Raw genomic sequence first — 288,358 nt, 5'->3', positions numbered from 1 at the left:
GTGGGAAGAATGGTCTCCAAAAGGTGGAAAGTTTTGAATAGACCCCCATTCACCCTTTCATCTTCATATACATGCATATATACACACTGATCCGTAAACACAAACATTATTTTTCATAGGTTCTAGAGGATCTAAATTGAGAAAAATGAACTGTCCCTAAGATGGAAAAAGACAGCAATTCAAATGCAATGTTCATCAGTCAGCTAAAGAGCTGTGATGTGGGTTTAAATACATATATGCACTACTTAGATATAAATTTGGACTGTTTAAATGGCTGTAATATATGTTATATCACAGTATATCTATGTATTACATTTAAAATATATTAAATTCTAATGTAAATATTAAATATTTAAAAATAAAAAACAATTTGAAACTTTATAAAGTAAAATTTCCAAGTTACAAATATAAAAGTGATTGTCTTACTCTGTCCAAATATAATAAAATAAAATTACAGGAATGAAAGTGAATAATAAAAGACTAATAAATACATAAAATAATAGTATGTAATGCAATAATTTAGGTACTTGTCTAGATATTTGTTGATATTTTAGTAATAGTTTTGTTTTGGTTTGGTTCTGGTTTTTCAAGACAAGCTTTCTTTGAAGCTTTGGAGCTTATCTTGGAACTAGCTCTTATAGACCAGGCTGGCCTCAAACTCACAGAGATCTATCTGCCTCTGCCTCCCAAGTGCTGGGTTTAAAGGTGTGAGCCACCATGGCCCAGCCTTTAGTAATAGCTCTTAAATCTTTATGGAAAATTTGACCTACATGATATTCTATGATATAAATATTATCTTAATATATTCTAGACATGTTGGGCAGTGGTGGTGCATGTCTTTTTTCCCAGCACTGAGAAGATATAGGCAGGTATATTTCTGTGAGTTCAAGACTAGTCTGGTCTACAGAGTGAGTTTCAGGAAAGCCAGAACTGAAACACAGAGAAACCATGTCTTGAGAAAGCAAAAATAAAATTATAAACACAATTTGTATTATAAAAAGTTATTAAAAATTTTAAAAGAAAATTTTTCAATCATTAATTGTTCATGGATGTTAATTTCAGTGTGCTGAATTTATTTTCCAAAAGTGTACACATTTTATTTGGTAATTTAAATATTAAATGCATGCAAATATCTTTTAAATACTTAAAATATAATTCTAAATAATGACTTAATTATAATCCTTTATCTGATGCAGTATATAAAAAATTTTGGATGGTATGAGTTTTCCAGAGACTTTGGGAAAAAGTATGAATAAACTATAATTTTCCATATTGATACCCTTATACATTTATGGGTTAAAAAAACAATATCTCATACAAAACTGACTATCCATCAAAGATCAGTAATGATTGCTAATAATATTTGAATTAATTTGTTTTCACACTTCTATGTTTTGATTACATGATATTTTTGCAAAAATATTGTGATCAAAGAGCAAGAATAGAACATATATTGCTATACTATCTGTCACTTCAGTTTGAAAGTTTTAAATATCATTAAGTTTTAAGGGAACTGAAATGTTTGGCAGATACACACTCAAGTCATAGGGTTGTCCCTCCCCAAATGGTGACCTCACTTTGTTCCTTTAAGACTTGCTCTTCTTATGTAGCTAGGCTCCGTGAGCAGCACAGTGATAAATCTAGTTGATTAAATCTGATAAACTGGATTTATTTGACTGCTGACCTATTCATCATCCTCTGTCACTTTGTTTCAGCACTTTTTCCTTCTGTTTTCCAACATCTTAATTTTTTTATTATCCACTTTATCATTTCTCTCAGCACACAAGTGCTGTTCTCCTGACTGGACTTTCATTTACAGGACATTGTTCTACCTCATTTCTCCAAGTGGCAACTAATCCTTTTGAAAGATTTGTCTACATTCCTTTGAAAGAGTTTTTTTCTTTCTTTCTTTCTCTCTCATTCCAGGACCATTTGAACCTAGCATTATTCTCTTCATTGTTTTTATTTCTTTTTTGCCTTTTAATTTCAAATATTTTATTGTTTTCACTATGTTTAATACCTTTGTCTTAATGTAAAAAAAGAAAAAAAAGACAGAAAAAAACTCACCCAATTTAAAATATAGGATGTAAAACTAAACATAGAGTTCTTAAAAGAGGTAACTCAAATGTCTGAGAAACACTTAAAGTAAGAGATATTTAACATCATTAGCCTTCAGGGAAGTGTAAATCAAAATTACTCTAAGATTTCATCTTATACCAGCCAAAATCAATAATGATAATAAAAATGACAGCTCATATTGGTGAGGATGTGGAGCTGTTGAAACACATATATTACTAATGGGAGCACAGACCTTTAAAGTCACTATATAGTACTTTTTTGGGAAGCTGGGAATAGGTCAACCTCAAGATCCAGCTGTACCACTCCTGAGAATTCACCCAAAGGAGCCTACATCCTAATACAAAGACACTTTCTCATACCTGTATTTTTGATGCACTAAACATAATAATCCAAAATTGAAAACAACATAGATTTGGGAATGTGTAGTTGTATGTGTGATATATATGTTCATTTGTGTATGGATGCATGTATATGCATTTATGTAATCACACTTATGTAGAGCCCAGAAGTTGATATAGGGTATCGTGGTTTAACATCCTCCACCTTGCTCATTTAACCAGGGACTTGACTGAAATATTATAAACTCCAAGAATAACTACTACCTTCTACCTGCACATAACTGGTTATTTTAGATGTCATGTGGCCATGCCAGGCTTTTTATATGTGTCTTAGGAGCTAAACTAAAGATCTCATGAATGCAACAAGCCCTTTTAAACCACTGAACCTTTATTCCAACCATAGTGGTAAGAACAGCAGGCTGTGTTCCTGCCACCCGGCTCACGCACGGCTAGCTTTACACCTGAAATAACAACACACAAATTGTATTCATTCAAACATTGCCTGGCCCATTATCTGTAGCCTCTTATTGGCTAACTCTTACATATTGTTCTAACCCATTTCTACTAATCTGTGTAGCACCACTTACCGGGAGGATTCTAACCCATGTCTGTCTCAGGCAGGAGAAGCATGGCGACTGCCTCATTGCCTTCTTCCCAGCATCCTATTCTGTTTACTCCGCCTACCTAATTTTCTGTCCTATCAAAGGGCCAAAGCAGTTTCTTTATTAACCAATGAAAGTAGCACATAGACAGATGACCCTCCTCCATCACCAATCCCATAATCTGTTACATTATTTTTAATTTGTTCCTTAGGAGAAAGTAACTTTATGTGTTTTTGTAGTTTTCACATGAACCCCAATTCCTAAAGCATTATCTGCCATATGGCAGATGGTTGAAATTCTGGGAAATAAAAATTGTCAACCAATATTGAATGAAATTACATAATGTTATTAACATTAACTATATTATGAAGATAATTGTATTGCTATATGGATTTTAAGCTTTTGTTCTAGAAAACTGAATATAATGTGTAAACACAAGAATTATACAGCTGCACATACATCTTTAAATGATAAGATTTTAAAGCAAATCGAGTAAGCAGAAGGATTGTAATTATAGACTAATATAGGAAGCAGACAGTTTCCATATGTGTCTGTCTCCCTGTTGTTTTAACTGAATTTTTCTGATTATCCAACACTTAGTCAAATTAGACTGAAACTCAGTGTATTCTTACAGTAGTCTATGGTGTGTCGTTGCTTCAGAGAAAAAGGAACCTGAGACCAAATCATTACATGATCCTCTGGATCAGAGATCAAACAATTCATTGAGAACAGTTATCTGAGGAGCTTCCTTCACACTTTCACACTGTCAACAAGCCACTGCAGCTTGATACATCTTTCCCATAATAAGCTGATAAAAAATTCTGTTCCATATCATAGGCCATATAATCACTTATACTTGACAACAGCCAACTAGAAGATTGTCTCATAGATTTATACATTTAGACCTGTAGTGTTATGGTTTGAAAAAAAAAAGGACTTCCAGATTCTCATGTGTTAAACACCTAGTTACTAACTAGAGGTGTTGTACTGGAGAGTTTCTGACAATCCTAAAGTGTGATGCCTAACAGGCAGGCATATGTCGCTGGAGACATAACTTCAGAGGTTATACCTGCCCCAGGTCTATTCTTTCTGTTTTGTGTCCACCATGAAAGTAGTGGCTGCTTGCACACAACCTTAATATTTTGCCTCAACAGGAGTATAGAAGGAAATGGAGTCAAGTGTTATGGACTCTTTAATGTCAAAAACTGTTTCCTCACATTTAGCCATCCAGGCAATATTTGTGTTCCATGTCTCTCTGGTTACTAGTCAAGCTGGAAAAGCTTATATATTTCATGTCCATACAGAATGTAAGAATTATTGCATTACCAAGGCTTCTACCAATATTTCAAATGAAATCAAGCATTGTCAGACAGGCAATGTTTTACAGAGTTGGAGTTCCTTTGGGGAAGTCCCTCATAAGTTGGTACATGAAACTGTTAGGCTGAACATAAAACTTCAGTGGAGAAACAAGGATGTTGTTGACACCAGAAACACAGTACAGTTACCTAGGCAATCAGAGGAATTTAACAGAGCTAGGCAGAGAGAGAGAGGATAGAAGTGAAAAATAAAATGGTCATAGGGACAATAAAAATCAGCATCTTGAGACCTCACATCAACACATAACATAGAGCCAGGAGATTTACTGTTTGTCTGGTTGATTACGGTCCTGCTTTGATCTGATTCTAATTCATTATTAATCTATACTTCTTTTTGGAATGGTAAAATTTATTCTGTTTCTATATGTCTTAGAGCAATATTTTGGAAATATACAACTTGCTTTTGATTTTGCAGAGTCTCAGATTTAATGTTTGGATTGCATTTCTAAAGAGGCATGGTACTCAAATTTATAATCATGGTAAAACTTAAAATTTTTGGAGTGTTGGGGATAGAGGGACTAAATGCAATATGATATTAAACTATACAATTGTGGAACAGAGGCATAAAGGTGTATATTAGATATTTAATGCCCTCTGTATGTTCACATGTAGAAAACTTACTTTCTGCCAGGTAGCATGTTGGAGGAGGTGATAGAACCTTCAGGACTAACAGCCCATCTGGAGAGAGTGGGTCACTCAAGTCATGCTGTGCAAGTCAGTGCATAATCCTCCATATCTTCTCTATATCTTGGTGCATGTACTAAGTGGTCTGTCTGTTCCTCCGTTGCAATGATCTTCTGTCTCCCTCCAGATGCAGAAGCAAATGAACCAAGGACTGTAGGGCAAACTCTTGAATTTGTTGAGATAAGTAAATCTTTCCTGATTTTAAATTGTTTCTGTCATGCATTCTGCCACAAAGACAGGAAAGTTAACTTACAAAGACAACTGCCTGCAAAGAGCTAAGTGAATGAGAATCTGTTCTAACATATGCTTCTATCAGGCATACTCTGTGCCTATTTCTTACTTTAATCAGCCAGATAACCTGGTCTTTCTAAAGTACCCTGGGTAGGTTCTTTAGTGCCTTCTGTCTTACTCTGTCTTTTGTCTTGACAGAAGACTGCTAAACTTTTGTAGCTTTCTTATAATAAAGTACCAGACTTTAAATAGTTTTAATTAGTGAAGTCTTCCTTGATAGATAAATATTGTTTTTATCTGCCACACAAAATCTGTCTGTTTATTAGGAGACCACATTAATTTTTAAATTGAAAAGATCATTGTTCTATACTATCTCTATTACAACATTTGGTTTATGGTATATTTTAACTTAACCATTTTATTAATTTATTTTCTTTTCATTTAATCATAATGTTTCATTAAATTCAAACAACAGGAGAAAAGTCCGTAAGGTAGAAAAATGGTATTTTAACTCATCGTTTGAGAAGACAATCCATTATAGCATGGAAGGCATTGCTTAAACTTCGGTGACTAACCAGGAAGAAAAGAAAATCCTGTAAAAAAATTAAAAACAAGTTATTGCCCTCTAATACTTCTCATGAGCTACTTTCTCAGTGTAGGCTACACATTCTGAAGTTATACAGACTTCCAGAACTGCAGCATTAACTTTGGACTAAGTATTTAAACACATGAGCATGCAAGAGATACATTCCCTCTAAAAATAACACCTTCATATAATTTTTACCTGTCTTAAAATAAATACACTAGACATTTTTTCAGGCAATTAACCCTAAATTTGTTTAGAACTCAACGTATTTTGGACATCAAGAAGACTCCGTAAGTAAGGACTCCAGCCACCTAGACTAATTAACTGAGCTTACTCCCAGAAGCAACATAGTGAAATATATGAACCACCTTCTGCTAATTGTCTTCTTACCTCTAACGCCCATAATAACATATACATATACATCTTCTAATAATGTACATAAAGCTACCTGATGTGCTTTTACTAATATAAAATTTGTTCCCACTTTCCCATTTGTGTCTGCATTGTGGTAGAAACACATAACTCCCTTTAGTCAATATTTTCTTAATTTACTCTGATCAGAAATGTATAATCAAAATTTTAACACATATTTGCACAACAGGAGGCAATGTAACAAAAATATTTATTATTTTAGGACTTTTAACATTCAAATTTTGAAAAAAAATAAGCAATATTGACCATATATTCAGTCATTAGTTACTCTAACCCACTGAGTTCATCAATATTTGTATTCTGTCAGCAAGGCACAGTGACAAAGCAAATTGGTTCTGTATCATGGAATCTGAGTGCTATTATAGAAAACTGAAAATTTTAGAGAATTACTTTAACTTCCAAAGGTTTGTTTTTGTTATAATATAAGGCATTAGAGACCAATAACCAAAAACTCTAAGAAACTAAAAAATTGTGTGAACTAATTCACATCGTGAACTTTCCTAGTGCCTGGAACTACATAAATACAGCCAGTCTTAACTGCTATTATAGGCCACAGGCTCTAATTTTGAGAATAAACTTTTCCTAAGGCTTAAAAATGAAGATAAACGCATGTGAATATTTCCTGATGCTGAAGTATTTGAAAGCAAATTCAGATTATATGTCTCTTATTATGTTAAATTTGATACTGATATGAGGTATAGGAAAAATTTAAGTCCATTTCTTATGCAAAAGTAAAAAGTAGCGACAGGTTTCAAAACAAATGTGTAAACATGGACTGCCTATTGGTTCTTCAGCCACTCAGATAGGAATAATAACACAGAAACTATATTAATTGCAATACTACGTGGTCAATGACTCAGGCATATTTCTAGCTAGCTCTTACATCTTAAACTAACCCATTTCTATTAATCTGTGTATCGCCACAAAGCTGTGTTTTACTGGTAAGCTTCCAGTGTCTGTATCCTTCTGTTGGCAGCTACATGGTATCTCCTTGACTCCACCTACTCTCTCTATTTCTGTTTAAATTTTCTGCCTGGTTTTACTTTGCTAAGCCTTTGGCAGGAACAGCTTTATTGATCAACCAATAAAAGCAACACATATATAAAAGGACATCACACATCACTAGTGAAATTAAGCAAAACAAAAATAATGGTTATAAAATTAATGTCTTTTTAAGACCGATCAATAAAGTGAATCTGAAGAGTCTGTGGCTATTTATGATAAATAATGAAATGATTTTCTCTTCCCTAGATTTACATGTATGAGAATATCTAAGTATTGTGCCTTTCAAAGGTATTGTTTGGTGTATCCTTAGACCCCCTTTATAAGTTTCATCCTGTCACTGTGTGATAGACTATAATAATCTCCAATGGTAAAATGCATTCTCTAATTCTATACTATTCCTGCAGCTATCCAAGGAAGAGAATTGTAGAGATTTTTCTTACATATTTCAAAAATAGAAATGGTGTATTAGAAATATTCCTATGGGCATGGCTTCCATGTTAAAGACTAAAGGACGTAAAGCACATGTTGTCAAACTATGTATAAAAACTTATATTGCTTTTAAAAGTGAAGTTCTAAAAAAGCACAGATGAGCTTGTTGATTTATATATTTCCTATGGTAACCTTTAAGTTACACAGTATATATTTATAACTCTATAAAATGCTACTATAACTTACAGTCTTGGGAACTTACCATCTAGACCTATTTTAAAAGAGATTTGCAATATTTGGTTTTAAAGGTTTATAAGTACATAAATGAGGGATGTAATCCATGATGATATTTGATGATATAGGACTTACACTGGGACACAGTGAATAAAAAATAAATATTAAATGAATCTATTGAGTTTGTAAGTTCATAAATTCACATTAGGTTCTAAGGACATGGATCTATGAGTCAGAGGACTTGCTGCACAGACTGAAAAATATAGTTTGAATTCCCAGAAGCCATGTAAAATATAGTTATTGCAGCAACTGATCATTCCTATAGAGGTCCACTTTGGGTAAGGGAGGTAAAGCAGAGGGTAATTGGGGATTTCTGTTCTCTGGTTTAGCTTTTGGGACAATGAGAGACACATGTCAAAGGAAAAGATGTAGAATGACAGCATACTGGTTCTCTGTGTCATCCTCTGATCTCTGAATGTGTGCTCAAAAGACCTGTGAGAGAAGGCATAGCTTCATAGTCTTTAGGGGACAATTTGAAATTGGCCTGTCATGAATCTCTTGCTCTAGAGAAATAAAACTTCTATCACGTTTTTAGTGTCAGCATTGCTTTGAAGTCTGGGTTGCATAAGAAATTCATGTCATAGTGTGCTTAGTGTCTACTTTCTCTTAACAAGATCAAGTGGGTTGACCTTTTGAAAATACAGAAATAAGAAAATAGGAATGAAATGATGATTATTATGGGTTTTATGGTAAAAATTATAAAGTGTTGTAATACTCTATAAAGGAAGATATTTGTTACATAGAAACATCTGTGACATTTACCATTATCATCTTAATTTGTAAGTTTTTTTTTCCTTTTTTGGTTTTTTCAAAATAGGATTTCTCCGTGTAGGCTTAACTGTCCTAGTACTAACTCTAGACCACACTAATCTGGAACTCAGAGATCTACCTACTTCTGCCACCCTTGTGCTGGATTAAAGGTGTTAACTCTCACGGCCACCCCAATCTCCTCTGGGAGGTACCTGTTGGAGACCGCCAAATAATACTCTTCTCATAATGTCTGGCTGAGGGCCTTTGAACATACTTCCATCTACTTCTTACCATCATACTTTGGAAGTAGGAATCTTTTTTATTTTTATTTAAAAGGGGATAACAATTATAAGTCTGCACGAATCTGAGAAGGGACTTTGAAATTTCGCCTTTTAAACTGTAATAGACTATGAGGTCTTTTGAAGTTGGATTGAATGAATTTTTGCATTATGATATTGATATAAGATTTTGAGATCTAGGGAGTGAAATGTGGTTGCTTGAAAGAAAATGGCCACCCGTAGGGAGTGGCACTATTAGGAGGTGCTGCTTAGTTGAGGTAGGTGTGGCCTTGAAGGAAGTGAATCACTGTGGGGGTAGACTTCATCCTATGCTCAAGCTATGCCTAACAGCACAATTTACTTCCTGTTGTTCGACCATGATGATAACCATGATACTACCATGTCCTGCCATAATTATAAAGGACTAAACCTCTAAAACTGTAAGACATTCCAGTGAAATATTTTTCTTACAAGAGTTGCTGTGGTCATGGTGTTTCTCCACATAAATAGAAACCCAAGCTAAGACAGAATCCATTCATGGATTTTTTTTTCAGTAATGTTTGTTTCTTTGATCTCTGGGATATCCAGTCTCTAGGTCCTGGCCATTGAGAAAGTTCCCTCTTGAGCTATGAATATCAAGTTTAACCACAAATTCATTGACCACAATTTCTTTGCCACCATTGCCCTATCATATCTTTCTGGTATGACAGATTGTAGGTCTAAGGTTTTGGCCTGGGTTGGTCCCCAGATTTCTCTTTTCATAGCTCTAAATGGACAAGAACCTACAGGTGAAAACCCTGTGCAGGCACCAGTTTAATCCAAGGTCAATGAGATGTGTGAATGTTTTCCTTGGCAATGGTATCGTCTTGTCAATTTCCTGAGAGTGACTCTCTGTCCTAGAATTATCCTGAGTTATTTATGAATATCCTTGGGAGCTCTTTGGCCAACAACTCAAAGAAATAAAACCTAGTCCCACTACTAAAACCCTTACCTTGTTATAAAAGGTATCTAATTCAGACACCATATCCTCCATTACTAGCAGTCTTACTAGAGTCACTCTCGTAGATTCCAGGAAGTTTCCCACCTCAGTAGGTTTTCACACTGTTCTCCAAATGCATCCCAATTCCAGCTGTCTCTCCCACCTCTCACCCTCCTTATGTCCCCACCTGATTCCTCTTGTTCCTCGTGCCCCCAGTACACCCACAAACTAAATTTCCCCTTTGAAGAAAGATCCACAAGTTCTCCCTAGAGTCCTCCTCTTTAGCTATCTTCATGGGTCTGTGGATTATAATTTAATTATCATATATTTAAAAGCTAATATCAATTTGTAAATGAAAACATACTGTCTTAGTAAATTTCAATTGCTGTGAAGAGATATTATAATCATGGTAACTCTTATAAAAGAAAACATTTCATTGGAGCTGGCTTACAATTTCAGAGGCGTAGTCTATTATTATCATGGCAAGAAGTATGGCAGCTTGAAGGCAGACATGGTTCAAGAGATGGAGCAGAAAATTCTGTATCTTGATTCACAGGCAACAGGAAGCAACTATGACACTGAGCAGAGTTTGAATATTTGCATTTTTAAACACCATCTTGCACTTATTCAGCAAAAGTATTCTGAGACACCGTTGTATCTTAAGTGGAACTGCAGAATCTTTATAAATGCCTTCATGTCCTTTGCCAGTATTATTGCCTTTAATCAGAACTGTGCATGGTAATTGAGGTTGTGGTGTACTGTGATAATCACCCACATGGGTTACTGTTAAAGTGAAGGAGAAAGTATTACTGAAGGTAAGAGTTACATTAAAATCCCTTCTGTCAAACTCTGCAAAACATTAATAAAACTGTTGAAACATACTAATCCTTCACAGAGCTGTCATCGGGTAAGTTGACCCTAGAGAAAATGCTTCTTCGCTGAGTACTTTCCCGCTTTAACTTTAGACATGACTTGAAGGAAATGATATTCTAAGGCAATAATTTGAAGATGGATGTGCTATTTTAAACATTTTTAGATCATTAGATTTGGCATAAAAATTATCTTGTAATTATTTTTCAAGAATTACTTACTGATGTGAGATGTAAAATAGCACTGTAAAGAATAAACAACTTAGAAGGTAAGGAAATCAGGAGTACAAAAATGTACATTTACCAGTGTATGATTCTCCCTGTAAGAAAGATTGTTTTAACATGAAATGCAATTCAAGAACATTCTTCTGCATAAAACTCTTGCAACTTAGGGTGTGGAAGGTTTTAAAATGTAGCCATTGCAAATCAGAGGTTACATATGCCTGAGAAGTTGTCAGAAAGATTAAGAGAATGTGTCTGTGATGACAGATGTCACAGCACTTTCATTCCATTGTTTAGAACAGCAAACATTCATTTTTCAAATAAGAACAAGGCATGGAGAGCAAGTCGCTCAAAGTCAAAATAATTCTTAACCACCAGGAATGAGCCAACCAGCTTTGATTCAGACTGTGTTTATAATTATTAAGTCATTGTATCTTCACTGAGTGGAAAAATATATTCAAACCAGTTAGTTAAAGAGATAATAGAGAACAATTTTTTTCTTAAGAATCTTATTAGTATAATGAAATAGCATTTGATCTTGACATCACAGAAGAATCCATTGAATTCTTTGAGTGCCATTTAGAACAAGAAAAAATGTCTACTCAGAGAATATCATACTTAAATTGAAACTTTTAAGGGTTAAGGTTGTGGTCACAGAAGGCATGCATGTATTCTTGATAATTATGTATTATAAAAATCAAGAAAATAAAGATAAAAACGTACTTATTTATTTTGGCTTGCAGATCCTGAATTTTATTTCCTCGTCTGAATTGAGAATTATATTGGGGATAAGAGACTTACATATTTTTACATGAGATGTGCTGTTTATGACTATCAGCCATTGTGACAACAATGGAAAATGGTCCATAAGAGAGTGGTTATTCCTAAAATAAGGGAATAGAATTGCATGAGATCAAGAATAAAAATTACTCTGTAGTAGACCTTTCATTTGTGAAAGCAGTAGCTCCCCATTCACGGGAGTAAATGTATGGACAGGCTTCTTGTGCTAAAATTTATTTTGCATAGAAATTTCTTGTGTAAGAGCCAGACATTATTGTAGATGTATACACTGCTAGTTACTAGAGAGACTGAGGAGGGAGAATCCCAAGATTAAGGACAATGTGTGTTGTAGAGCAAATCATAATCATAAGAGGAAAATATCAATTTCCATTGCAGATTCCATTTAAGATAATTTCAGCAGTGAAAAAAAATGAGCTTATCACATTGTTATATTTATTTATATTTTTGATTTAGTCTGATGTTATGATATATACAGTGAGAAGGACAACAAGAATATGAAACAGTGATTGCAGTCACAGCATATAGACAAAGCATTTGAACTAAGGGCATACATAAATGGGTGAGAAAAGGCAAGTTTCCAAGGACAGACTTGTGTTTGTATTTTCATAATAACAGGACTAGGTAAAAAATCAATACATGTAATAGATTCTGCCAATAGACTAAACTCTTCAAAGAAGATAGGGCCCTGCCTTTAAGATGAGCTCTAGAGATAATAATAATAATTGTGTAGCACATTACACTACGGGTTAAAATTGGAAAATTGAGGGTTTTATACTATGTTCTGTGAAGAACAAGTGAAATGGGTAATCATAAGGAAGATTTTTTGAGAATACAGCTTCAATTCTGATACCACTCTGGCGAAAATAAATAAATGAATAACAGCTTGTATTGATTTCGGAGGCAGCTTTAGCTGAAGTGGTCATTTGCAGTACTCTGGGACATCATGTGAAAGATGCAAACACACATATTCTACAAGTGCTATAATTTGTGTCAATAACACAGATCTCTGACTCAGATTTAAATCTTTTTCTTCCTCAGCTTGCTGAACTGAGAGGTCATGAGACATTTAAAGGCGTGAAGTGAGTAAGACAGGGCATGTCCTGTCCTGTCTCTAGAACCTGCTTCTGACTCCCTGTGGTAAACCATACCCTGGCCCTCCTTATTCTGCCACCATGGTTAATGCATAACAAATCACAAAATATGTAAACAAAAGTAATGCTAATTTAATAAAAGAAAAACTAGAGAAATGAGTTCAATCAAAATTTGTTTCTTTGATATAAAAATTGTCTATTACAAATGAAATTTCAATGAACTAACCACAGATATTAATAATGAAGGCCCCAATTGGAGTGGGCTCATTCCGTTCTTCTACCAGTTGGGTTCCAGTAACTGAACCTATGTCATCAGGCTTGGTCAAAACTGTGTTTATATGCAGAGCCATGTTTTCAACTCCAAACATTTTGTTTTCACATCAGATCATAAATCACTTTAGTACCAATGCACCAAATTATTGTACCTTTCTTACTGTATTCCTATCCTTTATGATCCCTGCCTCCTGGGTGTATGCCTCAACAAATAACTTAAGAGGATGCTCTCTTTCAAAAAGATGTGAACAATTTATACATTTGAGGCACATAACATATTGTTAAATTTTCTTTATATTTTTTTACATGTAAAGAACTTCCAAAATATTTCGTACAAGTCCCTTTTTGAAATAATAATAAAGTTTTGTCTTTTTTCTGTTTTCTCTCTACTTATAGATTTCTATTACTTAATCCAATAGTTACCTTGATAGGTAACATTCTCTATGCATTTTTCTTGATCCACTAATTATTTGAAAGCAGAATGAAATAAATAAAAGTTTTACAAAGTGCATGTTCCAACATTTGTTTTACTCACAAGAACAGATTTTTATAAACTCTTCTAAAACATATCAGATTTTTAGTTTTAAACTGAGAAGTGTGCTTTTATGTATTGGTATATGTGGGAGTTTGAAAGAAATTGACACCAAAGGGAGTCATATTAGGAGATGTGACTTTGTCAAAGTAGGTGTGGCCATGTTATAAATAGGTTTATCATTGTGGGAGCAGGATTTGAGATCTTCAGTGCTCAAGCTTCACTCAGCATGATGCTCAGTCTACTTCCTGTTGCTTGCCTATCAATATGCAGCAGCTCCTTCTTCAGTATCATGCCTGCCTGCAGGCCCCCAGGCTTCCCACCCTGATGATAATGAACTAAATCTCTGAAAGAATAAGCTGCCACTTCAGCTAAATATTTTCCCTTATAAGAGTCGCCATAGCCATGGTGTCTCTTCGCAGCGGTACATAAAATTAATTTCATGAGCTTGTCTGCTGAGCATTTATTTTGTCTTCAAGATTTTGTCACTATATATGCTTCTATAAGAAATTTGAGGGGACTGAAGGGATGGCTCAGTGGTTTAACGTACTTTCTACTCTTGCAGCAGACTCAGGTTTAATTTCCAGTCCTTATAGGGCAGCTCAGACCCATCTGTAACTCCAGTTCTAGGAGCTGTCATGCCTTCTTCTGTCCTCTGCCTGCACCAGGCACACACATGATATGCATACATACATGGAGGTGAAACATTCATACCCATAAATAAGAGAAAAACAATAATCTGTGGGCTAGAGGAAAATGTCTGTCTTCTGAACATGCCATAATATCTGTCATGGATAATTTCAAATCCTTTTCTTGTCATCATATACATTAGAAAGAAAGTTCTCTTCAATGGAATTGTACATAATTTTCTTTATGATAAATCCATTAAAACTGAAAAATAGTGAATATTTATTTGAATCATAATAATATAAGCTATTATTTTATCCCCTTAGCTATCACATCTTGGAAATAATGATTGTTTAAGAAACAAACTGTTCATGTTTGGTAATTTTCATATTAAATTGAGAATAACCAATTCCAAAATCATACATTTTTAAATTTCTCTAGCTATATACATCAATTCTAAATGTTGACTCTATCAATCATCCCAAATCAAGCTAAACCTTCACTGGTGAAAAGAGATTTTTCAGTAGACTCAGTTCAGTAATAATTATTCCAAACACTAAAATTATTTCTTTCAGTGAAACTTACTCTAATTAAATAAAGCTACTTTGGCTCTCACTTCAATAGGCATTCATTTTTTTGAAAATGTAATGACCCTTTTATACAGATACATGATATTAGGTCACCTGCCAGCAGTCTTTTCTCAAGTTACCTAATTAGCATTCCTTTTAACTAGATATTGAATAATTCCAAGACTTGCACCATTAATTTTTCTCCCTCATGCACATATTGCATATTTTTCTGCACTCTTTGGCTCTCAGCCTTTGTAGAAAAGTTCAATTCTACTCAAACACTACCTGAGCTAGTTTTAGGATTTAAATTTTATTATTCTCATACACAAATTAAATGTTAAGTGTTATAACAAATAGGCTAATCATTTAATGAGCTGTACTTTTATCCATGTATTATTACTTTATCTGAAGGAATAAACTGAAAAAATTCTCAAGATGCAAACCAAAGTATTGCGTCTAGAGATTTCTATTAAAAAAATTTTGAAAGAAGACACATGAAAAGGTGGGTGAGACTGACTCTTCTTTGATGTGATTCTCTCTCTCCTTGGGCATGACTCTCTTCTTCCTTTCTCTTGATTCTGCTGCTCCCTGAGATCCCTCATCAGTGACTTCCTCTACTGTTATTGTATTTATCATTCAGTGTTGTGTTCAACAGCACTTCACTTAATGTTAGGGTCTACAGACTCTCAGACCCTGAACTTTCTATGACCTCTTGGCTTCCAGAGTAAACAAGTTGTTTTCCTATGCTTGCAACTGCTCTGAGCCTGAAACCCAGATGAGTTCCTGATAACAAAAAAGTGGTTTCTGATGGACTTGCTGTAGAAAATTCTGAGAGCGAGGACGTGGCCACTAATCAAGAAGAGCACTATTTAAGCTGGTCTGGAACACAATAAAACTGGCATTCTTGCTTCAAGAGTGCCCCATATCTCTTAATGTTCTATAATTCCCAGACCCTTGCCAGATCACAGTTCCAAGGTGGTGCAGGTGCCACAACTTAAAGCATTAAAAATTTGGTAACGTAATACTGTCGCCATTTTCACTCATTTGGTCCCACAATAAGATACATAAATGAAATACTGCTACCTGCAGAATCTGTAGACATGATAATCAGTATGCCCATTGCTCCTCTGCTAGTCATTTAGATCTTCAACATTGCATTTAACAAAACTGTTCCCTTTCCATCAATGACACCTTATAAAGGATATTATTCCCAAACATTTAAATAATATGTTCCCTTTTTCTGTCATCAGTATTACTTTAGTCCCTTTCGTATTTTTATATGCTTATTATCACCAACTTTTCACTTAAAACCTATTTAATCAGTTACTGAGACTATTAAAATACTCCATTTTTCTTTTTGAGATTAATTTTATAATATGATAATCCATGTGTCTTTTATATTTCACATTGCATAAGAAAGACAAAATGTAAAATTATTACCTAGTTAGATGTTTTTTGTAGTACTGCTCCCTTCAGAGAAATGGACCCTGTGTATAAGGCCACAAGGAAGCTAAAAACTTAAAGTTATTCTTTTATGTTACATATTTCTCTATTAATCAATCCATTTTTACACTGGACTTAACTCCCTAGGTCCAAATGAGAAGCAGAAGGAGGGAGAACGTGAGCAAGAAAGGCAGGATCAGAGGGAACCTTCACCCGATGATGAATGGAGATTGAGACAGAGACCCACATTGGAGCACTGGACTGAGCCCCAAGGTCCAATTGAGGAGCAGAAGGAGGGAGAACATGAACAAGAAAGGCAGGACTGTGAGGAGTGCATTCACCCACTAATACAAGGGAACTGATCTAATGAGAGTTCACCAAGGCCAGCTGGACTGGGCCTGAATGAGCCTGTGATCAAACCGGATTCTCTGAATGTGGCTGGCATGGCGACTGTCTGAGAAGCCATTGATAATGGCACTGGGACTTGTTTCCTCTGCATGTTCTGGATTTTTGGGATCCTAGTCAGTTTGGATGCTCAACTTCCTAGACCTGGAGGGAGGGGGAGGAACTTGAACTTCCCACAGGGCAGGAAACCCTGACTGCTCTTAGGGCTGGAGAGGGAGGAGGAGAGGGAGTGGGAGGAATGGGAGGGTATTGGGAGGAGGGGCGGAAGTGGAAACTTTTATAAATTAAAAAAAATTAAAAAAAAGGGACAGTCTCTAAAGTTATGTTGAGAAAACTTCTCTAGCTTGTATTTGGAATCTGCTTGTTTGTTTCTGGCTGCCCAGACCACGAAATAATCACAAAGAAACTATATTATATTCAATACTGTTTGGCCAAAAGGTTAAGCATATTTCTGACTTACTCTTATATATTAAATTTACCCTTTTCTGTTAATCTGTGTATTGCCACATGGCAGTGACTTACCAGGTAAAGTTCTGTCCCTAGCACCTGTCTCTGGCAGGTGGCTAAATAGTTTCACACTAACTCTGCTTTCTTTCTCCAGAATTCAGTTTAGTTTTCCTCCAAGCTTTACTCTTTTTAGTCATTGGCAGCAGCAGCTTATTTATTCATTAATCAATAAAAACAACACATATACAGAAAGTCTTCCCACACTACTAGCTCATGATTATTTTTAAACTTGGAGGTTTGTTTATTTTCTTCTAAATTACTAAATGTTCCCACAGTATCTGATAAAAATACATGCTCCATAATGTTCATGAGTATGAAATATTATTAAGACTACCACTGGCTTACTATCCTACATATCAATGTAACAACAGATATACTTGCAAGGCAAACAGACATATCATATACTATTATATAGAATTCAGGTTAAATAGAAAAACAAAGTATTTGAAGAACAGAATGCAAGAAAAATCAAGCAGAATTTACAGGGGAGACAATACTTCCAAGAACATTTTAAAGTTAGGTAAGTGATCACATGGTTCAGTATTTAATTTTTTTTGCTAAAATTGGAATCACAAGTAATAGGAAAATTGTTGCAACAAAATCCTTATCCTTCTTATCATGAGCAATTAGAGGGATACAGAAAATTACTGGTGAGAATTCTCAGGAATTCCTTATGTCCCATTTGCTCATTCCTTTCTAATTCTTAGATATACACATATATACATACATGTATATATGTGTACATTAGTTATAGAGGTAGAGTTAAACATGTTTTTTCTGTACTTTTAACATTTTTCAATGAAATTTTCATCTTTTAGGTTGCTTTTCTAATTTTAAAAGTATTCATGACCTAATGAGACCAAATGCTATACCAAAATTATTGCTGTTTTTTCTATTGACATAAATGTCATTTATATTTTGTACCAGTATTTGAAGTTTTATAATACTATATTTTATGATTCTTTACTTAACAAGTAAGATTTAACAACTAAACTTCCTATTTTAATATTTTAAATAATGTTTAAATTTTTAGTTCATAATTGGTCACTTCATAACTTATATTGTAAATACAAAATTATGCGAATTTCAATTGTTACCAGTTAATTTAATATTACATACTTACCACCATATTAGCTACTTTAGTTAACATTTAAATGACTGCACAAACTTTTGTAGAATGCAAGAGACTATTTAATTTTCTGCAAAGAATATTTTATTCAACCATCCAAAAACTATATTTAGGTTGGTATATATCAAGTTGAATGTTAGTATTTAAATCCATCTATACGGATTTAATCTCAGTAGACTTGGAATTAATCCTTTGCTCTTCCACAATTCACTTGAGAGTAGGAATGTTGACTCATTTCCTACCTTCTCAATCTTTTGAATTTGTAATTATCTCCTCAGAAGTCTGGGGTCTGAAATGATCTTTTGACCCATCACCAAATTACAAGCTGTGGGTTTCTGATCTTGGACTTTAAGCATCTGAAGCATGCATCCCAGAAAAAGTGCTGTCAAACGTCATGTCCGTTTCTCCTGGGGAATTTATCCATTCATGCTCTACTGCATTGTCTGCCTTGGAAAACAATTCTCTCCTCTCTCTCACTTTAAATCTCTAAAGTCACTGATGGACCCAGACACTGTCTACTTTTATATTAGAAGTTTCAGACTTTTCCCCATGCAACATATCAGCAAAGCCATGAGAGAGAAAGTTAAAGAAGTGCCTTACTGATCCTAGGTGAATACCATGCTTTGCTTTGTGATTCCTCTGAATGGAGAATTAAAGTAGATACTGATATAATTCATCAAGATGACAGGCTTTTTTCTCTAATTTTATTGGTTTTGCATTGTTATTGTTTCATATAACACTGTCTTGCTTTACAAATCCAAGACGGAGATCCTACAACACTGGGATTACATGGTTTTGTTGTCTTATCTGGCTATTGAGAGTTTGGCTATGCTGGAAGATAAGCTAGTACATCTGAAAACATTGATACTAATTTTTATATAAAAGAATGTCTACATAAATATATTTAATTGTATGAAGAAATATTTGCTGATATAATTTATTTATCAAAATGTTACATATTTTCAACTCATTTTGTTATGTAAATCATGTCATGCGAACCCAGAATATTTATCCTCTAATCTTCCCTACTGTTTAATTATCTAATTGACAACATGTACCTGACATTTTGATTATACAGAATTATGTGATGTTTCTATTTATTGAATACATTAGTGCAGTAAAATGGAATATTTGAAAGAAATCTCTTAATTCTTCCATCATGTCAAAATTTTAACCATTTACTTTGAAATGAATAAACTAAAAAAATTCAAGTAATTTAACACCTTTATGTGAAATGTAGGATTTTCTAAGACTTCACAATATTGACCCCATACTTTTTCCTTGTAAATTATTTATTTTTTTCCAGAGAGATATAGAATTCCATAACTAGTTATAAATTTCACACACACATACACACACAATTGTATATGTATATGTATATATATATTCATTATATTCAAGTGTTACAGACAATTTCTAAGTATAAATTAATTAATTTTAAGTGTCATATATAATTTTCTTCACATGGTACTGTAGGCTTAACAAATTATATCTAAATGAATGTATTTCATTGGTAATTCAAAGTGAATTTATGTTTTTAAAAATGATTTTTAATATCAATATTTAGATTGGAAAATATTAAATTCAAATACTTTTAAAAATACATTAAAATAATTTTATGTGGTATTTTGACTTCATAGCTTTGTTATTTGATTTAGAAATGCAAGCTTTAATATAAAACTATATTTTGTCAAGTTACTCTTTTTATGCTTTGAAAGTTTTATACAAATTTACATTAGGATTCTATACAGTCCTACTGATGTGGGATTCCCTCTATGTTGTGAATATCATTGGTTAATAAAGGAGCTGCTTTGGGCCTATGACAACCTATAGTAGAAGAAAGCTATGCGGGAAAATCTAAACTGAATTCTGAGAGAAGGAAGAGTAGAGTCAGAGGGAAGTCATGTAGTTCTTTTGGAGACAGACGCTGGAACTTTAGCCAGTAAGCCACAGCCATGTGGCAATAGACAGATGAATAGAAATGGGTTAAACTAATATGTAAGAGTTAGTCAATAAGAAGCTAGAGCTAATGGGCCAAGCAGTGATTTAATTAATACAGTTTCTATGTGAATATTTCGGGGTTAAGCATCTGAGAACAAACAAATGGCCTGCTGCTACACCCCTACAACCAAAAATTATTTGGTCCTCCCAATATATTTCCTTCTTAACAAACCTCTGCCTTTATTTTGCTTTTACTTCTAAGTTCTCTGTACCCAATTAGTTCTTTCCTTAGGTTTGTATGTAATAAGGCGTTTTAACTGAAAAGCAGTAAATTTAGCAGTGATTACACATATCACAAATATAAGGTCCTTTCTTCCCCAGCTGCCATCAGCCACCAATAGGTCCTCAGCAGTGACAGGGTGTCATGATCTGTTCCCAGGACAAGATAATTTTGTTCTTGAAAATAGATTATTTTCTCATACAGTATGTCCTGATTATAGTTTCCCCTCCTTCTAGACCCAGTCCCTCCCACTTCACTTCTCCAGATTCACTCCCTGTCTCTCATTAGCAAAGAACAGGCTTCAAAGAGACAACCAAACATGACAGAATTAAATAGAATAAGATGAAGTAAAAACTACCATATCAAAGTTGATCAAGGCAAGTCAATAGTAGAAAAAGAGTCCCTAGAGCAGGCAAAACGCCAGATACTCACTCATTCTCACTGTTAGGACTCCCATAACTAAACTAATCACTATAATATATATGCAGAGGACCTGGTATAGACCCATTTAGGCTCTGTGCTTGATGCTTCAGTCTCTGAGTCCATGTGTGCCTTGCTTAGTTGATTGCAAGGGCCTTGCTCACTAGGTGTTCTCAACTCCTTTTGATTCCTAATCTTACCACATTCTCTTCTGTGGGATTCCTTGAGCTCGGAGGTGAGGGCTTTGATGGAGATCACCAATTTAGACTCTTTCTACATAATGTAACTCACTTCATACTTAAGGGTAACTTACTTAAAAGTAAGCACAACTTCTGTCATATTATTGGGAAATACCCATGCAAAAAAATTGCCCAGAGGTCAATATTTTTAAGAATTTGTCTACTTTACTTTTAATTAAAAGTTCTTTAATTATATTTAATTTATTAATTATATCATTAATTAAATATATTATTGCATTTTGATCCTCTCCTGGGTCTCCTTTCAGAACCCCGCCCCTTATTTCCTACCTATATAATTTTGTGTCCTCCTTTGTTTTAAAACCAGAATTCTATTGCTGTTGTTAGCTATATATACTTCTAAGCATGTGACCATCCAACATCAGGCCTACTAAGAACAAATCTTTAAACAAAATAATATTTCCTCTTCCAGTTACTGATTACCAGTAGTCCTTCATCAGGGTAAGATTTCATGCTGATTTTCAGTCCATTTTAGGATTTTGTCTTTCCTTTTTACTTTTCCTTTTACAATTTTTCCACACCATTTTCTGTAATATGGAGAGTAGTAAAGTCTGTATGTCCCATTTAGGAGTAAGTCCTTCTTCTATGTATTTTATGCCTATTATTGATCTCTGTGATAATTTACATTTGCTGCAAAAGAAGACTTCTTCCATGAAATTGGAGAAATGTATAAATCTGAGAGTGTAAGAAAAGGTTGTCAAATGACACTGGGACTTGTTTCCTCTGCATATACTGGATTTTTGGGATCCAGTCTGTTTGGATGCTCACCTTCCTGGATCTGGAGGGAGGGGGGAGGAACTTGAACTTCTCACAGGCTAGGAAACCCTGACTTCTCTTAGGGATGGAGAGGGAGGAGGAGAGGGAGTGGGGGAAGTGGGAAGGTGTTGGGAGGAGGGGCGGAAATGGAAACTTTTATAAATTAATAAACTTTTATAAATAAAAAAATAAAATAAAAATTAAATTATTAAAAAAAGAAAAGGTTGTCAAGATTCAGTTTAACACCATTTAGTTTAACAGAGTAATAGCAGTAAGTTCTTCCATAGAGCTTATGACACATCTGGCCACAGTTTAGTGGTTCTAATAACTGTGCCATTAATGGTTCCCTATTGTGGAATGGACCTTAAGTTCAGCCTGAAAGCAATGTGTTACTCCCATGACATTCACGTAACTACTGCACTCAAGGGCACAGCGTGCCAGGCAGGTCATTATTGCCATTCACAGAAAGGGCACAGCTGAATAAGACTCGTTTTGACTTTTGTCTTTCAAAAGCACAGGTAACAGTTTGCATCACTATGAAACCTGGCCTTAAGGATGAGAATTTTTGGTCAATACCTGATTGATTTTTCTGTTCTATGACTTCTGCCATGTTTTTGGCAATAGAGTCTTACCATCAAGTTGAAGAGAGTAACATGGAGAACTAGTAATAGTCTGTAAGATTTGGGGTCTTTGAAAACTCTTGGATTAAGAAGTCCAATTGAGGTAACCCATTTCTGAAATTGGGCATTGTTATTTGTTAGTCTGTGGTATTTAGAAAGGACATTATTGCCCCATTGAAGCATAACTCTATTAATACATTTTATATATGTATATGTTTATATTTTATGGGGGTTTTGAGGTGGTAACATCTTGTACTTTTTCCAGAAGGCCTTTATTGTTAATTATCTTTGTACAATTTCCGAATCTTACCTGGCATTCTAAAATCCACCTCATTTGGCCTTTTCCCTTTAAGTAGTCCCCTCACCAATTGATGTCACTATGCTGTGTTTTCCCTCCTTTGAAAGCAGTTTTCTGATTTCACATTCAGCTATTAAGAAAAATGAAATTAGGAAGATCACACTTAAATGATTTTTTTCTGAGTAAGATAAAATTATATTTAGAAAGACAAATATGTTTTCTCTCAACTAAGTTGCTATTTGAATCTTTAGATATATGGGTCTTATATTCTTTCTGAAGCCTTGGGAGAGGAAAGTTGATAAACATATCCCAACAATAATTAATCACACTTAGTCACTTATTCATAGCACTTAGAATAGTTATGAATCTCTGCATTAACGACTATCAAGTGCAATAAGGTTCTTGACCAAGATTAGTAGCAGCATAAATCTACTGATATAAACTTAAATATTTAGAAGACTGCTTGACACTATGACCACTTAGAACATATCAAAAAATTCTTCTTAATCAAGGTTTTGACCATGCTCAAAATAGCAGTAATAAATTAACCTTTGGAAAACAAATCTCAAGTCCAATTAAGAAGGCAATTGCTAACTCCAAGAAAGATTCTTTCTGCTATCAAATCAGTTCACACATCTAGCACAGGATGACTAGTGTTGTACAATGTCTGTCCCAGTTTTAGGTAAGACCAATGGTGTATTTTCTACCTTGAAAGTCTACATATTACCTCCCAGGATTTTGAAAGTGAGAAAGCAGGTAAAGGGTGTTCTACTCTCTTCTCTGTGTACTACAAAGCAATTAGTGTCTTCAAGCAGGGAAGTTATCATCTAGTTATGTTAAGAAATCAAGAACAGCATCAATAGCCTGTATAGTTTTGACTCCCAGAGTTTTCTCTGAGAAATAGCTAATAAGGAAGTTGTCAAAGTTTGGTACTGAGATTTTCATTTAAGAACCCATATATTTTGGGAACAGAATTATTCACTATTTTTGAGTAATTCGATTTAAGCTCCCTTTTACAAATTGTGCTTTTAATTAGTTCTCAAAGACCTGGGGTCTCAATAATATAATAGCTCTCTAGTCACTCTAAGTTTGGTTTAAGTGCTCTCTACCCTTGCTCTTACCCATTCCTTGTTTCTATTCCTAAGGAAATCTATAGTTCACGATATTCCCACTTTGTGTTCTCTCATGCCACATTTTCTCCACTGGTCTCTTAGTGTGTTTTACAATGGCTACAAGGTTCCTGTAATTTCTTTGTGCGCACTGAATTTTGGTTATGCCTTCTCCTGCCCACTTGTCTCTCCATCACGACACAGTCTATTTGAAACATTTTGTCATAGTATTCCCCACCTGATTTCATTTCACCTATATTTGTTCTCCTTTCCCTACAGCATACATCTTTCCTGGAAAAAAAAGGTGGATTTATAGGTATGTAGCTTCCATTTATTCTCCAGGCTAAACACACAAAACAAATAATAATTCTAAGTATTTATTCCTTTTCCTTATACAAAAAATTTAAAGTGCAATTCTAGTATATCTAGACATTTTAACTGTAAAAAAGCTACTTTTAAATTTCTTGTTACAAAATATTCCTGCCATTCTTGAAGAATTTTTGATTTGTTTTGGTTTGGTTTGATTTGGTTTGGTTTTTTTCAAGACAGGGTTTCTCTGTGAAGACTAGGTTACTATCCTGGAATTAGCTCCTGTAGACCAGGCTGGCCCCAAACTTGCAGAGCTCCACCTGCCTCTACCTCCCAAGTGCTGAGATTAAAGGCGTGCATCACCACTGCCCACCTCACTCTTGAAATTTTATAGAAAAGCAATATTTGTTTTTGTCTAGAAAATGTCTTTAAATTGCCTCTTACATAAATTCTTATTAAAACAGATAATTCTAATTTAAATCTTTAACACTATAAGCAGCTTACATGAACTTTTAAAACTAAATTTTAAGGTATCAGAGTAAAGTACCAAATTTTAAAAAGTGTGTAAAAAATCAGCAGTTAAGAGAACTGGGTCTTCACAGAACCTATATGATGATTCACTACCATCTGAAAATGTTTTAATATTTGTGTCGTTTATTATGGCACAAAACCCCATGTGAACACATATTACACTTCATTTACATATGTATCCATTGTTGGACTCAGGGTGACTATAAAATATTTAACTCTTATGTTTAGTATATTGGTAATAAAACAATGCAAATAACTTTAATATGCTAATTTAGAGCCTTTCAGCTGCCTACCTAGCGTTAGTATAGCTAAACCATATAGAGTTTTATGTTTCTAGAAGAATAACCTCTTAACCATGGAGCATATCCAAGAGTAATGGCAGCAGCTTCTACTGTTCTTGCAATTGTAGGTTTCTTTGAGATCTTTAGAATCTGAGGTCAATAAATTACACTGAGACATCTCAATTCATGGATTTTAAGAATAGTATTGCAAACTCCCACACAGTATCTCTCTGGAAACTGTTTTTAATTATATATTTTAGTTAGTTTCTTTTTTAATTAATTTATCTATTTATTAACAATGTCCACCTCTTCCCTGCCTCCCTTTCCCCTCCCTCTCCTCACCTCCCCCTCCCTCTCTAGTATTAAGAGCAGTCAGGGTTCCCTGCCCCATGGGAAGTCCAAGGTCCTCCCCCCTCCATCCAGGTCTATAAAGGTGAGCATCCAAACAAATTAGGCTCCCACAAAGTCAGTCCATGCAGTAGAATAAAAACCCAGTGCCATTGTCCTTGGCTTCTCAGTCTGCCTTCATTGCCAGCCACGTTCAGAGTGTCCATTTTGATCACATGTTCAGTCCCAGTCCAGCTGGCCTTGGTGAGCTCCCATTAGATCAGTCCCACCATCTCAGTCAGTGGACACACCTCTCATGATCCTGACTTTTTTGCTCACATTCTCCCTCCTTCTGCTCCTCATTTGGATCTAGTGAGCTAAGTCCAGTGCTTCAATGTGGGTCTCGGTCTCTATCTCCATCCATCACCAGATGAAGATTCATATTCCTCTATTTGGGTCTGGGTTACCTCACATAGTAAAGTTTTTTCTATTTCCATTTATTTGCATGCCAAATTCAAGATGTCATTGTTTTTTACTGCTGAATAAAATTCTAATGTGTCACTCAGACAAAAAGGCTACCTTCTGACTGGGAGAAGATCTTCACCAACCCCTCATCAGACAAAGGTCTGATCTCCAAAATATACAAAGAACTCAAGAAACTAGACACTAAAACTCTAATTAACCCAATTAAAAAATGGGGGTACTGAACTGAACAGAGAATTCTCAACAAAAGAACTTCAAATGACCAAAAGACACTTAAGGTCATGTTCAACCTCCTTAGCAATCAGGAAAATGCAAATCAAAACAATTTTGAGATATGGTCTTACAACTGTCAGAATAGCTAAAATCAAAAACACCAATGATAACCTATTCTGGAGAGGATGTGGAGTAAGGGGAACACTCATCTATTGTTGGTGGGAATGCAAACTTGTGCAGCCAATTTGGAAATCAGTGTGGTGGTTTCTCAGGAAACTGGGAGTCAACCTCCCTCAGGACCCAGCAATTCCACTCCTGGAAATAAACCCAAGAGATGCCCTACCATACTACAAAAGCATTTGTTCAACTATGTTCATAGCAGCACTATTTGTAATAGCCAGAACCTGGAAACAACCTAGGTGACCCTCAATAGAAGAATGGTTAAAGAAGGTGTGGAACATATACACATTAGAGTTTTAGTTAGTTTCTAAAGTGATAAGAGTGCTAAACAAAAGTAACTGATCAGTGAACATATGTTGAAGAGCTCTTCCTTCTGGTACATTTATACAATGGAGTACCACACAGCAGAAAAAAAGTAACAATATCTTGAATGTTTCAGGCAAATGGGTGGAGCTAGAAAACATTTTGAGTGAGGTAACCCAGACCCAGAAAAACAATTATCACATGTACTCACTCATAAGTGGGTTTTAAACATAAAGCAAAAAACATCAGCCCAAAAATCACAACCACAGAGAGCCTAGACAGCAATGAGAACCCTAAGAGAGACATACATAGATATAATATACATGGGAAGTACAAAAAGACAAGATCTCCTGAGTAAATTGAGAGCATGGGGGCTTTGGGAGAGAGTTGAAGGGAAAAGGAGAGGAGAGGTAGAAAGGAGAGCAGAGAAAAACGCAGAGCTGAATAAAAATAAAAAATACAATAATATAAAATAAAAGTAGAAGAACTCTTCCTTTTCAGTCCTCTAGATTTCAGGGTTTGCTTCTAAAATTGAGGATTTTGATCTGTTTTGAAAAGGACCAATAGAACATTGTTCAGCAAATGTTGTTTTGCTATGCACTCTAATTGAAATCTCAACTTGGTGTTTTTAGTATATTATCAAAGGATTACTCTGTTAGTAGATATAAACCTCCATAAAAATCTAATGTGAACCTGCAGTATGGGCTATATCAGAAGGAATAATCAGGCATTTTCACATCAAATCAGTCTACTTTATGCTATAAGATGTTGAGAGAATCATTTTGAACAAACATCATATTCATATGTGTACCTCACACAATATTTCTTGAAAATGTATTACTGCATCAAAAGAACATTATTTTTATTCTTTCTCATTTTTTTCTTCTGTTAAACATATAGGAAAACAATGTTTGATGCTTTCAGTTTGATACTATAAAACCCAGAATAAATTAAAAAAAAATCTCTTCTAGCATCTATAGCAATAAGTTAGCTGCATAAAATGTAGACATATCCAAAAGGCAGTGTTAAAAATGTTAATCAGAAGAATGCATAAATATTGTAGTTTCATTAGGCTTACTGATTATGTTTACAAAACAAAACAAACCACGAAACAAAATTAGAAGGAAAATATTTTGTATTGTGTTATAACTAATAGTAAGTCATTAATATTGATAAAAGGGGAAAAAGTAAATATTCATTTTATATATTGAGTATTTAAAATGTATATTAGATAATTATTTATTGAAAGGGTATAAATTTAAATAGATGTGTCTGTTTTTATTTCATTCATTGAATTTAAAAACTGAATTTTAAATTAGTATTGTAAACTGGAGCTACCTTTAACTTCAAGAAAAATGATCCTTGAAAATTTAAAAATACACATACAATTTGATCTAGCTATAGGACTTCTTGGCATGTATCTCATAGTCATCCTCCCTATATTTAATAAACCAAAGTATTATGTTATATTTTAGGTAGTTAATAGAAAATATTGATCAGGTATTATAAAGTAAACTTCAGAATTATTGATTTTTCTTAATTTTCTATCAAATGTTCTTTTGTGTTCAGAATTAGATATAGAGATTTTTTCCCTTTATCCTAGACTTTAATTCCAGCTATGGAATAATGTAAACTCTGTCTGATTACTCCCATTCCAATTTTATTCACATGTAGTTGTCAGTCCAGTGTGTCAATAGAGACAAGGGAGCTTTTATTTAGAATTAAAGTAGTATTCTCAAAACTACTTTACCACTACTACTTGCAACATGACATTTCATTATTATTTACACTCTTCTTATATTTAAAATTTTTATTTTATTTAATCTTTATTATGAAAATGTGTAAATAAATAAAATCATCACATATCAAAGCTAATCAGATAAAAGGACTATATTTCAATGATCTTTTATACAGTTAAAATAGGTACTTGGAATGGAAGGTGTGGCCCTTCTCATTAAATTTTACATTATACAAGAACTGATTATGGTTTATGAACTTATCTAACAGATTAAACAGGAACAAAAATCATAACTCATATTTATGAACGGAATTACCTTAATATCTTTGTTCAAAACTTCTATCCATTGCTATACTTAGCCCTTACTTAAACTCTTATATATAGTTTTTCTTGTCTTTTTGTAATATCATTCCTATATGGACATTTGTTTACAAACACACAGGCATTACTGACTAGACAATGAACAGGAAAGAGAAGATGTGATCATTTCCTTCTGAAATTGTGAGCTTCCTTCATTGTGTACATTCTAAATTCATCACTTTTCTTGCATTCTACTTCTATTTTTTCAGTGCTGAATACTATTCCATTTTATGCATATACAGCTAATTTCTAATATTTGTTCCTATATTGATGAAAAAGAAGGCAGATTTCAGAAGAGATGCAAACATGTCTATGGTAGGTTATGGAGTTCTTTAGATATATTACCAGGAGTTAAATCACTGGGTCATATTACAGTTCTCTTTTTATCTCTTGAATAATTTCTAAATTGATTTCCATATTGGTGGTATCAGTTTGGAGACACAGCTACTGTAGACAAGGGTTTCTTTCTATTCATATCAACTTCACATTATTTTCAGATTTGGCGATGATAACTGTTGTAACTGGGTTGAGGTGTTGTCTCAAAATTATTTTAATTTACATTTCAGTGGCTAGGGATATTGAACACTTTGAAAATAGATTTTGGTCATTTGCACTTTTTAATAGTGCCTATTCATTTCATTTGCCCATTTGTTGATTTGCCATTATTCCTTGTTATTTAATGTCTGCAGTTTGGTGTTATTTTCTAACCATCCATCTTTTGTTCCAAGTGTTATTGGTAAAAAATTTTATTCAATATGTTGGCTGTCTGCTTGTTAACACTGATTCTTTTCTGTTAACACTGCCTTCATTTGCCATACAGAAAAAAATAATTTTATATAGTTCCATTTGTTGATTCTTGGGGTTAGTTCTGGAGTTTCTGGTACCCTATTTTAAAAGTTCTTGACTGCTCAAAACCTTGAAGGTTGTCCCCTCTGTTTTCATTTGAAAGTTTCAGGTCCTAAGTAAAGTTCTTTTATCTATTTTGTATTGATTTTTCTGCAAGGTGAAAGATATAAATCTAATTTCATTCTTCTGCAGGTAGAAATCCTGTTTAGCCAGCACAAATGGTTGAACTGGCCATCTGTTTCGCAAAGTATATTTTGTCTCCTTTATTTAAAAAAAAATCAGCTGGCAGAACTTTGCTATTTTACATTTGTGTCTTCTATTTACATATTTTTATGCCACTGCCAGACTGTCTTTATTTCTATAGCTATATAGTATAATTTGAGTCAGTTGTTTCAATACCGATAGCATCACTTTTACATTTTAGGATTATTTTTGGGTCTTCAGTGTTACTGTTTGTTGTGTTCTAAATTTACTAATATAACAAGGCAATATTGGTAAGCATTACAATAACTCTGTAAATTAATTTGGTATGTGAATATTTTTATAATATTAGTTTACCTACCCAGGAACAAGAGCTACTTTTTAAAGTTTAGTATCCTCTGCTATTTTTCTTTCAATATCTTAACTTTTGCTGTAGAGATCACTCACTTATTTGATTAGATGTATTCCTAAATGTTTAATGGAGGTTAGTTACTTTGAATAATATACTTTTACTAATTTTCTCAAAGAGTAGACTTCCAGCATAATGAAAAATACATTTTTCAGTAGATTTTTTTCTCCTGCAGATTAAATGTAATTGTTTATTGGATTAAAATGTTTTCTAGTTGATTCAATATGGTTTATCAGTAAAGAATCGTTCCATTTCCAAATAGAGATAGTTTACTTATTTCCCGCCTATCATTATTCTTTTGTCTTTCTCTTGTCTATAGTATTTGATATAATATTTATCTTGCATATGATGTATTTTTGTCAGTCTACTCCCATCATCTCACATATAATTCCTCCACTCTACCCCACTTCCAAACTTCCACAACTCTCTATTGTTATGACTATTTCTTCCTCTCCACCCCAACTCTATCTTTTTCTTTCTCTGTTAACCACTGATTTTGTAACTACTGGGGTTATAGCTTTGAGCTGGACCTGGCTTTTAATTGGGTGATAGGCATGCAAACTCAGTACTTGTGATTACGCAGAGTTTGCTTTCTTACATTGCTTCTGCCATGAATTCACTTATGCACTGTAGCTCTGCAATACATCTTAACATTTTACAGTTATGTATTTCATCAATTATAAATAAAAATCTGTTATCTTTATTCATTTATAATTCATTTACACAACATAATTTTTGTTTCATTCTGAAATTCTCATCAACACTATTTTACTTTGATCTAAGCATCTTATTTATTTTTTTATAAGATAGGTCTTATGTTGATAAATTGCATATTTTTCTTTAGGAATATTTTTATTGTGCTCTAACTTCATAAAGTTGATTTCCAGTAGGTAGAACGATAAGGTATACTTTTATTCAACCATTTGTGTCTTTATAAAAACACACTGACCAAGCCTGCCAAGGATTAAATAGGCAACTTTTCTCCTTCTATTGTCCCACATTTCCAACCCCCTTTTCATATTTTCATATTTAAAGCAGAACACCTGTTATTTTCTCTCCTTGGGCTTTCCCTCCATCCCCAATAATCTGTCAGATCCTGGTCACATTAAGAACGTTCCTACATTAAAAAGGAAGTCTATCAAGAGAAACAGAAAACAAAACAAAGGAAAAGAAACAGAACATTAAATAGAATGGATCATAAAAAGCACTTTCTCACTTTCCCATGACCCATGATGATTAAAAACTTTAACTGTAAAGCACAGAAAAGAGTATTTAAAAAACCAAGTAAAAGGAATATTTAACATATAAATACAGTAACATCAGAAGAATATCTGACTTTTCAATGTAGACTCAATATCCCAAAGATCCTGAAGAGATGTTCTACAAATCCTAGGAGACTATAGAATCCAGACCAGACAACTATATACAGTAAAACACACCTTAATATCAAGGATATACATCGTCTCACATGAAAGGATCAAAAAAGAAATTATAAGAAAATGGATACAAGAACTAAGTTGGTGCAGCAATTTTAATGTCAGACAAAATAGAACTAAGATAAAAACTAATCAGAAGAGACAGGGAAGGAAACTTCTTACTTATCAAAGGAAAAATACACCTAAATGGTATTTCAACTTTTAACATCTATGCACAAAATACAAAAAACAAGCGTTACCACGGCTTATATTATACACTGACCTTCACACACTGATGGGGGTAACTCCAATCCCCCTCTCTCACCAATGGTCAGGTCTTCTAGACTACAAGTAAACAGAGAAATTCTGGGGCTAAATGATTACATATATTAAAGGAACCTAACAGATATTTATAGACTTTTCCCAAACACAAAAGAAATAGACTTTCTTTTCAACAACTTATGAAACTTTCTCCAAAACTGACCACATACTCAGATGCAAAGACAGCCTAACAGATATAAGAAATGTGATATAAAGTCCTGCATCATATCTCCCCATCGCAGATTAAGCTGACTATCAACTATAGCAGATATGACTATGAACTATAACAGATATGACAGTTTATAGACTCATGGGAAAGAACAATTCACTACTGAATGAAAATTTGGTCAAGACATAAATTTAGAAAAAAGTTAAAACTATTTAGAATTGAACAAAAATAAAAACAAAATGTATCCAATCTCATGGGACTCAATGAAGGTGCTTCTAAAAGGCAAGTTCATATATCTCATATATATCTCATCATAACTAACTGGCACACATAAAAGCTCTAGGGAAAACAGATGAAATATTTTAAAATGAGAAAATAGAAGAAGTATTAAAAATGGATGAAATCAATAAAATAGAAACAAACAATACAAAGAATTAATGAAAGAAAAAATTGTATTATTGAGGTTGGGGAGAGGTAAGAGGGGTGCTAGCGGAGGAGGAAGGGTCAACTATAGCTGGTATGTAAAATGAATGAAGAATTTAAAAAATAAAAAGACATAAAAACCAATAAGACTGGCAAACCATTTTCAAAATTAAATGAAAAGAGCAGAGAATACATCTAAATTGAAGAAACAAGAAACAAAATACAGACACAGCAAAAGACATATAGGAAACCCAGATAATTATAAGACCATATTAAAAATCCTATACTTTCTAATCTTTTAGATTGAGAAATCTAAAATAAATAAATAATCTTCTTTAAATATAACACCTACCAATATTAAACTAAGATCAGATAAGCAATTTAAACTGACCTATAACCCCAGTAAAATAGAAGTAATAATTAAAAATCCCAGAAACATAAAGAACAGAATTCCACAAGACTTTCAGTGAGGTGTTAATACCAATATGCCTTATACTGCTTTTCCAGGGTTTCCCCTCTTGCTTTCTCATTTCTTCTCTCCTTCCTTTCCTTTTTTAACTTCACAGATTCTCTGTGTATGTATTATAGCTGCTGCTGTTGTGTCCTTTGAGATTCCTTTGCATTTGAAAGTGTGTCTCTACATCTCTACATGTTTCTTCTGCTTTTTATTCTGTTCATTTTGTCTAATTTTTTTGTTTTTGCTTTATCTTATTATTATCATTATTATTAATTAGATTTTTGTTTGATTAATAAATTTGGATAGAACGGGTGTGAAACCAAGTGGGAGGGTAGGTGGAGAATATCTTGGGGGAATTGGGTTAAGGGAAACTGTATAGAATTTATCTAATGAAAAAAATCTATGTTTTAAATAAAAGAAAAAAGCAATTATTTACATTAAAACAATAATATGTGATTAATATTATAAATTATATCTTCATTATTATACATCTGTACAAATGATGAATTATCATTTCATCTCATAAATATGTACAATTATCATAATGACTAGCCTATTCAAAATTTATTTTTATTTATAATTAACAGAAAATGTATCTCTAATAATTCTGACAATAAGAAACTTTAAGAAGTTAATGTAAATAATTCAGGACCACCCATACTCAATGGCTCTAAAGCTCTGTACATAAACACAGCATGAAGTGATTGATGAGTATTAAAAAGATTACATGACCATAAAAAGGAAACAGAGTGGTAAGGAAGGAGTTGTAGTAGATAGAATGGGGCATAAATTTGGTGAAAACTCACTGAAGCTTACATAAAATTCTCAAACAAAACAATAGGACCAGCATGGATCAGGGATGAAATACTGAGACCCAACCAATAGCTAGAGATCTACAGGAAATTAGGTGACTCTTAGGGTGGGATGATAAATCATTTTTTGGAGAGGGACCTATGGTTGGAGGCTCATATTTTGACAGAAGTTTCTGTCCCACCTGGTCCCACATCCGTTCAGTCTCAAAGAAACACACAGAGGTCTACATTAATTATAAACTGGTTAGTGTATTAGCTCAGACTTTTTTATTAACTCATAACTTTTATTAGCCTGTAGTTCCTGTCTGTGTTAGCCACCTGATTTGGTACCTTTATCAGTGAGGCATTCTCATCTTGCTTCCTCTGCATCTGGGTCATGACTATTGCAGCCTCAGTCTTTCCTCTTTCTAGAATTTTCCAGTTCTCATTGCATCACCTCTACCTCTTGCCTGATCATCCCACCTATACTTCCTGCCTGACTACTAGACAATCAGAGTTTTATTAAAATAAAAGTGATAAATCTTTACAAAGTACAAGACCATTGTCCCACAATGCTTCCATTCTTCCCCCTTTATTTTTCAAAACAAGAATTCTGAATCTAATCTCCCTCATTTAGATTTCTTACTGACCACTATCCATAACAACTTGTAAACAACACTCTAAACAAAGAAAAATAGCCATAGTCCATTTTGGGGAAATGTGGGCATAGTTTTCTAGACTACTTCTTTCTGATTAGGGGTGCTGATAATTTTATGGGGACCTAATGAAAATTTAGAATTATGATCAAGTCCTGACTGGAGTATCCTGTGAGGTTTGATCATCTGAGGCAGCAGTCTCAAATCTATTCTGGACGTAGAACTCAGACATCTAGGCCATCCACTCCTATTAGAATTTTTTGGGGGGTTCTCGCTTGATCAAACCTATTTTTTCTTATCCCAGAATGAATCCACAGCCTCTCATTTCTTGCAGAAACAAGAACAAAACCTATTCTCCAATGTAACATATCTTTTGATTTAAATTGTGAATTCAAAGCATTTTCAAAATATATATGCTACATTAATCTAGCAGCATTTGTAGTCAAATGTCTTTCATCAGCTGTTCTTTTTTCAGTCATCAAAGCATGTAAACACAACACAATAGCATACAATATACAGACTCTCTGTGTTTTCATCTTTACATGGCTTTATTTAAACTCTATTAAAATTTAACTCTATTAAACTCTAATAAAATTTATTTCATTTTAGTTTTAGTTTTTTTTTTTGAGACTAGGTTTTTCAGTGTATCTTTGGCTGTCCTTGGACTTGCTCCATATACCAGGTTGTGCCTTGAACTCATATAGGTTTAACTGCCTGTACCTCCCAAGTGATGGAATTAATGGTGTATACCACCACACCCAACTAATCTCTTTCTTTCTTTTATATATTAAGGATGTTTTCCTTTTTATTTTCTCTCCCATGCCGATATATATATTTTTAAAAACACTGTAAAAACATTTAGAGATTTTCTTCATCTTTGAATCTATCTTTACTCTATATCTCTTTTTCTGACCACATGAGTCTTTAATTTGCTAAGCAATATGTCTAGGATTAAAGCCATGGTTTTGTTTTCTAGATCCACCCCACTCCTTAGCTTTCTGAGAGTCTAGCTTCATGGTGAAAATACTAGCAGGAGCCATGTTTATTGTCACAACTCTGAGATTCAAGGTCCTGCCATCACCTAGAAGCATGCTGTTGGCTATTCATAAACACCGTCTAAGTGCTTTCTGGCAGAGCCTCACATAAGGGCTGCAAGGTTTTTGAAGTCAGGAAATCCCTCTTAAATGAGATACATTTGTGCCTAGCAAACAGAGCCCACCAAAGAAAATGCTCCTACCAAGAAGCCGTGCTTAATCCTGTTCTTTTGTGTCTAGAATTACTTTCCAAACTATCTCAGGTTTTAAGTGGATTTAGTTGTCCACATTAGCACCATTTGTTGACAGACATTTCTGTCCCACCTGGTCCTGCAGTTTTTCAATCCCAAAGAAGCACACATTAATTATAAACTGGTTGGCATATTAGCTCAGGCTTCTTATTATCTCTTATAACTTATATTAGACCAAAATTCTTGTCTGTATTAGCTAGCCATGTGGCTTGGTATCAATGAGGCATTTATCAATGAGGCATTCTCATTATGCTTCCTCTGCGACTGGGGAAGCGACTGTTGCAGACTCAGTCTTTCCTCTTACCAGAACTCTCCTGTTCTCATTGCGCCACCTCTATATCCTGCCTGGCTTCCCCAATTGTAATTCTTGCCTGAATACTGGCCAATAAGCATTTAGTTAAAATACAAGTGACAAATATTTACAAAACACAAGGCCATTGTACCACAGCACTCATACTCTCAACAACTGACCTTCTGTCCATGAGCAAATAGCAACACTAATTAGATTTAGTAGCTTAAAAACAATAAAAAGAGCAATGAAAATTTAAAAATAAAATAAAAATAAAACTTGTACTTTGGAGGTAGTTCTGTTGGAAAAGTATCCTGGGAGGAATACCATTAAGATAAAGTAGGTTCATAGGATCAAAATTTATTGTATATATGATTTAGAATGCATGTATACAAATTTCAAAAGATAATTCAAATACTTTTTTAAAGACATAAATTCAAAGCCAATGAATCATTAAGAAAGTATTGTTCTGGGTGGTAGTGGCGCACCCCTTTAATTCCAGTGCTTGGGAGTCAGAGGCAGACAGATCTGTATGAGTTTGAGGCCAGCCTGATCCACAAGAGCTAGTTTCAGGACAGGCTACAGAGAAACCTTGTCTCAAAAAACCGAAAAAAAAAAGTATTTCACGTTAAACATTGTCTATAGGGGATGAAAATGATGTTTTTATTTGATTTGAAGTTTATATTTAAATTGATTCAATTAAAATATATGCAATAAACAGAAACACAGGCAAATGACTTAAAATCACAGATAAGGCCAGAATTAATTGGTGGAGAAAAAAATCCAATAGTCAAAGCATTCATTTTTATTTCTTTCAAGATTTTATAAAAGGATTTAAAAGGACTTTAAAGAGAGACAACTAGAAGTAGTCTCCAAATTGGCGATGCAAAAGTTACCGCAATATAATATGCATGTTTTGGAAAGATATAGAAACAAAAGATATAAGCAGATATAGATATAGAAAGAAAAAAAATATACATATAAGTATACATCAATTTAAATTAATAGATGAATATAGAGAAGTCATTTAATAAATTATTAAATAATAAAATCAACTTTGCATTGTTTTAAGATACAAAAATTTAAACCAAAATTAATATTGCTGCTTGTAGGAGAACTCTCAATTAATATAACAAATCTAATTAAAAAGTTATGAAACTACTCTTCACTGAACATTGCAAAACATTATTGAAAGAAATAAAACATGACTAAATAGATGTGGTAATATACTATGATCAAGAAATGAAAAGCATAACATTCTACTGTGACCATTTGCCATAAAACAATGCTAATGTAGAGTTCCTCCAGGTTGAGTGTGTGTAATCCTCTTTGTGCCTACAATTAAATTAAAGATGAGTCTTTGTTCTAATGTTTTTCTCCATGTGTACTTTTTTTCCATACACATGGGTGTATAAAAAGTGGTCCAGATAAGATGTTTAGGACAATTTCTGCCACAGGATATTAGATAAGTAGCTGCCTTAGTAATGAAGGTATTCAACATAGGAGTCCTGAGTTTCACAAATAAAACAATATTGTCAAATTATATCTGAGTAATTACAATGTGTGATTAGTTTATGTCAAACAAAATTTTTATTTTAAAAGAATAACAAAAGAAGCTATTAGTACAATTTGAAGGAGAATTGAGGAAGTTATTTACTTAATTTTTATTTTTTATCAGGTTTTGTACTCCTTTGCTATAAAGATACCCAGCCAAGTTACATGTTTCTCATTTACTTATTATTGAGAACAAATACCCACCCCAAAATAACTATAACTTTATGACTCTATTTGGTTTTAATGTTCTCAAGTGTGAAATCTTCCCCTTTTCTGCCTTTTTGTCTTCTTTTTTTTGGAGTTACTTTATTTTAAAACTGTATAAGCTGAGTTAGAGGGAAAGCAGGAACACAGATGAAAAAAAACAATTTCAAAGAATAAAGGTTTGATGAGAAGAATTAATAAAATAGAATGAAAAGAGTCCAATCTGACCTTTATCTGAGACCTACCAGCAAACAAAACCTTCATTTACCAGACTGTCATGGGGCAGCAATGAAGCCCAAACCTTTATTAACCTTTGTTCAAACTTAGTGTCTTCGTATGCATTTTATTGCTTAGAAAATGTGATATTATTGTCTTTGAATGACCAAATTATTTATGATTAAACCATGAAAGCAGTACTCAGTTAGGTATAATGGTCAAACATAAACCTCAAAGATGGGAATTAGAAAATGAAGCAGAAATTTAATTCCTCAATTACTGTTTTATACTTTTTCTCTTACATCCCACAATGAACAAACAGAAAATCAAAAATTTAATGTTTCTGACTATAAATAAAGAAAGCCTAACTAAAACAACTTTGGAAAATGCCTCTTCACAAAAGAAAATAATATGATATATTTTAGAAATGTATTTGAAGTAAGGAAAATGTACATTTTGAATCAGTATTTTTTTTAACTTTTTAATATGAAAAAGACTAGTCACGGCAATAGATTCTAACACTTGTTCTGTAAAGACAGAGAGAGCACTCAAATGATTGTAGCTAGCCTAGAATATATAAAATCCTGTCACAAAAGCCTGTCAAAAACGTGAAAATTTCAAATGGTTCTATGACATGAATCATAGAAATCTAAAAGATCTTAACCTTTAACTTAAATGATTTTTTAAAAACATACATAATTCTCTTAAGTTAGTGATCTTTTAGTTTTATAACTTGATTAAATTGGAAACTCATTAATTTTCAAATGATCATATAAATGGACTCAATTATTTATAGTTATTTTGGTTTTTTTGATATAATAAAATTATTTCCCCCTTTCTAATACAGGTCCACCCATATACCCCTGCTCTCTTTAAACTTCATGGTCTTTTCTTTCATTGACTGTTGTTACACACACACACACACACACACACACACTCCTAAATGTGAAAGTTATTCAGTCTGTATAATGCTAATTTTATGTTTTCAGGACTGATCATTTAGTATCTCATAACCAAGTGGTGTGCACATCTTTGGTGAAAAAATATTTCCCCATCTTTAAATTCTTTTGTGGTCTATAATTCCTTGTGTGAGGGAGAGGCATTCTAGAATATCCCTGTCCATACTAAAACATTTACTGTAGTCATTCTTGTTCAATTTATGTTAGACAGCCATGTTGTTGAGAATTTATGAATATACTTTCTGACATGTTGAGCTATTCTGATACAATATCACTATTGCTACTGCTATTGCTTTCATCTGTCTACCCCTCTTCTACTAGAGATGGCAAGTAAGTTCCTCTTGATGAAGACACCATGAATCATAGACACAAGGCCCAGAGGCCTCTGAGCTGGAACTGAACTGAAGTTTTCTCTGGAAGGACTAGTTTTATGGTACCAGAAGGTGTCATGCAAGCTACTAGAGGAGGGAAACATTAAAAAGTCCTAACTGCCTAAACAGCTATGAACTAAAACACAAACAAGCATGGTCTGATACCTCAAAGATGCAATAATGTACAATACTTTCACATATAATGATACAGAAAATGTTACATTTTAAGTCTTAATTACTATGCCTTAGAGAATCATGAAACAAAAATGTCTCTGATCTGCAAGCTGCCTACAGAAAAACTGATAGTTTCTAAATGCTGGAGGATACTGTTTGTGGGAAATCACCAGTCACATGTTTTTCACTTCCCTAAACAAATTTGTTCGACCCATCTGCATTTGATGTGCTTGATCACGTGGGGGCGGGAGGTACATAGAAAGGAAATATGTGAGGGTGTATGCTTTCTCTGATTGGACCTGTTGAGAACTACAATGAATTATGGGTTTTCCTTCCTAAGCCCTTAATATACTTGATTATGGGTCATTTTGCTGTAACCTGAGTATGGACCTGGCAAAAGCCTATCCCCCTGGCCTATATTTAATTAAAACCTGCTTGAAACTGGGTTTTGAATTGCGATTGTAATCTTATTCTCAATCAGAGATTAACATTAACTTGACAGTGTCCAAGATCTGTAAGCGGTAACTGCTCATTTATTTTCCAGCCACCAAAACCCAAATAATCACACAGAAACCATATTAATTATAGCACGCTTTGGCCAATAGCTTGGGTGTATTCGTAGCTAGCTGTTACATACTAAATTAACCCATTTCTATTAATCTTTTTATCACCACGAGGCTGTGCCAAGTAATAGATTTCAGGTTCGTTCTTTGGCTGCTACACGGTGTCTGCCTGCTTAAGCAGTTACATAGTGTCTCCTTGACTCTGCCTACTCTCTCTATATGTCTGTGTTTGGATTTTTCACCTGGATTTAACCTGCCAAACCATTGACCAAAACATCATTATCCAACAAACAATAAAAACAACACAAATACAGAAGGACATTCCACATTAAACATTTCTTTAATTGGACTTGATACCTATTCAGGGAGAGAGAAATGATCCCAGGTAAAAGAAACCTAGTTAACTCTCTGGCTTAGTGAAGTCAAGAATAATGAAAAACTTACACTCATCATCTTACTAAACCAGCACAATCCCTAATTACATCCTAAATAATTATCTTTATATCAGCAGATAAATGTAGTCTTTATCTCTCATGGAAAAAAATGTCTCTTTCAACAGATGGAGACTATTGCATAAATAACAAAAATAAAAACACACAACCAATCAAACTTCAGAGGTATACAGACCACTTCCAACAGATAAAATTACAATAGAAAAAGCCACAAGTAAGCCTCAGGATCATTGCAGAAGAGATGGCAGGAAGACTACGAGAACCAGGGGACTACAAATTCTTACCTAGAGTTATCTCTGCCATTCCATATGTTGGAATGGGGTCCCTAAATGACAATGTCAGATTTCTGAAGACTTTGTGAAAACTTCAAGTAAAGACAAGAGCTTTGTAACTTCAGTTTCTCTGTGGCTCAGTTAGGGGTTCTACTACTGTGAAGAGACACCATGACCTTACAATTCTTAAAAAGCAAACAGTCAATTGAGGTATGGCCTGCTTACAGTTTCAGAGTTCCAGTTCATTAACATTTGGATTGGAAGTTTGACAGGCTGCAGGCAGACATCATACAGGAGCTGAGAGTACTACATCTTCAGGCAGGAAGCCTAGTGACTGTCATACTGAGTGAAGTTTGAGAAAAGAAGCATCTAAGCCCTCCCCCAGAGTGACATACTTTATCCAACAAGACCACACTTATCCAAACAGGCCACAGTTCCCCATAATACCACTCCCTTTGCAGATCATTTTCTTTCCAACTACCACATTCCATAGCATGAACTTGGTCTTGAAATGTGCATTCCTGCTTTTCCCAGTTGTCTCCTGACAACTAAATAGGGGTCAGTTTCGCTCTAGATTACCCATCATCTTACCCATTATTATTCAGAATGATGTTTTCAAGATTGAGTTGTACTCATAATTGTATAACCTTGAACTAATGCCCTCTTGACTATATAAGCATAAAATCATGTAACCTTGCCCTTTTGACTGTATACAACTTGAACTCAAGTGAACGTTGCTCACATAACCTAGTGAACCCTCAGAATGCTCTTAGAATATAAATTTTTTAGTGCCATGAATTGTTGGCAGAGGTTTCACACCCGTTCCCATAGCAATTCAGTCCTAAAGAAACATGCAGAGGTCTACATTAATTATAAACTGGTTGGCCTATCAACTCCTGATTCTTATAAACAATCTTTAAACAACTGTGCAACAAATGAGGATAATGACCTCAAAACGTAAACAATGTATAAGTATCTTGATCAGAGGTAGAAATGTATATTGCAATATATCCTAAAATTGTATTGATATATAAAATATCTTAAGCATAAGTAGAAGCATGCATGCATACAATATAACAAAATAACTTTGCCTAGTATACAAATATTGCAGACAAAAATAGAAACATATTCAATACAATTTAAGTTTGTATCAATATACAGGAATCTATATCAGTGTAAATTGCCTATAAATAACATTTACTCTATTACTCACTACTATTATTAGTGTGAGTAAGCTCACACTAATCTATTATCCCAGCCAATTTACCTTTATTTTTTCCAATGAGATCCCTGAGCTTACATAATTTTCCCCAACCCCCAACCCTATAGAAGTTATAATCAACCCCTAAATGATGTCCCTAACCCTGAGAACAAACTTTCTTGGGAGATTGGACATTGTTGCTTAGAATTATTTCCATCTGTCACTGGGATGATGTTCTTTCTATGGGATCCAGTGAAAGTAAAATGATTGTTAAATTCCGAGATTACTGTCTGGTATAATTGCAAAGTCTCTGAGTGTTTGGTGGGGCTTTTCTAAGGTTCCTATTTGGAGTTCTAACCAGAACATTGTAAAAATAAGTGCACCATTTCAACTAACAAAGTTGGAGCAATCTTGAGCATCTGATATCCAAAACAGGTCTTATAGTAGTGCTATCAGCTTCATGATGTCATACCAACAAGGTGGAGTTGTTGTGGGACCCCCATATTCTTCCTGGAAACCTCAAAGATTATTGCAGGAAAATTTGTTGTTCATTGTGAAAAACTTACACATTATTTATACAGACATATATTCAATGAAAGGTATGATAGAGTAAAAAATAGGTATGAAGAAAAGTAAATTTTTTTCTAAATTCTTTCTTCTTTCTGTCCCATATCAGACAGCTCCTAACATGAGACAGAAATTCTGAATTTTTATTTTAACATCATGCTTGAATTCAGGGAAGGACAGAGCAGTTGTCCAACTCCAAAGTCAGTTTTGATTTTTAAGTGAGTCATGATTATTATTCTAATTTATGTTTAGAGATTCTTACCCTCAGATGCCTTGTCCTCCTAAGTAATAATTCTCTTTGTTTGGTGAATTTATCTGTATAATTATTGTTTCCTCTTTAGGCAACTAGATGTCCAGGGTCCATTGACTTTTTTAATATGAGTATTTTCCTGCAAAGACAAGAAGAGAACTCTGCCCCAACCCTTATGAGGTTTCCTTAACACCTGTTTGGTTGTCAGCTCTGTGGATAAGCTGTCATTTCTATTCTCAAGAGATTTTTCTTTATCAAACCAAATCTTTATTAATTTTGATGGTATCCACACATTTTTTCTTCTGTTGAAACAAGAGCAAAACCGCTTCCCCAATGCAGCACATCTTCTGTCTTTTATTGTGAGGTCAACAAATTCTTGAAATACACTGACTAATTTAATTCAGAAGACTTTTCTATTATCCAATGTCTCTCGGCTGCTATTGTCCATTTCTCATTAGTGTTAAAGATATTCAAGATCAACAAAGCATTATTAGTCTATTTCTGGGGGTAATTTCAACCCCTTTCTGTTTGTTTAACATATCCTTTATAGTTCAATTTGATCTTTCTGTAACTGCCTAACCTGTAGGATTGTTTGGTATACCTGTAATATGCATTAAATTATAATAAGTAAAAAACTGTTTCATTTTCTTAGAGACATATTATGGACCATTATCTGTCTTCATTTGTGCAGGTATACCCATAATGGTCATAACTTCTAATATATGTGCGGTTAGTGAGTCAGTCTTTTCTGAACCCAAAGAAGTTTCTCTTTAGATACATGAATAAGTGCCAATGGTATGGTGTACATATTTTAATTTTATGCAAAGTGTAACACATCCATCTGCAAGATTTCATTCCATTGAGTACTCTTTGTGCTATTCCCTGCAGGTAGTGGTGTTTGGTTATAGAAGGAGTGAATAAGATATCTCTTTATGATATTCTTAGCTTGATGCATGTAATAGAAAACTTTTTGTTCAAATCTTTGGTATTGATGTGATGAAATTCCGAGGCCTTCATCATATTTCTGATCAATAATTGATCAATTTCTGCATTGCGTTGTGCTAGAGAACCTGGTATACACATATGGGATCAGATGTGTGTTTTGTATATGGGACAAAACACATAAAATATATAATATTTCTGATTATATATTGAACCTGAATGAATAATGAAGTCAATTCTGTATCATCTGGTTTACATTCAGCAGTTTCAATATGCAAGACACTTCCTACATATTGTAAATCAGTAACTATAATAAGAGGTATGCATGTACCTTTTTTGAATGTACTTTTTTGAATCCTTTTGGATCTTTAGAACTAGATCCTTTGTCAGAGTAGATTACAGGTTAGGAATCTAAAACCCTAGGTAAGTCATCTCTGACAGCTACTGTTGATATTAAATTCTGTCCTTGTACCTTCTTTCCCTGCTCATCAGCTCCAATAATTTCCTCAATTGTTTCAAATCTTTTTATGACTGTCTTTTGTAAAGCCTGAATGTTCTGACCTGTATAATATTCTACTGATTTTATTGAGGCATCTATCCTCTGGTTCTCATTATGCACATGTGATTCCAAGGTATAAAGATTTTTCTTTAAAGATAACATCCATGAACATTGTTTGGATAGCATGTAGATTGTTTTCCTGGAAAAAGTACTCTATCTGCTAACCTATCATGAATTTTTAACAAATTTTGATTGTCAAATTCAACAGTATAAATTCTTTCACATAATTTCTCAGTATCCTTTGACATGGACTCAATTTTGTCTGTCAAAATAATGCTACCCTTTTCAGTAGTATGTTTTTTCAGGTAACTTTTGATTTTTGATGGTATTAATCTTGTCAGCTAGCTGTTCATTTTTAGTCTGTAAAGACTGTACCATTTCTAAAAGTGCCTCATTCTTGGCTCTGATATCAACCCATTTTCTTAAAGATATAATATGAAAAAAAACTGAGTTCCAATATTCAATAAATGGCGGTGTTGCAGTTTCTTGGGAAACTGGGAGTCAACCTACCTCAGGATCCATCAATTCCACTCTTGGGAATATACCCAAGAGATGCCCAAGGATACTACAAAAGCATTTGTTCAACTATGTTCGTAGCAGCACTATTTGTAATAGCCAGAACCTGGAAACAACCTAGGTGCCCCTCAATAGAGGAATAGATAAAGAAAGTGTGGCACAGATACACTTTAGAGTTCTACTTAGTGGTAAAAAACAACAACATCATGAATTTTGCATGCAAACGGATAGAAATAGAAAACATTTTCTTAGTGAGATAACCCAGACACAAAAAGATGAATATGGTGTGTACTTATTCATTAGTGGATTCAAGCCATAAACAAAGGACATTGAGCCTATAGTTCGTGATACTAGAGAACCTAAATAATAAGGTTACCCTAAAGAAAAGTATATATTTATCCTCCTGGATATTGGAAGTAGACAAGATCGTCGAGCAAAAGTTGGCAACAAGAGGGGGAAGGGGTGGGTTTGGGGAAAGGAGAGATGGAGAGAGAGAAGGGAGAAGGGGAGGATTGGGAAGAGCCTGGGGGAATGGAATGGCGAGATGGAGGAAGGGTAGATGTGGGATAAGGGAAGAAGATATCTTAACTAAGGAAGCCATTTTAGGGTTGGCAAGAGACTTGGCTCTAGAAGGGTTCCCAGGTGTCCAAGGGGATTTCCCCAGCTAGGTTCATGGACAGCAAAGAAGAGGGTTCCTGAACTGACCTTCTCTCATAGACACACTGATGAATATCTTGCACATCAACACAGAACCTTCATCTGGCGATGGATGGAGATAGAGACAGAGACTCACATTGGAGCACTGGACTGAGCTCCTAATGCCCAGATGAAGAGCAGGAGGGAGAACATGAGCAAGGAAGTCAGGAATGCAAAGGGTCTGTTCACCCATGGAGACCGTGGGACCAATCTAATGGGAGTTCACCAAGGCCAGCTGGACTGGGACTGAACGAACATGTGATCAAATTGGACTCTGAGTGTGACTAACAATGAGGGCTGACTGAGAAGCCAATGATAGTGACACTCGATTTTGATTCTACTGCATGGACTGGCTTTGAGGGAGCCTAGTCTGTTTGGATGCTCACCTTCCTAGACCTGGATTGATGGGGAAGGGAGGGAGGGGACCTTGAACTTCCCACAGGGCAGAAAATCCTGACTGCTCTTAGGACTGGAGAAAGAGAGGGAGGGGGGATGGGAGGAGTGGAAGGGAAATGAGAGGAGGGGAGGAGGTGGAAATTTTTAATAAATAAATAAATAGATAAATAAATAAATAAAAAAATTTTTAAAAAGCAAACATGAAAAACTGAGTCCCAATATCCAATAAATGGATGTATCACAATAACCATGTAGTCTTGCATAATATAATCCATAGGATTAGCAAAAAGTATACTGAATTTCTCTATGATGATAGTGTCTGCTGTTATATTTACCTATGTTTTGAGGTCAGGTAAATTGTTTTAGGTAGAATAATCTTTATTTTCCAGTAGGTGTCATGGTTACAGAGTTGCATCCAGTTGTGCAACTTGGTGGCAAGAATGGTTCTGAGTCACTTTGGTTTTTCGCATTGCTATTGATTAAATACTGAGGAATATGCTTTGCTTGACAAATTAAAAGCAAATAAATCAATTCTGTACACAGAGCAAGGAACCTAGAACTCATGCATCAGGAGTACAAACCAGAAGCTGTGCAAGTTGCTGCACAGCAGGGAACATGGCAGTGGGGGGTAGGAAATGTGCATAAGCTTGGCTAATTTCCAAGTTGTCACAAGCACTTAAGCACTTAGATCTTTGGCTGGGGTTTAAAAAAAATTAAAAAAAAAAAAAAACACTTAGTAGGTAAAAGCAAGCCAAGTAGTCAGGGTTGGGAGACCTTCTGAGCTGTGGACCAGTCAGGCCTGTAAATGGGCCACCTGGTAGTTGTGGAGTTTGGATCCACCACGTGGACACCAGAGGAAGATGGATGCTAAAAGAAATCCCACACTAGCTCAGAATTGAGTAAAATAAAGACTTGTTTATTTAGGGGTAGACTCACAGATCACTGTTATCTGCATGAATGGGGAACAGGAACTGAATCATGCAGTCAGAAGAGAGTGACCATGTGCTTTTCATTGGCATATATAGTATATACCCAAGTGGGCGGGTAGCTTAATGGCAGTAGGAATTCCCCAGCACTCATTCTTCTTCATATTTGTTCAAGAGAAGCAGTGATGCAGACATTAGTTAATTATTTTTTAATCCAGCCAGGCTGCAAAGCTTTCTTTATTCTTCTACCAGACTAAGATAAGTAGTCTTAGAGAGAACTTGATTCTTTTATTCATTTTCTTTTCCCTCTTTCTGAAACTTCTTTTCAGTGGCCTGCATTAATGGGGAGTTCTCTTGTTTAAGAAAATTCATTATTATCTATGGAACATTGGTTGAGCAGTTCTGTAGTAGAGATAACTCCAGGATATTCAACAAATAAAGGAAAGGTGGTAATTCATAGAGACCCCAATCTAAGAAAAATAAATAAGGATACATCTCTACATAGCACTCCCACACCTATGCCTGAGGGAACATTTCAGGAAAGGGTAGTGAAAGCCTGAAGTATCTCAAAGATCAGGGACTTTGCTGTGAAATTCTGTATTACTAAAATCATAAGCTGCTTACATAAATTCTCACTGTTCAAACATAAACTGAATAGGTATGACACCAATGAACATGTCAAACTCGATAGAGAAAAGCACATTGAGCCTAAACCCTACACAAACATCTCCAGGTATCAGAGGGAATGTGTGCAGTTGGCTGGGCAAGAAGGAGTAATGGCCACCATCTGATGGTTTATTGAAAAAGGAATACACTTTTCTTACCCAGTAGATTAGCCAGTCACAAGCAAGTCTGAAAGCAGAATCAATAATTCAGGGAAAGAAAGCAGCTATTAACTTTATTATAGCATTTTTCCTGAGACAAAAGCAGACAGTTCAGCAAGTACCTAAATGTCTATTGTTCTCAAAGTTTCAGTAACCCTTCTAGGAGCTCTCTTGCATCAAGAAAGGGCCATAAGTTTATCCTACCACAGTTAAGGAGAATGACTGCTTTACCATGCAGGAACATTCCTCAAATCCAGAGTGAATGAAGGCCCTTATCCAAATGCCTGACCTTGGGAAGAGGATTTCTCTGGACCAGAAACTCCACTACCATTTAAGAGCAATTTTCTGTCCTCAAGGGGATAAGTGCTGCACTGTTCCCTATTTGCTTCCCTTTGTGTCTTAGTCTTACTGCATGGGCCTGTTCCTCTCATACATTCCCAAAAAGGAATGTCTGGGTGTCTTACTAATTTTCCATTAGAACTTCTTATTTCTCCTAATTAACTTAACTTTTGCCCTCAATGCCCTCAGGCTCTGAATCTGGTTTTTATGCTTTCCAAACTTGAGGTCAGGTGTGTCTAATAAATCTCTAACTTTTCTGTTTTGGGTTTAATTAGGAGGGCACAGTAGGATTTCTGGTTCCAAAGTGGAAGGGATACTTTTTCCAAAGAATTATTTAAAGAGGATGACATTTTATACATTTTCATCCTTCAAAACCTTCACAAAATTTCTCGAAGGAAAAAGTGTAATGGAATTCCCATATCACATAGTGAGAATCACTAAAAATGAAAGGTTCTGAAGAATTGTGGTCTGCAATGTCAAAATGATAGAACTTTGGCACACAGCGATCATCTCCATGTGGTCCATGCCAGTCACTGACTGTAGCTCCTTTCTCAGTGTTTAGTTGGAAGTTCTGCTTCAGCCCCACCTCTTCTTCTTCAGACCACGACCCTGAGAAAGCCCTGAAATGCTCAAGAGTACAGATGCTTGACAAAATTCCAGCATTTTGACATTGCAGATCACAATTCTCCAGGAACCCTTTACTTTCATTTTTTATGATTCTCACTATTATTCCTTTCCCGTTGGAATGTTTTGTGTAGACTTTAAAGGATGAAAACATATTAATGACAGCATTTTAAAATAATTTCTTTGGAAAAACATCCCCACTACCATAAAACCATATGATGTGATAACTCTGCCTACTCTCCTACAAATTAACAGCAAGCTGATATAAAGAAAAGACCAACTTGATTTATACAGCATAACTTAAAAATTGCTGATGGGGAAAAGTTGAGTCCATAACTCAGCAGCAGAAAAAGAGTTTATTGAGAAAGTAAATATTCTGTACTCTGTTTAAAAAATCAAAATATAGTGAAAAATAAAAAAGTTAATAATTATTTTATGACAGGTATTTATTTTATCTGTATAATTTCTTGATGCAAGAAATGCATATACTTACTTTAATATTATTTTCAGGAGAAATATTTGAAGCATACAAATAAGTTTTAGACTTAGTATTTTATGGGAACAGACATCATGGAAAATACATGAGATGGAGAAGCTTGGAGTAGTAAAATCCAGCACATGCTAATATCACTTTAACCTCAGGTTATCATTAATACCACAATCACATAGACTCTAAACACTCATCCCAAAGGAAAGTGTTGACAGAGTTTTTGGTTCTACCCAGTCCTGCATCTTTTCAGTCCCAAAGAAACACATAGAGGTCTACATTAATTATAAACTGGTTGACCTATTATCTCAGGCTTCTTACTAATTCTTACATCTTACATTACCCATAATTCTTCTCTGAGCTAGCCACATGGCTTGGTACCTTTTATCACTTTGTCATTCTCATCTTGTGTCCTCTGCATCTGCGTGATGACTGCAGACTGAGACTTTCCTCTTCCCAGCATTTTCCTGTTCTTGTTGCTCCTCCTATGCTTTTCTGCCTTGCTATTGGCTAATCAACATTTTTTTAAACCAAAACAAGTAACAAACTTGTGCAGCCACCGTGGAAATCTGTGTGGCGGTTTCTTAGGAAACTGGGAGTCAACCTACCTAGGACCCAGCATTATTTACTTCTTTAGAGTGCTAAATACTAAACTTCACACTACTGACTAAATTTCTCATTGAAACAAGTTAATATGAAAATATCAAATATCTCACAATGCCTTGGTCCCTGCACACTAGAATATGTATCATACTACTCTTAAAGAATTAGAATTGATTTTCAATTGAAATCTATTTATGGACTATAACTCTTTCATTCTAACTATAAAACCACCTAAAATTTCTATTGAAACCCTATTATATCAATAATTTCCATGGTCATTCAATAAACTGAATAGACGTATTCAACAATGCTCAATTATCTTGCTTGAAGAAGTCAAATGAGGTTTGTTTCCAAAGCTGATTCTGAAGTTGTGGCTATACTGAAATAGTGATATTTTGAGTGCTGTGAAAAATACAATTTTGGATTTTCTATTTTTTGAGATAACAATTTTCTCTTTTAAAATCCAGTATGGAATCGTTTTGTCTTTCTATTTGGCAACAGAGTCAAGGATATTTTAGTCACTTGAGTTTTGTTGTTTAGAGATGGTCAACTACTGGAAAAGCACACACTTACACTGAAAGCACAGTTTCCTGGGTACCGATTTTGTCAACTTCCTGTCTCTTTAACAATGGCTATGTTGAAGGTCTGATGAGCCTAAGCACTATGAGGAGAGAGCTAAGAAGGAACAGAGTTCTACATCATAGACAGTCGTTGATCCCACTCTCTAGCGCCATGCCAGATCTAGATTGCCAGTGTCCTACATCATAGACAGTCATTGAGCCCACTCTCTAGCTCCATGCCATATCTAGAATGCCAGTGTCCAGGTATACTTATTGATCTCAAATCATAAAAGACTCAGGGAAAATCTCCTAAGAACAATTTTTATTTTCTTAGCAGAGAAAAATGAGCATATACATATCATCAGCCTTTGTTTTTTAAATGTTTTTGTTCTGAATTTATTTCTTATGTTTCTTGGAGCTGATTTTTCAAAGTGTGATCATTTAAGAGACTTAAGATACACATGCAAAAGTATAAATATATATATATATATAATTTCACACATATATGCATATTCAGTTATTATTTCACACATATATACATATTCAGTTATTATTACATACACATATATATTCAGTTATTATTTCAACTAATGATGCAATCCACAGTGTTTGTTTTTCCACTAAACCTGAAGCTCTGTGTGTATGATGAAATTTTCTGGATTCCTGAGTTCTGTGCTCTTGTTTCCCATTCTCTTTATCTTGATGAGCTTAATCTTTTTCTTGCTTTCTCTTCTTTCAATTTATGTTTCACTAGAGCATGGGTCATTCCAGAAAATTCCCTAGACATTTACCTGGTATTTTGTTAATAATTGAAACTATTTTTATATGATTTTAATTGTCTCTTTATTTTGCATTCATTTGTGAGAAGGGGTCTGTTACTTTAAATTTTTAATACAAGAAGACATATAAAGTCAAGTCCTCAACACTTGAAAGAAACTCTAAATCATGCAGTTGAAAATAGTTATAAATAATATCATAATTTCATGTCAGATCTTGAATATGTAGGGTATGTGTGTTTCTGTATGCTTGTGTGTGTGTTGTGCGTGTGTGTGTATGTCTGTGTTTCTCCATCTGTGTGTTTGCACATATGTTTAAATAAGACTTACAAAAGGAGTTGAGGGTAAGACTTTGGTAATCAGAATGTAAACATGCCTTTTCGTCATGTGATTGTTAAAATAATGTAAAAAATTATAATTCCTGTGTTTATTTGAGCCTAAAATGTCACAAATTTTATACTTGGTATTAGTCTATTACTCACCAGAACATGGTTTTCAATAACTATTGTCATTACATAAGTTTTCTTTTATAGTAATTTAGAAACATTTTTTATCACCAAAATGATTTTTAAAATCAAATGACAAATTTATTGTGCGTTTTATTTTACTTTCTATTTTTATTATGTATTTTAATAGTAACATAACATATTTTCATAGTTACAGTAAAAATTTTTTATGTTTACTTGAGTAATAAATCAAATAGTTATTGCCTAATATGCTCTTCTTGCAATAGTTATATCTTTGATTTCATCACTTTATGTTTATGTTTTTCAAAATATTTGTTGTTAATGATTATTAGAATAAAAGATATTTTTAAATTATTAAGATTATAATGCTTTAAGATTCATGATATATATAAATTATTACAAAAATTTTTGGGGTGCTTTTTCTTATAATATCCCAAATTATATAGAGAATTTCTAACTTTGAGAAACCATACAAGATATTTATGTGGACATCGTGATGTTTTTGTCTGATAACTTACCAAAGCATGATGAATGTATTACCTTATTTTTTTTCTTTTTCATTTTTCTGCCTTTTTATTCTATCAGTCTATGTATCTTTGGTATTTATTGTTAAGTTCTAAGTTATTCTTAATATTTTTCTATTTGAAGACTGGTATAGTATAAAAAGGCTTTTATATGTGGTGTGTTTTAAAGTTTATTTGTCAAAGATCTTTATCAAGTTTGTTTTTCAAGCTCAAAATTGTCGCTGTGCACCCAGATAAATGTACATGAGGCAGTCACATGTTATGTGAGTGTGTTCTCTGAAAGCACAACAGTTTATGCTCTGTACTGCACGTGCTTTTCTAAGTCCTGATTTTACTTTTCTGTGTAGTGCTTTATAGGTTTCTTTAGTCTTCTTTAGAAGCAAAATTTTTTATTCTATTATATATAGTGACCAGTTAAAATCTGTATATATTATGAATAAGTTTCAATTCAGTAAAGAAACATAAGGAGACAAATTGATTTTAAGGGAAAACATAATAAAATAGTAATGTTAATGTTTTTCTCCTAGGAAATAACTGACAATTTTGTCTTTTCAGAAAATAAAGACTTTTCCTTCATTGCCATAGAAATGTATTCACCTCTAGGCCTGCATTGTAAATAAATGGATCCATTGAGGGCATGCAGTATAAATAAATGAATCCATTGAATCCACTTACATTCATTCTGCAACAAGAAGAATGCAGTCACAAACCATGGGTACATGTTTTGAAGAATTTAATTTTTGGAATCTTTACAATTGAAAAGGAATATGAAGTTTTATTCAATTCCATCTCAAGTTTATTTGGAAAACAGTACAAAAAAATCAATGCATGATTGGAATGCTAAATTGCATGCTGCCATCTAGATTTATAACCATCTAGCAACTTGTTTTATGATGTACAAAAGATTTAAATGTCCTTTTCAAAAGATTTATATTTTAAATTACAACAATCTGAGTAGTTTGCAGTAGTCATTTGATTAAGTCAGTGAACCAATAATACATGGTAACGTGGCTCATGTTTGACATGACTCATTTTAGTCTTAAATTTATTCTATCCTCATAATATATGTATCTATTTCACTTTTCAAATGAACAAAAATTCAGGAAGTCACTGCTTCTCAATGCATCTCATGTAAATCACTTTAATTATGTGATAATAGATATATCACAATAAAAAAACAGAGAGTATACAAAATTGTTGAGGACAAACAACTGACAGTATCATTAGAGGAATATTTTCACATCTAGATAATCAGTTAGAATCTTAAGTCATTTAAAATGACATTTATATGGATTATTGTATTTTATTTTAAATTTTGTATTAAATCAGAACTATAAATAATGAATATGATCAGATATCAGTTTTCCTGCTAGAATTAATTTTATAACAGTTTATGAATAGCTTTTGGTGTGTGTGTATGAAAGGTATAATTTTATGTGTATATGAAAGAAAAATAGCAAGGAAAGGTAGATCTATAACAGCACTGGATGTCACTATCAGTATCATTATTGTATTTTATGTAAAATTCTTGAAAACCACATCAGTTTTATGTGAGATGAGATATTGAAATTCGTCATGATCTTTATAAACTGCCAAGGAGTAGTCCAGGTATCATACACACCATTTTTCTTTATTTGGTTAATGACAAGGAATCCAAAAATGATGGGCAAGGAAGCATGGAAGGGTGAAATTTATTTTAAGAGATGTGTCTCTAAAAATAAAGTCAGCATTTTTAGTTCCATGAATAAGAAAAGTTCGGAATGATACTGCAATTGAATATTGACAGTTTTAATAAAAGAGTTGGGTACAAATATCCAGAGAAATAGTTTATAGAGATTAAGACTTTTCCATGTTAATGAGATATTTTCTAAGAGGTGTCACTGATGCTATCACATTCACAAGAAAATATTCCAGGAACAGAGTAATAGTTTCATTTGACAGTAGATTTGTCAAATCTACTTGAAGATCTTCAAATCTATTTGAAGAAATATACTTCATGAAATTAATGCAAATTAAAGAGAGAGAAAATAACAACTATTTATAATAGACATAAAACCACATATAAATACAAACATGATGAAACCTAGTCTACATCAAATTAGAATGAATAATTAAAGGAACTCGGTGTAAAATATTGTATTATAAATATAATTAACAGCTTACTTAAATTTTTTCACTAAAATATTTATTGTTAAATGGTGAGGATAAATGGATAACACTAACTAAATGTAAAGTTAACAAGGAAATACATTTATATACAAAAAATATTTAGTGCTACATTTCCTAAAATTTAGTTATAAACTCCTAACAGAAATCAAAAATATAAACAATCAAAGAAAATCAAAGACTGAAAATTATAAGTTGATGGATTTTTGAATTGTGATTGGATGAATGAACTGAAACTTATTTGCTATCAAAATTGAGATTCTGACAATAAAATGCAGAACGTGATGAAACTGTTGTGTTTGAGACTGAGTTAAAAATTAATTCATTTTAATAATGAATGCCTCCTTCAGGTTCTGGACCTTACTCTAAGAAAAATAGTAATAACACTAGACACATCATGTGAGCAAACTGTACCATGTGAGGTAGGTGCAAGAGAGCCTACCTTCATTCTGCCTTTCACCAATAGTGTATCATCTTCAAAACCATTCCTCACAACAGGGATTCAGGCATAGAAAGAACTGAACCTCCTCAGCAGGAGGTGGAAACTATAGTCCCATCTTCAGCATGAGTTGAAATATATAAATATATAAAGAACATAATGGAAAGGCCCACAGTTTGTCATCAGAAATTTCAACATAGATTTCATTGTGCTTTACCAACTTATAGGTCATTTCGACAAATAAATAAAAAATTTAAAAACCCTAAAAGTTACAAGGCTCAGGTAAGGTATCTGTGTTTGTATATGCATTATATTTTGTGAAATCCTGTCATTCTTCAATTCTTGGTCCACTCTATGATCCACATTTTAAGGTAATAAAATGGCCTCACAGTGAAGAAAAAAATCTTAATAGATCTAATACAGCTCATAAGGTCAACAAGAAGAGTTCATCTGTTCTGAACTTAACAGATATATTAAATAACCTTTATTCAGTTCAATACACAGTCTGCTTTTATTATAAGAGCATTATCAAGATATTTTACTGAAAGACATAATGAAGGCAGCAAAGAATACAAATGTGTATATCATCTTTGGCATATTTTAATTGAATATATAATTTTTTGTATTCTATTTCAAAAATATTTTTAAAACACATTTTAATACTATTTTTAAAATATAAAATTCATTTCATTGAAGATTTTAGAGTTCAGTTTCAAAAACATAAATATGACAAGAGGCAATTATGATCAATAACATGATTGTACCAGAAACATTTATTTTTTATTTTTATTTCTGCCTATCTTTATAATAGGACAATTAATGATCAAATTTATTTATTTAAATACCTACTCATTGTTCTAAAGTATGCATGAATTATAATGTATAGTGATATTTTGTTTTTGTTTTAACTAAAAAAGCTTTCCTGAAGGTCAGAGTGCAGAGCTAAACCAGTCAGGCAGTGTTGGCACACACCTTGAAACCTGGGATTCGGAAGAGAGAGGCAGAAGGGTCAGTGTTAGTCCAAGACCATACTGGGCTACAAGAGGCTTAGGCAGTCTAAAAGAGAAACAGAGCTCACTCAAAGGTGATTCTAGTACTTGGAATTACATGCCTTTAATCCCAGCTTTAGAGAGGAGGAGACCAGCATGATATGAATGGGCAGAGAGAGGAATGTAAGGTGGGAGGAGACCAGAGCTCATTGCAGTCTGAGCAGCAGTGCAGTGTGAGGCTGAAGTCTGAGCAGTCAGTCTGAGGAGGCAGTCTGAAAATGGGATTGCTCCTTTGATCTGAACATTGGTAGAGGTAAGAACTCTACAGAGTGGCCGCTTTGCTTCTCTGTTCCTTCATGGCCTAATAGCTGACTCTGAGGGTTTTTTTTTTTTAATTAAGACCAATTTGAATTCATGCAATATTAATGCATTAATTTATAAAGCAAAACAAAACAAGAAAGTAAAGCTTGGAAATTATTATCCTGAGATCTTTTGATTAAGGAGTAATAAACCCTTGTGAATTTAGATGGGGATTAAATTTATGAAGCCCATATAGGATTATTGTTACAGTGTTCATTAGTTAACATGGAAAGTGAGTAATTGTGGATAAAATTGTAGAATTATATAATTAACAAATTATAGCATGCCTTCATGTTTAAGGAATCAAATTCATCTAGAAGGTTAAAAGAGAATTACAATTCCTACCACCACATGAATATGAATCAAACATGGCATAAGTTGATAAAAGCATATAAACAGGAAGTGGCTGTCCTGTAATGTGGTGTTTGCATTGTAAAATATTAGGAAAGAAAGTGATCATGACATTTGAGAAAGATAAAATGCATTTAGATTCTTAGACTTGAAAAGTATGAAGTATAAGGGATAAAGTTGCATGTTATGGGTAGATTCACTTTCCTTGCAAAATTGAGTAGCTTCCCTACCACTCTACCTTCTATTATTGTGAGATAATCGATATGAAACAACTAATTGGAGAGAAAACTCCTATGTTTTCTTTTAATATTACCTTTTTGTCTAGATTTATATTTTTTCAAAAATGCCAACTTTTTAATTTTTAATTGTTTACGTTATTAAGTAATATATATCATTGTTTCTCAAATTTTAGGCAAGATTGAGTCTAGTAATAATTATCTCGGTAAGTAATCTATTTGTTTAAATTGAATACCATCCAAATGCATTTATATTGTTTCTCAAATGTAAACAATATTAAAATATTGAGGTATTCAAAATTGTTAAAAAAATCATACAATTTATATGTTCTTTTTTCTGACTATGAGAGGTGAGGTATTGTTTCTTTTATACTTACTTTCATAATTAATTTATAATACTAATTACATTCTGATGCATTTACTCTATAAATATGTATAGGAACACAGTTATAGTCAGCAGTAATGAGGAATACAATTTCAAAGGATAGAAACTTTTTCTCTTCTTTATAAATACAGAATATAATTAACCACCCCAGCAGGGAGGGTATATTCCTCACTACCCTTCAAATAACCCTGAGTAAATTATTTATTCCACGTAAACTACATGGTCAATTGAACACTTATCACCTCCTCCTCCATCCTGCTGTGTATTAAATGCTGAGCACAGAGTCCACTGAGCTATCAGCAATTATTAAGATGTTATTTTCTTCTTTTATGATATTTTTGACCTCTACATTAGCCATATGATGTAAGGTGCTCTCATTAAGGTCAATTTATCTCAGAGACAGTGAATTTTAAATGAAAGATCATTCCAGTCAATGAAAGGCAATGTGTAAGATGTTTTTTAATGAAAGTTGCACTTGTAAATGAGATTTACTTCATCAGATTTTGAGCCTTGTTGATAACAAATTACACTAAGAGGTCATGCTTCCTACATTGCATATTACCTTCAGAAGCAATTCAGAATTTCTTTTTGATACCATTTCACTGACTTATGAATGGATTTTGGAATATCATGAAAAGAAACTCAAGTTATCCGTATGTGGAATGTCAACATAGATATGTATATACTTCACATAAATCAAAAATTAATAATTTTATGTTCGTACTTTGTGAAATCAGATGTTGACTCATAAGATTAGTTGTCCATATTTCCAGCAGTATATTATCCTTGTGATAGTAAGGGTAATTGCAGCCCAGTGACTGACATGATTACCTAAAGAAACAGATTATGACAAATTCTCTTACTTGTTCTCTCTTACACCAGAATATTAAGAATGGCTAAGTAAAGATCTCATTATAAACAAATCAAAATTTGTAAAGAATTATGAATATATAAAAGTTGGCTAGTTGTCAGCAAATCAACAATATTTATTTTCAATCAATCTTTAAAATTAGGAGAAAGAAAATATACTTTTATATTAAAAATAGGTCCATAGATTTCAATTTATAATATTTGATTTTAACTAGCTGAATTAAAAGACACCTCTATATTGTGTTAAATCATATAAAATAGACAGATGAATTCAGTATTAATGTATATATTACTACTAACTTTGATAAACTATTTATGAGGCATTATAAAAATACTTCATCAAAGAAATTGTGGAGCACCAGGTCTGGACTTTGTGGATGGACTCCTTGTATAATGTACTGGGTTGAGATTACAGAAAATCCAGACAAAAGCAAGTAAGTAAGTGGAAAAATTAAAGAGAGGTATTGAACTCCATGAATGAGGAAGAAAGGATTGAAAAATTGGGTGTCACAACATAAAACAAAAAGTCATGAATGTGGGAAGAAATGTATAAGGAAATGTGAAAGTCTGACAGACGTGGAAAGGCAGACACAAAAAAAGAGGGTTTAGGAGGATAGTTTAATTATATACATTTATGAAATTTTCAAAGAACAAAGTATTTAATATGAAGAAGATATATTGAAACTCACCAGCTGCAAATATTATTCAAAAATTATTATGCATTTTTATTACCTCAATTCAATATTCAGCTGGTTGTATTCATATATTTGGCCATGCATACAAAGGCACGCACACACACAAATATATATATATATATATGTGTGTATATATATACACACATATATATATATGTATATATATATACACACACACATACACAAATGTATGTGTTTGTGTGTGTGTGTTTGTCTAAGTTACTTTTTTATCGCTGTGAAGGTATGGTATGATCAGAAAAATTGATATAAGAAAGCATGGGTCTTACAATTAGTGGGTGAATCCATGACTATCACAACAACAAGCATTGCAGTAGATAAACAGGTATGCTTCTGGAACAATAGCTGAAAACTTTTTTGTTGAGACAATAAGCACCAGGAGAAAGGAAAAGAGCTAAATACAAATGTCAAACAATTTATAACCACAAAGCCTACCCTCAGTGAAATATTTTCTCCATACAAGACTACATCTCCTAAACCTTCCCAAACAGTTCCATCAAGCATATGAGCCTATAGGAAGCAAACCATCTTAGTTACTACCCTGTTGAGACATCATGACCAAGAAAATTATTATGAAGAAAGCACTTAATTGAGTGTGTTTACACTTTTAGAGATTGATCCATTATCATCATGACAGAAAACAAGGCATAGGCAGTCATGGGGCTGAAATACTACATCCTGAACCACAGATACACTTGCAGACATACAGAGCCTGAACCGTGTGTGGGCCTTTAGAATGTCAAAGTCTACACCCAGTGACAAAACTCCTCCACCTGGCCATGCCTATTCTAATAGGGTCCTGTCTCCTAGTCTTTCTCAAACAGTGCATCAACAATGCGCTAAGTTAGCAAGTACATGCGTCTATGGGCCCATACTCATTAAACCACCATAGTATTTGATAATAGTAATCAGAGAAATGCAGGCTATCATTTTGAAAGGAAGAGGAAGAAATAGAAGAAGTTGGAAAGAGTGAATTTGGGAGGGACTGGAAATATGAAACAATTATATTTAATTTAAATTAAATTAAATGGGAGGAAGATTCCAATTCAAGACAACTAATCAAAACCAATTTCAACACACCATCCTGGCTTCTCTAGACGAGAATTAGTGACTCCTTTGCTCTTTCATGCAAGTTGTACTTGGTCAATAATTTTGCTAGCGTCTATTACAAAAAAAATTAAATGATATGTTTTTATCCTAAGATAATTTACTAAGGAATACTCTGATATTGGTATGCTTCTGATGTTCAAGTGAATATAAAAGTTATGAGAAAAAGAGGCTGACAAAGGAAAAATGTAGGCAGCCAAATGTCAAAACAAGAAATATGGAGCAGAAGGTATTAAGTGAAATACCACACCTAGTACAGAAATCTGTGACATCCTCATTTTCTATCAGTGGTACACAATCAATTGACACTGGTAAGTAGTTACAAGAAAATCATTTTCTGTGTAATCCAAATTCAATGATATGATTATATTGACAGCAACTGGGGAGTGGCAGGAAGAGATGCCAAACATAATGAAGTCTTCCTTGCCACCCCCAATGAAAGGTTCTAAGTAATGGGGTAAATGTAACTGAAACAACTTTACAGCATCTACAATGACTAGCCCTAAGATGCTTTGTAGGAATGAGAGTAGGACTTGACTATCAAGTCAGTGGAGACATGTTTGGGGAAAAACCAATTCTATACTCCTAGAAAATTATTGTTAAGTAAAACTATTTTTGAGTAATGACTGTTATCATACATAAAATACATTTCATTTTTACATTTTGGGGGAGTTTTAACAAATATCTATACTACAGCTCTGTAACCTCTTCAGAGCTCTACATAGAATAGGACTCAAATGAATATGTTTTAATAATTTTTGAAGAAAGTTTATGGGAGAAATTTATTTCTCCCTCCAGAAAAAGGAATCAGTATGAGAAGACTCAGAAACCAACTGTTAACATAACTAAGTATCTGAAATAAGATTAATATTACTAGTTTAGAGAAGATAATAAATATTTTAAAGTATTGATATAATTTGTGGATATCAAAGCTTAAGAATTGGCAGTGGAGAGATGGCTCATCGGGTGCTCACTACCTTAGTACCTGAGAGTTTTTGATGCCAAATGGTAGAAATTGTGACTCCTGAGTTGTCTGCACCATGAAAATGTGTACATTCATCCACACCAGACACACACATGAGTATATAAAATAAAAGGGAAATTATTTAAAAAAAATCCTTAGTACACAAAAGATTACCTAAACATGCAGTACCTTTGAGCACTTTTATTCAAAATCCATACATTTATTACATTATGTAGTAAATGGTTTTATTAGGTAAAATGACTTACAATTATTGGTGAATTCAGTTTTAATTTCTATCAACTCACCTCATCTGAGATTATATGTATATAGTTCACATACTGTCTCCCTTCTGAGGATGTGTGAATGGAAGCTATAATTCTTTCTTCTAGATACCTAGTATTTAATTACAGCAAACCTAATTGCATAAGTAATTGCAATTTTACATACATTTTATGTGTTATGGTTTGGCTATGCCTAATTAATATGGTAATATTTAGCATGGAAATTTAATGTTCTAATAATGTGAGGGAGGCTCTTTGAAGAGATAATATCCAAGCTGGTGTGTAAAACAGGAGAGTGTACTCAAACAGTATAAAAAGGGAAATAAGTATAGAGGAACCACCTTGGAGCATGCACATAGGCAGATGCCTGTCTTAAAGGTGGTAAATGCATGGTTTTTTACCTACTATGACAGAATGCATCTTATAGTTGACTTCGGGGGGAATGGGTGAACATAATGTAAAATTATTAGAACATAATTGTGGTCTAATACATGTAATTTTATTATCAATATGGTCAACTGAATAATGGTGTTCATAAAAAATCATTAAACAGTAGAAAGCAGTTGAGAATACTATAGTAAAAAGTTTGAGAATTTTGATGATGAAAATTGAAGATGGTAGCAGGTACTGATTAGATTCTGCAAAAGTTTATTATATGTCAAAATACGACTAAGCAAGAGGTAATAAAGTATGAGATCAAGACTACACCAAATAAATAAGTGTTTGCCGAAATTTGATTCTGATATTACTATGTAATTCCCTCATTAAAAGTAAAGGAAAATCATAACCAGAAATAGACAAAGATGACTCTCCATTCTAATAAAATTTTGATGCATTTTATTTTATTCCAATTTCATTTGTCAGCACTTTTTCAGTTTTTCTGTCAATAACTGTAGACAATGTCAGCATAAAAACTCTGGGATATCATGTCTAATAAATTATTTATTGCTCTCTTAAATGAAGAACCCTCTTTTCACTAATATACAACAGCTTTGACAATTACAGACAATATCTGTGCAGTTATGTCATCTCATTCTTTTCTAACTTATTTGTTTTCTTACATATATATCAAAAAATAAACACATAAATCAACTAATGTCTACTAATATTGGCATTTTATATTTCTAGTTATTAAAAACTTCCAAGTGGGGGCTGGAGAGATGGCTCAGCGGTTAAGAGCTTTGCCTGCTCTTCCAAAGGTCCTGAGTTCAACTCCTGGCAACCACATGGTGGCTCATAACCATCTGTAATAAGGTCTGGTGCCCTCTTCTGGCCTGCAGGCATACACACAGAGAGAATATTGTATACATAATAAATAAATATAAGAAAAACTTCCAAGTGACAAATAGTTTACTGTTAAATTTTATGAGAAAATAAATAACTTTTATCATTGTTAAAAGAGATAAGACCAAAATTTAAATCAGTTAATACATCTAATTGTTATAAGAACAGCAATAAGAGGAAGTGGCAGTTAAATTTATTTTAACACGTCCGGTTCATCTTAGTTCATGAAACAGTTGGCATGGGAAAGACCTGTGTTTCTTTGGAATCTAGAGACAGTTGTGAATGGTCTTAAAATTCAGAATTTGTTAGAAACAATTCTATAATTCTTTCCTTACATTCTTTCTGTTTTCTTGTTTTTTAATTAGACAAATAAGCAGGTCATATGACCATTCACCAGTGTCATATATTCCCTTATTATTTTAAGTGCCTCTCATTCTTAAACCGTGGGACAGGAATTGTTTTTTGTTGTTGTTGTTGTTGTTATTGACTTCTAGCCCCATCACTTATTTGATATTTCAATTTTTAATTTCGGCATGGCTAAGGTTCTCAGATTTGCTCTAATTTCTAGACTTCCCCCTTCTGAATCAGCAGAAGCCGAGGAGACAGGAAGGGAATTCAGAGGAGGACTGATTTTTTTTTTTTTGCCTCTCCATAATTTATGTCCCTCTGCACCCTGTTGCAATCACAGTAGTAGGTGAATTCAGAGAGGTGAAAAACAAGATGCATACAGTATAATGCCACAGTAGCAGTACCATGGTGAATTCTAACCATCCACAACCCTTTCAATTCTGAGGTGATAGTGAGACAAGTAATTGAAAACTCAGAAGGGAGTATCTTAATTGCAATCAAGAAACCCTTATTAGATTTAAAATAAGAACTAATCATGGTACTGACTTTGAAAGGATAGCCAAAATATAATAAACTAGATACGCAATTGAGAGGTATCATATATATAATTCATATTTGATCAATAAAATCATTTGCTTTTATTTATATAAAACTCCATTTTGGAGACCAAAAGGTAACAAAGGCTAATTCTACATTACCAGGAAATATTACACTACAATTAAAGCAAAAAGGCAGAGAACAGTCTACTATGGTATTAAACTCCACACAAGCTACTCTGAAGAATTTTGTGTTTTATCTCTGCACACTCTAATTTAATTCATTCTAATATTATGCTTCTGTAAACAGTCATATACATCTTGGTCCAGCTCAGACCTTTGTGCATACATTCATTCTGAGTGTATACTTGTAATGTGGAGTAATTATTATAAGTAGTAGCACAGGGTGATAAACATTCATGTCCACACTTTTGTTTGATTTTTGAAATAAGGTATCCTGTGGACAAGGATGGGATTGGAATGATTGTGTATCAAGGGTGAGCAAAATGTTTAATCCTTGTATTTCTGCTGTTTCTGTGCTGGGATAGGGGTGTAAGCCACCGCATCAGGCTTGAAATTTAACATAAAATTCCAAAGGCATCCAAGACATTGTCCCAATTTCCAGTGCTACCAACAGTGTGGTGTGTGTGTGAGAGAGAGAGAGAGAGTGTGTGTGTGTGTGTGTGTGTCTGTGTGTCTGTGTGTCTATGTGTCTGTGTGTGTGTGTCTAAGAAAGAGAGACAGAGACAGAGTATGTGTGTTTTCATTATCAACTACAGTGGGCATTTGCTCTTTATGATTTCTGTATTTTATTCTAAGATCTGTGTTCTGTTTCCACCTTTTTTTAAAAAAATTCTTAAAATTATAATATTTCCCTTCCCTTTTATCAATCCTATATAACTCTTCTTACTTTTTTTTAAATTCATGGCCTCTTCATGTAGCATGAGGGCCAGCTTGTTGGGGTATCTGTTCCTGCCCAGTACCCTACAGCTGGCAAGTCCCAGAGAAAATCAATCACACAGAGATCTCTATAAGTTATAAAGCTGATTGGCCCATTCAGTCAGGCTTCTTATTAATCCTTGTAACTTATATTAATCCATTATCATTATCTATGTTAGTCACAAGGCTCAGTACCTTTCTCAGTGTGACAGTTCACATGTTGCCTCTTCGGTGGTCTGGACAGGAATGGCAGAGGGAGCTTCCTGCTTCCCAGAATACTCCCAGTATCTTTGCTCCACCCCTACTTCCTGTCTGGCTTTCCCGTCTATACTGCCTGCCTGGCCAATCAGCGTTTTATTAAAATATGATTGACAGAATACAGACAATTCTCCCACACCATCTTCATATATTAATTGTTCCTCTAACTCAAACTATAAATATTACTTATAATCTTGATTCTATACTAAAATATTTTAGATTAAAGAACATTTTTACTCCAAGGAAATTATTTTCAGCATTCTAGGAAACTCACAATATTGCTTCTCTTCAGTTAATTTCAAATACACTAAAGTTACATTATGTTGATTTGGATATTATAAATAAACAAGTGATAATTCTTGTAATAACATTTTTAAACATTTTATTTTGTTTTATTTTATTTATATTACACACCAACCACAGTTCTCCTTTATTTCCCTCATTTCCCTCCTCCCCTTTCCCTTCACCTCTTCCCAATTCACTCCCATCCATTTCTCAGAAAGGGTAAGGCCTCCCAAGGGGAGTCGATATAGCTTGGCACATTCAGCTGAGGCAGGAGCAGGTTCTTCCACTCTCCATCAAGGCTGAACAAGGCTTCCCACCATAAGGAATGGGCTTCAAAAAACCAGTTCATGCACTAGGGATAGTTCCTGTTCCCACTGCCAGGGGTCACAAAAACTGACTGGGCTGCAAAACTGTCACCCACATGGAGAGAATCTTTATTGGTCCAATGCATGTTCTCCAGATGTCTGCCTAGTGTCTACGACCTTCTGTAAGTTTGGGTCAAGTGACTCTGGAGCTTCCACATCATGATCTTAACCTCCCCTGCTCTTATAATCACTCCTCCCTCTCTTCTAATGGATAAGCAGATTGCAATCCACAGCTCCAGAGAAGCTAGGTAACAAGAGGACCCAAAGAGGGACACATGGATGCCCTGGGAGGGAGGAATAGATGACATGTCCAGAGTAAACTGGGGGAAAGGGACTTGTAAAGGAGAGAGGATAGGGAATGAGAACATGAGGGAATGGGATGGTGGGGTTGTGGGAGAGATGGAGTGGGACAGCATGGAAAGAGCTATCTCTGTAGAGGGAGCTATTATGGGGCTAGGGAGAAATCTGATGCTAGACAATGTGAAGAAGTACTTCTTTTTTTTTTCTTGAGCATATATTCTTTACATACAATTTATTCTATTATAGATTCTTCTACTCTCCTACCATTCCTCCTTAGCTAACACTCCATCTTAAACCACCCCATATTAGCATGATCTGATTTTTTACTTATATGGAGCTATACATGCACACCCATATAGGTTACATATATATAATGCATGTACGATATAAAAAATTTATATGTATTTATGATTGCTTGATTTGAATTCTAAGTAATTCATACAAAATTACACCTTCTTGTCTATTATATCATTTAGTTGGTCCAGCATCATTTTTATGAAGAATTTAAACTGATGCTCATGATTATGGTGTCTCTAATTGCAAAGAGGGGCCTTTCGTAAATTCCAAAAGTTATACCACAATTAACATAAGTTTTGTATTATTGATGTACAATTTCCAGAAAATTAATCAACACATTTACTAGTTAGAAATCCACAGAATCAAGTTAGTGAGCATAGCATGATAACTACTCCTAATTAATTTCAGCTTTAAATAAAGCAGACATGCTACTGCATGTGACAGTTAACATTGACAACCTGAATGGATCTTGAATTGCCTAAGAGACTTGCCTTTGAGTAAGAAATAAGGGCATTTCCTTAGAAGAATTAACAGAGGGAATACGACTCACCCCCAGAGGGAGCAGAACCTTCCAAAGGCATCCCGATGTAAAAAAATCTGAGAGCAAAAAAAAGTGTTCTAGCTTTTGTTTTTAATTTTTTTTTTCCTTGTAGGTCTTGAATTTTTGCTTGTGGGTGCTTTTACCTTGTTTCCACCACTGGTGCTGACATCCTTCTATGATAATAGTGCTCACCTTATTTGACTCTCTAAGAGACTACTGGAAAGCCCGGGCCTGGATGTTGTGTCATGTAGAAACCTGGCACAAGGGAACATCCCAGGATTCTGCAAAACTGACCCTAGCTAAGACTCCTAGCAATAGTAGATATGTGATGAGAGATTTCTCTCTGTATGCTGTAAATATGTTTTATTATCATTGATTAATAAAGAAGCTGTTTTTGTCAATGACTTAACAGAGTAAATTCAAGTGGAAAATATGAATAGAGATACAGAGAGTAGGTAGATTTAGACAGACGCCATGCAGCTGCCAAAGGAGACAGATGCCAAAATATTGCCAATAGGCCACAGCCTCGTGGTGACACATAGATAAATAGAAATGGGTTAATTAAAGATATAAGAGCTAGACGGTAACATGCCTAAGATATTGGCCAAACAATGCTGCAATTAATATAGTTTTTATGTGGTTATTTGGATCTGAGGGGCTGAGAAATGAATAAGTAGTCTCCATTTGCAAAATAGCACCAATATGTGCTTACTACATCCACATAAAACCTGAGAGACCTTGGGAAGAAATTCTGAACACAAAAGAATAGATTTAAGCTTGGCTGCTTGGTAGCAGCATTTTCTTGGGTGTACTCTGTTTGGTAATGACAAGCAGACATGTTGCTCCTTTAAAAGCAGGCCTTCTGACTCAGAATTAGCAACAAAATCTGTGCAGCTTCTTTGAGAGAAAGCTTTCTGGTTCATTATTGGGGCATAAATAGCTCTGGATCTTTTATGTGGCCAAGCACTTGAATGAGGTTTGTGTGATATAGGATTCTCCTCTGTATGCTATGAATATCATTGGTTAATAAAGGAACTACTTTAGGCCTATAGCAGAGCTATAGGAGAACAGAACTAGGTGGGGAAAACTAAACAAAATGCTGGAAGAAAGAAGGGCAGAGTCAGGGAGAAGCCATGAAGCCACCACCAGAGACAGACACTGAAATTTTAGACAGTAATCCACCGCCACTTGGCGATACACAGATTAATAGAATGGGTTAAATTCATATAAAATGTTAGCCAATAAGGAGTTAGAGCTAATGGGCCAAGCAGTGATTTAATCAATAAAGTTTCTGTGTGGTTATCATGGGGCCTGGGTGGCTGGAAAACAAACAAGTGGCCTTCCTCCAACAAATTGGTGCCCAACATGGACCCACTGTGTGCCAAGAGATGGGGCATTGTGCATGGCTCTAAAGGCAGCATGCAGTTCTGCCATGCTGGGCTGGGCGGGGCAAGAGGCAGCGCCTTATTTCCCCTAGAAATGGCACAACTTAAGTTCATAAAAAGGGTTTAGCATTTTAAGAAGTGCTTCTTGTCAGAATATAATTACAGATATGTAATAAAGACAAATCTAGACATAAAATACCTCTGCTAACCTGGACTCATAGAGTTTCATAGAGACTGAATTAACAACCAGGTAGCCTGCATGAGACTGAACAGGGCTCATGCCTGTTACAGATACAGTGTTACAGTTGTGTGGCTTAGTCTTCTTATGGGACTGCTAACAGTGGAAAGAGAGGCTCTCTCTGAATCTTTTGCTGGCTTTTGGGAGCCTGCTCCTCAAGTTAAGTCACCCTGCCCAGCCTTAATACATGGGAACATATTTAGTCTTACTGCAATTTTATATGCCATATTTTATTGATATTCATGAGAGACCTGCCTGCCCTTTCCTGAACAGAAAAAGGAGAAGTATATTGGGCTGCATTTATATTTAAAAATATATACTTTTTTAATCTTAGAAATTATAATTTATTTTAATAACTGCAATCTCAAGTTTCACTATGTCTATTTATAATTTATTTATAAAATTTTGGCTTATGCATTTGAAGAAAATATCTAATGCACAATATAGGTAAAATAAAAGGCATTTTGGTCTCTGGAATGTACTGTGAATCCCACTGTAATTGCCTTATTGACATCATGATAAATTTAGTTTATAGAGTTCAAATAAACATCTGTTATCTCCACTCAGAAATGTGTTCAACCATTCATGCTTCAAATGCCTATCATATTTTAAGAGAGAATAATTTATAGCCCAATTATAGTCTGTCTTTCAGTGTGCTTAAAAATGACAGTGGGTGAAAAGTTTATTAATATGGGAAAGTTTTAGGGAGGTCTTTCAAAAAAGACTAGAGGAAATTTTAATGGTAGAGAAATTCAGTTCAATTGTATCAAAACACATTGTATTACCCACAACAACAAAGACTTAAAGTAGTCAGAAGCCTATCAACATTAACCAAGACTGTCTAGAGAAGTGCTTGACGGATTTAAGGTGTTAACATTCTCATTGGAGGATGATATAAACAAAAGGGTTCTGACCACAAGTACATCAGATAGCAGTCCCCTTCTCAAAGATGCTAATTTTAATTGCTACAATAAGCTCTCAGGCCCAGTTCTAGTTTAACAGAAGGAGCTTCCAGGGGTAGTATGTTGCTAGCCAGTTATTTTTGTCTTCCTTTAAGTTCCTTTTAGACATCATAACATAAATGAGAAGTCCATTTTCTGTGCATATTTCAACTCTTTAGCCTTCATCTTCTATAATAAAAATTATACTTGGTGCATCCTGACACTTTATGGTTTTTTTGATAATTTAGAAACAACAATGAAACTTATTAAGAACTTTAAGTTGTTCTGTTTTTACCCCCTGGAGCATTATTTTATATATAGGCTTGGTATCATATTTTTTGTTGTTGTTGTTGCAGGGAGACAAACTAATTCTCAGAAAAAAAATAGCAATAACATCGACCTTCCTTGGACTTCTGGGATATCTTTTAGACAAATAATGAAGAAGAAAATGCAGCCAAGTCATGCTTTCGTGCCATTTATGTTTCACGTGTAAGCAGTAAGATGAATCTCCTTATAGTCACCTTCTCCATCAGGAAGCTGTATTTTGCAATTGGTTTGGACACATCTGTAACCCAGATGTCAGCACTGCTACACTACTTTAGAGACTCAAATGAAAATTGTGCAATTCTATGCCATGTTCAATAAGAGAGCGGCAGGTGCAGATTTTTGCAAATTCACATCTGGCTATGAACTTGGGCTGCATTTTTTAGTAAACTGCTCACATCACCAGCCTTTGATTTCTCTGCAGAGTCCAGATCAAAATGAGTTCATTTAGCACAGAGGTTATCGGCACTCTTTTAATATCCATGAAAACACAAATCAGAGAAGCTCTCTGTTCAAAACAATTTAAAATATCCAAAGAAATGCAAATGTAAGTGTAATTAATGAAAGAGTTTGTTCCGATGATTCATTCCTCTTTAATCCTTTTCTGTGCCCACAAACCTTCACACTCACAAATATGTTCAATTTGAAATTCTTACAATGCACTTGATTTTCCTGTCAAAGCATTCTCCTGGAGCCTTCACCTGTATCTGAAGCAGAAAATTCCATATGCAGTTTATTATGCAAAATCTAAATTAATAAGCCAACATATGTTTGCATAAAATCCAATATGAATAGTGCAATCAATATTTACATACATGTAATGAGTAGAAATTTTTCATTCTATCTGTCACTTCAAATGTACTAATAATATTAGTAAACCAGGTTGCATTACAAAGAATAATTATTGCATTCTTTAAATGTGCTTCCATGTGGCAGAGGCACTGTAGTAACAAAGAAGCACTTTACTTCAGAGAACTGCTAAGGTGTATTGAGTGGTTACTATGAGCCAGGCAAACATAAACCTATGGAGATGTTTACAGCATTAAGATAGCAGAAAGAAAAATAAACATTATTGTCTCAGGTATGAGTATATTTGGGTCCTGGCCATTTCTACATATCTGGTAAATTTTCAAGGCATATTTTCAATCATATTTGATTGTATTCTGAGTTCAGTGGGGTAACTAGGCTGGTTCACTACAGGCATATCCAGAGATGTACCATGCAATGTTTTCAGAGGCAAATAAAGAGATGTTAAAGAATCACATAACTTTCCCAGCATGACTATTGATAACAATAGAGTCTCTAAGAACAAATTGTTTAAAGAATGTTCACTTCACTCTGCCATGCTAATCATTGCCAATTCAGGTATTAGAAAGCAGGATGTGTCTCTCTTATTTGTTCTAAATAAATATACACATCCTTCATTTTCTGAAGAGACCCCCTGTAATTGCCTGCTAAAAAATGCAGTGATCTACAAGGACATTGGCCTATGTTTATAAAGTAGTCCCAAATAATATTTTTTTGATAAAATTAGAATCATTCCATTCTCACATTGTGGAGACTGCAGGGAGAGGAGATTAGAGGGTGTATTAGTATGTATTCACAATACTACAGATCCATTACCTAGGTGGATGGTCAATTATATCAATTGGGTGATTATTAAATCTTATAGGCATTTGGAAAATAACTCCATGAACCTTCCAAATCTCTAAGATTATTGTTTTCATTATATTAACTTCTTACCCAAATTAATAAGAAGTCCATGTTAATTCTTTGGTGTATAAATTGGTACAGGGAGTTACATAGGGTCCAGGTATAAATCAGTATCTGATACATATGAATCACTAGATACAAAGACAATTACTCTTCTGCTTGATCATGCCCTACATCCCTCTTTTTATCTACAAATGTACTCCACACTCTCACACTCATACAAACACAGAGTCACAATTAATATAATTTTCAGAACTGACACTGACACTTAGTCATGGTTAATAAAAGCTGATGCTCAGGGAGGCAGAAGAGATTAAGTAAATGATGCTGTCCAAAACTCTTAACAAAATAATTATTACTATGAACAAGGTAGAGCCTGATGTCACATTGAAAACCTAGGGGCAACAATAAATATATTCACATCATTAACAAGCCTGTTTGCTCTTTAACAAAGGCCAATCCTGAAAGACCAAACAGATGCTCAGAGATCATATCTATGGAAGCACATGATACATAATATAGCAACTACAAAAGTAATATCCCTTTAAAAATTATACCCTAGCTACGTTAGATAGAGGGATGAACAAACTGATGAAGTCATCTCCTGAGTGTCCTGTTTCTTTGCCATGTGTCCTGGGAAGCAGGAATTATTTATACACAGTTCATACCGGACAAGTTTCAAAATATAATTTGTGTTCTTGATCAAAATATTTTAAAGGCAAGGGTGGAAGAAAACATATGGAAGACGCTAAAATGTAGAAAGGAATAAAGGCTTTCTGGAAAGGACTCTCTCCGTTTATACAGACACACTTACACACACACACACACACACACACACATACACGCAAACATATTAGCTAAGGTCTCTCTTTGTAGAATTTTTTATTTATATAGAAATTAAATATACATTGAATACATATATATTTAGATGTATATATCTTATTTTTTTCAGTGACCAAAGCTTCAAATTTAGCACCTTTTCTTCCATTAAGCTTCTTGCCTGTTATAAATCAATTGATAACATATACCACATGATTATTTTTTCTTCAGATATCCTTAAAAGTTTGTACTAAAGAAAATTTTCTGTTCTGATTCTTTAACTGTATCTAATTAAATGCTTAACTAACTTACTAAGACCTTAATTAGAATGAAATACTTTATTCTTACTGTCTTCTTTTTGGTCTTTTAAAAACAGGTTTATCTTTATTTATGGTAATGAAGGATTTGCATTCTCCCTTTCATTATTGCATTGGTTCAATTTTGAAGGTCACATTTTGTTTTACAGTCTTTATTCTTATGTTCTAAAAATGACAAAGCAGTTTACTCTAAAATACCCTTACTCTTAATGGGGGTAAAGCTTTTGCCATTTTACCTTCTCATATAAGCAGCAAAAAATTTTAAAAAATTCCAAAATTATTATTGTTTAGTACATATTTTATGTTATGTTGTTGTTATACATGAGGATAGATCCATAAAGGGCTCTGCTTCGTTCACCAGTCTACACGATTTTCTTGAAATTAATGATAAGTTTGTTCTTTCTCATCCAATTGGCTAAGGCATCATATTTCAAATAAGTGCCCGACAGATATAAGCCTGTTAGTTATTGCTGTAGAATAGCAGTGATGTTGCTTGGTGTGTGTTTGTGTTTTGGTAGTGCTCCGCCATGAAAGCATCACCTATTTCTAACCACTCCAACAGATGTTTGCAAAATTTTGGACATATTTTGGCTTGTCACACAGAAAGAGGGTAGGTTTATCATTCTGAAGTTAATGAGTAGAACAGAATGCTACTGAACCTTGAAGCAAATGTTTCACAAAGAACAATTACACAAACAAAATGTTGATGGTGGCAAGCTTTGAGGACTTAAGGCAACTAAGCTTTATTTCAGTTAAAGACAAAATTATTTCACTGAATTTCCAGTGGTAAATATTCTTTATATTCTTTTGAATTATTTGTTTATTGTCTGTTTATTTCTTCATCAATTATAGATTCTGAAGGTTTCTTTAGAGGTTATAGGGCTATAAGGGAAATATTATACTCCCCACTTAATGAAGAAACAGATTATGTTATAATTATGTTTTAATCTTTCTAGTAAATTTCCTCCATCTTGGATTGATGTTTTCTTTTACCTATTTTCCACCATAAAACTTATTTAACTATTTCCATTTTTAATTGCATTTAAGTAAAACCTACAACATTAAAGACAACTTCCGCAATTTATTTCTTGTATACCAGCCATATATAAAACTGACATAATTGGAAATCATTATGAATAATTTATTTACTTTTGAATAGTTAATGTATTAATGCTTTTAAATTCTTAAATGTCATATAAAGTGAAGTTATAGTATATTCAAGATTAACTTCACCTGTGAAATGTGGATTGTTAAAGTGATATAATTTTATAAATTACAACTGTGCCTTAGTTCACTGAGACAATGAAGAAATTATTAAATTATTAATGAAGTAGCAGCTCCTTGATTATTATATCCACTTTTCACTTGACAGTTTTCGAGTTCTTTCAGTCGTCCCCCCATGATTTACCATCCCTAAAATTAATATAATGATTATGCAGCACATAGATGACATCTGACTGTGGAAGTAATCAAGCATCTTTGAGAAAGGGTTGACCTTCTCAGCAATGTTGTCATATATCATGATGATTCAGGTTTTGCCATTATACATAAATGTTGAGGACAAGATGACTTTGTAACCCCAATTGCCTGGGAACTTTGCCAAAAATTGGATTTTGTGCTACATTAATGTAATGGAGACTCAGTCTTGAATTGCACTTAAGTTCTATTGGATTTTTTTGTAAGGAGGATAGAAACTTACATAACCTTGACTAATAATTAAATAGAAACTCTGGTTTACAAAGAGAAGGTAAAAGGAAAATGTTACACATATTTTTCACATGATATATTCTGAAATAACCACATTTCAAAATAGCAGATACTTATAATAATTTTATATTAGTTATCCATAGGATGCCAAATTCATAAGATGTTTGTATATGTTGTGTTTTGAGAGGATACTGCAGTTAAGAGCCAAGAGGTGCAATTTAACATGAAGTCATAGTTCTGCAATTAATTCTTTATTTGGGGACTATACACAATATTTGAGCGTATATTTAGCAGAAGGCAATATTAGAGTTAGAGCTTGTTTCCATGGAAAGACTTCACTGTCACACCAACTCCTATCATTTTCAATGTAGCTTTTGAAAATTATTTCTTACATTTGTAAAAAAATTAGTATGAGGTCATTAGGCTCAAACCTAACTTGGTATAATTACCATTCTATCCAAGTTAATAAACATGGGCAGAGTCATCTCAAGAGATGGGATAACCAATCCCAACAGAAACTAGGAGCAGCAATAGGGCTGGACTGTCACTTAAAGGCCCAAAGAAATCTCAGCACTTCTGGTGTTGTAATTTCAGAATTATAGTCCTCAGGTCTGTGGGGGAATAAACTGATGTAAAGACACCAAATTGGGTTCAACTTGTTGAAGTACCCCTAAAAGCTAATGCAGATGGTAATTGAATTAAAGTTTAAGGCATGACATAATTCAGCTCTCATAAGAAATGGGTAAAATGGTTTTAAAAAAGAGGTTGACACACTGCAAAATATAATAGCAGAATGAATTGTGATGTGCACACAAAAAGGAGGCATCTGTGTGTGTATTAAAAAGGTATCATGCCGTGGGTTGGAGAGATGGAGCACTGTCAGGTCTTCCAAAAGATCTGGGTTCAATTTCCAGCACCACATGGCAGCTAACAACTGTCTGTAACTTCAGTTCCAACATGTTCACAGAGGCATACATTCAGGTCAAACACCAATGCTTAAGAAGTAAAAAAAAATAAATAAATTCTTAAAAAAGATATCAGGCAAGAAATCTCTGCAGACAATGATAATGAAGTGATAAGAAAGTGTACACAAAATTGTGTTATTCAATAAAGTAGAATTGAATTATTTTTCTAGGAAACTGAAACAAATTAATGATTTAGCTATAGTATTTGAATAGAATAAAATATACTCACAAAAAATGTGCTTCTAAAGAATATTATGGAAAAAGTAAAGAGAAAAAGGTAATATGATACCTAATAAAAGTCTTTGAAAGTTGAGTTAAGCAAGGGTTGAAATCGTTAGTTCACCTTCTCTTACTATGTATACTAATGTTTTTAATCATTTAGTAATTAATAGAAATGGAAAAGAGTAAAAGGCATGTGTTAACAAAATTACTGTTAGCCACCATCTGTAAAGTGAGAATGGAAATTAAGTCAAAATTACTCTTAGATTGTAGTGATGGGTTGCGGGCAGGCCTGCTTTTCATCCTGCCCGGCTTCCGCACGGCTAGCTTAGCCCCGAAAATAACAACACACAAATTGTATTCATTTAAGCACTGCCGGGCCCATTATCTCTAGAGAGTTAGTTACTGACTAACTCTCATATCTTGATATTAACCCATTTCTAATAATCTGTATCACACCACGAGGTGTGGCTTACCGGGAAAGATTCAGCATGTCTAACCTGGTGGCTGGCTCCATGGTGTCTGCCTCATAGCCCTCTTCCCAGCATTCTATTCTGTTTACTCCGCCTACCTAATTTTCTGTCCTATCAAGGGGCCAAGGCAGTCTCTTTATTGACCAATGAAAATAACACAATAGTCAGATAACCCTCCTCCATCATTAGATTTTTATACTAGCATAGGTAGTAGATATAACCTTTTTTAACAACTGCAGTAGTCTAGAATAAACAGTATCATGCAAAACAAAATTGTAATATTATAAGAAGCAAAGTCTATTAGGTAAATTGTTAAATTCACAATTCGGAAGTATTTTAGGATTTTAGTTTAAGATTGATGTGTCTGTACATGAGTTTTACTATTCTCATTAGTTGACAGTTCAAAGTTGCAAAGCTAAAAATACAACACAACTTTTGTTATATCACATAATTACCATAAGCTACCCCTGCATGCTATATTACTTCAAGATTGGTTAGCACAATAGTATATAATATAAATATTGTCTATTCTAGCTATAATCCCAGTGATTATGTGTGAAAGAGATAAAGTATGCATATTTTAGATACTAGCATAATAATATTTAATATAACACTATTTAGAGACATCAAATGAAATAAACAGACTTGGATATTATCAAAATAAAAGTATATTAACAAAATATTCTATATTTGCCGTATGTGCTTTCAGCTTCAAAGAAGAGTGGAACTGATTAATTTTCAAAAGAATGGATGAGTCTAAATGTTATTATGTTACATGAAATAGGATAGACACTGAAAGACAAATATTTTAGGTTTCTCTCATATGTGCAGTTTAAAAAGAAATAACACCCTGAGAATATTAGGGAAAGAGAAGGAAATGAAAAGAAGAAAATACAAGAAGATAACGTGGAAAAACAGGAAAAAACAGGGCAAAATAGCATGATAAATACCACCAAATTATATTTTATGCCTATATGAGAAAGTCATATATATATATATATATATATATATATATATATAAGCCACTATGTTGTTCAATGAATACATAATAATTAAATATAAAAATTATGCTTTTTCACTACCAAATATTATTATTAAATATTTAATAATGTTAGAAGTGGGCTGCCACTATATCATCAAGAAACAACATAGTAAACTGAATGTAGAATTCTGTTACACATTGCATAGTTTCTGATATATACAGTACCCATTACCCTATTATTAGAGTAGGTTTTCAATATTAAAGTCATGAACAGTCAGTAGTACTGTGAATCGACGTGCAAATCATGAAATTTCTTTTCATCAAGAAAATGTCTGATTAAAATGTAGACTTAGAGTGATTTACAAAATATTTTTTTCCAAATCTAAGGCAGTGCATCTTTAAATGTAATAGCAATTTCTGTTAAGGTTATTTATTGGAGTTGGGTTTTTTTCCTGCCAAAGAGAAAGAAAATAGTCTAGAATTTCCGTTGTGCCTGTAGCACCCATCCCTTTCTGCATTTCATCCAGGAAGTGAGTTAAAAATGTCTACTGAAAATGTCAGCCAGAATTCTCCATATTACAGAGAATTGCAAGAGTATCCTGTGGGGGAAGGTGAATTTAGTTTTAATGAGCCAATCTCTCTCTCTTTGTGGTGTGCTTTCGCTGCTCTGCTCTGAGTCTTAATGGTTATTGCTCGAATGGTCTCACTTGGCACATTTTGCTGAGATGGATGGCCATTTGCTCACAGGAAAAGTTTTGTGACTGACTCATTATGTAACTCATTGCAATATTTCTCTCATTTATACAAGCAGAGTCCGGATGAAGATTAGGTGTATTGTGCACATTTCTGTTCTATGTGACTCCCACATAATTTGGTTGTGTTGTACTGTGAGAAAACACTGTCACTTACAGATCTACAGAATGTATCCATATATCCATACCAGGAATTTCAGGAGATATTAATTAAAAAGCTTTCATTATAGCACTAACATGACTTTAGCCATCCCCAAATCTGCTTTTGTGGATGAAATTATCAATATTGTAAAGGAAATATATGTGTTGAAAACAATTCATTGCTTTGAATTTTTCATCTCGGAAAACATTTGCTTTTCAATTCAAAGAAATAGTGTAGCATGAATAATAAAAACCTAGAGTCAGATATTGGGGTTCAACTTGAATATCAGAAAAGCAAAGCAGCCAAACGCTGGTTCTCACCTCTACCTCAGACTGAAATGGCAACCCTGCCTCAAAGAATCTTCAGAATAAAAAAGTGCCTCCTCCCATGTTCTATTCCTCTCTAGTGCTGTAATTCAAGGGGTGCACCACTACCATCCAGCTTCTATGGCTAACCCACTGGAATTAAAGGTGTGTGCCACCACTGCCTTGTCTGTATGGCTTACCAGTGTGGTTGTTTTACTCTCTGATTTTCAGGGAAGTTTCTTCCAAAAAATAAAATTGAAATATCACCACAAAATGGTTCTAGAATTCCAAATGATACCCTTTAAAGGCCCCCTATCATCTCCTAAATTTCTTGCTTAATTCCAGCACACACACACACACACACACACACACACACACACACACACACACACACACAAATTCTATACACATATACAATGTATTTTAATCATATCCAAATTCCATTTTCCTCATACTGCTTCCTCCTTAAGTATATCACATTCACCGTGTCTGGTCAATACTGCCCATGTATTAATGGGTGTAGGTAATTCACTGTGGCATGGGAAACCTACTAGCATTCTGACAACATGCAGAAAATGACTCTTGCCTCAGACACTTTCAGTTGCCAGTATTTCTCATCTAGAGTTTGGAACTTCATGGTCCCTTCCTCCATCAATTCTGCAATTATTGACTATCTTGACCTTGTGTCACCTCAAGTCCAGAAGACAGTATTTTAAAATGTTCTTCCCCATCCTCCATCTCTTACACTTCTCTGACCTTTCTTTCATGTTAACCCTACACATTATTGGGGTGTGGTAGAGCCTTAATGTACATGTCCAACTAGGGAATTGTTGGGGAAATAAGAGAGGAAATGGAGGGAGGGAGTTTATTTATTTCTTTACTATAATTAAAATTATATCTTAATACCTAAAATAAAATGCATGCATTGATTAGTGGTATCTCTTGCTTTTCTCATTTAAAATCATTATGCAAGGTACTAGGTATAACTATTTCATATTTGAATGATGCGGGTTTTAGTAATGAGCTTATCTCTTTTATTCATATCTCATAAGCCCTGATCTTCTTTGTAGCACAGCCCTCAATCTCTTTTCCAATTTCTTGACCCATGTGACTTGCCAACTCCTTGCTTGCCCTTTTTGGTTCAATATGTTGTGTGAACACAGTGTTTTAGTGTAATTTTCTGCTGTTAAAAAATAACTATGTGGTTTTGAAAACATTAACAACAGTGGGCATAATAAATTAAATGCAGTGTCTGAATAAATTGATTTTATAAACTATAATAAAGTAATTTATTAAATATAAAACATGATTATCTGTGTCCAGAAGTTTTAAAGATTTATCATATCAATATTATATGCCAAGGCAAACCTAATTAGTGAGGTTTTTACAAATAACACTATTGAATTTATTGAGTTAATAAAATCTTACAATATATTCTACTCTTCTGAAAAAGAAGAGCTTTGTATAGTCAACAACAAAGATGTGAAGAATAAAACTTAGATATAGAAACAACTTACATACCACAAAATTTTAGACCCCAATATTTCATAATGAACAAAATTGATATGAGCCTGAGGAAATATTTTACCAGCGAATATAAGAGTTTTAATTGATGGATTTTACAACATCTATTGATATTATACAAAATCATTTTTCTAATTATTTCCCAATCCAATAATCAGCTGTGTTCCAGCTGTGTAGAGTGTTGCCAAGTGATTTCTACACTACTGAAATATGGCTTGTCCACCATTGACTTTTTCTCCCGTCTTACTAAAATGTGATTACAAAACATGTTTTCTTTTCTTTGCTTTGAATTTTTGCATATGTTCAGAAGAAAACACTCATTCTTAGCATTTATTGGTAAATGGTTCAGAACATTCTGTGTTCTATAAAGCATGGATTAAAATAAAGAAAAAAATATAAACAGCTTGAATGAGAGGAGTCAAAGGAAGAAGGAAGGAAAAAAGAAAGGATCAGCTAATAGAAAAGCATCTGCAGCAAAAGAAGGGTGTTTTGTACTTTAGAGTTTCACAAATAGGTCATCCATTTAGAAAAAAAATAGCTTAATATTTGCTACAGTGTTTTCAGCTATTCATTATAATAAAAATATCCTTTTAAAACATTAATAATGTTAATGACTAATATACCTTTCTGGATTACGGGCTTTACAGTAACAAAATGAATCCACTTGGAACCCTATCTTTAGTATCATTCACTGAAGATACTAATATATTGATAGATATTAGCTTGAACTATTATATATCACTATGCATTGAAATAGAGAGGATGTAAGTTTGTAGTTCTGAAATGTAAAACTGTTATGACTTTTTGCATGTGAAGTCAAATAAAAGCAATACAGAAGGGAAAATTAATCTTTAAATATAAATCTTTATAATAATTGCTAAGCATTCTAATAGAAAGATACTGATTTACAAAGATTACATTATAGCTCAATAGAGACAAAATAGCAATTAAACATGTTAAAATCTTATGATCTGTATATAAAGGGGATATCTGCGAACATAAAAAGCAAGAATGGTTATGTCAACTGATTTGGTAGGGTTACTAATGCTATGGTGAAACACCATGACCAAGAGGCATTTGTTAATTAAGGTTTCCTACTTTCAAATGACTCTAACTTGAATCAAGTTAACATAAACCAAGCCAATATATCAAGGGCATGCATTAGTGTGTGATTTCTGAGATAATTCTTCAACAGTGATCAACTTTGTCAGGCAGTACTCTATACATATATGCAGAATATTACTATATATTATTTTATATATATTACTATATATTATTTTATGCTATCATTCTAATTATTATTATTAATAGAGGAAGAGAGAAGTCAAGGAATTGAAAATAAGAGAGTGTTATTAAATATCCAAATACTTTAATGTTAATAAATGTCTTCTAATGAAACTGAGTATGTGACTCATGTTAGGAGACATAATCCAAAAACTATTTATACCTATGTATTTTACTTCAATGAAATAGTATCTAATCAATTTTTTTATTGGTGAAAATTTCTCTGTCACTGAATATCTAGTTATTCTGCATGTTTTTAATTAAATCTTTATTATAAAATACAAACAAATAAAATCATAAATAAAGTTATTAAGACCTAAAATCTGCATTCCAATGATTTTTTAGACAGAGTAGAATAGCCATTCTAATGCTGCTACAATTACATTGAATTTTTTTACTTTCACTGATGATTTCTTTCACAGGATTTCCCCCTGTATTCTGCAATTACCATTAATAAATAAAGAAACGGCTTTGGAACTATAGCAGAGCAAAACTTAAATTTTTTTAAGTTTTAGAATTTATAATTTAGAAAACTAAATTGAATGCTGGGAGAAAGAAGGACTGAGTCAGGGAGAAGCAATATAGCTCCCCCCAGAGACAGATGCTGGTAACTTTACCCAGTAAGCCACAGCCATGTGCAATACACAGATTAATAGAAATGGGTTAAATTAATACGTAAGATTTAGCCAATAAGAAGCTAGAACTAAAGGAAAAAGCAGTGATTTAAATAATACAGTTCCTGTGTGATTATTTTGGGGCTGAGTAACCAGGAAATAACAAGCTACCTTTGTACTAAAAATTGGCATCAACATGGCTAACTAAAATCCACTTAAAATCTGGGAGAGCTTAAAAAGCAAAGAAAAGAACAGAGTCAAGCATGGTTTGATAGCAGATGATAGCAGAATTTTCTTGGGTGGGGTCTGTTTGCTAGAAGCAAGAAGAGGCATGGCTCCTATAAGAGGGGTTTTCCTGATTCAGCTCCTGGGTGTTTTGAAATGCCAGCTTTTTGGGCCTGCTGTCAGCTGAGCCTCTGACTCTTTCAGGAGGAGACCAAATATTTGAATGAAGTTTGTAAGCAGTGTGCTATGGCTTTTTTAATGGCAAGATGGACAAGTTGTATGCCTAGAGATGGGCCAGTGTGCATGGCTCTCAGAGGAGTCAAGCAGCTGCACCATGCTGGACTGGGTAGGACAAGCAGGCAATGACGAATTTCCTCTAACAATGACGCAGCTTAAGTTTTTAAGAAGCGCTTAGCATTTTAAGAAGCTCTTCTACAAACCACATTCCCAAAGAGCTTAAAAAACAATGAGGACACTAAGAGAGACTTACATAGATCTAATCTACATGGGAAGTAGAAAAAGACAAGATTTCGAATGGGGACTCTGGGGGAGGTAGACAGGAGAGCAGAGAAAAATATAGAGCTCAATAAAAATTAATAAAAAGCTGTCCTGATCAGAAAAGGCTAACAGATACATAATAAAACCAGATTCAGACAGATGTAGACCTCTTAATGGGTCACATTTTTGAATAAATGTACATAGGCTTGGGAGGAAAATGATAAAAAAACATAGAGAGTTAGAAAAGAAGTAAATTGTTTTAAAAAAATTAAAACAAAGTCTTTAAAGAGACAGTACAGACAGTCATTGATTTAAAAAGTAAAAATCAATAAGACATATAAAATGGAGTATAAACAGAGTGTCCGGATTATGTATACTATTGTGTGTGTATGTGGTTTTTTTTTTTTTTTTTTTTTTTTTAGAATTTTTTGACTGTGAAGTAGCTAAGTACAGAGAGACATTTCATTGTCTGGGCTGCTAAGCTAAATCAGCATGCATATTATAAAGGTATCGACTTTAAAATTGGAGTCTAAGGATATGTTTAAAAAACATTAAAGGATATTTAAAAAGATATTTTTAAAGGATATTTAAAAAGAGCAGGTTTTTTGTTTGTTTGTTTGTTTGTTTAAACAGAGGATGAGAACCTGTGGATTGCTTCCAGACTAATATGGTTTGATGGACCAAGACTCGCCTGAAAGGTTGCATGAACATCCCCCAAAAATTACTTCACCCAATTTACAGCAGGAAGCACTTTGGAGAGTACTACACCTAAATTCCCAAATATTGTATATAAATGTTTCTTTATATTTAAAGGGGATATGCTATAAAGATTTGCACTGATATGGATCTTGGTTTATTGAAACAAAATTAAGGTCATTCTTGTTATAGGTATATTTCTGCTGTTGATTAAGGGATTGTGATTGTGTAGTTCACTTAAAAATGTAATGTATAATTAAAAATATAGGTTAATAGATAATCATTTATAATAATCAAGTTTGTAGTCATGTTAGCTAGACTTTCTAGATGTACAGAGATGTATTTCAGACGGATAGATATTCTTCAAAACATTAAAGACTACACATTAAAACGTTTAAGAACTTAGGACTTTTCATGACAATGAGACACCTCTGTTCCTGGCAGCACCAGTAACTTCAAGAGGAAGATGGGCATCAAAGAGGCTCCTTATGGAGTTGTTTACCCATTTGGGCAAGAAACTGTTCTTGCCTGGACTGCTTGATGAACTGGACATACAGGACCCACAGAGAAATGACTGCTGAACTTGCCTAAACGTGAGACAGTCCTTTAGAGTTATTGCTTCATGAAAGAGTTTGTCAGACATTCTGCAGGACACAGAAGAAAGTGACTGACAAACTGCCAATATTGGCAGACTGTTTTTGAAATTTCCTGCTTTATGGGAAATTCTGCCAGAAACTATGGGCCTTTAGGCTGAAAATGGATGCCCCAAATGTGCAAAAGAACTTTAGGTGACTGTCAAGGCAGTGAGATGTCTCTGTCAATTCTAGAGTCTTGGAAATTGCAAGAACAATGCACTTCTAGTTTACTTAGGTAATATATCCTTCTGGAGTCTTTGATGGAGTTGAAGAATTTATAGTTATAGTCGTTCTTAGTTATGATAAAAGATAAAATAGATATAGATGTTGTAGCTGTAATTCTTACTTGGTGTAGCTTCTGTTTGTGTGTCGCTTGCATTGGTTAGTGAATAAAGATAATGCCTTGGTCTAGTTGATAGGGCAGAATTTAGGTAGCAGAGAAGACAGAACTAAATTCTAGGAGGGTGAAAGGAGAGTCAGAGAGACACCATGGAGCCACCAGAATCAGACATGCTGAATCTTTCCTGGTAAGCCACTGCCACATGGAGATACATAGATTAATAGAAATGGGCTAAATCAAGGTGTAAGAGTTAGTCAATAAGATATTAGAACTAATAGGCCAAGCAGTGATTTAATGAACACAATTTTTGTGAGGTTATTTCAGAGCTAAGGTATCTGGATGGTCGGGACAACAAAACATTCCTCTCCCTTGCAACCCTTACTTGATTTCTGTTTTGTTATATGTAATTTTACTAGGTTAAAGTTAAAGCCTTCCTTTTAATTTAAACAGAATAGTGGAGGTGATGTGGCATTTTCCTCTGTACCTTGTGATTACTATTAATAAATAAAGAAACTGCTTTGGCCCTATAGCAGAGCAAAACTTAGTTAGGCAAGGAAAACTAAACTGAATGTTGGGAAAAGAAGGGTGGAGTCAGGGGGAAGCCATGGAGCTGCCACATGAGACAGACACTGGGAACTTTACCTGGTAAGTCACAACCACATAACAATACACAGATTATTAGAAATGAATTAAATTAATAAGAAGCAAGAGCTAATGGGCCAAGCAGTGATTTAAATAATATAGTTTCTGTGTGATTATTTTGGGGCTCTCATCTCTGTCCTTCCTCCATCTCATCTATCCAGCTCCCTTCAGTTTTTCCCAACTCCTGTACCATACAAGTCCACATTCTTTCATTCTTCTTGAAAACAAAAAGACATCTAAAAACAATAATATAATAAAATAAGATTTTAAAACATAAACAAATTGAAATTGGACAAAACAAAAAAAAAGACTAATAAAAAGCAAACAGAAGAAGCAAACCAAAGGAAAAAAGCACAAGAAGCACACAGATACAGAGAACACAGGTTTTCACACACAGAAACTCATATAAGCACATTACAGGAGACTGTAATATATGCTCAAAAGATCTATAAGGTTAAAGAAGAGAATGAAAAGGAAAGCCCAGACTCAGCATTTTGAGACAGACCCTCCAGAAGTGCCACTGGGTTCATTTTGTGTTGACTCCTGAACACTGGGACTGCCCTTATGATTGGTGTGTATTCCCTGTAAGAATCCATTGAAGAAAACTAATGTTTCATTCATAAGTAGTTTCTAATGGTTTCTAAGAGTTTTGGAGTTAGTGATTAGGGAAGGGGGCATGTGTCCACTTCTTCTCTCACAGTTGAGTCCCCACTAATCCAAGCTCTGTGCAGGCCCTGTGAATATTGCCTCAGTCTCTGAGAGTTCAAATGTTCAATGAACCTGCTATTTTCAAAATTTTAACTATAATCGTGATTTCTGTGTGTATGCTTATGAATGTGGTGTATGTATACATGGGACTGCATATGAACATGCAGTGCAGCCCCAAGGCGGAAGTGAGATGAAGACAGCAAGCAGACCTCCGGGACCATCTTATTTAAACCCCATCCCACACTGAGGTGGCAGAACCACAATCATCATGCCTGGATCATTATGTAGGTCATGTTTGTTCAGAACTGCATCTTACTCCCTGATCAGTCTCTCTTGCCCAATATTTGTAAGCTTTTGATTAAAATTATGTCCTTGCTAGGTACCTCATTATGATGAAATAAAATGGAGTCTAACTAATTTTGCTAGTATAAACAATTGGCTTCTGAATTTCAGATAAAGTTCAATAGCCAAACTTGCCCTTTAATTCGCATTCTACCCCACCTGTGCTGGTGTTACTAAGACTGTCTCTCATTTTCATTGGCATGGACAAATTACTGAATAAAAGTGCCCTTAAAGTTTTATGATACTGCAACAAGGCAATCCATTCTAAAATGAAGCCATTCTGAATGTCAGCAAGTACATACTAATTAAGCACCCTTGGTAGTTGAAGAGAAAACTACATAATAACTTATATACTGATTTTACAAAGGAACATTACAGCTTTTCTAAAAGATCCATATAAATACTATCTGCTCCTCTGGCTCTTTCTCCCTCTCTTATCAATTTCAGTAACAAACCTTTTTGAGTGCTTTAAGTTTTCTCTGCATAAGATATGTCTATCAGCACATAAGCAGATGTTTAAAATGGCTAATACAAATAAATTTGCTGTCATGCATTACTGAAAGGAAGAACTATACAGTTTATTCATTAATAAGTCACATGGTAAAATAGAAATTTAATGTAAAAAGAACATTTCATATTCTATTAGACTGATTAAAAGCAAAAGACAATGGCCTAGAGTAATTAATTATTATATTTTTAAATGATATTATATATTCTCTGAAAACAGAGGCCATAACTTTAAGATTATCAAATGCCATAAGATGAAATAAAAAAGAAATGTGTAACAGTGAATTTCCATTAAATCATTCTTTTTAATAAAAAATATCAAAATGTTGACATTCACCATGGGTTAAAGAGATTTATATTTTATCATGACAAAGGGTTCAGTTTATCCGTGAAAATGAGCAATCATAAAGAACCAAATATAATATCAGTGTCCATAAAGCACATTCAAGCAGAATCAAACAGAAAAGAGATTAAATTTACATGATTGGTAAGACTATTTTGTATCCTAGCAGTCAAATTACCACAGTCCTTGAGTGTATAGTAAACATCAAAGTAGAAAAGCATTTGGTTTGTAGGAATTTCAGTGGCCTGAGCTACAAGGTCACCTGGTATCTACACTGAAAGTCATGTACCAACATTTCATAAGAAATGCTTCAAAAAGAAGGTGAATTAAAGGTTGAATAAAATCTAATAAACCAAACTTAAAATGAGTGGAACTACTAATGAAAGAACCTGGCTGGCACTTGGTGAAGTATTCAGTGTAAAAAGTATTAGGAAACTTCCAATTAAAATAGATATGACACTAAAACTCTAACTTGAAAAAAAAAGTCCTCATCTATATTTTCAGTTATTTGATCATATTTCTAAAAATAAAAAAATCACCTAAAATATTAATTTCTCAAATGTTGTTTGAATAATGCTGAATATATGATGCACCTGACAGTTTTTCAGTCTGTATTTTCAAACTAGATGGCGAGAGGTAGTTCAGGATATTATACAGGAAGAAAGCTTCATATTCTAATTTGTTGTTGAAATTTTAAGTTTAACTGAATCCTTCTTCGTAATTTCATGTGAAGGAAAGTCTCATGAATCTGTGAAGTTTTATTCAAGCCCTGAAATTCCAGAGTATAAATGTCCATAATAATTAAAATTCAGTCACAACAGACTAGCTTAATTGGGACCAAAATACTCCTGAGAAAATTAAAACACATTATTTCAAGTGTGAACATTTCAAGGACTTCTTTGTTTTGCCAAGATTCAGTTATTAACATTTCTCTTGTCCTTTCATGATTTCTTCTCAATAAATCTCCCTTTCTAGGCAGTTTTATAAATGAGTAACCGGAATATCACTTCTACTTCTCCAACGAACTTAGTCATGATGAGTAAAATTGCTATGATTTATATCCTGTCATGTAGACTATGAACAGGGAAAAAAAATGAAAGCTTTGTCAGAATCCTGAGCAGCAGGGGCTTCACACACTTACAGGAATATGCAGGCAAAAGGTTTCTGACAATTTTACTCTGTCAGCAAATCTCTCATTTAAATATTTTACAGTAATCAATGTTAGAAAAATTGCCAAGCACATTTGCAATTTACAGAAGTCAAATTAAATATTGAAGAATGTGCTTGTAAATTTCTAATATTTTTTTCAAATTAAGGGTGTAAAATTCTGATCATAGGAAATATTACTGGACCTTACATAACAGTATTTTTGGGCACCTAAGCAGTAATAAAAATATACTAAAACATCAACTATTCAAATGCAGGAGAAACTTTTCTTCACTTGTGACTTAGCCTCCAATCAATGGAATTTTTTTTTCATGTAGTGGATGAGATGACTCAAATCTTTATAACACTTTGATCTCGGATCAAATATCCTTTTGACTATTCAACAACACTCTTATGTTACAGTTCAAATAAACACTTTGCTCAGGAAAAAGCTATCAAGAGTTCAAGGGGAAGACTAGAAGAAGGCTCACGGAGAGAGAAAAATATCAAAGGCTAGAAGTTTCACCTAGCGAGAATAATAATCCTGTTTTCACAATGAAAAGGTTTGGCTGGACAGCAGGTAACTGCAGAAAGTAACCTAGGAGAAAAGTACTACTTGGTTCCCTCAATTCTCCGACTTAGTACTATGATTACAGCAACTAGCATCCATAAACAAATGCAGATACAGGAGGGAGAACTGGCAAACTTAGACTGAGATAGCAGCATCATGTCTTCCTCATTCCATTAACTAGGATGCTGTCAAATGATTCAGTGCTAGGCAGGATGGGAAACATAAAGCAAGCTGTGCCGAAGATGAGAAAGTGGACCATGAGGAGCTAAGCAGGACATGTTGTACTTCGGGGGAATGTAAAGCTGCTCTTTTTAAATACCTTTTTAAAGTTTTAGACTTGGAACCATAGTACATTGATACACAGTTTAAATATTAGACAATGTATTGAGACATTTTAGACTATATTAAAGAGATTTCACAGAACATCTAAAACCACCATAGCCTAACCATAATGAGGCTTTGTATACTCAAATGTGACATTTATCAGATTTAATACTGTGGGAAGAGCAAAAATCTAGGTATAACTTTGTGATGCGTTTGTAGATTTAGATAGAACTAACTCAGTGTCCTCATCGATAAGCAGTTACCTGATTCTGTTGCTTCAGTTTTCTTTCTGAAATGGATGGAGAGTTGGTGTGTTCACAAAGCCTATGTTATAGATTCCAACATTCACATAGGCATTCACGTCCATCTGTTTACTAATTTTTACAGCTTATTAGTTCTGTGACTTCAACAAATTTCTTAATCCTTTTCAAAACCAGTCTCATCTTTAAAAGGGCAATCTTTCTACTTTGAAGAGTTGGGAGGATGACTTGACATAATGCCTGATAACCCTCTGACCCTCACAATAGCAAACCTGAATAGAAGCTCTTATTTGATGGAATTTGATGGCTGTACTTGTCATCTGTCTGTGTCATTTGCTTCCCACCTCTCCAAGTTCTTACTAGAAATGTTCATCATTTGTTTACCTTCCAATAAGCACTGGCATGACTTCCAATGCACTTAAGAAAAGAAGATACAATCACCTAAAATTTAGAAATTACCTCCTTTTTTGCCATCATGACACTAGGAAACCCTAAATACATATCATGCATGATATGAAAAAAGAATAATATCTTCAATTTCCTCATCAAGGTATCTCCACAAGTTTTCCAAAAAGCCTGATTTAGAAGTCTTCGAAGAAATTCCATAACTCAAGTGAATTCCTGAACATTCCTACATTCAAGATCCTTCAGAGATACATCTTACCAATTTTCAACTTTTTCTTCAAATTTTCCTCTTTATAACTCCTATATTATCTTGAATTCCAGTCTCAGCATTATGCAGATTAAAATATACTATGCAATTCATATTATAGATTTGATCATTCCAAACCATTTGTTTTTGGTGCAACCCCTTATTTCCCATTTATTTATTAGGTCATTTCACTTATTTAGACAAATTTCTCTTTAAAACTGAGCTAAAACTGAGTAGTGGTGGCATCTGCCTTCAATCCCAGCACTCAGCAGACAGAGACAGGCAAATTTCTGTGAGTTTGAGGCCAGCCTGGTCTACAGAGCAAGTTCCAGGACAGTCAAGGTTACACTTAGAAACCCTACCTCAAAAACAAAAAAAAATTAAAGAAAATAAAAAAGTAAACAAACAAAAGTTTAAAGATGATATAAAATTTAGATCCAAAAAATAATCTTTAGTAGATTCAAAAACAAAACAAAACAAAAAAAAGAGTTTGTCAAATCTTAGCCACAAATTAAGGATACCCTTCTAGTGAGGAGTGCAGATGTGCTCTTTATGTCTAAAAGCCACCCTCACTTTTACAAAGAAATCAGTATATTGGTAATAATTTGTGGACTCCACCTATTCAACTCACATCTTCCTTGGTTATTATTTCTGCTTTTCTATGGCAAGATTCAATAGATTTAACTTTTGATTTTTAAGGTTATACAATAAATAAATCTTACCTAAACAACTCTAAATCTGATTTAAACAGGTCAAAACCATCTGGCCAGGCTTGTTTCTTATCTTGACTCTTTGAAAAGAGTGCTCTTTCTACTACTAATCCTTACATGATTTCTTCACTTAAATCCTGAATGCTTAAGTTACATTATACCATAAATCTCATCAGTGTTAAACATTTGAAAATGGAATTTCATCATAGAACTTGCTGTATTTTTATTCATTCTTTAATGTGTTTCAGTTATCACACTACATAGTATGCAGATACAATGTGAACACATGTACTCTTCTCTCTCTCTCTCTCTCTCTCTCTCTCTCTCTCTTGCACACACACACACACAAACCACCACCACAGGAAAAAATAAGATGAAAAATTACAATCCTACACATTTTTACTTGTCACAGACACTTTATTTTTTTTAATTTTTTGTTGTTTTTTGTTATTGTTATCTTGTTGGTCTTTTTTTCAAAATAGACTTGTCCTATGTGTACCTAGACCACTTGATAATTTGTAGGTCAGGCTGCCCTCAATCGCAGGGATTCACCTGCCTCTGCCTCCTGAGTGCTGGGATTAAACCATTGGTCACCACTGCCCAGCTATCACAAGCACTATAGTGTGTAAATTACAGAACTAAAAATAGAATTCTACACATTAATATTGTGTTTTATATAACACACAAAAAGGTTATGGTTAATTCAACACCACCATTCAGAATAAAAGTAGGGAACATATCATTTTAAACATGATGCTTATGAAATGATCGCAAATATTTTCTTTGTGTGCCCCAAACCTATATCCATGGCTTACACTACAGGAAATCTGTTACTTATAGTTATATTCCAGGTCTGTTTTTCATTTTATTTCCCTTATGGCATCACTTATAAAAAGTGATACACTTTTACAGCATTAGTCTAAAACAAGTCAAAAAATCAAGATTTATCTCTAGTAGCACTGTCTATATATTCAATCTACCAAACACCTCATCATTTCTACAGCAGCCTTTCCCAATTTCTATTCCTAGGTTCTATTTTCTCTTCCTTGAAATCCTAAACCTTACCTTTTGAGCCTACACTAATTTCTAAGCTTATAACTCAGTGTTAGGAAAAAATGAAATCAAAAACTTCTCAGATAAGTATAACAACTTTGAGTGAGATAATGCAGATGCAGAAAGAAAGAAGCTGAATTCTTTCATTTATGCTTGTTAGCTTTGAATCTTTAGTTTATGGCTCTTCTCTTCTTTTCACTCTCTTATTCTTCCTTAACATTAAATTCCAAGATCCTTAAATTTGAGTATATATATATACTCATAAATCAACACACACACACACACACACACACACACACACACACACACACACACACACACACACATATATATATATATATATATATATATATCACAATCATAGCTAATAATTATAATCAGAATAAGGTCAAGGGTGTCTATTGCTCTTCTCTCCAGGATAAGTAGGACAAGTGAAGGAGAAGAGGATTCAAATAAGAAATAAATCAAACTATACTTATTTAACAATTTCCCCCAGAGAAGAACTTATCAGTATTTTAATCAATATCTTTTTTTCTTTAGTTTTATGATTTTGTTTTTGCTACTGCCATTGTTATCATTGTGTCTGAACAGGACTCTACTTTTCCTTCAGATTGATCCAGATTCCACCTCACTCTTTCTCCAGTTTTTTAAATACTAAAGTTGTAGGATCACCAAACTGTAGAAAAGAATTCTGAGGTAAACCTTCATTCATGTGATATTTCTATATGGAAATGTGACTGTAATTTTTCATAAATATTTTACTATATGGTCACTACCTTGAGATATAGCTCTAAAACAGGAAACAAAGATCTCATTTTGTATAGAGTAAACTCAATCACCAGGATGATGGTTTTCATGTTCTTCTATGTGTGTTTTTTATATCAACACAATATATTAGGATGGGGTGAACAACTCATTTCTTTTGAGGGTTTAATTGTTTCCTCTTCAGATTTTGCAGTAATGTTGTATTCTTCAAGGAAAGAAACACATGTAGAGATGTTAACTTGCCCTCTGCCTCTGAAACCATGACATGTACTCATTTCCATAAGTTTGAAAACTTCATTTTTGATCAGTCTGTCCCTTCCTGCTCTGTCTTTCCCCAAATGTGTTTCCATGATATGTCTCTTTTTCTGCTTTATTAGATCTCTTTTTTTTCTTTTTTTATTTTGAATCAGAGTTTCTCTGCATAGCTTTGACTCGCTCTAAAGACCAGGCTGACCTCAAACTCACAGAGATTCACTGCCTCTGACTCCTGAGAGCTGGAATCAAAGGTATGTAATGCCACCACCCAGGTTAAATCTGATACTTTCTCGACATTATTAACATAGGAATAGGCTGGAGGTTTTTTTCTGTATGCCTTGCAAAATATACTGCTAAAGCAAAGTACCTGAGATCTTTATCATAAACATGAGTTCTTTGTCTGGGGAATAGTGATCATCTTAAGGCCTAGACAAAGGATTTTTTTTTTTTCAAGACAGGGTTTCTCTGTAGTTTTTGGTGCCTGTCCTGGAACTAGCTCTTGTAGACCAGGCTGGCCTCGAACTCACAGGGATTCGCCTGCCTCTGCCTCCTGAGTGCTGGGATTAAAGGCGTGTGCCACCACCACCCGGCTTGTTTTTTTTTTTCTTTTTTTTTTTCTAGACAAAGGATTTTTAATTCACATCAAGGCCGATTCTCTTGATGGAGGTTGCAGCTCCATGATTCACTATCCCCTTTCTTCTTTCTTTTCTTTCTTTTTTTCTTTCTTTCTTTCTTTCTTTCTTTCTTTCTTTCTTTCCTTTTTTCTTTCTTTCTTTCTTTCTTTTTCTTTTGTTTTTCTTTTGTTTATTTTTTTTTGAGATAGGAATTCTCTGTGTAACAGCCCTAATGACATGGAACTAGCTCTTGTAGACCAGGCTGGTCTCAAATTCACAGAGATCAGCCCGCCACTGCCTCCCGAGTGCTAGGATATAAAGTATGTATCACCATCACCCAGCTGCTCTTCCACAAGGATGAGTTCTATACACTGAGAGACAAAGCCCAGAACTGGGGTTTAAATAATGCTCAGAATTTTTTAGAAATTCAGGTGGAAGCTTGCTCTTAACAGAATATTAAAGAATTCAGGTCACTAGACATCGTTCTGCCTTCCTTTGAAAAAAGTATGCCCATGTGTTTAACAAGCCTGGTTCCACCAATGCTTTCTTTAAGCTGTGTCTCCAAGATGAAGCAAACTCATTAAGTGAATGTAAAGAACCCTGAAGAATTATGAAACTACTGAACAGAACTGTTGTCTAGAGATACTAATTAAGCATTACTTGCACTTTTGAACATTTAAGGAGCACAATTTTAAAGCCTGCTCTCTAGGAGTTTGCTGCATCAAGATCTGCTCCACAACTTCTCTATCAACACTCATCTAAAACCAAGCAAAGGGACAAAGAAACTGTGAGAATATGAATGGAAGCTCTTCTTTCCTTTATTTCACATAAATATAAGAAATTTAATTCCTTACCAAATCTGAGGAATAGATGGTGGTGGGTAGGAAGCAGGGAATGTGAAGAGAGGAGGGAAGAGGAACTGTAGTTGGTATGTAAAATAAATAATTTTTTTGAAAAAATTTAATTTAGCAAATTGCAGAATTGTTTCACTTTTAGTTGGGCATTTTCACATTCTTTTACCCAATTTCATTCAGCACACATATGAGCAGAAATCACTGGACCAGGGGACAGGATGATGAGCATGTATTGGTTTCAGTGGTCATAAGAATGTGACTAAGTTGCAAAAAGAATAATGACTTTTCCATTTAGCAAAGACTAGAAAAAAATGAATGATAGAATCATAATACACAGTAATGAGAATAGGCATCTGGCCAATAGTTCTATAAATTGAATGACTTGTACATCAACAGTCCATTTGTTTTATGAAAAAAAATACAATTTAAAAATGTTATATAAGCAATGAGAATGATTCAACATTGGATGGAAATCAGTTTTCTAAAATTATATTCATTAAAATTCCAATTCCAAGAAATGTTCTTTTGACTGATCAGCACAAAACAAAACAATTATGGAGACAGCAGCATTGACAAAGTAACCAAATACTTTCTCATACAATGTATTCTGAATATGGTTTTCTGTCCCCAACTCCACTGAGTTCCTCTCTACTGCCCATATCATCTTAATCCATAGCCTTTCTGTTTCTCCTTTAAAAGAAAACAGACATATAATTAATAATAACAAAATAAGATAAAAACAAACTAAACAGAAATGTACAAAACAAACAAAAAAGAAAAAGATAAGTAAAAATGACAAGAAACACATACAGAAGCAAACACACACACACACACACACACGAATCCCACAAAAACAGAAACTATAATATACACCCAAAGAATCCATGAAAAAGTTCACTGATAAAACATTTTGAGACTAAAACGGTATTCTTTTTCCAAAATGGCATTCTTTTTGCAATTGAATCCCTATTGAGACTCTATTGGAAAATACAAAACAAAAAAAAAAACAAAAACAAGTTTTTCAATTGTGAATACTTATCAATTGCAGAAAGATTTTGCATTAGGGATGGGGTCTTGAGTCTACTTCTCCTCTCAGTTTCAGAGGCTCACTTCTGGTTCCAAGCCATGCTGACCCCATGCATGCTGCCAAAAGTCTCCGTGAGTTCATATGTGCACAGGTGGTACTGTTCTTAGAAGACATTGTTTTACTGGTGTCCTTCACCACCTCTGGTTCTTCCAGTATTTCTGTGTTCTATTCTGCAGGCTTCCCTGACTGCTATACAAGAGATTTTATGGAAATATAACATTTAGGACAGAGTTTTCAAGGGGATCTCCTCTGTATTTTTCTGACTGTGGTACTTTTTATTGGTTCTCATCTATTGCAGGAGACTTTTCTGATGATTGTTGAACAATAACTATTTTAAAATTATAAAGCAATGTTTCTAGTAGTTATTTTATTATGTTCCTTTAACAGGGCCATAGTGTTCATTTTGGATAGGTCCCTTGTCTTGTCTCAGGTACTTGACTAATTGAGCAGTCCTGGGACTCATTGTATGGAACTTTATTCACCATCCCACTTCCAGGCACTTGCCTGGCCCATTTTGCCATCAAGCAAGTTGTAGCACTTTGCTCACAAACCCCATCAAAATGCTGTCTCCAGAGCTAGAGGCCGTGCTGGCAGCTACGTCCAGAAAGCTGGCATTTCAAAACAGACACTTATTTTTTGGCTGTTGCTGAGTCAGGAAAATCTCTCTTAAAGGAGCTGTGGAAAGCCACCACCAAACAGGAAGAAGCTGTGTTAAAGTGTATACGTTTTTGTCTAGAATTCTTTTTCAAACTCTCTCAGGTTTTAAGTGAATTTAGCTGGCCATATGGAAACCAGTCTGTAGGAGGAGGGCCTACTTTTTCATCCTGGCCTCCGGGCTAACTTAACCCTGAAATAACCACATCAAAACTGTATTAATTAAAAAGTTGCTTGGCCCATTAGCTCTAGCTTTTTATTGGCTAACTTTTATATTAATTTAACCCATTTCTATTAATTTGTATATCGCCACATGGCAATGGCTTACCAGCAAAGATTCTACCTGGCATCTCTCTCACTCTGCTTTCTTCCTCCCAGAATTCAGTTCTGTCTCCTCAACCTACCTAAGTTCTTCCCTATCAACAGGCCAAGGCAATTTCTTTAATCATTAATGGTAATTACGGCACACAGAGAGGAATCCCACATCATTATTCTCATGGTACTAAGGGATTTTAGAGAACTTCTCAGTGTAGTTACTGATTCACAATATGCAGCACAAGCAGTCTTGTATATTGAAATCACTGAATTTATACCAGATGATACAGAATTGATTTCATTATTCATTCAGGTTCAAGAAAGAATAGGAATAGGCTGTTTCCTATATACATAACACACATCTGATCCCATATTGGTCTGCCAGGTCCTCTAGCACAAGGTAACACAGAAATTGATTGATTATTGATTGAAAGTGTGCCTAAGGCAACAGAATTTTGTGAAAAATACCTTGTCAACTGAAAGTTTAAAGAAAGAGTTTCCTATTACATGGCAACAAGGTAAGGAGTTTATAAAGATATGTTCTATTTGCTCTTTCTGTAAGCAAATGTTATTACCTGCAGGAATAGCCAAAGGATACTCAAAAAATGAAATCTGGCAGGTGAATATGTTCCACTTTGTAGAATTTGGATAATTAAAGTATGTACACCACAACATTGATACTTAATCAGATTTTCAATGGGCAACTGCTTTGAGCTCAGAAAAGGAAGCCTAACTCAGTAATCAGACATTTATTAGAAGTTTTAGCAATCATGCTAAAATAAATACACAAATAAAGACAGATAATAGTCCAGCTTATGTTTTTAAGAAAATGAAACAGGTTTTTTTGTTTATTATAGTATAAAACATATTACAGGTATACCAAACAATCATACAGGTCAGGCAGTTACAGAAAGGTCAAATCAAACTATAAAGGATATGCTAAATAAACAGAAAGAGATGGAAAATAGCCCCAGAAATAAATTACACAATGCTTTATTAACCTTAAATTTTCTTAAAACTAATGAGAAAGGAATAGCAGCAGTGAGACATTGGATAATAATAATAAAGAAAACTTCTGAATTAAATCAGTTGATATATTCCAAAGACGTGGTTATGTCATAATGAAAATGAGGAAATGTGCTACTGTTTAAGAAGGATTTTTGTTTGTTCCTAGCTTCTCAACTACGAGATAATCACATAGAAACTGTGTTATTTAAATCACTACTTGACTCATTAGCTCTAGTTTCTTATTGTCTTGCTCTTACAGTTTAACTTAACCCATTTTTATTAATCTCTGCGTCACCATGAGGTTGTGGCCTACCAGCAAAGTTTCAGTGCTTCTTTTCCACAAGAGAATAAAAACTTTGGATGTCATAAAAATTAGTAAATTTCACTTTGAAAAGGAGAAACTCATGAGAAAGAGAAATGACAGGTCATCCACAAAGGTGACAACCATACAGGTAGTAAGAAAACCTCATATAGTGTTGGGGCAGGGTTCTGTTCTTGTCTTCAAAAAAAGAAATAGACATTTTCAAAAAGTCAAGAGATTCTGAATATTTGGATGCTGAAAGAGGAAAAAAAGTAACTATCCAGGAAGAATCACCAAGCAGAAAAGAATGGCTTTGAAGTTGGACAAAGGCAGTCCTTCTCTAAATCCAAGTATGTTGTTTAAAGAAAAGTTTAGTCATTCTCTAATGTCATGAGCCATCTGGTGTGGGCAGAAAGAAGAAAGAATTTAGAAAAAATTTACTTTCTCCATGCCTATTTTGTCTATATTGTATTTTTCATTGAATATATATCTATGTAAATAATGTTTAACATTTAACAATGAACAGTAGATTTTCCTGCAGATTCTTTTCCTGCAGTAGTCTTTGAAGTTTCCAGGAAGAAGATGGGTCCCCACAGTAACATGACAGCACCAATCTATTTCCATGAGAATGTTGAGTACCGAACTCTGCTTGGAGTTTGTTTCCTTCTTGACACAATTGGTCTTTGGGCAAGGAAATGCCCATGCCTCAACCACTGAGAAAGTACATAGTATTTGGACTGGATAAGCAGGACACAAGGAAAAGGAGTGCCAAACCTTGCCAAGACAGGGTAAGATGGTTCTGAAAATTTTCCTGCTCCTTAAAATTGTCAGTCAGTTATGCTAGGCCTTAGCCAAAGTTGGTTGCTTCAACATTGCAAATGTAGCCAGTTGTCTTTGTCATATAATCCACATTTTGAAAGTTGCTTGATCGTATTTTCTGCTTACTCAAGTAATATTATCTCCATTCTCAGGCCTTCAATGGGGTTGAAGATTAGATACTCTTAGTTACCTTCCTCTGATTATTTGCCAAGCCATTTCCAGTGCAAAACTTAGACTCTTTAGGATAGACTTTTTATTAAATCATTTAGCGTGTGTTCCTTGCTTAATATTGAATATGCTGGTTGTAATCCTAATTTATACTTGATATTTGTTTTTAGGGTTTCTAGTTTTGTATTGGGTTTGGAATTCTCTTATTTAGACAAAAAGGGGAGGTGATGGGAAAACTCTGTCAGTCAATATTCTTTAAGAGGTTGTATCAGGTTAGGGCATCACCATTTGTACCCAGAGAAAATTGCCGGCCCATCCAGGGTGCTCTCTCTCTCTCTCTCTCTCTTACTCTCTCTCTTCCTCTCTCTCTCTCTCTCTCTCTCTCTCTCTCTCTCTCTCTCTCTCTCCTGTTAGATTTTCATTCCTGTTTCATGAGTTTGCCCCTTATAAAAAAGAAAATATAATTTGAATATTTTGGAGTTAGCCTTGGATTCTTTGACCCATATCCTTAAACATCAACAGGGAGTGAGAGAATGAATATTATCAAGATAAATTGTCTGCATATACAATACTAGCAGAACATTTAAAATAAGATGAATAAAATGAATAAACAAACACAGCCAAAAATGCATTATGTACAAAGGAATCCAAAAAAGCTAAATACTTGATTTATCTACATAAACAATGTATGCCAGAAGTCATTGAGTCATTTCTTCAAAATGATAAAACGGAAAAGTCAACATCAATTAAGAATCCAGTAAAAACCTGCAATTCAAATATGAAGGTGATATAGAGACATTCAAAGACTTGAAAATAAGAGACAGAAACTGATCATACTTAGATAAATATACAATCCTGTGGTAAAGATTTTATACACAGATGTCTTGAGTAAAGATCAGCTACACAATATCAAGTGTTCTTCCAAATTCAAAAATGCCTAAGTTTTGCAATGTATCCAGCATTTTGGATCATAATTTGTAGAATATGTTCCAAAAGAAATATTATGATGTAAATTGCCAATTGACTCTTTAAATAAATATTAATCACACAGTGATTTCATTTTCATTCATCATTTATGAAAGTTTTCATATGTCTGAGCTCATGTTAACAAGGACATTTGTGGACCAGCATTAATGCCCCCTCAGGGTTCAAACAGCATACTTCAGCAAGCAGGGTATTAGAAAAATCTGAGGGTGAATGACCTCTCACTGTGTATTTTTCTACATCAGTTTCTTCATTTTTCTGCCGTAAGTCTAATTCTTGTATCCTACTTCTAGCCTCCTTGGTTTCTTCTTCTAGTTTCTTCTAGTCTAAGTATTCTTCTCCTTCAGGAGTCTTGAAGTGATAAAGAAATTACGAGAGTTGTTTCTCTGAGGTCAAGAGCATATTCATAGGGTAAGTAAGTGCTAAGAAGTTGAGTCATTGTTATGGAAACAAAAGTCCAAGGTTACAGAAGTGAGACCACTACAAGAGGGCAGGCACTACAGTGAAGTAAGCTTTTAGACCTAGGTCTTTTGTTAACAGACTGGCAAGCAAAGAATTGGCAAGCTTTTCTTGGTAATTTGGCTTGAACATCTGGGGCTCTGACCTTGTGCATAGCTTTAAGGGTTCAAACTTATGGTGTTTACAAAAAGTCTTTAGTCTAGTTTGAACTTGCTCTGAGGTAAAAGTGAGCTAATTGTGTGCAGTTTGTGTTAGACTGAGAAATTGCTAGTTTTTTTTTTATATTAGTCTGAGAAAAAGGGAGCAAAGCAGTCTTTTAAGTACCTACAATCCTCATGGAACAAAAATAAATCCAGTTATGAAGCATGCCCTAGTATATATTGTATATATCAAAACTGTATATTTAAATGAATAGTCATCTTCATAACCATTCACAGATATATGTGCCCAGTAGATGAGATATTTTTTATATCTCAATAAACACAAACTGTGGAAAAACACCCAAAACTATTCTTAGGGAAAAATGAAGCTCTTAGAGAAGAAATGAAATGAAATAACTCGAGAGAAATTAGAGACGGGGCAACTGGTTTCACAGTCAGTAACTCCATGACCTGCCCAGTGGAGCTGCTCATCAGGCAATCGTTCATCTGGTAGGTCGGCCTTTGAACAATAGTATCACCATGTATCTCTCATGGCCCCTGACAATTCAGAACTTCTAATTAAAAAATATACTGAGTCCCCAAAGGTCCAAATGAGGAGCAGAAGGAGGAAGAACATGAAAAAAGAAATCAGGACCGCGAGGGGTGCGATCACCCACTGATACAAGGGGACTGATCTAATGAGAGTTCACCAAGGCCAGTTGTCTAGGACTGAGCTAGCACGTGATCCAGCCAGATTCTCTGAATGAGGCCGGATTCTCTGAATGTGGTTGGCCCGGAGTCGTTCTGAAAAGCCATTGACAATGACACTGGGACTTGTTTCCTCTGCATATACTGGATTTTTGGGATCCAGTCTGTTTGGATGCTCACCTTCCTGGACCTGGAGGGAGGGGGGAGGAGCTTGAACTACCCACGGGGCTGGAGACCCTGACTGCTCTTGGAGATGGAGAGGTGGAGAGGGAGGAGGGGAGAGAGTGGGGGGAGTGGGAGGGTGTTGGGAGGAGGGGCGGAAATGGAGACTTTTGTATTTTAATAAACTTTGAGAAAAAAAATATATATACTGCATAGTAATGAATTTTCCTGGTCCACAGTGTTGTTTGTTAATATCTCTGTAGCCACAAATATGTTTTTCTCTTATGTAAGAAGCCATACTTGAGAAATAGTCATATTTTAGGTAATTAATTAGGTAATAATTAATTAATTTGGTTTTTTGTGACATGATTTTCCTCTCTGTAACAATCCAGGCTATCCTGGAACTCGCTTTGTGGACCATCCTGGCCTCGAACTCACTGGGATCCTCTTTTCTTTGCCTCCCAAGTGCTGAGTGACCCATGTTTAACTTTCTTAATAGAATTTTTGTCTGGTAAGCAATTTTGTTACTTGTTCTACGAACAATCTTATGTTTAGATTGCCTGTATAAAATAACAAAATTTTTTTGAGTTATCTTAAATATCTTGTACAATATAAAGCTAAGTTTTCTCTAGAGGGTTTGTGCATTCCAATATTTAGCTATTTTACCTGATTTGCTGGGATTATTTGCCTTATATTCCAACTTTTCTTTCTCTAACAGAAACTTATTTTTTTTCTACTTGTTTCCAGAAATATTTTCCCTCCAATTTGAATAAAAATTTCAAATATAAGGGGAAGCACAAGTTATTATAGGAGTTTATGGGTTAAATCTAGGAGAATAAAGAATCTAAATATAACCATTATTAGTGAATTGCTTGTCTCTAATTACTACTCTACATCTTCTAAAAAATTAATATCTCTTTTCTCTCCTATTCATTATAATGGAAATTATAAAAACTTCAGTCTCCTGGCCTTCTGCCATCAGAACATTTCAAAGCATTTGATTGTGAAATCTTGATCATAATCTGATATCCAGTGCTTTGAGTTGTAATATAAAAGTTTTGGATGCACCAAGTCTCCCTGATGCCTGAACTAGAAGATCAGAAAAGTGGTGAATTTTTGGCTTTCTAGTGTATAGGCAAGATTGTTGCAGAATTAACAAGTGAAAATAAAAATAAACCTTCCTCAGTGTATTTTTTAAAGTGTCCCTTTCCTTATTTTCAATAATCATTGTTAGTAAAGGAGTTTTCATGTCTTAACACTGCTTTTCTCTTTCAGTCTCCTGTGGGAAAGAAGATGCATAACATCTTGAGTGATCTCACAGGAAAATAATAAGTTCAGCTTGGGACAGTGTGTGGTCAAAGCTATTGATATTGCTTTGCTGTTTACGTACCACCTAACAGCGGGATTTTTACTAAATATATACATTTAGTATATATATTTACTAAGTATATATTTATATATATTCTTTTAAATTGTTCAACACCTACAAAATGGAGGAAATTTACACATTCTATTACCACATAATAGAGCTAATAATCAAATGAGAATTTCTAAATCAGTAAGACCCTAGATCTAGTGATGTTTCTTGGAAATTATTTTGCATCAGTAACTCAACAACAACAAAAGGATTAATTCCTAGTGTACACAATATTGTGAATTTAAAACTCTCCAATGGGTAACATCATGCTTTTAAAGAGAGAAATAGCTTTCTCTAGAGTCTTGTCTGGCAATATGTTTGTAGTGACTTTTAAATTTTTAATAGATGATACCACCTTTAAAAAATTTAATCATCATATTTAACATTTAGCTGCCCTTGAAAAAGTAACTAACACATTTCCAAATCTGTGTAGTAAATTTATATCTGTACAAATACACTTGAAATAAGAGTTAAATTAGAAAATCATTTTTGAGTAAGCTTTGTTCAAGAATTAACTATTTTGTAAAATACTAAAGGTATTCTTGATCAAGATCAAGTACTTGATATATAATGTAAAATTAATTCTCAGTTAATGAGTATATACACTTCAATATTTGAATTCATCCATTTGTAGGGTTTATTTTTCTTTATCTTTTTGGATTTTGAGACAGAATTTCTCTGTAAAATAGTCCCAGCTGCCCTGGAATTCATTCCCTAATACCAGATTTGCCTCGAAATTACAAAGCTCCACCTGCCTCTGCCTCCCATATCCTAGGATTAAAGACATGTGCTACCATTGCCTGGCTATTTGCAGTTTTCAATATGGAATTTTAGTAAACATTTACATAAAGTCTTATGTGACTTCTGAATGGCAGCATTGTGGCGGTTGGTAATTGTCCTTAGCTAAAACACCTAAATATTTGGCAAATGTAGTATTCCATGCTTTACATAGGAGAAGCATAAAAATCACACTAATATTGAGAATAATTATATTTCTATGTAATATTTAACATAGTCATATTAAGGGAAAAATTTTACTTTCTTTAGTTTTTTTTAATAGTTCTAATTGATTGCTGATACACTCTTGACACATTCTTGATTCATATCTGGTATTGAAAATGAAAATTCTTTTTTTATAGATCATAATAGAAAAGATAATATAAAAACTTCATGTTTCTTTTATTGTTCAATAACTTAGCTTCTTATCTCCTTCCCATTATATTGCCTTAACCATTGTGTGCCTATGTTGCAACTCAAGATTTTAACTTTATACTTGTATTGTAAATATTTCTTAGTTATTAACATAGTTGTATCTTACAAAATGTTGTGTTTGATATACATGGACCAGCTCTTGTCAGTTATTCTCCGGTCAGCATGATCATTCTGAGATAATTCAATACTTCACACCAAAAGTAATAGCATAAAGAACATTCAAACTCTCTTCAAAGGCTTAAAAAAAATGTAGCTATAAAATGTCTAGTCCACTCCAAGCAAGACTGCATTTAATTTTTCTTACAATTGCAATTTTTAATGAATTGAGGTAGCAAGTGTGTGAAATAACAGTTGACTTCAGAAAGGGACTTTTAAAGACCTTAAAAATCTGGATATTTATAACAATTATTTATTTATGAATTGCCGACTGCATTCCTTGGTTAACATTCCATTAACTGAATGTATGTGTTGCAGTGTTTCAGAGCTTAGTAATACCACATTGTATGTCTCATTGATCTTCCTTATAAATATTAAAGTAAATGAACTCTTTCCAGTTTGTTAACATACATAATTTATCTCTGAAGCCTTGAAACTTGCTGGAAATTCCCAGTCTCTTAAGTAAGAAATTTCTATATTTAAAGACTCAGAGAAATGATGGAAAAACAATATGAAGAAAACTCTTATTCTTACAATTAAATTATTATTAATAAACTCAAACTTAATATAAAATAGCATATTTTTATTTATGTATGTTTCACTTTGCTAAAAATTAATCTACATATACAGTTATCTATTGTATTGATTGATATGAAAAGTAGAATGCTCTAATCATAGAGTCTAGAACATTTTATTTACATAACTTAAGAATTATATATTATATATATATATATATATGCTAAATGGCTATGTTGTAGCCTGTCTACAGGCTATAAGTGTGTTAGAATTAATGAATTAAATATGATTGAGATTTTTGTGTATATATATATATGTATATATATATAAGCTTAAAATAATATGTGATTTTTGTGTGTGTAATGTTGCAAACATATCTTACATATATCCTATTACATGATTATTGAATTTTGTTTGATATCATACTCTGTCTAATCAAAATGTGCTATGGTGTTTTTAAAACTAGAAGGGGTCAAAAAATTAAGGATTGTCACAAGTTTTAATCATCTTTATGTGAATTTGTTATAACAAAGATAAGAATAAAAACCATTAAGGGTTGTGATGAGATGGACAGGCAGTAAGGTGTTTCCCTGTACTTACATCTAATTCTGAATTTAATTTCAGAATCTAGAGAAAGTGCTGATATTCCCTGTTATCACAGAACACGAGTTAAAAACAAGTTGAGATAGAGACAGGTCATAGAGTCACCCAACCTAATATACTTGGTAAATTTCAGATCAGTGATAAACTTTGTTTCAAGTACCAGTGTGGACAGATTAGCACACAGAGAACTATATGCAAAATGGTCTTCTCTCAGTCAAGCGGTGGTGGTGACACCTTTAATCCCAGTACTTGGGAGGCAGAGGCAGGTGGAGTTCCACACTTACATGTGAAATCATGCTTGTTCTTACAAAAGAATAAAATATATGAATTTGTCTTTAATTACACAATATCTGAGCATTGTCAGAAGCAGTGACCACCTATCCAAAATTGGTAAGTATGAAAAGCTATTGAAATGTCTAACAGAAGGGGAAATAAAAAAGGAAGGAGGGAAGATGGAGCATGGAAGGAAGCAAGGTAGGAAGAAATGGAGTGTTATAATAACAGAACAGAGTAAGAAGAAATCTTATCTTTCACCTCCACATTAAGAGGGCAAGAGTAGAATTAAGAAATCCAACCTAAAGAGAAAGTTAGAGATTGAGACTATACATAGTAATTTTCAGTAACACTAAATTTGGAAAGTAGAAAAGCGAGAGGGAGAGGGACAAGAGATGGCAACCGAAACAGAGCCAGAGAAGGAGAGAACACAGTGCACACAGTGAACATAACAGTGACAAAGAAGAAGAAAGTAGTGACTGAGAGAAAGATAGCATTGCAACTTGAGACTCATCACTGAATCCATCTGCAGAGCAGCAAGAAAGCGGTCTTACATTCCACAAAATGCAGACATGTAGGAAAAATTAAATAATATTCACTTTCAACATTTAACTCTTCCAGTTGCAGAGGTTTTGAATGAGCTAAGCCTAGTGTTCACGCAGGGCTGAGCTGCTCTGGGGCAAAGGTCCTTCCCACCACGAGAACCCAAGGCCTAATTGGTTGGTTAGAACTCCTTTCTCTATGGGGTTTGAGTGGAGGGGAGTACACACACATAGAATCAGGTAGCAGTGAGAACTCTGATTGAGCCCATGGAGCACAGCTCTCCCTAAAAGACGAGCAGTAACAAATGAACACGCAGGAGGGCACCACCCCAGAGCTCTGCTTCTTGCCCTTCCATCAACAGACCCAACAGGTACTCAAGACTGGCGCTTGCAGCAGAATTTTGACGTCAGACACTTTCCATTTTTAGAGTGAGAAAAAACACTGGGAGTCATAATGACTACCCTGCTCATAAACTGCGCTGTCTGTTATGGGAAAAAAACACCGGAAACAACAAACAGTCCCTGCTCTCACCACATAGTGAGAAGCCAAATACCCAGAAAAGGCATGGGCTAGTCACTGCTCTCCAGTGGTTTCCTCTGGAGGCAGGAAATCATACTTACAGTCATAACTGATTTTATTATTTTTAGTTTTAATCTTATTTTTATTTTTACTTTATCCTTGTCTCCTCTTTCTATTTTTAATATAAATATTAACTTTATATACAGAGACCTGAAATACCACTGGTCAGTATAAACGTGTACAAGCTTTTCCCTTAAATTTCCTGGTATCTGGGCTTTTTTATGTGTCCCTTATTTAATATTCAGTTCCAGTTTTAAACGCAAGGTTCCCCCTGCATTTTTTTTCTTTCTTTTTTTCCCCTCTCATTTGTTTGTTAAAAGCTTCTAGTTATGGAGAGGAGACTAGTGGGGTACTGGCAGCCTACCTGTCTTAACTCACTGATCTTCTAGATATGACATTCCATACACACATTTTAAAATTTACTTTTGTGTTCCTTTTTTCATATTCTTGCTACTTATTTTGTTCCCTAAGATTTCTCTCCACTTTTCCATCCTTTTTTCATCATATCCCTTTACCTAAACTTTTATCTTTGCTGTTTGTGGTCTTCAAACTTTTTTCCTAGAAAAAATGGGGTAGGAAATACCTTATTCCTATCCCCTATTTTTTTCTTTTTTATAACTTTATTAATACTAGGAATCAAAATTTCCACTTCCTCTCCTCCACCAGCTTCCCTCCGGCTCCCCTACTCACTATCCCCCCCCCCTTAAGAGAGGGCAGGGTATCCTGCCCTGTGGGGAGTCCAAGACCCTCCCTCCTCCATCCAGGCCTAGGAAGGTGCTCATCCAAATAGAATAGAATCACAAAAAGCCAGTACATGCTCTAGGGACAAATTCCAGTGCCATTATCATTGTCTTCTCCGTCTGCCCCAATGTCAACCACATTCAGAGGGTTCAATTTGGTCCCATGTACATTCTGTCTCATTCCAGCTGGCTTTGGTGAGATCCCATTAGGTCAGGCACACTGTCTCAGTGGGTGGATCATTCTCTCGTGGTCCTGACTTCCTTGGTCATATTCTCCCTCCTTCTTCTCTTCATCTGGACCTTGGGAGCTCAGTCCAGTACTCCCATGTGAGACTCTGTTTCTATCTCCATCTGTCACCACCCTTAATTAAGAAATCTTCTTCCCTGTTCCTATATCTGTCCTTCCTACATCTCAATCATCCCACTCCCCCCAGTGTTCCCAAACCTCCCCCTTCTCCCTTCTCTCTACCCCAATCCCCTACTTTTAAGTTTGTGCCATCTTTTGTTTGTTGTTACCTCACCTGCTTCCTCTCTAATGTTCTAATACTGCTGAGTTACTCTTTCTTACCATTTTTTTTCTCTTGGGAATATCATCTTAGAAATCATAGAATTACACATGTCCCCTTTAAATTTACTGCAAGCACATGTATGAAAGGTTTTTATTGTGTATTTGTGATTTCCCCTGATCTTGGTATTCTGCTGTCAGAATAACACTAGGACTTTGGTTATGTAACTGGATTCCACCATCATATTGTTTAGGTAATACACTTCATTCATGAAACTATGGAGAAAACTATAGCTTAACCCTGTTCTAACATTCCCACATAACAAGAAAACTGGGAAATTTAAAATCTCAAGGAAATTTAAAATCACAAGTTCAGATGTGCAAGTCCCAGAATAGAAAATCATCAAATTTCAAAAGCAAATGACCAAAATGATTCTTCCACGAATTTAACACTTTAACAATGTATTGTTGTAGCCAAGATTTTAAAAGAACGATTATAAGAGTATTAATTAAAGGCTAAATGGGCTAGAATAATATATTGACAAACAGATGAGTGAAACAAGAAACATACCACAAGAGATGAAAGGAGAGTTTAATAGAGAGCTTAAGATGTTTTTGAATAGTATTTATTTCTCTATATTATATTAAAGAAAAAAGAATGAACCAGCAGAAAAAAGGTAACGGAGGGTGAATATAGACAAAGTACATAGCATACTTCTATTGAAATGTGTTATGAAACACATGCTTTATATAATGAATATGAGATAATAATTTTAAATTATTACTACAAAAATATTTGTAAATATAACATATTCAGGCAATTAGTCTAAAGTAGAAATAATTTCCAACTTTGGCATTCAAAAGCTGAGCTTCAGTTTTGATTCATGGACCAAAATACTCTTAAAATATTTCATATTTTAAGTCATCCTCTATAAATTCTCAATTGTAAGCAACAACCTTTCTAATTTGCTAAGTCAGTAACCCATTACAACCTCCCTCTAAAGTCATTCGCTTTTTCAAATTTATCTAATTAGCATTTAGAAAATTCATAACAGCCCTTATAGGCCTGATTCACATTAAGGAGAGATGAAGTGGTTATAAGTACACAATAAAAATCATTCTTGATAATTACAGTATTCATCCTAGATCCATGGGCATTCATGCATAGGTGGTGAATAACTGCAGACAATTAAATAGTTTATAAAATTTACAAAGAGTAACAAATGCAAAAAACATCTTCCAGAAATAGGAAGAGCCTGAGTCATTTGAATTATTCTATCTGCATAGTCTTTGAGATTCAGATCATTTTGAAGTGAGACCATAGTCATGAGGACATAAGCATGCCTTGGTTCATCTTCCTCTAGGCATAGACCGTACATCAAAGCATGAAAAGAATTGATAATCATTCATATTCTATCCAACAAAGAGCTTCCTACATAATGAAATGTAGGAAAAACAGATTGAATTTTTATGTGGAATGAGCAGGGCAATTATTAACAACAATTTTAAACTATTTATGAATATGCATGATGGTTTTTCATGTGGTTTGATTAGTCATATTACAGAGGCTTCATTATTTAAATGTTTTGTGAAGGGTATTTCTATCTTAAAGCCAATCACTTTTCTTGTGTGTGTGCAAACTTAAAAACTGGAAGCTGCATAACTTGTGACATATACAAAAACATTGCTGATCAGGTTCCGCTGTGAACTGTTAGAATTTAGCATCTTCCAGTCACTGCATTTTGGCAGAATGAAAATGGAGAAACAGAGCACAGGGAATTCAAAAAGGAATGGCTGAATGTTCCATAAAGAATAGAAATATATCCCCCTTTTCATTTCTGATCTTATTAATTTGTATGTTCTCTCTCTGCCTTTTGATTCGTTTGGATAATGGTTTGTCAATCTTGTTGACTTTCTCAAAGAACCAGCTCTTTGTTTCATTGATTCTTTGGATTGTTTTCTGTGTTTCTATTTTGTATATGGGAGCAGGGAAGTATAGATCTTAATTAAGGGGGCCATTTTAGGGTTGGCAGGAGACTGGACCCTAGAGGGCTTCCCAGGAGTCCAAGGAGATGTTCCAAGCTTGTTCCTTGAGAAGCTGAGGAGAGGGCACCTCAACTGGCCCTATCCTATAGCCACACTGATCAATATCTTCCATATCACCATAGAACCCTCATCTGTCAATGGATGGAGATAGAGACAGAGACCCACATTGGAGCATTGGACTGAGCTCCCAAGGTCCTTATGAGGAGCAGAAGGAGAAAGAACATGAGCAAGGAAGTCAGGACCACGAAGGGTGCGCCCACCCACTGTGATGGTGGGGCTGATCTAATGGGAACTCACCAAGGCCAGTTGGACTGGTACTGGTGGAGCATGTGATCAAACCAGACTCTCTGAACGTGGCTGACAAGGAGGGCTGACTGAGAGGCCAAGGACGATGGCAATGGGTTTTGATTCTACTGCATGTATTGGCTTTTGGAGAACCAAGTCTGTTTGGATGCTCACCTTCCTAGAACTGGATGGTGGGGGAGGACCTTGGGCTTCCCACAGGATAGGACTAGAGAGGGTGGAGGAGGGGGAATGGAGGGAGGGGGAGGGAAATGGGTGGAGGGGAGGAGGTGAAAATTTTTAATAATAATAATAATAATAATAATAAACCTGAAAAAGAGAAAGAAAAAAGAATAGAAATATAAATTATGTTGAAAGTAGTAAATAATACACGAAAGCTCAAACTTAAGTGAAACATATTCGAAAATAAAAAAGTATTCACATAGCCTTTGTGAAGGTCAGAGTCTTTCCATGTTCCCACACTTTTTCCTTGGGGACCAGGGAATCCAGAGAAAGAGGAAAATGATCTCAGCCATTCTGAGAGGTATAAGATGGAATCCCAAAGCAGTTTTGATTTGCAATTCCATGATGACTAAAGATGCTGAACATTTCTTTGAATTTTTTTCTTTAGATATTTGAGATTCCTTTCTGTTTATATTTGGACCCCATTTTCAATTGTTGAGGTGAATATATATATTCAGATGTGGAGTTGGTAAAATCTTTTCCAATTCCTTAGGCTCTTCTTTTGTCCTATTAATGGTGGTTATTTTTTTGCCTCACAGAAGCTTTTCAGTTTCAGGAGGCCACATTTATTAATTGTCAGTCTTAGTACCTTCACTATGTTTTCTGCTCAGAAGTTGTCCCCTGTGCCTTCAAGGGTATTCCCTATTTTTTTCTATCTGATTCAATTTTTTTGGTTTTATGTTGAGATTTTTGATTCATTGGACTTGAGTTTTATATAGGTGATAAAAATGAATCTATTTGCATTCCTCTACATACAGGCATTTAATCAGACCAGCACACTTGTTGAATATTCTATCTTTTTTCATTGTGTATTTATGGATTATTTATAGAAAAATCAAATGTCATTAGGAGCATGGATTTATGACAGTGTCTGATTCAATTACAACACATCTGATTTTATGCCAATACTATGTGGGTTTTATACTACTACAGCTCAATAACAGAAGTGACAGTTCATCCTGGTGAATATGTGGGTCATGTGAACACTCTTCCACTGTTGGGTGGGGTGTTCTAACTTGTACAGCTACTGTGGAAATTAATATTGTGGATCCCCAGAAAGTTGGGAATCAATCTACCTCAAGACCAAGCTATACTACTCTTGAGTATATACCCAAACACTCTCTATCCTACTATAAGGACTCTGGCTCAACTATGTTCATAGTGCCTTTATTCACAACAACCAAAACCTAGCAAATACCTAGATGTCCCTAAACTGAAGAATGGATAAGGAAAGTACGGCAGGTTTGCACAATGAAATATTACTCAGTTTTAAAATAATGACATCATGAATTGTGCAAGTGAATGATGAACTAGACAACATCATGCTGAGTGAGGTAACCCAAACACAAAAATAAAAATATGGACTTATTCATTTGTAAGTGGATACTAATGATGATAAATTATATGATAACCAAGCTGTAATCAACAGACCCAGAGAGGCTGAGTAATAAGGAGTAGGTAGGATACATAGATCTTCTTGGTGAGGAAAAGCATAATTGATATTGCAGATGAAGAGAATGGGAACAGAGGAAATCAGAGAGGGGAGGGAGGGCTCAAAGGAGAGAGTGCAGGAAGAGACTACTGGAATAGGAGAGCATTTCAGTGGGCGATGTGGGAAACTACTGCTGAAATCCCAAGGAAGAATGGGAGAAAGGTTGTAAGAGTCAGAGAGGTTGAGGATACCAGAAGGCCGTGGCCCAAAGAACTAATTAGTGCTCATAGCGATTCACAGCAACAGAAGTGACAATCACAAAGCCTGCATGAGTTTGTACTAGGTCCTTTGTACATAAGTTATGATTGTCTCATTTGAGGTTTTTGTGGGACTCCTGGCAATAAGAGTGGGGTTATCTCTGACTCTTTTCTATGCTTTTGGGACAATTTTCCTCATACTAGGTTGCATTGCCCTGCCTTGATATGAATGTCTGCCTACTATGATTGCATCTTGTTATTCAGTGCTCTATGGATATCCCCTGAGAGGACTGCACTTTTCTGAAGGGCAATGGAGGATCAGTGGATTTGGAGGATAGGAGAAACAAGAAGGATCTAGAAGAGAGAGGAACAGGATATATTATATGAGACAGAAAAAGAAAAACATTGCTGAAAAACAGTGAGAATCAGAGGAGATGAATGACACCAAGAAAGCAGTGCCTTCTAGACATAGTAAGATGGGTGTACATTTTGGGTTATAGACTGGCAGAGCCAGACTCTGTCCCTTATTGGGAGGGGAAAATGAAGATAAGCTCTTCTTATCCAAGAAGCAGTTTCCAATGGACAACTGTTTACAATGGGAATAATAGTTTCTTTGATGGGCTCTGACAGGATATATTATCTGCACTTAAGTATAAGCACCATGTCCAACTGTAAACTGCAAACAGAAAATGAAATCAGCGATATTTTAATGGAATTTTAGACTCATAGTGCTTTGCTTGGGCTCTTTTTTTCCCTTATTGTTCTGTTTCTTATGAATTAAGGTTTCCATCTTTGTGATTTTACCAGCTTTTGTTTTTGTGACTGTGAGTTTCTTGTTCTTCTTTTTTTGTTACTTTTACAATTATGATCCTGATTAATTTGTTTCTTTTGTTTGCCTATTTACTTTCTAAAGAGGAAAGGAAGTAAGGAATGGAGTTTGGTGAATGGGCAGCTGGAAAGAAACTGGGAAGAGTTGGGAGAGGACAAATCATGAGCAGAATATATAGAAATAAATAAAAAATTATTTTCAATTCAATAACACAGCCAATTAGTTCTATATAATTATGAAATCAAAAAGCATACTTAAATATTTGGAAAACCCAGAGTATAAGGTATAAATAAATATGATGTGCCTAAAATACTTGCTAAGATTGGACTTGCTTCATAGACAGAATCATGGCAAAGTGTATGAAAATTCATGCTAAATATATGATAGATCATAGTTAAGAATAAAAATCAAGTTCTAAAATGACATACTTAAATAGATATTTCACACTTAATGTCAAATCAATATCTTCTCTGTATTAATTAGGAATAGTTGTTTAATGTCTTCATTCATCCAACTAATAATAGTTGTTACTTTTTTTTGATTTAGTTGAACCAAAATGTATATTACGGTAAGTAAAGGGGAAATACTAAAACATTTTTATTACACTTTTTTTGTGAAAGCATCCAAATGCTGAAGGAATATAAGATGTTCCAGTGAATTTACTTTATAAAGTAATTCACACCATCTTTAACTTTATTCTACAGACAGGACAAAGTGTTGACCTTCAATTTAAATTTAGAGGAATTCATTTATTAGTAGATTCTCTCCATGTTATAATAGTTCTATGACAGCTATTCTTTAAAACTCAGAAATGACAACCAAAGCCAATCTTTCAATTGGCTTCCCAAATTTTCAGGAGTAAAATGGGGTCTGTACTGTTAAATCTTTTAAATGTCAAAGACAAGCAAGACATTAGGGTTTCCATAACCCACAGAGTGACTCAAATAGTATCTCCCCCAGAGGAGTGTACTTTAACTAGTTGATCATTGCCATCTCTAGATGAAATAAATAAAAAGTCTACAAAACTTGTACGTATAACTCAAATTTTAGATTTACCCAACAGCTATTTAAATTGACCACAATGGAGTTACAAACATTCGCCAGCTTTCAAAATTGTGATCACTATAAGAACTCACCCTTTTTTGTTTAACGATGAATCTAGTTGCCTTCATGGCAAAATTATTCCATGTGACTAAAATTCACATTTTAAGCTTCTTCCTGTCTTTTCATATGCAATATTTTGGTTTTTTTTCCAGGGTGAACTACCAGTTTAAATATATAATTGATTAGAGTCAGGTGGTGGTGGTGCATGCTTTTAATCCCAGCACTCAGAAGGCAGAGACAGGTAGATCTCTATGAATTCAAGGCCAACATAGTTAACAAGAGCTAGTTCTAAGTCAGGTCCCAAAGCTACACAGAGAAAACCTGTCTTGAAAAACAAAAACAAACAAACAAAAAAACAGAAACAAATAAACAAAAATATTGGCGAGTTGAGAATATACAGAACACTAGAATAACTTTAGTTCAGAGATCTGCAATGTCTTCATTACCGCCCAGCATTCACCTTTTTGTTTTATAGACCTCGAGTAAGCAGAGGAATTTTGAACATAGACCTTCTCACAAAGTTGGGACTGTGTTAAGAGAACATACTATAGTTACTTTGTCAAACTAAATTATTCTGACTAGAAATGTCATAATTCCCTTGTTAACTTCCTGGGCATTTATTTTAAGAAACATCAAGTGAAAATTATTAAAAACAGCTCTGTCCACTGATTTAATTAAGCTAAGGAAGAGAGATTTAAAGTACAGGGATAGTGAAAATGCTGCATTCTCTTTAATATAAGACTTAATTGCATGTGATGGATTATTTCATATCAATCATGTTGACTCCAATAGTTGTTTTACTGATAGATATTTTGTAAATAGAATAGGCTGAAAATTTTAATTAGAACCTTCAGTTAGTACCTGGTCAACAAACACTTCATCTATTTTTCACTGACACACATAAGTGTAATATATCTTTATGTTAATATATATATATATATAGTATTTACTCTGTGCTTTGCATTATAGCTACAAAAGAATTAAAATTCTCATATCTTATAAAGAGGGAATTCACATCACCTTTCCATCCCACCAGGATGACATATGTCCATGTCCTATTAGGTCTAAGGTGATCATTCTTACAAGTCCTAGTTAATAGAATATTATTCAGATATAACCTTATGCCCAAAACTTGGAAAATTCATTTAAAATGTATAGACCTTAAAAATATCTGTATATGATTTCAAAGGCCATTGTTAGTTTATTTTACCAAGACTCTTTTAGCGCTGTGAAGGAATAGTGTCAATGACCACATCAGAATATGTGATCTATGTTTTCCTTTGACTTTAACAACTGACCCAAAAGGCTGTCAGTTTCAGTCATCCCAGAATAAGGCAAATTTAGTCACCTTTCCAGTCTCTGATATTTGTGATATATTACTTGTTAGAAGTGTCAATTATTTTTATCTTGCAGAATTGAATTACTTTACCTTATCTCAGTCCATTAAGGCATCTGACTCTTTGGGAAATTTTTAGAAGAAATGGGTAAAGAGACCAAACTCAGAGTATGTTTGCAACTTTAGCATGATATACAGGTATGGTTTTCTACTGGTGTTGCAAGAAGAGCCAGGCCGCTTATTTATCCCGGCCGCCCTGCTAGCTTAGCCCTGAATTAACCACACCAAACTGTATTAATTAAAACACTGTTTATCTCTAACTTCTTCTTGACTAACTCTTACATCTTAGTTTCACCCATTTCAATTAACCTGTGTATCACCACATGGCAATGGTTTACCGGCTAAGATTTGACAGCATGTCTTACTCTAGCAGCTGATCCATGGCCTCTCTCTGACTCTGCTTTCTTCCTCCCAGAATTCAGTTCTGTCTTTTCCACATACCTAAGTTCTTCCCTATCAGGCCAAGGCAGTTTCTTTATTGATTAACCAATGCAAGCAACACACACAGGGGACTCCCACATTACATTGGAGTTGGTCCAGAGCCATTGTGAAGGAAGACAACACAAAGTTACTGTTATTCCAACCCCAGAAAGTAAAGTTCAAACAATATTTGCTAATTTTTTGTGGAAGGATATACAACTGGAGGCTTCTATTTTCCCACTGTTTGATGAACAGGATTCAGTGGTCTGAATGAATATTCCCCAATTTAGAGAAAAGAAATACAGAGGAATGTTGCAAAGTGCTTTAGGTATGTATATACTACATGGGGAAATCTTCTTGATAGCACCACCTGTGAAAAAGATTGCAAAGAAATTTTATTCTCTTTTTGGAAGCATGCCAAATTGTAATCTTGTAATAAAATTCTTTAGCAGACAGACATGTTCTGTGGATATAAGGAAATTTTCTCTCATATCAATATCTGCCTTTACCCATAAGCTCATAAAATCATTATGCAAAAATAGCAATTGTGAGAATGCAAGCAGTGACTAATCTGGAAATTGACTCAGAAATCTGAATCAGATATAACTACAGTTATTGTCCATTACCCAGAGCAGAAAACAACACTAAACTCTCAACAATAAGATTGTATTTGAACTTTAACAATCATATTCCTAGCAATAAAAATTAAATTTCAATATGCTTGTAAAATAACATTGTTCATGTAACAAAAAGTACATTCATGTAAGTTTCAAAGACATGTATATATACAAACATGTATTTTATAAACAATTATGTGAAGTTATCAATGTAAAGTAGGCTTAGAAAGAATAATTGACGAATGGAGGTAAGTAATCAAGCCAAAAGAAAAGAAATTATTTGTTTATTTATTATAAAATAACAATTGTTTATTATGACTAACTTCAATTTTGTATTAAAATTACAGAGTTAGAAAAGCACTTATTAAAGGCTATTTTGTTTGCTTCATTTTATTTTGTGCAGATATTAGTTCAAAATTATGTATGATTGTGTCATGCAGATTTGAACAGGATAATAAAGGAAGATTCATCCCACGATGTATAGTGATGGTCAACGATAATCCACTGTAACATTCTGTATGTGTTTGTGCATGTTTGCATGAAACTGTACATTTGGAAGACTGTAAATTCCAAATATTCTACAATTCTAAATATTTTTCTTTAGCTTCATCAGATAAACCAAATGTTCTGATTCTATCTCAGATAATCCTATATTATACCATAGAATATACAGGGCCCTCAAATTTTTATCCATGCCCTATAGTGGATCTTAATACCCCATCTATTAGTATTGTACTATTATTGTCATTGTGAAATTTCATCTAATTTTCTCAAGAAAACTAATCAGACATTTTTTGAAATATTGGAAATAAAATTATGAATATCTCATAACTGGTAAGTACTTCCACATTCTATTTGAAAATAATTGTGAATAACATATGATATATGTATATTATTTAACAAAATTGTACTTCATATCTATTCTTAGTTTTTGTCATTGGTGACCATTTATTCCTTTTGCATTCATGATAATAAAAGTATATGTTGAGTTGTAGGTATGTTATAAATCTTAATATAATTGAATTCAAAATTAGAAATAAAATCTGTAAGAAACATGAATGGTGACATAAATATTTGAAAAGCAATATGGCACAAATCACATATTATATTGACAGATATAGTTTTAACAAATAATCACTCTCCTTATATATTTTATTTTCCTATAGATTATCCTAAAAAGTAAATAAATGTAGCAATTAACCAGCATTATAAAGTTTCCAGGTAGTATAGATCTTTATGTCTACGTTAGTTAGCTTTGCATCTAATATCTATATATTAGATTCCCTTGTTTGGTATCTAAACAATATGAAATTTCATTAAATTTTTAGATAAAATCATCAGTCAGTTGTAGACTGATACTGAGCCCTTGAGAACATTTCGTGGTGTACAGATGAGACAAGTAATAAAAGCTTTGAGAATGCAGTAACACTTGCTACGCATCATCAACAGTGTTGGTAATTCATGTTATACAAGGCAGACATTGGAGAGGAATTCACAATGAAGTGTGGATGCAGGGACACAGGCAAATTGGGCACATGTTAAACTGACATTACCTCAGTAAAAGCAGAAACCATATCAATGACTATTTTAGAGGTAGTTCATCTTAAATCTACAGAACCAAGCTTGAAAAAGAGAGGTGCATGTAAAATAATGAAAAATGTAAAAATGATTTTGGTTATACTATAGAAACACAAGTTTGCATTTGAGTGGCACATGCTATAAGACTCTCTGACAGTCTTGCCGGTTATTTTACACTTAAGCCATTTTTACAAATAATTCATGCTGAATATATTTGAGATATATTAAATTTGATTTAAAACAAAAATAAAAACATATGTGACCTGAGAAGAGAAGGAAGGACACTGTTTCAATTCTATCTAAAAACTGTTCTCTGGAAATTCCAGATGATATAATGCTACCTTTGCATTTTTTTATTGCTCAGATAAACGTCAAGGCCAAAAGCAACTTAAGGTAGATATAGTTTCATTTGGGTTAGGGTTCCAGAGGGATACATGGCCCTAAATTTGGGGATGGGGGTATGATAAGAACAAGAAGCTGAGAGATCACCTGTCAGTGATAAATAAGAGAGAAACCAACAGAGCAAGAACCAAGGCCAAGTTATAAAACCCCAAGTCTGCTGCCAGTGTTGTACTGCCTCCAGTTAGGCTTCATCTACTAAAGGTTGCATAATATTCCTAAATGGATCACAAATTAGGAACTGAATTTGGGCACATGAGCCTGTGAAGGACTTCCTAAAGGTTCAACTATTTCCCAGAACAGTTACATCAGCTGAGGAGTAGGTTTTCAAATGCATAAACTTGCCAAGTACATGATTCAAAAAGGACATTGTTCTGAGTGACATTCACTGGCATATGGTCCAAATCTCAATCTTTTTATTGGTCTGAATAGATATTAAAGTTTCCAGACATATACTCCATTGCCATGGAAACTACCATGTCTGCCATGCCATGATGCAATACGTCTCCAAACTATGAGTCAAACTTCTTAAGTCACTTATTTTCTGATATTTGATTACAGCAAAGAAAAATCTCAAATACAAATATGAAACAGAAGCTTCTAGATCAATTAGATCCTGGGATAGTGTAAGTGTGCTTTAATTAGAGAGATTTAGTTTCTTATCAAGTATGATTTAGTTTCATACCAAGTAGTTCAAACCTACCAATATTGCCTTTAAACTATTTAAAATATTATACAGTGCAGAGGCAGTTACATATTATCAGTTATTTAATGGTTAAATAATTCTGTAGTACATATAATTGGCGAATGCTTTATCTGTAGCTACTATATTCTGAAGTTGGAAAATAATTAAAATTCAATTTAGATCTCTTTTCACTGGTTATAGCTCTTTTGAGGTCATCTTCTACCCTCACTTTCTTGGAAGGAGGTGACTAAGCAGATGTTGAAATTTAGGTCTTCAGAAAGAACCTGAAGGGCAAGATAATGAACCTGACTGTGAGCCTGCCGACCACAAAAGTATGTCAAATCCTGATTCCAACCAAAGAAGGCATCTTTTTATTCACAGTGCCTGATATTCAAGAGCTGATGTGTACAGAGGAACCACAGGATGCCTGATTTTATGGAGCTACCCTCTCCAGAAAGGGTTTCCCTACATCTGGTAAAGTGCCTGCACAGAATCATTTTCGAGTCCATGTTCTTCTGGCTTCCCCAGGGCAGGTGCAACATGACCATTTGCCCAAAAACTCAGCTCCTGCCTACAATCCCATGCTGTCAACTATTATGTAAAGTACAGTTGCACCAGTTTCCAGGAAGACAGTCTATTGAAGCTCTGAAACACTCGTACTCATGCTCCATCTTTGTTCATCAGTGGCCTTAGGATCTTAAACTCTACCTTACAGTGATTACAAGAGCAGTAATTAGTTAAATATTTGCAATAAAAAAGTAACAAATAAGAAACGTTGAAAATTTGATTAATGCATTAAAGTAATAAAAAATTTTAATATAGATCCAACTATGGTAAATTAAAATCAAATGATTATTTATAATAAAGTCTTTTTTTTAAAGTAAATTTTATTAAATTATAAAAGTTTCCATTTCTGCCCCTCTTCCCAACCCCCCTCCCACTCCCCCCACTCCCTCTCCTCCTCCCTCTTCGACCCTTAGGGCAGTCAGGGTTTCCTGCCCTGTGGGAAGTTCAAGTTCCTCCCCCCTCCCTCCAGGTCCAGTAGGTGAGTGTCCAAACTGACTTGATCCCCAAAATCCAGTATATGTAGAGGAAACAGGTCCCAGTGTCATAGTCAATGGCTTTTCAGAAAGACTTCAGGCCAGCCACATTCAGAGAATCCGGTCAAATTCCGAGAATCTGGTAAGATCACTTCCTCGTTCAGTCCCAGTCCAACTGGCCTTGGTAAACTCTCATTAGATCCGTTCCATTGTATCAGTGGGTGATAGCATCCCTCGCAGTACTGATTTCGTTTTTCATGTTCTTCCTCCTTCTGTTCCTCATTTGGACCTCGGGGGGCTCAGTCCGGTGCTCCAATGTGGGTCTCCGACTTTATCCCCGTCCTTCGCCAGATGAAGGATCTATGGTGACAAGCAAAATATACATCAGTATGGTTATGGGCCACGGCCGATTCAGGCACCCTCTCCTCTGTCCAGAGAGCAATCTGGGGGATCTCTCCTTGGACCTGGGATCCCATGTATAATCAAGTCTCCTGTAAACCCTAAAATGACTCCCTTAGTTGAAATATATTCTTCCCTGCTCCCATATTCATCCTCCCTCCCTCCCCCCCATCCCAGGCCACCGAGCTTTCCCCATTCCTCCCCTATTCCCTTCTCTCTAACCCTCTCCCCTTCCATCAACCCTCCCACCCCCCCATGCACCCGAGGTTACCTGGGACTCTTGACTATTTCCTACCTCCTGGTGGATAGGTAAATAATCTTCATCAGGTTCATCTTCTTATTTAGCTTCTCTAGGATCACGAATAATAGGCTCAAAGACCTTTAATTATGGTTAGAATCCACTTATGAGTGAATACATACCATGTTCCTCTTTTTGGGTCTGGCTCACCTCACTCAGTAAAGCGTTTTCTATTTCCATCCATTTGCATGCAAAATTCAAGATGTCATTGTTTTTTACCGCTGAGTAAAACTCTAATGTGTATATGTTCCACACCTTTTTTAACCATTCTTCTATTGAGGGGCACCTAGGCTGTTTCCAGGTTCTGGCTATTACAAATAGTGCTGCTATGAACATAGTAGAACAAATGCTTTTGTAGTATGTTAGGGAATCTTTAGGGTATATTCCCAAGAGTGGAATTGCTGAGTCCTGAGGGAGGTTGACTCCCAGTTTCCTGAGAAACCGCCACACTGATTTCCACAGTGGCTGCACGAGTTTGCATTCCCACCAACAATGGATGAGTGTTCCCCTCACCCCACATCCTCTCCAGCATAGGCTATCATTGGTGTTTTTGACTTTAGCTATTCTGACAGGTGTAATATGGTATCTCAAAGTGGTTTTGATTTGCATTTCCCTGATCGCTAAGGAGGTTGAGCATGACCTTAAGTGTCTTCTGGCCATTCGAAGTTCATCTGTTGTGAATTCTCTGTTAAGTTCAGTACCCCATTTTTTAATTGGGTTAATTAGAGATTTAGTGCCTAGTTTCTTGAGTTCTTTGTATATTTTGGAGATCAGTCCTTTGTCTGATGAGGGGTTGGTGAAGATCTTCTCCCAGTCAGAAGGCAGCCTTTTTGTCCTACTGACAGTGTCCTTTGCTTTACAGAAGCTTCTCAGTTTCAGTAGATCCCATTTATTCATTGTTTCTCTTATTGTCTGTGCTGCTGGGGTCCTACTTAGGAAGAGACCTCCTGTGCCTATATCTTGTAGACTACTTCCCACTTTCTCTTCTATCAGGTTCAAAGTGGACGGATTAATGTTGATGTCTTTAATCCATTTGGACTTGATTTTTGTGCATGGTGATAGATATGGATCTACTTTCATTTTTTTACAGGTTGACATCCAGTTATGCCAGCATCATTTGCTAAAGATGCTTTCCTTCTTCCATTGTATACCTTTAGCTCCCTTGTCAAAAATTAGGTGCTCATAGGTTTGTGGGTTAATATCCGGGTCTTCTATTCGATTCCAAAGGTCGATTTCTCTGTTCTTATGCCAATACCAAGCTGTTTTCAATACTGTAGCTCTATAATAGAGTTTGAAGTCAGGGATGGTAATGCCTCCTGAAGTTCCTTTATTGTATAAGATTGTTTTGGCTATCCTGGTTTTTTTGTTTTGCCATATAAACTTGATTATTGTTCTCTCAAGGTCTGTGAAGAAGTTTGATGGGATTTTGATGGGGATTGCATTGAATCTATAGATTGCTTTGGTAGAATTGCCATTTGTACTATGTTGATTCTCCCAATCCAAGAGCAGGGGAGGTCTTTCCATTTTCTGGTATCCTCCTCAATTTCTTTCTTCAAAGACTTAAAGTTTTTGTCAAATAGGTCTTTCACTTCCTTGGTTAGAGTAACCCCAAGATATTTTATGCTATTTGTGGCTATCATGAAAGGTGATGTTTCTCTGATTTCCCTCTCTGCTTCTTTATCCTTTGTATATAGGAAGGCCACTGATTTTTTGGAGTTGATCTTGTATCCTGCCACGTGACTAAACGTGTTTATCAGCTGTAGGAGTTCTTTGGTAGAGTTTTTGGGGTCACTTATGTAAACTATCATATCGTCAGCAAATAACGAAAGTTTGACTTCATCCTTTCCAATACGAATCCCCTTGATCTCCTTATGTTGTCTTATTGCTATTGCTAGAACTTCAAGCACTATATTGAAAAGGTATGGAGAGAGTGGACAGCCTTGTCGCGTTCCTGATTTTAGTGGAAAGGCTTTGAGTTTCTCTCCATTCAGTTTGATGTTAGCTGTCGGCTTGCTGTATATTGCTTTTATTATATTTAGGTATGATCCTTGTATCCCCAGTCTCTCCAACACCTTTATCATAAATGGGTGTTGAATTTTGTCAAATGCTTTTTCAGCATCTAGTGAGATGATCATATGGTTTTTTTCTTTCAGATTATTTATATGATGGATTACATTGATAGATTTGCGAATGTTGAACCAGCCCTGCATCTCTGGAATGAAGCCGACTTGATCATAATGGATAATTTTTCTAATGTGCTCTTGGATACGGTTTGCCAGTATTTTATTGAGAATTTTTGCGTCGATGTTCATGAGTGAGATTGGCCTGTAATTCTCTTTCTTGGTTGTGTCTTTGTGTGGTTTTGGTATTAGGGTAACTGTAGCTTCATAAAAGGAGTTAGGCAATGACTCTTCTGTTTCTATATTGTGGAATACGTTAAGGAGTATAGGTATTAGCTCTTCCTGGAAGTTCTGGTAGAATTCTGCATTGAAACCATCTGGTCCTGGGCTTTTTTTGGTAGGGAGATTTTTGATAACAGCTTCTAATTCTTCGCGACTAACAGGTCTATTTAGATTGTTCACCTGTTCTTGGTTCAACTTTGGTATATGGTACTTATCTAAAAAAATGTCCATTTCTTTTACATTTTCCAACTTTGTGGCATATAAACTTTCGTAGTAAGATCTAATGATTCTCTGAATTTCCTCTGTGTCTGTGGTTATGTCCCCCTTTTCATTTCTGATCTTATTAATTTGCATGTTCTCTCTCTGCCGTTTGATTAGTTTGGATAGGGGTTTGTCAATCTTGTTGATTTTCTCCAAGAACCAGCTTTTTGATTCATTGATTCTTTGGATTGTTTTCTCTGTTTCTATTTTGTTGATTTCAGCCCTCAGTTTGATTATTTCCAGTCTTCTACTCCTCCTGGGTGAATCAGCTTCTTTTTTTTCTAGAGCTTTCAAGTGTGCTGTTAGGTCTCCAATGTGTGCTTTCTCCGTTTTCTTTATTTGGGCACCTATTGCTATGAACTTTCCTCTTAGCACTGCTTTCATAGTGTCCCATAGGTTTGAGTATGTTGTGTCTTTGTTTTCATTAAATTCAAGGAAGTCTTTAATTTCTTTCTTAATTTCGTCCTTGACCCAGGGGTGATTTAGTAGTTGACTGTTCAACTTCCATGAGTTTGTTGACTTCCTGGGGTTAGCATTGTTGTTGAATTCTAATTTTAATCCATGGTGATCTGACAAGACACAGGTGGTTACTAATATTTTTTTGTATCTGTGGAAGTTTGCTTTGTTACCGAGTATGTGGTCAATCTTCGAGAAGGTTCCATGAACTGCAGAGAAGAAGGTATATTCTTTCCTATTTGGGTGGAGTGTTCTATAGATGTCTGTTAAGTCCATTTGATTCAATACCTCCAATAAATCTCTTAATTCTCTGTTTGGTTTCTGTCTGATTGACCTGTCCATTGGTGAGAGAGGAGTGTTGAAGTCTCCTACTATTAGTGTGTGTGGTTTGATGACTGCCTTGAGTTCTAGAAGAGTTTCTTTTACATAAGTGGGTGCCTTTATATTAGGGGCATAGATATTCAGGATTGAGACTTCTTCCTGATGAGATGTTCCTGTTATGAGTATGAAATGACCATCTCCATCTCTTCTGATTGATTTTAGTTTGAAGTCGATTTTGTTAGATATTAGAATGGCCACACCCGCTTGTTTCTTAGGTCCATTTGCTTGGAAAACCTTTTCCCAACCCTTTACTCTGAGTAGGTGTCTGTCTTTGTGGTTGAGGTGTGTTTCTTGTAAACAGCAGAATGTTGGATCCTGTTTTCGTATCCAATCTCTAAGTCTGTGTCTCTTTATAGGTGAATTGAGTCCATTGATATTAAGAGATATTAATGACCAGTGGTTGTTGACTCGAGTCATTTTTTTTTTTTTGGGTAGTAGAGTGTATGTGTTTTCCTTCTTTGAGTTGTGCTAGTGAAGGGTCGCTAGATGTCTGAGTTATTGTAGTCAGTGTTGGCAATGTTGGATTCCTTGGGAAGTAATTTTCCTTCTAATATTCTCTGTAAGGCTGGATTAGTAGTTACGTATTGTTTAAATTTGTTTTTATCCTGGAATATTTTGTTTTCTCCGTTGATAGTGAATGAAAGCTTGGCTGGGTATATTAATCTGGGCTTGCATCCATGGTCCCTTAGTTTCTGCAGTACCTCTATCCAGGACCTTCTGGCTTTCATGGTTTCTATAGAGAAGTCTGGTGTAAGTCTGATAGGTTTACCTTTATAGGTTACTTGACCATTTTCCTTTGCAGCTCTTAATATCCTTTCTTTAATCTGAATGCTTTGTGTTTTGATTATTATATGGCGAGGGGATGTTTTTTTCTGATCCAGTCTATTAGGTGTTCTGTATGCTTCTTGCACCTTCATAGGAATATCGTTCTTTAGGATGGGAAAGTTTTCTTCTATAATTTTGTTGAATATATTTTCTGGACCTTTGGTCTGCAATTCTTCTCCTTCTTCTACTCCTATTATTCTTAGATTTGGTTTTTTTATTATGTCCCATATTTCCTGAATGTTTTGTGATGAGAATTTGTTGGATTTGCTGTTTTCTTTGGTCAGGGCATTTATTTTCTCTATGGTGTCTTCATAATCTGAGATTCGTTCTTCTATCTCTTGTATTCTATTGGTTATGCTTGTTCCTGAAGTCTCTGTTTGTTTACCTAGATTTTCCATATCCTGCCGGTCCTCGGTTTGTGTTTTCTTCACTGCCTCCATTTCAGTTTTCAATTCTTGAACTGATTCCATTACCTGTTTGATTGTTTTTTCTTGGTTTCCCAGGGTATCATTTACGAATTTACTCATTTCTTCAAACTTTTTGTTATATTTGTCTTCCATTTCTTTACTCATTTCTTCCATCTTTTTGTTATATTTCTCTTCTATTTCTTTAAGTGAGTTATTCATACCCTGTTTAAGAGACTCTATTGCTTTTATAATGACACTGTTTTCCACTTCTTCCGGTATAGGGTGTTCAAGTCCTTCTGTCATAAGATCGCTGGGATCTGGTGTTTTCGTGTTGTTTTTCAGGTTGTTGGAGGAATTCTTGCCTTGGCGCCTGCCCATCTCTTCCTTCAGATGCTCTCCAATGGCTCTTCCCTCCGCTGGGTCTTTTGCTACTGGATTAGTGCCCCTTGCTATCCAGGGATCACTTTGCCTGCAGCCTTAGCTTGCTGCAGGCAGGCTATTAGAACAAAGGGATTTTCGTCCCTTTGCACTCACCGCCTGTACGTCCTGCGGTGCCCACCCTGGCTGAGATGGAGGAATTTAAGCCCTGAAAAAGGGAGAGGGGAGGGTATGGGTTCCAGGCAGAAAGCTGGGATGGCGTAGCAGGAGAGAGGGATTAGCTGGGGGAAGCTGCCCCTTTGGAGTAGCCAGGGAGATAAGGGTGGCGGGAGTATTGTGTGTTCCCTAACCGGCCTTGTGTGGCGGTCAGGAACAATACACTTACCCCTCCACAGGATCAGAGCCCCTCGCTGGTCAGAGGTGCCCCTGCCTGCAGTCTTAGCTTGCTGCAGGCCAGCTCTCAGAACAAAGGGACTCCAGTCCCTTTACACTCACCGCCTAACCTGGTCCGCGGTGCCCACCCTGGCTGCGATGGAGGAATTTAAGCCCCGAAAAAAGGAGAGGGGAGGGTATGGGTTCCAGGCAGAAAGCTGGGATGGCGTAGCAGGAGGGAGGGATTAGCTGGGGGAAGCTGCCCCTTTGGAGTAGCCAGGGAGATAAGGATGGCGGGAATATTGTGTGTTCCCTAACCGGCCTTGTGTGGCGGTCAGGAACAATACACTTACCCCTCCACAGGATCAGAGCCCCTCGCTGGTCAGAGGTGCCCCTGCCTGCAGTCTTGGCTTGCTGCAGGCCGGCTATCGGAACAAAGGGACTCCAGTCCCTTTGCACTCACCTACTGACCTGGCCCGCGGTGCCCACCCCGGCTGAGATCTATAATAAAGTCTTAAAACAGAAATTTAATATAAATATTTTAAGAAGTCATAGGATGTATTTTATCAAAAATGATTTATTAACCCATGTGGAGGCAATGTATACTTTTGATTCTAGCACTTGGGAGGCAGAGGCAGGCAGATCTCTCTGAGATTGAGGTCAGCCTGGACTACAGAGTGAAGCTAAAACCGGCTCCAAAACTACAAAGAAACACAGTCACAAAAAATTATTCAATAAAATTATTCAGTAAGAAAATAGAAATTTCCAAAATAAAAAGCAGAACATTTATAAGTCTTTGCATAAGAGGTTTGTGTAAAACAAGAAGGAAAAATTACTGCAAATAATTTTCATGTTTAGCATGTGGAAACAAGTGCTTATTTATGAGTCTTCACTAGGTAACCCACTGAGAGAATGCCTTGTCCTTAAAAAAAATCTTGTTGTGAATTAATTCACACTAAATAACTCATTGTGCTTGCCAAGTTACATCCTACCAAAAACATGTTCTCGTTAAATATTTACAGAGTTCTTTGCAAGTTGTACTGGATGGAACTGCTTCAATACTCCTTGAGTATTATTTTTAAGTTATAGTTCAGTTTAGTTTTAAATTTAATCTGCATTTTTAAAATATAAGCCTTTATTTTTTGAGTTTTTTGTTTCTTCGAGTCTGGGTTTCTCTGTGTAGTTCTACTTGCTCTGGAACTCTTTCTGTAGACTATGTTGACCTCAAACGCAGAGTTTTTCCTGCCTCTGCTTCCAAGTGCTGGAATTAAAGAAATCTACCACCACTACCTGGCCAATTAGGCTTTTAATTAAAAAATTACCTGGAATTAAAAAGATAAAGGCCTTTTAATATTTTCTCTTTCAACTTTCAACACATTTTTTCTGTTCTTTATATTCAGTGATTTCCAGGACTCGTATATTTGGAGGAGGAAAAATGAACCCCAAAGATTTTCCTCTGACCTGCACACATGCCAATGCATGCAGAAGTCATCTGCTTTCATGCACATATACACAATAAGTGAGTGAGTGGAAAACATAATCCAGATTTTAAATAAAAAATTAAAATTGATAAAAGTAAAGACAATAGAATTCCCTGTTCCTGGAATAGTAACAGTGTGACTCCACACAGTGGGCAAAGAGTCATGAAGGGAATTGTCAACTGTCAACCTCATAGAAATAGAGCATATTAAGGGAGCCATTTTAGGATTGGCAAGAGACTTGACTCTAGAGGGGTTCCCAGGTGTCCAAGGAGATGTCCCCAGCTTGCTCCTTGAGCAGCAGAGGAAAGAGTGCCTGAACTGGCCTTGTCCTATAGCCACACTGATGAATTTCTTGCATATCACCATAGAACCTTCATCTGGTGATGAATGGAGATAGAGACAGAGACCCACATTGGAGCACTGGACTGAGCTCCCAAGGTCCTAATGAGGAGCAGAAGGAGGGAAAACATGAGCAAGGAAGTCAGGACCACGAGGGGTGCGTTCACCCACTGAGACGGTGAGACAGATTTAATGGGAGACCACCAAGGCCAGTTGGACTGGGACTGATGGAGCATGTGATCAAACTGAACTCTCTGAATGTGACTGACAATGGAGGCTGAGGGAGAAGCCAAGGACAATGGCGCTGGGCTTTGAGTCTACTGCATGAACGGGCTTTGTGAGAGTCCTGTCTGTTTGGATGCTCACCTCTCTGGACCTGGGGGGAATGGGGAGGACCTTGGACTTCCCATAGGGTAGGGAACTATGACTGCTCTTTGGCCTGGAGGGGGAGGGGAAGTGGGAGGAGGGGAGGGGAGGTAAGTGGGAGGAGGTGGAAACTTTTAATAAATAATAATAATAATAATAAAAGAATAAAGATTAAAAAAAGAAATAGAGCATAATCATGGTGTTTAATGATGAGTTGAACAAAAACGAAGAGATATTGGTCAAATGGTAAAGATTTTCAGTAACGTAAATATAGACAGGTAATTCAAGATAATTATATTAGTGACTATAGTTGTTAACAATGTTATGTGAATTCAACTTTTTTGTATAATAAATCATAAAATGGAAATAACTACATTTTATACCCTATAATAGCTGTGTTAATATGGTTAAATTTTAACCTATTTAGCCTCTTAATAATACATGCATATTTCAAAGCCAAAAAATAATTAAATTGTTTATTTTAACCTTTTCTTTTTAAATTTTCTTTATCAGATCTTTAATCCTTTAAAATAGGAAATAATATATATGCATCTAATATTTATTCTTATTTTACAGAGGTATATACACAATTGTTTAGACACATTTATTAAGAGAAAATTCTTGACACATTCTTATAAATCTTCTTTATGCATTTCTTTGCTAAATTTTCACCAGGGATTTTATAAACAAATATTTCTACTTATTTTACCTTATTAAAGGTAAATAGCATGTATTTTAGCACGGTACAAGTAAGATTTGCTTGTGTAGAATTCTTTGAGTCTGAAAAGGGAAAACAGTGGCCTAGGTAAGTATTAAAGAGTTATTGTTGAAACATCACCAACTCCCTTCACTTAGGTTGGAAGATCAAACTAGCATATGTTAGGCAATATCAGTATATTTTTAAGAATGACTGAGTCTTTCTGTACCCCTGGTGAGCTTGAAAGAGGAGCTACCATCCAAAAAATTTAGTAGTCACCAAAGCCACCCAAAACCAATGGCCTTAGGGATCTAACCTCACAAAATGTAAAGAATGAAATTAATGGACACAGAAAACAAATTTTAGGGGACCTTTGTTTTGTATTCATAGGTAGGACCTTAAGAGGGAGGCAGAGAAGTAGAAATGGAGACGGAGAAATTGACTACAGAGGGGAGTAGAGAAGAGATGGATATAGTATGAGACCACTTGTTTCCCAGCTGCTCAGCTCCTAAATAATACACAGAAACTATACTATTTAAATCACTGCTTGACTCATTAGCTCTAGCTTCTTAATGATGAACTCTTACATCTTAACTTAACCTATCTCCATTAATCTGTGCATCATCACAAGGTCGTGGCCTACCAGCATTGTTTCAGAGCATCTGTCTCCAGCTGCAGCTCCATGGCTTCTCTCTGACTCTGCCTCCTTTCTTCCAGAATTCAGTTTAGTTTTCCATGCCTAGCTCTGTTATGCCCTGCTTTGCTATTCATTAACCAATAAAAGCAACACATAGACAGAAGGACCTCCCACACCACTTGGAGATGCAGAGAGGGGAGGGAAACCCTGTAGAGTAGAAGGGGTAACAGGAAAAAGATATCCTTAAGATGCTGATAGTTTTATAATAATTGATGACTGATAGAGGGCATAGGATGAGAAAGGGAGGAATGAGTCAATTTTGTTGACCCAAGTAGGTGATATTCATCTGCCTCCTCTCAGTTTCACTGGTTTATTTGTAGAGCCTCTAGTCAGAGGACCTCATTTACGAGGTAACAAAGGAATAGGAAGCAGGACTCTCTAGACTCTGGCATGAGAATTCTGGGATTCCAAAACAGACTGCTGTTTTGAAACCCCTGCCCTACCATACCAGTTTCCATGTCTTTTTTCATCACATATAATAATTTCAGTATTATCAATGGGGAATCTTAAACACGATGTATTTTCTTAGGCTTACATTCCTTTTTTTCCTCCTTACTTTTAACCAAAACTGTCATTGTCATAAATTCCATTCCTGTAATAGTAATAATTGACATTAGGCATACATCCAGAGAAAATATAACAGTCATAAAAAATTTGGAGATTAGATCAGAAGGTCTAAGAGCATTTCTCCATGGAATTTTTAATATATAATGCTGAGAGAAAGACATATTTCAAAACAGTTGTCCTTTAAGTGTGAGCTTATTATGTCATAGTATGATGCCATGCAGTTCTATAACATATCTCCTGCAATCACCCAGTTGCATTAGATGGGTGAATTATAACCATCTATATAAACCACTAGGGTAGAAACTAGTCAATGTGACTGGAAAAGAGATTAAAAGCAATGTTTTCCATTTCAGAGTCAGAAACAGGAGTGCCAGTGCTGATGAGAGGTTTCAGCATCTCAACATACTCTGATCATGGCAGAGTGTCTGTGGCAAGTTACCCGATCACTTTATACTGAAAGAGCTTTGCACTTTGCTTTTGTTACAAAAAGCACACTATTATCTTCAGCTTCTGCTGCACTGTGTCCGCTTCTTTTTTTTATACATCCTCTCACTGTGAATTTAAGAAACAGCTTTCTTAAAGAAAATATCTAATTGTCTTTAATTTAAAAAAACATGTATTTGATAAATTAACTATTAATGCAACATATAACAACAGTTAATATAAAGAAGTTAAAGCAGTGTTTAAAATTAGTTAAAGATTTTTAATATTTAATTAATATTTACAGAATAAAGGCCCTCAAACTTCTTGGTATGTTTGCAGTTGTTCATTACCAAAAGATACAAGACATAAGCACCTTAAATTCCAGAAGGAAAGAGGGAAAGCAGATGAGAGAGATAGATAGATAGAGGGAAGGAGAAATGTGGGGGGCGTCAAGTCATCTTAAGTGATTTCTGAGAAGATAAGATGGAAAAGACTATGGACTAGAAATGAAGCTACAGCAGTGTGTTGTTGTTTGTATGGGTTATTTTATGTATTCACTGAAACTCCAATAATGTCATCATGATGGGTCACCAGGTAGAAATGGTTACTTGTAGACCCTGTAAGGTGGGTCTAGAGATTTGCCTTATTGTTTTAAAGGTGGTGGGTTATTATTATTATTATGATGGAAAAACAAAAAACTCAGGATAGTAAAAACAATCTTATATAATCAAAGAACTTCTGGAGGCATTACCATCCCTGACTTCAAACTCTATTATAGAGCTGCATTATTGAAAACAGCTTGGTATTGGCATAAGAACAGAGAAGTCGACCTATGGAATCGAATAGAAGACCCGGATATTAACCCAGAAACATATGAACACCTGATTTTCGACAGGTATGCAAGGGAGCTAAAGGTATACAATGGAAGAAGGAAAGCATCTTTAACAAATGGTACTGGCATAACTGGATGTCAACCTGTAGAAGAATGAAAGTAGATCCATATCTATCACCATGCACAAAAATCAAGTCCAAATGGATTAAAGACGTCAACATTAATCTGACCACTTTGAACCTGATAGAAGAGAAAGTGGGAAGTAGTCTACAAGACATAGGCACAGGAGACCACTTCCTATGTAGAACCCCAGTAGCACAGACAATAAGAGAATCAATGAATAAAAGGGACCTCCTGAAACTGAGAAACTTCTGTAAAGCAAAGGACATTGTCAGTAAGACAAAAAGGCTGCCTTCTGACTGGGGGAAGAACTTCACCAACCTCACATCAGACAAAGGTCTGATCTCCAAAATATAAAAAGAACTCAAGAAACTAGACACTAAATCTCTAATTAACCCAATTAAAAATGGGATACTGAACTGAACAGAGAATTCTCAACAGAAGAACTTCGAATGGCCAAAAGACACTTAAGGTCCTGCTCAACCTCCTTAGTGATCAGGGAAATGCAAATCAAAGCAATTTTGAGATACCATCTTACACCTGTCAGAAGAGCTAAACTCAAAAACACCAATGATAGCCTATGCTGGAGAGGATGTGGAGTGAGGGGAACACTCATCCATTGTTGGTGGGAATGCAAACTTGTGCAGCCACTGTGGAAATCAGTGTGGTGGTTTCTCAGCAAACTGGGAGTCAACCTCCCTCGGGACCCAGCAATTCCACTCTTGGGAATATTCCCAAGAGATGCCCTATCATACCACAAAAGCATTTGTTCAGCTATTTTCATAGCAGCACTATTTGTAATAGCCAGAACCTGGAAACAGCCTAGGTGCCCCTCAATAGAAGAGTGGTTAAAGAAGGTTCGAACATATACACATTAGAATTTTACTCAGCAGTAAAAAACAATGACATCTTGACTTTTGCATGCAAATGGATGTAAATAGAAAACGCTTTGCTGCGTGAGGTAACCCAGACACAAAAAGAGGAATATTGTATGTACTCACTCATAAGTGGATTCTAGCCATAATTAAAGGTCTTTGAGCCTATTATTCGTGATCCTAGAGAAGCTAAATAAGAAGGTGAACCTGAAGAAATTCATATAGTTATCCTCCTGGATATTGGAAGTAGACAAGATTACCAGGCAACCTTGGGTGCACAGGGGCAGGGGTGGAAGGAAGGGGAGATGGTTAGAGAGAAGGGAGTAGGAAAGGATTGGAAGATTGGGGATAGTTTGGCGGAGTGGGGTGGTGGGGAGTGAGGAATGATGGATATGGGAACAGGGAAGTATGTATCTCAACTAAGGGAGCCATTTTATGGTTTGTAAGAGACTTGATTCTAGAGGGGTTTCCATGTCCAAGGAGAGGTCCCCAGATTGTTCCCTGGACAGCAGAGGAGAGGGTGCCTGAACTGGCCTTGGTTCATAACCATACTGATGAATATTTTGGATATCACCATAGAACCTTCATCTGGCAATGGATGGAGATAGAGACAGAGACACACATTGGAACACTGGACTTAACTCCCTAGGTCCAAATGAGAAGCAGAAGGAGGGAGAATGTGAGCAAGGAAGTCAGGATCAGAGGGAACCTTCATCTGACGATGGATGGAGATAGAGGCAGAGACCCACATTGGAGCACTGTACTGAGCCCCCAAGGTCCAAATGAGGAGCAGAAGGAGGGAAAACATGAACAAGGAAGTCAGGACCACGAGGGGTGCGTTCACCCACTGATACAAGGGGACTGATCTAATGAGAGCTCACCAAGGCCAGCTGGACTGGGACTGAACGAGCATGTAATCATGTCTCTGAATGTGGCTGACATGGGGGCTGTCTGAGAAGCCATTGACAATGGCACTGGGTCTTGTTTCGTCTGCATGGACTGGCTTTTTGGGATCCTAGTCTGTTTGGATGCTCACTTTCCAAGATCTGGAGGGAGGGGGGAGAAACTTGAACTTCCCACAGGGCAGGAAACCCTGACTGCTCTTAGGACTGGAGAGGGAGCAGGAGAGGGAGTGGGGGGAATGGGAGGGTATTGGGAGGAGGGGCTGAAGTGGAAATTTTTATAAATTAATAAAAAATAAGAAAAAGTAAAAAAATTTAAAAAATCAATGCAACTACAGTGAAAAGATGAAGATAATTAGGATGTATATCTGGTAATATTAGTTGTCCTACTAAGCAATTTCTTTGAATATGATTGAATAGAGGAGAAAATAGATGTGAGGAAAGATAACAAAGTTTCAGAATTTTGACATTGTAGATCATTGTAGATTTTTGTAGGAAATAATTCCTCACACACGCAGACACGCGCGCACACACACACAGACACATAAACACATCTACACATACACACAAACATACACATAAACACACTCATATTGTTTTTCCTGACAAAGAGTTAAACTGACATATATCAATTTGGTTAAAAGTGATGTTTTTTATTTTGGGTTTGTTTGTTTGTCTGTAGGTACCTGAGTGAATATTCTGTGAGACACATAATTAACATGCCATCATAGAACTTGTAACATTACATGCTATAAAAATAAATATATAGTTCCATAAGGAGTAAAAATTAAAAAGCTAGTCTAAGTATAAAAAAATTGAAATGTTTAGATTGTGAGAGGGTTGGATTTGTAGCATCCATACTGATAGTTAAGTTTGCCTTTAACACCTGTGTTGTCAACTGTATCAATTACTGGATATAGAGATGATGAATGGAAAGAAAAATGAAATGAAGGAGTTCTGTTTTGAAAGCATAAATTTTAAGAAAGATTATATATTTGAAATTAAAATCAATGTTAAGAAATACTGAGGGTAAAATTGAAGGAGTAAACATGGAGTTATACTTGAATATTTAAGCTTGGAGTCATTATTGAATGAAAGGCATTTATTCTTCAAGACTGAATACATATGCCGTAGACTGAACTTCACATCGTACTTCATAAAAACAAAGAACTATGATATTTTAAATTATATTTATTCATTTAGTTTACATACTGGTCAAAATTACTGTCACTTTCTTTCCTCCCATTCCTCCTTTTTGCCCTCCCAACCCTACCCTTCAATCCACTCCTCTGTTTCTGATCAGAAACGGTCAGGTCACCTACGGGTATCAACAAAGCATGGCATATCAAATTGTGGTAGTACTGAAATCCTCTTCTTTTAATAAGGTTGAGATGTGATTTTTAAGTATAAAATAATATTAATGAACATAAATTTAATGGAGACCTAATCTAAGATGCATACAGAAGACAGACAATTAAACAGGCTGGGAATATTCTATGTACAGAACATCTCCCAATGGAAGTTCCGGGAAACACTTGGAACTAGTGGTCAATGGCATCATTGTGGAACTTTTGAATGCTCCAGAGTGCTCTAAGAAGTAGAATATATGAATACATATTCGTCTGTTTGTGACTGTGTGTGCTTGTATTAAGTAGAGCAATCAGAGATATATACAGGCCATGAATTTGAGAGTAATTGTAGGAAACTATCATATGATGAAAGAAGAGGACACGTGAGAATTTGAAGGCAAGACAGGCAATGGTGTGAATAATGTAATAAAAGTAAATTAAAACAAAAATATCTTAATAGCAGCAATGTAGACAATCCAAATTATAAAATGCTACTGATTTGATTAAACAAAATATGAAAATAAAAATTTCATGAAACAAATTATTAAAATTAAAAGACTAATTTTAACATAATGCTATATCTATATTTCAGAGGGAGTGGAATGGACATATAAAGATGTTTCCATAGGGACACAGAAAAGATTTTATGCTTATTTCTTATTTGTTTTGGGAATTAAATAATAAAATATAATCTAGGGAGTTATATTGATTTCAAAAGTTTTTATTAATAATCTTGGATGATATTTAAAATTAAAATGGAAAACTACAGAGAATATTGTTCCCGTTTTCTCCATACTGTTTATTTTTAGTGTTCAGTTATTTACACCAATGCTAATGTTTTCATGATATTTGTAAGTGAAGTTTCTAAATTCTTTCAAGTTTCAATTTATATATATGCATATATACATATATATGCATTTTGTTTGCTGTTTGATTTACAGTACAATACCTTAAAAATTTTGGATTTTTCAATAAACTGCACAAGGGATGTATCACACAGACTGTCTTGTATTTGTGTTATGAAACTTCTCATGGGGCAGCTGCATTTTCCATTCTTTTTTTCTACTGTAAAAATATTGTCACACACATTCTGATTTAAAGTAGCAAAAAATGTATTGTTGGACAATTCTGTAGTTCAGGTGAAAGTTTTTAGCATGAAGAGATTTATAATATTGAGCTCCTTTTGGGACTCTGAGGAAGAAGCAACCCTTTCACCTGAAGTTAGATGTATTTGTGATTTGTGGTCATTGGTTATGTTAAATTTTCTCTCTCTCTCTCTCTCTCTCTCTCTCTCTCTCTCTCTCTCTCTCTCTCTCTCTGTGTGTGTGTGTGTGTGTGTGTGTGTGTGTGTGTGTGTGAGAGAGAGAGAGAGAGAGAGAGAGAGAAAGTTGCTTGTCTCTTCTCTACACTCTCACATCCCTTTCCTTGATTCTGACCTACCTCCACTTCTCTAAAACGAAAAGGGGAGGAACTTTTGATTACAATAACACCCTCTCCCTAGACAGTCTAGAGTTGTTTACCCATCTCTGAATCGTCCTTGGCCATAAAATATGAAGCTTATTCACAAGATCCAGAAATAAGCAATCCTGAGGTGAATATTATCTTCTCTCACACAGTGTGTAGGTTACTAGGCAATCCTGTCCATTCATAATGTCTTCTTCATCATTTTAAAGCAATCTTCATTCTCAATCACGTTCTTAATCTCTTTAAAGAGCAATGTATGTGCATATATATGTATGTATATAAGCTATATATATGTAAATATCTATATATAAAATATAGTTTGTTTAAATATAAACTATATATAAAGATATATAATACTATTAGAATGTATTGTCATATTCATATTTTGTTCACTCATTGATTGTATATACCACCTGCTGATGTATTTGCTGAAAGTTTCTAAACTTAGATTATGAATCAAACCCAATCTAATTTAGTTATCTTTTTTCTCTGTACCAAATCTATTCACTATTACTCTGTGTTAAGGCATTAAACACTCTTTTTAATAACTTTTTCAAAACCTTTTTTCTATTTTTCCCATATTCCAGTTTTCTTTTACTGAAATGATCTATTTTGTTTCATTTTTATACAATTTTAGCCTCTGCATCCTTTTAACCCTGTATAATGGTGACTTTGTGATCATCTTTTCAAATGCATTCAGATCACCATGTTATTCTCTAATCTCTTCTTCACAGGACCTCAGCTATTCATTCTGAGTTAATTGCAATTAATATTTAAATCTGTCTGCCAGAACTGCATTATCAACTCCCACTAGATGTGATCCTTGCTGTAGGAAAAATTCCCCACACTAGAGGTCTTATGACTTGCATTCAGAATCCCTCCAAAAGAATTCTTTAACCTTGGGAAAATCAATACACTTTCAAGGCCTTGTTTTTCTTTGATGTAAAATGAAGTTATGAGACAAATAATTCTGAGAGTAAGGTTTATTCATGTGTGTGTCCTATTCTGTGAAAGCTGCTTTCTGATACATATCTAATAATAGTCAAATAACTTAGCAATATTAGGGAGAATCTGAGAAACTCTGAGAGTGTCAAGGAAATTCAGAGTTAGACACCAATTAAAATCAGAAAGAGAACTTTGTGTTGAGAAATGATTCCAAAAAGGAAAGGAGGCTTCCATGAAACACAGAGCTTATTTCTAAGTTACACTAGTGGGAATGCATAGTTCTTAACTGGAAAAGGCTGCATGTAGAACAATACTAAGTGGAAACAAGACAGGAATTATGATAAACTGATGTAAGTAGTTCCTGCGTTGCAATTGTGCAAATCCAGGTTTACAAACAAGTCTGAACCAAAGATAACTCAAAGGAGTCTGTCTACAATTCCGGTTAAGGAGACTATCTTTGTTAAATACTATCATGACACCTTTTGCTGTTACTAACAGACAATGTAAAAGGAGCTTAAAAAATAAATTGTTGTATATATCAGCTGAAATGTTTTTAGTATATAGCAGGGCAATGTTTATAAAATAGACCTCAAAGATATAGTCATGTAAGAGACTTAGTAAATCTGAGTTCCTCAGCCTCAACACAAGACTGAAAATAACACTTGCTGTGAACCTTTGTTTGACTTCTTAGATATAGCAGCCAATGACACGTTAATTTTGTGTTTATGCGGAGAAGGAGAATTATTATTTGTGCAACTATATATATATACATTATAGAAGTAAAGGATACATAAAATAAAATATCTGATAGTTTTAACTAAGCTTATTTTTATATCTCAAGCTAAAACCATTGTCTTAGAGGCAAGAGAGATGGCTCACTAGGCAAAGACTGCTGTTGCCAAGCACAACAACCTCAGTCCTTGGTAGTACACACAGTAGATGACATGGGTTGTCCTCTCACCTCCACATGTAGCCACGGTACACACACACACAAACACACACACACACACACACACACACACCACACTCACACACATACACACAAAATAGACAACACATGAACAAATTTTGAAGTTTTATAAGAAACACTGCCCTAGAAAAATGCCCAAGTTTGGCAGGGTATTTGAAAAAAATAAGAAAAGACATATAAAAAATTAATAATTGGGAATGCTATAAACATGTTTTAATGAAAGTCTGTAACTTTAATCAAACATGAGATTTAAATTGCTTCAATATATATATTATGGGAATTGGATTTATTTAATAGTTAAAAAGCATACGATTAAAATTCTCTTTCTTCAACTAAAGTCCCAGCTAGGATGTTTGTGTATAAAAATAGTGTCCCATAATCCATTTAAGGAAAGAGACTAGAAAGAATATAAAAATATTTCTTCTCCTGTGGTTTGCAAAGAGAAGGCTAACATCTGCATCCATAGTAGTGTGGAAATACATAGAGTGAACTCAGAGCTAGCTTCTCCAAATGACAATTTGTTCTAAGTATTCCCCATATTTACATTTAGTACTTTTATTTAAAATGTTTAAAACAGATCAAAGGTTATCATTATGATTATAGTGATACCCCAAGCATTTCTGTGACATACAAAAGTGTGTGTTGACTGATAATGCACGTTCTCTAGTTTTTGAAATTTCTGACAAATTAAAAGCATAGTTGACTGTCATTGTTTCCTATGTTGGACTGCTTGAGGGCAATATAATATGACATACCTGTGTGAGATAAAGTCATTTTCATGCCAATATGAAAAGTAAAACTGTTTACAAGTTGAATGAGTTCCTTTAGTTTAAGCTCTCAAACTGTGAATGCCAGGGGAAGCTTCTTGGCAGGCAGGTTCCTTCCACCTGTTTTTAGAAGAAACAACATAAATTTGAGCCATAGGAGATGTGATTTTCAACTCTAAACAGAAAGAATTTACTTTATAACTGTGCAAAGGAAAACTATCCATATGTTCAATTAGATAGTAAATAGATTAAATATTTCTCTTTGCAAGTCTGAAATTCTTGCCTAAAATATTTATATTGGTTATTTTCATGAAACAATCACTGTCTTTGGCTTGTTCAAAGTAAGTAAGCAAAATGAAAAAAATTGAGATATTCATAGAAGAAACTCAGGTTTTGCAACTTTTGGGTAAATAAGTATAGCATTTCCTATTGTGCTTCTAGATTAATTTCTCATTTGATTTACTAGAAAAGTTGGTTATACAGAGGATAGAACCATAGTAACTTGGAATTTTTCTGTTCAATTCTCTTAAATATACTATTTAGAAGTAAAGATAATACGATGAGCCTTGGTAAATATGAATTTTGTGCTTTCCTAAATAGTATCAAACCTAGAACATTCAACACTGACTGTCTTTTGTTTATGTTTTAACACATAAAACTTGCCTGAAGATCAGAGGCCAGGGAGCGGTGCCACAGATCTTTAATCCCAGCACTGGGAAGACAGAGACAGATGGATCTCTCTGAGTTCAAGGCCACCCTGAGCTACACAAGACTGAATCTGCCTAAATGAAAAACAGAGCACACACAGAGGTGATCTCAGTAAATCGGGTCCTGTGCCTCTTTTCCCAGCACTAGGGAAGTGGAGGTAGGAGTGATAAGGTTAAGCAGAGAGCAGAATATAAGGTGGAAGGACACACTACACTCTAAGTTTTGGTAGAGACAGTTGAAGTCTGAGGTGCAGTTTGAAGCAAGCAATCAGAGGAAGCAGACTGAGGAGGCGGTCTAGGGACAGCCTTGCCCCTTTGGTCTGAGCATCCATTGAGATAAAAGGTCTTCTAGTGAGTGACGGCTCTTGCTCTCTGATCTTCAGGAAAACTTTTGTTAAAACACAAGAAAAATACCACAATATTTTTTTGATCTCTTCTAATTTCTTCCATACGTTGATGGGAAATCTACATTATAAGTAAATAGGTGGACCAATGGTAATAACTTACATGTTGGACTCAAAACTAGAGAGTACATTGACAGTATCACTTTCAGTGGAAAAATAAACTAAAATTTAAATATGAAGTTTTATATTCCCTCTTCAGGTGCCTAAACAATAGCATTGACAAACTGTCTCAAAAGAAATCAAATAAATCTCTGTTAATGGTCTTGATAGCCTATATCATGATGTCTTATCTCCAAGCCCACACATGCAGTTCACTATTTACAATGTTTTTTGGTTTCTGAGTTTGTATTATGGCTTCTTGACAGCAAATTTATGGACATATTGAATACTAGGAAGGAAACTCCATGTACCCTGATTTTTAATATTTCTTGTAATTATTATTTAAACATAAGCAAAACAAACTATTACTTTGATTTACAAGCATTATTACTGTACTCAAATTATGTTTCTATGTTTGTCAAGTACTACCTATTCTACTGTGTCAAAGACAGGACTGTGTTCTGGTACTGACATTCAAGATGGACACACATCACATACTTCAGGTAGTCCTGTCAGAGTCAAAGTAGACTTTCTTTAGACTACATTAACTCTGTGTATAAGAAGACATTTAGAAAAATAATGCATAACAATAGGAACTTTTGATTATATTTGGATTGATTTTTCTTATATATCAGATGTATATATATTAAATTATTTTATAATGCTGACACTGTCCTATGAGTTGTATAAGACAGTTGCAGTGCAAAAAATAAAAAGAAGCAATAAGATGTGGAGGTGTCCAAGATGATTGACTCTGCTTTCATAGCTGATTCTTTTCCTCTTTTCCTTCCTTTGCTTTCTTCTCATAGACTCCCTCTCCCTGCTGTGTTTACTCTGTGAGTTTCCAGGAGCATCAGAGGAAGCTAGCTAAAGATAAAACTTTTATAGTGTAGTAATTAGAGTAGCAGGTAGAGAGATCAGTGAATACACGGCTCAGTGCTAAACTCTCGCAGCTGTTTCAGACTGTGTCTTTGCCAAGAATTGGAAAGCAAGGTCTGCCCGTTTCCCAGAGCTGCAGACAATCAGCTCTCACTTTCCACACTTGCAAATCTTATCTCTTTGCAAGGAAATTCTAAAACAATTCACATGTCTCTAGTTTGTTGAAATCAAGACAGGCTTCAGAAACTTGGTGATTTTTTTTTTAAATTTCAATTTTGAAACTGTTTATTAAAAAGCATGATTGGGTTATATGATAAATAAAAGTATATTTAAAGCACAGTTATCTGAGTTTAAAACATCTGTTGATAATTAGCATTCTCATTCAAACAAAACTATATTTAGTCCAGAGTTGTCTCAATAGAGTTTCATCATGAGATTATCTAGGGATGCTTTCAAAAGTATGAATGTCCTTGGATTTATCCCAGGACTAATTCATCAGAATCTACAATGGAGGTTCTTATCTCCACAATTTGAAAGATCTTCAGAGCAATTGCTCTACTCGGGAAATGATATGAATCACTGTTTTAGCCTTAACCAAACTTGGCCTATTTCTACCTAATTTACTACATCAGGTCATGAAGATTAGGGCTGTTTAACTTAGATTTTCTTCCATCCATTCCAATTCTCCTGCCAGTATCCCTCATATAACTCTTGTTTTTTAGAATTTAACTCTTTTCTTGAGTTTTAGTATAGACAAATGTAAAAAAATACTCTTGACTTAGTGGCTTCAACAACAAATATTTATTTTTGAACAGCTGTAGAAATTAAACATTCCAAGAGTAAGAGGTCAGAAAATATATTTGTCCCTAAAAGGAAAGAGGAAGGGGAAGAGAGGGATGAAAGCAGGAATGGAACAATCTTTCCAATGACATCTGACTGGGGTGCCTATTATAATGGCACAATTTTCACGAAGATGTTAAGTCTCGTCCTAACTCCAAATGTCACCAGACTGTGTATTAGAGCTTCGTCATATTAAATCAAACATAACACCCATATTTTTGTTCTCTTTATGTCATATATGGGAAACCTTGTAAATTGATTTTGTTCTTACATGTTGTATAGTATGATATAAAATGGTTTATTTTTGTTGTTTTAGTTTCTTACTTTTACACATTATCACTGGTTTCTTAGCAACTCAAAAGGTTTTTTTTTTTTTCTTTTTCTTTTTTCTCTAAGTTTTGTTTCAGGTTGGCAAACAAGATGAGTTAATTACAATGAGTTTTTAACAAAATATGTATTTCTTCAAAAGACAAATAAATGAAGAGTCAATAAAATGTAGGAAATAAAGTTTATAAAATTGTTGGAAAAAATAACGAGCAATGTGGAATTTAGTGAATAATCCTAAACAGCTATTGGACACATTTTTGCAATTGACCTCCTATTTTTAAGCTATTCCAGTGATAATCAAATTTGCTTTATGTATGTGATTGCAGATCCAGTGCTCACATACAAGTCTCCAGGAAGTCAAACCTAAATTCATTAGGCCCTTACCTCTTGTATATTTTGGCAAATAATTCATGTGAGTTCCTCAAAATAGGCATTAGGTTCACATACTAAGTAATACAAATAACTTCAATTTGAAGTCCATTGCTTCCGAGAGAGAGACAACAATTAGTTAACTTTAATGCAAAATGCAAACACACATGACCTTGGGACACAAAAAGACATAAACAATGTTAAGTCTTAAAGACGTATGCAACATTAAGGCCCACATTATGAAACAGGTTTTGAAAGTGTTTACCATACACTACTCCCATTTTACTCTTGCTGCTTCGTATTTGGGTTTGAAGGGGTAATTTCCCAGCTTCCTACTCTACCACTTCGTCAACACTACCACTTGATGAAAGGACCCTACCATGATGGTCTGGAACCACAATAAAAATCCAACTCTTTCTTCTATAAGTTACTGTTGTTTATGGTTTTATCATAGCAGTAGAAAAGTAGTTATTAGATATATAAGAATAAAATGAACATTGATGAAATATTAGCTTCATTAGAGTTATTTCCTGTTTCTGAACTTTGGAAATCATTCAAGAGAGCATCAAAATCTCAGCTTTTCCTAATAAGAAATATATGCTGTTGTCTGTCATGATTTGTGTGCCTGTCCAGTCATGATTTATGTGCCTGAGTAAAATTTCTGCCTTGTACAGGATTACAGTCACAGTCATAGAACACTGTGTGACTGCCTTGTAGAAGAACATTTATAAGTAACCCTGTGGAGTAGAGCCTTCTTCTACTTTCTGATCTGAAGAATTGTGAATAGATGTTTATAACTGTATGGATGAGGAAACTAGAAATCCTCATGAACCTTAACCCACTACTTTCTATTTCTGTAATTAATAAATTCCTTACCCAGGAGCAATGCTTCATAAAACACTGAAGTACTTCATCATTGTGAAGTACACAGAAGTACTGGCAGTAGCAGAAGATCAGAGAATGTGTTTTCATTCTGAATGAGGATCATTCTGAGTATTGACAAGCTGTTACTCTCTCCAAGGTTAAATGGCTACATGATTTTTTACTTTATTTCCATCTCAATAATTATTATTTTATATAAGTATCAAATCATTTAAAAACATCCCAAAGATGTATTAATTATAGTATATTAATATTAAGAACTCCAAGAATGCTTACTTCTGATAACCAGTTCAGTATTTAATGGCAAAATAATTTTGGCTATAGGGAGATCTTATAACACCCTTTTGTTTATGTAAGAACTCTTTTATGCTGTCGCTATGATGAGCATAGTATAGTATCAATTGAGTATCTTTCACCTAAAAACTGTCTTTCAACACCATTCACATGTGATGCAAGGAACTTATTAAACTACCGTTTCCTTGACCACACTAAAAGAATTATTCTTGTTACATATTAATAGACAACTTTCATAACATCTTTCCAACAGAATACACCTCTCTAAGGAAAGATTCCCCCCAAAGATGTATTTTTCTCTATGGCATCTTCTTCCCTAAAGAAGCTATATTACTACCAAAGTAGACATTGCTGTTATATAAACCAGAGGACCTGTACACTTCATTTTCTGTCTCCTCTTTTATATAATCAAAGAATATTACTCATGATAAAATGAGTTTAGGAAGGGCAATACTAAGAAAGAGTAATAAAAATGAATTTGCTGTTAATTTGCTTCATGGTGTAACAGAAATTTGAATCAATTTGACAAACTAATTTATCATTAACTTTTAGGACCACACTATAATATAGTAAATAAACACAGTTTGAGCTTCAGTACACTTTCATCATCTACTACAAACCCAAATTATTTCTGAATGTGAAAGTAGTTACATAAAAGATGATATGATATTCTTTTAAAAATCAAATGTCTCTAAAACTTTACAATTTTTATTTGTAGTCTCTAAGAAGAGCGATCTAAAATATAGCAGATGTATTAATGACACTGGGCTCTGGGTCAGTTATTCAAAATTCACTTCGCTTTGACTAAGAGCAAATAGGAACTTTTTGAGGTTAAAGTTGGCTGTGTTAAAGATTACACAGGAAACAGATTGTCTCAGAACAGTTCTATTTCCATTTGGGGGTTAGAAAACAAAAGCTGTGACCATTTATCCAGCAATGTAAAAGAATGTATATGAAATGAACTTCCCTGAAATGGCTCACCAATATCTGGGACAAACAGTCGCTGTTCCCTCTCAAATGCGCCTATAACATAATTCAGGATACTATTTTGAGCTTGTAGTTCAACTGGTGGTAACTCCATACAATGGTTTTCATCTAAAGAGTGAGACACTAGAAAACTGTGGAGACCAAGGAGTGCTATAAAACCTAAAAGTAGTTATAAAACTGAAATCTGAAGAGCTATTTGGATATACTTCACATTTAAGGAAAAGTAGAAATAAATAGATTTTAAAAAGAATTAAAGGGAATTTCTGTTTCTAGTAATATTTAACTATATATTATAATTTAGAATAAAATTATTAGCTGTTTGTTAATTGAGTGAAAATAAATGAGAAAAGTAGCAAACAGATTTGGAGCCAAGAGCAGCCTGGCCCCACAAGGTACTTTATTTTTGATATTGTAGGAAGAAATTTAAGAGTTTTTAATTTTTAAAAAAAAAGTTAATGTTATGGGATGTTCGTACACATAAAATGTGTTACATAGTTAATGTTTGGACTTAAAATAAGAAGCCAAAAATTTGGGTCATAGCCATAAGCACCAAATACTAACAACAAACTAGAATGTTCATTTCTCGTGAAGCAGCAAGACAAGGTCAAACTAGTTAGCAGTTTGACAGGAGACTTGGAACAGTATCCAAGCCCATGGGTCTCAATCCTCTAGGGGCTGCACAGAGGTAGGCTAGGATCACCTGCATGTCAGATGTTTGAATCAAGATTCATAACATTGGCAAAACTGCACTTGTAAAATAACAACAAAAAAAAGGTAATGGGAGTTCACCACAACATGGGAAACTATTCTAAAGGTCAAAGCATTAAAAATGTTAGCTACTAGTGTAAAAAATGTATCTCTTTGCTCAAGGTATATTCAGGCTCAAAAATGTATGTTTAGCCTCCTTGTCTTTGCTATGTTTGTTGGGCTTAAACTATTTGGATGAAATGAGTCATATAAAATTTTTGTACTAAGAGAAACTTCAACTGAAAAATTGTTTTCTGAGGCTCATACTTAACAAACTACAAAGCTATTTTCCCAAGGTAAAGCATTCAGATAAAGCTCCCATTCCATCAGGGGGCTTGGAGAAAGCTTTTCCTTCCTAAAAAGGGTGTCACCCTCTTTATCTCTTTCAAAAGGAAATTGTGGCTCATCCATAACAGATGGCTGTAGTGTCTAAGCCTTAGAAATTGGCAAAAGCAATGTTAGTCTCCAGGCTCTCTCCTGTTCCCATTTTGCCCTGGGATCTTTACCTTGCCTTCCCAAGAGACAGCATTAACAGTTAGATACAAAATTTGTCTGTTTTTTCCCTCAGAATGAATAATCTAGCTTCTATGTTAGCTTCAAGTAAAACCATTATTTTTTTAAGGCTCAACTAGACAAAAATAAAGTTCCAGTCTTATGAAAGCTGCTAACTTATTATAGATTGGTAAGGAATACAAGTTAATCATCATCCTTAAAATACTGATACTTTTATCATCCTTAAATACTGATACAATTACTTACTTGGGATAAGCCTTATTTAGTCACCTGTATATGTTTTCAAAGTTTCAAACTTAAAACAAGTACTAGAAACAAAGTTTGTCTGATCAGTTGTACCTAGGCGGCCCTGAAGAACATGGCATTTAAAATGATGATTAAAAATATAATATGTGTATTATATTAGACAGAGATTCCAAAATCCTAGCAGTGACCCAAGATCTCCCAAAAGATTATGGGACACCATGAGTCTTTACCTGGATTATGGCAATACTGACCACAGGGCAAGATGCCCCAGTACGACACCTATTGCCAGGACCTGGCCCAAACTGTGAACAAACAGCAGAACATTAGAAAATTGATTGCACCACTTTTGCATAGACAAAATAAGGTCGGTCTTTTCCATGTCCCTATTCCACAAGAATAAAATAATCAGCTCATGGGCCTGGCTAAGACTGTAAGACAGCTGTTCTAATACTTCTGCCTTCAAGGCTATGGAGACCTAGGCATGGCTAGCTGTATACGGACTCTGGTCCCTGTCATTTTTAATAAATTTGCAAGCTGCTTGGTCTGTACTCAGGTAAAATTATTTATCCTTCTGGGATCTCTGATAGTATTAATGGCTAGGAGAACTCTAACTTTGTCAGTGTAGCAGCAGCAGGTGTCCAAATCCTTTCACAAAGCTATAGCCAGCTTATTAGCGCTCTCTCTCTCTCTCTCTCTCTCTCTCTCTCTCTCTCTCTCTCTTCATATATATATCAAGCCTTACTTTTTCTAAAAATACTAGGTCTCTTATTTTAAAAAAAATCTAAAATATATAAAGGCCTTAGGATATAAAAGATCATAAGCTTTGACGGTCTTAAAATTATTTAAGATGTAAATGTAGGTTACAATGGCACAGGTAACAATGGTATGAATAAATTAAAATATAGAAAATGTTTCTGATTTCTTTCCCCTTTTATTGTATAGTTCTGATGGGCTGATAGAGCAATGAGTACTTACTGTTTGGGTCACAAACTCAAGACTTAAGATTTATTGTGGTTGTCTTCTAAATATAAACTTAAAGGTGTTTCTCATCAGGCTGAAGACATACCTGGTACTCTGGGCAGAAAAAAAAATATACATGCTTCTAACCAAAATCTGTAGGTTTTGCCAGAACGCAAAGGAATGAGTACATTCCTGCCATTTTACACATACCCATTATCTGTTGTTTTCTGTGTCACCTAGCCGGATGTAACACGAATAATAAAAACCCAGAGACAGATATTGAGGTTAGCTGGGGATCAGAAAAGCAAAGCAGTCAACCACTAGAGCTCTTACTTCTAGGTACCCTTCAGACTGAAAACAGAGCGAGTTCCTGTCTCATCCCACTTTATATTCCTCTTAGCGCTGGTATGAAACTTGTGGTGCCCCACCACCACCTGACATCTATAGCTAACAAGTATGGCTGCTGGGATTAAACGTGTTTATCACCACTGTTTGGCCTGTGTGGCTGACTAGTGTGGTTAAGTTTGCACTCTGATATTCAGGCAAGCTTTGTTTATTAGAATACTACTATAGGTTGACATGAGATTTTGGCATTGAGTAACCTACTCTCCTGTAAGTATTCTCATAACTGCTCTACTGTGAGGAATACTAATGATTTTATTGGCTTCACAATTTGTACATTCATAGATTAATTTATTTCATCTAGTATGTGTGCAGTATCTGGAGTGCATAGAAATTTATTTCTATCTCCGCATGAAAAGTCACACAACAGGAAACTGGGAGTCAACCTCCCTCAGGACCCAGCAATTCCACTCTTGGGAATATACCCAAGAGATGCCCTATCATACTACAACTATGTTCATAGCAGCACTCTTTGTAATAGCCAGAACCTGGAAACAACTTAGGTGCCCCTCAATAGAAGAATGGTTAAAAAAGGTGTGGAACATATACACATTAGAGTTTTACTCAGCGGTAAAAAACAATGACATCTTGAATTTTGCATGCAAATGGATGGACATAGAAAACGCTTTACTGAGTGAGGTAACCCAGTCCCAAAAAGCAGAATATGGTATGTACTCACTCATAAGTGGATTCTAGCCATAATTAAAGGTCTTTGAGCCTATAATTCGTGATCCTAGAGAAGCTAAATAAGAAAGTGAACCTGAAGAAAATCATATAGTTATCCTCCTGGATATTGGAAGTAGACAAGATTGCCAGGCAAACTTGGGGGCACAAGGGGTGGGGAGTGGAGGGTTGGGGGGGTGGTTGTAAAGGGAGATGGGTAGAGAGAAGGGAGAAGGGGAGGATTCGGGATAGTTTGGAGGAATGGGATGGGTGGGATGGAGGAAGAGTGGATATGGGAGCAGGGAAGTAAATATCTTAATTAAGGGAGCCATTTTAGGGTTTGTAAGAGACTTGATTCTAGAGGGGTTCCCAAGTCCAAGGAGAGATCCTCAGATTGTTCCATGGGCAGCAGAGGAGAGGGTGTATGAACTGGCCTCGTCCCATAACTATACTGATGAATATTTTGCATGTCACCATAGAACCTTCATGTGGCGATGAATGGAGATAGAGACAGAGTCCCACATTGGAGCACTGGACTTAGCTTCCTAGGTCCAAATGGGGAGCAGAATGAGGGAGAATGCTAGCAAGAAAGTCAGGATCACAAGGGGTACGTCCACCCACTGAGACGGTGGGAATGATCTAATGGGAGCTTACCAAGGTCAGCTGGACTGGGAGCAATGGAGCATGTGATCAAAATGGACACTCTGAACATGGCTGGAAATGAAGGCTGACTGAGAAGCCAAGGACAATGGCATTGGGTTTTAATTCTACTGCATGGACTAACTTTGTGGGAGCCTGGTTTGTTTGGATGTTCACCTTTAAAGACCTGTATGGATGGGAGAGGACCTTGGACTTCCCACGGGTCAGGGAACCCTGACTGCTCTTAAGACTAGAGAGGGAGGGGGAGGTGAGAAGGGGAGGTGGGGAGGGGGAAGGAAAAGGGAGGCAGGGAAGAGGTGGAAATTTTTAATAAATAAATAAAATTTAAAAAAAAAATAATACATAGAAACCAGATGTACAAACTCATGGTGATAATTTAATTCTGAGTAAGGTTGAAACAGACAGAACGATATGAGGCCAAGGCCATCATGAGTTACAGAGTGAAACCGTGTCTGGATACTAAACTGCAGCATTTTACAGAAACATTAGAATTATAACATAAAACAAAAGGGAGTATTTATTTTCATTAATTTGCAGAAACAAAAGGCATTGAAAAGGACACAGGGAGAAACTATTTCGAGTTCACAAAATTGATGGGGTGTTTATATCTAGAATATAGCTTAAATGCCTTTAAATCAAATAGCTAAAACACAGTTCCAGAAGTGATTCAGAAGTTTTTAATCATCAGTATAGGTAGCCTGATACCAGAAGTTTCTACACATAGCTATGGATTGGCTCTCCAAAAAGACATCCCTGGGGCAAGCTGCAACACAAACATATGTTTCTGTAAGGAGATTATTTTCTGCAAACATTTTGAAGTATCTATTGATGGTAACATAATAATTTCATGAAAAATAAATAATGTTGCTATTCTGTTATGCATGGCCTAGAGAATTATTCAACACTTGGGAAAGATCCAGAAACGAAGCTCAGAACTTACCAAAAACAAAGTAGAAGAATCTTGTCAGAATTATATTGTAAAAGAACAAAAATGGAAATGAGAGAGACCTGGCCCCATAGGCGGGATCCTGTGAATACATTTTGTTTGCTATGGTCTTTTGGCATTTTTGTTTGAGCTCCCTGGGAAGGTAGAAAATTATTTTACATTTAATCAAATTTAAGTACAATCAAGTTGTATTGAAAGTAGTTCAGAAAGATTTAATGATCTATTGTGCATTCTGAAAATCTTCACTATTTCTGTTTTCCTAAGCTTTCTTTGCAATTAGCCATCTGACTATAATTTAAATTGAGCCCTTGGGAAATTTACCCTTTGTAGTATTAAGCAGATTCACATTAGGAAGCATATTTTTGGACTAAGTTGTTTACTACAAGGGGCTTTGACTGAATCAAGAAACTATCTCAAAAATAAAGAAAACATTGACAATGAAAAATAAGAGGATACCAAGTTAGGAAGGAGGGAAGAGGGAAAGCCTTGGTGAGTTGGTGGTGGGAGTGAGTGACTATGTTAAAAATATATTCTATAAATGCGTGAAATTCGCAAAACAATAATAAAAATAATAGGTGAAAAATAGAAACTATAAAGGTTTTAGAAAAAAAGATTTATTTCTTCCTTTCTTGTAAGTGAATAAATAAGTTTTAAAGGAGCTACTTTGGTGTATATTGAACTGAGAATTGTCTGTATTCTGTCAATCATGTATTTTAATAAAACGCTGATTGGCCAGGCAGGAAGTATAGGTGGGTCAACCAGACAGGAAGTAGAGGCGGGGCAATGAGAATAGGAGAAGGCTAGAGAGAAGGAAGTTCCCTCCGCCATTCCTGTGCAGACCACCGAAGAGACAGCATGTAACCTGCCCAGCTGAAAAAAGTACTGAGCCGTGTGGCTAACATAGATAAGGATAATGGGGTAATATATGTTATAAGAGCTAATAAGTAGCCAGAGCTAAGGGCCAATCAGTTTATAACCTAATGTAGACTCTGTGATTTTCTTTGGGGCTTGCTGGTTGTGGGGTACTGGGTGGGACAGTAACCCCAACAAGCCGGCCCCTTATGTTACATTGAACATAAGAATATCAGTGACATGATTAATTTGAAGCAGATTTTATTTTTTAATTTAAGGAGGTTCCACAAGCCACATTTCATTGCCTGGTTCTATAAATCTGGTGAAATCTCATTGCCTAGACAGATCATAACTCTTAACAGGGAATCTACTGTTGTGCTAAGTATTCATGCTGGTAAATTGCACTCTAAATCTTTATGTTTACACTATAGTTTGTGGCTCTCATCTTTGGTCAGAGACCTTCTTGTTGTATGAGGTAGTAGTTATTAAAGAGGCTCCCAACTAGCAAAATGCAATGTATGTATACCATTGAGTGTATAGTCCTAGATCCATCATCAATGTCAACTTCACACTGTTCATGGTTCAGGGGTTTCCACTAAAAAGGAACAGAGAAGTTCCAGCCTGCAGGTGGGGAAGAGAAAAGTGAAAATCTGGCATCTGGAATCTGTATAGGAACTGGAATTTAACTGTGGTTAACTCTACAAGACTGACATAAGATATATCCAGTCAAAATTCCAACATGAATGTAAGTTCGATATCCCAGTCCTAGTGCAGGAGATGTAGACAGTTGATCGTTGTGGGAAATTCTTGGAGCATGTGATCAGGGTTCCCTAAACCTTCTGAGCCTTTGAAGGGATATACCCTCAAAGAGACTTAAACAAGTACACATAACTAATATAATAATATAAATAGATAAACATTTTGAGAAAAGAATTCTTATTAATGGGAGAACAGAAATATATTTAAATTAAAAATAACACAATATTACAGAACTTAGAATAATGTTGGAGATCGGTAGTTGAACAAATTCATAGAGAAAATAAAATCTCAAAACCTTGAATTTGCAACAGTATGTTGAAGAGTTGATTTGTAGTTTCAACTTTACATTTTGTTATAAGCCTAAGACAGTATAACAATAGAACCCAATAAATTTCCTTTTATTATGTATACCTTCTTCCTTTGCCTGGAATCTGAATTTTTACTGTTACTGTGTATAATTATTTTCTTCCCTTGCCTGTTCCTTACCGAAGACAGATTCTCATTTCTGAATGATCTTCAAGCAGTGTTTCCATGTTGTTCTTAAATTGCAAGAATATCTCCAAAGCAAATCAGACAGTTGTGAATATTAAATAATATAGTAAGGAGAAAAATCTACATTCATCTATATTTACAACCGGATTAACAAAAATCAGTAGGCAAAATGTTTGTTCATGATTATGAAATACAAGTCTAAAAATATATCCTACTATTGAGAACTTATTTCAGGAAAACCAATTTTAGAATTTTTACATGTCAATCAATATGAGTAAAATACATATTAAAAGGGAAGATCTTTCCCATCTGAATCACATACAAGTGATTGGAAAACTAATTAAATATTATTGAAGTGAAATTTCTGCCAATTTGAGCAAATTTACAAGCCATAATTGCAGTTATGCAGTACTAATCTCACAAACATCTGAATGACTGACTTGATTATATTATCTTTGCTTCATTATTTTAATAGGCTTGATTTTTGATGAAATATGAAACATGTATTTACTAGGTGAGAATGAGGTTGAACAGATCCTCCTGCTGAGAGAGGGAAAGACAAATGAAGACAGCTGAAATGACAAGAAAAGTCCATGCTTCAAGAGCTTGCTGTAGCTCTTCTTTCTGGCAGAGACAAGGCATTTCCGTTTTCACACCTTTTAATAAACTGTGCAGAGAACAATCTGGGGATCTCTCCTTGGACCTGGGATCCCATATATAATCAAGTTTCCTGTAAACTCTAAAATGACTCCCTTAGTTGAAATATATTCTTCCCTGATCCCACATTCATCCTTCCTCCCTTCCCCCCATCTCAGTCAGCCGAGCTTTCTACATTCCTCCCCTACTCCCTTCTCTCTAACCCTCTCCCCTTCCAATGCTCACCTTCCTGGACCTGGAGGGAGGGGGGAGGAACTTGGACTTCCCACAGGGCAGGAGACCCTGACTGCCCTTGGGGAAAAAGAGGGAGGAGGAGAGGGAGGGGGGGAGTGGGAGGGCTTTGGGAGGAGGGGCGTAAATGGAAACTTTTTATAATTTAATAAAATTACTTTAAAAAAAATATAAATAAATAAATAAATAAAATTAAAAAAAAATAAACTGTGGGCACTGGGAGCTAAGAGGCAGACCAGAAGGAGAGTATATATTTATATGATAGATTAGGGGTGAAAATTTTGCAACCTCGGGTCTTCAGTTGTGAGAAAGAAAGAAGGAATAAAAATTAGGAAAGATAAGTTACGACTTCAGATCTGATCACTTCAGGCCACTTCCTACACTGCCACAGTGGTGGTGATTAGGTCTTCTTAGCTGCACATGGCAAAATATTATGTGAAAGTTCTTTTAAAGAGTTTGCAGTGAGTCAAATGTCATTTTCTCTCTCCACTATTTTTTACAAATAATTTCTTAGAGACATGGAATATGTTTTTAGTTTTGCTTCCATATATATTTTAATATTATAAAAATGTATCACCTTATAGATGCTTTGTACAACTAGATACATCTGTGTAGACAGAAACATTAAATTTCTTCACATAATCGGGCATCCATACCTTTAACTATTTAACTTTTTTTAGATTCAACATATAATGACCCATATGTACTATTTCTTACATGTATAATAATGGAATGCTTGTGATTAGAAAACTGGTAGCTTTCGTAGAAAAAATGTTTGTGTAGAAAATTAATTTCCAGAGTAATAATTACTTTTCTGTGGCTTCAGCCCTGATTCCTTACAATTGCAATGTTAGTCACCTTTATCTACCTCCATGTCTGGTGACAACTTGGCATCCTTTTCCAAATTTGAAGGCAATACATACTACCAAATGTGTAAAACAATGATCGTGCGCTAGAAAGTTCCAAATGACCATGCCATAAAAGTTCCAAGCTCAAGTTAAGATATAAGAAAACACAGTAATGAAAAGGTCCAGAAACTGAGCAGGGAAATGAGAAACCATGAGGAGCACAGTCCATTGTGAGTTTTGTAAAGATTGGAATCAGTCTCACCCCATATCAGTCGAAAAATTTCAAACATGGAAGCTGCATTTATACTTTTATCCAGAAAACCCAAGAGTCTGTACATTAAATACAGACTGGACTGTGAGCAAGCCTGTAGGACATTTTCTTGATCGTTGTGGGAAGACCTAGCTTAGTGTGGGGTGTGTCACCCCTAGAATGATGCTCCTATGTACTACAAGAAAGCAAGCTTAACAAGCAACTACGAGCGAGCCAGAAAGCGGAGCTCCTCCGTGGCCTCAGCACTTGCTCCTGCCTCCACCTTCCTGTCCTGACTTCTTTCAGTTATGGACTGTGATATGTAACTGTAATCTAAACAAACCATTTGTTTCCCATGTTGCTTTTGATCATGGTATTTTATCACAGCATAGAAACCCTAACTGAGATCGATGTATATTTTAAATATTTTTATGAATTGCAAGAACAGCCCATTTTATTTTCTTTTTCCATTCATTTCTTCATTTACCTAATGTGCAGACTTCTGGGTTTTCTTGATAAAAGCAAAAGTGCAGCTTCCATCTTTGAATTTTTCCTGTAGTATATCAAGTGTTTAGTCTGTTGGCTACTTTTCTCATATTTTATTTTAATAAATTGTATCTTGACTTAAATTTGCTCTTGTTATCCTAGTCATGAGAACAGATTTTATGCCATTTCTTTTGTCAATTGTTGTTTCCTTTCAAAGACAATCAGTGGCAGTCACATATTTTGTTTTTTACCTTTGTTTTAGCAAAATTTTCATATTAATAAATATTTTCTATCTATTTGATATGTTGTCAAAGTGGAACTAAAACAAAAGGTTTTCTGATTCATTTAAGAATGAAATAAAGAAAACTATTCTTTAATAAAGTCTTCCTCCAACCTTTAGAAATAAATGTGCAACTTCCCAAAAAGAAATCAGCCTGACACTTCAAAAACCATGATGACTTTTCCCACGGACTTGGAAACAATCATGATCAATATACTTTCTAAGGAAAAAGGTGGTCTTAATTTCAAGTTTTGCAAAAAAATCAGGCTCCTAGCATATGTCCGAGGGGATATATATAAAACAACCTCTAAGTTATAAAACAACCTCTTGTCATAAAAGGTTAAATAAATCTCTTTTGGATAAAACTCACTAAATAATAAATGCTCTATTTATCAGAAAAATTAAGAGTAATATGCACAACACTCCATTCTGGTAAACCTGATCCTTGAAAACGTTATTGTTCATCTTGAGAACATCTACACAAAGGCATCTTTCTGCCTGTCTGTATAGAGCGGTAGGATTCCTTTCATTTTCTGAAATTGTTTCCCCAGAATGCCTGATGCAGCTCCTTTTGTCTATTGAAACTAAGTGAAAATACAATTGACTTTGTCTTTTGACTTTACAGAAGGATTCTTCTGAAAACAAAATTGTTTCTTTTATCATTATATTTTCTCCAAAACAATATTTTTCTTAATCTTCATTTAAAATTTCTAACTTTTTAATTACAGTATTTATATACATAGATTGATTTCTGATTCAATATATATGTATATATATGAGGGCATATGTATGCCACAGTATGCAAGAGGACATTAAAAGACAACTTTAGGGAGTCTGTTCTACATGTCTTCCTGGAAACTGAATGTAGAATGTCATACCTGGAAAAAAAGCACTCTTAGACACTCAGAAATATCTCTGGTCCAATCTAGAAATTTTTAAAATTTCCATTGACTTTAGTTTCTTGGTGAAAATTCAGGCTTAGTGAATGTTTGCTTTGTTTTCTATGTTAATTCAGTTAAAATTATATAAAGTTATATTATATTCAAGATATTATAATTTTATGCTACAGAATATTGACTCCCAGGCCATTGAAATAAGAAAGAGTAATTCTTGATTTAGAATTAAAGTTTAGTCAGTTAAGTATATTTTTGGGAATGTTAATATCTGTTTTTATCATCAGTGGTAGAAAACCAGACATGGTTACCTAAGGTTTAAATGAGTAAATGTGTTTTACTTTGTTTTGTTTTATATGTGAGCAAAAGAAATAAAGGAGAGAAAAGGTTAAATAAACATTAATGACATCATTATGTTGGTATGGAAGACTCATCAATTCTCCCTTCCAAAATAATTGTTATTATCCAAAATTACCTCACAGTTCTCTTGCAATCAATACAGTTACATTAGTGATGACAAAGTAAGGAGGCAGTTAGCAATAATAATATGATTTTGCTAAAGGACAGATCATAACACTGCACACTATTTTATCAAGGACACTCATATCCAATGGGCTAATATCTAATTGGCCATTACCTAATGCCCTTAATTGAAATAACAAATTACAATTTACACTGTTGTTCAGAGTAGAGTTGGGGCATTCTTGTTATAAAAGTACATTAATCAGAATTAGATGAGTTAATATCCGTAATGGAATCAGAGAGTGGTTGGAAAGATACATTCAATGACTGCATAAATACAAACTTCTGATATCTTAACTAAAACAGGGTTTTTAGGTATATGTATGCTTAAAAAAAAGAAGAAATTAAAAAAAAACAGTGACTTCATTCATGACTACAGGTGTAACAGAAGGACAATAAAGTCTGATGTCTCTGACTTCATTTAGTACCTGTCTCCTTTATTTTAAATTTTGGATTATGTTCTTTCTAATTTAATCACATGGGTATGCTAGTCATATACAGAATAATAATATGAAGTTGATAATAGAATTTGATTCATGACTGAAGACAAAAAATTAAAGTAGTAAGCTATTTTCAACATATTGTTAAACACTATTTTTTATAACATCTTATTTCAATCCCTTAGCAAGCTTTCTTTAGACATATCTTGAGCCCTTCCATGAAGGACAAATTACCTCCATAACATGAATGAAGGTTGCTTCACTAAGCATATCATGCAATTCAAACTGGCTCCAATGCCCATTGGCTCCAATGCCCAGTGAAAATGAAATCCTGAGAAATAGCGATCATCTACAGGACAACTTTGTCGTAGGCAGCCATATCCTCTGCACTGAAAAGAGCTTGCCTCCTATGGACAGCGACAGTTTTGATGGCACTTTCAAACTCTGTATGATCAGGAGTGAGGTGACTATCAATCAGAACACAGACTGGCCAGGAGAGCGTGGCTACGTATACCTCTTGCCACTCTTACAAAGTGATGCCTCTTCTACTACTATGTTACCAAGCAGAGCTAGAACACAGAATTTTTTGTTTTATTTCCGACATTAATTTGTAGATTGAATTTTATTTCCCTTAGTCATAGTTCAGTTCATTACCATTTCTAGATATGTGGTCAGGATTCCCACAAAGCAATGTTGTTTGTTGCCTACAACTTAAGTAGCTAACTATGTAAAGGTGTAAAGGACAAGTGAATGGGGGAAAACAATAGACATAAACTCATTTCTATTAGCATTCATCATTCTGTTGCAAATTTTTTGGAAATCTAATTTTCATAAAATTTTCCCAAAAGAAAACAAAGAAAAATCTAGTTACTCCATGTAGAGAAGGCAACGACATATTGGAGAAAGAATTCTTCCCTAGTCCAGTTTTGCGAACCAATAATGCTGTTGGTGTGACTTCGAGGGCATGTGTGACTTATAGCATCAGTAAATTCCCCTGGCAGCTGACAGACAGTATCATGACCAAAGAGTTCCATTTGCAGCATTAGCCACTCATGAAAGCTGCACCAGTGTAGACTGCCCTGGTTAAAGTTAAGAAGCTATTTTATGAAAGATCTCTTAGTCATTTGTTCTTGGGCAGTAGGGGAGTCTTGCAAGGATGTAATGAAAGTTCCTGAGACTCATGAACCTCTTCTTCTGGGAGTGACTATTAACCAATTTGCGCTGCTTAGACTTTTGTGGAGGTGATCACTGCTCCTCTGACTTAAGACACTAAAGGCAATGACCAACCAAAGGGTAATACAGAACAATGATGTTATTTGGAATTTTATATTATTAAGTATATAAAGCAATGTTGTGGAGTGCTATAAATTCATTGTTCTTTAATCTATTTGACTAACAGCTACTGAAATATGACTTTATTTATACTTCATGCATTATATAAAGATTTCAGTCTAATTTCATTTCTTGATATGCATATGCTAAGTAAACTTGTTCATTAGTTATTGTGTTTCTGTTTGTTTTTATAGATTGCATGCACAGAGTCTTCAAGCCATTCTCTAGAGAATACCTTAAATGTTAAAATGTCCTGGCCAAGTATGTGATATTAAGAATCTCAAGAACAAGGCTAATTAAATGGGCACTGAAAAAATATTGATTGGAAACTTTCATAAGAGCTAATTATTGTGATTTTAGCTTCAAACTTTGTTGCTGAATCTAAGCATTTGTTTGAAATAAAGACAAAAGACAGTATAGAAATGACTCAAAATATTCTACCAACAGTAACACTAAAGATGGTACTGTTCTTTCTGATAACCCATTGAGAAAGGTACTCACAAAAGAAATACTCATTTCTCCTTTAAATGCATTTTACTGTTCTCTGTTTTTTTTTTTGTAATTTTATTAAATTATAAAAAGTTTCCATTTACGCCCCTCCTCCCAACGCCCTCCCACTCCCCCCCTCCCTCTCCTCCTCCCTCTTTGTCCCCTAGGGAAGTCAGGGTCTCCTGCCCTGTGGGAAGTCCAAGTTCCTCCCCCCTCACTCCAGGTCCAGGAAGGTGAGCATCCAAACAGACTGGATTCCAAAAATCCAGTATATGCAGAGGAAACCAGTCCCAGTGTCATTGTCAATGGCTTCTCGGAAAGACTGCAGGCCAGCCACATTCAGAAAATCCGGCCACATTCAGAGAATCTGGTTGGATCACATGCTCGTTCAGTCACGGTCCATCTGGCCTTGGTAAACTCTCATTAGATCCGACCCCTTGTATCAGTGGGTGATAGTATCCCTCGCAGTCCTTCGTCATTTTCTTCCTCCTTTTGCTCCTCGTTTGGATCTTGGGGGGCTCAGTTCGGTGCTCCAACGCGGGCCTCCATCTGTATCGTCATCCAACGCCAGATGAGGGATCTATGGTGATAAGCAAAATATTCATCAGTATGGTCACGGGCCAAGGCCGGTTCAGGCACCCCTCCTCTGTCCAGAGAACAATCTGGGGATCTCTCCTTAGACCTGGGATCCCATATATAATCAAGTTTCCTGTAAACTCTAATATGACTCCCTTAGTTGAAATATATTCTTCCCTGATCCCACATTCATCCTTCCTCCCTTCCCCCCATCCCGGTCAACCGAGCTTTCTCCATTCCTCCCCTACTCCCTTCTCTCTAACCCTCTCCCCTTCCAACAACCATCCCAACCCACCCCCATGCACCCAAGGTTACCTGGGACTCTTGACTATTTCCTACCTCCTGGCGGATAGGTAAATAATCTTCATCAGGTTCGTCTTCTTATTTAGCTTCTCTAGGATCACGAATAATAGGCTCAAAGACCTTTAATTATGGTTAGAATCCACTTATGAGTGAATACATACCGTGTTCCTCTTTTTGGGTCTGGCTTACCTCACTCAGTAAAGCGTTTTCTATGTCCATCCATTTGCATGCAAAATTCAAGATGTCATTATTTTTTACCGCTGAGTAAAACTCTAATGTGTATATGTTCCACACCTTTTTTAACCATTCTTATATTGAGGGGCACCTAGGCTGTTTCCAGGTTCTGGCTATTACAAATAGTGCTGCTATGAACATAGTTGAACAAACGCTTTTGTAGTATGTTTGGGCATCTCTAGGGTATATTCCCAAGAGAGGAATTGCTGGGTCCTGAGGGAGGTTGACTCCCAGTTTCCTGAGAAACCTCCACACTGATTTCCAAAGTGGCTGCACAAGTTTGCATTCCCACCAACAATGGATGAGTGTTCCCCTCATTCCACATCCCCTCCAGCATAGGTTATCATTGGTGTTTTTAACTTTAGCTATTCTGACAGGTGTAAGATGGTATCTCAAAGTGGTTTTGATTTGCATTTCCCTGATCGCTAAGGAGGTTGAGCATGACCTTAAGTGTCTTCTGGCCATTCGAAGTTCATCTGTTGTGAATTCTCTGTTCAGATCAGTACCCCATTTTTTAATTGGGTTAATTAGAGTTTTAGTGTCTAGTTTCTTGAGTTCTTTGTATATTCTGGAGATCAGACCTTTGTCTGATGAGGGGTTGGTGAAGATCTTCTCCCAGTCAGAAGGCAGCCTTTTTGTCTTACTGACAGTGTCCTTTGCTTTACAGAAGCTTCTCAGTTTCAGTAGGTCCCATTTATTCATTGTTTCTCTTATTGTCTGTGCTGCTGGGGTCCTACTTAGGAAGTGGCCTCCTGTGCCTATATCTTGTAGACTACTTCCCACTTTCTCTTCTATCAGGTTCAAAGTGGACAGATTGATGTTGATGTCTTTAATCCATTTGGACTTGAGTTTTGTGCAAGGTGATAGATATGGATCTATTTTCATTCTTCTACAGGTTGACATCCAGTTATGCCAGCACCATTTGTTAAAGACGCTTTCCTTCTTCCATTGTATACCTTTAGCTCCCTTGTCAAAAATTAGGTGTTCGTAGGTTTGAGGGTTAGTATCTGGGTCTTCTATTCGATTCCATAGGTCGACTTCTCTGTTCTTATGCCAATACCAAGCTGTTTTCAATACTGTAGCTCTGTAATAGAGTTTGAAGTCAGGGATAGTAATGCCTCCTGAAGTTCCTTTATTGTATAAGATTGTTTTGGCTATCCTGGGTTTTTTGTTTTTCCATATAAACTTAATTATTGTTCTCTCAAGGTCTGTGAAGAAGTTTGATGGGATTTTGATGGGGATTGCATTGAATCTGTAAATTGCTTTTGGTAGAATTGCCATTTTTACTATGTTGATTCTCCCAATCCAAGAGCAGGGGAGGTCTTTCCATTTTCTGGTATCCTCCTCAATTTCTCTTTTCAAAGGCTTAAAGTTCTTGTCAAATAGGTCTTTCACATCCTTGGTTAGAGTAACCCCAAGATATTTTATGGTGTTTGTGGCTATCGCGAAAGGTGATGTTTCTCTGATTTCCCTCTCCGTTTCTTTATCCTTTGTGTATAGGAGTGCCACTGATTTTTTGGAGTTGATCTTGTATCCTGCCACGTTACTAAAGGTGTTTATCAGCTGTAGGAGTTCTTTGGTAGAGTTTTTGGGGTCGCTTATGTACACTATCATATCGTCTGCAAATAACGAAAGTTTCACTTCATCCTTTCCAATTCGAATCCCCTTGATCCCCTTATGTTGTCTTATTGCTATTGCTAGAACTTCAAGCACTATATTGAAGAGGTATGGAGAGAGTGGACAGCCTTGTCGTGTTCCTGATTTTAGTGGAAAGGCTTTGAGTTTCTCTCCATTCAATTTGATGTTAGCTGTCGGCTTGCTGTATATTGCTTTTATTATATTTAGGTATGATCCTTGTATCCCCAGTCTCTCCAACACCTTTATCATAAAAGGGTGTTGAATTTTGTCAAACGCTTTTTCAGCATCCAATGAAATGATCATATGATTTTTTTCTTTCCGTTTATTTATATGATGGATTACATTGATAGATTTGCGTATGTTGAACCATCCCTGCATCTCTGGGATGAAGCCTACTTGATCATAATGGATGATTTTTCTAATGTGTTCTTGGATTCGGTTTGCCAGTATTTTATTGAGAATTTTCGCATCGATGTTCATGAGTGAGATTGGCCTGTAATTCTCTTTCTTGGTTGTGTCTTTGTGTGGTTTTGGTATTAGGGTGACTGTAGCTTCATAAAAGGAGTTTGGCAGTGATTTTTCTTTTTCTATATTGTGGAATACATTAAGGAGTATAGGTATTAGCTCTTCCTGGAAGTTCTGGTAGAATTCTGCATTCAAACCATCTGGTCCTGGGCTTTTTTTGGTAGGGAGATTTTTGATAACAGCTTCTAGTTCTTCACGACTAACAGGTCTATTTAGATTGTTCACCTGGTCTTGGTTCAACTTTGGTATATGGTACTTATCTAAAAAAATGCCCATTTCTTTTACATTTTCCAACTTTGTGGCATATAAACTTTCGTAGTAAGATCTAATGATTCTCTGTATTTCCTCTGTGTCTGTGGTTATGTCCCCCTTTTCATTTCTGATCCTATTAATTTGCAAGTTCTCTCTCTGCCGTTTGATTAGTTTGGATAGGGGTTTGTCAATCTTGTTAATTTTCTCCAAGAACCAGCTTTTTGCTTCATTGATTCTTTGAATTGTTTTCTGTGTTTCTATTTTGTTGATTTCAGCCCTCAGTTTGATTATTTCCAGTCTTCTACTCCTCCTGGGTAAATCAGCTTCTTTTTTTTCTAGAGCTTTCAAGTGTGTTGTTAAGTCTCCAATGTGTGCTTTCTCTGTTTTCTTTAGGTGGGCACTTAGTGCTATGAACTTTCCTCTTAGCACTGCTTTCATTGTGTCCCATAGGTTTGAATACGTTGTGTCTTTGTTTTCATTATATTCAAGGAAGACTTTAATTTCTTTCTTTATTTCTTCCTTGACCCAGGGGTGATTTAGTAGTTGACTGTTCAACTTCCATGAGTTTGTTGGCTTCATGGGGGTACCATTGTTGTTGAATTCTAATTTTAATCCATGGTGATCTGACAAGACACAGGTGGTCACTAATATTTTTTTGTATCTGTGGAAGTTTGCTTTGTTACCGAGTATGTGGTCAATTTTCGAGAAGGTTCCATGAGCTGCAGAGAAGAAGGTATACTCTTTCCTATTTGGGTGGAGTGTTCTATAGATGTCTGTTAAGTCCATTTGATTCAGTACCTCCAGTAAATCTCTTATTTCTCTGTTAGGTTTCTGTCTGATTGACCTGTCCATTGGTGAGAGAGGAGTGTTGAAGTCTCCTACTATTAGTGTGTGTGGTTTGATGACTGCCTTGAGTTCTAGAAGAGTTTCTTTTACATATGTGGGTGCCTTTATATTAGGGGCATAGATATTCAAGATTGAGACTTCTTCCTGATGAATTGTTCCTGTTATGAGTATGAAATGTCCATCTCCATCTCTTCTGATTGATTTTAGTTTGAAGTCGATTTTGTTAGATATTAGAATGGCCACACCTGCTTGTTTCTTAGGTCCATTTGCTTGGAAAACCTTTTCCCAACCCTTTACTCTGAGTAGGTGTCTGTCTTTGTGGTTGAGGTGTGTTTCTTGTAGACAGCAGAATGTTGGATCCTGTTTTCGTATCCAATCTCTAAGTCTGTGCCTCTTTATAGGTGAGTTGAGACCATTGATATTAAGTGATATTAATGACCAGTGATCGATGACTCCGGTCATTTTTTTGGGTAGTAGCGTGTATGTGTTTTCCTTCTTTGAGTTGTGCTTGTGGAGGGTCGCTAAATGTCTGAGTTAATGTAGGCAGTGTTGGGAATGTTGGATTCCTTGGGTTGTGATTTTCCTTCTAGTATTCTCTGTAAGGCTGGATTAGTAGCTACGTATTGTTTAAATTTGTTTTTATCCTGGAATATTTTGTTTTCTCCGTTGATAGTGAACAATAGCTTGGCTGGGTAAAGTAGTCTGGGTTTGCATCCATTGTCTCTTAGTTTCTGCAGTACCTCTATCCAGGACCTTCTGGCTTTCATGGTTTCCATAGAGAAGTCTGGTGTAAGTCTGACAGGTTTACCTTTATAAGTTACTTGACCTTTTTCCTTTGCAGCTTTCAATATCCTTTCTTTAGTCTGAATGCTTTGTGTTTTGATTACTATATGACGAGGGGATGTTTTTTTCTGATCCAGTCTATTCGGTGTTCTGTATGCTTCTTGAACCTTCATAGGAATATCGTTCTTTAGGATGGGAAAGTTTTCTTCTATAATTTTGTTGAGTATATTTTCTGGACCTTTGAAATGCAATTCTTCTCCTTCTTCTACTCCTATTATTCTTAGATTTGGTTTTTTTATTGTGTCCCACATTTCCTGAATGTTTTGTGATGAGAATTTGTTGGATTTGCTGTTTTCTTTGGACAGAGTGTTTAATTTCTCTATGGTGTCCTCAGAGTCTGAGATTCTTTCTTCTATCTCTTGTATTCTATTGGTTAAGCTTGTTTCTGAAGTCTCTGTTCGTTTACCCAGATTTTCCATAGCCAGCCGGCCCTCGGTTTGTGATTTCTTCATTGACTCCATTTCAGTTTTCAAATCTTGAACTGTTTCTATTACCTGTTTGATTGTTTTTTCTTGGTTTCCCAGAATTTCATTTACGGATTTACTCATTTCTTCAAACTTTTTGGTATATTTCTCTTCCATTTCTTTACTCATTTCCTCAATTTTTTTGTTATACTTATCTTCCATTTCTTTACGCAGATTTTCACCTCCTGTTTAATTTCCTCTATTATTTTCATAAAGAAGCGCTTAGAGTCAATTTCTTCTATTTCTTCTGGCGTAGGGTGTTCAATTCTTCTAGTTTCGAGCTCCCTGGATTCTGGCGGTGTCATGTTGCCTTTCAGGTTGTTGGAGGAATTCTTGCATTGGCGCCTGCCCATTTCTTCCACTCTGGATGAAACTCCTCAGCACTTTCTGGATAGAACTCCTCAGCACTCTCTGGGTAGGACTTCACAGCACTCTCTGGATAGAGCTCCTCAGCCCTCTCTGGGAAGAACTGCTCAGCAGGGCAACAGGGCTAGCTGGTCTTCCCAGGACTCAGGAGACAAAGGGCCCGCACCAGTGGGGGGAGGGGAGGGGTCCCTTGGAACACCAAAGACCCTGCTGCAGATGCTGGGGGGGGGCTGTGCTCTCTTCCTGGGCAGTGGTGAGCACCCACTCACCTCTCTGGAAAGAACTGCTCAGCAGGGCAACAGGGCTAGCTGGTCTTCCCAGGACTCAGGAGACAAAGGGCCCGCAGCAGTGGGGGGAGGGGAGGGGTCCTTTGGAACACCGAAGACCCTGCCGCAGAAGCTGAGGCGGGGAGGGCTGTGCTCCCTTCCCAGACAGGCAGGCAGGCTGCCCAGGCTAGCACCCACTCACCTCTCTGGGAAGAACTGCTCAGCAGGGCAACAGGGCTAGCTGGTCTTCCCAGGACTCAGGAGACAAAGGGCCCGCACCAGTGGGGGGAGGGGAGGGGTCCCTTGGAACACCGAAGACCCTGCCGCAGAAGCTGAGGGGGGGGAGGGCTGTGCTCCCTTCCCAGACAGGCAGGCAGGCTGCCCAGGCTAGCACCCACTCACCTCTCTGGGAAGAACTGCTCAGCAGGGCAACCCTGTTCTCTGTTTATAATATTGAAAGTAATATAGAGCAAAAATAATACATCAGTTAAAGTTTAAAATGCTTTTTCTCTTTTCATCTCATACACAGCTCCCTTTGAAATAATTAAGAATCTACCTTGCAAGTTCTCTATTTGTGAAAAGAAAACTTTACTAGTTCACAGACTCAGTAAAAATATCTTAGCCTTGGTATACTACAAGTTGAAATTTCTCTTAACTATTTCTTCTGTTATTACAAATATCAACCATCTCAATAATCTCCTGTAACTCTGGCGTAATAAAATTCCATTTTCAGATCCCAGGCAAATGATCTGAGGACAATCATTAGTTCAGTATTTAAGCAAGCAGCTTATATTATACACAATTATGTGGACTACTGGCCAAACTTTGTGAATCATGCCATTTCAACATATGTGCTTGTGTGTTCCATGAGGAATCTCAGAAATACAGTGCTCTACCAGTTACCCATCAGTAATATCATGCATAAATATCATGCATCTGTTTTGTTAGCAGACTTTCAATTGTATACCTGTAAGATGTTATGAATGCCATGTATTTATTACCAAAATGTTAAAAGATGGGTATTTGTGCATTCTACATAAATAAATGGGCTATCCAGATTCTCAAGCACCCCTTAATTAATCCTGCACCCTAAACTCCAATTATTTCTCTCATATCTTGTTTGAATCTGATCAACAACTGTTCTATTCTTACAGACTCATTTCCAGGATCTGCTAAATTATTGTACTATAAATAAAAATAATCGTTTAAACTTCTACCCTCACTTCTCAATGATTATGGCACTCAGGGTTGGTACTGTTACCACGGAAATGTCAGCTCAATTATTTTTAGAGTAATTAGCTTCATTATACATGTAAGGTACATAGATATAAAATTTAGTTTCTTGATTTAAAGCTGCATCAGTAGCAATCAAATTCAAACGGAAAGAGGTTCACACCTGCTACCCTCATCGTTCTTCATTTTTTATAGCAAAATATACTTTGCAGGATGTAAACCATGATTATCAGCATGAAACTGGTTGTGAAACATTGTCAGAATATATCTAGTACCTATCACTTTGAAATTGCCTACTATAATTTCTTGTAATTGGAAATACAACACAAAAAATACAAAAAAAAGTTATTTTATCTCTCTGTTTCTGAAGAGATGGCTATACAAAGAAGCTATATGATTTGGTGAGGCAGAAGTATGTCATAAGACTGTGGTGTTTTCTCATAATGATTCCTGCTACTTAAATTCATTTCACAGAAATTCTGTGTATCAACTAAAAGCCTTTCTGAGATCAATTTCAATATTCCTTTAAATGAGAAATTTCACATAAAAAATACAAGTGAATTTCCAGCTATATGTGACATGTTAAGAGTCAGAAAAAACAAACAACAATAAAAAAGAGTTAGAAAGAAAATAAAACACAATTTTAAAACAATAAAGGATGCTTAGATTTAATGGCCAAAAGGAATGTTTAATTATTTCAGAAAATTGATTAATATACAAATACACTCTTTAGGAATGATTTAATTTAAATGTAGATTGAAAATACATGCTTTTGACTGAAGAAAAAACAGAATTAAAAGATGAAGAACCTCAGTTCCAAGTTCTTGTGAATCTTAAGTAAAAGTGACTAAAATGCAGTTACAAAGCCTGCACGGGTCTGCACAAGATCCCCTGCATGCATGTTATGGTTGGGTAGCTTGTTGTTCCTGTGGGACTACTGGCACTGGGAGTGGAAGTAGCTCTGCTCTTGGGAATCTTTTTCTGCTGCTAGATTGATTTTTCCAGCCCTGATATAAGGGTTTGTGCCTAATCTTATTGCAATGTTTGTTTGATATCCTTGCAAGGCCTGCTCTTTTCTGAAGGAAAATGGAGGAGAAGGGGATCTGGAGGAGAAGAGAGGTAGAGGAGACTTGGAGGAGTGGAGGGTAAGTAAATTGTAGTTAGAATGTATTATATGAGAGAAAGATGAATAATAAAAAGAAAGAGAGGAGAGACAGTGAAACTAAAATGAAGAACAGTAGACTTTGTTTGCTTTCTTGTTAATGTACAATGTGCTTGCTTCAAGGCTTGTAACTGACATCCTTTGCTAAAACAGATATTGAAATACAGTAAAATTTAAAAATCACAAAACCGCTGGCCAAAACCAAAACAAAATATCAAGCTCTGCAGGCACAACAAAAAGATCAACCCAGAGTTCAAATTTGCCTTCTGGTTTGCCTTCTTACAGCAATCAAACATCAAGAAAATATCTCCCAGACACACCAAAAGGGTCTGAGGGAAGGAATCCTCGATAGTGCATCTTTCATCCTAAGCTTGTCTAGGTTACTGTAAAGAAGGCCAAGGTACGTACTATATGTCCCTTTCCTAAGACATGTTTAAAGGCACTTAGTTTTTTTTTTTTTTTGATGACTCAGTTCCTTAGAGAGTCTATATTTTAAAAGCTATTTACTTTCTGTGACAAATAACATTTATTTATCAATTATTCAGAATTCTGTTATTAATCAATGCATTTAAACTTAGAAGAGGAAGGGTGAAATTATTGTGTGATTATTAAGAAGTGATGGTGAGGTCTTTTCACTATCAGAAAGATAGTAATAGACATAATTTGTCTTCCTCAAATAATTAAAAGAACACTATTAATAATACCTACCCTCCTGGTCTTGAGAGTTAGCCTTTAATTACTGAGCCATTTAAACAATATCTGTGTGCCCAAAAGTTATTACTCTTTCAGTCACAGTGTTGTACAGCAGATCTCTAGGACTTATTTATCTAGCATAACTGAAAAATTATGTATAATAGAAGTCACTTTCTTGTATCATTTCATAAGAAGCAGAGAAATCTCTGAGAGTAACTTATAGATTATATCCTAATTATTATTTTATCAAAAGAAACACAATCTTGACCAGCGCTCCAGTGTCCCAGACCAATGGAAATGGCAATGCTTTCTCTTAGGGTTAGGTTCATGGATCTAGCAAGTCTTGTTCTATTCTGTGCATGAATGCTGACAGTATGTGTAGAAGACATTGAGGTCACAGATTTTTCCTCCAGCAGGTTCACAGAGAAGACTGGTCACCCTAGAAAAGCCCTTTCTCCTTCAATTGTTTGCAGAAGCCTTACCTCCTCACTCAGATACGTACAATAAACCCTACTTTCAATTCAGGTGTATGAAATAACTGCACCGAGTTTCCCTGGGTGATGCTGGTCCACCTCCACCAAAGCAGACTACTCATTTGATTCTAGTCTTTCTATTTGTGCTCTGATTGTTTTTAATCATTCTTCATTTCCCCATTTGTATCAACTATTAAGCTGTACAAGATCTTGATACCTTTTCTCCAAACACTAGAAATCATCCTTCTAATGTCACCCAGATATTTCATATAACAGTATTGATACTTGTGTGAATCAATTATGTATTTCAGCTTGATAGTAAGGTTTACTCAAGGCAAAACAATGACATATTTCTTTCAGCTCAATTATCTCCTACATGAAGTGCATTTTCTACAGCTGTTGTCTGAACTCTGCAAAAATGTATTAGGATGATAATGAGTAAAAGTACCAGTCTACTGTTGAAAGGAACCTGTATTGCTGTGGCCAATGGGTAAATACTGTGGATGTTTCTCAAAAATTGAAAAATGAATTTTGAATATAGTTTAGCATTCTGACATCTGAATATTCTTCTAAAACTTTGAATAATAAGACCAAATGATATTTATATTTCCATGCTCATTACAAGTTAAATGGTAATGAATTAATAAAGAAATTCAATTTGCAAATATAAAATTTTAAACATCTTTTCTAGCAGTATTGGAAAGATATTTCAATTTTTATAAGCCATAAAAAATACAAGTCAAATTATATTAATCGATTTATACGTGTTGTTTCAAAACTGGTAAATGTATCCTCATTGTTGTGGTTTTAAAGAAAATAGCACCCAAGGGGAGTGGCACTATTAGGAGGTGTGGCCATGTTGGAGTAGATTTGGTCTTGTGGGAGGAAGTGTGTCACTGCGGAGATAGGCTTTGAGGTCACATATTTGTTCAAGTTATTGCCCAGTGTCTATGTCTTCTTCCTCTTGACTGCATATAAAGATGCAGACAGTACATGGCTGCATGCACACTGCTAGGCTCCTTGCCATCACCCTAATTAAATGTTTTAATTTATAAGTGTTTCCATGGTCATGGAGTCCCTTCACAGCAATAGAAACCCTAACTAAGCGGAAGTAAGTACCAGGGACTGGGGGGTATTGCTGATAGAACTGGCCACATTTTTTGGAGAAATTTGGACCTTGGTACTTTTGGTTTTGAAAGCAGTGGAAAGCTTTAAGCACTGCTTAAAGGGTGATACCAGAAAAGGCATTGAAGGTAATGGTGCTGATAATGATTTGAACTATGGGGATCAAGGTTTCAGAAAAGAATATTAGTATGTGTCCTAGAGACTGTTTTTGTAATATTTTGATGAAGAATGTTTTTGCTTTTTACCCTCGTCCAAATTATCTGCCCGAGGCTAAAGTGAAGAGTTTTGCATTAATTCCATTGACAGAGAAAATCTTAAACAAGTCTAGTCTTCACTCTGGTGTGTTGTTATTAGTGTTAACTCTGATGAAGATTTGTAATGAAAAGGAGCAAGTTGAAAAAATAAAAATACAAAATGTACATATTGGAACTGGAATAAAGCTAAATCCTTTGTTTGAGGAGATAAATGGATTAAGAAATGGAATAAATGGGAATGACGGCTTCAGGGCAACATCCTAACCAGCTAAGATTCCAATTAGTGAAAAGGAATTAAGAAATTTAGAATCAGATGTGGTGGTGCACGCCTATAATCCCGGGACTGGGAAGACAGAGGCTGAGTGATCTCTGAATTTGAGGTCAGCCTGCTCTACACATCCAGTTTTAGGACAGTCAAACTTAGACAATGAAAGACAGAAAGCCGAGAAAGATGAAAATGAATGAAAGGGCAGTGTTCCAATCCCAGAAAGCATCAGAACTTGACAGATTTGACCACATCGTTCTGCCGTTAGAGTTAACAATAAAAGAAATACATTATGGAATTTGCCTCCACAACTGAGGCCAGGCATATGTCAGGTGTGGCACTGAATGGAGATCAAGAGAGGCCATTTGGGAAGCTGTGAAGTTGAAGTCTGGGTTACCTTAGAGACCCCAAGATGTTGGAAATGCCAAAGCCATGAGATTCCTGACAAGAAAAGCTGCTAAACAGGGAGTCGGAACAGCACAAGAGATAGAGATATGCTGCAGTCGACAAAGCTAAAAGGAGTAGGAGATCTGAAGTACATTTTGACAAACGATATGGAGATTCAGACTTTGGAGTTTGCCCAACTGGTTTTTGATCCCTTTCCTACATTTTGGAAAGGTAATGTAGATCCTGTGCCATTATATGCCGGAAATACGTCATCTGCTTTTTTTATTTTATTTTTTCAGGGGATTGCAGTTAAGAGATTGCCGTAAGTCTAAGAAGAGACTTTGGAATTTGGACTTTTTTTTTATATAGTTCTTACTTATACCTGTTTTTTTTTTAAAGTAAATTTTATTAAATTATAAAAGTTTCCATTTCTGCCCCCCCTCCCAACACCCTCCCACTCCCCCCACTCCCCCTCCTCCTCCCTCTTCATCCCCCAGGGCAGTCAGGGTTTCCTGCCCTGTGGGAAGTTCCAGTTCCTTCCCCCTCCCTCCAGGTCCAGGAAGGTGAGTGTCCAAACAGACTGGATCCCCAAAATCCAGTATATGTAGAGGAAACAGGTCCCAGTGTCATAGTCAATGGCTTTTCAGAAAGACTTCGGGCCAGCCACAGTCAGAGAATCCGGCCAAATTCCGAGAATCTGGATAGATCACGTCCTCGTTCAGTCCTAGTCCAACTGGCCTTGATAAACTCTCATCAGATCCGTTCCCTTGTATCAGTGGGTGATAGCATCCCTCGCAGTACTGATTTCGTTTTTCATGTTCTTCCTCCTTCTGCTCCTCATTTGGACCTCGGGGGGCTCAGTCCGGTGCTCCAATGTGGGTCTCCGACTGTATCGCCGTCCTTCGCCAGATGAAGGATCTATGGTGATAAGCAAAATATACATCAGTATGGTCATGGGCCACGGCCGATTCAGGCACCCTCTCCTCTGTCCAGAGAGCAATCTGGGGGATCTCTCCTTGGACCTGGGATCCCATATATAATCAAGTCTCCTGTAAACCCTAAAATGGCTCCCTTAGTTGAAATATATTCTTCCCTGATCCCATATTCATCCTTCCTCCCTCCCCTCCCCCATCCCCGGCCACCAAGCTTTCCCCGTTCCTCCCCTACTCCCTTCTCTCTAACCCTCTCCCCTTCCATCGACCCTCCCACCCCCCCCATGCACCCGAGGTTACCTGGGACTCTTGTCTATTTCCTACCTCCTGGTGGATAGCTAAATAATCTTCATCAGGTTCATCTTCTTATTTAGCTTCTCTAGGATCACGAATAATAGGCTCAAAGACCTTTAATTATGGTTAGAATCCACTTATGAGTGAATACATACCGTGTTCCTCTTTTTGGGTCTGGCTTACCTCACTCAGTAAAGCGTTTTCTATTTCCATCCATTTGCATGCAAAATTCAAGATGTCATTGTTTTTTACCGCTGAGTAAAACTCTAATGTGTATATGTTCCACACCTTTTTTAACCATTCTTCTATTAAGGGGTACCTAGGCTGTTTCCAGGTTCTGGCTATTACAAATAGTGCTGCTATGAACATAATAGAACAAATGCTTTTGTAGTATGTTAGGGAATCTTTAGGGTATATTCCCAAGAGTGGAATTGCTGGGTCCTGAGGGAGGTTGACTCCCAGTTTCCTGAGAAACCGCCACACTGATTTCCACAGTGGCTGCACAAGTTTGCATTCCCACCAACAATGGATGAGTGTTCCCCTCACCCCACATCCTCTCCAGCTTAGGCTATCATTGGTGTTTTTGACTTTAGCTATTCTGACAGGTGTAAGATGGTATCTCAAAGTGGTTTTGATTTGCATTTCCCTGATCGCTAAGGAGGTTGAGCATGACCTTCAGTGTCTTCTGGCCATTCGAAGTTCATTTGTTGTGAATTCTCTGTTAAGTTCAGTACCCCATTTTTTAATTGGGTCAATTAGAGTTTTAGTGCCTAGTTTCTTGAGTTCTTTGTATATTTTGGAGATCAGACCTTTGTCTGATGAGGGGTTGATGAAGATCTTCTCCCAGTCAGAAGGCAGCCTTTTTGTCCTACTGACAGTGTCCTTTGCTTTACAGAAGCTTCCCAGGTTCAGTAGATCCCATTTATTCATTGTTTCTCTTATTGTCTGTGCTGCTGGGGTCCTACTTAGGAAGAGGCCTCCTGTGCCTAAATCTTGTAGACTACTTCCCACTTTCTCTTCTATCAGGTTCAAAGTGGACGGATTAATGTTGATGTCTTTAATCCATTTGGACTTGATTTTTGTGCATGGTGATAGGACTTTAAAGCAAGTTTGAGATTGTTATAGACCATGGGGACTTTTGAAGTTGGACTGAATGCATTTTTGCATTATGATATAGCTATACGTCTTTGGGTAGCAGGGAATGAAATGTGGTGGTTTGAAAGACAATGGTCCCCAAAGGGAATGCACTATTAGGAAATGTGATCTTATTGGAGTAGGTGTAATATTGTTGGAGCAAGTGAGTTACTGTGGAGGCAAACTTTGATGTCTCATATATGCTCAAGATACTGCACAGTGTTGTAATCCACTTCCTACTATCTGAGTATCAAGACATAACCAGCACAAGTCTGCCTGCACTTTTTAATATTCTCTATCATGAAAATAATAGTCTGAATCTGAAAATGTAAGTAACATCAATTAATTGTTTTTCCTTTATAAGAGTTGCTGTGGTCATTGTGTCTTTTCATTGTGTCATTTTCATTGTTTTCTTTTCATAGAAACACCAAGTTCGACATTCATTGCAGAAATTCAGGTCTCTAAAAAACAGATGTGTCCTGTGCTCAAAGGATTTCCAGTATCAAGTATGACACCAGCAAGAAACCCTTGATTTATGTAGATACAAAGAAGGACTCTTAAAATTTTAGATTTGTCCATGATTCAAATGTCATTTTACTCAAGCGAAAGTAGTTTCTGAACTGGCACATGAGGCGATTTCATTGAAGTAAGTTTTTTGTTTTTTGTTTTTGTTTTTTTTTCTTTATTTTAGCATTTTTCTTTTGTTGGAGACTAGCCAAACCATCTCTTGAAGTGTGAAAGTAGAGGACTTTTGTCGAATGGTGCCAGCTTAAAAAATAAAGGTTAATGTTTAGAATCGACTAGAAACCATAACCCAGGTTCTGGAATTCAGCCAGTATTTCTTTTAGAAGATAGACTTAGTAACTTCAAAAGGTAGAATGAGATTGGACATAGTTATCATGCACATATCAAGAGTGCACTGTGAATGCATCTGGTGGTGTAATCGACATCACACAGGATAGAAAACAACATAACACTGAACATTCTGTTAGAGAAACAGACAAAATGATTCATGAACACAGTAAATACAATATTTACCATTTATAGCAAAATAACACATTGTATAGCATGATAATATTTTGTGGGAATGATTCAGTGTTTTATTTATGCTGTTATATGACCTAAGTAGTAAGCAATGTATTCATGAACACATAATACACAATTCTATGTGATAGCAGCTCTTTCTTATCTATAAATTAAACTGAAATTTCATTATATGAAATTTCTATACAGTGGGTTTTTTTTAGTAGTGGTACCACAAACCATATCCTGTTCTATGGACATCACTTCTCCATTTCTCTCACTGTGAGTATAATTTAAGTAGCAAACTTTGTGGATCTAAGCTAAGGTCAAAGTGTTAATTTTTTATTCAGCTATTATTAACTTAAATGGCAGAGTGAATGCTAGAACACTGATTAAAAATTCAACTAATTATTTAATAAATTGAAAAGTGGTTGAGAGATTTACTAGAAGACTGCTAATGAAAAGCATTTTAAAAACTTTTAAATGTGTTTTTCACAGAATGAGATATAAATCAATGGATTCAAACAAAAGGAGGTTAATTGCAGACTCAATGAGGTCCTTCTGTAAGATGACCTCATCTCTCAGGTCTAATGCCTATATTCTAAAACACATTACATAACTGAGTCCAGGTTTTAGTCTCTCTGTGCATATTTATGGTGTTTATAAGCTTGATGTACATCCAACAAGGATGGGTAAGTGTTCTCAGACCAGGCTCTCTTACCCACAAAAGTGTAATAGAGGGTTAATATGAACTAAGATGTCCAGATGGACTTTCTTTTGTTTTTTTTTTTGCTTTTTTTTCTCTTTCTAGCCATAGACTTTTCCTAAAATATTTTATATCTAGTGATTCTAGAAGCAAAGCAACAGCAGAGTTAGGTTCTGCTCCTGATAAGTTGAAATCTGTAAGTATCATGATTAGTGTCCCATTCCAAGGAAGACGTTTAAGAAGTGTAATATGTTGAGATTACTCTATTCAAAGATGATGGTGGCCATCTCAGAGAAGCAGCAGGTGGCAATTGAAGTTCAGTGTGTCAGCCCATCAGGAGGAAACATCCTGGTGAGTCAATCTCAGATAGGCAAGTCCCCTGAGACCACAGATGTGGGAAAGTCTTTTGCTTCTGCTGTGCCTTTACGTGTTTGCTGATGCTGTCTTTGGTATCTGGCATGGTGTGAATGGAAGTGGGGAGATATCCACTGCCTGTAATATTTGTGTTCATCTCATGGAAAATCCTGTTCTAGTGGGCATTTTCCCTGTGGATTATTAGGAAAATGATTCCTTCCTAGGCTGTACTCTCTGACTGATAATGATAATGCTAGTTTATACAGAGTTTTGGTGAATAAAAATACATAAAAGAAAATGTTACACAAGTAGGGCCTATGAGTTTTATCTAAGAGGCTGCCAAGATCGAAGTTATTTCTTTAACCTTAATGCTGAAAGTTGCAGTTCCAGGTTTCAGCATGCATCATTAGCTGAAGCAAAGCCTTAAAACAACTTCAGGATAGATCAGGTGTTTTGATAATAGCTTTGAGGTAAAAAAAAAAACTCAAGAAGACAATCTAAAGTCTTAGAAAGCACACATAGTTGAATGAGGAACTCTTTAAAGCCAGGGAGCAAAAGCAAAGCACTCCAATTATTAAATAACTGATGTACTTTTCTTGCTAGGATTGATTGATGACCAAAAATCATAACTAATTCCTTATACCCATTTATGCTCTCAATCTCCTGAAATCTTCTGCCATTTAAGTTATAATAGATCAATAAAAAATTAACAATTTGACCTTAGCTTAGGTACATGAACTTTGATACTTAACTTATACTTACTGTGAGAGAAACAGAGACGTGATGCCAATAGAACATATATATTATACAAGAACACACACAGACACACGGTATCAGAAACTATTGATGAGTGGCTATGCAGCCTAAAGATTTAAAGTAGAGCTGACTGATTCTTTTCTGTATATAAAAGTTTATATTTGTGATTCTTTTAAGATTCTTTATAAAAACATATTTCAATACAAATAATAAAGTGATTGATTCTTTGTAACCACAAAACACAGCCTTTCAACAAAAGAAAGTCTTGCTTAATTACACAATGTTAATCTATAACAAGTTGCTTGGATCTGAATATACATGGGTTCTTGGGATAATTTGTTTGTCACCTGTAATACTTAAAATGTTTAACTGTGTAAGGGATATGAAAAACATGCTGTTTTGTTTATATTCATTGTAATCATTCACTTGGAAAGCACAGAGTAACCACAGTGTAATTTTTATATTGCCTGAAAGATTTTGTTGGGGTATATAAGCTATAAGGGAAGGAATAAAGATAGACTTAAGATGAGTTAAAAGGAAAACACCAAGAATGAAGGAAAACATCAAAAATGAGAAAGTTAGAAGGAAAACATCAAAAATAAATATAGAGATAGAAGGAAAGCAACAAGAATGAGAGAAAGAAATCACTAGGAAAATAAAGAATGTAAAAAAAATTAAGAAAAAGTCTAAAGGAAACCATTAAGAGAGTGTATTTGTCTTTTTCCCTGTAGCCCCTCAAACGCTCGGACATCTCTACAGTTACAAACTCAAACTCATGTTAAAGACTATATAATGAGAAAGCTATAATTGCTACTGAGTTCCCATTACTTTTGTTTTATTCAATTGTATGTTATGAGTATGGGTATTTTGTTTACATGAATACCTGATCAGCTCCTGAGGAGGTCTGCAAAGAGTTACACTCCCTGAAACTAGAATTATAAAGAGTAGTGATGTGTCATGTCGTTTCTTATATCAAATCAAGGTCCTCTGGAAGAGCAGCCAGTGTTCTTAAACATTAAGGCTTTTCTCAACCTCCTCTTGAGCTTTTAAAAAACACGATATACTTTATAAGGAAGGAGCATAATATGTCTTAAATTTAATATAATTACATTGTCATGTTGATTTGTCTTGATAATATTTAAAATTCATCAGAATTTCAATTTTCCATGACTTTTGTTTAAGTTGTCTATCTGCTTTCTAAATATTTATTTTCAAATCATATATGTATGATGCTCTCAACTTTGAACCATTTCACTTCTCTTTTTGCATGACTAATATGATTTAAATATAAATATCATAAGTGGTTAATGCAAACATTATGAGTAGTCAAAGTACTGAATAGAAATAGCTGAGTGCTCTGCTTTTGATGAATCATCTACTGTAAGCCTCCAGTTCCACCACTGCAGGGCTTAGAACTTAGAATACATTGTGGAAGAGGAGACATAATGAATATAAAGGTGAGAGATGGGGAGGAGATCCATGAAATGCTGGTTTGGGGGCATAATAATGCTGATGTACCCCATCAACTTATAGAAGATGTGGTTACATACAGAAGACTTGTATATCAAGCCAGACAAAATTCCGGCATGAAGGGAAGAGCGACATATGTTCCCACTCCTGGTTATACTGTTATTCACTGGATATGACCAAAAAGTACTCTCCTTCAGTGACACAATCAGACCACCGGTAGGATGTGGATGGCCCCACACACATACATATATTAGAAACGTTCATGGGAATCAGTGGATTATTAATGAATATTTTAAAAAGAGGGCATAGATATGGAAGAAAAAATAGGGTAGGGAATACAAAACTGAGATGGAAGAATTTAGAACTGTATAAATAAATAAACATTTTAAAAAATTAGTAAAAACTATTACTAAAAACATAGATGTGCACGCTCTGAGGAAGATATGTGAATGAAGGCTATCCAGCACAGTGCTATCTGACTTCCAGGTATTTATCTTGGATCAACCTGGAAAATTATATTTATAGCTCCCTTGACTGATTTTCTTTCCCTTGATCCTCTCCATGCAGCATGTCTCTGTGTGGTCTAAGTGCTACGGTCACACAGCTCTGACAGGCAGCTCCATGTGAATTATAAGAATTATAGAACTTTCCTTAGGGAAAATCCTTAGGTAGAGTCTCAGCAAGGCTTGAATCCTGCAGTTGATGAGCAAAGACAGACATAAAGCCTTAAATGATTTCCCTTGGCTGAGCTGAACCACTACCAGATGTATCTTGACATACCCAAATTCAATTAGTAGTGAATGACCTACAAAACAGCCTCTCCCTAGTTCCTAAGGTAATGTCAGGACCCCAAGTGGTAACCTTTACTTACATCTATGGTAGAAATCCAGAAGCAGAAAAATTCTGGTTTGTTTGCTTTGCTATGTTACAAAGATAATTTTTCATAACCTTTGTTTTATGACCATGTGCTCTATTGCATAAAAGACTCTTATAGACTTAGAATGATATATTCTCTATAGTGAAAGGAATTATGGTAAAGCATGGCTGTGTCTCCTTTTTTCCATTTGACAAACAGAGATCAGAGTATTTGAAAACTCATAATTTAAAATAATGAGGAAATAACTATTTACTTATTATTCATCAGACTTATAATTAGCTGTTCCTATCATAAATGCCAGTAGGATAATTCACATAATTGCAGATGCTTAGGAATGCCACATTGTGGTAACATCATTTCTAGTAATGAATGATGAAATACTGCATTGCAGGTTTAAAAAGCTTATCAATTTAGTTAAGCAAAATAGGATATTTTCAACTTTATTTCTGAAAATGGTATTATAAGGGTTTAGATTTGGAACAATAAGGAAATTCAAATGTGCTATAAGAATTATCATTGGCCTTTTCCTCTTATGTTAGCTGAAGTCAAAAGCATCCACTGACAGAGTTTTCTCTCTTATACAACCTTAGTCCATCATTTGTTTTCTGATGACACAATGCATTATTTCTCTTGCCCTCCATCTTTTGCTTTCAATGCAAAATTTTTCTACAAGTCTTCTAATTTCTTCAGTCTTCTCACAGCTTAGCAACAGGCTTAGCATCTAAGGAGGAGACCACAGCGATTTCCCTTTAGGGCTTTTGAATTGACTAAAAGAGAGCAATCAAATTTATCAGCTGGAAACAGTCGCTGGCTTCAAACAAATAGACCCGTTCATTTACTACATTTAAGAAGTCTTACTGGGCCAGTCCAGCTTCACTGGGAAGAAACCGCTTGTGCAGCACAATAAGCATCTCTAATTCCACTGAAGTCATATTCATCGTTGCCAGTACATCAAGTTAACATGGCCAAAGGCCAACCAACACAGAAGTAAAGAGTTGGCCGATATTTTAAACCTGATGATTTATGATAAATCTGACCTTTGAAAATAATTCTGCATTCTTAAAAGGTAACTTTTTTTCTTTCTGGAACACATTTTGCTGCACTATATGGGATTATAACAATATTTCAATATGGTACCTAGCTTTACAAGGAAAATAAATATAAAATGCAAAAAGATAATTATTTTATTTCCCAGAGAACTCTATTGACTTTCTTTAAAGTATTATTCTAAATATAATTGAGAGAGAAAAAATAAACTATAAATAGGTCTTACGAAGAGCATGATTTTCTGGCAGTCAAGAAGAACAAATCAAAAAATATTAAAAGTATTGAGAAGAAAAGTGGAAAGGGGAAAGAATTGCTCTACACAGACAGTTAAGGGAGCAGAAACTAAATAAAGGAGTCTTGCTGGTGTAAGTACAAGGTGCAAATGCTAGGAAAAGAAATGTGGGAGAATGGGGATACTGGGCTCTTCCTTCTAACTAAAAGGGGCAGAAGAGATCTGAGTGGCTAGCTCTGTATAAGCAAAAGCAGCTTTGACAGCTCCAATAAGAGTATGATATGATGTGCATTCAATGTGTCGTCACAACCACTGATACGTCAAGGAGGGAGCATACCAGTGTTTTCAAAAATCAGAGTCAATCTCAACTATCAATTTGCTCAGATTTAGAATCACCATGAAAACAAACCTCTGGGCAAATCTAATGGGAAGAATCTACTTATTTGAGTTAACTGAAGTGTGTAGACTCACCCTACTTATAAGACAGCATTCCATGGACCAGATATTCTGGAGAGAGACAGAGACAAAGAGAAGACAGAGAGACAGAGACAGACTGAGGACCAGCATTAGTCTCTCTCTTCCTGATTGTGAAGGCTGTGTGACCAGCTGCCTTATATCCTGCTGAGAGGCTTTTTCTACTACAAGTTACTGAACCTCAAACTGTGGACTGAAACAAATGCTTCCTTCTAAGTTTGCCAAAGTCTGTTAATTTGTAAATAACACAAACAAGCATCCCAGGGTACAGTCGGGAATAGTATTAGTCCTGTGAGAAAAACAGAACTAATGATGTTCTAGATGTCGAGTGTGACTTCTGTCGGAACACTCTAGTACAAAAATACACAGGGCATCCTCTCTTCCTTTCAGTTTTCTCAAAGATGAATCAAAATAGCAAAACTGAATAAACTGTAGATAATAACAAAATAAACAATTCTAATGACTTAAAATCTGCCCGCCCACTAATATTTCCTCCGTAGTAAATAATGTTAACATATTATTTGCCTGAATGACAGAAAACATTTATTTCATACTTGAAATTTCATTGCACATATTATAACAAAAAGTAGTTTCACCTCGAAAGTGTTCATCATCTTTAACAATGAAAGAAATGCAACTTAAAACCAATTTGAAGTTTCATCTAAACCTAGTCAAAGTGAATAAAATTAATAAAAAAATCATCCTTACAGTAAATGCTGGTGAGGTTCTGGAGGAACATGAATCCTTGTTCACTGTTTAAGGGAGTGCAAATTGGTATGTCCCCTCTGGAATTTGGTAAAAGAAAATGGAGCAAAAAGCAAACACATAAACAATTAAAGATAAATCTACTCCCAACTTTGTAAACAGAGGACGTTTGATTGTTCCCGTCTGCACAGATTCAAATGTCCACACAAAACTATATTAATTAAATCACTGCTTGGCTCATTAGCTCTAATTTATTATTGGCTTATGTCTTAATTTAACCCATTTCTATTAATCTGTGTATAGTCACATGACTGTGGCTTACCAGAAAGCTTCATGCATGTCTCCAGTGACAGCTACATTGCATCTCTCTCTGACTCTGCTTTTTATCTCTCAGCATTCAGTTTAGTTATCCCCAACTACCTCTATTCTATCCTGCCCATGCCTAAGACAATTTCTTTATTCATTAATCAATAAAAACAACACATATACAGGACTTGATATATCATCACCTTTTTTCTGTTTAAATAACAAAGAAGACTTTATCTTTAACATAGTAAAATTACATATATAAACCAGGTATTAAGAAAAATTACAATTACAATATTTATGTCTACTTTATCTTTTATCTTAACTAAGGAAACTATAATTATAACTATTTATATTCTTCAAAGATTCCAGAAGGATATAATATTACCTAAGTAAACAGAAAGTGCATTGTAAGCAACTTCCAAAACTCTAGAATTGACAAAGACATCTCCCTACCTGGACAATCACCCAAAGTTCTCCTGTAATGTTGCAGGAAACCATCTTCAGCCCATAGTAGCTGGCAGACTTTTTCATGAAGTAGGAAATTTCAAAGACATTTCCATCTCTATTGGCAGTGTGTCAGTCACCTTCTTCTGTGTCCTAGCAGAATGTCTGACAGTATCTTTCATGAAGCAGAAACCCCAAAGGACTGCCTCACCTTTAGGCAAATACAGCAGTCATTTCTCTGTGGGTCCTGCACATCCATTTCACATGGCATAGCATCAAACAGTTCAGGCAAGAGCAGTTTCTCGTCCAAATTGCTAACCAATGATATAAGAAGTCTCTTCAGTGCCCATCATTCTCTTGAAGTAGCTTGGTGCTGCCAGGAGCAGATGTGTCTCACTCTCATGAAAAGTCCTAAGTTTTTAAAACATTTTGAAAGCCATATTCTGAAGGTTTTTGAAAGATTTGAAGAATCCCTATCTAACTTAAATATATAATCTGTTCGCAGACTCCATTTAATTGCTCTGTAACCAGAATTATCCCCCCCCCAAAAAAAAAGAGTTAGAGCCATTTGTGTTGGCAAACCAGGAAGTTGCCAGTTTCTTTCTTTCTTTTTTTTTTTTTAAAGAAGCTGCACAGTATTTAGTAAACCTCTCTTAAAGTAGCCAAGGTGGCCCTGCTTGTCGAGAACCCATCTAGAAAAAAAAAATTGTGGATACTAAGAAACAGTGCTAAACTCTGTTCGTTTGCATCTAGAATTTCTTTTCAAGCTCTCTCAGGTTTTAAGTGGATTTAGTTGGGCATGTTTGCATGCCAACTTTTGTAGGAGGCAGCTTGTTTATTCCCAGCTGCCCAGATTTGAAATAACCACACAGAAAACGTACTAATTAAATCACTGCTTGGCCCATTAGTTCTAACTTCTTCTTGGCTAACTCTTAAATCTTAATTTAACCCATTTCTATTATTCTGTGTATCATCACATGTCTATGGCTTACCAGCAAGTTTCAGGCATGTCTGCTCCTGGTGGCAGCTACATGGTGTCTCCCTGACTGTGCCTTTCCTCCCCACTATTCAGTTTAGGTTTCCCTGGCTACCTATATTCTGCCCTGCACAGGCCTAAGACAGTTTCTTTATTCATTAACCTATACCCAAAGAATGTGACAACCTACTACAAATGATGAGCAATGTTCAGATTTCTACCCTTTTCTTACTAGCAAAGAAACAAAAACAATCTAAATATTCTTAAATCAGTGAATGGATATTGAAATCAAAACATGCCCACCATAAATTACTACTTACTTTTGAAGAAAAATGAAATTTGCAAATAAATTGATGGACTTAGAAAAATATATTGAGTCAGGTAACCCACACCCAGAGACAAATTCCGTTTGCTCTCTCTCCTCAGCATTTCCTAGCTTCAAAATCTTAGATACAGGGTAATCACCACCGCTCATAAATTAAGTTTCTCTTTATAAAAAATGGATACTATCACAGAAAACAACTAGCCATGAAGAAGAACATAACAACTCATAGCGAGCAAGAATAAACAGTTAAATGTACATTACTGCTCCTCTACCTATGGTTTAGCAAACATTACAGAAGAGAGGAAGTTTAAGAGGTGAATTACCACCACAAGTTTAGCTGTGAAAGAGTCTCTTCTCGAAATGCTTGCATAAATAAGACAAAACAAATGGCAACATATGTTAATATTAAGGAGAAAATTTTGCAGGGTTCCACCCCTTAAAAGACTTATAGACAACTAATGATTAATAGGATAATTAGCCTTTTCTAGTAATGAAGTTCTTATTGATTGAATACAGAGTGGTCAACCTCAAAACTACATGTACACAACCAACAAGAATGGACTCAGCAGGTTCAATATATATATATATATGAAATATTTTTAAAATGAGCCCATCAAGTTGAGGGCATTATTGGAGGAGTTTGAGGGAGGAAAGAGAAGGCAGAAATGATGATGTAATTCTATATCAATTGGAAAGCATACCAAAAATAAGATAATAGTTGTACCTCTCCTGAATACTCATGATAAAATAAAATATAAAAACAAAAAGAAATATAAGCATTAAAAATGTAAAGCATACTATTTTGTAATTTTAATAATTTAGTTAAATGATTTTATTCTTCATGTAAAAAAATCAAGTTCTTTGTGCAATATTTTTTCTTACAAACCTTAAAATGAAACAGCAATGCTCAGTGTTTCTTTATGGGTCACTGACTTTTGCTTTTATTGTCATGGGTTGAAATTTTAAATCCCAGTTAAATTTTTTATATATTTGTGACGGGAAATTATTATTGCCAGATGTAAATTAGAGGTTCTAGCGTTGCTTCTTGGGAGCACTGCTTTAATTTTAACCTATTTTCTGAGGGAATTCATTTTCAAAATATCTTTTTCTTTATCATTTTTAAGTTCCTGCTTTGTTTCTGTCCCTGGGTTTCAAAGCTTCTTTGTGATATTTCCAATTAAGATTGAAGTTTGCTGTGTTTCTTTTTTCCTATAATACTCACATGAAAGATTTCCTTCTGGAACAATGCCATTTTCTTCTAACACACAATTTGTTGCTGTAAGTAGGCTGGCTCCCAGGTAAGGCCTCCATAGCTCCATTCAAGATTAATTAGCATTTCTGAGTAAGTTAATGAGCATCGTGTTTCTCATTATTTTTTCTGCAAAATGCTTGACACGTTGTAATTGTTTTATTTTGGTGGACTGTTCTTAGTATATGCAAACATACACTTATAATTTGATTTTAAAATGTATAGTGATTAGGCAGGTATTATCACTTCTTAAAATGGATTAATGTTTTTCTTTGTTTAATTGTATGGTGACATATATAGCTTGTCTATTATTGATGAAGAAACATACCACCACAATGGTTAAACATAGGCAATATTCAAACTTACTGACTTTTTATTTCCTTAGAAGTTGAACCATACTATTCCTATAATTACTTCCATTCTTAATTATCTGTTACAGGTTTATGTTAGTTTTGTTTGCTTTACTTTTGGATTTGTTTTGTTTTGAAAAATATACATAGGAAGATGCACAGCAAATGCTCTTAGGAAATTTCAGTATAAAACTTTAATGTTAGACAACTTTAATGCAACAAATGTATTAGAAAGACCAATTTCCTGCACGGCAGGAAATTCATGGTGGTACTGAAAACCAGCTGTAGTATATTTGAAGACAGATTAACCGCAACAAAATAAACATTATTAACTTATTATTCAGTAGTCATATTTCTTTGACAAATGAATCCAAAACCATGAATGTTTTAGGAGCTTTTACATGATTGGCAGCATTTCGGAGCAGCCAAGATACTTTATTAAAGAAGGGACAAAGACACAGTGATATGTTCTGAGAAATTGTGTAATTAAAAATTAAAAATAAATTACTGTGTCAGGAAAAAGTATCTATGAAAGCAACTTGCATATGCCTGGAACTGAGTGAAGGATGTGAACCTGTAAACATGACTCAGTGTCACACCCAGTGTGTAAATATCTATAGAGACAGTGAATGCTTTAGTGATGGCCAGGAGTTAAGAGTAGGGAAGGGACAAATGAGTCATTAGCAGAGTGAAAATAACTTGTGACAGTTCTAAGATGACAGATAACAGTAGGAGATAAGAAACAGATCCACAGACCTACAGTATCAAGATTGAGCTTTGGTGTGCAGAATGGATTGTGAGCAACCAATATATGGTGATGCAGACTCAGGAGTTGTCACAAATGCACCACATAGTGAAGGGCGCTGGTACTGGCTGAGGGTGGGCATGTACAAAACTGAAGAAATACCAGGATTTTGTATGCTTTTCACCAAATCTTGTTGTATATCTAAAGTCCTCAAACTATCAAATAGTCTAAATTACTGTATATGTATTTTGAACAGTAGAGTGCATTAAATTATATTTTAAGACATTCCTTAAGTTTCTGAAACAAGAAGATTTATAAAGTGGTAGGTGATTGCCCAAGGGTGAATAAGCAATTCAAGGCAAATTCTTAAATATTATTCATCTTTCTCCCATTCTCTGATCACCATTAAATATTTTCATGTTCCCAGTCCTCAATACTTTTAATTTTTTATTTTTTTTATTTTTTTCCATTAGACTTGTTTATTCAAGTATCCGAAAACACTCTTTCCACTTCCTCCCCTCCTCCCAATACCCTCCCGCTCCCCCCACTCCCTCCACTCCCTCTCCTCCTCCCTCACCATTCCCCAGAGCAGTCAGAGTTTCCTGCCCTGTGGGAAATCCAAGTTCCTTCCCCCTCCCTCCAGGTCCAGGAAGGTGAGCATCCAAACAGGCCAGGATCCCAAAAAGCCAGTCCATGCAGACGAAACAAGACCCAGTGCCATTGTCAATGGCTTCTCAGTCTTCATTTGGACCTTGGGGGCTCAGTCAGCCCCCATGTCAGCCACATTCAGAGAATCCGGTTTGATCACATGCTTGTTCAGTCCCAGTCCAGCTGGCCTTGGTGAGCTCTCATTCGATCAGTCCCCTTGTATCAGTGGGTGAATGCACTCTTCGCGGTCCTGACTCCAATGTGGGTCTCCATCTCTATCTCCATCCATCGTCAGATGAAGGCCCCTTCTGATTTTGCTTTCCTTGCTTACGATCTCCCTCCCTCTGCTTCTCATTTGGGCCTAGGGAGTTAAGTCCAGTGTTCCAATATGTGTCTCTGTCTCTATCTCCATCAATCGCCATATGAAGGTTCTGTGGTGATATGCAAAATATTCATCAGTATGGTTATGTGCCAAGGCCAGATAAGGCACCCTCTCCTCTGCTGCCCAGAGTACAATCTGGGGACCTCTCCTTGGGACTGGGAACCCCTCCAGAATCAAGTCTCTTGCATACCCTAAAATGACTTCCTTAGTTGAGATATAAACTTCCCTGCTCCCATAACCATCCATCCTCCCTCCTCCCCTCCCATTCCCCCAATCCATCCCCGATCCTCCCCCTCTGCCCTCTCCCTAACCATCTCCCTGTAGTGAGGGGCTGCGGGCAGGCCTGCTTTTCGCCTCACCCGGCTCCCGCACGGCTAGCTTAGTCCCAGAAATAATAACACACAAATTGTATTCATTTAAGCACTGCCTGGCCCATTATCTCTAGAGAGTTAGTTACTGACTAACTCTCATATCTTGATATTAACCCATTTCTATTAATCTGTATCATACCACGAGGTGTGGCTTACCGGGAAAGATTCAGCATGTCTGACCTGGTGGCTGGCTCCATGGCATCTGGCTCATAGCCCTCTTTCCAGCATTTTGTTTTGTTTACTCCGCCTACCTAATTTTCTGTCCTATCAAGGGGCCAAGGCAGTCTCTTTATTGACCAATGAAAATAACACAATAGACAGATAACCCTCCTCCATCATCTCCCCGTGACAATTACATAATTTTCCCTTTTCCTTCCTTCACCAAAGTCTCACACAAATCCCTCCTTGCTCTCTTTCAAATTCATGTCCTCCATTTTTCATTCATTGTTGTTATATACATACATGCATGCTCATACATACACACAAACAATATATATCCCCAAACATTAATACATCCTTCTCACTCTTTAATGTTTTATGCTTATATTCAGGGATGACCATTTGGCATCTTATAGCCAATTGATGTGCTATTCTCTGGAGAAGACTGTTTCTCCCACTACTCATTCCTTAGTTGTCTATAGTTCTTTGCTTAGGGTTAAAGTCTCCTAGGTTTTCCCAGCATCCACTTTACCAAGTCCATTCTTGTCACTGCTTCATGTTTAGACTGTAGTAACATGAGACATTATGGGATCAGCTTCTGTCATTACTAGGAGAAAGAGTCTCAAAGCAAACTCTCACATCCTCAGGGTCTTAGAAACTGTCTGCTTTCCTTTCCACATTGTTTTGTGAGCCTTAGGAGTATGTGTTGTTTTATAGATGAATCTACTGGGATTGGGTTCCAAAACGTGGAAGTTTAATTAGTTGTGGTTTTCCGTAATACTGTCCATCTCTTGTAAAGAGAAGTCTCTTTGATGAGGGGTGTGAACAAATATATATAGAGACACACACAGAGACAGACACACACATACATATGGAAACTGATTAAAATACAGTTTCTGGTATCGGAAGTAGAGTAAGTCGGAGGATGTTCTCAATGAGGTTGATGCTGTGTTTACCTCTACCTTACTTAGTAGCATTAGAAATGATTTAGGCGAAATTCCATGGTGATATTTTTGGGGAAGATCATCCCTTCGCTGCCTTTCATGCTTACTTTAAAAGATTCCTTTTCTTTTCAATCAATTAATTTTTCTCTAGATTGTCCAGCCAGAAAATCATGACTGCAAAAGCCAACAAAACTAACTCCTTGTCTGTCTGCACATACTCTTTCTCCACAGGTAGCTTTATTTAGATTTTCTCTATTTATGAAGTCCTGGAACAAAAAGAGATTAAAAGGGGAATGATATTTCTAGTTTTCTCTTGAAACAAACTGCTCTTTTTGAAAGTAATATTAATATCTAAGAGTCTGTTAAATGCAGTCAATCTATATTCCATGCATTTTTGAATGATGTCTTATACATTATCTCAGTTTTCCTGGTAATTATAATCCATCACAGTTAATGATGTCTACATAATAACTGAATTGTGAAATTTAAGTGATCAACCAGAAAATGAAATATCGATTGTAAATTTCCTAAATTTATATGTGGTAAAATGATGAATCTTTATTTTTTTTGAAAGTAATTTTATTAAATTATAAAAGTTTCCATTTCCGCCCCTCCTCCCAACACCCTCCCACTCCCCCCACTCCCTCTCCTCCTCCCTCTCCATCCGTAAGAGCAGTCAGGGTTTCCTGCCCTGTGGGAAGTTCAAGTTCCTCCCCCCTCCCTCCAGGTCCAGGAAGGTGAGTGTCCAGACAGACTGGATCCGCAAAATCCAGTATAAGCAGAGGAAACAAGTCCCAGTGTCATCTTTATGAAAAAATATTTAAATGTATCACGGCAAATCTTACCACACAACTTCACCTCAGAAGGGTATCATTTTAATATGATTTTTACTCAGGAATATGTCTATAAATACATATTTTTATTTAAAAAATAAAATAAATTATTAAAAAAATGGTTTACAAAAATGAGCAAAGATGTGGCAAATTACAGTTTAGGATGCTTGATTCATAAGAGAAATTGTTTCAGAGAAGTTCTATGTATTCTCTGATGAATAATTGCAATTATGGCATAAAAGAAGCTGTAATCACAATTACTTAATTACTTATTGAAATAATAATATTTACAATAATGTTGGCTTTAACTCATATATAAGATAAAGATTTATGCTTATATATTACATATCTGTAAATATAGTTAATAAAGTTGAGAAATTTATTAACACAAGGTAATCAGCCAATACTTTTACTATAATTTTTTTATATAATTACTGCTGTTTTACTATCTTCTTGCATTCTAGCTCCTTTGATGACTGACTAATAATTAGTATAGCAATAAATTGTTGGAGGAGCCCGCTTTTTGGCTCCAGGCTGCTTGGCCCCCAAGTAATCACACAGAAACTCTACTATTCAAATCACTGTTTGGCCCATTAGCTCTAGCTTCTTATTTGCTAACTATTACATCTTAATTTAACTCATCTCCATTAATCTGTGCATCACCACGAGGTCATGGCCTACCAGCAAAATTTCAGCATGTCTGTCATGGCTTCTCTTGACTATGCCTTCTTTCTCCCAGCATTCCATTTAGTTCTCCCAGCCCAACTCTGTTCCCCTATAACTGCTCTATAGGACCAAAAACTTCCTTTATTAACCAATGATATTCACAGAATACAGACGGGAATCCCACATCACCTAACAGATGTGCCATGGAATTTTTGTCCCTTGGTAAACATCTAATTCTTTTTTATCAAACCATACTTCTTTCATGTTTACATCAGTATGTTACCCTTACTTTTCTTAAATACCATCTATTACCTCCTTCTTCTTTACATGTATATTTGATGAAATTCTTTCACTTATTAGTTAATTCATAGGCTCTGATAAGTCTTCAGCATAAATGTTTGGGATTAGCATATTGTAAAGGGGTTTTGTTAGAGTATGAGGCACTGACTCCAGAGTAACCAATGAAATCTTCAAAAAGAATGAGAATTTACTCCTTTGCAAAGAAATGTGAAGTCTTTGAACATAAACATGCATGGATCTTACTTGTATCTGCTGATTTATCTGAGGAAGTAGATAAGGAATGATGAGTGGCTTTTACTTTTATTATTATTTTTAGAGCTTGTTGGTATATTACGTAATTCTATCCATAAGTTTTGCTTTTTAAACATAATAAAATAAAATATAACAAGATAGAACAAAAATCTGCCATAAGAAAGCCGGACAAAGCAGGTGAGCAGAAAATTAAAGAGCTCCAAGAAACATCAAAAGAATTAGAGACCCAATCATTTACATATTCAGGAGTCCTATAGATGCACTAAACTGAAAGCTATAGTATGTATGCCTAGGAGGTGCTGCAGGCTATGAATGCTCCGTGACTACTACTTGAGTTTCTGAGTTTGTGTGAATTTTGCTCGGAGGTTTTAAAGGCCATTGTTCTCCTGGTATCCTCTGTCTCCTCAGTATCTCCTACTCCTTCTTCCCCCTCTTCTCTTGGGTTATCTCAGCTCCTAGAGGATGAATTTGATGGAGACATCTCATTTAGATCTGTGAGTTTCAAGGTTTCTCATTCTTGTGCAATGTCTGGTTGGGGGTCTCTGTATTTGCTCCCATCTGCTTTAAAAGAAATCCTTTCTGCTGATGGTTGACTAACTCACAAATCTATGAGTTTAGTAAAATATTGTCGGACATCTTTTCATTGTTATTTTTTTTTATTTTTTAAGACAAGTGGCATTTGGTTTTACCCTAGGACTCTGATCTATCTAGTCTAAGATGTGATGGAGATAGGCATTATCTCATGGGGTGGACATTAAGCAAATTAAACATTGGCTGGTAACTTCCACAAGGTTTGTGCCACCTTTGCCCTAGCATATTTATCAGGCAGGACAGACTGTAGCAAAGATTTTGTGGTTGGGTTGGTGTTTACATTTCTCATTTGGTATTGTCCAGAGTATCTTTCCATGACACGATAATAGGGAGAGAAGGTGCTATGTAGGAATCAGCTTTATTACTCCATATTTAATAAGTTTTGTATCTTCAGCAATGGGGTCCTGCTATCAGTTAGTAGAGGACAATTTACTGTCTTAGTAACAGCCTGGACTCTTTGCATATTTCCATGAGTCCCTTTCAGTCAACAATTCAATTGGATGCAACTTAGACCCATGAAAAGCTCATTTGGTGACAAGAGATGGCCAGTTAGGATTCTGTCTCCCTCATTATTTGGAGACTTCATTAGGATTGCATTCATATATTTTAGGAATTTTCATAGTACTAGATTTCCATACTGGCCTTCAAAGGCTTTTCTATTCTAGCTATCTGTTGAGGAGTTTTTTTTGTTTGTTTGTTTGTTTTATTAAAAATTTCCACCTCATCCCTGCCTCCCTTTTCCCTCCCCCTCCCCACCTTCCCCTCTCCACTTCCCTCTTCCCACCTTCCCCTTCCCACCTTCCCCTCCCCACCTCCTCTCGCCACCTTCCCCTCCCCCCCTCCCCCCCTCCATCTCTAGTCTTAAGAGCAGTCAGGGTTCCCTGCCCCGTGGGAAGTCCTAGGTCCTCTCCCATCCATATAGGTCTTTAAAGGTGAACAGCCAAACAAACCAGGCTCCCACAAAGTTAGACCATGCAGCAGAATGAAATCCCAATGCCATTGTCCTTGGCTTCTCAGTCGGCTTTCATTTCCCGCCACGTTCAGAGTGTCCATTTTGATCACATGCTCCATCGCTCCCAGTCCAGCTGGCCTTGGTGAGCTCCCATTAAATCAGTCACACCATCTCAGTGGGTGGACACACCCCTTGTGATCCTGACTTTCTTGCTCACGTTCTCCCTCCTTCTGCTCCTCATTTACACCTAGGGAGCTAAGTCTAGTGCTCCAATGTGGGACTCTGTCTCTATCTCCATCCATCGCCAGATAAAGGTTCTATGGTGATAAGCAAAATATTCATCAGTATAGTTATGGGACGAGGCCAGTTCATGCACCCTCTCCTCTGCTGCCCAGGGAACAATCTGGGGATCTCTCCTTGGACCTGGGACCCCCTCTAGAATCAAATCTCTTACAAACCCTAAAATGTCTCCCTTAGTTGAGATACTTACTTCCCTGCTCCCATATCCATCCTTCCTCCCTCCCACCCATCCCATTCCCCCAAACTATCCCGAATCCTCTCCTTCTCACCTTTTCTCTACCCAACTCCCCTTACATCCACCCCCAACCCCCTACCCCCCCACCCCCCTTGCTCCCAAGTTTGCCTGGCAATCTTGTCTTCTTCCAATATCCAGGAGGATAACTATATGATTTTCTTTAGGTTCAAGCTTCTGTAAAGCAAAGGACACTGTCACTAAGACAAAAAGGCTACCTTCTGACTGGGAGAAGATCTTCACCAACCCCTCATCGGAAAAAGGTCTGATCTCCAAAATATACAAAGAACTCAAGAAACTTGACACGAAAACTCTAATTAACCCAATTTAAAAAAAAAAAAAAAAGGGTACTGAACTGAACAGAAAATTTTCAACAGAAGAACTTCGAATGGCCAAAAGACACTTAAGGTCATTCTCAACCTCCTTAGCGATCAGGGAAATGCAAATCAAAACCACTTTGAGATACCATCTTACACCTGTCAGAAGAGCTAAACTCAAAAACACCAATGATAGCCTATGCTGGAGAGGATGTGGAGTGAGGGGAACACTCATCCATTGTTGGTGGGAATGCAAACTTGTGCAGCCACTGTGGAAAATAGTGTGGGGGTTTCTCAGGAAACTGGGAGTTAACCTACCTCAGGACCCAGCAATTCCACTTTTGGGAGTATTCCCAAGAGATGCCCTATCATACTACAAAAGCTTTTGTTCAACTATGTTCATAGCAGCACTATTTGTAATAGCCAGAACCTGGAAACAGCCTAGGTGCCCCTCAATAGAAGAGTGGTTAAAGAAGGTGTGGAACATATACACATTAGAGTTTTACTCAACCGTAAAAAACAATGACATCTTGAATTTTTCATACAAATGGATGGAAATAGAAAACGGTTTACTGAGTGAGGTAACCCAGTCCCAAAAAGAGGAATATGATATATACTCACTCATAAGTGGATTCTCGCCATAGTTAAAGGTCTTTGAGCCTATAATTCATGATCCTAGAGAAGTTAAATAAGAAAGTGAACCTGTTGAGGAGTTTTAAAAAGCAAAGATACAGCGACATCTCATAAGGCCCCTAAAGACAGCATTTAAGGAGTTAGGGATAGGTAAGAATGGTTTCTATGAAAACTCTTTGATACTCTAGAAGAATAAACCCTTTTATTCTTTTGTGAACATTGGAAAAAAATGAGTGAATCAGAACAATTTATTTATAGGAAGTTGGAACACGTAAAGGAAGCTGGAGTGATAAGGGTCATAACCCCAAGGCTTTAGATAAAGAAAATCTTCCGATCTTGACTCTCACTATTTCTCTTGACGTTTGTGCCTGTCCCTTCTCCCGCTCCCTTCTCTGTCTGTCTCCTTTCTCTTCTCTCTTCCCTTTCTCTTTCTTTCTTTCTGCTTTCTTTTCTCCCTCCTTTAAGTAATAAATATTCAATTCTATTCTGAAAAAACAAAAGAAAAAACTTCCAAGAAAGCTAAGGACTCAACTGGTGAAACTGGTTTACTGCTGCCTGACAGCTCTAAACAAATATTAGTATTTAAAACACATTTCTTCAGAATACTAGCACTTTGGTTTTAATTATCTGCACTTGCATCATGATCTGGAGGCTGCTTTCTCAACTATAGACTTTATGTACAAATACTACAAGCTTCAATTTAATAATAGACGAGAATAACAGTCAACATGAAAATATCTATATACAGGAAAACACTTTGATTATTCGGTTTCCTTGAAAGTGAATCTAGCTTCTGAGTGCTCCAAGAATTAGATAATGTGGTAAGTGGACTCTGTCGAAGAGTCTCCATGAGTTTCTTCATGCAGCTATGTGAACTGAAATTCAGAAGCATGTCCTAAATAAATTTGAAAATTGGTGTTTTCTATTGTTTCTTGTCAGAGAGTAGTTTGTAGGCTTCTCAGAAGGAAAAGATGCACACGAAACACAAAATATTACAGAATACAGAAACATTAATACAAAGTTCAGGCATGAATTCTGTATAAAGTAAGTAGATATCCTCAGCCTGTGCAGCCTTTATACTTAGTTACTATGAGACAATGACAACAGTTTATGGATCTAAAAGATTTATTGAAAATTAGGTTTACTTGGCAGAAAATTCAATAATAATGTTAATATTGCTGTAAATGAGATACATCCATCGTACAGTAGGAACAAAAATATTGTCTGTTATTTCCATTGTTCTAGTATTTTATCATTTGACATTTAACAAGTCATTATATGAACTGACTTCTCATTAATATGTATTCATTCAATTAATGAACATAGAAGGAAACAGGATTAAGAGTTAGGATTTAAATAAGGATGGTGTTACATTAAAATTCCACTACATTTAGAATTTGAGCTAAATAAGATTTTATTGCACTTTTTAGAAAAGCTAAAGCAAAATTGGTGAGAAAGTGTGTGAGCCAATGGGGCTGCAGTTGATGTACCAGTCCTTCCCAGGACCCTGACAATCCTTACTCCAATAAGTCACATTTAGCAGTGAAGACTCAAAGATGCCTTTGTTCAAAAAAACCTACCCATATCTGTTGAGAAGTACTTTTTAGGGCCATCCTGCCTTCATATTCCACAAGGAGTTGGCTGATAGGATTTGTCACTACTGAATGACAGGATCCATTTTTTTTGAAGAAAATATAACATAATTGCATCATTTCTTTCTTCTCTTTCTTCCCTTCAAACCCTCTCATACACATCTCCTTACTCTCTTTCAAATCCAAATGGACATTTGTTTAGAGAAGGGCATCTGAGGGTTAGTGTTCTTAAATTCTTGTCTCAGTTATGGTGCTATAGAAAGAAATCAAGGTTGAAAAAAAACCATGAGTACAATGATAAGAAAAAGGAGCTAAACTGTCAGTCACAGATTATGAGAGTTGAAAAGGATTAGGATAAAAAAAAATATGCTGCTTCTATAGTTTACTAGCAAAGTAAGGGTTTGAAACTGTGATTCTTTGTAGATTTGTAAGCAAATGTCTGAGAGACAACAGACTCAAAGTAAACCAAAGCTTTAAAAACCCTAAAACTGGAAAAATAAAGTTATATGTAGCTCCAAAATCTCTCATAAGTGTGTTTACGTTGACTGCTTAAGTCTAAGATGTAATCATCTGTCCCGTCTTCTGATAAAAGGAAGGCAATCTTTAAAGAAAATTTAGTTGACATGACAGGTCCCAGAGGGTTTTGACCACTTGCATGACAGGAAGCCTAACATCTAAATAATGTCTGACTTATTCTATGCTCATTGATTTAAAATATCAGAAATTCGGTACATATGGCATACAGCTCTGTGAAATTTTCAAACTACACAGAGAAAAAAAATCCCATCAGTGAGTGCATCAAACGTTTTAGATTTGAAAAAAGAAGAGTTATTTCAGGTACAAGATTTTTATATCACATCAAACCTCAAACTGTAGATGACAGAGATGTGTACAGGCTCAAAGCACAAAAGGGTATGGGACCTTAATGAACAGATGAGAAACAGTGTCCTGATTAAAAATGACACAAAGATTTCTTACACACTATGCCATTTTACTCCTTTTAGGGCACAAACCCACTGTGGTTGAATAGCTGTCAATTTCAAGATTTTAAACCTAACAAGAATAAATAAGGAACAATGGGAATAAATGTTGGTTTTATCTTTCAGTGCCACATATTTATGAGATAAAATCTGGATAAGTTCTAAACCACCACCAAGTGGAACTTTCTATATATTATATTTATTTTTGTATTTCTTATTCTCATGTTGAAAAGTCATAACAAAAACAAAGTAATAGTAATAATAAAATTGACTTATAATAAAGCAAAATACAGTATTTTAGAGTACAATTTTTATTTTAAAAATTTTGAAACATATAGATAAGCTTGCAGTCATGTGCATTGGTGTGTGTGTGTGTGTGTGTGTGTGTGTGTGTGTGTTGAAGTGCAGTGCACACATTCTTCCATGTGCCTCCTCTACTCCTTTCTCACGCCTCAAGCTCCCATTGCTACCTTCTATAAACAGCTTACTTCAACTTCCACGTCATGCACTCTTGATTTTATGTATCTCTTTAAATCTAAGAATGGAAAATGAGACACATGCAATATTTGCCTTTTTAAGACCTTTTTACTGAAGAACTGGTCATATCACAGCTACTGATTTAAAGACCACCGTTGTGAGTAGATATTCACAATAACAATACTTAAGTAGTTTGGCAAAGTGTGAGAATATGCTCTCTCAAACCAGGGCTTAAAAGGAATCATATAATATGTTTCTATTTATGTGCTCACAATACTCATTTTAAAAGACCAAGACAGAAAATACCTGTTGGAGTATCATTGCCTGCATTAGTTTACTACTATTTCTGAGTGTGCTTATTCTTAATGTTGATGACAGCTTGACTATGAAGTAATTTCAATACCTTGTCTAGTATCAGTGGCACATACTAGCATTTCTGATCCCAATTAAGTAATCAAATATTTAATGCCAATAACTCCTTCAATATTCAACAATATTTGTTCAACATTTCATCAGTGTCCCCCCCTTGGCATAACTGCTATATTGTATTATTTTGTGTTTACTAAGAGTGCCTTAGAAAATAGGGCACCATCAGGCCACATAAACAGCCCCAAATTATAACTTTTCTTTTGTGATTTGCATAGATCTATTAATTTGTTAATGTGCTAACCAGCAAGACATTGAAAAACTTAATATTACCATTTAGTGTGTTAGCATTGGCATTTCTTATATTTGCTAAATTTTAAGAAATGTTTTAGGAAAAAAGTCTATTAACAAATAAACCTAACACATTAGATAATCTTAATTTTCATGTTTATATATTATTTTCATTTGGAAAATAATTTATATCATAACTCCAGTAAATTGGACTAAAGTATCAATAGTAAAAGTACTTTGTTATTGTGATTTGAAAAAAATACAGAGGAAACACAAAACAAGGCTTGGATTATGTTTTTTTATTACATACTAATTTGTATACAAAAAAAGCAAGCAATTGAACAACTACATTATAATTATATAAATGAAGCTTAGAAAGTTTTACAAAATCCAGTCCAGGGTATTTTCTGGAGACAGAAATACAGTCAGAATGGTTTTTGAAATATAATTTGGAGTAATTCTGCATGATCAGTTGCTTTAAGTTTTAGATTAACCATGTCTGAATATGTCTGGTGGATGCAACTAATAAATTAGAATAGTGCTATTTTGAAGCCATATTTTTGGGTAAAGTTTCTTTGTATTTTTTCCACTTATTAGTTGCTTCCGGGTAGGTATACTTTTGACTTGCTTACCTGGGTTTAAATTAGTCATACAGATTTGAAGTTCCTGAACTTAAATATACAAATTCATTTCTTCCTGACTATAATTTTTTCTTATCTGTGATTTTCAACAACAAATTACAATAAAATAAAATATAAAGGAATAACTATCCCATGACAAAACAACAGGAGTTCCATGAAAGTACAAAACTGAAAGCTACAACATAAAACATGGTGCACACCCCCATGTGTAGGCCCTGTGCTTGTTGCTTTTGTGTCTGAGTTCATATGAACTTTGCTTAGTTAATTTGGAGGCATTGTTTTCCTAGTGTCCAACATTCTTTCTGGCTCCAGAATTCCTGCTTCCAATTCTGATATATTCTAATATATTCTCTGAGCTCTAGGGTGAGGGGACATCTCATTTATAGTTGTGTATTCCAAGGTTTCCCTTTCTCCCTCTTTCACTCGCTATCCTTTCACTCTGTAATGTCTGGATATGAGTCTCTGTATGTTTTCTCATCTGCAGTAGGCGGAAGTTTCTCTGATGATGGCTGAATAAGGCACTGATCTACGGCTATAGGAGAATATAATTAGGAGTTGTAGAAGTCATTTTATTGATACTTTTTTTGTTTGTTTATTTTAGAGCAGTAGCATATGGTTTTATCCTAGGTCTTTGGGATATCTAGTCTTTGGTTCTTAGTTATCCAAGTGTGTTGTGTATATGTTCTCATAGAGTGGGCCTTAAGTGAAATCAGACGTAGGTTGACTAGTCCTACAAGTTCTGTACCACCATTGCCCTAGCATATTTAGCAGGCAGGACAGATTATTGAGCAAGGTTTTGTGGCTGGGTTGGTGTTTACATTTCACTTTTAGAAGCATGCAGAATAAAGGCACTAGAACGTAGGGTTGAAGATTCTATGTAGGTACCAACTCTACCTCTATATATTTTTAGGAAACTTCTAATACTTCATTGTTTCCCAGCTGCCATTCAAAAGCCCCTCAATTATAGCTCTTTTTCTCTCTCCATGTTCTCTCACTTAACCTCATCTCCTCTCCCCATCACTACCCAATACTACTGTTTCCAGTCACTCCGACATGCCAAGTCTACCCACAGAATGTTTTTCACTCCTATGGAGACAAAGGTCTTGTCCTTAGTCCCTTCTTCTTAATCTGATTTCTCTGAGTCTACATATTGTGGTTAGATTATCACTATTTAACAGCTAATATTCCCATATAAATGAATATATACCATATTTATTTTCCTGAAGCTGGGTTATCTGAGTGTAATAATTTTCTCTAGTACTATCCATTTGCCTGAAAGTTTAGTGATATCATATTTTTAGCATCTGAGTAACACTCCATTATACAGATACAACACATTTTCTTCATCTTCTCTTCTGTTGAGGGACATCTAGTTTGTTTCCAATTTATAGAGATTAATAATAAAACAGCAGTGACTAGGATTGAACAGTTGTTCTGGGATAGGATAGAGGGTCAGTGTTCCTTAGCAGAATTTTTTTAAGAGACACTTATGCATAGTATTATAGTATAAGCAAATAATGATGCTTTGACATCTTCCTTTACAGTTATGTTCCCTTGATCTCCTTTACTTTTCTTATTGCTATAGTTAAGAGTTTAAATACTATATTGCATAGATATGGAGAGAGTGAACAACCTTGTCTTCTTCCTGATTTTTATGGAATTGCGTTGAGTTTCTCTGCATTTATTTTTATATTTGTTATGGGCTTGCTGTAGACTATCTTACTTATATTTCAGTATGTCCCTTGTATCTCTAATCTCTCCAGGACATTTATTATGAAGGGATGCTGGCTTTTGTCAAAGGCTTTTTTTGCATATAATGAGATGAGCATGTGTTGTTGATATTATTGTTTTAAGTTTGTTTACATTGTTTGTTTACAAGGTTTTTGTTTACATGGTTTACAGTGATTGATAATTGTATATTATACCATACCCGCATTTCAGGGATAAGGCCTCCTTGAATATGGTATATATTTTTTCTGTGTTCTCTATTTGTAATGCTTGTAAGTATTTCTTGCACTTATGCTCATAAGAAAAAGTGGTCTGTAACTTTCTTTGCTTGTTCTTTATGTGGTTTAGGTATCAGGGAAACTGTGGTCACATAAAAGGAATAGGGCAATATTACTTCTTTTTATATTCTGTGGAGTAATTTGAGGAGTATTGGCAATGATTATTTGAAAGTCTTTTAGAATTATGTGCTAAAACCTTATCTAGCCCTGGGTTTTGTTGTTGCTGTTGGGACACTTTCAATGACTACATCTATTTCATGAGGGTTATAAGCTTGTTTAAAGTGTATATCTGATCTTGATTTAACTTTGGTAAGTGATAACTCTCAAGAAAAGTATCCATTTCTTTTAAGATATTTTTTAGTTTGACAGAACTCAAGTTTTTAAAGTATTTCTTTATGGTTATCTAGATTTCTTTGGTGTTTGTTGTTATGTTCATCTTTTGTTTCTTTTTCTTTTGTTAATTTGGATCTTCCCTCTCTGCCTCCTCATTAATTATGTTAACCATCATATTGATTTCCTAATGCACCATCTCCTTGCTTCACTGATTCTTTGTTTTGTTCAATTTTATTTATTTGAACCCGCAGTATGACTATTTTTTTCTGTGTACCTTTCCTGGGAGTGATTTCCTCCTTTAGTTCAAGTGCTTTCAGTTTTTCTAATTAGTTGCTAATGTTAGATATCATCAGTTTTTTAATTGAAATTAGATTCCTCTCTCAAAGAATAAAACCAAACCACAATTTTCCCTCCCTCCACTCTTCTGACTCATCCCCCACCTCCCTTCTCCCCAGATCTTCTCCCTTTCTGTTTTCCCTTTAGAAAATAGCAGGCTTCCAAGAGACAAGAGCCAAACAGGGCAGAATAAGATACAATAAGATAATATAAAAGCCCTCATCTTCAGACTGAACAGGGCAACCCATTAGGAAGGAAAGAATCCCAGAAGCAGGCAAGAGTCAGAAATACTTGTGCTTCCACAGTTAAGAGTCTTACAAAACAAACAAACAAACAAACAAACAACACAAAGCTAATAGCCATAACATATACACAGAGGACCTGGTTGACTTGTTGGAGACCTATATAGGCCTCATACTTACTGCTGCCATCTTTGAATATATGTGAGTTCTGATTAACTGATTCAGTGACCAATGCTTTCCTTGTGTCCTATAAGCCCTCCTACTTCTACATCATCTTCCCCCTCTTCCAAGAGGTTCCCTGATCTCCAAGGAGAGGGACCAGATAGAGACTTTCAATTTAGACTTTCTCTTCATGTAATGACTGACCATGGGTCTCTGCATCTGCACACATTTAGTGCCAGAAGAAGACTCTCTGATAATTAGTAAACAAGGCATCAATGTATGAGTACATCAGTATATCATTAGGAATCATTTCATTTATTTTTTTCACAGACATGTTTATTTCTACCTATAATGGTTAAAGAGGTTCCCTTTTATATTAGATATCCATCTTTGTTCCTACCAGTGTCTCTGACTCAAGACCCTGAAGTATAAATTCCCAGTAACCCCAACTCAGTGACCTCCACCAAAAACTGTACAGCTATGACTATCTATACATTATGGTATGAGTAACTAAATTTTTGCTTCTTTAACTTGCTTACCCAGATACCCAATGATTGTTTTGAGTTTTCCTAATCACTTAGCTTGGCAGAACAAAACAGTTTTTACTTACTTGTATAGATTTTGAAGGTATTCATAAGATTTTTCACCCTTAAAAGTCCTTCCTAACACCCCTCCTTCATGGTAATCTCAAATTTGGCTCAGAAATTATTTGTCCCTCTAGCAGCTAATTAATAAATATTTTTATTATAATTGGGTTGAATGTATCATCTTTTTCCAGGGATCACAAACTCCAAAACACTACCCTTGGACTCTGTGCTATTCAGTCTTCAGTTCCTTGCCATATACAGGCAGTGTACGGAATGAGTTTTCTGTCATTGGTTAAGTCTCAAGTTAAACCAAACTTTGGATGGTCACTCCCACATGCACTTGGTGCTATGACTTGCCTCTTATAATCACTTTCATTGTGTCTCATTTCTTTGTGTTATGTATTCATTCTTTTTCATTAAACTCTAGAAAGTGGATAATTTCTTTATTTCTGTCTTGACCCATTTTTCACTCAGTCAGGAGTTCTTCCATTTGCATATCTGTATCACATATTGCATATATTATTCGTACACCTTAAACCAATAGAGCCCAAGAGAAGGCACAAGTATCAGATATTCACTGGTTTGCACCCAGGAAACCGTAACAATACTAAAAGGGATGCCATAATATATATGCTGAAGACCTGGTGCATGAAAGTTGTGTGCCTGTTTTGGTTTTTGTATTTCTCATTTTATAGCAGGTAGTCATTAATGATCCACTAAAAATTCAATAGCATATTTTTCAGGCTCCAAAAGTTTTCCTATGATCTGCTATTTCTCTTGTTTTTTAAAGATACACACCAAAAATGTGAATGAAAAACAATAGGATTTCACATTCTTGGTGAGAAACACAAATAACATAATCATTTCATTTTTGAAAGTCTTCAAAAAAGTACTAAAGAAGAAATATGCCTGATGACATTCCTGTTTATTGCAATGCAGAACCAGTTAGTGTTCACTGCCGTAGAATCCGAGATGTAATATGGCTCAGTCTGATAACCTGAGGCCTGTCTTTAATGAGGGTGTTGCGATTTTGAATCTGAGAGGAAACAGTCTCTGTGCTTTCCTCTACACATAACATATATCCCACAGACGCATCCAGATTCTTAGAAAGAGAAGGGACAGGACAATTGCTAGAGGATGAAATCATTGTAAACATATTTCCAGTCAAGTAGAAGTCATTGTGCCTTTTACTAGATAGGAAGCAATATAAATGACAAAGTGTAATGCTTCTCTTTGTATTGTTCTCTAGCTATTTCATTCTGATCAGAGAGAATTCCAAAGTATACTTCTCTTGCCCACTCCCACAATCTCTCTTTTATATATGGTAAAATTGCTGTGTTTCTTAAGAATTGATATATTTTGATAAAGTTCCTTCCACAGATATTGACCATTTCAGTGGAAGATTTTGTATATGCCTCAAGTCTATTTGATTCATAATTCCATTTAGTTCTGATATTTATTGGTATTTTTTTCTAGAAGACCAAGGACCCATTTTTACTGTGTTTAAAACAATCTTAATCTTTTAAACCTTTAGTTCATTTTATGAAATTATGTGTGCTGCTGTTCAAAGTATATAAGTTCAGAATTGTATTAAATTCTATATGCATCCTTTTATTTTTTAATAATAGAATAAAATATAAGATAAAACACAGACCAATACAATGCAATAGGATTATTTTCTTAATCAGCATGAAATGACTTTCTTTGTCTCTTTTGACTAATTTTGGTGGGAAATTTCATTTGTCCAATATTACAATGGCTGTTCTTGCTGTTTTAAACCTAGTTTCATTTCCTTAGAATCTTAAGGTACATCTTTCCAAGTTTTCACCATTGTATACCTTTGCCAGTAAATTATGCATCTTAGAAAAAAACCTAATGTATTCTATTTTTAACTCAGTCTTCTAGTCTATTTTCTTATTTGAAAATCTAAACTATTAATAATCAGAGAATTTTTCCCATTTATTTCTTAGGCCCTATATCTTGTTATTCTATTTTTTTAACTTTACTAATCATTTCTTTCTCTTTTTCTATTTCACTATAGTTTATTCTTTCCTGTGGCATTCTGAGTGTGTTTACCTCTTCTTCACGGTGTATACATTTTGTGCCATTGGAAGTGATGCCTTGCTGGTTATAAATTTTTATTTGTTTGTTTGTTTTACATCCTGACTGCAGTTTACCTTCCCTCTCCTCTTAGTCCCTCATCCCCGAGCCCTCTGTGTTCCCACCCACCCAACCCCTTCCTCCTCCATTTCTGTTTAGGAAAGGTCAGGTCTCTCATGAATATCAGCGAGACATGGCACATCGGCTTGCAGAAGGACTAAGCACCTCCCCATGTATTAATGTTGGGAGAGGTGACCTAGTATGAGGAGGAGAGTCCCAAAATCCAGTAAAAGAATCAGAGACAGTCGTGGCTCCAGCTGTTAGGAGTCTCTCAAGAGGACCAAGCTACACAACTGTAACTTAAATGCCTAATGCCTAGGTCAGCTCCATGCAGACCCCCAGGTTGTCAGTTCACTCTCTGTGTGCCCCTGTGAACTCAGGTTAGTTGATTCTATGAGTTTTCTTGTGTTTTTCCTAACCTCTCTGGCTCCTTCAATCCTTTGACCCCTTTCCTGTAGGATTTCCTGACCTCCACCTAGTGTTCGACTGTGGTTCTATATCTGTATACATCAGTTGCTGGATGAAGCCTACCTATGACAATTGGGCTTGGCACTATCTATGAGTATAGCTGAATACCATTAAGTGATGTGGGATTCCCCTCTGTATGCTGTGAATACCATTGGTTAATAAAGAAACTGTCTTGGGCCAGTGCAGAGTAGAATAGAGGTAGGTGGGGAAAACTACAGAGAATGCTGGGAGAAAGAAGGCAGAGTTGTGAGGTGCCATGTAGCTGCCAGAGGGGAAAGATGCCAGCTGAGAGATGGAAACTTGCTGGTAGGACACGATCATCATAGTAAAATATAAAATAACAGAAACGGTTTAATTTAATATGCAAGAGCTTGCTGGGCTATGCTATAGTGATTGACCAAGCAGTGATTTAATTAATATAGGTTGTGTGTGGTTATTTGGGGGCTGAGTTTCCAGGAACAAATCAGCGGCCTCCTACAATTAAGCATCAATGAATTGACTATTTTTTTTATCCAGTAGTGTTTGGTTCTATATGAGTATTCTGTGTCATCCATCCTGTGGGTTCTGTTCTCCAGTCAGTGACAGGAGCTGGCTTACTCCCCTGGCATGGATTTTAGGCTAGATCAATCATTGTTTGACCAACACCTTAATCTCTAGGCTACCCTTACTCCAGCACATCCCATAGATAGAATAGGCTGTAATTCAAAGATCATGTGATTGAGTAATACATTCTTATAGTTTGTGTTTATAACAAGAAGGTTTTCTTTCTTATTTAATTGCAAAAAATAGTTTTGAAATTAGTATTTTACAAAGAGAATCAGTATTCTTGATTGGTTGTTATTGACTCTCAGAGGCTGAGAGTCATTTCATGACCTCCTGGCTTTTATCATTTTTGGTGAGAAATTTGTTGTAAACCTGATTGATTTATCTGTATATCTTACTTTGTGCTTCATTTTGCCACTTTCAATATTCTTTGTTTTATATGTTTAATGTTTCAGCTGTAACATTTCAGGGAGGCATTCTTTTCTGATTTCGTTTCTGCAGCATAATGTCTTCTGCATCTGAATGGCAATCTCTTTCTCTAGATTTCTCTATGAAATTTTTTGATTAGAATTGTTTTAGTTTATTTTCTATACCCTCAGCTCATACGTCTCCTTATATGGAGATGAGTGGTAAGTTCAGTTTTGAAAATTATGACCTGTATACCTTGCGTCGCCTGTTCATTCTTTCTGTTCATGCCATCTTTGCTTTTGTCTGAGCATTCTATTTAACTCTGTTGGTGAAAGAGCTGCCCGGTATTTTCCAGTTGAAAATTGTTAGGCTAGATTGTTCCATACTTAGTGTGTCAGTGAAGAAAGGGTTTCCAGTGGGACAATTGCCTACACAGCAGGGCTCAACCTCCCTTACAAATTTCCCAGCCCTCAAGCCACTTTAGTGCATTTACCACCAGGACAGTTCTTCTTTTCCAAACACATTGTGTAATCCTGTTTCCCCATGTGATATCAGTGTCCAAGGTTATGATGTGGTCCTGTACTGGCTTGTGTTTGCGACTGTAAAGAGAAATTTCTGCTTACTAGGGTTTGGCTGCCAGCACACATAGCTTGGGGCTGCTTGCTCCACTGACTTTTCAGTGCAGGTCAGCTCCTAAATGATAAATATGCTTCTTTCTACATGTCTGATGCTCATAGTGCAAGGAGAGGGCACAGCTAGATATGCTAAGGTAATGGTAGCACAGAGACGATGAAAACAATCAGCCAATAACTGATTTAACTTAAAGTCCACTCCATGAGATGGAATGCATGTGTAACGCGCTTGGAGTGACCAAGAACCAGACACAAGGTAGTCCAGGGACCTAGGGAAAAATCAAATAATACTAGTGCGCTGAAAAAGAAAAAGAAACGTAATTATAAAATGATTCTCGATATTCTGCTCTACTCATGTATCATTGCCTTGCTCAGTCATTTTCATCAGAGAAGCTTCATCCTGGAGCAGATGGGAACAAATACAGATACCCACAGCCAGAAATTACAGTGACAGTAAGAGCCCTTGGAACATTCTGCCCTAAATGATATATGTCCATCAAATCCTTGCCCTCGAAGTTCAGGAAATCCCATGGGAGTGAAGGTGGGGAGACTGTGTGAGGCAGAGGGGAAGGAGGACACCAAGGAAACAAGCCCTCTAAATCAACATGAGCAAAGTTCACATGGTCTCACAGAGACAAAGGCGGCGTGCCCAGAAACTTCTGAGTCTGCTCTAGGCCTCCAGTGTAGAATTATTTTTTATATTTCTATATTTTTTCTAGATGTTTGCTTCCTTTGGTTTTCTCTACCTGATTTGAAATCACATCTAGAAGAATTTCTTCCAAATCTGTAGCTACTTACAAGATGAATGCCAACTCCTCCTCCACGAATTTTCAAAACCAATGTTCATATATTAATATTCTACCAAGACAAAACAGGACCGTTGTCCTCATTATGGTCAACATCAGCATACTTTCCCCAAACTTCTCATTATATGTGAAAATTTATTAATGTCACTTTCAAATATACTATACTGTTTTAAGATAATGTAGAAAATGATTCTGATTCACCAAGACTAGGATTCAGGAACCCTCAAGGAAGAATTAAGATGATCTACCTCTCAGCACATAACTTTATAATATTTATTTATATTAAATAATAAATTTATAACATTTATTATAATTACAAATTATAAATTTAAATTATAAATTTATAATTTATAAATTTTATTTATAATTTTATAAGTTATAAGTTTATAAGTTATAAATTATAAATTAAATAATAAATTTATAACATTTATTATAATTACAAATTAAAAGTTAAGTAGAACTGTATTATAAAACATTAACATTATTATTGTTGTTGCTTTTATTTTTTTTTCTAAATACAAATACATAACACATATTTCTCAGGAATTAATTACAAAAACCAAGGTAGTCACTGTAAGCAAAGCAATATGTTTTTACATTTAAATTATCTTGCTCATTGAATTCCATGATTTAATCACTAATGACAATAGTTTTTTTTTTCTGAAGACTCTAAGTTTAAATACGTCTTCATGTAGTTTTCTTTCTCTCTCTGTCTTAAAGTCAGTAGTTAAAAGCTGTCCACCCCAGCTTTAGCTTTTTAACATGCTTCAGAACAGCTCCCGCTGCTTGGCATGAAGATGTCAATAGATCCAAACAGCCCTCTCCCAGGGAAAACATTTTCATAGCAGGTGAAATAACACTCTGAGCAGAGATTTAAAAGAATCATTTTGTAATTCCAAATCTTTTATTCAGAATTCACTTTCGTTATTTTTTTAAAGGACACAGAAGTCAGTTTTGTAACTTATAATTTGTCTTATAAGTATAATCATAGAAACAAAATAATGTGGTTTGGTACAAATGCACACTTATGTCCTAAGCACTTGTAGAATTCTGACATATATTTTTCTATATGCTGGTTCAAACCACTTCACAGCTTTTATTAAACGATTTCATCTCCAAAGATGGTCATTTCTTCCCTATATAAAAAGCATCTTTTGTGAATATTGTATCCAGTTTATGCTGAGTATCACTGAAATTCTGTACTATGTCATACTTCATTATTATTTTCAATCATATCACAATTCTTCAGTCCTTAGCAGTCAATTAAAATATGATGTGTATATTCTTTCATATGTCTTTGCAGAAATATGCATTAAAATATATGTATATATATTTCTAACATGCTAATTATATTGTCATACCATTGGAATCTTATTGCCATGTATGCATACTGTTATTTATCTGAACAAGCTTTCTGCACTGTTGTCTTATGTGTTCCTCAGATGTAATCATTGCTTTCACAATTCTCTCTCTCTAATTTTCATTTTAATTAATCTGAGGTCTTTCCTGAGAAGTCTTTCTGTCTAGATGATATTCTGTGTAGACAACACTGTAGAAAGTATGCATCTGAAAACACAAGTAATAAGAACTTATCTCTATTACATAGCATCGAATTAGCCTACACAGTACAGCATTATTCATTTATATATATGAGTAGTGATAGCAAGCTATTAAAAATTATTTTAAGGACTACAGAGGAAATTTGACAGAGTTGAAGCAAAAGAGGAGTTTTGGAATTGCAACTGACAAAAAGTTTACAATAATATTCTGAAAATAGTATTGAAAGTCTACAATGCCCCAAGTTCCATATGATCTTTTAAGTTAGACAACTGAATGTCTTTTCTGGTTAGTTACAAAGAGTCATTTTTCTAAGTGCTCTAATTGTGAGTTTTAAAACATCAGTGAAGCATAATAATTCCCATGCCACTACTACTAACCCCTTCTATATGGTTAAAGTTATTTTTTGATCTTACATATACATTGGAAATTTGCTCATTGAGTATTGATTTGAGAAAATTTCTAAGTGCAAGATTTTGGTAGACATCAATTTATGAGATCATATTTAATTGTTTTAAAACCAGGGACAAAATTATAGACAGTATAGGATATATGTACTATTAATGGATGGTGATTTAAATTGTTGTTAGAATAATTCTTATTTTGCTACACCAAAATTTTAATGACTTTGACGTCCTTGAGATTCCTATTAACCTTTAATCATATGACAGATGATAACTAAGATGTCAAACTACAAAAATAGCAACAACAACAAAACAAACAAAACAACCCTTTACGGAGATAACTGAAAACACTGCAGCCAGAATAATTTATTTATTTGTGTATTTATTCATTCATTCAACATTTTTCAATAAAACTATACATGTTCTTGGAAGTAGTTAGACGTTAAGTACATAAAATTTTGCATATATGTATTGACTACCACCAAAATTCATGTTTTATTATGTATCAGATACAGTGTGTGAATGGTCATGTGGTTCATATTCTTCTGTGAGCTTATTTGCAAGTTCTAGCAACTAGCCGGCATGACCTAAGAGAAGGGCTCCTATCATTATAGAAGGTTATCCTCTTCTACCCAGTGGCAGCTTCAGGAATGATGCCCATGAGCTGGGATGGAGGAAAAGCATAACATCGCAATCACTCAGTTCATCTTATCGAACGCTGGAGATCAATGGGATATCAGATGTTGCAGCCATATCATTCTCACTTCCAGTAATTCACATCTGTTGTAAAATAAAGTGAGAGTTAGTGACCCAAACTTACTGGAATAACAGTCCCCACTGTCATGTAGTTTAGTGGGAGAACCGTGGAAGATAAATAAAGGAAACGGCTATTTAAATAAACAAAACCCCTAGAAGTTAAAACAATAAAATAAAAGCAATAGTTAGGACTAGGAAGGTGTCTTGCATGAGTTGATGATTGATGTCACTCATGCTTATTAAGAAGTACAGGATCACATATATAATTTGCAGTGAGAAAAACAGCCAAGGTCAACAGAGAGAAGTCAGACAGTGTTGAGGGAGAATACAAGAAACCTCAGACACAGGTGCCTAACGACTGATAACTACAGACAAGGCAGAAAGTCGGTCTAGAAAAGTCTAATCATTGATGCCTCCAAGTCGCTGACTCCGGCCTTAGACTGGCCTTGCCAAGTGCAGTCCTGGATAAGAACAAGAGCTAAGATTCCGTTTGTCCTTTTATCAGGTCCTTTGAGAAAGTCTTGGTCAGTCTTGTTTCCCGTAAGTGGGTAACAGTGACCCTGGGTATTCACTGATAAGTTAGAACTAAATTAAATGAATCAGTTGAAACACTATTAATAGGTAAAGTGTCCAACTATTAAAAATACTCAACATTGGTTATTTTTTAAGTGGTGTATGTGGGAAATTTAGATCAATTCCCACTCAGCAGAAATAGATGAGAGATACAGAAATGGAATTCAGAAGTAACACTGTCAAACAATTCCAATTAGAAAAGGGGGAATTTGGGCTACTCAAGCCAAATACTTTATCTTTCTAATCTAGCAACTACATTTGCAGGTAGGAGCCTCCATTGGTCTGTTTGATCTTACAATAATGCTTCCCTCCCAGACAGCCCTGTCCTGTTTGCAGAGAAAACGAGAGCAAATTGAAAATTAGGTGCTAGCCTTAATCTCTTCATCCTTTCCAGATAGAGATGCTTTTCCTACTGAGTAAAACCTAGAAAAATGCTATCACCTTTTAGTGGAAACAGAATTTTATAGCTGGAATGTCTTCAACCCTTTTGGCAGACTAGCAAAAATATTACCACAAAATAATTGTATTTTTATTCTGAATCCTATTCATTCAAAGATGTGTTTTCTTGTAAGGTAAAAATAATTTAAGGTTTTATTAAGTATGCACAGACTGAAGTTACGAGGGAATCTAATGAACAACTTTGCTTTTGTTTTATGCCCACATCCAATCTGTTATCTTCCCATCCATTTTATTATCTGTGCTGTAAAATCCAACCAGAGCATGGAAACATGCAGGCAAGAATAAAACATAACAAAAGAAGGCAAAGCAAAATTGCATCTATTTATATGCTCATTGCTATAGAAGTTAGATTTAGTTTTCCTTTATTTATCCATATATAATACCAATTTCAGTTTCCAAAGTTGTTTGTGGAAAAAGAGATTTTTTTTTATTATAAAAGAGATCTGAACGAACACTATGTGATGAGAAAGAGCCATTAGGTAAGTAGTTAATAATGATTAAGGTCAGTTTACGGAGCCATCTCTAAACAGACTTTGAACACTCTTATTTACCTAAAATATCTTTTTGTAAGAAGAGGCCTTATTGAACATGTCTACAGTTTCACTGCCATAGTAGCTGATTTAATTAATCGAGGCCCCACTTAAAAAGTGATTGATGATCTAAATGCAGTCCCTTTTATCTGATTAATTAGCACAGCTCCTAGTGTTTGCACTAATTAAAAAGTTTATATTGAGAGCCAAGAAGAAATGAATGCAGATGAATGTCTTTTTTCCCTCAGATTTAAAGGGGTCTTAATATTAACATGAATATGCAAAAGTTTGTGATTTCTTCAGTTTAGTATTTACAACAGAGCAAACTTTCTCATTGTTTATTTTGTAATGTTATCACCAAGGTCTTTGAAAAATAATCCAGCTCATCATATTTTTGTCTCCTAATCCTTCAAATATAATTTTGGAAATGTCACTAGTTAATTTTAAAAGGGTACATAAAGCCAATTACAAATTTTCTTCCAAGACCAAAGTTATAATGGATGAGGCAATTTAATTATTCCCAATTGAAGATTTCATCTCTTTTGTTCTAAGTCGGTTTAAATCCTAGAAGATGAGTGAGATTTCTAAAAATATATCTTGACATTGATCATTATCATAGAACAGAATGTAGTTCTCATCAACACGAATAATTGAGTAGACTGCTGTGGTAAATTAATGAGCAAATTGCTTCAGCTGATTTAGAAGAATCTTTCATGAATATCTAATAAATAAATGCATGAACTACAGCCTCTCTATTTTATGTCATGTAAAAACAATTGTAAACCTAAAATTCTGGGCAGTTACTATGAAAGGCACACGTTTTTCTACTGCTGCACATGCCTATTCAATTCTGCTGGCATTATAAGATGTAGTGTTACAGCACCCGCTTTTAACTTTCAGTGTTTAAGAGAGATTGTTGTCTTGAATGGGGAAGTGGAGAAGAGTTAAAGTGCTGGTTCTCCATTGAATCACAGTTCCAACGGCCAGAGCCAATACAAACTGCCGGGTAGACGTGGTGGGCCTACCTGTCATTCTTGCTGTGGAGAGCTGAGACCAGCCCTCTCTGAGAGCTCCGGCTTTAATGGAAAACCCTGTTTTACAGAGTAAGATAAAAGTGATCAAAGAGGAGTGCCAAATAGAAACCGTGACCTCCACAAGCACATGAACTCGTATGAATGTATGGCACCACAGATGAGTGCACAATCAATAAAACATGCATAACCCCAACAAACACACAATACATGCTCTAACACCTTAAAGAAAGAAAAAATATTTCAATTTCTTCATTCGTGTTATTCTTTGCTTTTCTAATTTTTATATCACATTAATACAGATAGAATCTTGTTCTTAATGCATCAGCAGTTAGGCTAGATGACTGCAGTAATAACTGGGTTTACTAGGTATGTACAATATTATAAGCTTGTTCATAACCTCTTCATTATTTTTATGAGTAGTTTTCCAATGATTATTCATAATATGCAAGCACAAAAATAGAATGTAGGAATTACATACTGTTCCAAGTCATAAAATTTTGCTCAATCCTACATAATAAAATGCCTAGTTTATCTTCTCTTTAGTTTCTGTCCCCTAGGCACATTGTCTTTATTGTCATTCACCTTGGCTCTGTAGTCCATGTGTAGGAGTAGTGAACTAACCCATCTAAACCTCCTTCCTGAATCTAAGCTTCCACACTGGAAGTCCAATCTTATTTCTTGCCAATTATATATTAATAAAGGTTTTAAAATTAAAGTTTAATTTTCACTTTTATATTTTCACATATGATGACCGCATACTGACCGTACCACCCAGCTCCCCACTCTCCCTATCCTCATTTACAGCTCCTCACAAATCCTTCTCTGACCTTCATATCTAGACATTTTTTTTGTGACCCAATAGGAATAACTAGGCCATCTCTCCAACCAAGGTTTCAGAAACACCCACGGTAACCTAGTAGCTTCAACAGAGTACAAAAAACTGAAAACTCTTTCTTTCCCAAAGTCAATCAGGAGCCAGTAATTCAGAGGTAAAATATTGGGAATTGTGAGCCCCTCTTCCTTCCTTGAGAAATTATTGATAGAACCCTTCTTTGTGAAATACTTACAACTCTAATTGATTTGAGTTAATGGTAAGGATATTTAATGTAAGCTACATAGTGGTGTTTCAGAGCCTTTCATCTTATACTCTGGCTCTTAAATACTTCCTGACCCCTCTTCAACATTCCTTCAACCACAAAAAGGATTGGATAAAGAAGTGACTTATTTAGAACTGGACCCATTTTCTTCATATTAGATGACCATTTGTCTGTGAATTCAGCAGTCACTGATCAATGTATAAAGAAACTTCTCTAATTAAAGTTGAAAATGAACGTAAATTTATTTTCAAAAAGTTCAGATTAGCAAACTTCTTTTACAAAGTATGTAGATTAATATAGATATTAGAAGGAAAGTAGTCCCCAAAGGAAGTGGTATTATTAGGAGGTGTGACTTTGTTGGAGTAGGCATGGCCTTGTTTGTGGATGTGTGACTGTGGAGGTGGGATTTAGTGTCTCATGTATGCTCAAGCCACACCCATTGTCTGAGACCACTTCTTGTTGTCTATGGATCAAGATGTAGGAATCACAACTCTTCTCCAGCACTATATCTGCCAGTGTGCTGCCGTGTTCCTTCATGACGACAATTGACTTAACTTCTGAACTCTAAGCTACCTGATTAAACATTTCCTTTTATTAGAGTTGTTATAGTCATAATGTCTCTTCACAGCAATAGAAATCTTAAGACAGAAGTTGATACTGGGAGTGGGGTTTTGCTTTGCTAGGCCTGACCATATATTTGTTTGAAGGAATAAGAACATCGGAACTGTGGATGAGAAATGCAGTTGAATACTTTAAATGTTGCTTAATGGGCCATCTTATTAGTTTCATGGAAGAATGAATGTAGTGCTGAGTTTGATATCAACTGTGAGTGCTTGGATCAAGAGGCTTCAGAAGAGAAAAATGTTAGTATGGGGCCTAGAGACTGATCTTGTGATATTTTAGTGAAGAATGTGGTTGCTTCTGCTGTTGTCTAAAGTCTTCTGCTGAGACTAAAGTGAAGAGTTTTGGATTAATTCTGTTCGCAAAGGACATCAGTAAACAACCCAGTACAGACTCTCTCACGTGGTTACTAACTCTAATGAAGATTTATACTTAAAAAGAGTAAGCTGCAGCCAGAGAGAGACGGCTCAGGGGGCAGAGTGCCCGACTGCTTCGCCCGAGGACCCGAGTTCGAGCCCCAACCCGGCACTGCATGTAGTTCAGTATACCGTCAGGCAGCCCTCCCCCCCAGCGACACACACAGTCTCCCACCATCCACCACACATCTGCATAGAGTAGTAGGCAAAAAACAAACAAAAAACAAAAAAAAATAAGGAATAAGCTGAACAGGTAAATTACAAAATGTAAAATTTGAGGAGAAAAGCAACACAAGGAAAGAGAATGGAGCTAAGTCCTGTGTTCAAGGAGATAACATATTAAGAAATGGAATAAAGGAGATGGTGACCTCAGGGAATGATCTCACCCAACAAATTTTCCAACTAGTGAAATTAAAGAAAACCTTAGAGTCAGGTGTAGTGGTGCATTCCGTTAATGAGAGGCAGAGGCTGGTGCATCTCTGAGTTTGAGGTCATCCTGATTTATAAAGCAAGTTACAGAGCAGCAAATTTTAGGCAGTGAAGAAAATGATTGAAAACAGAAATCAGGACAAGAAGCAATTGAATAGAATGTCATGTTGCAGACTCAGCAAGCAGAAGAACTTAGCAGCTTCAGGCACATAGTTATGGCTTTAGAGCTAAGAATTGAAGAAAGGAGCTATGGAAATTGCTCCCAAAACTAAAAAGAAGCGTCTCTGTCAGTGGTGTTCCTGAATGGAGGCCTATTGAGACCATTGCATGAACCTGTGCAATTGAAGCTTGGATTATCTTGGAGACCTCAAGATGTTGGAGATGCCAGAGTCATGGACCTGCAGAGGAAAGCTGCTGACAAGAAGAGGAATCAGCCCAAGAAAAAGAAGTATGTTGGAGTCAACAAAGATGAAAGGAATCAAGATCTGAAGAACACTTTGATATCAGACATAGAGATGCGATGTTTTGAGTTTCCTGAACTGGTTTTCCATTTTGCTTTGGTTAAGTTTTTCCTAGCCATGCTCTCTTCTCTATGTTTTGGAATGGTACTACACATGCTGTGCCATTATATGTTGGAAGTATGTAATCTACTTTTTTATTTTAGTTTTACAGAGGATTACAGTTAAGAGTGTGCATGTATCTCAGAAGAGACTTTGAACTTTCAAATTTTAAATAAGTTTGAGAATGTTACAGAGTATGGTGGCTTTTGAAGTTGGACTGAAAGCATTTTCTTTTACACTGTGATATGGCTATTAACCTTTGGAAGCGAGAGAGTAATATGTGATGATTTGAAAGAAAATGGCCCTTGAAAGGACTGGCAATATCAGGAGATATGTGGGAATAGGAATGGCCTTGTTGGATGAAATGTGCCACTGTGGAGTCAGGCTTTTGGCCACATATATGCTCAAGTCATGCTCAGTGTCTCAGACCACTTCCTGTTGCCTATGTATCAAGATGTAGATATTTTAGCTCTGTCTCCATCACTATGTCTGTATGCATGCCACTATGCACCACCAGGAAGAAAATGAACTGATTCTCTGAAATTATGATCCTCCTAATTATTTTTTTATAAAAGCTGTCAGGGTTATGATATCTCTTCACAACAATAGAAACTCTAAGACAATAAATAAGCAGATAAGTATTTGTGAAATTAAAACCTATACTGACTATCTAATGACAATAAACATTAGATGTCTATAAAAGTCATGAAAAATAATAGGCTTTATGTCTGATGAAATGAAAAGTTAAAAGTACGATATTCAAAAACATTAGAATCTGCAGTGGTACAAAAGAATTTGTTTATTTTTTGTTTCTGTATATCTCTCACTGAAATACATTTCTTCGATACTAAGGTATCTGCATATTCTAAGATGTAGACAAAAGTACTCCTATAACTCTGAATTTACCAGTATAAGACTTGGTTTTGCTTTTGAGTCTAGGAGAAGCAGAAATCTTGAAAACTAGACATGAAAAAAATTTGAGTTTTCATGAGAATGATAGTAAAAGAATCTAAAGGAGGAGAGGAAGAAACAATCATGTAATTCTAGGTATTTGGTGGCCATTAAAGCCATATGTCATAGATTTTCAATGTGTTTATACGTCGTAATGTTGAACATAGCTTTCAGAACTTTGGAGCATAAAATAATCAATGAAGGACTGATTACTTTAATAAAAATATTAATCATTCCATGGTTTTATGTTTTATGAAAACTGACCTTATTTTTCTCCATAAGAAACTCTGTCAAAGAAAATTCATACTTGGCAAAATGTCACAACTGTTAATGTTAACAGTTGTCATTCTTGTTTCGTATACTCGGAGGATACAACTTACATATAAACAAAATTTCATATATTAGTGCCTGATCCATTATCCTGTGAAACTTTAAATCAAATGTCATGCATTGTTACCTTATTGGAGATAAAATTGCAGAAGTGGTACAAGTAAGGACTGTAAACAGAAATTCCAAAATCCAAAGACTGAATTTGGAGTTGGCAGCTGGTGTTCTTTACAGCAAGCATAGAAGATGCTTGGTCTTCCTTGACACCTTCATGCACTTAATATGCACAGTTTCTTTTGTGGAGTAGTATTCAAGTAGGAGCAATAAATTAACACGTTTTTATTTGTGTTTCCTCTCATGCACATCAGCTACTTTCCGTGGATTATAAATTTAAGAATAGTTTGAGCAGGAATCCTAAGTTTTTCAAGTGAATACATTCCTTTAGATCAAATAAGAGCGTTAAAGTAACTAGTAAATGAAAACTTTTATAGATCACCATTGTAGGGGTTCTGCAGTGAAGTCATCCTTCCTATCAAAAAGGAAGCAGGAGAATCGGTGTCAACATGTCAACATTGCACACCTCTTACTTGTTTTGAAGATAATAGCAGGAAAAGGTAAGAAAACGTGTTCTCCAACAAGAGCTTTAGAAAGAATGAGGTTTAATCAATATTTTCATTTTTGTTCAGAGACTTATCCCAGAGCACTGACCCCTAGAAATACAACATGTATGGGTGCCACTTCAGTATAAGGTCTGTCAAAGAAAACCAGAAGTGATTCATTTTTCCAATAGTGGGAAGCATGTTGACACTGAAAATTACATGAAGATAGTAATAAAGAGATACATTATTAGTAACAAAATATATTTATGAGAGTGGACATAAGTGTGCAAGTGATATAAATGAAACTAAACTGAATAAATGCTAGAGTCAAAACAGTCTGCATAGTTGTAAGAATTTTGAACATAATATTGGAAATAAATTATGTGTGAACTAAGTATAATAACAAAATCCAAATTAATATAACCAAAATATATTATTTTAGAATTAATGAAATAAATTTTGAAATAGTAGAAAATATTTTTGTTACATGAGTGAAAACAATCTTGATAGTAGGGTAAAATGTTTGCTACAAAATCTTTGTTTGAAGGTATTTTAGTTTGTTTTTGTTTTGTTTTGTTTTGTTATCGTAACCATTCATTGAGCAATTTTGAAAATTTGCTACAATATAGTAAAATGTTAATGATGTTGGTCCACCATAGTCCTAATCCTAAGACTATTTTTTAGTTCACTGGAGGCTTTAAGTATTTTTTCCTTGGTGAAACATTATTAAGGAAAAATAAGGGACACAAATGGAATTGTTTCAGAAAGCAGAGAAAGCTTACTGACTCAATGTATGTGTTTTTCTATTTTTTTAATGGTCCTTTAACTTATTTACCATCACTACTCTAATTCTTAATCTAATGTAATATTTTAATCTAATATTAATATATTAATATATCAATCTAATAAATTAAGAGACTTGAGAATATGAGGCTTTCTTTTTTAATATCATAATGTTTTTGTCCAGTTAAAGGAGAAAGCCACGTGTGATTAATCCTAGTGTTAACAAAGGCACGGTTATGCTTTGGGGCTTATATTTGATACAAATGCTCAGAAACTCCCAAGTAATGGTTAGATTCACAGCATTTGTGTTTGGGGCTAGAGTCTAAATTTATGATATTCCAAGAATACATCTTTTTAGCAAATACTTGTGAAATTTTTAAAGATTTCTAACACATTCAGTCTGCAAGTAATATTCACTTGAAGTACTACAGAAATCAACTATGAAGTATCATAGCTTGCTCTAAAATAAGACAATCTTGTTACAATTAAATCTGTAGGAAAATTTATCTGTATGATATTAAAGAAATTCCAGTAGTCTTGCCTTCCCACATAATATTCTTTTTATAATGTTGTAATTCCAAAAATTTTCACACTTGATACAAACATCCAATTTGTTCTATTATCCAATAGTCCATTTTATATTGCTTTGACATATGCACAATTTTTCTATGTATTGAGAATCATAAAAAGTCAGGTCAGACAGAGATCACAATGACTATGTAAGAAAAAAATGATATCTACTTCCCTGCTCCCATATCCGTCCTTCTTCCATCTCAGACATCCCACTCCCCCAAGCTTTTTAACTTAAAAAAAAAAAAGTCTTAGAAGGAACACAAAATGATGTACAAAAATTCACATGTGAGTTTCTAACAAAACCCAATGTCCCCAGCTCTTTATTCCAAAAACAATGCCTTTTCTGTTGCTTATGCATATTTCTGAATGTATTTCTATTTCAAGGCATAGATAAGCATTCATGCTTACTAATGCAGAGCATTGTTATAAAAATTTAAAAACCTCATTATTTCTAGTGCAGTTCTATTATCGGGAAGAAAATCCTCTCACTTTTATCTTAAATAGCTTTAAAAGAACACCCACAGCAAGTGTAGAATCAGCTGGTTTGATGGGCAATGCTATTGTCTCCTGTGTTTCTAAAATAATGATGGGTATGGTATTTCTGTCAAACCCACCAGTTGACTGTCAGGTTAGAACCATTTTTCACGGTAAAAAAAAAAAAATAACAATAGCTATTAGGTAAACTCTGTAAGAGCATAAAATATGACTGGCAAGGAGTTTTTAATATTTAAAGGTGGTATATCTTCATAAATTTGACATTAAACTGTAAAAATAATGATGCTTTACTTTTGTTTGCCTTTTTACATTCCTTGAAAATCTCAGATCCTTACATGAATCAATGGAAAACAGAATATTTGATATCGCTGTGACTTGTGTTCAGAGATTAAAACTATAATGGTGAGAAAGAATCATCTGAGGATATTTGCAAATGATTATTTCAGAAGAATAAAACACAAAATCATTACTGGGGATGAAGCTAAATGCAGAGGTCGGCATGAATGATGCTGGCAGAAGCTACAATTACAGCAGAGAAGCATATCATTGCCAAATGGAATGGATGAAACTTGGGAAATTGAGAAATCTGTAAATCATGGAGATACTTACAGTAAGAAATGTGTGTCAGAACTATTATTTTAAGTGAAAGCATCAATTATCACTTCTGATTTTTTAAACAATATTTTCCAATTCAGTCTCATAACTAAACTGCATACGTGAATAACCAAGAAGTATATATCTAACTGTAGAGCAGGGGACATAAAAGAAACAATGAACAACCTAGAAAACATATTATCAGTATCACACATCTTCCTTCTGGCTCTGATATTATACCAGCTTCCCTTGTTAATGACACATCAGATGCTATCCTTAGAACCAGTTCTAAATAAATGCCAGAAGTGAAGAGAACATTCAGAGATAAGGTTAATGACAGAGAAAAAATTGCAATGCAAAGAAGCAGAGTCTTGGGTAGTAAGGAAGCATGAAAACGCCCTTTGCTTTAAAAAGTATTCGATTTTCCAAATAAAAAGCTAATTAATCTTGGTAAATTCACAAGGGTAAAACATAGAATTTTTGTTTTGTTTTTGTGTTTTGTTTTTTGTTTTGGTTTGGTTTATTTTTTCAAGACAGGTTTCTCTGTGTAGCTTTGGTGCCTATTCTGGAACTAGCTCATGTAGACCAGGCTGAACTTGAACTCATAGAGATCTGCCTGCCTCTGTCTCCCTAGTGCTGGGATTAAAGGCATGTGTCACCAGCTACCGACTGAATTATTTTTCTTTTAATGATCAAAATTGATAATGTGAAATAGCTGCCATCATGACAGCCAGATATCTGAAAAAGAAAGAAAGGAATTTAGAACATATATTCCTAAGTAAAAGTCCTTTTGAAGTTGATGTCTTATTTATTTATTTATTTATTTATTTTAGTAAATTTTATTAAATTATAAAAGTTTCCATTTCCGCCCCCCCCTCCCAACACCCTCCCACTCCCCCCACTCCCCCCCTCCTTCCCCTCCGTCCCCCAGGGCAGTCAGGGTTTCCTGCCCTGTGGGAAGCTCCAGCTCCCTCCCCCTCCCTCCAGGTCCAGGAAGGCGAGCGTCCAAACAGACTGGATCCCCAAAATCCAGCATATGCAGAGGAAACAGGTCCCAGTGTCATAGTCAATGGCTTTTCAGAAAGACCCCGGGCCAGCCACAGTCAGAGAATCCGGCCAAATTCCGAGAATCTGGCTAGATCACGTCCTCGTTCAGTCCCAGTCCGACTGGCCCTGGTAAATTCTCATCAGATCCGTTCCCTTGTATCAGTGGGTGATAGCATCCCTCGCAGTCCTTATTTCGTCTTTCATGTTCCTCCTCCTTCCGCTCCCCCTCCGGACCTCGGGGGGCTCAATCCGTCTGCATAGCCGTCCTTCGCCAGACGAAGGATCTATGGTGATAAGCAAAATATACCTCAGTATGGTCATGGGCCAGGGCCGATTCAGGCACCCTCTCCTCTGTCCAGAGAGCAATCTGGGGGATTTCTCCTTGGACCTGGGATCCCATATATAATCAAGTCTCCTGTAAACCCTAAAATGGCTCCCTTAGTTGAAATATATTGTTCCCTGATCCCATATTCATCCTACCTCCCTCCCCCCCCATCCCCGGCCACCAAGCTTTCCCCGTTCCTCCCCTGCTCCCTTCTCTCTAGCCCTCTCCCCCTCTATCGACCCTCCCACCCCTCCATGCATCCGAGGTTACCTGGGACTCTTGTCTATTTCCTACCTCCTGGTGGATAGCTAAATAATCTTCATCAGGTTCATCTTCTTATTTAGCTTCTCTAGGATCACGAATAATAGGCTCAAAGACCTTTAATTATGGTTAGAATCCACTTATGAGTGAATACATACCGTGTTCCTCTTTTTGGGTCTGGCTTACCTCACTCATAGCTGCACTATTTGTAATAGCCAGAACATGGAAACAACCTAGGTGCCCCTCAATAGAAGAATGGTTAAAAAAGGTGTGGAACATATATACATTAGGGTTTTACTCAGTGGTAAAAAACAATGACATCTTGAATTTTGCATGCAAATGGATGGAAATACAAAACACTTTACTGAGTGAGGTAACCCATACCCAAAAAGAGGAATATGGTATGTACTCACTCATAAGTGGATTCTAGCCATAATTAAAGGTCTTTGAGCCTATAATTCGTGATCCTAGAGAAGGTAAAGAAGAAGGTGAACCTGAAGAAAAACATATAGTTATCCTTCTGGATATTGGAAGTAGACAAGATTGCCAGGCAAACTTGGGTGCACGGGGCTGGGGGGTAGAAGGAAGGGGAGATGGTTAGAGAGATGGGAGTAGGGGAGGATTGGGGAAAGCTTGGGTCATGGGATGTGGGGGAGGGAGGAAGGATGGATATGGGAGCAGGGAACTATATATCTCAACTAAGAAAGCCATTTTAAGGTTTGCAAGAGACTTGAATCTAGAGGGGTTCCTAGGTCCAAGGAGAGATCCCCAGATTGTTCCCTGGACAGCACAAAATACTTTTTATATAGGGTTATTTCTCCTTTAATAAATTAGAAATCTATATGAAAATATGCAAATTTATAAAAAATGCATGTAAAAAGAGTGCGATATATTTTGTATAAAAACACCAACTAGTAACTGAAGAATGAATTTTGAGTTAGAAAATCACATTTAATATCTAATAAATGATATATCTAAAAGGAGAAATTATGGTAAAAAATATAAGATTTTTACATAATATAAAGAGTTGCTTTATTATAGAAGAATCTGGCAGAAACCATTTTACATGTATAAAGTTGTCTTATTATGGATGAACTAAGAATTGTTGTCATTGGATAATATGTAAAGCAAAGAACATGTTTATTCTGGGAACTTATCCAATCAATGACTTAAACCAAAATTAACAAAACATTGTATAAACTTATAAAGCATGAACAAATCTTATAAATTTGTTTTCTTTATACTAAAATTCTCATAGTCAGGAAAGTAAAAAAAGTTGATGAATTTTCTTTGATGCAAGAAAATAGGCGTACTAGAAAGTCAAAATAAACAAGTACAATAAATAATCACCATTTCTAGTCTTTGACAAACTGAACAACCAAGTACCTGATAGGAGACAGAGTAGTAGATTTGTGATAAAGCCTCCATTCTGATTTTTTAAAACAACAACATTGTTTTCAAATATGAGAACATCTAAATAAACTAATGGGTTTAATATAAGGAATTTCAATGAGTTTAGAAAACAACAATTCTTGAATACTGCTTTCTTAGCCTAAGTTACAACTGACTCTTTAGGTCATATAGAAAAAAATGTTTTAAATATTTATGAAGCATGTCCCAGTACTAAAAATAGATACAATTAAGATTTCAAACATATATAAAATTTGTGATTTTTTTTAAAATGAAATCTCTCACATTTTAATGTTTGTTTTTAAATTACAAACTAAAATTAAACTTGATAGCATTGTTTCTCAATGATATCGATTATTTTCAAATTGGAAGCACTCAAACTGCTAGATGGTTGAATGAGAGAGAGAAAGAAATACTTTGTGCACGGACAATTTTTAGCAAGCTTGTACTCCTCACTGAGAATTACCATTTTCTGTTTCAATAGCCCAGAGTTGATTTTAACGAATATTGCTAGCTGACTATGTGTGGTATAATGTAAGAAACTGACTTTATTTACTAAATAAAACTTTGCATATCATTATACAACTTCAAACTAAGGATGATTTTGACACCTAACATAACTTTCATGAATTATTTAAGTGTGAAACCTGAGACCTAGGCTTTTATGTGTCACTTCTAGACATCTCCTGTCATAAATATTTTATAAAAGGAACAGTAATTTTATATTGCAATTTAGTTTGATGTTCAATATCACCTATTTTCTCAGAAATACTGTTAGAGTATTCAAAACTGAAGCAGATGTTTTTGTTATAGCAATAACAGGCCAATAGTACTCACTGAGGTGTAGTGTTTGCTAAATAATGTTGACTTACATTCTTATTTTGTACACCATCCAATCGGTCTGTGCTGTGTTGTTCAGAAGCATCATTGATGCAGGTAATCTATTAGAATCTGATAGTTTCCATTAACAATGATATTAAAGTAGTTAAACCTGAAAGTAATTAAATTCATATAGCATAACAATTAATATAACTTTATTAAATTTGATTCAATGAAACAAAATCATTGAATTTACTGTACTATTTACTATTCTTGTGTCTAATCTCGTGTGATTTTTCTCTAAGCCATCAACCCTTAGGCTTTTGAAAGTTAGTCTTCTCTTGCCATCTATATGTCAGTACTAAATTTGCCAATACAGTTGATCAGGCATCCTGAAATAGGATCATTGTTATCCACAAATCTTCAATGGCAAGTCAGGTAGTGATGGTGCACACCTCTAATCCCAGCACTCGGGAGACAGAGAAAGACAGGCAGATCTCTTTGATTTCAATGTTAACTAGGTCTACAGGAGCAAGTTCCAGGACAGGTTCCAATGCTGCAGGAAACCTTGTCTTGAAAAGCCAAAGAAGGGGGGAAAAAAGCGTTCAATGGCTCTCTGTCTTTTTGTAGGTATGTATTATTTTTAAACTGTGGTTCAAAGTATTTTATGGTTTCTTTCTCATCTGAATCTATGTAAGTCAAATTGGTTGTCTCTTGAACAATTAGGATCTTGTAAATTGCCTGCATTGGCATCATGCTGTCTGTGATATAGAACTGGAATTAAGGACTTTAGTTAGCCCACTAAAGCATGTGCTTCACATTTTGCTTTAGCGTGACATTGTTGGTCATGACACAGCTGTGCTTTCTCTGGTAGTCTTGTCTCATAGAATGAAGAATTGTGATCTTGGTTTCTTGGATAATATAGATATTTAATGATTGTTTCACAGTTCTAGGAGTATGAATGCATGTACTTGCCTGCCAGTATTATGCAATCAAACTCCTTAAACTATAAATAATAGTATAATGTTTATGTCCCCATATACTTCCAAATCAGCTTCACTCTTGTACTTAGGTCTCATGATAATTTCATTTTTCAAAATATCTTATATTAGCAAATTCTTTTCCTTATGCAATTGAGATAGAAATACACATATTTTGCTTTTGAATATATATGTGTGATTTTTTCCCTTGGTGGATAAAATAACATGTTTACCTAACTACATTTTATAGAAAATATTTCCTCATTAATTTAGGCCTCTAAATTTTAATCAACGAATAATGGGTAACTTTGCAAATATTATATTTACATGTAATTTCTATTTCTGTATTTATGTACCTTACTTTTTGCTTAGACCTGTCTATAATAGAAACCTCAGTTAATACAAACCTGTCAGGATAAAAACTGCTAGAGTTTCTGATTCAATCATTATTGATGAGAAAGCTTTCTAGACATTTGACTCATCCCAAGAGTCCTGCAGTGGAAGCAAGAATGATGGCTCCTGTTGGAAGTTAACAGAGGGTGTCTGATATGTGTCACTCCAGTCTAAGAGCTTACAATTTAACAATTTTTTCTCATGTAATAAATCGATACACAAATACAAGTGAAATGTCAGTATGTGGTGTTATCTCATGAATTGGTCAACACTGGAATCTGGGTGTATTTGAGATGGTTTACAGCACATAGCTTTAGAGATAGGTGGATTCACTGCAGAAGTCTGCCTTGTGTAAGCTCTGAAAAACCTCCCTCCTTCCCTCCTAGGTCTCTCTCTCTCTCTCTCTCTCTCTCTCTCTCTCTCTCTCTCTCTCTCTTTCTGTCTCTCTCTCTCTTTCTCGTGTGTGTGTGTGTGTGTGTGTGTGTGTGTATGTGTGTATGTGTGTGTGTGTGAAGTTTCTTTAATGAATTTAAAGTCCTTCCTGTTATAGTTTAGACACAGAGCCAGGAACAAAACTTTATTTTCTCTTACACATGTGCTTATAAATAGACTTCAGGGTACTACATCAGCCAGTGTAGCTGTATTAGCTCCAAAACATCAATACTGTAAAATGCACTTTTATCTCTGTCTCACACAGTTGGTATGTCTGTCAGCAGCACCGCCTCTTCAGTCTTCCCATCTATAAGTATCATATGACACTGTTGCCATGTACAGAGAACACCATAAACCACACAGCATCAATGTAACTATAATGTCCAATATGCCAATTAAAAAGAGTAGACTGGCAGCAATCCATGGGGACTGAGAAATTTAGGAAGGAAATCTCAGCTACACTGTATTCTATCAGATTACTATTAAGTCATTTCTATACTTCTTGACATTATGATGTCTGCTTGCTACCATGGTTTTAATTATTAAAATATTTGTTTCTAATGATAAGTTGCTGTACTTTATTACTTCCCATTTTCCATTCATGCTGCTCCATATTTACTGATGACACACAGAAAAATAAGAGACACAGACTGTTTTACACATTTAGAAGGCCAAGAATTTTATACATTTTCTAAAAATTTTTGACACAAACATAATAAAATATACTCATAAATGCTTACACAATGCAAATATATATGTATATATACAAATATACAAAAACATGTAATTCTCAGAATGTACCAAACATTATTTTAATTAAAATTCAATTTTAAATAAAATTATTGCATCTGTGTTCATCAGGAAGTTAATTATATAATTTTTTTGAATGAGTTCATTGTATCAGTTTGGCATCAGGGTACAACTGGATTCATTGAAAGAGTTTTCAAGCTTTCTTAATTGATTTACTAAGATACTGTTAATAATCTACAAACAACTAAACCCAGTGTTTTAAAATACATTATACCTCTTTTGAAAAAATGAAGCCACAACTATTTTCTTTATAAAGTGAGAATGAATCATTGCAAAATAAATATGTATCTGACCTTTGACCTGACATGAACATTATTTGCTAGTGAGCAAAGTAATCACAGATGATAAACTGCTTCAAACTAGAGGGTGAAACACAAATCAATTAGAACAAACTTTCTCTAATAAAAAGCTAGATGTCCGTGAGGAGTGCGTTCACCCACTGATACAAGGGGAATGATCTAATGAGAGTTCACCAAGGCCAGCAGGACTGGGACTGAACAAGCACGTGATCCAACCAGATTCTCTGAATGTGGCCGGATTCTCTGAGTGTGGCTAACACGGGGTCTTTCTGAAAAGCCATTGACAATGACACTGGGACTTGTTTCCTCTGCATATACTGGATTTTTGGGATCCAGTCTGTTTGGATGCTCACCTTCCTGGACTTGGAGGGAAGGGGGAGGAATTTGAACTTCCCACAAGGCAGGAAACCCTGACTGCTCTTAGGGATGGAGAGGGAGGAGGAGAGGGAGTGGGGGGAGTGGGAGGGTGTTGGGAGGAGGGGCAGATATGGAAACTTTTATAAATTAATAAACTTTAAAAAAAAAGCTAGATGTCAATGTCCCTATGAGCATTTTAAACACCAATCCAAATGTGCTTTCTGTTGCTCTTCACACAATATAGTGCGTTGACAATTTTAAATGTATCATGAACTGTCAAGAATAAAAACTCAAATTAATAGGAATTATAATCATTCAAGAAAATAATACATTTATAATTTCCCTATTGTGGCATAACAGTGTTGATCAGAATTCAAATCATACAACTAGCTCAAGATTAAGCTTGTATTTATAATTCTAAAAGTATATAATTTAAATAAAATTTTATGAAAATTATGTCATAATCTTATAAGTATATAACAATACATTTTTTTTAACCTATGTTTGTGGCAGACCATTGCTCAGCCAATTAAACATGCTATAATTTGCTGTACATTGATACTAAGAAGGATAGTTATATGTGTGTCACACATGCAGCTTTCTGTAAGAGTTTGCTTAAGAGTCCATGAAACAGAGCACAGTACTAATAATATTACAATAATAATATACAGTATTGGATAGATATGAAATCATTCTCCAAATCATATTGAAGCTGTTTTCATATTGAAATCTAGATAAAAACACCAAGATTTAGTGTGTTTAGATAATAATTGAGCACCTTTCCACATTGTTTTTGATGATGTACTATGAGCATAATAAAGTACTTTCTACCCAACTTGTCTTGGGCTATGGTGTTTCATCACAATAGTAGTTACCCTAACTAAGACAATGCGTTTACTTTTTAAAGTTAATAAAATAGTTAAAACATCGGACTAGAATACAAGCATTGGCAAATTAAGAGTAACCCTCAAAATGCTTTCCTACTAGTAACGTCGTAATTTTTATTATTGAGTTTAGAAGACATTTTTGCAATAAAAGAAAATCATACTGTTTTATTTTTTATTATTATTTAAAAAAATACCAATCCAAATTCCTACTCCCTCTCCTTCTCACAATTCCTTTCCTCTCCCTCCACAGACCTCCACCCCACCCCTCCAACCCTAAGGGAGTGCCATGCACCCTGCCCTGTGGAAAGTCCAAGGCCCTCTCTACTACAACTAGATTGAGCAAGGTTTACATCCAAAGATAGGAGGATCCCATGAAGCCGATATACGTAGTATAGTCACTATCAGTGGCCCCTCTGTCTGCCCCTCAGAAGTTTACTTTTTATGTTCTTGCTTAGATGTAAGCATTATAAAAGAGAACTTGTATAGACAAGTAAAGAAAAATCATTTTAATATTAAATAGTTCATTTACAGCTTGTTAATAGTGTTTATATCATTTTGGATGGGTTAAAATGATAATTCAAAAGAGAAAGAAATACAGAGACAAAGAGGCAAAGAGGTAAAGATAGAGAGAGAATGAACAAAAGATACCTGAAATCCAGATTTCATATGAAGGATAAAGAGGAATAAAGGATTATGTTTCCCATTTGTACTTGGGATCAGTGTTAACCATCCCACAAAATATTACAACTAGAGTCCCGAATTAGTGTTGAGACCCAAAAGATATGCTGTGTATGTACAAACAGAAAGATGATGGCAGCCTAGTGCCTGGAAGTAGACAATATGAAAACATGCACTATTTGAAGAGAAGATCATCCAGAGGACCCAACACTTTTCTTACAAATAAAGGCATTTTATTTAAACCTACTGCAAGTAATTTTAGAGGTTCTTCCCTGAAAATAGTGCTCTGAAATATTTTATGTAACACATTAAACATAATTGACACTTTCCTCAAAATTGGCCAATTCATCCATAAAATCATATCCTTTTATGTTGTCCAATTTGGTACGAATTTAGCTCCAAACTGAAAACTGTTAAGGTTATGTGTCATATCTCATTGACTCATTGGCTATGTGTCATATCTCATTGCTTAGAACAGTGGATAAAACATATCCTAGTCTTGAGTATAACTATCTCGTGGGAAAAATCTCAGGATCCTCTCATACCTGCTTCTACGTATCTTCTTGTGACTTTATTTTTTAATTATGTTCTTTTCTGAGCTCTCAGGATCCTGGAGAAGCTAAAGATGTTGCCAAGATAAACCCTTGGTATTTCTACAGTTTTGTCATATGAATTAATGATTCCATGTTCAGTCATCTACTCTTAAAAACATAATTTTAGTTAGTTAATAAAGGCCAGAATTCCTCACTAGGCACATAACCATCATGACAAATTGCAATCACTGATAGAACAGATGATTTTTTTCCTAGGAATTGAAGCAGATAGCTTATAGAGATATGTAAAGTATAAATTTTATTTTAATGTTAATGTAATATTATTTTTCAGCATTTTAACACACTAAAACTCAAGATACTGAATAAATTTCAGGTGATTGAGAATAACAAAATATAAATTCCTATTCATTTTTCTAATATAAGCTGATTATAGAATTATTTATGAATGACAGCATTATTTTAGGTTAGTTTAGCTTCTTACAGTGATTGTTATTCATACTACTGATATTAGTCTAGAAAATGTCATCAGCCAGTTTATAAATAAGGATAAAAATTAAATCAACACTTCCAAAGCCAGTGCTTAATGGAAATAAGCTATCGTAGTCAAACTATTTTATATTAAGATGTGAGTTCTTGAAAACTTAGTCAGTCGAATACATTTTATATATGTCACATCATTCAATATTTTCCTAACAAAACACGAAAATATACATTAGCGAAAAAAATTTTAAAAACCCACTAGTGAAGGCTATTCTTGGTTCTCAACTTGACTATATCAAGAATACTGCAATCTGAAAATGGAGGGCATACTGTGATCCTGATCTCGAGGCAGGAAAACACACCTTTATCCAGGGCCACACCTTCTGGTGGAAGCCCAGATGAGGACAATGGAAAAGTAAATAAATGGCTCAACATTATTCAACCGCTTGTCCTTGCCTGGTTAGCACATTCAGCATTTCACTTTCACTGGAACCCACTTCTTTGAGATCCCAGCATAAACAGAAGGCCAGCTGAGAAACCCAGCCTTGTGGGACTGAGAAACTGTTGGATTATTGAATGCTCCATTCACAGATAGTCACAAAAAGCACCAGGCTGAGCTCCAGGAATTCAATTGAAGAGAGGGAGGAAGAAATATATGAGCCAGGGAAGTCAAGATCATGATGGAGAAATCTACAGACACAGTTGAGGCAAGATCATGGAAACTCAGGCACTCTAGAACGACAACAGTGGAGCCTTCATGGAGCCAAACTAGGTCCTCCATATGTGTGAGACAGTGGTGAAGGTTGAACTATCTGTGAGGCATCTTGCAGTAGGACCTATTCCTGGAGCATGAGCTAGCTTACTGGAGCACAGTCTCAATGCAGGGAGGAGGGGCTTGGTCCTGCTCCAGCTCAATGTACCAGTCTTTGTTGACATCCCATGGGAACCCTTACCTGTTGGTAGGAGTAGACAGGGGAATTGACTGTGGACAAGGTCAGAGGGATAGAACTGTACAATGTGAAATGAAATTGAAAAAAATATATTTTTTAAAAAATAATAGATGTAGGCAGAGTGAGCTTTTTAGTGTCTGAAGGAAGAATATTTGTAGGTGTCTGAGTTATATGAAAAACTGCAGTTTAGTACTAGTCATACTAATCATTGTGCATTGAAGATGGAAGGAGGAATGATATTCAGTAAGGTTAGGTTTAGCATTTAAGACACCTTGCAAAATATATTACATTTTAAGCAATAGGCACACATAATATTCTCATTAACAAGACTTGTGAGTACAGGAACATACAACATACAAGTGAGCATGGGAAACTCATGTGCCATGCCACTGAGACATGGCTATGATGGAAAGATTAGCAGCAGAGGAGACAGACGTCAACAAAGAGCTGTGGAGACTCTAGAGATATCTCAGTGGTAAGATGGCCAACCGCTCTCCCAGAGGACTCATGTTTGATTCCACAACCCACGAGACAGTTCATGCCTTCTGTCATTCCATCTGCAAGTGTTCCATTGTCCTCTTCTGGCTTATTCCTACACATGGTGCACAGACACACTCATGCACACAATAAATATTTAAAAAGGATAAGGCTGTGGTAGAGGATATACAAAGAATCCATTACAATAGAATGGCCACCTATTGGATATTTAGAAGTACCAGTTGTACTCAACAATTGCAATCAATTTCTATTTGTGTGAGTGATTTCATTTTGAAGAAAGAAAAATGCATACATATTGAATGTTACTAGACCGAGGAACTTTGCCTAGAATAAGTTTTCTACAAATTACATGAAGTTTAAATTGGAGGATTATAATTTTTCCAAATTCCAAAAATAATACATTAAAATTAGCAAAAATTAATAGCTACCTAGATAATATTTTCATAGATACATAAAGGCAAAGCTACATAGATGCATAGATACCTAGATGTAAGAGAAAACTACCACAGAAATTTTACTGCCACGTCTTTTTTTTGAATATTAGAAAGATCCTAGATTGTAATAAGAAGAAAATAAAAAATAAATAAATCAAATCTTCTAAAGGTGCCATATTATATAACTGTTCTTAACTGAAAATCTAATGTGCTATGAAATAAGCACAACGTTGCACTGACATCTATAAGTAAAATGTGCTTTCAGGTTTCCTCACTGATATTTGGATATTTTTCTCAATTATATAATAAAAATTGGATTTAGTCATGACAATTGGCTGACATTTACTAAAATGACTTCAATTAGATCAGTGATTTTAATATTTTCATGTTTTGATGTCATAACACAGCTTTTAGTGCATAAAACATAATATGAATTAGAATTAAAATTTTTTAATTTCCCCAATGACATTAAAAATCTGTAATAAAAGGGTGGGGAATTGGCACCTATAATCTTGTAATAAATCTGGGGTTTATTTTTGTATCACTTTCTGCATGGTGTGGCTTTTCCTTAGTGGAAACAAGAAGTAATAAAAAAAATAGAATAGATCGTCTTTCCCTGGAGTGGGCAGAAAGACAATTCGCTAGTGACCACTGCAAATTGCCTGGGTACAATAAAGGCTCTTGATTCATTGGTGCGGTACAAAGACTGAGGACTCAGACAGCACTAAAATGCCAGAAAATATTAGGGTGAAAGATATAAAGAGAGCGCACTGCATAGTAAAGTGGAATGAGGAAACTGCTTTTATAAGATCCTCTGGTAAGCTTCCGAGCTGATGCAATACTTAAAAAGTGACATGGTTTTAAAATGCGCGCTGTAGATGCATAAAACAGAACAGTAAGACAGACACAAAGTCAGAGAACTCATCCAAAACCAGTAGACCAAAAATCCAAGAGGATTAGTATTATGGGAACTGAGAAAGCAGAACGGAGCTCAAGGAGACTGACAGGAAAGGGATAATGAGAGGGGAAAAAGTTGATACTCTGCAGTGGGGACGAGAAGCAACAAACTGGCTGGACAGAAGGAGGAAGATCATCTCAAAGCAGTCAAAGGAGCAGCATCTATAAGGTGACAGAAAAGACTGACATGAATCATGGAAAAGAGAGGGGAGATGCGTCAGTAGAGCATGCTACTTTGACAGAAGGGGCAGGGTATATTTAACACAGGCTGTCCATCCCGTTAATTGAGTGGCGCCTTACCACTTATTCTATTGAGACATAATTGTATTGACACAGTAATATGGGATCAAACACGGGTAATGCACATTTAGAAATTCTATTTCTGAGCCTATTTGGCTGTGTATGTGTGCGCATGTGTGAATGCCTGTGAGCCCAGGATTTTAATGCTATTACTATTAAATACTGCTTAAAAAGCTGACCACAGGTTCCCGTGTAGAAAAAGAGGGACTGGAAGCTTATAAGCATGTAAAGATGATTAGGTACTGTAAAGGATGTGCACTTTATCAGTTAAATGTCCCCAAAGGAAAACCGTTTTCCCAGTTACCAAATTACATTTGAACCCCAAGGTCAATTTAATAAGATTAGTCAATTGCTGGTTCAGACTTAGAGGCTGGAAGGTCATAGTTCACACTTTATACCCAGATGGTTCCAATTCATTCGGTGAACTTGACTATTTTCTCCTTGTCGGGGATTGCATTGCACTGTTTTCAGTTTTAGTGTCCTGTATCCATTTCTAACCTTGTCAAAAAAAATGTGGCCTTATTTTTTTCTGTCCACTTCTCTTTCTCTTTGCATGTGCCTGCATAGGTTTGTGTGGATGTTTGATTGTGTAGTCTCCAGGCAGCTATACATTATTTTAGTAATGTTTTGTTTTCTTTTATGTAAAGCCCATCTACTTTCATTAATGCAATATGTTTCAGGAATAATTGTTACAAACTCTGCAGAGTTAAATGTAAATTTTTGTAGAATTTTCCTATTGCCAGGTAAAAGCTTCATTTTTACACTATGCTTTCTAACTGAATGTAATATTAAAATTCTGAACATATTTGACCTATATGTTTCTGAATATTTCCTTTAATTGTCTAACATTATTTAAAGGTTAATAATTCCAGTGTAACTTCAAGTGTTAAGACTTGAAACCTCAGCAAAAATTATCCTTTACCTCATCAGATGAGGGTTAAAAAATCTTTTCAATTATATCTATTGATTGTCCGTATGATTCATATGATTCATTAATGCATTCATACAAAATTCAAAATTTGATATCAGCTAAATATCAAAAACATATGTGTGTGTGTGTGTGTGTGTGTGTATGTCAGCTATATATCTAAAATGACAATATCTGGAATCTGACAAAATTTACTTTTCATATCTTTACCTTTATTGTTTTTCTACTTATAGGATCTAAAGTCTAAAATCCAGTGCTTGAAGCAGTATATACCTCTCTGAAGTGCATTCTAAACCTGAAGCATGTCTTCCTTACACTAAGCAAGAAGCCATTTTAAGTCATGGCTGGAGATAAGTAACAGGGCATCTTCCCTAGCATATTCAATGACTGGGCTTAATCCCCAGGTCTGCTGTATTATTAACAAGTGAAAAGCCTTCTTTCTAAAAATATTTGTAGAAATTTCTAAGACAAAGAAAATTTAACTATATTTTAAAATATTTTAAGACTTTGAATGCTGTAATTTATACCATTTTAACACAAACAATCATTAAGGAATTCATAATAGTTTCACCTAATACTTTGAAAGAGATTCTGTATTGCTAATAGTTAAGCATATTTTCCTAAGTAAGTAGCACTTACTATATTTTACTTTGAGTTTTAAAACAGCAATACTCCTGGATACTCCACAGTTCCTCTAGTCTTTCTGTAGGAACAGCATTTTGAAACCTATATAGTTGTCTACCCAAAACTCAACTTTTCTTCTCTTTCCACTTGTCTCTTTAATGAACACTGAAATGAGAGAGCATTCTAATGCGATCCACCCACCTCCAGCCTGTGTTTTGCTAGACTCCCACATTTAATCAAACACTTGATAAAATAAAATCCAAAATATATTGGATTAATCACAAATGGTGGTGCTTGCATACATTTGATATCAGCACTCAGGATACAGAGGCTCTGTGAGTTTAAGGCCACCTTGTTCTACACAGTGATTTCCAATCCAGCCAGAACTACACAGTGAGACCATGTCTCAAAACAAAAGAAAAATAAACAATTGGATTGCTCATGTAAACATTTGCTAAGATACCCATGTTTTCATTTTCAACTCTATTCACTTCCTAAGATGCTTATATTTTCATTTTTTCAACTTTGCTTTAGGTTAATAGGCAGTAGATAGTTATCAGCTTTATGATATACAATATCATCTGGGAGATTAGCTTCAGATTATACCTATGAGTAATTGTCTTGATTACATTGATTGCTAGAGAAGGATCCATCCAGAGAGTAGGTGGGACATGGACTCTGTATTAAGTCATATGCATTCTTTTCTCTCTTATGGCTGTGAACGTAATGTGACTACTTGCTTCAAACTCTCAATGACTTGACTTCGTGGCATCAGGACTGTAATATGTATCTCTCCATTAGGTTATTCTGTCAAGGTTTTTTTTTTTTATATCACAGTGATAAGAAAAGAAATGAAGACAGATTTAGTACAAAAGCAGGGTCAGTGCTCTGCTAACTATGATCATGCAGCTCTTTAAGCCTTGGGGATGATTTTTGAAAGGAATGACAGAAAGTCTGGAACGTTAAGCTAGAAAAGCCATTGCCTTATATACGGAAAGCTTAGTGGTCATTTCCAGTGTGAGGTGGAAGACTAGAAACTCAGATGCAGTGGCCGGGCTCTTAAACTTTCAGGGAAGAACAGGACTTTACCAGTAATAGAACTAGGGCCATTTGACATTCTTGTGACATTTTGGACAAGAACGTGAATCCATTCTGCCAATGTCCTGAGAACGTGAGTGTAATTGAATGGAACAAGAATGGACTAGTTATTTGGCAAAGGAAATTTAAAGAAGGAGAGCATTCAGGCTGGTGCTGAGGAAGATTAGTGCACAGTTCAGAATCACGGGGGGAAAAAAAGCACTTGAGTTACACCAGGACAAATACAGATGTCCTGAGAAAATCCCCACCCACCAGAGGCTCCAACTTACGAAGATTTAAGTTCATTTAAAGGAAGAACGCCTAAAGCAAAGTGGTCCCATGCTCCTTGAAAAGAACTACCTAGAAAAGTGTTTCCCAGGTTGTCATATAGACACTGATGAACCTGTGTGTTGGGGGAGGCTGCTTGTTCATTCCCGGCTGCTTAGACCCGAAAAAGTTGCTCAAGAACTATATCATGTAAAGGCTGTTTGACCGATAGCTTAAGTGTATTGCTAGCTAGCTCTTATAACATAAACAAACCATCTTCATTAATCTGTGCATAACCATGAGGTCATGGCCTACTCACAAAGTTTCGGTAGGCTCCAATAGAGGCATCTGTCTCTGGAAGCAGCTGCATGGCTTCTCCCTGATACTGCCTACTCTCTATATGTATATCTTTTAGCTTGGCTTTATTATGTTAAACCCTTGGCTGAAAGCAGCTTCTTTATTAACCAATGGCAATAAAACATATTCACAGTTTACATCACCTTCCCTTTTCTGTCTAAATAAAAAGGAAAGTTTTAACTTTAACATAGCAAAATTCCATAAAAAAACAGGTATCAAGCAAGAATTACAGTTACATTTCTATATACTTTATCATTTATCATAACTAAGGAAAACTATATCTATAATTGCCTATTCTTTAACTCCATCAAATGCTCCAGAAGGATATAACATTACCTAAGTAAACAGAAAGTGCATTGTAAACAACTTCCAAAACTTTCTAAATGACAGAGACATCTCACTGCTTGGACAGTCATTCAAAGTTTTTCTGTATTTGTAGCATCCATCTTTCTTAAAGGGTCATAGTATCTGGCAGACATTTTTATAAGCAAGAAATTTGAAGACCTCTTATGCCTTGCATTGCGAAAGTCCCTCAGTTGTTTTTTCTGTGTCTTGCAGAATGTCTGACAGACTCTTTCATGAGGCAGGAACCCCAAAGGACTGTCTCACCTTTCTTAGGCAACTTCAGCAGTCATTTTTCTGTTTGTCTTGCAAGCCCAATCAATCACTTTAGGCAAGAACAGTTTTTTTTCCCCCAAATGGCTAACAAATTCCATGAGGAGCCTCTTCAATACTCATTATCCTATGGAAGTATGTTGCTGCAACCAAGAGCAGATGTGTCTCATTGTCATGAAAAGTCCTAAGTTCTTAAAACATTTTAAATGTCATATTCTGTAGATCTTTGAAAGTGTTGATGATTATCTAACTGAAATATATGTCTATATATCTAGAAAACCTAACTAACATGACTAGAAGTTAGACTATTATAGATGATTATCTATTAACCTTTATTTTTAATTATACATTACATTTTTAATGAGCTGCACAAAATAATACCTTAATCAAGAGCAGAAATGTACATATAACAAAATTGATCTTAAATTGTATCAATAAACCAAGATCCATACCAATGCAAATCATTCATATCTATAGCATATCCACCTTTAAATATAAAGAAATATTTATAAACAATATTTGGGAATTTTGACATAGTTTTTTCCAAACTGCTTATTGGTTTATGTTGGGCAAAGTAATATTTGGGGGTGTTTTTGGTGACCTTTTGAGGGTTCTTGGTCCATTAAAGCACATTAGTTGGGAAGGAATCCACAGGTTCTCATCTTCTGTGGAAACAAAAGAAGAACCTCTTTTCCAAAGCAGCAGATCCTTAGACGAAATTTTGAAGTCAAAACACCTTTAAAATATATATATTGGTTTGGCTTAGGAGACCATACAATGAAATGCCTCTCTGTACTTAGTTCTTTTACAGTCAAAAATGTTAAAGAAAACACAATACTATACATAATCCAGACGCTGGGTATTTTTTATCTTTTCATAGCTTATTTCTTGTTCTCCATTAATTTATGACTCTCTCTACTTTGTCTCCTTAAAGGCTACCTTTTTAAAAACCATTTACTTTGTGACTTATTTAGAGGTCTTTTTAAATCTGAATCTGTCTTTATTGTGTATCTGTAATCATTTTTCAGTACCTGTGATCAGGGAAAGGGCTTGTGGTGGGTGGTGTTTCAAACTCTATAGCAAACAGCAAGCAGAGATTTGCAGTATTATTCATTGATGCTAAGTTTGAAGATATCCAAGAAGAACAATTAACAGGGTCAAGAAGAGTATGCTAGGCCAGATACTGTATGGTACAGTTGAAATTTCTGAAAACAGGCTCTGAGAGGGTGTTGTATGAGGTAGAAACGTGAAGTATCACCTTTAATGGAGACCACAGGATAATGGCACTGTTAGTATGTGATGTGTGCCAAAGCTTGGAGTATGGAACGTACCCAATCTAGGAGAAAATCTATGTTTGCTTAAGGCATAAAAACTGAATGAGTGGAGAAAATTTTATAAGTGTCCTATAACCTTGAACTGTGGCCTTAAATAAACCTATTCTCTAATAAGTTACTTGACAGTGAATTTTATCAAGACTGTAATGTATTAGCTACTTTTCTATTGTTGGGATGAAGCACTGTGATCTCACAACTTATTGAGCAGTTTATTTTTGCTTATGATTACAGGAGGTTAGATTCCAAGATGGTGGAGTAGAGGTAGTAACTAATACATTAACTGGTGTTCACTTTTAAAGTTAAAAGGAAAAAAAATGTTAATAGTCTGGCAGTTGTCAAAATCAACTAATTAATATGTGTGACTAAGATCTTCATATTGAAAAAATATGCAATGTATACTCAAAACCCACAGCTTGCGAAAGCATTTATTCTGCCTAAAATAAAAAAGGGAATTAACTCTCAGATCTTTTATATAAAATTGAGAAAAGCATATAAAACTTCTTTATAGATATATATTCATAAGAAACAAACTTATACAAACACATCAATGAACTCAAATTTTTAATCTTTGAAAAAAACATTAAATATTCATGCAAACAAATACATTTTCACTAGCAAAGGAAATGAAGTCATTAAGAAAAAACAAATAGTTAAATACCCCAATTTTTAAATTAGCTGAACTCAATTATAAGTCATAAAAATTGATGTCTCATACTATTGCTATTTTAATTCTTATATTAATGTTACATTATCTTTATGATGAATATGTTTATGATGTTTCAGTCATGAGACATCAGAGTCAATTCTCAAAGTAATCCTAGGGCAGTGATCCCTCCCTTCACCTGCAAGGCATCAAGCCTTAATCACTAATGCAAACTTTAGTACAGTATCACTTCCTGGTTCCTGTCATTCTCCATCTCATTATTTTCAACTTAATTGAAAATAAGTTGAACTTATTGAACTTCTCTATTATTTCGTTAAACTTCCTCTACTGGGTAGTTTTGTGTGTCAACTTAAGACAAGCTATAGTCATCAGAGTAAAGAACCTCAGCTGAGGAAATGCACACTTGAGATCCAGTTGTACAGCATTTTCTCATTTAAGGATCAATGGGGGAGGGCCCAGTCCATGGTGGGTAATGCCATCCTTGGGCTGCTGGTCCTGGGTTCTGTGAAAAGGTGGGCTTAACAATCCATGGGAAGTAAACTAGTAAGCAACTCCCATCCATGGTCTCTGCATCAGCTTTTGTCTCCCAAATCCTGCCCTATTTGAGTTTCTGTCCTGACTTCCTTCAGTGATGAACAACACTTCTGAAGAGTAAGCCTAATAAACTTTTTCCTCCCCAACGTTTGTTATGATCATGGTGTTTGTCTCAACAATCGAAGCCCTAACTAAGACAAATTGATACCAGCATACTGGGGAATAACTGTAACAGACATGAAAAAAAATTTTATGGGGGATGGAAGAATTATGGAAGGAATTGAGTGTTGAGACCTCAGTGGGATGTTCTATAGGAACTTGGAAGATAAGAATATTGAGAGCAGTGCAGAAGATGGAGGCTTGATTTGTGAAAATTCAGAGGAAAGTTTAAAGACTCTATTAGAGTCGTTTGTTATTTTTAATTAAGATTCTTTGGTTCTGGTTAGATGGAGCTGAAGAACCAGCTGTGATTTACAAGATAACAGAACTACTAAAGCTAAATTTTGTTTTGCTGAGATACTTGATGCTGGTCAACTGTAGCTAATGAATTAGCAAGGATTAAGAAGAGACCAGCACTGTTCAGGTGAAATCATCTGGGAAATCTTCTGGGACACTTTCCTGAGAGCCCAGAGAATCCATGTTCTAGTGATGGCCAAGGCTATATCTTATGATAGTAGCAGTACTTGGTAATGTGATAGAGTCACTAGTGTGGCTCTGGTTTTGAAAGCATGAAGGGTCATGGCAGGTAACGGTGGCTTGGCACTTGAGAGACTAGGAGAGGCCATTGGTGAAGCTACTGCCTCAGTGGCATTTGGAGGTCAGAACTGAAGGGGCCATGCAAATAAGTTGAGTTTTGGCACCGTGAGAAGAACCTATGAGAGGCTGTTTGTGAAAGTACAGTTTAGTTGCAGCAGAAGTTGCATTTAGGAGATGCCAGTACCATGGGAGGACCACCAAGATCAGCAGCAGCAGTGAGGTAGAGTCAACCTGAGCCTACACAATGAAATGTGTGTTCTAGAGAGGGCAAAGCCAGAGAAGTCCCAAGCCTTTTAAAGGGATCCAGAATTTCATGAGTGGATCCCAGACACTGGACAATTGGAATTTTGTTTTGCTTTGATTTGATTTTCACTATGCCCTGATTTTTCCCTCTTGAAAGACAAAAGTTGTTTACTAGAACCCAGATGAGAGACTAGAATTTTTAAAGACTTTGAATTTCTAAAGAGATGGGCTGTTTTAAAGGAACTGGAATTTTAGTGTTTGAATTGTAAACACTATGGGACTATTAAAGTTATTTAAGTTCTTGGTGGATGAATAAGAAAGAAAGGGTTTTGGCTTAATAATGATGTGTTTGTGTGTCAAGTTGACAAGGGGTCAGTTGTATTGGGTGGTATTGCATGTCAACTTGACACAAACTACAGTCATTAGAGGAAGGAGCCTCAGCTGAGGTCATGCTTCTTGAAATCCAGCTGTAACCATTTTCTCTACCAATGATCAAAGTGGGAGTTCCAGTCCATGGTGAGTGGTGCTATCCTTGGACTGCTGCTCCTGACTCTTATAAGAAAGTGATCTTAGCAAGCAATGGAGAGCAAGCCAGGAAGCAGCTCCCCTCCATATCCTCTGTATCAACTCCTGTCTCCAAGATCCTGCCCTGTGTGAGTTTCTTTCTTAACTTCCTTCAGTGATGAGAAGCAATGCTGAAGTGTGAGTCTAATTAAACACATTCCTCCCAACTTACTTTATGATCATGGTGTTTTCTTGCAGCAATAGAAATCCTAACTAAGGTACTTCCTAATTAAATACAATAAAAATATTAATTAAAATTAATGGAACAGTAGCACAGTATAATTTGTCTCATGAAAGCATTTTTTTCTTTAGTAAAGTACACTATCTGAGAATTAAACATATGCTTCAATCTTCTTTCTTATTTCATGAAAGATATATTTTCAAATGAATATTCAATAGACAATATTAATAATTTTAATGCCAAGTATATGGAAGTATACTTAATTGAAATATAACTTAATTTAACTTTTTATTATATATATAAATAGGTTTCTGTGTTTTAAATTTACACAAAGATCATTTGTTTTGTCCAAGGCAATTTCTACATTTTACATGTTTAATATCTGAATGGCTTTACTTATAATTTGTCTTTTCAAAATTGCTCAGATTGTAATTAATATCTCTTCCATAAGGCTATAATTCACAACAAATGCCCATATTCCTTATAAGATGAGTTAACATTGTGAAGGAACTCCTGAGCAGCTGAGCCCCTCCATCATCTAACAGTAACATCTTGGAGTTCTCCCTCTGGCATTCTCTCTTATGCTTAATTTAGTTGGCATGTAGTAAATGACTTGAAGCCTGACCTAATCTCTAAATATCACTCTGTGAAGTGCTCTTTATTCTGTGTCCTCTCGTTACTGGGCTTTTGTGGCATCGATACTTTTTCTATTCAACTGCGAACCTGTTTTTGTATTCCCTGGTCACTTCCCTGAGCACAGCAAACACCATATTATTTTTTTTTTCTTAAACTGCAATAGCCGACTGCTGCCCTGCAGCCCCTAACCACATCAATTCCCTAGAGTTTTCAAAAGAAGAGATTGGAAATGCACATAACTGCAACTTTCACAAATTCATTGAACCCGAAATGGCAGGAAACCTTGTTAAATGTGGAAGCCGCACACTAGAAAGAAATCCAAGGCAGTTCAATGACATAATTCAAAATTAATGATCTAGCTTAAAGACAAAGGATTCAAGTCGAATGCAAGGAACCTAAACATAGAGTGGAGGAAGGCAGCACCTGTAAACTGTGTTTCTTAGTTTGTATAAAATGATTTATAATCTTAAAATTTACACAGAGATACACATAAGAGAGAATTTAATATTCTTTTTTTTCCTCTCAGATTATTTTAGCTATGCAGAGTGTTAGAGTGTCTTACTTTCTCTTGATTTAACAGAATTTCATTATTTTCAGATAATTACTTTACTCTTTTAGATTTTTTATTTTTTGCAATTTCATGACTGCTGAAACAATCAGTCAGTAAACATAAGTGTCAAATTTTGGATCCCAAGCAACTCCTTAAATTCCGGGTTTGATGGACTGTCTGTAAACTCTGTGTGGGAGACAGGGATAGGGAACCTCCAGACCAAGGCAGCTCTAGCTGAACCAGTGAACTCTGGCTTCAAGGGAGAGATTCCTCTTCAGTGAATAGGGTGAAGAGCAATTGAAGACAACACCAGTGTCCTCCTCTTGCCTCCATACACATATACACATGCACACCAACAAACATATGATCACACACATGTGAACACACACCATGAGCATACACACACAAACCGAAAAAGGAAACATGTCATGAATATGATCAATTTTAGAAACTGTATGGGTGTAAAGGAAAACTTAATGTATTGTGGCAACATTTTGCAAACTCTCCTGGAAAAAATGTTTGAGGTGAGTACTTACTGAAATCCAAATATGATATTGTATGTAGACCAATAAAACCCTTCCCCTCCAACTTTCACCACAAAATATAGAACCATTCATTTCATTTTCCATGCTTGATTTTGCATATTGTTACTTCATGCCTTTGCTCGGACTACTCAGGTCCCTGTGATTCTGGACTCTAGTTGTTGGTTTTAGGTTGACCTAGATGTACCAAGTACTAAGAATGGGATTAAGGCAAGAAGCAAGAGAAGGAAGTAGAAAACTCTATTAATTTGATTCTTTATGAATGAGTAATAGACAAGAGTCTAGAGCATTATGGATAATAATTGTTTTCTCTATGAAATTACCTTTATTGTCAGTCATCTATTGACAATAATTCTCAAATCTATCTCTGCACTATGTTCTATGCTTTTGATTTCTGTGTTCTTTCATTTGTATCAGAATATTTGAATATTAAGTACTTTGAAAGAAATTGTGATATTGGTTATGTACTGCAATTTTGTTTAATAAAACTAAACTTGATCATTATTGTCTTATACATAAAACTTTTTTAATTTACTTATTTATTTATTTATAAGAATTTCCACTTCCTCCCCTCCTCCCAATACCCTCCCGCTCCCCCCATTCCCTCTCCTCCTCCCTCTCCAGTCCGAAGAGCAGTCAGGGTTTCCTGCCCTGTGGAAAGTTCAAGTTCCTCCAGCCTCCCTCCAGGTCCAGGAAGGTGAGCATCCAAACAGACCAGGATCCCAAAAAGCCAGTACATGCAAACGAAACAAGACCCAGTGCCACTGTCAATGGCTTCTCAGTCAGCCCTCATGTCAGCCACATTAGAGAATCCGGTTTGATCACATGCTCGTTCAGTCCCAGTGCAGCTTGCCTTGGTGAGCTCTCATTTGATCAGTCCCCTTATATCAGTGGGTGACCCCACCCTTCGAGGTCCTGACTTCCTTGTTCATGTTCTCCCTCCTTCTGCTCCTCATTTGGACCTTGGGAGTTCAGTCAGTGCTCTAATGTGGGTCTCCGTCTCTATCTCCATCCATCGTCAGATGAAGGTTCCCTCTGGTTCTGCCTTCCTTGCTCACGTTCTCCCTCCCTCTGCTTCTCATTTGGACCTAGGGAGTTACGTCCAGTATTCCAATATGTGTCTCTGTCTCTATCTCCATCCATCGCCATATGAAGGTTCTGTGGTGACATGCAAAATATTCATCAGTATGGTTATGGGCCAAGGCCAGTTAAGGCTCCCTCTACTCTGCTGCCCAGGGAACAATCTGGGGACCTCTCCTTGGGCCTGGGAACCCCTCCAGAATCAAGTCTCTTGCAAACCCTAAAATGGCTCCCTTAATTGAGATATATACTTCCCTGCTCCCATAACCATCCTCCCCCCTCCCATTCCCCCAGACCATCCCCAATCCTCCCCCTCTCCCCTCTACCTAACCATCTCCCCTTACTTCCACCCCCCACCCCCACCCCCGTGCACCCAAGCTTGCCTGGCAATCTTGTCTACTTCTAATATCCAGGAAAATAACTATATGATTTTCTTCAGGTTCACCTTCTTATTTAGCTTCTCTAGGATCACGAATTATAGGCTCAAAGACCTTTAACTATGGCTAGAATCTACTTATGAGTGAGTACATACCACATTCCTCTTTTTGGGTCTGGGTTACCTCAATCAGTAAAGCGTTTTCTATCTCCATCCACTTGCATGCAAAATTCAAGATGTCATTATTTTTTACCACTGAGTATAACTCTAATGTGTATATGTCCCACACCTTTTCTAACCATTCTTCTATTGAGGGGCACCTAGATTGTTTCCATGTTATGGCTATTACAAATATTGCAGCTATGAATATAGTTGAACAAATACTTTTGTGGTATGATAGGGCATCTCTTGGGTATATTCCCAAGAGTGGAATTGCTGGGTCCTGAGGGAGGTTGACTCCCAGTTTCCTGAGAAACCGCCACACTGATTTCCACAGTGGCTGCACAAGTTTGCATTCCCACCAACAATGGATGAGTGTTCCCCTCACTCCACATCCTCTCCAGCATAGGCTATCATTGGTGTTTTTGAGTTTGGCTATTCTGACAGGTGTAAGATGGTATCTCAAAGTGGTTTGGATTTGTCTTTCCCTGATCGCTAAGGATGTTGAGCATGACCTTAAGTATCTTTTGGCCATTCGAAGTTCATCTGTTGTGAATTCTCTGTTCAGTTCAGTACCCCATTTTTTAAATTAGGTTAATTAGTGTTTTATTGTCTAGTTTCTTGAGTTTTTTGTATATTTTGGAGATCAGGCCTTTGTCTGATGAGGAGTTTGTGAAGATCTTCTCCCAGTCAGAAGGCAGCCTTTTTGTCTTACTGACAGTGTCCTTTGCTTTACAGAAGCTTCTCAGTTTCAGTAGGTCCCATTTATTCATTGATTTTCTTATTGTCTGTGCTACTGAGGTTCTACTTAAGAACCCCAGTATGCATGAATCTTATCAAATAGAAAATAATGAGAAAACAAACTCATGCACTGGAATTTACATATTATGCTGAAATAGTTGTTATTAAGCTGTGATCACTTGAGAATTTTTATATTTGCTTATCAATAAATTTTTTCTAATTTTATTATTATTAATTTTAAATTACTATTTCAAAAACCTTTAATTAGCTTCATTTAAAATATCTATTCTTGCTGCCTTTTTTTTACAGAACTAAATAGAAAATAAAAAAAATAAATAAAAGCTCCTTTCAAAGCATCTCTATTATGGGGTTGGGATGCTATGTCCGGCATCAAGAATACCGAGAGCACCGGCTTATGTAACAGAGAGCCTAGCTTTAGTTCACAGCACACACATAGGGGCTCACAAAACCCTGTAACTTTAGCGATAGAGGATCAGATGACCTCCTCTGAATTCTGCAGACACACATGCAAGGAATGCACTTATTTGCTGGCTAACATTCATGCACATTTATTTTAAATTTAAAAGTATTGATAGAATCTCTCACTCCCCCACTTTTATCTATCTCTCTCTGTTCCTCCTCATTTGTAAACTTGAATATGCTCTTGGAGCAACAATTCTCATTCAGTTAAGCTAGTGGAAGTTGTTTATGAAAATCACACATCCACAAATATTTCTAAACATAAAAAATGTTATAAATGAAACAACAAACACTTCAGGAATAAAATGAGTCATTGTATGCACTTCAAGCTAATCTTAACAACTTAATGAAATGCTGTTAATGTGTTTTATTCTCTGTGAATGATAACATAAAAGAATAACAGAAGAACCTGCGACGCCGGTTTGTTTCCCTGGGTTGTTTTGGTTCTTATGTTGTGTGGGCATTGTGTTTTAAGAGATGTAATCTCTTAGAGAGTTATGGGGGAAAGTAAAACCAACTGAAGAGAATATAAATCTGCAAAGCACCACAAACAAAATGACCCTCTGTGGACACATTATTGAAGACGGAAGGATGGTGTTAAAGGCTCCAGTTTAATGACTCCCTCACTGATCGGGCTAAATCCTCTGCAGTCTCACCCAGTCAGACCCTCAGGTTTCCTTGTATCACGCCAGAATGAAAACAACTCTCATAAGAGATTTGTAAGTCTAATTATTAAAATATGCACCATATTTCTGGATAATATATCCAAGAAATAGTATTTGCTCAAAACTTCTTACTAGGTTTTCTCTTGAAACTATCTAATAATCTGCTAGGATTAGATAAAATGTCACACAATTAATACACATAATTTTACTTCGATATGTTCATTTTCTATTTGTTTTATTTCAAAACTTCCCTTATTTTGAAAAGGATAGTAGGCAAACTTCACTGATATAAATTTGATAGTCCAAAGCCTTTCATATCATTGAAGCAATATCTTCAAAGCCTACAATCACAGAAACTAAAATCCTTTCCCATATAGACCACTTTTCTATGTTCAGACATAGTCGCTTGGTAGAACAAAACCTTATATGTGATTTATGATGAGAGTTCTGGAACTGTATTGAGGTAATCCAAAATATACTTAGGTTATAGAGTTCTTAAAGGAACAAGATAGAGCTAGTGACTCTGACTTTTTGTTTTGTTTTGATTTTGATTTTATTTTTTTTTGAAGCAGCGTTTCTTTGTAGCTTTGAAGCCTCTCCTAGAACTAGCTGCTGTCGACCAGGTAGGCCTTGAACTTACAGAGATCCCTGTTCTCCTGCCCCCCCAACCCCTACCCAGTGCTGAGATTTAAGGCATGCGTCACCAACACCTGGTTGTAACTCTGACATCTTGTGACCTGGGTAAAGAATGGAAGGAAAAAATCATGTGTAGATGCCTGATTGTGATATAAGCAGACAGTGAATTTCAGAGTTTGCTCAACACCCAAGCATAGGGAAAGATTTATGAGCATAGGACACATTCCTAGGATGTTTTGAAATTGTATTAGAATGACATCTGCCTCAAGAGCTTTCTCGAGTTATAGTTAATCTTACTGTATTTACACACATCTGGGAATACTTCTGGGGCTGTCTATGAAGACAGTTTCCAAAGAAGCTTGACTGAGAATGCATTGTGAATTACCACCTCCTACTTCTGTTTCCATACTTTCCCTACCAAAATGGACCGTGTCCCCTCACACCGTAAACCAAAATACACCCTTATTCCCTTATTTTACTTCAGGTCATTTATTAGGTGATAGCAATGTAAACAACAATCAATACATATAGAAAATACTATGTGACCTTAAACAATAAAAAAATTTTAAAAGTGATTTAATTCTTTGACCCTCAATTTCTTCCCTCTGAACTAAAATGTTTATTTAAATAATATCAAACTTAATAAGTCTTTAAAATCTTCCATGGGCCAAAATTAAAACAAAGCAAGAATATGTAGTTAAATAGTTTAAGCCTTTCCTTCTAAGTTTGCTAACAAGAAAACATGATTATTTAAGGACATATCACAATCACATTAAATATGTAACAAGTAAATATTAATATAGTCTTAAAATATTGTTAGCACCCATTATAGAGCAATAATGCCCTCAAATAATTTTGATAAAGATATTAGCTTAACTTTATGTGCAATAGGATTTTTCTATAGAAAACAACACTAATTTTATTGATAAGACAATGAATAAAGACAAGATTTCTGCCACTTTCTTTAACTCCAGCGATTTTTAGGAAGTTTACTCACATACAGGTTCAGATATCTACCAATCCGGATAAACATTATGCTAAATATGAATGTGTCTTATATCTCAGACATATCTGTGACCATGTTTCTTGTTTTTCATCCTTTTATGTGTCTTCCTTTGCAACAGTCAGACAAGACTCTCACCCTCCCTCTGCTTGTCATTCACCTGTCAGAGAGTAGAAAGAACACACAGTAAAAACATGAGGAGTGAAACAGCAGGAGCCACATCACTTGACTGCAGAAAATATTAATCTAAAAGACAGTGAATACTTTTTTGTTTTCAAGAGCAACAGAATTAATTTTGCGTTTAATGTCATGAAAGATATTGTGAACTGTCGACCAAAGGGACAGGACTTTCCATTTCTCTTATTGTGTACCTTTTTATTGCTTGATTGCTTTTATAGGACAGTACAGCTGAATTAGAGTCAAGTCTACTCAAAGGTAAATTGTACAAGTTAATTTGGATTTTTTAGATGGCATTTATGGAGTAAGATGATGTCTTAGAAAGTTGAAAGATACTGTTTAGCCTATTTTTTAAAAAAATGCAACTACGACATGGAGGTAGAGTTGGATAGAAGAACTGTGTGTTAGTATCACAGTATATCTAAGAAATAGCAGTGGATAATACAAATAAATTAGTGGTTAGAATTATAAACGGAATATAGATTCAGAATAAAGCAAAAATTAGTTGCAATCAATTCCCTTGATGAAATATTGATAGAGAAATAAGAAATCACCAAAACTTTGAATCTGAAGAAACATAAGAGCTACCTAACCACTTATTGAGAAAATAGAGATCTTCAAGAGAGGAGAGGGAGGCTGGAGAGATGGCTCAGCGGTCAAGAGCATTGCCTGCTCTTCCAAAGGTCCTGAGTTCAATTCCCAGCAACCTCACGGTGGCTTACAACCATATGTAATGAGGTCTGGTGCCCTCTTCTTGCCTGTAGGTACACATGTAGACAGAATATTGTATACATAATAAATAAATATTTCAAAAAGGGAGAAGAGAAAGAAGGAACTATTTTACAAGAGTAGAGATATGCATTAGAACTTAAATTTAAGACACCTTAATGTTGTTCTCAATAAAGTATTAGTTGATATTTTATTTATATAGTTAATTAAGAGTCAGAGTTCATCTAAGATGTTCTTTCAAGAAGTATGAACTTGATATTCATAATAATGTAAATACAATTTAATTTTAAAACCTGTCTTTCCATGAGGGATGCTATTTTAAAGCAGTGAAATATGATTTTTTGAAGATTAGAAGAAGAAAATTTCATTCTGCAGGGGTCTCTAGCCTTCACACTTTAACATTCCTGGGAAATACTTCTGTCTTAAAATTTAAAATGTCTCACTAGGGAGAAAGTAAATTCAATCTCTCTTACTCCTAAAGGGAAGAACTATAAAAGATTTTAGTATAGGTTTTAAATATACAAGATTATATGTAATTGACTATCTAAATTTACATTCAGACAAATAATAAGAAATTTTGAAGATGCCTGGGACACAACAATATACAGATATTGCAGGATTATAAGGTATGACTAAATGAATTAGAGAAGAATGGCCAGGGAGGTGGAAGACAAAAAGCAAAGTAAAAATGTTTTGAAGGAAGAAGGGTGAATAGCATGCTCAACTTCTATAAAAGAGAAAGAAAACCTTATAAGTAATTGTTTTGATTTTGGAGACTGTAGACAAAAAGGAGATATATATTAAGTGAAAAATTTTGTTTTTTTTTGATAATTAAGTAGATATTGTTGTGTGAGGGTATTACAGGGGTAAAGAGGCAACTTCACATGAACAGGGGAGAAGATAGAATCTGGACCAGTGTCTTGTATGAAGTAAGCAACTGTAGAAGCCACAGAAAGAGCTGAAGTGGCTGTAGATACAACCTCAATGTCCTTAATTGCCAGGCAGATGACAAGAACAGCCCTAGAAGTTACACTGGCCTGCTTAGGGAGAGCACTTACATTACTTTCCTAATTGGTTTTGTCTTAGCCACCAAACAACAAGAAAAATGTAATTATATGACACTGAAGTGGAAACATTGTACTAGTGTCTCAGAGACAGCAGAAGAATTGTGAAAACTTTCAAAGAGAAGATAAAATTATTGTAGGATAATGATATACCTCCTGAGAGTTTCAGGCCCCCCAAAATTAAAATATTATTCATCTAATTTAAAGTCACCTGATCTGCCAATATGGTACATGTCTATAATCTCAGAACTCAGGACATAGAAACAGGAAGACCATGAGTTTGGGAACTGGTAAGCTGGCTACAGCAAATTTGTATAAAAATAAAAAACAACACAATGCTGATAACTTCACAAGTAAAAGGAAGATATATGAATGTACTGTACATTTTGTAAAGTCAGATTGTGTGAACATCAGAATATGTGGATCTTTTATTATTTCTTTGAGAGTGGAAAAGTTGTTTCATGATGGTGGCCTGAAGCTGATGATAATGTTGGAGGAGAGAATCTACAACGTGTGAAGGGGATTTGCAAAAAGAGAAGAGTGCTGACCAATATTAGGAAGACTAATGTACGTATATGTAGCATTAATAATGAAAACCCTGAGTCAGATATTCCCCAAAACAAGAAAGGCAAAGCAGTCAAGCCACTAGAGAAGTCTTACCTCTACCAAAGCTGGGTGACCACAGATTAGGCAGTCGAAGCAGACTAAGGCTCTCTCTCCTCCTGTTTTATATTCCTTCTAGTGCTAGGATTAAAGGTGTGACCCCTAGTACTGGGATTAAAGATGTGAGGCACCACCACCTAGATTTGTTTCTGCATTGATCTTGTGTAGCCCAGTGTGGCTTTGAACCCACAGAGATCCAATACCTGTCTCCCAAATCCTGGTATTAAAGGTGTGTACCACCACTGCCTGACCTCTAGTGGCCTATTTTTACCCTTCTGATCTTTACAAAAGCTTTAATTATTAAAACATAAATAAAAATATCACTACACATATATTTTAAAGAACCTGAGAAATTACTGGAACTTAACAGTGTTTTTCATGACAAAAATAGAGGATAACACTTAGGACATTAGGGCTAGAAATTATTTGAAAGGTATTAATTTTTGGTAATGCCAAAGTCTAAGACATCACCATGCATGATAGGCATTGAGGCCATGTAGAAGATACAGTCACAGTAGAAAAGTTCTAAGAAGCAAAAAAAAAAAAAAAAAAAAAAAAAAAATTCAGAGAAGTTGAAAGACTATGAACTTGGTTAACAAATCACGGGAAATAAGTCAAGATTGTGGTTGCTAATTATAAAATATTAAACTAATAGGGACCAATTAAAGTAAAATTCCAAATAAACAACTGTAGATGAGAGTATTGAGATGAAATTGATATGACAGCGTGGAAAGCAATTAGGAAAAAGAGCTAGAAACTGTCCCGCAGCCCATTTTATGCTCAGCTCCATCACTGACATCAAGCACTGCTCCAGAAATTTAGTAGGTGCTACTCAAACATTTATTTGCTAAATGGGTAAAGCTATGAATGCATGAATAAATCCACAAAATAAAGAGAACGGATAGCGCTTCTTAAAAATAATTTCAAGTTGTAATGTTTCAATTTTACACATAGGGATATTATTCACTGTACTTATGCATTGTGTTCATTATGGTGAAATAGCTTAACAATTGATACTATAGCAAGTATCACTTCGCTCCAGTCCAATTACTAACATAAATAAGCCCTGTGCTATTTTGTTCACTTCGAAGGACTTGGGCTCAGCAGTGAGTCATAGTTATTGCCTTGTCTGTTTTTTTTTTTTTTTTTAAGCAGTTCTGAAGCTATACTGGGTAGATTTTTAGGCTTTTGATAACAAGTTCTAGGGGTATGGTCATTAATGTCTTTTATTGGTTTGAGAAGTCTTAAGAATTAGCTACTTCTTGATGGATCAACAATTTACTGAACCATCACAATCTTAAAATTTTCTTCAAATTGTTCCACAAGTACTTTCCTAATATCTGAAAATGTGATCTATGTATGCTGAATTATTTTCATAGTTTTTGTTTGTGTGTTTGTATTTCAAGACAGGGGAATAGCTTGTTAACAACTGTGTAACAGCCACAGCTATCCTGGAACTGTATCTGTCCACCAGGTTAGCTTCAAACTCACAGAAATCTGCCTCTGCCTCTGCCTCTGCCTCTGCCTCTGCCTCTGCCTCTGCCTCTGCCTCTGCCTCTGCCTCTGCCTCTGCCTCTGCCTCTGCCTCTGCCTCTGCCTCTGCCTCTGCCTCTGCCTCTGCCTCTGCCTCTGCCTCTGCCTCTGCCTCTGCCTCTGCCTCTGCCTCTGCCTCTGCCTCTGCCTCTGCCTCTGCCTCTGCCTCTGCCTCTGCCTCTGCCTCTGCCTCTGCCTCTGCCTCTGCCTCTGCCTCTGCCTCTGCCTCTGCCTCTGCCTCTGCCTCTGCCTCTGCCTCTGCCTCTGCCTCTGCCTCTGCCTCTGCCTCTGCCTCTGCCTCTGCCTCTGCCTCTGCCTCTGCCTCTGCCTCTGCCTCTGCCTCTGCCTCTGCCTCTGCCTCTGCCTCTGCCTCTGCCTCTGCCTCTGCCTCTGCCTCTGCCTCTGCCTCTGCCTCTGCCTCTGCCTCTGCCTCTGCCTCTGCCTCTGCCTCTGCCTCTGCCTCTGCCTCTGCCTCTGCCTCTGCCTCTGCCTCTGCCTCTGCCTCTGCCTCTGCCTCTGCCTCTGCCTCTGCCTCTGCCTCTGCCTCTGCCTCTGCCTCTGCCTCTGCCTCTGCCTCTGCCTCTGCCTCTGCCTCTGCCTCTGCCTCTGCCTCTGCCTCTGCCTCTGCCTCTGCCTCTGCCTCTGCCTCTGCCTCTGCCTCTGCCTCTGCCTCTGCCTCTGCCTCTGCCTCTGCCTCTGCCTCTGCCTCTGCCTCTGCCTCTGCCTCTGCCTCTGCCTCTGCCTCTGCCTCTGCCTCTGCCTCTGCCTCTGCCTCTGCCTCTGCCTCTGCCTCTGCCTCTGCCTCTGCCTCTGCCTCTGCCTCTGCCTCTGCCTCTGCCTCTGCCTCTGCCTCTGCCTCTGCCTCTGCCTCTGCCTCTGCCTCTGCCTCTGCCTCTGCCTCTGCCTCTGCCTCTGCCTCTGCCTCTGCCTCTGCCTCTGCCTCTGCCTCTGCCTCTGCCTCTGCCTCTGCCTCTGCCTCTGCCTCTGCCTCTGCCTCTGCCTCTGCCTCTGCCTCTGCCTCTGCCTCTGCCTCTGCCTCTGCCTCTGCCTCTGCCTCTGCCTCTGCCTCTGCCTCTGCCTCTGCCTCTGCCTCTGCCTCTGCCTCTGCCTCTGCCTCTGCCTCTGCCTCTGCCTCTGCCTCTGCCTCTGCCTCTGCCTCTGCCTCTGCCTCTGCCTCTGCCTCTGCCTCTGCCTCTGCCTCTGCCTCTGCCTCTGCCTCTGCCTCTGCCTCTGCCTCTGCCTCTGCCTCTGCCTCTGCCTCTGCCTCTGCCTCTGCCTCTGCCTCTGCCTCTGCCTCTGCCTCTGCCTCTGCCTCTGCCTCTGCCTCTGCCTCTGCCTCTGCCTCTGCCTCTGCCTCTGCCTCTGCCTCTGCCTCTGCCTCTGCCTCTGCCTCTGCCTCTGCCTCTGCCTCTGCCTCTGCCTCTGCCTCTGCCTCTGCCTCTGCCTCTGCCTCTGCCTCTGCCTCTGCCTCTGCCTCTGCCTCTGCCTCTGCCTCTGCCTCTGCCTCTGCCTCTGCCTCTGCCTCTGCCTCTGCCTCTGCCTCTGCCTCTGCCTCTGCCTCTGCCTCTGCCTCTGCCTCTGCCTCTGCCTCTGCCTCTGCCTCTGCCTCTGCCTCTGCCTCTGCCTCTGCCTCTGCCTCTGCCTCTGCCTCTGCCTCTGCCTCTGCCTCTGCCTCTGCCTCTGCCTCTGCCTCTGCCTCTGCCTCTGCCTCTGCCTCTGCCTCTGCCTCTGCCTCTGCCTCTGCCTCTGCCTCTGCCTCTGCCTCTGCCTCTGCCTCTGCCTCTGCCTCTGCCTCTGCCTCTGCCTCTGCCTCTGCCTCTGCCTCTGCCTCTGCCTCTGCCTCATGTGCTGGAACTGAAGGCATGTGTCACCACCAACTGGCTCATTTCCATTACTACTGACATTAACATGTTTAGCTTCTATGCTTATAAAAGGTTTAAGATTTACTTAGACTCCAATTTGTGTTTATTTGGCTCTATTTATGACAGCTGAAATCCTGATCTTGAGAAAAGTAATGATCACTTTAGAGCATATATAGTGTAAGACACAGAAAAATATGTGATAAAAATACATAAGCCTTTAACCACATATCATATGTTAATTATCATCTCTCGAGATGGTGCCAAAAAGTTAATTGCGGCCCAGAATTGTCCAAGGAAGATAGGTACTGCTTTCATCACCATATAAGTAAGTAACAGAGAAAGAACATTATGACCCAGCAAGTTCAATTGATAAAAGAAAACAGGTAGATGGTTTACTGCCCAAGAAATTTGAAATCCAAGGTTTCAGGCACTACAGGAAAATACCTTCCCCTTCTATAGAAAAAGGATGCTCCTAAAATTTAAACTCATATTCTGTTGCCATATGCTTGCTTCTTAAGTTTTCTCCAGATGTTGGGAGATTTTCACTAGACATGATCATTTGAAATCCTTCCACTCACCGATGCAAGTTAAGTTACGTAGTTGTCTACTGTTGGTCTATGTAGAATTCTTACAATGGCTTCAGTGGTTAAATTCACAGCTTCCATCTAAAACATCTCTAATAGTTTGTTGCTTTATGTTTGGTTGCTTGGTTGATTTGGGGCTTCCTTAGTTTTTTCTTTGTTTGATCAGAGTTGCAATTTTGCTGGTTACCTTCTAAATAATATTTTTTCATAATTTCCACTTATTTTTATTTCTTGTACATATTCATTACAAATGTATGTTCTCCCTGTTTGACCTTAATATGTATGTTCTCAGAAAGTCATATGTTACAGAATTAAGAATCCAGCTTTCTTACATATAAGTTGTGAACAAATGGCCCAGTTCATTATTGGCTTTTCTTTAGTTTCCATATTATGGCAATGACCCTAAGCATTCAAAAAACACTACAGCAGAATTTTGGTCACTCAGAGTTAATGACTCTCTCTTTACCCTTTATAGCTTTTATAAGAGAAGAAAATCATGGTCTATCTAATAATATCTCTAACTAAAAATGATGGCACCTTTTTTATATTGCTATAGGGAATTAAACTAGTGGATAAATCTATTTTAAAAATTCTTGAAAAGCTGTGTGGGAATAATTTTACAGTTAATAAATAAATTGATTTTAAAAAGTCTTTACACATAGAATATTAATTTCTATAAAATATTAGATACTTTGCAATCTCGTAACTTCTGTGCCACATGCTATACACCTGCAGAAGTATGCATCAAAGCCTCCTTGACTAGCACACTGGTCACTAGCTATAAATAAATATATTATATTTATTATATATATAAACGGCATAACTTTAGAAAACACAGCAGACTTGCAGAGTGAGGTCTGGAACTGTGGCAGGAGCACAGTGGTCCCCACTGTTCTCTGTCATTCGTACAGAATTCAGGAGGCACTCATTTCACCTCTGCGGTTAGGACAAATGGCAAAGAACTTTACCTTGTAAGAACCATCACTGTGAGAAGAGAATTCCATGGGTGTGTACATTTAAGCTGTTGCATCAAATTTTATAATAAATTTTTACCATTTCCTCAGCTCTTTTGAAAACAAAGTATGCTCATGAATTTCTTATTTTTAATATCATCAAATCAGTTTCCTCATTCATTCTGTGAATAAATAATAATTGAGAATTTTATAAGAATCTCATTCTATATATTTAGAAGTAAGTTTCAGGGCACATTTATTTTCTATGCTTACTGAATCAATTGCTGGAATGTTTATATTTTCCAGTCTTTCTTTTCTTTTTGAGAATATGCTCTAATTGCATAATTAATCAGTTCCCTTTTAAAATCCTCCCATATAAGACTTCTTTCTCTGTTTCAAATTCATGTCTCTTTGTGAATTTTTGTTACATTAATATACATATGAGACATAAGTATATATGTTGATATATACATACACACATATGAATGTGTATATAAAATCGTTTCAGTCTGTATAGCTTTACTCATATATATTTTTTTAGAACTGATCATTTGGTAATGGATAACCAATTGGTGTTCTTTCCCTCATTCACTTTAGCATATCTATTGATGTTATGCTTGATCAGGTTAGTAAAAATGCTTGTATGTCAAAAAGAACACTACAATTAAGCCACCATTGTAAGTACTTACTAGCGATATCAATATGAATATATTTATATTTTAGGAATTATCTACATTTTAGTATTCAAAATATGACATAAAATTAAACTTTGTCTAATATTTTCTTTCTGGAAAAAAACTACTTGCAATATCTACTTATTTAATTAGAATCATCTACTAATGAGGCCAAGGTACAAGCCACAATTGATCAGCATCTGGAAGTAATGCTGTCTGCAGAAAATAAATCAAGCTAATTAACAGCTAAGAGACACTAAAATAATTGTTGATGTTTCAGTTCTAGACTTTCAAAGGCTTTTGAAATACTTCAAAGACTAAGAGGATTAATTTTAAAATAAATCCTTGAAGTAAATTTCTTAACAGTCTGTAAAAACATTATAATGTTTTTTATTGCTGGTGGGAATGCAAACTTGTGCAAACATTTTGGAAATCAGTGTGGGGGTTTCTCAAAAAACTGGAAATCAATCTACCTCAGGATTCTGCAATACTACTCTTGGGAATATACATGAAAGATGCTCAATCATACTACAAAAGCATTTGTTCAACTATGTTCATAGCAGCATTATTTGTAATAGCCAAAACCTAGAAACAACCTAGATGCCCCTCAACTGAAGAATGGATAAAGAAAGTGTGGCACATCTACACATTAGGGTTATACTCAGTGGTAAAAAATAATGACATCTTGAATTTTGCATGCAAATGGATGGAATTAGAAGACACTATTCTGAATGAGGTAACCCAAACCCCCAAAAACGAATATGGTATGAACTCACTCATAAGTGGATACTACACATAAACAAAGGACATGAGCCTGCAGCTCATGATCCTAGAGAAACTAAGTAATAAGGTGAATGCAAAGAAAAACATATAGAGACCCTCCTGGAAATTGGAAATAGACAAATAACTGGGAGCATGGGGGCAGGGGATAGAAGGTAGGAGAGAAGGGGAGGGGTTTCAGGAGATCTTGGGGGAATGGGATAGTCGAATCCCATTTTGAATGGGAAAAACAGATACAAGAGCAAGGAAAGAGATATCTTGATTGAGGGAGCCATTAGGGGGGTAGCAAGAAGCCTGACTCTAGAATAATGCCCAAGAACCCACAGGTATGACCCCAGCCAAGACTCTAAACAATAGAGGAGAGGGTGTCTGAACTGGCCTTACCCTGTAGTCAGACTGATGATTATTTTAAATATCACCATAGAACCTTTGTCCAACAAAAGATGGGAACAGAGGCAATGGCCCACATCAGAGCACCGGAATGAGCTCGCAAAATCTAGTTGAATTGTGGAAGGAGTGAGAGTATGAGCAAGAAATCCCAGACCCCGGGGGGTTCATCCAATGAGACAGTTTGCTTGAGCTCACCAACTCCAACTGGACTGGGAGTCAACTCTGAAGGGGGTTGACAGTTGGGGCAGACTGAGGCACCACTGATAGTGACACTGGGATTTGTCTCTGCAGCATGTACTGGCTTCTTAGGATCTTATTCTCTTCGGGTGTAAGCCTTACTCAACCTAGATGTAGTAGGGAGAGCTTTGGACTTTTCATGGGGCAGGGTGCATTGCCCTCTTTTAAGATTGGAGTGGGGTGAGAGGGTCTGTGGAAGGAATGGGAGGGGAGTGTGAGGAGGAGAAGGGGTGGGAATTTGGATTGGTATCTTTTAAGTAATAAAATAATAATAATAATAAGAATAATAATAATAATAATAAAATAGTCAGGAATAAAAAATAATAAAAATGAAAAAAAGAAAAAAGATTAATGTAAAAGCAAATGATGAAGACTTCACAAGCATGAACCCAACTGTCCCCTTCTCTTTGTTATGAATATAAATCCCACTGGAGCATAGTGGGGACACACAAGCTCCAATGTTGGAGGCCCTTGCATGTCAGTCCTTGGCTGACCCATCGAAAAGTGTTTGTTTTTTATTTTTTCACGTGTAGTACTGCAGCTCATATAACCATGGAGATAAACTCTGTGAATCATAAATTTTAGCTTCCTAGACCTTCTAAGATTTGTTTACCTTACAAGCTTCTTGAGTCTCCCCCTCCTTCTAGGTGGGAGTATTTCCATTCAGTTGGAATACCTAAAAACCAAGAAATATGAAACTTCTGAAAGTGACTGGCAGGTTTATAGTATAGGTTGTAGCAATTGTTTCTAAGGCTCAGACTTATCCTCAAACTGACCAAATTGCTATGTTAAATATACAGTTCTTTCTGTATCAATCAAATCTTTATAAGATTCTTTAAAATTTCAAACATTCCAAGGGTTGTTATTCCTAGCTATTGTTAGTATGCCATTTTTTCACTATAAAAGCTTTAATACAGCATGATGATTAATCTACCAAGACACAGGGAGTAAAAATCAGTATTGCTCTAACATGATCTAACTTGTACTGGGCCAACTCTTTTTAAAGAAAATAATTTTAAAATTTGAAATAAAAATAATGGTACCATTTCTCTCCTTTTCTTTGCCCAACTTTTCTCATTTTCCACAACTCTTCTCTAATTCATGACTGCATCTTTTATCATACATACACACACAAATACACACACAACACACTCATATATACACACACATACACAAATACACACTTGAGTCCACTTAGTGAATTTATATATATATGATTTCAGTTCTGATCACTGGCACTCAAAGAAATTATTCTTCAAAAAGACTAATTTTCTCTAAGTGGTCATTATCTCATATAATTTTAAGCATGGGTCCCAGTGAGATTTCACCCTCAAAATGTCATTTTCCTGGTCTTCTTTAGGAAATTAAATATTGTGGGTTTTTTTATTAATTTATAAAAAATTCCACTTCCACCCCTCCTCCCAATACCCTTCCACTCCCCCCATTCCCTCTCCTCCTCCCTCTCCATCTCTAAGAGCAGTCAGGGTTTCCTGCCCTATGGGAAGTTCAAGTTCCTCCCCACTCCCTCCAGGTCTAGGAAGGTGAGCATCCAAACAGACTAGCATCCCAAAAAGCCAGTACATGCAGACGAAACAAGTTCCAGTGCCATTATCAATGGCTTCTCAGACAGCCCCCATGTCAGCCACATTTAGAGAATCCGGTTTGATCACATGCTTGTTCAGTCCCATTTTCTTAAATGTAGCTTCCTTATCTTTTCTAAAATACACAATCTCACAGACTCCAGTTTCCCCTAGTTTTTATGAGGACTTCCATGATACCCCTGAATCTTTTTTGTTATTTATTGATTTTTATTGAGCTCTACATTTTTTCTCTGAGAAACGGGGAGGGGAGCAGACACCCCTGAATCTTAGGTCATGGAGTTGTACTGCAGCTTTATACCTTGAGGATGAGTAATCCAGGAGGAATTGTTCTCTGGATTTTGAGTAGTTGTGTTTTTCTTTGATGGTCTCCATTTGCTCCAAAAAGAACTACTTTTTCAAAGAGTGACATCTACATTTACCTGTGAGCATAAGATTTAGTTTTTTATTGCAGTTGGGAATTTACTGGGCTAGTATAGTGTCAGCAATAGATTTTCCTAAAGACCAATGACCTCACTAACCTTAGGGAGATGGCCATATTTCCAGTGACAAACAGGATTTTTTTCTTGTTGAGTGAGCCATAAATACAATTAGACAATTGTTGATTATCGAAAGATGAATGTCACTAGTGCACCTTTCAAACTATCTTGTTCCCCCTTTTTATTGCATGTTTTATTATTTAAAACATTTTTTTAATTTAATGTATTTTTATCACATTATTCCCCTTCCCCATGTCTTTCCTAATTCTGTTTTCCTCCCTGCTAACCCTGAGTTCTTTCTCAAATACAATCAAAAAAATCAATAAAACAAAGTCCACAAAATTAGTCAAGCAAAATAAAATGCCATACATAGCAAAGTAAACAAAATAAAATGCCACCCCCTAAAATATACCACCAAACTCTAAAGAAATAAAAGCAGACAAAAAAAAAATGTAGAGTTTATTATATTGGTCAACTTCTGAAGTTGGTCCTGCGTTGGAGTGGTTGACATACCCAGTGTCACTCCACTGATGTAAAGTGATTTTTTTTCCCTCTCAGCAAATACAAATGACAGTTCAGTTGTTGATTTTACCTTAGTGGCAATGTTTTCACCCAACCATTTGTTCCCTTTTTAAATGTGACAAATTAAAATATCATATAATAAAAAGTATGCATTGAAGTTTGACAAGACAGTTCAACAGAAGGAAATGAAGAACAAGACAAGGCCCAAGAGTTAGAGACCCACATGATTACTCACTCGGAAATCCTATAAAAATATTAAACTAATAACCATGATATAAATGCAGAGAACCTTGCAAGCACTGAGCAAGCGGCTTCAGTCCCTTTTGAGTTCATATGAGTTTTCTCACGTTGATTTAAAGGTCTTGGTTTTCTTGGTGCTCTCCTTCCTCTCTATCTCTTACACCCTTTCTGCATTCTCTTTCATAGGGTTGGTTCCCTGAGCTCCGAGAATAGGTGTTTCCTTTTAGTAGGATGGATATTTTTACTATTTCAATCCTATCAACCATGAGCATAGGCAATCTTTCCATCTTTTGGCACCTTCAATTTCTCTGCTCAAAACTTGAAGTTTTTAATAATCCAAATCTTTCACTTGCTTGGTTTAAGTTACTCCAAGTTATTTCATATTAACCGGTGCTATTGTGAAAGTTGCAGTTTCCCTGATTTCTTTCTCAGATCATTTGTCATTTGTATATAGGGAAGCTACTGATTTTTAGGAGTTAATTCTTTTACCCAGCTAAATTGCTGAAAGTGTTTATCAGGTGTAGGAATTTCCAAATGGAATTTTTAGGTAAACACACACACACACACACACACACACACACACACACACACACACACACACCACTATTATATTGTCTAAAACCAAAGACACTTGACGTCTTCTTTTACAGTTTGTATCTGTGTTCTTTCAGCAGTTGTCTTATTGCTCTAGGTAAGACTTTAAGTTCTATATTACACAGGTTCTCAGAGAGTGGACAACCTTGTGTTTTTCATGATTTTAGTGGAATAGCTTTGAGTTTATCTCCATTTAAGTTGCTATTGACTCTGAGTTTGTGTAAACCGCCTTTGTCGTGTTGAGGTCCCCTATATGCCTAACCTCTCCCGAATTTCTTAAGGAATATTTTGCAAGCCTCATTGTTGTTATGGTTCATAGATGTCACAGTTAGGTAGATTGCTGTCCCATTTTGGAACTTTGTATAGCATTTCTGGTGCTATGAGAACTTTTCTTCATGGAAGAGTCTTTCAGGTCAAATGAAGCTCAAACTTAGTCCTGCGTGTAAACTACATGATAATGTCACCAACAACGACTTACCTTTAACCTCACAGAGGCAATCAAAGGCAACAGTGAAAGACTATATTTTTAGTTTGGGGAATCATTTGGATTCCCTTGAACAAAAACCTCATTGATTTCTCACACCTGGTGTTGAGTTGGTGTTAGATGTTCTGTGGTTCTTAGAATGAGCACTGTTAATATAAGTAGCATTATTTAATTTAAGACAGACAGGTACACACTTGTATGTGTTATATTTAGTTTTAAATAAATATTATATAGCTGAACCAACTCTTTTTCGTGCATTAGGAGAGAACCATTCAGACTTATTTCCTAAAAATTCCAAATGTATTATTACTTGGCCTTCTAAAACTCACTGTTCTTATTTGCAGCTCAACATTCACGAGTTTTGTTTTGTCTTCATTCATACATCCCAACCACAGTTCCGTTTCCAGTGGAACATTCTGATAACAATGTAAATGTCTCACAATCCGTATTGTTTAATATACATGTTAGCATCTCTAGCTTGAATGTTACTGCTTCAGTTGTGATAAATTTGCATTTACCTTATTTTAATTTGTAATAAACTCTTATCTTGGATATACACTAAACTTTAAAGAAAATAATTTTTCCTATACCTCCATTTTGAAGAACTCTGATATAAAATTTACAAATATTATCAGTAGATTTTAAAAAAGTATATTCTATATAACTTAATTTGCCTTAAAGTTCTTATTTTTAATATTAAGAAGAAACTTGGATTTTTAGTCAAAGAATCACATCTTGATTACAGTTCTGACCTTTAATCAATTTCATTCTCTGCAATCCTGAATTTTTAGTGTTACAATGCAGATGCTAAAGATTTAAGACAGCAATTACATATACTAGACCAGAAAAAGTCAAGCAGGAGGAAAGCCTAGGAGGCTGCCACTGAGAGGTGAAGGTTAGGAATGCTTGTTTCTCCCTCCAGGGACTGAACAACAGTTCACAAGCCATTCTCTTCTCCCACTTCCAGGGTGTTGCTTTCATCCCTTTATCCTCAATGCCAAAGGATGATTCCACTACCCCATTTGCTGCAAAATGAAATGCATTGTTAGGAAAGTATATTTTATTTGACTACACTAAAAATGTGTATTTGATCTATGTTACCATAGATGCTGTTAAAAACTGAAATTAATTGGAAATAAAAGGATATTTGGTTTATACCACACATTTATAGTTTAGCTAGCATGGAGATAAAGCTAAGTTTTCTTTCATAGTCTCTCTCTCTCTCTCTCTCTCTCTCTCTCTCTCTCTGTCTCACTCATAATTTTTGGGACACTAGATCTCTCTGGACATTTATTCTGAGAGTAAATAAACTCCAGCCTCACTGATAAACCCTGTCTCAAAAGATGGCAGAAGTAATGAAAAAAAAAACACTTCATGTTGATTTCTTAACTCCATATACACATGTTTGCATACCTGAACACACATGTGTGCGCGCACACATACACACGCACACACACAAATATACACACTCAGAAAGACAGGCACATATTTATGTTCGCATGCATGCACACATGCAGAAAGAAATGAACAAAACAGCCAAGTACTGATTTTCAAACAGGTATTTTCCACTCTCTAGAAAGCAGCATATTTACTCTAAGTAGAATGAGCAGGTTGTGGGTAGATATACCATTAAAGTGCTGAAAAGACAATAGACAAAATAATGAAAGCTCATCATGCTGGGAACCACAAGCACAAAAATAAATTGTATCTCTTCTGAAAACATGGTTTGCCCTGGAGAGCTCGGATAATAATAGTCCCTTTTCTTCAGCTGCTCTGAAATGTTAATGTGCAGAAATTTACTCTGATATGATTTTGTACCAGAGGCAATACTCATCGTGAAGAACGTGCACCTGGGTTTTAGTGACTAAGAATCCCCATAAGCAAGACTTAGTAGCTTTGCCGTGGTATTTCACAGCATTGAGCCTGAATGTATATGATATCTCTGAGCACAACGGTATTCTCAGTTGAAAATAGTGTTGCATTGGTAAAATAAAACAAAGATGTCTTTGTGAAGGAAGGGTTTTGCTTAGAGTTACTGATATTGAGTCAAAATCCACTGTGTATGGCTTTCAGGAAGCGCTCAGTGAAATTCGTTTATCTGTCATTAACATGTTTCTTGGTGGAAAGCTACTAAAACTTTTCTAAATTTCTAATGACAGAGGTACCAAGAGTATTTTTTATTGTAATGTTTGACCTTTTAGTTGAAAGTATAATAGAGTATCTCTGAAAAAGTGTCAAATAATGTCATGTGTTTTCATGTTGCCAGTAAATAGCTCTACAAATGTCATTTACTTTATCTTTGAACACTTATTTGTCTAGTTCATTTTGCCTGTTATAATACTACAAACTGAAAGCTTATGAAAATAGCAATTTCTGCATTTTATAAGTCTCTCATTTGCTTTATTAGAGGTATCTCAGGATTATTTTATATTTTTTGAGACTATTGTGAAAGGTGGTGCTTCCTTGATTGTTTTTTTTAACCATTTGCCGTTTGTATATGGCAGAGATAACTATTCTTGTGATATAATTTTGTATCCAGCTATTTTGCTGAAAGTGTTTATTAGCTCTATGAGTTTTCTGTTGGAATTTTGGGTCATATCATCTGCAAATGATGCTTTGATGCCTTTTTTCCAACGGGTGCCATCTATCTCCTATAGGACTCTTGTTCCAGCTAAGATTTGATGTATTGTATTGAACAACTGTCGAGAGAGTGGACAACTGTGCCTTGTTTATAATTTTAATTTTAGTGGAATTTTCTTGAGTTTCTCTTCATTCAGTTTGATGTCTTTTATGGGTTTGCTGTTAATTGTCTCTATTCATTGAGATATGTCCTTTATATTCCTAATCTCTCCAGAACTTTTACTATGGGGGGACATTGGATTTTGTCAAAGGACTTTTCTGAATCTAAAAAAGAAAAATGATCATGTGATTTTTGTCATTCAGTCTATTTATATAGTGGACTATATTTATAAATTTATGTTTGTTAAACCATCCTTATATCTCAAAGATGAAGCCTACATCATGATGGATGATCTTTTTGATATCTTCTTGGATATAATTTGCAAGAATTTCATTTAATAGTTTTGCATCTTTGTTCAGGAAGGAAATTGATCTGTAATCCTCCTTCTTTTTTTTTTCTTTTATTAATTTATAAAAGTTTCCATTTCCGCCCCTCCTCCCAACACCCTCCCACTCCCCCCACTCCCTTTCCTCCTCCCTCTCCATCCCTGAGAGCAGTCAGGGTTTCCTGCCCTAAGGGTAGTTCAAATTCCTCCCGCCTCACTCCAGGTCCAGGAAAGGTGAGAATCCAAACAGACTGGATCCGCAAAATCCAGTATATGCAGAGGAAGCAAGTCCCAGTGTCATTGTCAATGGCTTTTCAGAAAGACTCCGGCCAGCCACATTCAGAGAATCTGGTTGGATCACATGCTCGTTCAGTCCCAGTCCAACTGGCCTTGGTGAACTCTCATTATATCAGTCCCCTTGTATCAGTGGGTGCTCGTATCCCTCGCAGTCCTGATTTCTTTTTTCATTTTCTTCATCCTTCTGCTCTTCATTTGGACAGTGGAGGGTTCAGTCCGGTGCTCCAATATGGGTCTCCGTATGTATCGCCATACAACGTCGGATGAAGGTTTCCTCTGCTCTTGCCTTCTTTGCTCATGTTCTCTTTCCTTCTGCCTCTCGTTTGGACCTAGGGAGCTAGGTCCAGTGTTCCAACGTGGGTATCCGCCTCCATCTCCATCCATCGCCAGATGAGGGTTCTATGGTGATATGAAAAATATTCATCAGTATGGTTGCGGGCCAAGGCCGGTTCAGGCACCCTCTCCTCTGTCCAGAGAACAATCTGGGGATCTCTCCTTGGACCTGGGATCCCCTTTAAAATCAAGTTTCTTGTAAACCCTAAAATGATTCCCTTAGTTGAGGTATATACTTCCCTGATCCCATATCCATCCTTCCTCCCTCCCCCCATCCCAGTCCCCCATCTTTCCCCATTCCTCCCCTACTCCCTTCTCTCTAACCCTCTCCCCTTCCAACAGCTCCCCCACGCCCCCATGCACCCGAGGTTACCTGGCATTCTTGTCTATTTCCAATCTCCAGGAGGATAGCTACATGATTTTCATCAGGTTCACCTTCTTATTTAGCTTCTCTAGGATCACGAATAATAGGCTCATAACCTTTAATTATGGTTAGAATCCACTTATGAGTGAATATACCATATTCCTCTTTTGGGGTCTGGCTTACCTCACTCAGTAAAGCGTTTTCTATTTCCATCCATTTGCATTCAAAATTCAAGATGTCATTGTTTTTACCACTGAGTAAAACTCTAATGTATATATGTTCCACACCTTTTTTAACCATTCTTCTATTGAGGGGCACCTAGGTTGTTTCCAGGTTCTGGCTATTACAAATAGTGCTGCTATGAACATAGTTGAACAAATGCTTTTGTAGTATGTTAGGGCATTTCTTGGGTATATTCCCAAGAGTGGAATTGCTGGGTCCTGAGGGAGGTTGACTCCCAGTTTCCTGAGAAACCGCCACACTGATTTCCACAGTGGCTGCACAAGTTTGCATTCCCACCAACAATGGATGAGTGTTCCCCTCATTCCACATCCTCTCCAGCATAGGCTATCATTGGTGTTTTTGAGTTTGGCTCTTCTAACAGGTGTAAGATGATATCTCAAAGTTGTTTTGATTTGCATTTCCCTGATCGCTAAGGAGGTTGAGCATGACCTTAAGTGCTTTTTAGCCATTCGAAGTTCATCTGTTGTGAATTCTCTGTTCAGTTCAGTACCCCATTTTTTAATTGGGTTAATTAGAGTATTAGTGTCTAGTTTCTTGAGTTCTTTGTGTATTTTGGAGATCAGACCTTTGTCTGTTGAGGGGTTTGTGAAGATCTTCTCCCAGTCAGAAGGTAGCCTTTTTGTCTTACTGAGAGTGTCCTTTGCTTTACAGAAGCTTCTCAGTTTCAGTAGGTCCCATTTATTTATTGTTTTTCTTATTGTCTGCGCTCCTGGGGTTCTGCTTAGGAAGTGGTCTCCTGTGCCTATATCTTGTAGACTACTTCCCACTTTCTCTTCTATCAGGTTCAAAGTCGTCGTATTAATGTTGATGTCTTTAATCCATTTGGACCTGAGTTTTGTGCATGGTGATAGATTTGGGTCTATTTTCATTCTTCTACAGGTTGACATCCAGTTATGCCAGCACCATTTGTTAAAGATGCTATCCTTCGTCCATTGTATACCTTTAGCTCCCTTGTCAAAAATCAGGTGTTCATAAGTTTGTGGGTTAATACCCGAGTCTTCTATCGATTCCATAGGTCAACTTCTCTGTTGTTATGCCAATACCAAGCTGTTTTCAATACTGTTGCTCTGTAATAGAGTTTGAAGTCAGGGATGGTAATGCCTCCAGAATTTCCTTTATTGTATAAGATTGTTTTGGCTATCCTGGGTTTTTTGTTTTTCCATATAAACTTGATTATTGTTCTCTCAAGATCTGTGAAGAAGTTTGATGGGATTTTGATGGGAATTGCATTGAATCTATAAATTGCTTTTTGTAGAATTGCCATTTTTACTATGTTGATTCTCCCAATCCAAGAGCAGGGAAGGTCTTTCCATTTTCTAGTATCCTCCTCAATTTCTTTCTTCAAGGACTTAAAGTTCTTGTCAAATAGGTCTTTCACTTCCTTGGTTAGAGTTACCCCAAGATATTTTATGCTATTTGTGGCTATCATGAAAGGTGATGTTTCTCTGATTTCCCTCTCTGCTTCTTTATCCTTTGTGTATAGGAGGGCTATCGATTTTTTGGAGTTGATCTTGTATCCTGCCACATTACTAAAGGTATTTATCAACTGTAGGAGTTCTTTGGTAGAGTTTTTGGGGTCGCTTATGTACACTATCATATCGTCTGCAAATAACGAAAGTTTAACTTCGTCTTTTCCAATTCGAATCCCCTTGATCCCCTTATGTTGTCTTATTGCTATTGCTAGAACTTCAAGCACTATATTGAAGAGGTATTGTGAGAGTGGACAGCCTTGTCATGTTACTGATTTTAGAGGAAAGGCTTTGAGTTTCTCTCCATTCAATTTGATGTTAGCTGACGGCTTGCTGTATATTGCTTTTATTATATTTAGGTGTGATCCTTGTATCCCCAGTCTCTCCAACACCTTTATCATAAATGGGTGTTGAATTTTGTCAAATGCTTTTTCAGCATCCAATGAAATGATCATGTGCTTTTTTTCTTTCAGTTTATTTATATAATGGATTACATTGATAGATTTGCATATGTTGAACCAGCCCTGCATCTCTGGGATGAAGCCCACTTGATCATAATGGATAATTTTTCTAATGTATTCTTGGATTTGGTTTGCCAGTATTTTATTGAGTATTTTTGCGTCAATGTTCATGAGTGAGATTGGTCTGTAATTCTCTTTCTTGGTTGTTTCTTTGTGTGTTTTTTTTCTGTTTAAATAAAAAAAGATGGCTTAAACTTTAATATAGTAAAATTACTTATAACAAAACAGGTATCAAACAAGAATTACAGTTACAATATTTATATCTACTTTATCTTTTATCATAACTAAGGAAAACAGTAACTATAAATTCTTCAATCCCATCAAAGACTACAGAAGCATATAATATCACCTAAATAAACTGGAATTACATTTTAAACAACTTCCTAAATTCTAGAATTGATAAAGGCATCTTGCTACCTGGGAAGTCACCCAAAGTTCTTCTTTATCATTGGGGCATCCATCTTCAGCCTACAGGCCCACAGAATCCAGCAGACCTTTCCACAAATCAGAAAATTTCAAAGGAAGGTCTACCTATATTGGAAGTTTGTCAGTCATGTTTTATCCTGCAGAATGTCTAGCAGACTTTCATGAAGCAGGAAACCTGTAGGAAGGTTTCACTTTTAGGCAGGTAGCAGTCATTCTCTGTGGAGTCCTGCACGTCCAGTTCATCAAGCAGTCCAGGCAAGAGCAGTTTCTTGCCCAAATGGCTAATTAACTTTATAAGAAGCCTTCAATGCCTCTCTTACATTTGAAGTTATTTGTGCTGCTCGGGGCAGATGTGTCTAATTGTCATGAAAAGTTTTAAGTTCTTAAACATTTTAAATGCCATATTCTGTAGTCTTTGAAAGGTTTGAAGAAGACCTATCCATTTGAGATACATCTCTGTACATCTAGAAAACCTAACTAACATGACTACAAAGTTGACTATTGTAGAAGACTATCTATTACATTACATTTTTAAATGAGCTGCACAAACCCAATACCTTAATCAAGAACAGAAATATGCATATAACAAAATTGACCTTTTACTTTATTATATTTAAATAAGTTCCTTGTATCCCTGCTCTTTCAAAGACCTTTATTATGAAGGGGTGTTGGATTTTGTCAAATGTTTTCTCAGCATCTAGTGACATGATCATATGTTTTTTTAAATTTATTTATTTGGTAAAATACATTGATAGATTTTTCTTTTTTCTTTTTTTTTTAGTAAATTTTATTAAATTATAAAAGTTTCCATTTCCGCCCCTCTTCCCAACACCCTCCCACTCCCCCCACTCCCTCTTCTCCTCCCTCTTCGTCCCTTAGGGCAGTCAGGGTTTCCTGCCCTGTGGGAAGTTCCAGTTCCCTCCCCCTCCCTCCAGGTCCAGGAAGGTGAGTGTCCGAACAGACTGGATCCCCAAAATCCAGTATATGCAGAGGAAACAGGTCCCAGTATCATAGTCAATGGCTTTTCAGAAAGACTTCGGGCCAGCCACAGTCAGAGAATCCGGCCAAATTCCGAGAATCTGGTTAGATCACCTCCTCGTTCAGTCCCAGTCCAACTGGCCTTGGTAAACTCTCATTAGATCCGTTCCCTTGTATCAGTGGGTGATAGCATCCCTCGCAGTACTGATTTCGTTTTTCATGTTCTTCCTCCTTCTGCTCCTCATTTGGACCTCGGGGGGCTCAGTCCGATGCTCCAATGTGGGTCTCTGACTGTATCGCCTTCCTTCGCCAGATGAAGGATCTATGGTGATAAGCAAAATATACATCAGTATGGTTATGGGCCACGGCCAATTCAGGCACCCTCTCCTCTGTATAGAGAACAATCTGGGGGATCTCTCCTTGGACCTGGGATCCCATATATAATCAAGTCTCCTGTAAACCCTAAAATGACTCCCTTAGTTGAAATATATTCTTCCCTGATCCCATATTCATCCTTCCTCCCTCCCACCCCATCCCAGGCCACCGTGGCTATCATGAAAGGTGATGTTTCTCTGATTTCCCTCTCTGCTTCTTTATCCTTTGTGTATAGGAGGGCCAATGATTTTTTGGAGTTGATCTTGTATCCTGCCATGTTACTAAAGGTGTTTATCAGCTGTAGGAGTTCTTTGGTAGAGTTTTTGGGGTCACTTATGTAAACTATCATATCGTCAGCAAATAATGAAAGTTTGACTTCATCCTTTCCAATACGAATCCCCTTGATCTCCTTATGTTGTCTTATTGCTATTGCTAGAACTTCAAGCACTATATTGAAGAGGTGTGGAGAGAGTGGACAGCCTTGTCGTGTTCCTGATTTTAGTGGAAAGGCTTTGAGTTTCTCTCCATTCAGTTTGATGTTAGCTGTCGGCTTGCTGTATATTGCTTTTATTATATTTAGGTATGATCCTTGTATCCCCAGTCTCTCCAACACCTTTATCATAAATGGGTGTTGAATTTTGTCAAATGCTTTTTCAGCATCCAATGAAATGATCATATGATTTTTTTCTTTCAGTTTATTTATATGATGGATTACATTGATAGATTTGCATATGTTGAACCAGCCCTGCATCTCTGGAATGAAGCCGACTTGATCATAATGGATAATTTTTCTAATGTGCTCTTGGATTCGGTTTGCCAGTATTTTATTGAGAATTTTCGCGTCGATGTTCATGAGTGAGATTGGCCTGTAATTCTCTTTCTTGGTTGTGTCTTTGTGTGATTTTAGGTATTAGGGTAACTGTAGCTTCATAAAAGGAGTTAGGCAATGACTCTTCTGTTTCTATATTGTGGAATTCGTTAAGGAGTATAGGTATTAGCTCTTCCTGGAAGTTCTGGTAGAATTCTGCATTCAAACCATCTGGTCCTGGGCTTTTTTTGGTAGGGAGATTTTTGATAACAGCTTCTAATTCTTCACAACTGACAGGTCTATTTAGATTGTTCACCTGGTCTTGGTTCAACTTTGGTATATGGTACTTATCTAAAAAAAATGTTCATTTCTTTTACATTTTCCAACTTTGTGGCATATAAATTTACGTAGTAAGATCTAATGATTCTCTGAATTTCCTCTGTGTCTGTGGTTATGTCCCCGTTTTCATTTCTGATCTTATTAATTTGCATGTTCTCTCTCTGCCGTTTGATTAATTTGGATAGGGGTTCGTCGATCTTGCTGATTTTCTCCAAGAACCAGCTTTTTGATTCATTGATTCTTTGGATTGTTTTCTGTGTTTCTATTTTGTTGATTTCAGCCCTCACTTTGAGTATTTCCAGTCTCCTAGACCTCCTGGGTGAATCAGCTTCTTTTTTTTCTAGAGCTTTCAAGTGTGCTTTAAGTCTCCAATGTGTGCTTTCTCTGTTTTCTCTAATTGGGCACTTAGTGCTATGAACTTTCCTCTTAGCACTGATTTCATAGTGTCCCATAGGTTTGAGTATGTTGTGTCTTTATTTTCATTGAATTGAAGGAAGAGTTTAATTTCTTTCTTTATTTCTTCCTTGACCCAGGGGTGATTCAGTAGTTGACTGTTCAACTTCCATGAATTTGTTGGCTTCCTGGGGGTAGCACTGTTGTTGAATTCTCACTTTAATCCATGGTGGTCTGACAAGACACAGGTGGTTACTAATATTTTTTTGTATCTGTGGAAGTTTGCTTTGTTACCCAGTATGCGGTCAATTTTCGAGAAGGTTCCATGAGCTGCAGAGAAGAAGGTATATTCTTTCCTATTTGGGTGGAACGTTCTATAGATGTCTGCTAAGTCCGTTTGATTCAATACCTCCAATAATTCCCTTATTTCTCTGTTAGGTTTCTGTCTGATTGACCTGTCCATTGGTGAGAAAGGAGTGTTGAAGTCTCCTACTATTAGTGTCTGTGGTTTGATGACTGCCTTGAGTTCTAGAAGTGTTTCTTTTACATAAGTAGGAGGCTTTATATTAGGGGCGTAAATATTCAGGATTGAGACTTCCTCCTGATGAATTGTTCCTGTTATGAGTATAAAATGTCCATCTCCATCTCTTCTGATTGATTTTAGTTTGAAGTCAATTTTGTTGGAAATTAGAATGGCCACACCTGCTTGCTTCTTAGGTCCGTTTGCTTGAAAAACTTTTTCCCAACCCTTTACTCTGAGTAGATGTCTGTCTTTGTGGTTGAGGTGTGTTTCTTGTAAGCAGCAGAATGTTGGATCCTGTTTTCGTATCCAATCTCTTTGTCTGTGCCTTTTTATAGGTGAATTGAGTCCATTAATATTAAATGATATTAATGACCAGTGGTTGTTGACTCCGGTTATTCTTATTTTTTGTTTATTTGTTTAATAGAGTTTGTATGTGTCCCTTCTTTGAGTTAAGCTCGTGAAGGGTCGCTAGATGTCTGAGTTATTGTAGGCAGTGTTGGCAATGTTGGATTCCTTGGGTTGCGATTTTCCTTCTATTACTTTCAGTAAGGCTGGGTTTGTGGCTACGAGTTGTTTAAATTTGTTCTTATCCTGGAATATTTTGTTTTCTCCATTGATAGTGAACGATAGCTTGGCTGGGGATAGTAGTCTGGGTTTGCATCCATGGTCTCTTAGTTTCTGCAGTACCTCTATCCAGGACCTTCTGGCTTTCATGGTTTCCATAGAGAAGTCTGGTGTAAGTCTGATAGGTTTACCTTTATAAGTTACTTGACCTTTTTCCTTTGTAGCTCTTAATATTCTTTCTTTAAAAAATATGGAACGCTTCACGAATTTGCGTGTCATCCTTGCGCAGGGGCCATACTAATCTTCTCTGTATCGTTCCAATTTTAGTATATGTGCTGCCGAAGCGAGCCCTGTAATCCTCCTTCTTTGTTGGATTTTTCTGTGGTTAAACTTCAAGTTACTGAAGAAAAAAATGAAGAAGATACCAGAAGCTAGGAATATCACTGATGCTCATGGATCCCTAATATTAACATAGAAAAAAATGGTGATTTAACCAAATTGAAGTTGTACTACAAAGCTCCAGTATATGTAGCACATTAAAACTTTTTTATATTGTTTATTTACATTCATTTATTTACTGTCATTGTCTTTTATTCATACTTAAGTGTAACATGATATATGTGTGGAAGTCAGAGGAAAATTTGTGAAATTTAGTTTTCTCCTCTCACCATGTGGGTCATGGAAGTATAAGCCACAGTGTCCATACCGATCTGAGTAACCTATGCTGCCACCCAGTGCCAACCATGATGACTACTAAGATGGAGCTGTAACTGAGGTGCATGTCTGGGTCCATGACCCTACAGCCACCAGGGTCTGAGTTGGTGTTCTTGGTTCCTATTATCACCAAAGGCAGTAGGCGGTAAGAGAAGCTAACATTCCAGCTGTGCCCTGCCACCTGAGGCCGTGTTTATGTCCAAGAAATGTTAAAGCTGTCCCAGGCTGATCTGAGTGTCCTGTGCTGCCACCTTGGGCCATGGTGTCATTCAGGCAAAGTGCCACTGAGGGTCATGTCTGGGTCGTACAGAAGCCAGGGTCTGAGCTGATATCAGTGGCTCCTGTTGCCTACGAGGGCATATGGTTGGCTGGGTCTGTCTAGTCAGCTGCCTGAGACCACGTTGGTGTCCAAGGGCCATGCTTCAAACAGGGCTATATTAATCTGAGAGGCCTGTACTGGTACCCGATGCCATGGTGATATTTGGGCCAGAGCTGCAGCCAATAGTCATGTCTGGATATTGTTCATCCTACAGTCAGGGTCTGTGTTGATATCCATGGCTCTTGTTACCTTTGAAGACCATGTCGATGCCCAGGTTCTGTGCCAGCACTTGCGGCCATGTTAGTGTCCAAGGGCTACGTTGCTGCAGGGGCTATGCCGATCTTAGTGGCCTGCAGTGTCACCTAAGGCCATGGTTGCATCCTATTCCGGCTACTGCCAGGGACTCTGCTAGGGTCTGTGTTGAAATCCAAGGTCCGTGTTGACACCAAAGGCAAGAGAGAAGCCTGGGATCAGGGCTGCAACCTGTAACCTTTAGGTGTCTGAGAACGATGCCACCATCAGAGCCGTGCTGATATGTGTGGCCTGTGCTGCCACCTTGGTCTATGGTGTTATCTGGTCCTGAGCTGCTGCCCAGGGTCATGTCTAGGTCTGTTGCCCTAGAGCAGCCAGAATCTAAGCTGATTTCCACGGTTTCTGTTACCACTGAGGGATATGTGGATATCTGGGGTCTGATCAGCTTCCTGACACATATTGGTGTGTGAGAGCTTTGCTCAGGTCACTGGAGACCACACTCAATTGGGTGACCTGATCTGCTACAGGGGCCATTGTGACATTGGAACCTGAGATGATGCTAAGGGCCATGTCCAAGTCCATGGTCCTGCTGCGGCTGGAGTCCATGTTTATGTCTGCTGCCCCTGTTACCAGAGGGAGCCATAAGAACCATGCAGGATGAAATCCAAGAGCCATGTTGAACTGGCCTGCTCTTTGTTGGCCCTGCCCTTTCCTGGACACCGCAGCAAGAGAGCTGGCTCTGACACTGAAGAGAAAGCTGTTCCCAATGTTTCAGACATGGGGGAAATGGCCCAGACATTTAAGAGAGTTGACCACACCCATCACCACAGGTGTGGGAGAAATGGTCCATGGGAGTAGAACTAACTCCATCCTTTGACTAAGGGTCATGACCCAGTGGTCCTGACTGACCAGCTCAGATACCACCCAAGCCCTCATACTGGACCTTGGTTTGACTACCCTAGCATCTACCCCATCAATGACCGACTGGAGAAAGTATAGGAACTGGTTCCTGCCCAAGAATACACACAGAATCTCCATGACTCAGGGAGGCTGTGGGATCTCCTAGAGGAGTTGCAGTGAAAGTCCAGTGAAGGTGCTGTATCAGAAACCAGAGGCCTTGAACCAGAACAATACCTCATTGAAATGAATATTTGTAAGTAAATCTAATTAGATAAAAGGTTATTCTATGTGACACACTGTAGCTTCCAATGCCACTGAAACCAAAAAAGAGGTGTTGGAGAGGCAGGAAAGATGGAGGATCTTCTTTGTCTGTTTGATTTGATTTTAATTTTTTAAAATTTTCTTTTAGGGGAGATGCTTCAAAGATGAAGAGCGGATATGGGGACACCGGGAAATGAGTAGAATTTGGGCGCATGATATGAAATTCCCAAAGAATCAATAAAGTAATTATGTTATAAAACAAATTTAAAGGGTAAAACGATGGATGAAAATTTACAAAAGCAGCATATGAAAGCAAATAAAGTCAAAATCAACTTACAGTCAAGATGTACTTCCAGCTGAAGACGAAGAGAGCTAACAGCCAAATCAAGTGTAAGAAACAGGAAAGAAATTTGCATAATACTTGAATGAAAATAAATACAAGTAACTTTCTACTTTGAAAATGACACTTGACATTATATATAAAAGTTCAAATGGCATTATAGTTTCTCCTCTATCAGTAGCAGAAATTTTGTTTGACAATATGTCTTATGTGTCATTCATTAAAATGCAAATACTTTGGCCCCTAAAGATGCGTGTCTGGTGACACCAAGAAAAATTACATATACATTAATTTCTTGGAAAGCATTTACTTTGAAAAAGTGTATGGTATCAATGCCCTCGCCATGCAGCTTATAAGCAAAATTACATTTAAGTAATAGAAATGTTAGAAGCAATCAAAATGACTTTCAAGAAAAAACAGTTTTAAAAAAATGAAATTGAAACCAACTTATAAAAGTAATACTAGACAATAGGAAGATACACAGGCAGGGCTATATACTAAATATATACAATAAATACTCTATGTATTTATTTCCAAATAAAAATGAAGCCAATTACATATCATATATTTTTTGAGTAAGAAAAAAGAAACTCAACACATTTCAAGGCACATAATATAACGACTGCATCAAAAAATAGTGAAGGCCACTGAATATCATTTAAGACATATTTGTAGGTATAAGCAGAAGGAGGTAAAACAATGCACAAATGAAAGGAATTTCAGAAAAGGTGTCTATATTTTGAATTTGAATCAATAATAAGGTTTTTAACACTCAAAACACATCAAAAATTATGAGAATAATTTTAAAGATAAATAAAATTTAACATAACTAATTTCATATAGTTTGGGTGACATGTTTTACACAATAAACAATAATTAAATTTTAGGCATTTTGAAAGCTATTAATAACTAATGATAAATAAGTCAAGTGAGTCTTAAAATATACAACTGTTATTAAGACTAAATTGCTTCATTTATAATATTCTCCACGTAATATAAAAAAGTTTTACATAAAAACTAAAACCCTTTTTGCATTTACTTTTAAATAAATCTAATATATGTTTGAACACTGTACAGTAGAGGAATTTAAGTGTAATTGAAAACCAACAACAATACATCTACCATCTCTTCTTCATTCAGTATCTTTCTATAAGAGAGATATCTCACTCTTCGAAGATGTAGACACTTAGTTTTGGGGTAGAAATTCCATCACCATTTTATACAAAGAGGTGATGCTCTATGAACTGAAAGTTCACCCCCCTAACCTTATATATTCGTGTCATAATGCTGGATGTCATATTTGCAGTTGGCATTCTGAAGAAGTGAAGAGGGGCAGAAAGTAGTATCACCAGGAATATGTTAGGGCCCTTTAAGAAGAGAACTAGTAAAGCTTACTCTCCAGTCCATATGAAGGCTCAGAAAGGAGGCAGTATGCCAACAAGGATTCTGGCCTCAAAGACTCCAGCACTTCTATTCTAGACTGTACTGTAAACGTTTCTGAAATACATACTGAATTTTTAGCTATACAAACCTTAGTAATTTGAGAAAACAGTAAAAATTTAAGGAAAAAATAACCTCTTGGTTCTCAATTACTAAGGATGCCGTGTACTCAGAATATATGAGTTAAACTTCACCTGAAAGATTCATCCTTGAAGTATTAGCCTTCTTAGTACCAAAGATTTTGTGTTGCTGACAAAGATGGGCAATAATTAGTGACCTTAGTCAGCTGTGATACCACAACAATGAAAAACCATGCAAGATCCTGGGTTTGCAATGGTGGTATTCAAATATTGATGGTAACCAACAGCATTCCAATAGGACTTAAGGCCCACTCAAGAGAATAGATCTTGCCTGCTACTGAAAATATAGCCAAATTACCTGTGATGTGGAATATCCTTCTGTATGTGTTGCTTTATTGGTTGATGAATAAAGTTATTTCAGCTTATGGCAAGGTAGAATAAAGCCAGGTGGGAAACCCAATCAGAGATATAGGGAGAGAGTAGGCAGAATTAAGGAGACACCATGTAGCTGCTGAAAAAGAAAGATGCCAAGAACATTTATCAGTAGGTCACAGCATCGTGGTGATACACAGATTGATAGAAATGGGTTCATTTAAGATATGAGTTAGCCAGGAATATGCCAAGGTACTAGCCAAGCAGTGTTGTAATTAATATAGTTCCTATTTGATTAGTTGGGTCTGGAAATGGATGATCAGTCTCCTACTACAGCCCTGGCATAGTTAGGTCATAAGTCTTAGAGTACAACCTTCTACTGCATTTTTATGGAACCAGCATCATTTCTAACTCTGTTATGAAACTTACTCTTATACCCACAGATCAATATACTCAGCCCTCATCAAAGAGGCTTCTCTTACTAGCAGTCAGCAACAACAGGAAAACCACAAGTGGTCAAAATTCAGAGAACTAATATTTGGTTTGCCCACAATTTCTGCACCTAAGGCCCCGAAGAAAGAGTAGAAAGACTATAAAATCCAAATGACTGTAAAGTCGGCTGTAAAATTCTCTTAGAAATCACAGGGAACCCATGATCCTGCAGAAATACAACCACCAAACCAAGACCTGTACAGTGACAACACCGTTATACATGAAATTGCAGAGTAGAGAAACCTAAAAAGACCACACTACTCCCTAGACAACACGTGATAGACCCCTAACAACTGTTGAAAAAGAAGAAATGTCTTCCCAATTGACAAGCACCTATTTGATTATATAATGCCAAGTTGTCAAGGCTGGAATCATTTACATAAAAACAACACTAAACAGACTCAGCATGTTCTACTCACATATTTATTATATGTATATGTAAAAATAATCATCAAAGACAAAGAAAACATGAATTTGAGAGGGACTAAGGGTGGCCAAATGAGGACTTGGAAAGAGAATAGGGAAGGGAGAAATGAGGTAATCATGTTTTAGTTAAAATTTAAATATTGAAGCTTTTTAAACAATCTTACAAAATTCTAAATTCCATTTTGAAATGTAAGGGAGCTGATGACAAGATTTTTCCATTATTTTAAGTTTGAATAATCTGCATTTTTATTTTACCTGTGTGAAATATGACTTCAATGATTTTAACACTCCAAGTAAATGAGAACATCTCTGTGGGCAATTCTGTATGTTTGATTGTGTACATATTACTTAGTGGATATCTGTACCTGTATGGTTATGCATATGTGTATAGTGTGTGTATCTGAGTGTATTTCTCTCTCTGTGTATATGTGTATATGTGGTGTTTGACCATATATTAATGTTTGTGTGTGTGTCTGTGTAGATATCTGCATGTGTTTACGTGCATGTGTGTGTGTGTGAGTATGTGTGTATCAGAGGGTATATCTGTGTTTGCGTATATGTTGCACATCAAGTGAATCATAAAGAAATAAAACATTCATAACAAACATTGGAGCTTTCAAGATAATACATTTTAATATAAAATAGTATTTAAATGAGAAAAAATGACAACTTCTTATATACTTCCAATGTTACTACATTCCAGTATTATCAAGCTCTATTATATGGGAGGAGAGTTAAAAGTGAAATAGCTTCATTTCATGAAAGCAAAGAGTTGAAAGAGTTTTTAGAAATGGAATTCCAAATGAGGTAAGTGATTTTGACAGTGCTGTGATTTATAGTACTCATTCCTCTGGAAATAAGAGCACAAATAGGTCACTCGTCTCTCTCAAGTTTGCCAACCAACAGCAAGCAGTCATCACAATGCCTTCGTAGAGCAGACCTGCCATTGTATAGGAAGAAGGTAAGATAATAAAATTACAAAAAAAATAATTGCTTTTCTTCCAAGGGTTTCAGTATTTCTTTGAATCTGAAATTAATTGCTTTTTGATTGTAAAATGGAGTCTATGCCCAGTAAGGAGGCTGCAATGAAACATTAAACACTGTCAATTCTTTGTGTGATGCCATATTAATACTGCATAACATCAATATTTTATATTAAGAATGTTAATTTCTTAGAGATTCTAGGATGCCTAACAGTGCTGAAGTACAAGCACACTAATTTCACTTTTAATTCATTTTTTTCCTTCTATTGGCTGTTCTCCCTGGATCTGGTTCTTCTCCCTGCAGTGAGAAATGAGTTAAATCAGCTCTCACTGTCGACGGGAACAGCCTTAGAGCTGAGTTAATTCATCACCTACTGACAAAAGGTTAAAAATATTCAATATCAATATCCAGAATGTTTTCCCAACTCACAGCAATTGCTTGGCATTGCTAATGCTGGGGCTCTAGGAAGAAAGGATACAGTTTTAGCATCTCTGAATCCACGATGTTACACTGGGATTAATATATGAAAAGCAATGCAGATTTTCCCTGACTTTTCTTTTAGTAGAGTTGACCTATAGCTACAAAATGCTCTCACAAACACATATAATATTGAAATATATTAATCTACATTTATTACTTAATCTACTTAAAATAAAATTTCTTGGGCACCCAGGTATAACAGCAGGATACATGTGGTTTGGATAATGATGGCACATGTAGATTTTAGGTACCTACAGAGGCTGTACATTGTGATTTTCTTTCAATGAATGTTGTACCATCAACACTTGCAAACAGCCAGTTGGATTGGGAGTACCAAGAGAAGAAGCTTTAAATCTCCATTCAGAAGATCTAAAAGCCTAGCAGAATAGGATAAGGCACACTTGTGGGAATTTTACACATATGTACACACCTAATGATGCATGAAAGTAAATGAGAAAAATGGTGTGAGAGTATTTCCATCAAAGTCTATATTCATGGCAATAGGTTTGTTGACATTGAAAAACAGACATATTTAAAACCGCATTTCAAATAATCTCTGGTGGTCATAGAATAGTGGCCATGTCAAACACTCTAAGGCAGTGGTTCTCAACCTTCCTAATATTATGAACCTAATACAGTTCCTCATGTGGTGATCCACAACCATAAAATTATTTTCATTGCTACTTCACAACTGCAATTTAGTAATGTTATAAATTGTAATGTAAATATGAGATATTCAGGATGTCTGATTTGGGATCCTGTGAAAGGGACCATTGACCCAAAGTGGTCATGACCCACAGATTGAGAAACTCTGCTCTTGGACATAGAATAAAATATAAAAGGTGGTGCAGAATAAAATGATTAAAGGCATTGAAGATTCAGTATAAATAAACTATTTTGCGCCTGAGAGCAAAGGTAAGTCTCCATCACTGATGTTAAAACAACAATAGCTAGTTATTCAGGAGGAAATAACATAAATTTGGCTGTCAGTGGTTAAGAATAGAGCAAGTGCAAGAAATCCTATAAAATGTGACTGTGGGAAGGCGAAATAGATGGGAGCTGAGGGAAATTTTCTAAGGAGATGTGAGTAATTTCAATTGCAGGGTTTGATCACGGCATCTTGATAATGACAGATGGGTACGCTGTAGCCTTGTCAGTGGGAATGTAAGGCAAAGATGACATATTACAATTTCAGGATTCAAGAACTGACAGAAATAAGTAGAACTTTTGAATAATATAAGGAGAGAGAAAAACATGTGGTTGAGAATATATGTGCACATAATAACACATACATGTTCATCTTACAAGGAGTATGTTTTCTCTTATCTCCTTTTATTGTGTATTTCATTTGAGCTGAAATGTTGTAGATACCCAAGTAACTTCTTTGTGACCACTTTATTTTTATTGGTCCTTTCCATAGTTCATGGATTCCCCAGTCTCACCAATAAACTTGAGCTTTTATTTCTCTAGAAATCCCTCTGCATGGCTTCATTTCCCTTAAGGTCTACTATAAGTTTTCCCTAAGTGCATCCTATCCTCTGACCAGTGCTTCCTTTTTACTTTCCTGGCTTCCACATGCACTGCAGGTCAGAAACAAAAAAAAATATCAAAGCTAGGGACCTACACCTAAGAGAGAATGTGTAGTGTCTGTCACAGAAGCCTAGGTGACTTCATTTTGAATAATTTTACTGGTACCATACATTTAGCTGCATAATTTGTGTTTCAGTAGAGCTAAGTAATATTTAGTTTTATATATATATATATATATATATATATATATATACATATATATATATATATTTCATTTTTCATGCAAAACTAGGTTGAGTCTATTTCATAGCGATTGCAAAAGACCAGTAATGACCATGGATGTGTCAGGATCCCTTTCTCTATAATTAAGTCCTTTGGAAATATGCCCAAGAATGAAAAACTGGAACATATGGTAGATTTGAGGTTTTCTGTTATTTTTATTTTATTTTGGTTTTTGTTGTTGTTGTTGCTGTTCTAGAAACTTCCAGACTGACTTCCAAAGTGCAATTGCTTATAATTCCAATGGCATATAGGAGTTCCTAATGATGCCCTTTTTGACAGCATTTAGATAATCCTGTAGTAGTTTTAATCTGCATTTCTTGATAGCTAAAATGTTGGGTTTTTGGAAGAATTCACCAATGTTCTAGTTTGTTTTATTATTGTAATGAAACAGTGATTAAAAAACAACATGGGAGAAAATGTTTATTCCATCTTTTCAGTCCATCAAGAACTAAGGCAAGAACCTAGATTGAGGAAACAAAGTAGAGCGCTATAAGATTGCTGCTTGTTTGGTTGTTTTCCTCTTGCTTGCTCAATTACTTTATACATTTTGTATAGATTGCCTTCCCAGTAATGGCAATACCTATAGTACTCTTGAATCTGGTTCCCTTGAATTTGTTAATAAAGAAACAACCCATAATATGCCACATGTCAATCTAATGGTGATGATTCTTAAATTGATATGCCTTCTTCCTGACTATACTTATGTGTTAAATTGACAAAAGTCAAGAAACATAGACTGCCATTTGTGTTTTTTCTTTTGAGAACCATCTATTTATTTTTCTATTCCGTCTTTTAAGAAATTCTTTTGCCCTCTTGATGTTTAGAATTTTCCTTTTCTTTTTTTTCTATTCTTTAGAAAAACTTTCTTTCTTTCTATTCTTTATTTCTTATAGATTCTATTGTTCTGTCAAAATTATTATTGGCAAAGACTTATTTCCATTCTTTGGTCTGCTTCATTCCTCAAATGACAATTTCTTTCTTTTTTTTATGGAAGCTGTTTAGTTTCATGAGCTCTCAGTAGCTGAAGATTCATTTTATTTTCTGTACTGAGTCCTATTCAGAAGGTCCCTCTGTAGTTATAATTTGAACTGTACTCTCTAGTGTTTGCTCAAGGAGTTTCTGGGAAGCGATCTTACTTTGAGGTCCTGGGTTGATTTAAATTTGGGTTTTGTGCAGGAGACAACTTAGAGTCCCTAATTATATTAGTTGTGTCCATCAAATCAGGTGTAATGGTTATAATTCTGAAATTTGACTCATTTACATTTATTCTTTGCTTTACAAATGACTGCAAAAGTTAGGTTAAGCTCTTTCCTCTCTTTGTATTCTTGGTGTTCTCCTTATAAATATGCCCTCTTCTATCCTGACTGTGCTGAGGTTGTCCTTATTTGTAAATTGAACTCAAAATGACAATTTCTAATGATCTGAGAAAGGGTCTGAAAATGGCCTTCTAAGTTATGTAGCAAAGAAACCAATAGCTTTTTATTCTGGACACTGGTTATATAAGCAAATCATTATCATTTGAGGAATTTGCTTCACATAATTTTGGTTATAGTTTCAGCAGGATGATTTTGATATTTTATGTCTTTTCTCTTCATTACATTTTCTCTTACTATTTTCTCTCTTACTCTTATTTTGGGAATTGTGTGTGTGTCTGCATCTGTCTTGTATTGTGTTTCTGTCTGTAATGTGTGTGTGTGTGTGTGTGTGTGTGTGTGTGTGTGTGTGTGTATGTGAGTGAGTGTGTGCTCATATAATTTGTGAGATACTTTTATTTAACTTGTGCTATTCTTTCCTTGAGGTGTGTATGTTCTCATCATAGAAATATGAAGATAATTAAATTAACTCTTAGAAGTATGTCTACAACAATGTTAAATTCACAATTTCAGGTAATAAAATATAAGTCAGGCAACAAATTTTGTATGTGTACTGTAAGTATATTACATTCAGTTTTTTAAGATAGTATTTGCACACACACACACACACACACACACATATATATAACCCATATATGTTATTAACCATATTTTGTGAGGATTTATTCAATATTTCATTTCTTTTAGCATTGTTTTGTTTTATATTTTGAGACAAGGTTTCTCTGTATCATCAGTTCCCGTCCTAGACTACCTCTTGTAGGCCAGGCTGAACTCTAACTCACAGAGATCTGCCTGCCTCTGCCTCCTGAGTGTTGGGATTAAAGGTCTGTGCCACCACCATTTCATTTCTTATGGTGTATAATAAGATGAAGTATGAGTTAAGACTAGTCATTTACTTCTCCCACATATTTGTCTTTCACTGTGGAATATTGTAAAGCCAATAGCCTAATGACCATTGCATACATCTGTAGCATGTCAGATTGAAGATCAGTTACATTATTATTTATAAATGCTCAATTGAAATGTAATGTTTTATTTGAACATTTACTTCATTTCGTTACATTAATCTCAACACCTCTCTGATTTTATTGTTACAAAAGAAACATTATGACAAATGCATGAAAGCAAAGCAGAGGATAAAACACCTGGGAGCAATGATACCACAGAAATAAGTGCAAGAGATGTCAATACCTGTGAATGCAATAACAATCTGCCAGCAAAGGTCTAAGCATCAAAAGAAAAGGCCGCCTCTAAAATTCAACTATACATAAATCTGACTGATGGAAATAGAGCATGTAAAAATAATTCAATAGGGACATTTAAGATGGTAACATTTCTCTGTCCCTTTATGGAATGTATGTGGAACATTTTAAAAAATGTATTTTTCTATAAAGAAGGGCATTCTTGCTATTGATCAAAATCTGTCCAAGATTTTAGTGTTCTGTATGAGTCCTGTCCAAGAAAGACTTGGAATTTGTTGTCCAAAAATGTAACAACCACTCACACACGGCAATCACACTTTAATTTTAAGTCAATTTAAATTAAATTAAAGTCCAATTAGCTTTAATGCTCATAGTTTGAGTGTACAACAGTCACAAGTGTTGAGTGGTTAAAACATTGACAACATAGGGAACATTGTTACCAATACAGAATTTTCCTGTTTGAAATGGTTTACACAATAGATTTCAAATATTCCGAACACCTTTGTAAAGCTGATGGTGAATTTGTAGCTAATCAGCTTGTTGTATTCTTACCACATTTTTATAATTATCCTCATTATGGGACAAATTAACAAAGCTCTCCTAACATGATTCTGTACCTAGTAAAAACATTTGACACTATTGCTTTAAACCACACAAACTAAGCAAACCTAGTTTATGATGAAGCTCCATCTATCAGAATGCAATGAGATATCCATGAATATTCAATTATGCCAATTCTTTTTAAAATACTTCTTGTTGGGAACAAATTACTTGATGATTTGATTTTACACTAAAAGATATTTTATAGAGAAATCATGTGTTGATTATGTCAACTCTTAGCTGATTATGACAACCGATAATTTTTCTAGCAACAATATATTATTTATTGCATGTTAATGCATTGCCCTTCTGTTTTACATATTATTTTTATGTGCCCAGTAATTGTGAAGTGCATCTGAATATTGTGCATAAAATTAGCCTAAGCAGTGTATGTTTTTGAAAATTTGAATAGCTCTGTCAGATGATGATGTTGTAATTATGCCACAATAAGATGACGATATAGCAAACAAATGTGCACTTGCATTACCAAGATACTGATAAAGGAGTTGATCTATAACTCACATGTAATTTACTTTTTAAACCAATAACTGTCTTTTATATCATAAGAATATGAGAGGGGTTAGTTTTTTTTTTAGGTTAAACAGTGAACATCCCCAGCTAGCACAAAACTAAGCAAATGATTTAAACTTAAGTATTAAATAAACACTTGAGCTCTTGACTTACTCCTATGTTTCACATGTACAGTTAACAATCCTGCCCTTACAAAAATGCAATCATCCTAGATCCTAGTACAGAAGTTTGCTTCCAAAATATATAAAAATATTTTACAGCATCTTCAATTTGCCAGGATGCAGAAAACCTTTCAATAAGTAGTATGTGCCATTCGAAATGTAGGATCTGGGAGTAAAACTCAGTAATAGGGAACATTTCTTCCATTCATGTTTCCCAGCAATTTCAAACAAGACAACAAGAAACAAACTAACAAAAAATCAAATAAATAGATGGATGTGCAAATACTTTGCAGTGCTAAATTTACATGAAGGCAAACCTGGAAACTTATTTATTAATCAAGTGAGGATAGAAAGGGAACACAGACTCCCCATGATATCCTATGTCATGGACATGATGGCACATATGACACAGATTCTCTCTCTCTCTCTCTCTCTCTCTCTCTCTCTCTCTCTCTCCCTCTCCCTCTCTCTCCCTCTCTCTCTCTCTCTCTCTCTCTCTCTCTCTCTCTCTCTCTCTCCCTCTCTCTCTCTTTCACACACACACTCACACACACACACATATACACACACAGTGTTTTGCAGATTAAACTGATTTATGTTGATGAGTGGAAAATATTTACAAATTAACTGAAAATAGTGGGTGAATCTCATTGTAATATTAGATAAATTATCAAAAACTATTTTCAGAGACTGTGAATATGTGAAGCAGTAACAATACATCAGTGATAAAAACATTTTAATTTCTCATAAAAATGTATCATTTATTTTTTCTCATAATGAGGTACTAATAAATTGAAGAATATCCTGAGTATTCAGAAGATAAGCTATCCAAGTGAAATATAATATTATAAACATCTTTAAAGTATCAGAGTTGCAAAAATCTCAATAGAAATTGTTCAGAACTTTATTAGCTCCAGAGTCAGAGTCATTCACCGTGTCTGTGTTTTCATTCTGTCTGGCGCTCAATGTACTGCAAATGCCCTTTCTCACTGGGAAGTGTGGGGTGGTTTTTATTGTTTAATAGTGTCACAAATTCCAATTTCAGGCTTTTCCAGAAAGGTCTTAGAGACTCACCCTCTATAAATTTGATCAGTTGAATGTATCTTAGTTCAGTTCAGTAGATGGATAGAGTTTATCCATAAGGAGATGCATGGACCAGAATATGCTCTTTACTGCTTTGTGCTGAAATGTGTATCATGTGTTCTGTGCCAAAGAATAGAAGTGCTCTACTATACTTTCTCACTTTTAATTGACATACTTCTAAGCCTTAGAGCAGAGTTGTGCTACAAATGACATAAGGAGCCATCTATCTTCCTACAGCATTTTCTTTTTTACTGAATAGTATTTAATCCAGCATTTGTGTTACATTTTGTGCCTGGAAATTAAGTAGTTCATAATTATTGCGAACAAAATTTTATAAATCCCATCTTTTCTATTTATGTGTACTTGAGTTTTTCTTGATCTCAATGTGTCTTCTTTGTGATATATTAATAAAAATGAATCATAATTCTTGTTTATCTATTCTCCCTTGAACTTGAAATGAATATTTTTGGAACAAACTTCTAAGTGTTTATGTGTATTTATTATTATTATTATTATTATTATTATTATCTGTAGTAGTAATAGAAGTCATACTAGTAGAAGTGGTAATAGTAGTATTAGTTGTTGTTGGTGATGTTGTTGTATGTGTTCATCTGCATGACTTATGAAAGTACACAAGTCAGAAGATAATGTTGAAAGTCTATTTTCTCCTTATATCTTGTTTTTTCAGGTAGAATATAACTTGTTGTTTTTTACATGTTATGTGCTGTGTTCCAGGATAGCTGGCATGCCAGTTTACAGGCAATATTCCTATCTGTTCTTCATCTCACTCTGGGAGTGTGTTTCTAGTTGTGTATGACTAGCTCTAGCCTTTTACATGGAGTTTAGGAATCTAATTCAGGCACCAAGACTTGAACATACTGCATATGTCTGCTCTTAATTTCTCTATAGGTACATTTAAAAGCACAAAATAACAAATAAGCATATTTCTTATTTTTGTAATTTTTGGTCAATTATGTGACCTACTTACTTATTTTTTCAGTTTGTGATTTGCCTTTTTATTTTATTAGTGGTGTTTTCACATACAAAGGTTTTAATACTTATATTTTTCTCTATAAAGTTTCAGTTTATTTGTTATTCATTCATCTTGAAGTTTAGTAAGAAAGTGAGAATTTTGAAAATTTTGATATTTTCCCCAATAATTAGTTTTCCCACTGACGCAGTAAACTGGATCAATCCAAATTGCAAGTATAGCAACAGGTTTATTGAAAACAAAGCAATTTTCAGAGAACAAGGCCAGAGAAGTCACTCCACTTGGCCAAGGCTGGAAGGTTTTATAGATCATAGGTGATGACGCCAGTCAGAAACTGGAACTGTACCCAAGTATGGTACAAAGCTAAGTCCTTTGGCAGGCACTACGGTGCCATTCCATTGTTCAGAGTTTTCTCAGCATGGGCAGGGTTGGGGGGAAGTAGGGCAGATAGGGTTTTCCAGCTTGCACTGGAACAAACCAAAAAAAAAAAATTAGAAGGGAACAAATCTCTGAAGCAATGTAGAGAAATTCATGGTGGTATTTATATTGCTATGTCTTCTTTCGAAAGTATAGATTTATTGATTCATTACTCTAAATACTATCCTGAGGACAAAAAAGTTAAATCAATGCCCTCATAAGCCAACAATCATTTTCCTATGGTAGTCCTCTTTGTGTAGAGAGGTGAATCCCAGGAGTGTGAGGCCATCCTGACTTCGGTTTTTCTTTCATCCTCTCCTACTGTACATAAGCACACACACTTCTGTAGTGTGTCAGGGGTGTCATGTTAACTTTAGCTCTTTTTCTTCTTTCCCATTTAAGAGCACAGCCGCAGTTTATAGACAACCAGATCTAATGAAAACATTGTTCTACATTCTTTTATGTCTAATGGTCATGACACTGTATTCCCTGACATTTGCAAATTACCAGACTTCTTCATACCATGGCAACTAGGTTTCCATGCCTCATACATTCTCACGTGGCTCACATGCATACATTCTTAAACAGGATGAGGAAGAGTAAAAAGAATAATCCTACTAACAAAATTGCCACAGATTCTGTGTTCTTATCCCATGTGTGATTTTAATAGTCACATAATATTACGGTCATTGAAATGTTTATCTTTTTTCTTGTTTTTCAATTTATTTCAATTCCCATTAACTCTATGATTACTTTATAGTTAAACAATTTCAAGTGTTCTCCTCTGTTGTAACCCAAACCATCTTTTTTTTCTTTAACATATTGAGCATTCATTTTCCTGAGTGTAGCTGGTAGCTTCCTTTCTGCAGAATATAATCATATACAGACACTTAGCCTATTTATTCAGTTAACTGAGAATTTTCTTCTGCATGAGAGTTATCTCATGCAGAAGCCTCATACCTATAAAGAGTCTTTGGTTGTGTGTAGTCTGATCATTGTTCCTGAAAGCCCATGCCATCCTCTCTGAGCTCTCAGTGTCTGCTTCCTACGTGTGGATCAAGATGTAAGCTGCCAGCTGTTCCTGTCCCCGTGCCTTGGCTTTGCTGTCATGGATTCTAACCCTCTATAAGCCCAAATCAAACACATTTTTAAGAATTGCATTAGTCATCATGTCCTATTACAGCAATAGGAAAATGAAAAAGATACCTTCCAGTTCATGGTTCTCTATGTTCTAACTTGAATCTGTAATAACAACAAAATTGGCAAATGAGCAGATCAAGAGAAAATCATAGTACAGTCACAGTAGTTTTTCATGGCACACTGTAGGTTTAAATCCAAAAGAATTTTTTTTATTAAAAAAATATGTTATTGCTCCCTCTTAAAGCTAAATGTTACAGAATTTGTACATATCAAAGTCATAGAGCTGTTTTCCAATGAGTGACTCTCCTGGGTTATTTCCACACTATTTTTGATCTTTATTTTTTTCTGTTAGATATTGTTGAACTTACTAAATGAGTTTAAAGGTTTTTTTATATTCTGATTTTAAAAAAAATATTTATTAAAAATTTTCACCTCCTCCCCTCCTCCCATTTCCCTCCCATTCCCCATTCCCCTTTTCCCCTCCCTCTTCAGTCCTAAGAGAAGTCAGGGTACCCTGCCACATGGGAAGTCCAAGGCCCTCCCACCTCTATCCAGGTCTAGGAAGGTGTGCATCCAAACAGACTAGGCTTCCAAAAAGCCAGTCCATGCAATAGAATCAAATTCCAGTGCCATTATCATTGACTTCTCAGTCAGCCCCCATTGTCAGCCACGTTCAGAGTCCGGTTTGATCACATGCTCGTTCAGTGCTAGACCAGCTGGCCTTGGTGAGCTCCCATTAGATCAGTCCTATTGTCTCCGTGGGTGGATGCACCCCTAACGTTCTTGACTTCCTTGTTCATTTTCTCCCTCCCACTCTTCATCTGAACCTTGGAAACTCAGTCCAGTGCTCCAATGTGGGTCTCTAGCTCTATCTCCATCCATCATCAGACAAAGGTTCGATGGTGATATAAAGTCTTTAGTCTCATTCTCTGCCTCTACTTCCACCAGATGATAGAGAAAAATGACTTTAAATGCATGAAACACATTGAATAAAACACAGAATTTACTGCTTTCTTAAACTCATAAATATCCATATATCAACTTTATTCTATTACTTCAGATAATTATGGGCGTTATTTTAAAAATAATGTATGTATGTATGATGTCGGAGTCCCCTTCTCTTTGTGTGCTGTGATTACCATTAATGAATAAAGAAATTGCATTGGCTTGTTGATAGTGCAGTAGGCAGGGAAGACAGAACTAAATGCTGGGAGAAAGAAGGGCAGAATCAGAGAGATGTCATGGAAACACGGAGACAGACATGTCAAAATTTTACTGGTCGGCTACAACCTCATGGTAATATACAGATTAATAGAAATGGCTTAAATTAAGATGTAATATTAGCCAATAAGAAGGAAGAGCTAATGTGCCAAGCAGGGATTTAATTAATACAGTTTCTGTGTGATTATTTCAGTTCTGGGCTCCCTTCAACATGTGTATATTCTACGCATTTTCATCTGAATAGGAAAGGAGAAATGAAGATGGCTATCAGTTGCTGCTGCTTAATAAAATGAGAAATACATTATTGGGTTATTTAGAAATATTTGTTTTATTCCATAACATAGGTAAAACATTCTACACTCAGGACATTTGATTCTACACAGGAACACTCAGTATGACTACATCATAGTAAATACATGCTTACTGTGTTTGTACCAGCTGCCTTTCAGTATGAGAAGAACATAAAATTGTAATAAAGACTGTCCCTTGTCAAAAATTTATGCATGTTTACAGAGCTTATGGATTTGGAGAGGTAAGATATTCATAGATAGCTATGTAAAGTAGTGAAAGTTTTCATTTCATAGACTAGACACTTAAACCACAGTCAAGGTGAAAGATAAAATTCTACAATTCCCCATGCACAAGTTTAGTGCAATTCATCCTACCAATTTCATCTTTTTAAACTTTCTACCCACAAATACAAACATTTGTTTGTGTAATTTCTCTCTTGATTTGATACAAAATAGCACCATTTCAAATTTATGAGGATCTGGGAATTAGAAACATCACTCTGTAACCTAATTTAAACAATATAGCATTTTAAAATTCTTTCCTCAACTCCCTCACATATTTATCAGTAAAACTGTGCATTCATGCTCCATTTTATATTGTGGAAGAACACTGTGAAAAGGAGTTTTTATTTTATTGGAGCATTTTACTTAAATCAACTCTCTGTGTGCATACAATCAGATTACTCTTGTCATGTACATGTGTATGTGTGTCCAGTATGCATGGGTTCATATTAGCATGTTCACATGTATGTGGGTACAGATTAGAGTGGAGTGCCTAGGAAGAACTGTAGATTTGGGCATCTTTCTGGTTTAGTGGTCACCTTATTCATTGAATTGGGGACTCTAAGTTAATCATATACCATGGCATTTCCACCTAGATTGTCTAGCAAACATATTTGGGAGATTCCTTTCTACCTTTTAATGACCACCATCCAGTGGGATGTGACAAACACCTAGCATTTATGTGGGTTCTGGAGATCTCAACTCTGGTCCTCCCACAAGTTCTTTAACCAAAGAAACTTGTTCAAAGCCCAAGGTTATTGTTTTGATCTGTATTTCAGAATGATCTATGAATCAGTCTTGTCAAAATAAGATGTAAAATAAAGCTATGATATGGTATTATGTAACATGAGCAATAAAGTTGTATTTTATCTTCTAAGTTTCTTTGGATAAACTGTATGTTTATTGTACAAGGCTAAAACAAAACAAATTAATTCTACTCATCACATTTGAGTATATGCAAATGAAGGATTGCAATAATACAATATAAAATTCATTCTTTTCTTTGTAAACAGAGTGACTTGCGTCTGCAGATTCCTTCTTCTATCTTTGTTTTCCTTCCTCCCATAAGGAATGTGAGAGTTCAGCATGACGCGTAAGTAAAATCAGGTATACTGTGTCTTGTCTTTCCTAGTACTTCCTAGGGTAATGGTCCTGAATCTTTTAAGACAAGTGCACATTCTCAATCATTTC

The 288,358-nt window shown here is 35.7% G+C and overlaps 1 non-coding gene across 1 annotated transcript; it reads right to left on the bottom strand.

Moving 5' to 3' along the window:
* Positions 1–269,248: 269,248 nt before the first annotated feature.
* LOC148120285 (U6 spliceosomal RNA) lies at positions 269,249–269,355 on the bottom strand. Its single transcript, XR_015734653.1, has one exon. It is a non-coding gene; the product is annotated as a U6 spliceosomal RNA (small nuclear RNA).
* Between the last annotated feature and the right edge of the window lie 19,003 nt (positions 269,356–288,358).

Source organism: Myodes glareolus, chromosome 12 (genome assembly GCF_982192425.1).
Source record: "Myodes glareolus chromosome 12, mMyoGla1.1, whole genome shotgun sequence".
In the NCBI taxonomy this organism is placed as follows: domain Eukaryota; kingdom Metazoa; phylum Chordata; class Mammalia; order Rodentia; family Cricetidae; genus Myodes; species Myodes glareolus.
Note: the sequence above shows the minus strand (reverse complement) of the source record. Positions and strands in the feature narration are given on the sequence as shown.